Source organism: Pristiophorus japonicus, chromosome 6, assembly GCF_044704955.1.
Source record: "Pristiophorus japonicus isolate sPriJap1 chromosome 6, sPriJap1.hap1, whole genome shotgun sequence".
In the NCBI taxonomy this organism is placed as follows: Eukaryota; Metazoa; Chordata; class Chondrichthyes; family Pristiophoridae; genus Pristiophorus; species Pristiophorus japonicus.
The window spans coordinates 197,458,546-197,746,903 of NC_091982.1; the positions used below are offsets into that span (position 1 = coordinate 197,458,546).

Sequence of the window (288,358 nt, forward strand, 5' to 3'; positions counted from 1 at the left end):
TGTCGTAACCTATAAGGCTACGGACCAAGAGCTGGAAAGTGGGATTAGGCTGGATAGCTCTTTGTTGGCCAGTGCGGACACGATGGGCCAAAATGGCCTCCATTCGTGCTGTAAATTTCGATGATTCTATGAAGGTTCCAGATACAACAGCTTTGTTGTTTTAATTTATAAAAGAGCTTGGTATATTGAAGGCTCTCCCTAGTTCGTAATTTGAGAGTGTCCATGGTTTCAGAGTGCCTCTTGTATATTTTATCATGCAAGTTATTTAAGTCTCTCAGTAAGTGTCCGTTTTTGGGGCATGTCCATTTATACAGGTTTCACTATGTACTTGCTTAAGGTCACAGATAGAAGGCACCAGCCAATTATTTGGTTGCAAAATATTGATCCTCCCATTAGATAATGTATAGCATAGCTCCAGCACACAAGTCATTTCTCTCTCGTGGAATATCATCCTACTAATGAATGGAAAACACTAACGTGAAACAGCAGAGCTAGTAGAGTGCAATGCACAGGCTTTGTTTAATTGCAACATTCCCGTAAATGGTTTAGAACACTGGACAAGTCAAGATACAACATTTTGCACAGTCATTACTGATGGGTCTTTGTATCTTAAACCAGGGTAATGCATTTTGCACTAGTAATTACATACTTAAACAAGACATAAAACATGACATACTAGTTGGAAAGCAGTTAGATTTACTGTACACAGTAACTCTGCAACATTTTTCATCAACTGAATATTAACAACTTATTTTTTTCTGAGAAATCTGACCCATGATATCAGGTCATGCAAAATCTTAGAATTTTGTAAATGATTGGAGATTCTTTCTAATAAAGGAGGTTCTTTCCAGATGCCTTTACCATTTTTCAGGGCTTTCAGTTCTGCTTTAAGCAACCTTGTCTGCAACCTCCAGTACAGTTTGGGATTAGAGTGTAGGCCCTCAATATTAACAACTCGCCCAAGACCTTCTCTCAAAATCTCCTCATTTAGAGAGACTGAGGAGAACCTACCCTAAAAAGGGAAAAAAAATGCAATTAAACATCATTTTGACTAGCGTTTATACATTTTGAAATGGCACGTTATATGCCTGTCCATTGCCAATAATTTCTTCTAGCTTTGCTAATGGTAGATCACCTATTACAAGTGTATCTATAAAATCAAATTTTCAGCTGAATTGGGCAAATAGAAGATGAGAAACAAAAGGTAAAAAACATGAAAGGATTTTCTGACAAGAGGCCCGTAAGTGTTACAATTAGCATGTATCCAGACCGGGGTCAAACAGGGCTGCGTCATTGCCCCAACCCTCTTCTCAATCTTTCTTGCCACCATGCTCCACCTCACAGTCAACAAGCTTCCCGCTGGAGTGGAACTAAACTACAGAACCAGTGGGAACCTGTTCAACCTGCGCCATCTCCAGGCCAGGTCCAAGACCACCCCAACCTCTGTCGTCGAGCTACAGTACGCGGACGACGCCTGCGTCTGCACACATAGAGAGGTTGAACTCCAGGATATAGTTGACGTATTTACTAAGGCATACGAAAGCATGGGCCTTACGCTAAACATCACTAGACAAAGGTCCTCGACCAGCCTGCCCTCACCACACAGCATTGCCCCCCAGTCATCCAAGATCCACGGTACGGCCCTGGACACCGTGCACCACTTCCCATATCTCGGGAGCCTCCTATCAACAAGAGCAGGCATCGACGACGAGATCCAACACAGCCTCCAGTGCACCAGTGCAGCCTTCGGCCGCCTGAGGAAAAGAGTGTTTGAAGACCAAGCCCTCAAAACTGCCACCAAGCTCATGGTCTACAGGGCTGTAGTAATACCTGCTCTCCTGTATGGCTCAGAGACATGGATCATGTACAGCAGACACCTCAAGTTGCTGGAGAAATATCACCAACGATGTCTCTGCAAGATCCTACAAATCCCCTGGGAGGACAGGCACACCAACATCAGCGTCCTCACCCAGGCTAACATCCCCAGCATTGAAGCACTGACCATACTCGATCAGCTCCACTGGGCAGGCCACATAGTTCGCATGCCAGACACGAGACTCCCAAAGCAAATGCTCTACTCGGAGCTCCTTCATGGCAAACGAGCCAAAGGTGGGCAGCAGAAACGTTACAAGGACATCCTAAAAGCCTCCCTGATAAAGTGCGACATCCCCACTGACACCTGGGAGTCCCTGGCCCAAGACCGCCCTAAGTGGAGGAAGTGCAACGGAGAGGGCGCTGAGCACCGAGAGTCTCGACGCTGAGAGCATGCAGAAATCAAGCGCAGGCAGCGGAAAGAGTGCGGCAAACCAGTCCCACCCACCCCATCCCTCAATGACTATCTGTCCCACCTGTGATCGAGTCTGTGGCTCTCGTATCGGACTGTTCAGCCACCTAAGAACTCACTTCAGGAGTGGAAGCAAGTCTTCCTCGATTCCGAGGTACTGCCTATGATGATGATGATGATCTCTATGTAAACATTAAGAAGAACTATTTGGCAGAACCAGTTAGCCTCAATGCATTGTGGGGAAAGCCTATGAGGTTTCAGTGGAACTTTGTGTTCTTGATTTCAACTTTAAAAAAAATAAATGGACAAGGTGATATCCAGTGACGTTTCTCATGAACAAAGTGTTTTAAAACCTAGAACTGGGTAGTTATTAGCTGTTGACAACTTTGGACTCTCTCAAAAATTCAGTCCAAAACTTGTCTGAAGCCTCAAGCTTGATCAGGCAAAGGCTTAGTTAACACTTTATTTAAAACCAAGATTTTTAGATGCCTACAGATAGAAACATAAAAACATCGAAAATAGGTGGAGGAGTAGGCCATTCGGCCCTTCAAGCCTGCACCACCATTCAATATGATCATGGTTGATCATTCACCTCAGAACTTCTTTCCCGCTTTCTCTCCAGACCCCTTGATCCCTTTAGCCGTAAGGGCCACATCTAACTCCCTCTTGAATATATCCAATGAACTGGCATCAACGACTCTCTGCGGCAGGGAATTCCACAGGTTAACAACTCTCTGAGTGAAGAAGTTTCTCCTCATCTCGGTCCTAAACGGCCTGCCCCTTATCCTAAGACTGTGTCTCCTGGTTCTGGACTTCCCCAACATCAGGAACATTCTTCCCGCATCTAACCTGTCCCATCAGAATCTTATACGTTTCTATGAGATCCCCTCTCATCCTTCTAAACTCCAGTGTATAAAGGCCCAGTTGATCCAGTCTCTCCTCATATGTCAGTCCAGCCATCCCTGGAATCAGTCTGGTGAACCTTCGCTGCACTCCCTCAATAGCAAGAATGCCCTTCCTCAGATTAGGAGACCAAAACTGAACACAATATTCCAGGTGAAGCCTCACCAAGGCCCTGTACAACTGCAGTAAGACCTCCCTGCTCCTATATTCAAATCCCCTAGCTATGAAGGCCAACATGCCATTTGCCGCCTTCACCGCCTGCTGTACCTGCATGCCAACTTTCAATGACTGATGAACCATGACATCCAGGTCTCGTTGAACCTCCCCTTTTCCTAATCTGCCGCCATTCAGATAATATTCTGCCTTCGTGTTTTTGCCACCAAAGTGGATAACCTCACATTTATCCACATTATACTGTATCTGCCGTGCATTTGCCCACTCTCCTAACCTGTCCAAATCACCGTGCAGCCTCTTAGCATCCTCCTCACAGCTCACACCGCCACCCAGTTTAGTGTCATCTGCAAACTTTGAGATATTACACTCAATTCCTTCATCCAAATCATTAATGTATATTGTGAAGAGCTGGGGTCCCAGCACTGAGCCCTGCGGTACTCCACTAGTTACTGCCTCCCATTCTGAAAAGGACCCGTTTATCCCGACTCTCTGCTTGCTGCCTGCCAACCAATTCTCCATCCACGCCAGTATATTACCCCCAATACCATGTGCCTTGATCTTGTACACCAATCTCTTATGTGGTACCTTATCAAAGGCCTTTTGAAAGTCCAAATACACCACATCCACTGGTTCTCCCTTGTCCACTCTACTTCAACTTAGCTAATTAGTTAAACCTTCAGTTACAACTTTTAGATAGTTGGAGTTCTTTCAACTTAAATTTTCAGCTTTGATGCAGAACTGCAATGGCTGCTTTCTGTATTTGTTACTGGATTTGATTGGTCCCTGCTAAACAAATGATCAATGACGCAACATTGATAGCCTAGACTAAATCAGAAAGCAAATTGGAATCCAACATTCATTCCTACAATCGGACACCAAAAGACGGATATATAGATGTACAATGATCGACATCAAGGTTAGCAGAACTTTGCTAGCATGCTTATGTGAAATTGGAGATGACAATGTCAATTTACACCAGACAATTAAACCGCCAGCAGATCCAGGGACATGAGACTTTTTCATATTTTCAGCTCACACACCTTAATACTGAAACAAAACTTATTATATATAGTAAGAGCCAGGAGTATCTTCATTAAACAAGCTATGAAGGGACAACTGAAACATACTGGAAAGTTACAGATTATTTGAAATAAACTCTTTAAGGAGTCAAATCATACAATATTCCACTACAAGGTCAACCTTAGAGAGTGTGACTTGGAAACTGTGACAGCCTGAGAGTGCGGGAGAAAAAAAGGAGTAATCCGAGTTGAAGACTGGACAGTGGTTAATAAGGGAGCAATTATCAAGTGTCAAGGATATAGCTCAAGTCTGTAGCCCTGAATATTGAAAACAATATTGAGGGATAATGGAAAGGAAAGTGGATTGAGATTCCAATAGGGAGTCTGACCAGCAGTGATGTAAAAAAAAATAACAGAAGACATCTGATAGACAGAAAGGGACAAAGTATAGAAGATTCAGGGAAACTAATGATGCCAGACTCAATACTTATGAGAATCTAAAATCACCTGCTGTCACAAAAATAATGCAAAACAAAAAATGAACTCTTAGGACTAGAAATTCACTGACTTTGCGACCATCTTTTTGGTGCTATTTCACCATATTTGGCGAAAAACCGATTGCCGGGAATTTCGGTGATGTTTCCACCCAAAATAGTGTTTTTGCCAAAAATATTGCTTCCTGCGCATCCGTATTTTGTGCGAAAAATACCAACATGTCAAAAGCTGCATTGCAGCCCTTGGAGCAGCGGTAAGTATGAAGACCTGCAAAAAAAGGTACGTTAACATTTTTATTTTTTAATTCTTTTTCAGCGATTCGATAGATAGGTGTCTTGTAAATGTTTTGTGCATTTTTTGTTTTTTGTTTTTTCCACTTTATTTTTAGGTGTTTTTCCGCCCTCCTTGCAGCAGTATTGGTCTCGGACTAAAGTTGGCGGGGTATGCAGTTTGCGCCGTGAATCCTCGTGCAACACCGATTCTTACCGCTGCACAAATTAAAGCTTGAATTTCCGGCCTGATAGCGATAGCGAAGCAGTAACGCTAATTTTGGTGAAAAAATACCGTTTTCGCTAAGAACCGAATTTCTAGCCCTTAGAATGATACAGCACAGAAGGAGGCCATTCAGCTCATTGTGTCTGAGGCGGCTCTTTGGTAGCGCTATCCAGATAGTCTTACTCCCCTGCTCTTTCCCCATAGACCTGCATTTTTTCCCCTTCAAGTATTTATCCAATTCCCTTTTGAAAGTTACTATTGAATCTGCTTCCACCACTCTTTCAGGCAGCGCATTCCAGATCACAAAAATTCGCTATTTAAAAAAAATGTTTCCTCATGTCGCCTTTGGTTCTCTTTGCCAACTAGAAACAGTTTCTCCTATTTACGCTATCAAAATCCTTCATAATTCTGAACAGCTCTATCAAATTTCCTCTTAATGTTTTTCTGCTCCAAGGAGAACAACCTGAGCTTCTCGAGTCTTACCATATAACTAAAGTCCCTTATCCCTGATACCATTTTCGTAAATCTCTTCTGCATGCTCTCTCAGGCTTTGACATCCTTCCTAAAATATGGCGCACAGAATTGAACACAATTCACCAGCTTAGGCCGAACCAGTGTTTTATAAATGTTTAGCATAGCTTCCTTGCTTTTATACTCTATTTCTCCAATTCATAAAGTCAAGGATCCCTTATGCATTTTTAACTGCCTTCTCAACTTGTCCTGCCATCTTCAAAGATCTCTGTTCCTGCATCCTATTTAAAATTGTATAATTTAGTTTATATTGTCTCTAAATGATACAATTAGTTCACATTTCTCGGTATTAAATTTCATCTGCCATGTGTCTGTCCATTTCATCAGTCTATCTGTGACCTCGTGAAGTCTGTTACTATCCTCCTCACTATTTACTTAATTTCCGAGTTTCATGTCCTCTACAAACCTTGAAATAAAGGCCTGTATACTCAAGTCCAGGTCATTAATATCTATCAAAAAGAGCAGTGGTCCTAATATCGACCCTTGCGGAACACCGTTGTATACTTTCCTCCAGTCTGAAAAACAATCATTCACCACTACTGTCTGCTTTCTGTCCCTTAGTCAATTTTGTATCCACACTGCGAGTGTCTCTTTAATCCCATGGGCTTTAATTTTGCTAACACGTCTATTATGTGGTACTTTAGCAAACACCGTTTGAAAGTCCATATACATAACATCAACCACACTACCCTCATCAATCCGCTCCGTTACTTCAAAGAACTCAATCAAGTTAGTCAAACACGATTTGCCTTCAACAAACCTGTGCTGACTTTCATTTATAAGCGCATACTTTTCCAAATGCCAAATAACATTGCCCCATAGTCCGGAAATGTGACGGAGAAAGGTAGGTAGGGTGTTACACCAGAGGTGTGGATCACTCCGCCGGCCATGTACCGGTAGGGGATCTCCACCCCAAATGTTTTGATTTTAAGCTACAGCGGCCCATTTCATAGAATCATAGAAGATGGAAGAGATACTAGGGGAGATTAATGATATAAAGAAAAGGCAACGTTTAGACCATCAAAGAATAGGTGTTGGGCACAGTTCTGGACAAGAAGGGTGAAAAGTGAGGCCAAAAGGAAAATTGACTATCTGAATGGTTCAAGAGAAGCAAAGTAACTACAAAAGAAAAATACTGCAGATGCTGGAAATCTGAAATAAAAACAAAAAATGCTGTCACTCAGCAGACCAGGCACCATCTGTGGAAAGAGAAACAGAGTTAACGTTTCAGGTCAATTAACTTTCATTAGAATTGGGAGATATTAGAAATTAACAGTTTTTAAGCACATATAGAGCCAGTGAAAAGGGGTGAGGAAGCAAGAGCTATGGGGAAGGTTTGTGATCAGGTAGAGGGTAGGAATGATTAAATGACAAAAGTGATGATAATTCAAGGCAAAAGGGGGTGGTAATAGGACAAGTAAAAATACAAAAGATAGGTCCAAAGGAAATGTAAATGAATACAGCAGAATAACAGAGGGTGAGGGAAGCATGGAAAAGCTTGCAGTGGAGAAGGCTCCCATGGTCTGAGAAGGCTCTGGAGAAAGTAGACCCCAGGGGTGCAGAAAACCCCGCCGTTTGTGTACCGATAGGGGATTTCTACTCCAAGCATCAGCCCATACGAGGACCTCCTACATTGCAGCATCATCCCTTTTGTCATTCAATCACTCCTGCACTCCACCCTATCATAGACCAGCATTTTCTGTTTTTATTTGAGTTCATCAATATTCAGATGTTTCAGAATACAGAAAGCAGAATGCAGCAGGGATGGACAGCATTTAAATAGGGCAGGCAGCAGGAGGCTTGAAGAACATAGAAATAGCAAATGAGTGCAGTCCGATGATTGCTACAGGCAGGGTGGGTTGAGGACTATGCGCAAGAACACACAGGATATTGGAAGTCATTAGCAAGGCCAAGAATACAACATTGTAAACAGCATCACATTATCTCCAGGATATAGTTGATGTATTCATCGAGGCATATGAAAGCATGGGCCTTACGCTTAACATCCGTAAGACAAAGGTCCTCCACCAGCCTGTCCTCGCTGCAAAGCACTTCCCCCCCAGTCATCAAGATTCACAGCGCGGCCCTCAACAACATGGACCATTTCCCATACCTCGGGAGCCTCTTATCAACAAAAGCAGATATTGATACAGAGATTCAACATCGCCTCCAGTGCGCCAGTGCAGCCTTCGACCACCTGGGGAAAAGAGTATTCGAAGACCAGGCCCTCAAATCTACCACCAAGCTCATGGTTTGTAGGGCTGTAGTAATACCCGGCCTCCTGTATGGAGCAGAGGCATGGACGATGTACAGAAGACACCTCAAGTCGCTGGAGATATATCACCAACGATGTCTCCGCAAGATCCTGCAAATCCCCTGGGAGGACAGGCGCACCATCAATGTCCTCATCCAGGCTAACATCCCCAGCATTGAAGCACTGACCACACTCAAACAGCTTCGCTGGGCAGGCCACACAGTTCGCATGCCAGACACGAGACACCCTAAGCAAATGCTCTATGCGGAGCTCCTTCACGGCAAACAAGCCAAAGGTGGGCAGCGGAAACATTACAAGGACACCCTCAAAGCCTCCCTGATAAAGTGCGACATCTCCACTGACACCTGGGAGTCGCTGGCCCAAGACCGCTCTAGGTGTAGAAAGTGCATCTAGGAGGGCGTTGAACTCTTCGAATCTCAACGCCGAGAGCATGAAGAGGTCAAGCACAGGCAGCGGAAGGAGCGTGCGGCAAACCAGTCCCACCCACCCCTTCCCTCGACGAGTGTCTGTCACACCTGTGACGGGGTCTGTGGCTCTCGTATTGGACTGTTCAGCCACCAAAAGAACTCACTTCAAGAGTGGAAGCAAGCCTATGATGATGATCTAGACAGCAAGATTAGACAACCAGATTGGAAGGTTAAGGAGAAAAGATTAAAATTAGATGTAGGTATACAAATGCCAGAAGCATCCAAAACAATTGGTTGAGCTAGAGGCAGGATGGCACCAGTAAATACCACTGAGGAATCAGACGCATGGCTAACAAGGGATCATGGAAATTAAATGAGTTACAAGGGCACAGAGCATTCAGGAAGGTATGTAAGGGACATGTGTGGGAGGTTAAACTAGTTGAGTCAGTATTGCAGCAAAAGCTGTGGTATGAAATTCCATGACTAGATATATACAAGAAAAGGATTAAGTCAACATTTGGAATCTGCTGCAGACAGACAGCCCAAAATAAAGAAAATTCTGAAATTAGAAAGATGAGCAAAAATAATAGATTGTGGCAGGGGAGGGAAGACAAGAGAAAGAGGAGAATCTTCAGTCAGCCCAACATAAATTGGGAATATACAACTTGGATAGAAACATGGAAACATAGAAAATAGGTGCAGGAGTAGGCCATTTAGCCCTTCGAGCCTGCACCACCATTCAATAAGATCATGGCTGATCATTTATCTCAGTACCCCTTTCCTGCTTTCTCTCCATACCCCTTGATCCCTTTAGCCGTAAGGGCCATATCTAACTCCCCTTTGAATATATCCAATGAACTGGCATCAACAACTTTCTGCGGTAGGGAATTCCACAGGTTTACAACTCTCTGATTGAATAAGTTTCTCCTCATCTCAGTCATAAATGGCTTACCCTTTATCTGGACTTCCCCAACATCGGGAACATTCTTCCTGCATCTAATCTGTCCAATCCCGTCAGAATTTTGTATGTTTCTATGAGATCCCCTCTCATCCTTCTAAACTCCAGTGAATACAGGCCAAGTCGATCCAATCTCTCCTCATATGTCAGTCCTGCCATCCCGGGAATCAGTCTGGTGAACCTTCGCTGCGCTCACTCAATAGCAAGAATGTCCTTTCTTAGATTAGGAGACCAAAATTGAACACAATATTCCAGGTGAGGCCTCACTAAGGCCCTGTACAACTGCAGTAAGACCTCCCTGCTCCTATACTCAAATCCCCTAGCTATGAAGGCAAACATACCATTTGCCTTCTTTACCGCCTGCTGAACCTGCATGCCAACTTTCAATGACTGATGTAACATGACACCCAGGTCTCGCTGCACCTCCCCTTTTGTTGGCATGCAGGTACAGCAGGCGGTTAAGAAAGCAAATGGCATGTTGGCCTTCATAGCGAGGGGATTTGAGTACAGGGGCAGGGAGGTGTTGCTACAGTTGTACAGGACCTTGGTGAGGCCACACCTGGAGTATTGTGTACAGTTTTGGTCTCCTAACTTGAGGAAGGACATTCTTGCTATTGAGGGAGTGCAGCGAAGGTTCACCAGACTGATTCCCGGGATGGTGGGACTGACCTATCAAGAAAGACTGGATCAACTGGGCTTGTATTCACTGGAGTTCAGAAGAATGAGAGGGGACCTCATAGAAACGTTTAAGATTCTGAGGGGTTTAGACAGGTTAGATGCAGGAAGAATGTTCCCAATGTTGGGCAAGTCCAGAACCAGGGGTCACAGTCTAAGGATAAGGGGTAAGCCATTTAGGACCGAGATGAGGAGAAACTTCTTCACCCAGAGAGTGGTGAACATGTGGAATTCTCTACCACAGAAAGTAGTTGAGGCCAATTCACTAAATATATTCAAAAGGGAGTTAGATGAAGTCCTTACTATTAGGGAGATCAAGGGGTATGGTGAGAAAGCAGGAAGGGGGTACTGAAGTTGCATGTTCAGCCATGAACTCATTGAATGGTGGTGCAGGCTAGAAGGGCCGAATGGCCTACTCCTGCACCTATTTTTCTGTTTCTATGTTTCCTAATCTGTCGCCATTCAGATCATATTCTGCCTTTGTCTTTTTGCCCCCAAAGTGGATAACCTCACATTTATTCACATTATACTGCATCTGCCACGCGTTTGCCCATTCACCTAAACTATCCAAGTCACCATGCAGCCTTTTAGCATCCTCCTCACAGCTCACACCGTCACCTAGCTTAGTTTCATCTGCAAACTTCAAGATATTACACTTAATTCCCTCATCCAAATCATTAATGTATATTGTAAATAGCTGGGATCCCAGCACTAAGCCCTGCAGCACCCCACTAGTCACTGCCTGCCATCCCGACTCTCTGCTTCCTTTCTGCCAACCAGTTCTCTATCCACGTCAGTATCTTACCCCCAATACCATGTGCTTTAATTCTGCACACCAATCTCTTGTGTGGGACCTTGTCAAAAGCCTTTTGAAAGTTCAAATACACCGCATCCACTGGTTCTCCCTTGTCCACTCAACCAGTTACATCCTCAAAAAATTCTAGAAGATCTGTCAAGCAGGATTTCCCTTTCATAAATCCATGCTGACTTGGACCGATCCCGTCACTGCTTTCCAAATGTGCTATTTCATCTTTAATTTCCCGCCTAATAAGAATTTCCTTCAGTTCCTCTTCTCACTAGACCCTCGGTTCCCTAGTATTTCCAGAAGGTTAGTTGTGTCTTCCTTCGTGAAGACAGAACCAAAGTATTTGTTTAACTGGTCTGCCATTTCTTTGTTCCCCATTATAAATTCACCTGAATCTGACTGCAAGGGACCTACGTTTGTCTTCACTAATCTTTTTCTCTTCACATATCTATAGAAGCTTTTGTAGTCAGTTTTTATGTTCCCAGCAAGCTTCCTCTCATACTCTATTTTCCCTCTCCTAATTAAACCCTTTGTCCTCCTTTGCTGGATTACAAAATTCTCCCATTACAAAGACTCAACTTGTGAATATAGTACAGGTATACGACTACTTCCTAAATTGGTATGTCAGGAAAACAATTTTGACTTGAGTCCCCTTGTAATCTTGCCTCCTTTCCTTTTGCCAATTACTTTCAATACTCCCTGACCTTCGTGGGTTTCAACGGTGGGTGTTCTTCATGACTTTGATATTACTGAAGGAGAGATTGGTTCAAAAGCTAATAAATCCGTGAGTTTTATGAACCATACTCAAAGATATTTGGAGAGACAAGGCTGAAGATTTGTGAAGCAATAATCATGTTGAAAGAATCAATGAACTTCAGGGTGGTTCCAACACATTGGAAACGGGCAAATATAGTTGTCATATTTACAGTTCCATTACCCTGATCTCAACAGTTGGAAAATTAAAGGTTCAATAAACAGAAGTAGAATGAAAGACCAGCTGTGTGCCTATATGAGGTGCAAATCTTGACTGAGGTGGTGATAGTGTTTTTTTTTTAAAGTGATGATGCCCTAAATTGGTAGACAGGAGCCATATAATATAGCACACCTAAAGTCTTTTGACACAAGAGTCCTTTACAAACAAAGATCAGTGGATACCATGGGTAAGAAATAAATGTGGATTAAAGGGAAGGAAGCAGTGTTTTTTTAAAAAATTGATTCATGGGATGTGGGCGTCACTGGCGAGGCTAGCATTTATTACCCATCCCTAACTGCCTTTGAGAAGCTGAAAGTGAGCCACCTTCTCAAACCACTGCAGTCCGTTGATGAAGTTACTCCCACAGTGCTGTTAGGTAGGGAGTTCCAGGATTTTGACCCAGGGATGATGAAGGAACGGTGATATATTTTAAAGTCAGGATGGTGTGTAACTTGGAGGGGAACTTGGAGGTGGTGGTGTTCCCATGTACCTGCTGCCCTTATCCTTATAGGTGGTAGAGGATGCAGGTTTGGGAGGTGCTGTCGAAGAAGCCTTCCCGAGTTTCTGCAGTGCATCTTGTAGATGGAGCACATTGCAGCCATGGTGCGCCGGTGGTGGAAGGAGTAAATGTTGAAGGTGGTGGGTGGGGTGTCAATCAAGTGTGCTGCTTTGTTCTGGATGGTGTTGAGCTTCTAGAGTGTTGTTGGAGTTGCACTCATCCAAGCAAGCGGAGAGTATTTTATCACACTCCTGACTTGTGCTTTGTAGATGGTGGAATGGCTTTAGGGAGTCGGGAGACGAGTCACTTGCTGCAGAATATCCAGCTTCTGACCTGCCCTTGTAGCCACAGTATTTATGTGGCTGGTCCAGTTAAGTTTCTGGTGACCCACCACCCACCTCCCAGGACGTTGATGATGGGGGATTCGGCAATGGTAATGCCATTAAACGTCAAGGGGAAGTATCAAGTGGGCTATCCTTGCTGACATCATGGCCCTGAATTCACGGTCGGTACGACAGCATAGTCTCAAGAGTATGTCGTCATACCGGCTTTGAAATTGACCGCAAGTTCGGGATATCCGCATGCGGTTGTGCTATATTCCGAACTTGCGATCTGTCGAGTTCTGACTGTGCATCGGCTTTGCTGCACGTGTCACCTCCTCATTCAAATCAACATGCTGGCGAAAAGTTAATTGCCCACCTACTGCGCATTAATTACCCTGAAAATATTTTACATCCAGTGCAAACAGGCGCAGAAGCCTGCTGCACAGCGTTAGAGGTGGGAGAATGAGAAAATTGTATTTGCTTATGCTACAGCCCATGACAATGAGGCACTGGTTCGTGTCTGAGCAGATAGTGACTTTCATTTGTTCGAGTTTGAAAACGGCATTTTTGTGTCACCGTCTTTGCTGCCCAACGCCTTTTACAGTTTCAGTTTAATTATTTCCCAACTTCTATTTAAGGTAGGATTTAATTCATTTTCATGATTTGAACAAGTTATCGGACATTTAAACTCTCAATTTTAGATTATCTAAATTAATCAAAATTTGTTAGTCTAATAGAGGAGAAACAAATTCAATAGGAGGAGGAGCCCAGGGGACTGTAATTATAGGTTTATGTTATCAAGGCCCAAAGGATGAATGTTAAAACAGCCTAATCGAGTTTTATGGTTTTAAGGACACCTTCAGTAAAAAGTATCTCAAGATTTTTCAGTATTTCATTGAATTCGATGAATGTTGAAACCTAGTGTGTTTTAAATACTATTACAATGATCGTAATTTATTAATAAAATAGCATTTTTGGCTGCTAAATTATTTAAATTGAGTTGTGGGCAAATCAGCAATCTCCTCTGTTTCCTGATTGGCTAAGAGTCAGGAAGTGAGAGGAACATAGAAACATAGAAAATAGGTGCAGGAGTAGGCCATTCGGACCCTTCCAGCCTGCACCGCCATTCAATGAGTTCATGGCTGAACATTCAACTTCAGTACCCCATTCCTGCTTTCTCGCCATACCCCTTGTTCCCCCTAGTAGTAAGGACCTCATCTAACTCCTTTTTGAATATATTTAGTGAATTGGCCTCAACTACTTTCTGTGGTAGAGAATTCCACAGGTTCACCACTCTCTGGGTGAAGAAGTTCCTCCGCATCTCGGTCCTAAATGGCTTACCCCTTATCCTTAGACTGTGACCTCTGGTTCTGGACTTCCCCAACATTGGGAACATTCTTCCTGCATCTAACCTGTCTAACCCCATCAGAATTTTAAATGTTTCTATGAGGTCCCCTCTCATTCTTCTGAACTCCAGTGAATACAAGCCCAGTTGATCCAGTCTTTCTTGATAGGTCAGTCCCGCCATCCCGGGAATCAGTCTGGTGAACCTTCGCTGCACTCCCTCAATAGCAAGAATGTCCTTCCTCAGGTTAGGAGACCAAAACTGTACACAATACTCCAGGTGTGGCCTCACCAATGCCCTGTACAACTGTAGCAACACCTCCCTGCCCCTGTACTCAAATCCCCTTGCTATGAAGGCCAACATGCCATTTGCTTTCTTAACCGCCTGCTGCACCTGCATGCCAACCTTCAATGACTGATGTACCATGACACCCAGGTCTCTTTGCACCTCCCCTTTTCCTAATCTGTCACCATTCAGATAATAGTCTGTCTCTCTGTTTTTACCACCAAAGTGGATAACCTCACATTTATCCACATTATACTTCATCTGCCATGCATTTGCCCACTCACCTAACCTATCCAAGTCGCTCTGCAGCCTCACAGCATCCTCCTCGCAGCTCACACTGCCACCCAACTTAGTGTCATCCGCAAATTTGGAGATACTACATTTAATCCCCTCATCTAAATCATTAATGTACAGTGTAAACAGCTGGGGCCCCAGCACAGAACCTTGCGGTACCCCACTAGTCACTGCCTGCCATTCTGAAAAGTACCCATTTACTCCTACTCTTTACTTCCTGTCTGACAACCAGTTCTCAATCCATGTCAGTACACTACCCCCAATCCCATGTGCTCTAACTTTGCACATCAATCTCTTGTGTGGGACCTTGTCGAACGCCTTCTGAAAGTCCAAATATACCACATCAACTGGTTCTCCCTTATCCACTCTACTGGAAACATCCTCAAAAAATTCCAGAAGATTTGTCAAGCATGATTTCCCTTTCACAAATCCATGCTGACTTGGACCTATCATGTCACCTCTTTCCAAATGCACTGCTATGACATCCTTAATAATTGATTCCATCATTTTACCCACTACCGATGTCAGGCTGACCGGTCTATAATTCCCTGTTTTCTCTCTCCCTTCTTTTTTAAAAAGTGGGGTTACATTGGCTACCCTCCACTCCATAGGAACTGATCCAGAGTCAATGGAATGTTGGAAAATGACTGTCAACGCATCCACTATTTCCAAGGCCACCTCCTTAAGTACTCTGGGATGCAGTCCATCAGGCCCTGGGGATTTATCGGCCTTCAATCCCATCAATTTCCCCAACACAATTTCCCGGCTAATAAGGATTTCCCTCAGTTCCTCCTCCTTACTAGACCCCCCGACCCCTTTTATAACCGGAAGGTTGTTCGTGTCCTCCTTCGTGAATACCGAACCAAAGTACTTGTTCAATTGGTCCGCCATTTCTTTGTTCCCCGTTATGACTTCCCCTGATTCTGACTGCAGAGGACCTACGTTTGTCTTTACTAACCTTTTTCTCTTTACATATCTATAGAAACTTTTGCAATCCGCCTTAATGTTCCCTGCAAGCTTCTTCTCATACTCCATTTTCCCTGCCCTAATCAAACCCTTTGTCCTCCTCTGCTGAGTTCTAAATTTCTCCCAGTCCCCAGGTTCGCTGCTATTTCTGGCCAATTTGTATGCCACTTCCTTGGCTTTAATACTATCCCTGATTTCCCTTGATAGCCACGGTTGAGCCACCTTCCCTTTTTTATTTTTATGCCAGACAGGAATGTACAATTGTTGTAGTTCATCCATGCGGTCTCTAAATGTCTGCCATTGCCCATCCACAGTCAACCCCTTAAGTATCATTCGCCAATGCATCCCAGCCAATTCACGCCTCATACCTTCAAAGTTAGCCTTCTTTAAGTTCTGGACCATGGTCTCTGAATTAACTGTTTCATTCTCCATCCCAATGCAGAATTCCACCATATTATGGTCACTCTTCCCCAAGGGGCCTCGCACAACGAGATTGCTAATTAATCCTCTCTCATTACATAACACCCAGTCTAAGATGGCCTCCCCCCTAGTTGGTTCCTCGACATATTGGTCTAAAAAACCATCCCTTATGCACTCCAGAAAATCCTCCTCCACCGTATTGCTTCCAGTTTGGTTAGCCCAATCTATGTGCATATTAAAGTCATCCATTATAACTGCTGCACCTTTATTGCACGCACCCCTAATTTCCTGTTTGATGCCCTCCCCAACATCACTACTACTGTTTGGAGGTCTGTACACAACTCCCACTAACGTTTTTTGCCCTTTGGTGTTCTGCAGCTCTACCCATATAGATTCCACATCATCCAAGCTAATGTCCTTCCTAACTATTGCCTTAATCTCCTCCTTAACCAGCAATGCTACCCCACCTCCTTTTCCTTTTATTCTATCCTTCCTGAATGTTGAATACCCCTGGATGTTGAGTTCCCAGCCCTGATCATCCTGGAGCCACGTCTCCGTAATCCCAATCACATCATATTTGTTAACATCTATTTGCAGAGTTAATTCATCCACCTTATTGCGGATACTCCTTGCATTAAGACACAAAGCCTTTAGGCTTGTTTTTTTAACACCCTCTGTCCTTTTAGAATTTTGCTGTACAATGGCCCTTTTTGTTCTTTGCCTTGGGTTTCTCTGCCCTCCACTTTTCCTCATCTCCTTTCTGTCTTTTGTTTTTGCCTCCTTTTTGTTTCCCTCTATCTCCCTGCATTGGTTCCCATCCCCCTGCCATATTAGTTTAACTCCTCCCCAACAGCACTAGCAAACACTCCCCCGAGGACATTGGTTCCGATTCTGCCCAGGTGCAGACCGTCCGGATTGTACTGGTCCCACCTCCCCCAGAACCGGTTCCAATGCCCCAGGAATTTGAATCCCTCCCTGCTGCACCATTGCTCAAGCCATGTATTCATCTGAGCTATCCTGCGATTCCTACTCTGACTAGCACGTGGCACTGGTAGCAATCCCGAGATTACTACTTTTGAGGTCCTACTTTTTAATTTAGCTCCTAGCTCCTTAAATTCATTTCGTAGGAACTCATCCCTTTTTTTTACCTATGTCATTGGTACCAACGTGCACCACGACAACTGGCTGTTCTCCCTCCCTTTTTAGAATGTCCTGCACCCGCTCCGAGACATCCTTGACCCTTGCACCAGGGAGGCAACATACCATCCTGGAGTCTCGGTTGCGGCCGCAGAAACGCCTATCTATTCCCCTTACAATTGAATCCCCTATCACTATCGCTCGCCCACTCTTTTTCCTGCCCTCCTGTGTAACAGAGCCAGCCACGGTGCCATGAACTTGGCTGCTGCTGCCCGCTCCTGATGAGTCATCCCCCTCAACAGCACTCAAAGCAGTGTATCTGTTTTGCAGTGGGATGACCACAGGGGACCCCTGCACTACCTTCCTTGCACTACTCTTCCTGCTGGTCTTCCATTCCCTCGCTGGCTGTGGACCCTTCTCCTGCGGTAAGACCAACTCGCTACACGTGATACTCACGTCATTCTCAGCATCGTGGATGCTCCAGAGTGAATCCACCTTCAGCTCCAACTCCGCAACGCGGACCGTCAGTAGCCGGAGGTGGACACACTTCCCGCACATGTAGTCGTCAGGGACACTGGTGTTGTCCCCGTGTTCCCACATGGTACAGGAGGAGCATATCACGTGACCGAGCTGTCCTGCCATGACTTAACCCTTAGATACACTTAAATTGCCGACAACAATGTTAAAAGTTACTGACTAATAAAGAAAAAGAAAAACTACTCACCAATCAGCAGCCAATCACTTACCACGTTGGCTGTGACGTCACCTTATGATTTCTTTCTACTTCTTTTTTGACTTCTCTCAGCTGGAGCTGCACAAGTACGTGTCTCTCGACGCTCCCCGGACTGCTGAGCCTTTTATAGGCCGCTGCCTCTCTCGACTCCCGCGTCTCTCGACGCTCCCCGGACTGCTGAGCCTTTTATAGGCCGCTGCCTCTCTCGACTCCCGCCTCTCTCGACGCTCCCCGGACTGCTGAGCCTTTCATAGGCCGCTGCCTCTCTCGACTCCCGCCTCTCTCAACGCTCCCCGGACTGCTGAGCCTTTTATAGGCCACTGCCTCTCTCGACTCCCGCGTCTCTTGACGCTCCCCGGACTGCTGAGCCTTTTATAGGCCGCTGCCTCTCTCGACTCCCGCGTCTCTCGACGCTCCCCGGACTGCTGAGCCTTTTATAGGCCGCTGCCTCTCTCGACTCCCGCCTCTCTCGACGCTCCCCGGACTGCTGAGCCTTTTATAGGCCGCTGCCTCTCTCGACGCTCCCCGGACTGCTGAGCCTTTTATAGGCCGCTGCCTCTCTCGACTCCCGCCTCTCTCGACGCTCCCCGGACTGCTGAGCCTTTTATAGGCCGCTGCCTCTCTCGACTCCCGCGTCTGTCAACACTCCCCGGACTGCTGAGCCTTTTATAGGCCACCCCACTTGATCCCAGGTTCGTATACGCACAATGCTGTGCCCCTGGGATCTCTGGGGCACTACGTTGCGCACAACTCTGCAGCGTTTGAAAACAACTTTTCGAAGAAGGGTTTGCGGATTTTGTTTAGCTGTCGGCGGCATATTCCTTAACTATACCACCAACCGCGGCCCATAGATATATGGCATATTTGGAAGGACTGCTGCAAGACAAGTAAAATTGTTAGCAGATTCCTATCATGCCTGCAAAAGAAGCTTGTTTCAAAGGGTCCAAGTTTCCCCAGGAGTTGCTTTGTTTTTTTTTGAGCAACTAGAACATTTTTGGAGTAACTTAAAGATGGCAATTCTCCCCATTTAATTTGCTCCAGTGTAAGTGAGTTAGTTATGTTTTTTTTAAAGTTTTTTTTTCAAAAGGAGGCGTTACCAGCCACTTAGGCCTGTTTTGGCCATTTAAGCAAGTTTAGCCAGCTAAAAGTTACTCCAAAGTAACTTAGGCCAACATATATGGCCATTTGTGTCCGCTCAGAAAAACCTTGCAGTGAATTAAGAAATCAGCGCAGGTAGCCAGAGATGGGAGGGGGGGAGGGGAGGGAAGAGAGGGGATTTTGCAAAACACTAAACACCTTCACAACAACATTAAAGAAGCATAAAAACCATCATCAATAATAAATGAAAAATAAATCAATTACTAAAAAATAAAAAGTCCTACCTCGCCGACTGCAGCACGCACCGGCAAGCCCTTCGGCCAGGGCTTGGGGCGGGAGGCTCGCAACAAGCAGCAGGAGAGACCTCCGGGCTGGTTACCCTGAGAAAGTGGTGGTGGGCCTTCTTGTACGGCTGTGGTGATGGTGCTCCAGCATTTATGGCTTTCTTTAGTCTCTACTATATGACACTAGCATGAGGCACTGCAAAATCTAACTAAAGCAGTGGGTCAATTCATTCTTGTTGAACTATATAAATAGAAATAAATATGTTGGTCTACTTTGTAGTCGCAATCTTAGAATTCTCCTGCAAATGTGCTGTATGACTCCTGGTGTTGATCTGGTGGCCCGAAATTGAGCCGCACCGCGCCCACTGGGCTCCTCCAGCTCCTGCTCCCCCGGGATCCTCCAGCTCCTGCTCCTGCTCCCCAGGATCCTCCAGCTCCTGCTCCCCCGAGCTCCTCCAGCTCCTACACCTGTTCCACCGGGCTCCGCCAGCTCCTGCTCCTGCTTCCCCGGCACCGCCAGCTCCTGCTCCTGCTCCCCTGGGCTGCGCCAGCTCCTGCTCCTGCTCCCCCGGGCTCCCCGGCAAGCTTCCCCTGGCACACAACGCGCATACACTGAACTGGAGTCTGAGTGAGCGCAGGAAGACAGCAGCCGGCCTGTGCGGCAGGCCACTCGGTCCGGGATAGGGGCGGCGAACATCGGGTTGTCCCTTCGGCCAGGGATATGGGCGGCGAGCATCGGGACGCGGAGAGGGTGAGGAGCTACTGCTCATGCGCACAGCTGCCGGCACTGTTTTCGGCGCAGGGCTCTAGCTCCGCCCCCACTGTGATTGCCATGCTAGGACGGTCCATGAAGTGGGGAGAATCAGCAGCTACATTTTCGGCGCCGTTTTTGGAGTAGTAAGTGCGCTGGAAAAAGGGGTTGGTAAACTTGGGGCCAAAGAAACTGCAGGGAAATTAAATTTATAAGTCTGTTAGAATGAAGCATTTCATTATAGAGGTGCATAATCTGCATTTGGTCTTCCCAAAGTAGAGGAGACCGCATTGTCAGCGACGAATATTCCTTTTGCATTTAAATCACTCCGGACTTCCACCCCATCACAGACTGTCCCTTTTGTTCTTGCTTCCGCTCCTCCTTCCCCACTCCCACCTCCCCTGCACCTGTGCTTAAAACCTGTTACATCTATAACCTTATACAGCTCTGACGAATGGTCATCGACCTGAAACGTTAACACTGTTTCTCTCGCCACAGATGCTACTCAACCTGCTGAGCATTTCCAGCATTTTCAGTTTATATTTCAAATTTCCAGCTTCCGCAATACCTTGCCTATTACAGTATTAAAATTGGTGGACACCTTCAGCAATTTAAATACTTCAATTATTAAAAAATGGGCCAGGTCGACTGCAGATTTGATACTGTTTACACAATGCACCCACAATAAAACCTGTATAACTACAGTTTATGGGAAATCAATTTCCACTTCTGCCACTTACTACAAGCAACCCTGCCTCAACTACATGTCACCTGCTGTGTATAGTTCGCTCTTACTTTGCTCTGACCAAGGCTGGGAACTCAACATCCACGGGTATTTAACATTCAGGAAGGATAGACAGAAAGGAAAAAGAGGTGGGATAGCATTGCTGGTTAAAGAAGAAATTAACGCAATAGTAAGAAAGGACATTAGCTTGGATGATGTGGAATCTGTATGGGTAGAGCTGCGGAATACCAAAGGGCAGAAAACGCTAGTGGGAGTTGTGTACAGACCACCAAACAGTAGTAGTGAGGTTGGTGACAGCATCAAACAAGAAATTAGGGATGCCTGCAATAAAGGTACAGCAGTTATCATGGGCGACTTTAATCTACATATAGATTGGGCTAACCAAACTGATAGCAATACGGTGGAGGAGGATTTCCTGGAGTACATTAGGGATGGTTTTCTGGACCAATATGTCGAGGAACCAACTAGAGAGCTGGCCATCCTAGACTGGGTGATGTGTAATGAGAAAGGACTAATTAGCAATCTTGTTGTGTGAGGCCCCTTGGGGAAGAGTGACCATAATATAGTAGAATTCTTTATTAAGATGGAGAGTGACACAGTTAATTCAGAGACTAGGGTCCTGATCTTAACGAAAGGTAACTTCGATGGTATGAGACGTGAATTGGCTCGGATAGACTGGCGAATTATACTTAAAGGGTTGACGGTGGATAGGCAATGGCAGACATTTAAAGATCACATGGATGAACTTCAACAATTGTACGTCCCTGCCTGGAGTAAAAATAAAACGGGGAAGGTGGCTCAACCATGGCTAACAAGGGAAATTAAGGATAGTGTTAAATCCAAGGAAGAGGCATATACATTGGCGAGAAAAAGCAGCAAACCTGAGGACTGGGAGAAATTTAGAATTCATCAGAGGAAGACAAAGGGTTTAATTAGGAGGGGGAAAATAGAGTATGAGAGGAAGCTTGCTGGGAACATAAAAACTGACTGCAAAAGCTTCTATAGATATGTGAAGAGAAAAAGATTAGTGAAGACAAACGTAGGTCCCTTTCAGTCAGAATCAGGTGAATTTATAATGGGGAACAAAGAAATGGCAGACCAATTGAACAAATACTTTGGTTCTGTTTTCATGAAGGAAGACACAAATAAACTTCCAGAAATACTAGGGAACCGAGGGTCTAGCAAGAAGGAGGAACTGAAGGAAATCCTTATTAGTCAGAAAATTGTAATGGGGAAATTGATGGGATTGAAGGCCAATAAATCCCAAGGGCCTCATAGTCTGCATCCCAGAGTACGTAAAGTGGCCCTAGAAATAGTGAATGCATTGGTGATCATTTTCCAACAGTCTATCGACTCTGGATCAGTTCCTTGGACTGGAGGGTAGCTAATGTAACACCGCTTTTTAAAAAAGGAGGGAGAGAAAACAGGGAATTATAGACCGGTTAGCCTGACATCGGTTGTGGGGAAAATGTTGGAATCAATTATTAAAGATGAAATAGCAGCGCATTTGGAAAACAGCGACAGGATCGGTCCAAGTCAGCATGGATTTATGAAGGGGAAATCATGCTTGACAAATCTTCTGGAATTTTTTTGAGGATGTAACTAGTAAAGTGGACAAGGGAGAACCAGTGGATGTGGTGTATTTGGACTTTCAAAAGGCTTTTGACAAGGTCCCACACAAGAGATTTGTGTGCAAAACTAAAGCACATGGTATTGGGGGTAATGTATTGACGTGGATAGAGAACTGGTTGGCAGACAGGAAGCAGAGAGTCGGGATAAACGGGTCCTTTTCAGAATGGCAGGCAGTGACTAGTGGAGTGCCGCAGGGCTCAGTGCTGAGACCTCAGCTATTTACAATATACATCAATAATTTAGATGAAGGAATTGAGTGTAATATCTTCAATTTTGCAGATGACACTAAGCTGGGTGGCGGTATGAGCTGTAAGGAGGATGCTAAGAGGCTGCAGGGTGACTTGGACAGGTTAGGTGAGTGGGCAAATGCATGGCAGATGCAGTATAATGTGGATAAATGTGAGGTTATCCACTTTGGTGGCAAAAATAGGAAGGCAGAATATTATCTGAATGGCGACAGATTAGGAAAAGGGGAGGTGCAACAAGACCTAGGTGTCATGTTACATCAGTCATTGAAAGTTAGCATGCAGGTACAGCAGGCGGTGAAGAAGTCAAATGGCATGTTGGCCTTCATAGTTAGGGGATTTGAGTATAGGAGCAGGGAGGTCTTATTGCAGTTGTGCAGGGCCTTAGTGAGGCCTCACCTGGAATATTGTGTTCAGTTTTGGTCTCCTAATCTGAGGAAGGACATTCTTGCTATTGAGGGAGTGCAGCGAAGGTTCACCAGACTGATTCCTGGGGTGGCAGGACTGACATATGAGGATAGACTGGATCGACTGGGCCTGTATTCACTGGAGTAAAGAAGAATGAGAAGGGATCTCATAGAAACAAAAAAAATTCTGATGGGACGGGACAGGTTAGATGCAGGAAGAATGTTCTCGATGTTGGGGAAGTCCAGAACCAGGGATCACAGTCTAAGGATAAGGAGTAAGCCATTTAGGACCGAGATGAGGAGAAACTTCTTCACTCAGAGAGTTGTTAACCTGTGGAATTCTCTACCGCAGAGTTGTTGATGCCAGTTCGTTAGATATATTCAAGAGGGAATTAGATATGGCCCTTACGACTAAAGGGATCAAGGGGTATGGAGAGAAAGCAGCATAGGGGTACTGAGGTGAATGATCAGCCATGATCTTATTGAATGGTGGTGCAGGCTCGAAGGGCCTAATGGCCTACTCCTGCACCTATTTTCTATGTTTGAAAGTGAAAATTTTTAAGTTAGTGGATACATTTCTTAAAGTACATTTTTTTCACGTTGCCATTTTCTTTATGCTGGCTAATTTGAATTACTGGACAATATATTTTTTGAGCAACGAAAGCCTTTGAATTAACAATAGTGGACTGCAGTCAGAAAGTAAAATTGTAATTGATGCAAAACAAATTTTAAAAAATCAATTTAAGCCTTTCAAAAAAGTGCATAAGCATTCTTTTAGGCAGCTTTAAGTTTCTAATATTACAAAAGAACCGATTATCTCATTAACTTTTTGCTCACATTAAAAAAAAAATGCCACTATACAGATGCCAGGTAGTATGGTGTCATCTTCTTGCACTATTCTCAAACTTGTGATGTAACTGCAGCGAAAGCTTGCTATTTCAGTCTTTTAAAGCACAATGCAACAATACCATGATTTGATATAGAAATGTGAACTTGTACTTCTGAAATCTGGACTTGCCTTGTTTAATCTTACAATGCAATCAATAAAAGAATTGTCCCTCCTCAGAAGTTGAAACCAAACAGTGTTAGAAAGTTTTATTTGTTCTCTTAACCAGGTTCGACCCTCGTCAGTCATTCGCAAACCAGCCAATCTCACCATCAGATGACCATTTGACTGCCCTGAGGAAAATAGAAGTGTTTCTTTATTAGTCATGGTAATGCAAATTTGAATTTAAGTACATTTCACATACCAATAAAACATCCAACCTGAACAATCAGGGACACCTGTACCTTTAAGAGACTTTGGGGCAATGTAAGCTTCACTTTGTGCATGTTTTAGGAGGACCTCCACAGATCTTTTTGTGACCATCTAAGCCCAAGAATTAAGAAGGAGAGCATATTCTATGTTTGATTGAGGATCTGAGCATTCTAACATAGCACATATTAAAGGGCCCAATCACCTTTTCCTGTATCATTAGGCAAGACTTTTTCTATTCGATAATTTTTGAGTGGGGGATTTACAGGATGACTCAACTTTGAGCTGAAGAGCTAGTCCCAGGCGATCAGCTTGTCTTTTTTTTTAAAGTATCCAGCCCATCAGCTGTAGGTTGATTGGGTCTGAGCTGTTATACTATCTAGATTTTCATTACCATTTCATACCGAGGTGACAGCAAAAGAGCTCTCTAGCACCTCGTCCCCGTACAAGTGCAAATCAGTAAAGGCAGCCAAAGCAAAGAATGCAACAGTCTATTTATCCAGGCAAGGCTTGAGCATATATCAAAAGTGATTACTAGTTCGGCATTGGACACCACGTATCCTAGATCAGGGTAGTGATAGGACGCCCAGTGTTAAAAAATTGCTAATATCTTGCTGAGAAAACTGCAAGCCAGCTTTCAGACGCTGGTGGAAATGAGCTTTAAAGTTCATATTAGGAATGCTGAGAAAAAGTATATTGGTATAAAATATAAAGCTGTGGTTGTTCAACCAGGATCAGCTATGGTCAAAGAAAATGCCACAAAGCATAAATAGCTGAATTAGAATTTCAAACTGTTTTTGCATTTTCCAGGTATTAATTTGCTTTCTGGATCTATCAAACAATGTCCCAGAATTTAAAAAAAGGACATCTTTGAGGAAAGCAAAATGGGATTTGGAGCAAACGTGGGACAATGGAGGTGGGATACTGATCAGGCATGATCTATTAGAATGCAGACTTGAGCAGCTCAATGATCTACTCCTGTTCTTATCTGACAATAAGGCCATAACATACTCCTGTTGAATGTTTGATTGATGCTTCACTCAGCAATTCAGATCAGTCTGATTATCAAAAACAGAAGAAAAAATATACCAAGGTGACCACTTGTGGAGATAACATTATAAGATGTGCAATCACGAAGATTCACCCCAAAACCCCTTTTGAAAAGAGGAAATTTCTCAGATATACTGGCCACTTTACCCACATCATATGAAGCAGAACAGATGAAGTGGAGTTAAGGTAGAAGATCAGCCATGATCTAATTGAATGGTGGAGCAGGCTCGAGGGGCCAAATGGCCTACTCCTGCTCCTATTTCACATGTTCTTATGTTCTAGTCGGAGTACTCTTTTGTTCTTAACTATTTCAATATAAATTGACAATTAAAACTTATGGCCATATACTTTTACCACCAGATATCAAGATAAGTGTGCATAAACCTCACAGTTGAAATTACAGGTATCACATATCTCAAGATAATACGGTTGCTGCAGTGACTACTGGAACACAGATAATAGTGCATTTATAAGAGAAAGAGGATATATCCGAGGCTTAGAAAGGAGAAGAAATTTGCACTCAAGAGTTTTTCTCATTCTCAGGACATCCCAAGATGATTGAATGACTCCTTTGAAGTGCAGTCACTTTTGTTACATAGGCAAACATGGCATTTTGTGAATTTCGTCAAATCAAATGATCTATACATAGTCATTTGATGCATTTTACATTATGTTCATGTCATTTTAAGGTTAGCCATTATCAGTCACATGTCGAAGTCAATATCACAGGCATTTTAATTTTAATCACTGAGCCAAGTTCACATACATATGTTATCTTATGTTACCAAATAGTTACTTACATTTTTTTTGTAGAGATGAAATAAAAGGAAGAGTAATGGGAATATGTTCTACTTCTAATCCATTTTCTGTTATCTGATGTACTCTCCCTCGAAGTTTAATACCTTTTTCAATAAACTTCTCAGGTATCTCTATGACATTAGTAAATTTAGTAACCTGTAAAGATGGAGAAAAATGATCACAAGAACTTTCATTATTGATCCAACTCTATATTATTTCATACTCAAGTGGATACGATGTGTAGAATTTTAAAAAGCATAATTTTCTTTTGTATATCACAGAAATTTACAGAACAGAAGGAAGCTATTTGGCCCTTCGTGTCTGTGCCGGTAAAATCAAATTAATTGCAAAATCATAATAAATCCATGAAGTGTAATTTTGTAAATTTACTAGATCTCCCATGGTCCCTATTTCCCACTTGCTGGAATTTTGCCGTCCATGCATGTTAACCTACGACTCTTTCATGTATTTTCGTGGCAGAAAAAAAAAATTCGGGACTTTCGCCAAACAAATATTTGAATTTGGCACCGCGCTCTCCAAAGTTGTCGGTGGGGAGGGGGCGGGAGAGCGGAAAGAGGGGTCCGAAGTTGTCGTGGGGGGGGGGCGCGGAGCTTCAAGTCTGCGCTAAAAACTCTCTGGGCATGCGCGAAAAAAGAAACTTCCTGGTTTGGATTACCCCTTTGTGATCGGATCGTTTTTTCTTTTCTGATCGGATCATGCTGGCTGGATCGTTCCGAAATTTTGAGCAGTAAAACCTACTGCAAAACATGTCTGAGAGGGAAGTGGAAGAGGAATTCAAAAGACAAGGAGAAGGAGGGCCTTTCGATTTCTCCCATACAAAGTGGTATCTCTGGTAGATATCATTGAGAGGAAATGGGATCTGCTGGCAACTCAGGGGGAAAAGCGAAAAAAAGTAAAACCTGCTACAATGGCTCAACTTTGGGATGATGTTGCTGTAGAGTACAATGCAATAGCCATAACCCGGAGAATTGGCAGGCAGCTGAAAAAGTGGCAGGACCTAGGACAATTAGTTAAAGTATGCACTGCAATTACATGTGTGTGTGTGGCCACCATACAAAAGGACACTCTTTTAAAAAGTTCTATTTTCATCTTTGCAGTTGAAGAATGCAAAGATCAGGAACCACAGGAATCGTACTGGTGGAGGTCCACCAAGTAATTTGCAATTGAGCCAGCTGCAACAGAGGATCTCTGATATGATTAAAGCTCACTGGAGAAGAGCCACTACCAATGTGGCCGTTGGGCCTAGATCAAATAGACGGGGTAAGCCCTGCAATTTGCACTGTGGGTTGGCTAAATACTGCTTGGGCTGGCTCGGCTTCAATGAATGTTTTCGATCAGCTAAGCTTCGGTTTATGCAACGTGCTATCATCGTGGTCTTTGAAAAGATCCTGCCCCTGCGCTATGTGAGCAGTGTACCTATGTCTCCCTGCCCCCTCCCCTGCTGCTAAACATCTCTGCTCTGTTATGTTTTACAGCAACTGCGCGTCAGTAAGAGGCAGAAGGTGATCCAGAAGGACAAGCAGAAGTAGCACCCAAAGAACATCCAGAAGAGAGTCCAGAATTGTTTGCTGATTTTGAACAGGACGATCTGGATGAAGGCCAGCATGAAGATCTCCCCCCCACTAATCAGATGGTCATATTGGAACTGCAGCCGGTGGGGCCCATGGATCAGGATGCATGTCCCAGTGTGGTCCAGCAACGCACACCTGTGAAAGGGATGCCCAATAGGGTCGAGGAGTAAGGCACAGGTGGGAGACGGCGAAGGAGGGTGGAAAGGATAGCTGAACCACAAGTGCAGGTAGATATGGTACAGCTCATCGGGATGTGGGGAGAGTATGCAGCTAACTAGGTCACTCCTGGGCACCATGGGTGAGGTGAGGGTAGAAATTGCGGGACTGTCAGAAGTAGCAACACTGTCTGTTGGAATAGGACCACCACTGGCGAGGCAGATTAGGGAGGGAATGGTGGATGCAGTTGATGCATTGTTGGGACAGCTGATGGGGAAATTGTCTGACATATGTGACGGAAATTTGCAGGTAACTGCTGCAATAAGGGAATACATCCAGGTTGTCATTCAACAACATCAATTGGCGGCATCAACTGCTGCTACTCAAATCATCCCCAGACCAATCTCAGGGACTGTGCCGCAGGGTGATCCACAGCTTGAAAAAGATGAAGATAAACCTGGGCCTTCCAGAATGGCGTCTATTAAGTCTGCCCCTGTACAACTCCACCAAAAACAAAAAAATATAACCTTGAGCTCACCGGGGGGCCCGAGGAAGTCTGCTACACCAACAGACAGGGCTAAGGATAAAGGCACCAGGGCAAGAGGGGCACTACATGCTAGTGGTCGTTGAATAAGGGGGAGGAGAGATATTTGTATCTTGCTGGTGCTTGCTTTGTTAACAGAAAAGTTTGATACAATAAAGTTTTGTGAATTGAAAATGTTAAAGTTTGCGAGAAGTTTAACGTTTAATAAATGTTAATTGAGAATGTTAAAGTTTGATATTTCTTCATTGAAAAGTTAAAAGTTTGATACAAAATGTTTTATTAAAGTACAAATGTTTAATAAACCTATTCTTTTAATTTAACCAGAATCAGTGCATTATTTTGTGAATTTAACCAACGGTATATAATAGACCAACATAAACCAACACATTATTAAAAGTGCAAACAGGAGTTAACAGTCAACATGGTGCGACACTATAATCAAACATGCCGGCACGTAGCCTTCAGACAGAAAAATGTTCACGCATTAGCCACTGACACAAGTCCCTAGCAATGGCTATAGGTGCCCATGGTCACCCCACCCTTCTCCGCCGTCGTCCGAGGTGGCTCCTCCTCCTGCTGCTGGTCCTCCTCATTCTCCTCCTCCCCTTAGGAGGATCTTCAATGTCCAGTACATGTCCCCTTATGATGGCCAAGTTGTGAACGGAGCGACGTGGTGAGGGGATATTGCAGGTAGCCTCCAGAGTGACCCAGGCATTAGAAATGCTGCTTTAAAACGCCAATTGTCCTCTCTATGATGCTCCGTGTCTTTATGTCGGACATATTGTACTGACGCTCTGTCTCAGTGAGTGGTTTACCTGGGGGGGGGGGGGTCATAAGCCAGGTGGCGAGCCCGTAACCTTTGTCCCCGAGCAACCAGCTCTGCCCTTCTCGCAGCTCCTGAAACATTGCAGATATAATGTGTTTCTATTATGCTCTCACATAGGATGAAAGCATCAGGGATGCTATTGGGATATTTGGCATCCACTGTCACGATCCACTGCAAATCGTTGCAAACCAGCTGCACATTTAGGAAGTGGAACCCTTTCCAGTTGCGGTAAACTTCGGAATCTTCCATGGGTGCTCTCAAGGCGATGTGGGTACAGTCAATGGGACCCTGTACCTTGTGGAAGCCAGCAATTCTGGAGAACCCCACAGCCCTGTTTTTCATTGCCTATGTGGCCATAGGGAAAGAGAGGAACTGGTCCCTTTTGGCATACAGTGCAGATGCTGCGAGATCAAGCATACGTCCCCAGTTGAAGCTTGAAATGATCCCGTAGCATAGAAGGCAAGTGCCGGTGTTACCTTTACTTCTACAGGTAGGGCAGTCCTCCTTCCATTTCTTGGCCATATGTCTGCCCTAATTAGTTGACAGATCTCAGTGATGACCTCCTTTCTGAATTGCAGCTTGCGAACGCAGTTTGTCTCAGTCAGTTGCAGGTATGAGCGCCTCTCCTTATAGACTCGCTGAGGGCAAGGCCTCCTCCCCATCAATCTGTCTCCCCGCTAGTGGCATTGAATTATTTGTTGCCTCTGCATGCCATGTATGGCCAACGCCCTTATCACATCAGGCATGCCTCAAATTGCACCCATTATTATTGTTATTATGCAGATAAATACTTAAATCACTGACACCGTTCCTCTCCATTTTGCTCCACAAGGCTGGGTGACGCCCTAGATCGGACCACACCCTGATCTGCGCATGTGTTTGTTTGTACAGTGATTTTCTTGGGTCACCTGTGACAAATGCTCATTTCTAGCTTGCTGCTGTGCCTGTGCACAAAACGTCCCATTTCGGATGCTGACCGAGCCCAAGGCACAGGTCGAAGGAGTGCCGGCCGGATCGCAAGCTCGGACGGACACAAGCACAACAACTCAACGCTCGGCTTCAAAAGCAGCCTGGGCAGTCCTTCGACCCGTGCCTGTAGCCCGGTCAGCAACGATTGCGTTGGGGTGGACAATCGGGATTTGAAAAAGAACCCAGCCGGACAATTATTTCAGTTCCCTCCGAAAAAATTTTACATGTGCTTTTTACATTGTCTCACTCCGAGTTATTTTCAAAGTACCCTGTCAAAAAAAAAATCCATGCATTTGTACTTTATTTTCTTCTTTTGCCTGGTACCAATGTCCTTTTGTGCGCTGCACCAATTTCTTTAAGTTCAGTTTTTTTTTCGGGGCTTTTGGGCAGTGTGCGCCACGCTGAAAAAAATCGTGAATGGCCAAAATCGCTTAACTGCACAAAAACGGCACCCAATCTCATTTCCATTCATGCCTGCGGCAACATTTGTTTAACTGCCGCACATGGTTGACACCGGCGTACAAATGTTGGTGAAAGTTGGAAACGGAGGATTTCACGCCCAAAAATGGCGCACACCAAAAAAACGGCACACAATCGTGGTGAAAATAGAGGCCCATGACTTTGATCATGGCAAATTATATATTGTTTCATAATAACAGGAACATTACACCATATAATGGTGTGCGCTATTCTGCTAAATAAGTTTAAGCGTGTTTGTCAGTTTAAGGCCATAAAAGTCTAATTGCAATTAGTAAACAAATCTTGAGGTCACAATTCAATTATTCTTTGGTGAGGGAACTTTACAGATTGAAATGTGTTCATCAGTTTTAGGCTACAGATTAGAAAAAGTTAAAACTTCAAGATTGTTTTACAACTGGAACAGAGTGATGCATGGATTACGATGCCTTCGTGCTCCACCCGTACTTTAAAAAAATGGATTAGTAGTGGTTCCCCTATGGTTCTGCTCCCAGTAATTCAGATAGTATACTGCTTCACAATGACAAGATTATTATACCATGTAAGGCACGAAGCATTAGGTACAGCTGTGTTTAAGCTGGTCGGTCACTTTATGGCCAGAAATTGCTATAAGTAAACACACCTAAAGTCCGTCAGAATGTAATTATTATTTGGTCTTTGGGGATCATTAGTTTCATGAAACAGCTGGCATGTTGAAAGTATTTTGCATCTACAATAAAGTGTAACATCTGGAGTGTGATATTTGGGCACACAGACCACATTTTTAATGTATTAGCAACAAATTACCCGTGGCACTGCTCATAAGTGGATGTTCTTTTGAAAGGATAGAAACATTACGCAATGCAAAATATATGATTCTGCTGCTAAAGTGCAGGTTCCCATCTCTGAGGTCATAACATGTAATTGCTTTGCATCTTGGAGTTCAGACTATCGATCAGAACCCTGGTTTTGTTTTTGGGAAGGCCAATTAAGAATCTATATTTTGGCTCCAGTACAAATCATGCAACAATCCCATATCTGCTATTCTGAGATTTTCCACATTCTGGCATGATATTGTTCAATGAGTAATAGTTGGTATCCCTCCCTGAAATGCATTTCATTTTGTATAATGAAAAGGTAGGATTCGTAAACATGACTATTTTTCCATTTACCTTTCTCTCCTGAAGACATTTTTTTTAATTCGTTCCGGGATTTATTGCCCATGAGAAGGTGGTGGTGAGCCGCCTTCTTGAACAGCTGCAGTCCATGTAGTGAAGGTACTCTCACAGTGCTGTTAGGGAGTTTCAGGATTTTGACCTAGCGACGATGAAGGAACGGTGATATATTTCCAAGTCGGGATGGTGTGTGACTTGGAGGGGAACTTGCAGTTGATGGTGTTCCCATGTACCTGATGCCCTTGACCTTCTACGTGATATTCCATCGCTCTCCTGGCCAGCCTCCTATCTTCCACCCTCCATAAACTTGAGCTCATTCAAAACTCTGCTGTCCGTATCCTAACTCACACTAAGTTCCAATCACCCATCACCCCTGTACTCACTGGCAACACATCAATTTTAAAATTCTTATCCTAGTTTTCAAATCCCTCTATGGCCTCACCCCCTCCCTATCTCTGTAACCTCCTCCAGCCCCACAACCCTCTGAGATCACTACGCTCCTCCATTTCTACCCTCTTGCACATCTGAATTTAATCACTCTACCATTGGTAGCTATGCTTTCAGTTGCCTAGACCCCAAGCTCTGGAATTCCCTCCCTAAACCTCCCGTCACTCTTTCCTTCTTTAAGAGACTCCTTAAAACCTACCACTTTGTCCTAATACCTCATGTTTAATAACACTCCTGTGAAGCACCTTGGGATATTTTACATTAAAGGTGATATATAAATGCAAGTTGCTGCAATTGAAGCAAGGGCTTGGGGAGTGAGACACTGTATACAGTATAAAGTTTTGTAAGTTATGAATAATGATTTTATCTTTGCTGGAGTTTTTTTTTTTAAAAACAGTTTGGTCAGTTCCCTCAACACACTGTACAAAACAAGTAATTCCTCCTATTAACTTTGTGTTATTCCCTGTCTTCGACTTTTAAATTTATTTTCAATCAAAGGAGGATTGTTAACAATCCCAACATTTTCTGTTTAGTAGCAGATTTCCAGAAATTGTTCCAATTTTTTTTCCCTTTTTCAGCTGTACAATGTCCACATTGCCCAAGACCACGCCGTGGATTTTGATGACCGGGGTCAGCGTTCTCGATCAGGTCAACACCCCCAGCATCGAAGCATTGACCACACTCGACCAGCTCCGTTGGGTGGGCCACATCATCCGCATGCCTGACACAAGACTCACAAAGCAAGCACTCTACTCGGAACTCCTACACGGCAAGCGATCCCCAGGTGGGCAGAGGAAACATTTCAAGGATACCCTCAAAGCCTCCTTGATACAAGTGCAACATCCCCACCGACCTGGGAATCCCTGGCCAAAGAGCGCCCTAAGTGAAGGAAGAGCATGCGGGAGGGCACTGAGCACCTTGAGTCTCGTTGTCGAGAGCATGCAGAAAACAAGCGCAGGCAGCGGAAGGAGTGTGCAGCAAACCAGACTCCCCACCCACCCTTTCCTTCAACGACTGTCTGTCCCACCTGCGACAGAGACTGTAATTCCCTTATTGGACTGTACCTGAGAACTCACTTTTAGAGTGGAAGCAAGTCTTCCTCGATTTCGAGGGACTGCCTATGATGATGATGTCAATACGCACCGTGTAAAGGTGAATTTCACTAACTGGCTGAAAAGAAAGTGACAAATTTGAATGGCTAATTGGGTAATAAGTTATGGTGTGCCTGGTTTTATGGCGCAGGAGCGAAGCTGTGAGAGAGGATCCCTTGCAGAAATCAAGGGACACATGACGCTCGAGGGCCACTTACGAGTCTGACGCTTCTGGCTAACAGCACGACTCCAACCACAGCCAGGCCCGTACTGATGTTCTGCAAAAACAAACGGAAGAACAGCGCGGTGAGATACTGCCTGCCAAGCCTTCCGCGACAACAGCTCTTCAACCGCGTCTTCTGCTAAACTCAAATGATAAAGAACCTCTCCCCTCTATTTTGACTTAACTGTTCGAGTTGGGCCTTTTTTAATGGCGGCTAAAACATTCGAGCATCAAGACTCCTGACATTAAGTGATTCTAAGCTGCCTTATCGCGAGTATCGGAATGACCCCCATACCCGCATCACATGAATATGCTCGTCAGCAAACTCCACAGCTCTGCTGAGATACGAGCCCAGCGCATTCCGGCCCGCATCCGACATACTCCCCTCGCGCTCCGACTGCGCGACGTCACGGGAAGAGAAGGATTCATAAATAACCGAAACCGCGCGCGGCAACCCTGCTCGTGCCTGGATAATACACACGTCAATCAGGCAGGAATCAAAGCAACGGGTCTTGTTTTTGGTCAACAGGTAAATTGCACGGCTCTTATTGCACAATTATGAACCAACCTACACGAGGGATTGCACTGGAAAGAGACAAGGAAGTAAGTAGAAAGACCATATTAATGGGAGATTTGTTTTTTATATCCATTCTTGGGATTATGGGCATTACTGGCAAAAGCCAGCATTTATTATCCACACCGAGTTGTCCTCCAGACCTCCTCGGTCCTTGTGACGGTCTCAATACTATTAGGGAGAGAGTTCCAGGATTTTGACCCAACCATGATGAAGGAACAGCTCTGTATGCCCAAGTCAGGTGTGTCGTGTCACTTGGAAGAGAACTTGCAGGTGAGGGTGTTGCCTTGCACCTCTTGTCCTTCCAGCTGGTGGTGCTTGCAGCAGTGCATCCTGTGGATAGTACACACTGCAGCCACAGTACACTGGTGGTGGAGGGAGTGGATGTTTAAGCTGGTGGATGGGGTGCTGACTGCATTATCCTGGATGGTGTTGAGACTCTTGTGTGTCGTTGCAGCTGTGCCCATCCATCCAAGTGGAGAGTATTCCATCACTACTCATTTGTACCTTGTCGGTGGTGGACAGGGGGAGTACTGGCTCTAGTAGCCATGGCATTTATGTGGCTGATTCCATTAGTTTCTGATCAATGTGACCTTCAGGATGTTGATGGTGGGGGATTTGGCAATAGTAATGCCATTGAATGTCAGGGAGAGGTGGTTAGGCGCTCTCTTGTTGGAGATGGTCACTGTTACTTGTCACTTATCAGCCCAAGCCTGGATATTGTCCAGGCCCAGGTCTTGCTGCAGGTGGGCATAGACTGCGACATTATCTGAGGAATTGCGAATGGAGCTGAATACTGTGCAATCAGCAAACATTGCCCTCTGCTGACCTTATGATGGAGAGGTCATTTATGAAACAGCTGAAGATAATGTAGATGCTGCTCTGAGGAACTCCTGCAGCAATGTCCTGGGGCTGAGATGATTGGCCTCCAACAACTACCTTCCTTTGTGGCAGGTGTGACTGTGTTGATGATGATTGGGACGATTTTATTGAGAGACGACATCAAAGTTTCGTCACTAAGTAATGGCTGGGACAGGATTCGGCCGACAAACGCAGGGCTCATCTCCTGACGGTTTGTGGAGCCAGGACTTATTCCCTGATGAAGGACCTTCTGGCACCAGAGAAGCCGGCGGACAAAACTTTTGAAGAGCTCAGTAAATTGATCGGGGAACACTTCAAACCGACGAGCAGCATACACATGGCGAGACACCGGTTTTACACGCACCGGTGGCGAGAAGGGCAAAGCGTTCCAGACTTCGTGGCAGACCTCCGGCAACTGGCAAGCCTATGTAAGTTCACAGATGCATGCAGAGCGGAGATGCTGCGAGACTTTTTTATTGAGCGCATCAGGTACGCTGGGGTTTTCAGGAAACTGATTGAGACCAGACCCTGGAAACGGCGGCTTTGATGGCCCAGGCATTTATCTCAGTGGAGGAAGAGACCAGAATGATGTTTGACAAAAATCTTGGTTTAAATGCAGCAAATGGACAGGGAGTCAACAGTGTTAACGCGGCACACAGTTCTCCAGGCAGACAGGGGCAATCGGACATGCCTGAGCATGTAGTCAAACCCAAAGGGAAAATTCAACAGAGACAATGGCTAGCTGAACGGCGATTCATGCCATCGCAAGGGACAATGCGGCCAGTAATGGGGCCATCAACACCTGTCAATGGTGCGCTTAAGGTCAGTTACAGAGACAGTCAGAGACGATCGACTGGTAATGGACCTTTTATTTCCAACAACAGCTCATGTTGGAGTTGTGGAAGTAAACACACAGCCAGAGCTTGCAGGTATCAGCTATATACCTACAGAAACTGCAATGTCAGCGGTCACTTGGCGTGTATGTGCAGGAAGCCTGCAGCCAGGTTGTTGTACGAGGAGGATGGGGACAATATAAGCCCTACGAAGCCAAATGGACACTGGGGGAAATCGCTAGAAGCTGAAGTTCAGCGAGTTCATGTGGAGCATATATACAGTTCATACACCAGGACGCCACCGATAATGATGAAAGTGCTCCTCAATGGCATCCCAGTATCAATGGAGCTAGACACAGGGGCCAGCCAGTCCCTGATGAGTATCAAACCGTTCGACAAGTTGTAGGCGTCCAAGGCCAGGAGGCCAAAATTATTGCCAATTGACGCACAGCTACGGACATATACAAAGGAGATCATTCCGGTGCTAGGCAGCGTCACGGTAGTCGTGACCCACAAAGATTCGGAGAACAGGTTGCCACTCTGGATTGTCCCGGGGGACTGTCCCGCACTGCTGGGGAGGAGTTGGCTGGCTGTCATGAACTGGAAATGGGGCGATGTCAATGCAATTTCTTCTGTGGAGCGAATATCATGCTCACAGGTCCTGGACAAATTTGACTCACTATTTCAACCCGGCATTGGCACTTTCATGGGGACCAAGGTAGTGATTCACATAAACCCGGACGCCAGGCAAGTACACCACAAGGCCAGAGCGGTGCCGTACGTGATGCGGGAAAAGATAGAAGACGAAATGGCTCGCCTGCTGAGGGAAGGCATCATCTCGCCAGTCGAATTCAGTGACTGGGCGAGCCCAATTGTGCCAGTGCTCAAGGCGGATAGGTCGGTCAGGATATGTGGTGATTACGAGGCCACCATCAATCGGGTGTCACTCCAAGACCAGTACCCGCTACCGAGCATGGAGGACCTCTTTGCGACGCTATCCGGTGGCAAACTTCTTTTCAAAATTGGACCTGACCTCAGCTTACATGACCCAGGAGCTGACCACCATCATGACACACAAGGGGTTGTTTGAATACAACAGATGCCATTTGGGATTCGCTCGGCCGCCGCAATCTTTCAACAAAATATGGAAAGCCTCAAGTCGATTCCAAGGACAGTGGTTTTTCAAGACGACATCCTCATCACGGGTTGTGATACTGAAGAACACCTCCGCAACCTGGAGGAGGTGCTACGCAGACTGGACTGCGTAGGTCTGCGACTGAAAAAGGTGAAGTGCGTCTTCCTAGCTCTAGAGGTAGAATTCCTGGGGATGAGGATGGCAGCAGACGGGATCAGACCTACTGCGTCCAAAACAGAAGCGATCCAGAGAGCACCCTGACCCCGTAACACAACTGAGCTGCATTCATTCCTGGGGCTCCTGAACAATTTTGGTAACTTTCTTCCCAAATTGAGCACGTTGTTAGAGCCGCTACATGTGCTCCCAAGCAAAGGTCGCGAATGGGTCTGGGGGGACAGCCAGGAAAGGGCTTTTGATAGAGCACGAAATTTGTTATGCTCCAACAATCCATTAACGCTATATGACCCATGTAAGAAACTTGTGTTAACGTGCGACGCATCGTCCTATGGGGTCGCGTGTGTGTTGCAGCATGTTAATGCCAAGGGTCAGTTACAACCGGTAGCTTATGCCTCCAAAAGTCTGTCCCGGGCAGAACGGGGCTACGGGATGGTAGAAAAGGAAGCGCTTGCATGTGTATATGCTGTAAAATAAAATGCATCAGTACCTGTTTGGCAGGAAATTTAAGCTGGAGACAGATCACAAACCCCTAACGTCCCTTTTGGCTGACAAGGCCATAAATACAAATGCATTGGCCCGCATACAGAGGTGGGCACTCGCATTCGCCGCCTATGACTACACAATTTGGCACAGACCGAGCACTGAAAACTGCACCGATGCACTCAGCAGGCTCCCACTAGCCACCACCGAGGGGGGCAACCGAGCCTGCTGCTGAGATGGTCATGGCTGTTGAAGCTTTCGAAAGCAAAGGCTCGCCAGTGACAGCCCGTCAGATTAAAGTCTGGACAAATAGAGACCCACTACTGTCTTTAGTCAAGAAATGTGTCCTGAACGGGGCCTGGGCAGCCATGTACGGGGCATGCCCTGAGAAATTCAACCATTTCACAGGCGCAAGGATGAACTCTCGATTCAGGCCGATTGCCTACGATGGGGAAACCGAGTAGTCATGCCCCAGATGGGCAGAGAGATGTTCATCAGAGAACTCCACAATGTGCACCCGAGCATTGTCATGATAAAGGCAATTGCCAGGTCACATGTTTGGTGGCCAGGGATAGATGCAGACCTGGAACTTTGTGTTTGCAGGTGCAACACGTGTGCCCAGCTGGGCAATACGCCGAGGGAAGTCCCCCTTGATGCCCTGGCCCGCCAAGCCATGGTCACGCATCCATGTGGACTACACAGGTCCTTTCATGGGAAAAATGTTTTTGGTTGTAGTAGACACATTCTCCAAATGGATCGAGTGTGACATTCTCAATTCAAGCACGTCCTCTGCCATGGTAGAAAGTCTACGGGCAATGTTCGCCGCCCATGGTCTACCGGATGTCTTGGTCACCGACAATGGCCCGTACTTTACAAGCATTGAATTCCAGGACTTCATGGCAGGAAATGGTATCAACCATGTCACAGCGGCACCGTTCAAGCCGGCCTCAAACGGCCAGGCGGAACAAGCAGTGCAGATAATCAAACAGAGGATGCTCAGAATCCAAGGGGGCTCCCGACAAAGCCGCTATCACGCCTCCTGTTGGCCAATAGATCCCGACCACACTCGCTCACAGGGATCCCACCCGCAGAGCTGCTAATGAAAAGGACGCTCAAAACCAGGTTATCCCTTATACACCCCACCATGAAAGAAATTGTTGAGAGCAGGCACCGGTCACAATGTGACTACCATGACGGGAATGCGAGGGCGCGATGTATTGATGTCAATGACCCTGTCTGTGTCCTCAACTACGCTGCAGGGCCTAAATGGCTCACAGGCACTGTGATTGCCAAAGAGGGAAATAGGATTCTGGTAGTTGAACTTACCAATGGACAAATCTGCCGCAAACACGTGGATCAAACAAAACGGAGGTTCAGCAACCCCATAGAAGAAGCAGAGGAAGAACACGATGTCGAGTTCACTCCTCCACAGGTGACCAAACACCGGAATCAAGCGGAGGAGAGCCCAGTCACTGGGCAGTCCGGACAGGCCTGAGGCACCGCAAACAGCAAACACTCAGGCCAGCGCCCAACAACCGGAGCCCCAACTCAGGTGCTCTACAAGGGAGTGTAAACCACCAGAGAGACTTAATCTGTGATCCCAATAAGACTTTTTGGGGGGGGGGGGGGGGGGGAAGGAGGTGATGTCATGTATTTAACTGTCATTGTAACCCATGTATAAACTGACCTAAGTTGTACACCGTGAGAACACTGACCACTAGGTGGTGAACTTGTGGGAGACACTCCTAACCTGCACTTTCAGGTATAAAAGGGGAAGCTCCACCCACCTTCATCACTTCAGTGCTGGCTAATAAAGGTTACTGGTCACAGAGTGACCTTCTCTCAAGTATGGGCCTCGTGTGCATTTATACTGTATAGTAAGGACATATTATACACAATGGGGCATGCAAGATGCTTTGCTCCACCAAAATCTGGAACTAAATATTACTGCTTTCTGACTCAGCAGACTGGGAATGGGGAGGCTCAAAAGTGGTCGGGTAACCTGGGAGAATGGGTTCCCCTGGCCCTGCCGAATTAAACAGCAAGGCCCGATTTGCATGGGAAAACAGTTTCCTATCTGCAGCCAGCCAGATTGACAGGTAGGCCTGCGGCGCTAGGTCACAGAGAAGGAAGGGAGGGATCACGACCGGAGGAACAGGGTCAGCAACGATCGGGGCCCGGTAGATATGGCAATGATTGATGGCCAGAAGTGCAGAGCGGGGGCGGAGGGGTTTGGCAATGATTGGAGGAACGTGGCAACGTTCCCTATAAGGTGTGGGGCCATGCACCCCTCTCCCAGTCCCGCCCCGTCCCACCTCCGTTGAAACCGGAAGTGGGCGGGTTGGAAACAGGTTCAAGTTGGGATTCAGACTTTTAACACTCATTTCCCACCCGACCCAAACCCACCTGTTTTGGGGGTTAAAATCCCCCCCTGCTGTATGTTAAGGATATCAGGAGAGGTAGCTCATATCTTGACTTGGTAATGGGAAATGACCCAGGTAGGATATTGGAAAAAGAACTTGTCGCAGCAACCCTAACGTGGTTAAATTCAATATGATGTACATTGTGGGATAAACAATTTCAAAATAACAACTTCACGGGACTAACGGAAGAATCTAAGACTGCGGAAGAGAGTCAAGAAAACCTCAATTGAAGGCAAATAGAACCTTTAAAAGGACATCATAATGAGCATGCAGGATAAATACATACCAAGAGTAAGTGCTCACTAAACAAACATAGCTGTAAATGGATTTATAAGATACCTGTAATACAAAGTGAAGCAAGTAAGAAGGATATCCTTTACAAGTTTGAGAGAAAAAGATGTGGAAAGTCACTGGGAAAAATAAGGAACCTCCACAAAAGCAGTCAGAGCAGCAAAGGGGGCACTAGAATTGAGCATAGCTGTTGAAGTGCAACACTAAGAAATTCTTCCAGTCTAGTAACAAGATGATTTTCAAAGAAGAATTCGTAACCCTTGAAGATACAAACTGCAAAAATATTGAAGACAAATTAAAGAGTTAATATAAAATGATTAGGTTTTTAATTCATTCTTGGAATATATGTGTTGCTGTCAAGGCTGGCAATTATTGTTCATCCCTAGTTGCCCCGAGAAGGTGTGGCATCTTTGTGCAGTTCCAGTGGTGAAGGTGCTCCCACAATCCAGGATTATGATGCAGCAAGGAAGATGGGGAACTTGTTACCATGCATCTGCTGTCCTTGGCCTTCGAGATGATGGAGGTTATAGATATTGGGAGTTGCTGCCGATGAACCCATAGCCAGTTGATGTAGTGCATCCTGTAAATAGTACAAACTGCAGCCAAGATACAAGCGTGGTTGAGTGGGTGGGTGTTTCGACTCATGTATGAGGTGCCGATCAAGCAGACTGCTTTGTCATGGTCATTTTAATGACAGAGGCTTAAAATTAACTGAATAAACTGGAGAACTTAAATTGTAACAAAACATGTTACTGTTTTTTTCCAACAATTTACAATTGCAGCAGAAAAACTCAATTCACCCAGACCAATACAAAGCACATGCATGACCACTCAACTCAAGAACAAAAGGTTACTGATGAACACTACAGCACAATTAAACAGGTACCGGTGAATTTAATAAGTTGATGAAATACTGGCCAGCACCGGTTCAATAAATTAACATAGAAGCAAGCACGAGCAATTAATAGCGCAGATACCAGCAAATTAATACATGAATATAACAGCATGCAGCAGTGACTTAATAAATTAATGGAGAAATGGACACTGGTGAATTAAGAAATTCATAGAGCAGTAATAGTGTGAATTAATAAATTATGTAGTTGGCAGTGAATCAATAGAATAATTGCAGGCACACTACTGAAGTACTAAATTAATATAGCAGCAAGCACTAGTAAATAAGTAAATTCAACAGCTATAACTAGTAAATGAATAAATTTATACAGCAGCATACCTTCGGTGAGTTAATAAATCAATAGAGCAGCAGGCACACCAGCAAATCAATAATTCAATATAGAAGCAGCCTCCAGTAAATTAATGAAATGATGGAGCAGTGAGCAACAGCAAAAGGATAGATTTATACACTGGCAGACACCAGTGAAAAAATTGTTGTAAACAGTATACCAGCAAATTAATAACTGAATACAGCAGCAAATATTACATTCATGGAGAAGCTGAATATACTCTGGTTGCTGCATATGTGCAAAAAAGAATCTCGTATTGTGGCATGTGATCACCAAGAGTGTAAATTCATAAAAGCATACAAAAGTCTGATCCCCTTCAGTGGCCTAGATTTTGCGGTCCGCGGCGAAGTGATGGCAATGACCTCAAAGAAAGCTGCCCACAAAGATAGAGTAATCTCTGTGGCGTGGATTTCATCTTTCCTGACGTTAATTTAATTCTGGCACCAAGTCTAGGGGATCTCCAGCGTCCAGCAACAGTGATGTCATCAAGCTGGCTAAGCAGCCAATCACATTGAAGAATTCTCAGACAACAAGCCAATTAGTAAAATGCACTGATTTTCCTTCACCTTTGGGACATACACATGGGATTAAGGTAGAAGCTGAAATATCAAACAAACTTTAAAAAAAAATAAAAACCATGGAATTATCAAAGGAAAAATGACATTCCACAAATATAAAATTCGTTTTTCACGGTTGTTCAGCAGTAATTATAACTCAGTTCGCCGTAAAATCCAGTTACACCTCATTCAACAAGGCTTAACTTTTTTTTAAAAAAGCAGCGATATTCCAGCATAAAAAGGAATATCAGTTTGTGATTTCAATTGATTGCCGGCTCCAGCAAGTTCAACCTCCCTGTGGAGGAGCAGGGAATGACGGACAGCAATTTCTGGATTTCTGCATTTAACTGCGCATGTGCTTACTCGAGAAGTTGCTGTCAGTTTCACAGTTGTAATGACAGTGAACGCTGACAGCTTCGCCGTCATTACAACCGCAGATTCTGGGCCAATATTCTTCCTGCCTTCCTGCCGCTCATGAATAAAGCATTAATGAATAGTGAAATTTGAAATACATTCTCTTGCCAGTAACTGCATAGAGAGGGTCAGAAATATGGACAACAAAATAAATGTTTCATAAGGTCGAAAAGCTCATGTTCCCACTAACTAAATATTTTGCTTAAAAGCAATTAGAAAAGTGGAGAGGCAGAAACCCTCATCACATTTAAAAGGTGCTTGGATAGGCACTTGAGGTGCTGTAACCTGCAGGGTTACGGACCTTGAGCTGGTAAGTGGGATTAGACTGGATAACCTTTTGTTGGCTGGCGCAGATACGATGGCAAGTACTTCAGGGAATCTAATACAGCCAGAGTGATCGCCTGGATGGCTCGGAGAGGAATTTTTCCAGATTTTTTTCACCAATTGGCCTGAGGTTTTATCTGTGTTTTTGCCTCTCCCAAGAGATCATATGGCTCTGGGTGGGGTGGAGTGTAAAATGTTGCGATACATGGACTATCGCAGTTGTGAGGGGTGGACTAGTTGGGCCGGATGCTCTTTACCTGTCTGCCATTGTTCATTGGTTTATATGCAACCTTCAGGGCTGCTGACCGAGGGCCGTGTGGCTTTTTGTCGGCCGGTGCGGACACGATGGGCCAAAATGGCCTCCTTCTGCGCTGTAAATTTCTATGTTTCTATGAGGTTATGAAACTGCAAAACCTTAAATATTTTTTTTAGGTTGTGGACGTATATCAAGTGAATTTATTACTTATTCTCTAACTCCTAGCAAAATAAAAGCTGAGAAATGAGCTTGGGGAAATGCAGCACAGACATGGATAAAGTAATGTATTTCAAGTTAGGTTGGAGCGAATGGATCTTCTGTGAATTATTTATTTCTGATCAAAAATTAATATACTCTACATAAGGCTGCTACTTTTCAAGAGCTGAAGACAAAGCAAGCCACACAGAAGCAGAGCTAGGAGGGAATCGACAGAGAGCCATGGGTGGAGTTCGAGGGAAAACCTGAATGGCGTCAGCTAGATGGTGGCAGGAAGTGCATTAAAGAGAGCATTTTTCTGCAACCAAGGGCAGTCTTGGTGCTTTAATAACACTGAAGGATGGGCCTAGAGTTTGGCAAAACTAGGGTGGAGTCCTGAATTTTACATTACTGCAGTGGGGTTGTGGTTTTTGACAGCAAGTTTGGAGGGGGGGGGGTTCTTTTCAGCTGGCATCATGAGAGGGGGAACCTGGCATTTGGCACAAAGGAAGGTAAGAGGGTGAGGTTTGCCTAACTGGTGTTTTCCTGGTGTCTGTCAGTAAGGAAGAGGGAAAGTACAGTCCAGAAAACACTGGTTTGGGTGATCCGATGTCTGGTAGCACAGATGTGATTTCCAAGAAATCTCTAAACATTGAATTGTGTGTTTTGTGATTAGTTCCTGAACATGTATCCCTGTTTCTATCTCTGTCGCATATTAATTCGAAATATACTAAATTCCATCAACAAAATATGGGTGATAATTACAGCTTTTCTGATTGCCTTTAAAATTAAATTCAAGTCTTTTTAATACACCACCTAGAACAACGTCAGGTAATAGTTACAGATTAGTGTCATTTAACAATGAAATTTACATTAGACTTTCAGATATTGCTGTTACGGGTTAAGAGTGGCTAGTTCAATTTTAGAACTCCAATAGGAAATGTTTGCTGAGGAGATTAAATAAGAGTATGAAACCTATATTTTGAGAAATATGAACTAAATGTAAATTGGCCATTAACTAGGACATAGCACACTTAAATTGGATGAATAAATGAAATAATTCATTCAAGCGGTTGTAAGCTTTGTCTTTATGATTTAGGAATCAACAGATTTAAATAAATTGAAAAATCAAAGTGTAAATCAACATAAATTATGCAAAAAGTTATTGATACAAGTAGAAATTTGTCAATATAAAATAAAGTTCACAAGCATCTTTGATGACCAAAATACTTGTGTCTTTAGTCTTGCAAACTGTTTCCAAAAAAATAACTTGTATTTATATAGTGCCTCATTACATCAGAATGCCAAAGTAGTTCATGTTCAATGAATTATTTAAAAACTGTTATGTAGCCAAATATAGCAGTGTATTTGCCCACAGAAATATTCCATAAACAGCCAATAAGTGGAACACCTTCTGACTCAGTTGATAAAAACTGGATGATGTCACTGTTGATATAGTTGGCATCTCCCAGTTACCACCTGGCCTTAATTTTAATTCCTTAATTTATGGAACACAGTTTATCTATTCTTGGTTGTTTTGGTTGAGGGAGGAATGTTGGCCGGAACACCAGGAGGACGCCACACTCTTCTTCAAATGGTATCACCTGAACAGGGAGATCTTATCTCGGTTTAACATCTTATCCAAAAGATGGCATCTCCACTGCTGCACTAAAATATCAGCCTAGATTATGTGCTCAAATCCTAGACAGGGGCTTGATCCCAAAACCTTCTGACTCAGTTGATAAAAACTGGATAATGTTACTGTTGATATAGTTGGCATCTCCCAGTTACGACCTGGTCTTAATTTTAATTCCTTAATTTATGGAACACAGCATTATAAGAATTAAAATAACCATAAGGATTATAGGCAGCTCTAATTATTTTAAATTGAACCCTTTTGCTATGCAGATTACAAGCTTTAATTTTGCTCTTTGGTCAATAAAGTGCAGTTCTTCCTATTCTATGCAAGTCTAATTTGATGCAACTTTGTCCCAATGTATTTGTAATAGAATTCAAATTGTTTTCAGAAATTAAATGCAAAATTTGTTTGTTGAAATAGCTGTGGCATTACCGTAACATTCTGAATTGACTTTTTCCAAATGGGAAGAAAGAGAAATTAAGAGCTCAGCTTCAAAGTTATTTTGGCTTTGGATGACTCCCCGGAGGAGTCCCTCCATTTCACTGCTGTAAGGTCAAGTCCAGATTCGAGACTCGAGCTTCATTTACATAGTAACTGCAGTGTTGTGCAAAGGGTAACCACATAACATCGATGCTGCCATTTGTGTAAATGCACCCTTAGAGAAGTGCTTTATGAGTGGAGTTGCAATTCAAAGTTTGACACTTGATGCAACAGAAGCATGTAATTATTGACTGCATTTGATTGACAGTACTGTTGAACAATTGCCCCAGACATTACAAAAATGAAACACTGGGGATAATTTTCACTTTCACGCTTGGGCAGTAAACTGGCGGGATGGATCACTTGCCCATTATAGAACACATCCAATTTCTATCACAGGCGAGCAATCTGCTAATGCCAGTTTAATCACCCAAGTGGTGAAGGTGAAAATTACCCCCATTGTTTCAGTGTTGAACATTATTGCAAGCTCAATGATCATTTCCACTGATGTGCCTGTAGGAGCAATTAATTATTATACTCTGAAAATTTCAGACATTTTGTTTTATACTTGTCCAACATAACATTTTTAGAAAACTCCCAATATAATTAGACTAAAAATGGTCTGTACTTTTGTACTTTGGTGGCATCAGCAGATTAGCATTCTGTACGTTAGTATTGGTGAACCTTATTCACATACTAATGTAATCTTGTGTACAATTAAATATATCAATGCATAATTGCTTTTTAGCTCATCACATTCACCATTTTGGTCTAAGGATATACTGCATTAATAAAGATTGCTGCCCTTTGAAATACATAATGGATTAAGTGAGACACTCATGAAATACTGGTATTCAGCATGACTGCAGTAAAACAATGGTTGAAATCTTCTAAGTAGGTTTGATAAAATACCATCTACTGGTAACTCAAAAACACTGCAAGACATTAAATCAGCCAAGTCTTAAGATGGCTTAAGCCTCTTCTGTAACTTTCAGGGCAGAATTATAATATCAAACAACTCTCAAGAGGTCAATGTTTGCATACATTGTATCACAAAGCACTACAGACAAGGCTCTGTAGCTCTAATGTGCAAAAAACAAGGGCCATTTAAAATACAGTGCCAAACTAGGTTAAATTATAAAAAAGGTGTTTTGTTAAAGAACTACAATTTCTAAGAAACCATATATAACTTATAATTGTTACAATTGATCTGAGAGTTACATAAACCAAATGAAAAACAGGAATGAGTTGACTGCATCTCATAGAAAAATAAGAAAAGAATATAGCGATTTGTTTTATATGGCACCTGAAACAATGCAAGTTGATAACTACCTATCTAGTGAATACTATTGCATAGGTAGTTAGTTTTAACTCTAATCAAAGCAAACAAAAAAGTCTCATCAAAATTAGTACTATACTAATCACCACTTGTGGCATAGAACAACCAGTCATAATAAAGAAAAGAAATGGGCATACTCAAATAAACTTCATAAAACTGAATAAAATCCCTTTTGTGCTATTCCCTTGAAAACTGGTCGAGATCTCAATTTCATTAAACTCCAAAAGTTCCAATCATCAAGACCTCAATTATTCCTCTTGCACTCCCATGTGGATGGGTGCTCATCCTGCAGATTTCTGAATTTGTTTCCATAGCGGAGCCACCATGCGAGTCCAATAAAAATGCAAAATATAGATTCCACGTAGTAGCCATCAGTTGCGATTGAACAGGAACCACCAGATTTTGCACAAAGCTGTGTGGGGGCAAAAAAAAAATTGGAAAAGGAAAGTTTCAATTTTATCCCAACAGAAAATTGATTTGTTGTGAGGTTGAACAAATCTGAAAAACAGTCACTCATACAATACTATAGATCAAACATTTCTAGTTTTATAAAATGGAAACTCACTTCAGAATCAATTGCAGATCTACAACTTTGTTCAGGTACACCTATACACTTCTTGACTGTAAGTGGGTCCACCAACCAAAGAGCTAATGTAGCTGGCCAGTTTCCAGCAAGATTAGAAACAGTATTTAATAGAGTCATGTATGTTCCTCCAATCGAAGGATCACTAATTTTAGCATTAAATGCCATAACAGCAACATACATGCTATATACAGCCACCTAAAGGAAGAGAATATTTTAAAAAAATTCAGTAACACATTAGACAAATAGTTAGTGCAATGTAATTTCAAGTAAATTGCCTTTTTAAAAAATCTATTTTTTTTAAAACTGGAGCATTGTGGAAATGCTTCAACTATACTCCTTTCTACAATTTTATTTGGACTCAAATGTTGGAATCACTACATCAATGACTTAGATTTAGAAGCTCAATACAAACTGATCAAATTTGCAAACAATGCAAAACTTGGAGGGGTGATAGAATCAAGGCGAGGGTAGAAATTATAGATAGAACTGAACAATGGCAGATAAAATGTAATGCAAAGTGTGAAGTATTCCACATAGGAAGGAAAAGTGGGCAACATCTATATTCCATGAATGGTGCTAAAGATATAACGGATAGTGAACAGTATGGTTATGGTTAATCTGGAATACTATTTCAATTAAACTGTGGGAGTAGGACAAGGGGACAAAGGTTCATACCAGTAAAAGGTAAATTTAGGATTGATATCAGGAAGTTCTTCACAGAGAGTGATCAACACAGGGAAAGGATTTCCATGCAGAACGGTGGAGGGTAAAATCCTGGAATAATTTAAGAAAAATTAAATACAGCAATAGGGGAACTACACTGTTGTTTTCGATGAATGAATAAAGATAGGCCAAATCATAATTCCATAAACAATTGATCAAGCTGTTGAGTATAGTCCTGATCTTTCAATTCAGATAAAGGTCTCTAATCTATACAAAAATGTACAACAAAGGCTTGAAACATCTTTAATCTCTTCAACAATCTGTAACATAAGTTTGAAACATCTGTAATCTACGTAACAATAATTAACCTAAAACATTTCTAATGATCTTTTGAATTTACTCTCCAACTATCTTTTCATGCCCATTGGTGAAGTTCTTTTTATCTGACCTCTCATCTCTTTATTCCAAGGTAAGCATGCAGCAACTGACTTCAAGTCGTATTTAATACAATTTTAACTTGCTGACACGAGTTGCACATGTGCAATGCAATGACTGTGCCTTTTCCGCTCTTCCTTGGGGTAAGATCAAGATGATTTACCTTCCCACAGATTTCTCCAGTGAGACTCAGAACCGATCAAGTCAAACAAATCACCAGACTTATATCGATTTACATTAATGTACATTCACTGCGGTGTTAATCAATGTCTAGCTATGAGGCACCTTTACCTGAATTGAAAGATCAGAAGGACTATACTCAACAGCTTGATCAATTGTTTATGGAATTACAATTCATTTTAAACTTGGACATATTTTGAACTAAGGAGCCCATTAAGGCACTAATTAAAGAAGTGTAGGCCCGAGACTCATTGGGCTCAATTTTCCCCAGTAATTGCGCCTTTTTTTTGGAGTAGGCTGCTTTTTCTGGCCTAACTTAAAAATCCCCAATCAATCTGCACCAGTGTAACTCAGTTAGTTACGAATTTTTTGAGTCAGTTTTTTTTTCAGCCAGAGTGGGAATAACCAGTCATCTACGCCACTTCTGGCCATGTAGGGAAGTTTGGCTAGCTGAGAGGTACTCCAGTTCTGATTAGGCCAGCGTATGTGGCCTGTCCTGAAAACCTTCCCTAGAGTTAAGGAAAGCGGCGCAGCAGATGCCCGGTCACACTGAAAGAATTGAACAACACATAATAGCAACTTACCTCCAACCCCGCCCGAAGGCTGTCTGGTCCCATTCTCGGTCCCCACTCACAGGAAGGCTGTCCAGTTCCATTCTCAGTCCCCGGTTCTCACACAGTTCGGTCCCATGAGAGAGAGAGAGAGACCTGAACCGGCGACCGAGCCTTCGGGCTGGGTTGAAGTTAAGGTGGTGCTATGTATTTTTCAATTCTTTTAATGTGTTACGAGGTGCCTTTGCAGCCTCAGCTTGCATTGTATCCCTGGTTACCATGGCAGCCCGATCTTCTTGGCGCAGACCAAGGCTCCACCCGCCTCAGGTTGGGCCATGCCAAAATGAAGAGATCCAACAGGGAAACTTAACACTTTTTTATTGGCGTATTTGGACCCCCCAAAAAATCGGGCGTAACTCTTCAAGTACGGCAAAAAAATACTTTGGGGAAAATTGAGCTCTTTGGGTCCAAGTTTCGGGCTGCGCCGGACCTGGACGCCCGTTTTTCGCGCCAGAAAGTGCGTCTAAAAAAAAAACTTACCTATTCTCCGGCTCCCTGTAGGTCCTCTGGAGCTGTGCGCAGCGCAGCACGAGCTGTTGGGGGCGGAGCCAGGTCCCTGCGCTGAAAACAGTGCCGGGACCTCTGCACATGCACGCTACAGTGGACGCGAATGTGCAGTATCTCCAGGCGCCCAAAGCTATGGGAGGGGCCCGAAGCACACAGCCCCGAGCCCTGGCCGAATGGCCTCACTGGGGCTGCGTGAATAAGGCTCCTCTCACCCGACCCTCCCCCCCCCCTCCCCCCGGACCTCCGTGACTCTCTCTCTCTCCCCCCCGGACCTCCGCAACACCCCCCACCCCCCGACTCTCTCTCCTCCTCTCCCCGACCCTCTCTCCTCCTCTCCCCCCGAGACCCAACGCCACTTACCTGTAAATCCAGCCCGAGGTCTTGGGCCCGGCCGTTCAGCCTTCTTCTCTCCCTTCCCCCCACCCCTTCTCTCCTCCCCTCCCTCCCTCCCCTCTCCTTCCCTCCCCTCTCCTTCTCCTCCTCTCCCCCCCTCCTCCTCCTCCTCCTCCTCCTCTCCCCTCCCCTCCCTCCTCTTCCCCCTCCTCCTCTCCCTCCTCCTCTCTTACCCTTCCCCTTCCCCTCACCCCTTCCCTTCCCCCCCCCCACTTCTCCCCTTCCCCTCCACACCCCCGTGCTGTCAGAAACAGACAGACAGATAGAGACACTGACAGAGACACACTGGGGGGACCGTCCCAGCACGGTGTTGGAGGACTCCCGGTGCTGCAGTCGGTAAGTAGAAAATGTTTTATTTATTGATTTTCTTTTTTAAATTATTTTTTATTAATTTTTTTTGATTGATTTATTGGTTCCTTTATTGATGTATTTATCATTTATCATTTATTATTGATGATGGCTCTTTATTTGTAAAACTGAAGTGTTTAATGTTTGTAAACTTCCCTTTAAACCCCCCCCCCCCCCCATTCTCTATGCCTAATTTGTAACCTACGCCTGATTTTCTAAAGTGTAGACAAGGTTTTTTCGAACGTAAAAAAATCTTCACTTACTCCATTCTAAGTTAGTTTGGAGTAAGTTTTCACTGCCTAAACTTTGAAAACAGGCGCAAGTGGCCGGACACGCCCATTTTGAAAAAAAAATTCTGTTCCAAAGTGAAACTGTTCTAACTGACTAGAACTGGAGCAAACTAAATGCCGAGAATTCAAATTTCTAAGATGCTCCATTCTAAAGCAGTTGCTCCAAAAAAACAGGAGCAACTCAGGCTGAAACTTGGCCCCTTTATGTTGCCAGTATTTGCGCTGACAAAGGAAAACAAACCTTTGTGCGTACAGAGTTCTGGCTACCAATTGCAGTCAAGTCTCAATGTTCGGAGAGCATCAGGACCATACTGGGGCAACGGACTGCAGTCCTGATTTCCTATTCCAACCCAGTTCTTTTTCTTTTTAAAATGTTAACTGGATGTTAGCAACCGCTTTGAAAAAAGGACACAAAGATGTTTCATCAAGGTTCGGAATCCTAGATAGCTGGGTGTTAAATGTTATGTCTGCCTGTCCAGAAATATGAATTAACAAGTTCAAGTTTTCCTTTTTGGAAAGTCACGAAATCATCTCAGAATATTGCACAGGAAGATTCTAGTGCATCACACTGAATCTTTTCTTAGTTATAATACATGCACTCACTCACCTGATGTAAGGCATAACTGAACAGCAGTACTCCGTAATAATAAGCAGGGAACTCTGTGCCCTGTTTCACCGTAGGAGTCCAAAAAACCAACAATGCAAATATCATACCCATAACTAACCTGAAAAGGAGAGGCACAATCACATACTATTTTAATTAACGTAAAAAAATATCCAGTACAATTGTAGCCTTTGCGGTGATCATAAAAACATTTTAAACAAAATTGCATTAACACTAACGGTTCACATAATAGTCACACGCTAACATGCACTTATCTTTAGACTCCATTTCATAATGCAAAAAAGAATTACAGTTCAGGTGAATATTTTAAGCTAAAAGTTACAACATAGTTTCATTGATGCATGCTGTACCATAAAAATATTCATTTTTATATAATGGTGCATTGTTATTAGTTTATTTCTTCCTTATCACAATACATAATGGTTCACTTACAGAAAAATAGACCAGCCTATTTGATACACTAACCCAAGAAAGGCAATGGGGTAGCATTACCACAGGGATTCTCCCTATCTCCTGCTGTAACTTTGGTGGAAGATCAGCAGTTGCGCCGGCAATGGCGCAAACATCCGTTTATACAGTTTCTGCCGATGCTACAGCAGACCAGGTGAATTCCCCGCAGAAATTCCAGATAAATATGCCCACTATTGGTAGAGATATATACCTATTTAAATGCACAAGATTATAACCCTATTTCCTAGCTTGTTTTGTTCATTGTGTTAAAACACGGTTACAGGTACCAATAGGCAACAATAGGATTGCTCCAGCAGCCATTTGGTGGGTGTTGTTCTTAGTTGGGGAAGCACCTCCTAGTTCATCCAAAGTGTTTCAAACAGGTTAATTTGTTCTCCGTAAAAGAGGCACACGAATCAATTGCAATAACAATATATGTTTGATTAGCAGCTCTCTTTTGATTCTGAGAACTTAAATTTTTAATGTTCCATTCTATTTTCAAAGGATTCTGAAAGTATACCTTGGACTGACTTACTTCAAGTCAGTAGCCCTTCTGATAGACAGGAGACTTTGTGGGAATGTAACAGTGATCAGTCATGTGAAGTTGTAAACAAGGATCATGTTTCAGGTCCAGTTTTGCATTAAGTGTTAGCACAAGAGACATGACTTAATTTTTCTACAATCAGAGGAGGACTGGTTAAGTCTGCAATTACTATGTACATGGTGTTCATCCTTCCTACTGTAGACCCCGGTCTTCCTAGTTACCTTGGTATTGAGCAGGTAAAGATACCAGGCTAGAAATTGGCTAGCCTTGCGCCCGTTTTTTCGGCGATATTTTGCCTTTGTTAGCGCTAAAAGGCGCTCACCTAAATTGGCCAAAGTTGTGCGCCGGCGGTTTTGAAATACCACTGAAAAGCGGACCACCGTCATGTAACGCCAAAAAAAGCGATATCGCTTTAAATTGGCCATTCGGCGCACCCGTATTCTGCACGAAGAAAACCGCCCGAGAAAAGGCTGCATTGCAGCCCCAGAAACAGCAATAAGTATGAAGACCTGGAAAAAAGGTAAGTTAAAGTTTTTACATTATAATTTTTTTGCAGCGATTACTTAGTTAAGGGTCTTGTAAATGTTTTGCAATTTTTGATTTTTTGCAATTTTTTGTGTGTGTTACCCTCCCTCCCCAGGGTCTGTCTTTTTAGTGGAAATCGGCCTCGGACTAAAGTTGGCGAGGACTGCGGTTTCCACTGCAAATCCTCGTGCAACACCGATTTTTACTGTCCGGCTCATTTTGATGCCAATTTTATTCCTTTAAAAAATTGCGGTGTTTGCAACAGTATTTTTGTTCCGAAAAAATACCGCTATCGCCAAAAGACCAATTTCTAGCCCACCCTATTCATAGATATTGAACCTGAAGAAAATATTGAAGGTGAAAAGCCTAAAAACACATGTTAAGAATCATATATATAGAACTATGATCAAGACCCCCTCCAATGGGCCAACAATTCCAGCCTCCCCGAGTCCGTACGGAGTTCCTACGGACCCGGGAAGGCATCGAAATGCCGGTTTCCAGCGCACACAATGCGCATGCGCTGGAAACCGGCATTTCCGATCTGTCAAGTTTCTGGCTTGACAGATGGCCACATCTTGGGAGCAAGGACATTTGTAAGTGGAAATTTCCGATATTTACGCTTACAAATGTCCTCAAAAATCTTGCGCCTGAAAAAGCAGGCGCATAGCCTACTTTTACAGGTGCAAGTATTTTAAGAAACACAAAATCATAAAAATAAAGTTATTAAAACATATTTTATTAAAAACCCTCCCCACAACGGTAAGTTTATTTAAAAAAAATTTAAAAAAAAATTATTTCCCGATTTTTTTTTAATATAAAGACATTAATAACTTTAATTTAAATGAATGTAGTGTGATTATTTTCTATTTTTTTATTAGTGTTTTGGGTGTTTGGGGCTGTGTTTCGGGCTCTATCACAATCATAGTAATCGGAGTTTTGGGCCCTATGGAACTCCTATTATTATGATACTTTACCTGATTGACTGCTCAGAGCCATGTGACTCCAGCTGTAGGCCTGCGCACGTGTCGACGTGCATGCGCTGCGACTGGCAGTCAGGAGAGGCCTCAGCATCGGAAAGTCTGTACGTGGGCAACAGTTTAAGGTAGGTGCATATTTTTTCTCTAAAATGCCCGCGGGCCCAAAACGGAATTTCAGGGCCAATGAGTTTTCAAAGAGGCTTGATCAAAATACTTGGTGGTCCCACATCTTTGAGTGGATGGAAAAATGATAAAATGTATGTAGTAGCAGATCTCCCATGGCATTGTTCAAGATGAGTCACACAACAATTGGGGTGTTCCCAACAAAGTGGGATGGGCACAGCAGTTAGAAATACAAATATCGATGTTTTCCATATGTCAACATAACATAGGTGGTAATCAGGGTAATTAGAGACTGTTTACTTTAAAAAAATTAAATTTTGAAAAATGAATTCAAACAATGAGGAAAGACACCGTCTCTCTCAACTTAGTGATTTCTAAAGTTTATGTAACACAAAAAAACAACAGCAGGTGTGCAACCAATAGACTTTCCCCTTTCTCTCACACAGTGCCTGCTTAAAAAGCATAGCTTCTCAAATTTATATAAAAAAATTATAAACTTTTACCTGAACGAAGTTTATGAAACTTGTCCTCTTGCTTTTTTTCAAATAATGTTAAAAAAAAACAATGAGCAGAAACTGATTTGGAGCTAAAGAAAAATATTCTAGATCAGTGTGAATGGTACTGCTGCATCCTGAGAAACTGGATACAGTGTACATGCTCAAGACTGCAATCTGAATTAAGCTCACAGCATCATAGCTTTGGGCAAAAATATCAAGTTCAAGCTTACCCTTTTAGGAGAGGCTGAAGCCTTCAAGTAAAAACTTTAAATAAAAGCATTGAAAAAAAAGCTAATTTCAGTTAGAGAGAGGAAAATTTGATGGTGGAACAATTTGTGGGATAATATAATGCCACACTACAGGGTGGCATTATATTAGCAGCTTTTATAAATAGCATCAAAATGCAGACATAGAAATTTATAATGGAAAAGCTGTCGCAGAGATGTAACACAAAAATAACAGAATCTAAAGTTCTGCAGACAGGAAGTATATGCAGTCCAAGATTTAAAAAAAATTGGGTATCTAATTCTACTCCCCTGCCACTGCCTCCCCCCCACTTCTTTGAAAAGGAAAGTAAAAGATACGTTACCTATATGGCATTGCCCAGTAAAAAACACTCAGTGGTTTTCGACCTGCTGTGTATTTGCTTATCACAAATGGCAGCAATATTTGCAGAGGAACCATAGGTACTGCAAGGAGAGCCAGTTGCTCTTTAGGCACACCCAATTCAACCAACTTCAGTCCAGTTACTCCATCAGCAGCTGAGAATCCAATCTGTAAATATACATGTTCATTGGAAACTTAACATAACTTTTGTAGTCTATAAAAATATTTCTACATATTTAAAAACAGCATCTATTAACTTACAATACATTCTTCTAAATAAAATTGTATTTTCCTAAATGAAGCAGTAAATATTCAATTAATCAAATTTCTATGATTCTAAAAGGCACAATTTAATAAATTGATTATAACAGACCTCCTTCAACCCAGTCATTATTCCAGCTTTCTGCCATTACAAACATACGTTTCAACAGCAATCAGTTTTTCTTATAATCTGCCCAATTTTTTTTATTTTTTTTATTTACGCACAATTATTCAGTGATGTTTGAGTAAATTTCCAATGCCAGATTACTAGTCAATCATGTACTTTTTGGCTAATAGTCAAATTATTTAAAACCAGCCAGATATTGATTTCACAGATTACATGAAAGATTCTTCGTCACTTCACAATTACATTATTGATATAATTTTTGAGTACACATTGAAAAATTATATATGGTTGAAATACTTAAAGAAAAGAGGTGAATGAAAGTCCAGGGAGAGATTTTTTTTGCTCAAAATATTTTTTTTTCTCTTCTCCCCACTTTTTTTTTGGAAGAAAATACTCCTCTTTGAGTATTGACTTTAAAGCTTTTATTTTATTATTTCCATCATCAAATAAGGTCTCCTCTCCAGGTAGGCTGTTCTGGTGATGTCAGTTACAGGGAACGTCACTGCGCATCCCAGACTGATATGAATGCCAAGAGTGAGGTGGCTCTGGAACTGCTTTAGGCCATTTTGAAGCCGTGGCCCCACAATTTGCAATGGAGGTGATACAGAATGCTCCACCTACATTAAAATGTACATAATGTGATAACAAACTTGACTTTAAAAATTCTCTTTGTTTATACTTGCAATTTAAACTCATTTCTAATATCAGGAATGCATAAAATGATTCTCTACAATTAATTATGAGAATTTTAAAAAGTTGTTCTGTACATAGTATTTACAGCAGAGAAACAGGCCATTTGGCCAACAGGTCCATGCCAGTGTTTATGCTCCATACAAGTCTCCTCCCACTCCTCTTATTTAATCCCATCAACATATCCTTCTATTCCTTTCTCCCTTGTGTTTATCTAGCTTCCCCTTACTCCAACTACTCCTTGTGGTAGCAAGTTCGACATTCAAACCACTCTCTGGGCAACACTTAAATAATATATCATTCTAAGTCTAAGTCACTTGGAACTAATTTCACTGCAATGCTTTGGCTTAAAAATAACTACCATCATAAATCACAAAGCCCTCAAAGCCCTTATTTTATAGCCAACTATGCTTGAATACATGTTTACCTCATTTTGCTGGTACCCTTGCTCTGTACTATCTCCTGATTAAAAATAGGAAAAGTAAGTGTCTTGTTCTATGATTTTGTTCCATATTAATATGGCACAGTGTTTTACTGTGAACTCCTAACATACTACAGCTGGGTTAGTTCAGCTAATGACATGAATGCAGCAAATGTGGATCACTCTTATCTTGGAGTGCTGGATGATAAGTCTAACACCACCCTCATTTAGGTTACTGAAATACAAAAGGAACAAACTGAATCTGGGAAATGTTATTTTGTTATACATCATAAACTGACAAATTGAATCTATTTTAATTTGTCTGAGGTACAGCAATTAAAATTCTGAAAAATACAAAGGAAAGAGCATTCAAATAACTTTTACATATTAGTAATTATCTGTAATGGTGGTTGAGCTGTAAACCTTTCAGGCATTTCCCCAATTAAATATATAGGGATTACAACTGCAGAATGTCAAAAATTATGGAGTTTTGAACAAGCCTCGAGTATATCTTGTGAAGTTGATCTGCTTGCATTACATCACTGCAGAGGAAGCTTCAAGAATCAATGTAGAGAATACTTGAGCTAATCAATACCCAATTCTTATCCTGGTCATAGGCTGGTATGCACTATGATTTTGGACATATTTCAGGTTGGGGGGTGGGGGGGGCAGAAAGAGAGAAAGAGGGAAAAAAAATATTTTAGCCAGGCAAATGTATATTAATATAGATGCTGTAGAGCAGCCTGCTGCTTGCATATTTGTGGATTTAAGAGATAAATCATTGCCCAGCTAAGCAAAAAGATACATTTTTTAAAAACTCGTAATTATGTTTACTGGCATATTCATTTTTTTTTTTAAAATACAGGTTGAACCTCCCTTATCCGGGACTCCCTTATCCGGCACCACTCCCAGCTGCTCCGACATGAACAAATTGAAGTCCTTCCTCGCTGCCGACTCCCGCAATCGCTGGCCTGGTCCCGGGATCCACCTTCCCCTCCCCCCCACCCCCCCAACCCAAAACGATCTCTCTGCCGCATTCCTAGCCCCAAAATCCCCTTGCTCAGTACCTGTACCATCCAATTTAACGTCCCCTCGTCTGGCAAAATCCCTTATCCGGCACAGGCCAGGTCCCGAGGGTGCCAGATAAGAGAGGTTCAACCTGTATTTTCATAGTTCTATTCCCTTGTTAATCTAAACAACCCTAGTCAGTCAAGGCAGCTCAGTAGCTCAATCATGTTACAATATGCTGTCCCATGTCGTGGTAAACCACAAGATAACAAGGATTGAGAACAAATCATTTTGAAAAATTTGAGCTGATTAGAGAGCCAACATGGATTTATAAAGCGTAGGTCATGTCTAATGAACCTAACTGAATTTTTTTGAGAAAGTAACTAAAGTAATGGAGAGGAGAATGTCTATGACTGCAGTGTATATGGACTTCCAGAATGCATTCGATAAGATTCCACACAAAAGACTCCACATAACAGACTGTCAGCTAAAATTAAAGCTCATGGAATTGAAGGCAAATTATTGACCTGCTTCGGAGATTGCTTAGGTGGCAAGTAGGGATAATGATTATGTAATGGGCACAATTTCCAAATTTACAGGAGGACACAAAACTTGGAAGTATAGTGAACAATGTGAGGATAGTGATTGTCTTCTTGAAGACAGACAGGCTGGTGAAATGGGCAGACACATGGCAGATGAAATTTAATGCAGAAAAGTACAAAGTGATACATTTTGGTAGGAAGACCAAGGAGAGGCAATATAAACCAAAAGGTACAATTCGAAAGGGGGTGCATGAACAGAAAGACCTGGGGATATATGTGCACAAATTGTTGGCGGTGTCAGGGCTGGTTGAGAAAGTGTTTTTTTAAAAAAAAAAGCATATGGGATCCTCGGCTTCAAAAGTAGAGGCATAAGAGTACAAAAGCAAGGAAGCTATGATGAACCTTTATAAAATGCTGGTTCTGCCTCAACTGGAGTATTGTGTCCAATTCTGGGCAATGCACTTCAGCGAGTGGTTAGGATCTGGAATGCACTGCCTGAAAGTGTGGTGGAGTCAGACTCAAATCATGGCTTTCAAAAGGGAATTGGATAAAGTAGCTGAAGAAAAAAAAAATTGCAGGCTACAGGGAAAGGGCGGAGGAGCGGGGCTATCTGAAGTGCTCTTGCAGAGAGCCGGGACGCCACGAATGGCCTCCTTATGTGCTATAACCATTCTATGATTCGAACATTCTAAATTGGAAGGAAGCGACTAGTGGTGTCCAGCAAGGATCTGTGCTGGGGCCTCAACTATTCACTAACTTGAGGCACCTATAGGCAGGTATGAGGGGCGCACATGTCCATAGGAGCTGCGCTAGTTTCGGCTTTAGCAAGTGCTAAAATCCAGAACATGCGATCCCGGGAAAAGGGCATCCGCTGCCGGAGAGTGGGCTATTTGACCAACTTCTGCCTAGCGAATGCTCGTGAAATTCTTACGCCTGGTTAAAAACAGGTATAATTGGAAGGAGGTGACTAGTACACTAGTGACTATAAGGCCTGCTTTTAACAACGCAAGAGTTTTTAATTTAAAAAAAAAAGAAAAAGAAAATTTTATCAATAATTTATACATTTAAAAACATGTGAAATAAGGTTAGTTTATTTTTAGCCCTTTAAAACATTTAAGTTTATTTTTCAAAAGTAATTTTTTGTTTTAAATATTTAATTAATGCCATTTTAATTAATTTTAAATGTGATTTTAAAAAAAAATTTGAAGTGTAGAGGTATTGGGTATTCCCATTCATACTTACGGGGAATCTGTATATACGTAATCCCCATAAGCGTGAATGGGGATCCCCTTCTGGTCATTCGTTGGGCTGGCCCACGTGATCTCAGGGGTGCTTGCGAACCGCATGTGCCAGAGATTTGTGGGCCTCTTCCTGCACGTACCAGGAGGCACCCAGGACCGCGAATCTCCATATCTCCCGGACCACCAGGTACGTGGGCATTTTATTTGCGCATCAGAGGCATTTCCCCACGGGAACCCTTAGACTGCAAATTCATGGCCAGTATTTATTAATGACTTAGATAATACAATATTTATTAATTACTTAGATAATACAATGCCATATATCCAAGTTTGCCAATGACACAAAGATTGGTGGCATAGTAAGTAGTGTGAAATGGAGCATAAAATTACAAAGAGACATTGATAGATGAAGTGAGTGGGCAAAACTGTGCAATTGAGGTAATCTATTTTGGACCAAAAAAAGGATAGATCAAAGTAGTTTTTAAATGGCGAAATGTTAGAAACAGTAGAGGTCCAAAGAGATTTAGGGATCTATCAGATCACTAAAATGTAGTAGTCAGGTACCAAAAAAAAAATCAAAAAGGCTAATGGGATGTTATTCTTTATACCTAGAGGATTATAATATAAAAGGGAGGAAGTTTTGCTACAGTTATACAAAGGCCTGGTTAGACCACATTTGGAGTACTATGTATAGTTCTGGGCATCGCATCTTGGAAAGGATATATTTGCTTTGGAAGGAGTGCAGCACAGATTCACCAGATTATTACCCACTCCTCCAAGGGTTAGATTACGAGGAGAGATGAGATAAACCAGGTTTATATTCCCAGCAATATTACGGGATTATTTGATTGAGGTTTTTAGTATTTTGAAAGGAATTGATATAGTGGAGAGAGAATTTTTTTTCACTGGTGGGAGAGTGTAGGACAAGGAGATTTAACATTAAAACCAGAGCCAGGTCATTTAGGAGAGATGTTAGAAAACACTTCTTCACACAAAATGTGGTAGATGTGTGGAACTCTCTCCCACACACAGCAGTAGATGCTAGCTCAATTAAATCGTTTTAAATCCGAGATTGAATTTTGCACCAAGTTATTAAGAGATATAGAGCCAAGGCAAGTGAATGGAGTTTGGATAAAGATCAGCCATGATCTCACTGAATGGCGGTACAGGCTCGAGGGGCTGAATGGCATACTTCTATTCCTATGTTGCTATTTGGCCAGGGAATGGCATATGGAAACAATATAAGAACGTAAGAAATAGGAGCAGGAGTAGGCCATTTGACCCCTCGAGCCTGCTCCGCCATTTAATAAGATCATGGCTGATCTGATCATGGACTCAGCTCCACTTCCCTGCCCGCTACCCATAATCCTTTATTCCCTTATTGCTCAAAAATCTATTTCCACTTAAATATATTCAATGATACAGCCTCCACGGCTTCCTGGGGCAGAGAATTCCACAGATTTACAACCCTCGGAGAAGAAATTTCTCCTCATCTCAGTTTTAAATGGGTGGCCCCTTATTCTGAGAAGTTGTACAGTTGTAGCAGGACTTCTCTACTTTCATATTCCATTCTCCTTGCAATAAAGGCCAATATTCCATTTGCCTTCCTGATTATTTGCTGTACCTGCACACTAACTTTTTGTGTTTCATGCACAAGGACCCTCTACTGCAGCACTTTGCAATTTTTCTCCATTTAAATTATAATTTGCTTTTCTATTTTTTCTGCCAAAGTGGATAACCTCACATTTTCCAACATTATATTCCATCTGCCAAATTTTTGCCCATTCACTTAGTCTGTCTATATACCTTTGCAGATTTTTTGTGTCCTCCTCACAATTTGCTTTCCCACCCGTCTTTGGATCATCAGCAAACTTGGCTACATTACACTCGGTCCCTTCATCCAAGTCATTAATATAGATTGTAAATAGTTGAGGACCCAGCACCGATCCCTGCGGCACCCCACTAGTTACTGTTTGCCAACCGGAAAATGACCCATTTATCCCGGCTCTCCATTTTCTCTTAGTTAGCCAATCCTCTATCCATGCCAATATATAACCCCCAATCCAGTGAGCTTTTATCTTGTGCATTAACCTTTTATGTGGCACCTTATCGAATGCCTTCTGGAAATCCAAATATACCACATCCCCCCCTTATCCACATTATACTCCATCTGCCAAATTTTTGCTCACTCACGTAGCCTGTCTATATCCCTTTGCAGATTTTTTTGTGTCCTCCTCACAATTTGCTTTCCCACCCATCCTCCCTCTTCAAAGGACTCTAGCAAATTTGTCAAACATGATTTCCCCTTCATAAAACCTTGCTGGCTCTGCTCGATTGAATTATGCTTTTCCAAATGTCCTGCTACTGCTTCCTTAATAATGGACTCCAGCATTTTCCCAACGACCAATGTTGGGCTAACTGGTCTATAGTTTCTTGCTTTCTGTCTGCCTTTTTAAAAAAAATAGGGGCATTACATTCGCGGTTTTCCAATCCACTGGGACCTCCTCAGAATCCAGAGAATTTTGATAAGATTACAACCAATGCATCCACTATCTCTGCACCCACTTCCTTTAAGACCCTAGGATGCAAGCCATCAGGTCCAGGGGACTTGTCTGCCTTTAGTCCCATTATTTTATCGAGTACCACTTCATTAGTGATAGTGATTGTATTAAGTTCCTCCCTCCCTATAGCCCCTTGATTATCCACCAGTGGGATGTTTTTAGTGTCTTCTACCTTGAAGACAGATACAAAATATTTGTTCAAAGTCTCTGCCATTTCCCTGTTCCCCATTATTAATTCCCCAGTCTCATCCTCCAGGGAACCACTCTTTTCCTTTTTATGTACCATTAGAAACTATCTGTTTTTATATTTCGTGTTATTTTACTTTCATAATCTATCTTCCCTCTCATTTTTTTTTAGTCGTTCTTTGCTGGCTTTTAAAAGTTTCCCAACCCTCTGGCTTCCCACTAGTCTTGGCCACATTGTATGCCCTGGTTTTCAATTTGATTCCATCCCTTATTTCCTTCGTTAGCCACGGATGGTTATCCCTTCTCTTACAGTCTTTCCTTTTCATTGGGATATATTTTTTCGTGATAATAGCAGATCACTATATTAGAAAATTAGCCAATAGCAATCTGGAAGAATCTAAGTTCGGAGTCCTGAATCATTCAGCTTCAATGCTGATAGTCTCTGAAAGAGGCAAAGTAATAATTTACTTCAAATGGAAGTCAGTGTCGTTGACACTGTATGTTCAGTTGTTTGTTCTTTTACACTACAGCCTTAAGCCCAAAATTTACAAATTATGCAATAATTGAGAGGTGTCAATGAACACAATTTTAATTACAGAAGTGAAAACCTTACAAACTATGTGCACAAAATTTTATATATACTTTTGTCTCTAAGTCAATAGTTTACCAAGACATGGCTTCCATGTTAACCATTATGACAGCTTTATGAAAACAAGGCCACAGGGTTATAACTGACACATCAGCTAGTTCATTTACCTGGAATTCAAAATGTCTGGGTAACCCAGGTGAACTAAATGTGAGCACAGAGTGTTTTTGCCAGGAATAAGAGGAACTTGCACAACTGTTAAGCAGATTTGGGTGTTGAACAGGAGTAATTAAGGGATTTACTGGTGAGTTTCACTTCCTTCTTGCTACTTGTGGCTATTTGTAGCTCCACTTTAAAAAAAAGTATGCTAGGAATTTCCTCTGGAGGGTTTTCATGATCAGCCATCATAGTTTTGGCAGAAACCCCAAATACATTGCGTAAATGGGGTATCTGCCGAAGTTACAATGGCTGATCAGGAGAGCCTGCAAAAAAATTTCCAGCAGTAATATTTTAAACTACTCTCTCAGTGGGATCTTTGTTTTATATGCAAACACACAAAAATGTTAATGGTGTGGCCCAGAAGTGCACCCCACTTAAACTAAAGAAAACACTATCTGAAACAAAAAGTATTTACATGGTATAAACCTTGTTACTCACTATACACATTGGCCTAGAGTTTCCACTCCGTTGCGCTGGTTTTTTCATTGCAATTCGCCTAAAATTGGCAAAACTGGCACAAAGATTGCGGAATTTTAAGCGCAAATTACATTCAACACAACTTCAGTTTCTGCAATCATTTGCGTTTAAAATGCTTAAAATAATGTATAATTTAAAATACATCGCACGAGAAGCCGGCCCCCAAATCGCATTAAATCACCATTGCGGGTTTCCGCTAACTGCACTCATTTGCAGGACTTCGAGGAGTCTCTAAAAAAATAAGCTAGTTCTTTTGGGCACAAGGACACTGAGTTTTAAATTTTAAAAAAAATTACTAAAAAACTAACTACTGTACCCCAATGTAACTCGTAAATGGTTCTCTTTTAAAAGTAATTTTCAGTTATATAATCAGTTTACTCACAGGTGGTGTACTAGACACTAATTAAAATGGTTACTTTTTTGTGATAAACCCATTTCCAGCTGTATTAATCAAACTGCACCAAGTTACCACTCTTAAATATTTCTTAAAGCACTTTTTTTAATTACTTGCTTAAACGCTGCCCAATTGTGCTGGTTGAGGGCAGATTTTGTGTTTGGCGATATGCGGAAACTTGAGGGGGAAAAAACTTCTCAAAACAAGTGCAATTTGACACAATTTTCGTCCGGATAGCTGATTATGCCCAAAGCAGAAACTCTACCCCAATGGTTTTTTTTAAACATCTATATTGACAATGGAAGCAGAAACTATTCAAACATCAATACAAAAGCAAAATACTGCAGATGCTGGAATCTGAAATAAAAACAGAAAATGCTGGAAATCTCAAAACACTGTTGCACATAGCAATTTCAAGTTCTTTGAGGGGTTGTAACAAGCTAAAAGAAAACCACAATCCAGATATAAAAAGGTAATATACACTGTTAAATGTGAATTGACCTCAAGGTGCAGTATGGTTTCCAAGATCGTTCTAAAACATAAGTTAAATTAGCTTACTTTTGATGTTAGCAGCATGATGCAGAAATTTAAGACAGCAGGCATCTTTATTATACAGATGAGCGACTTGTAGGTTTCCATGATTCCTTGCTGAGCAACATCATGCAACGCTGTTTGTCCCAAGTTTTCCTTTTTAAGTACCATAACCAAAGTTGTTGTCACCATGAAAATTATTCCCCAGAAAAACAGAAAATCTAAAAGTAGGAATTTAAAAAAATAGTATAAAAGTGAAAAATCTGAAATTTCTCTGTAGTAGATGATGCCATAGAAAACAGTTTGACTACAAGTGCCTTGGGAAGTTTAACTATGTTAAAGGTGCTATATAAATACAAGTTGTTGCTGCTGTTATTGTTTATACTTTAAAACTGGACAGTTCGCTCCTATAACATTTATTTTATGTGTGAGGAATTGAGTTTTCTCCTTCCCTAGTCATATCAAGTCTGTAGTAGGTAAAGAAAACTTACCCTACTACAAAAAATACCACAAAAAATGTACAAAACTTTCAGAAGAGCTTGGCTTCAATTCATGTCCTGTGGAAAAGAAGCCCCTGTATTTAAAAATGGCTTCTGGATAGGGTGTCACTGCTGGATAAGAATCGACATTCAATCTTGCAGACAGCATCATTGAATTGTACAGCACAGGAGGCCATTCAGCCCATCGAGTCTAAGTTAGCTCTTTCGAAGAGTAACCAGTTAGTCCCACGCACCCATTCTTTCACAATATCCCTGCAATCTTTCCTCCTTCAAGTATTTATCCAATTCCCTTTTGAAGGCTACTATTGAATATGTTTCCACCACCCTATCAGGCAGTGTATTCCAAATCCTAATAACGCATTGCGTAAAAAAGTATTCCTCATGTCGCCTCTGGTTCTTTTGCCAATCACCTTAATCCATATCCTTTGGTTATCGACCCTTTAGCTATTGGAAATAGATTCTCTTTATTTACTCTATCTAAACCCTTTATGATTTTTAAACACCTCTATCAAATCTCCTCTTAGCCTTCTCTGCTCTAAGGAGCACAACCCCAACTTCTCCAGTCTATCCATGTAACGTTAGTCCCTTTCTCTGGAACCATTCTAATAAATCTCTTCTGTACCCTCTCCGAAGCCTGCATGTGCTGCCTAAAGTGTGGTACCCAGAATTGGACACAATACTCCAGCTGGGACCTAAATAGTGGTTTATATACGTTATATAGCATAACTTCCTGGCTGTTGTACAATATTCCATTATTTATAAAGCCCAGGATCCCATATGCTTTATTAACTGCTTTGTTAACCTGTTGTGCCATCTTCAAAGATTTGTGCACTAACAGCCCCAGGTCTCTGTGTTCTGGCACCCCCTTTAAAGTTGCATCATTTAGCTTCTATTGTCTCTCCTCATTCTTCCTACCAAAATGTATCACCTCATACTTTTCTGCATTGAATTTCATCTGCAATGTGTCCGTCCATTCCACCAGTTTGTCTATGTTCTTGTGATCTATTACTACCTTCCTCACTTCATGTTTCATGTCATATGCAAATTTCAAAATTGAGTCCCGTACCCCTAAGTCATTCATCTGTATCAAAAACAGCAGTGGCATCGGTACTGAACCTTGGGGAATCCACTGTAAACTTCCCTCCAGTCCGAAAAACAGCCACTCACTACAATTCTGTTTTCTACCCCATAGCCAATTTTGTATCCGTGCTCCTATTGCTCCTTTTATCCCATGGCTTAAAATTTTTCAAACAAGCCTAATAAATGCCTTTTGAAAGTCCATATAAATAATATCAACTGCACTTCCCTCATTCATCCTCTCGGTTACTCAATCAAAAAACTCAATCAAGCCAGTCAAACATGATTTGCCCTTAACAAATCCGTGCTGACTCTCCTTTATTAGTCCACGTTTGTCCAAATGGCTGTTCATTTTCTCCCAGATTTTTGCTTCTAAAAGCTTCTTCACCACCATCGACTTTAAACTGACTGGCCTGTAATTGCCAGGTTTATCCTTCTTCCCTTTTTTGAACAAAGGTGCAACATTTGCAATCTTCTAATCCTCTGGCAGCACCCTTGTATCTAAGGAGGATTGGAAGATTCTTGCCAGCACCACTGGAATTTAAACCCTTACTTCCCTCAGCAACCTAGGGTGCAGCCCATCTGGACTGGGTGACTTGTCCACTTTAAGAATCGACAGCCTTTCTAGTACCTCCTCTTTATCTCATCCAGTATCCTGGCAACATCCTTGTTTATCATAGGTTTGGTAAGTCCTCTTCCTTGGTAAACAACGATGCAAAGTATTCATTTAGGACCTCAGTCATGTCTTCTGTCTCCACCAATAAAGCTCCATTTTGGTCCCTAATTGGCCCCATCATCCCTCTGATAAGCCTTTTACTGTTAATATGCTATAGAAGACATTTGGATTCCCTTTTATGTTAGCCGCCAATCTATTCTCAGACTGTGTCTTTACCCCTCATTTCTTTTTTCACTTCTCTACTTTTTGTATTCAGCCTGATTCTCCCTTGTATTATCAAGCTGACATCTGTCATATGCCCCTCTTCTCTGCTTCATCCGACTCTCTAATTCCTTTGTCATCCAGAGAGCTCTGGCTTTGGTTGCCCTGATTTTCCCCTTTGTGGGAATGTACCCGAGTCTATGCAAATCATCTCGTTAAAGCCCATTGCTCCATTACATTTCTGCCTGCCAGTCTTTGACTTCAATTTACCCGGGCCAGATCCCTCCTCAATTTGCTGAAATTAGCCCTCTTCCGGTTAAGTATTTTTATTCTAGATTGCTTCTTGTCCTTCTCCATAACTAATCTAAACCTTTTCGATACTATGATCATTATTTCAGAGATGCTCCTCGACTGTGACAATTTCCACTTGACCCACTTCATTCCCAGGACTAAATCCAGCAATGCATCCTTGCTTGTTGGGCAGAAAACATCCTGATCAAGAAAATTCTCTTGAATACACCTTAGAAATTCCTCCCCATCTCTGCCCCATTACCACTACTTGTTCTTGTACCTCTTAGTAATTTATTTGCAAATCTGCCCCTATATTGCCTTCCCACTATTTGGTGGCCTATAAAATACACCAAGTAGCCTAATAGCTACTTTATTGTTTAACTCCAAACAAATAGATTGTCTTTAACTCCTCAAGGACATTCTTTCTAACAATAATACAAACTATTATTTTCGCCTTAGACACACACCCATATTATGGCAGCTTAATATTTCTATTTTCCTTTCTGATACTCGTCATTCTTATACACTCACAAATGCAAGACTACAATTACAGGCAGTTTGTGCTGTGGAATCAGATCAGTGAATTGAGACTGCCCACCTTGTGTTACTTAGGATCTATAATTGTCCTTGGAGCAACATTATCCTCTATTTCAGCTAAGCCTTCTGCTTCAAATTCAAGCATATATAGCGAGTAATTATCAAAGAGCACATGAGATCCTGAGATATAAAAATACTGCTGTAGAAAGGACAAGGAATATTAAAAAATGAAAAAAGAAACAGGAAAGAGAATATATGAACAAAATTAGAGCCAGGAATGAGTGGTATGTATGTGAATGCACAGACCATTCAAACGAACAGGATAATTGGAGGGATGTGTTTGAGGAGCTATAATGGAGACTTAGCTTAGGCTTGGACAGGACTAAACACTTAAAATTCTTGGTTATAACATTTTCAGAAGATAGGGAGAGGGGGGGAAAGGGGGATGGGGGTGGCAGTGGTAGTAAAGGAATCTATCACAGCATTAGAATGCAAGGATGTTGTTGAAACATAGAAACATAGAAAATAGGTGCAGGAGTAGGCCATTCGGCCCTTCTAGCCTGCACCGCCATTCAATGAGTTCATGGCTGAACATTCAACTTCAGTACCCCATTCCTGCTTTCTCGCCATACCCCTTGATCCCCTCGCCATACCCCTTGATCCCCAGGTTGCAATAAGAAAGAATCCACATAGTGTTAAGAAATAGGAATGGAAATGGTGCAATTTTCAGTGTGGTTTAGAGGCTGCCAAGCAATGGAGATCTGTAGAGATATGCAAAACAACCGAGCATGCTTTACAATGCACCACAGACTGTTTCCTAGTATATTTCTAGTTTAAGAAATAAAGCATTGTTTCATTTTGTTCTGATAAATAACATGGACAAATAACTGATGTGCGAATAGGAGAACTATGAAATAGCAACCGCAACATTGTTAAGTTCAATGCAACAATAGAAAAGGATAATGAAGAATCAAGGAATTGGGTGCTGTAATGAAAAAGGAAATGTTCAGAGAGATAATGGATCTCACCCAAATTAACTAAACTGCAAAATTAGCAGACAGGTCGATGGATCAGTAGTGGGAAATCTTCAAACTGGAGATGAATAGAATACAAAAGGCAAGAAGTGGGTGCATCAAAGATAAATAGAAGTTAAACTAAACAGACTGAAAAGGAGGCTTATGATAAAGTTAGAGCTAACAATACTAAATAAAATCATGATGAATATAGAAAGTGCAGTTAGGAAATGAAAAATTAAATTAGAAGGCTAAAAGAGAATATGAAAAATAGCTAGCAGATAACATAAAAGCAAATAACAAGGGCAATTATAAGCATACAAAAAGTAGAAGAATAATTAAAGTGTTGAGCTGCTCAGAGATGAAGGAGGGAGTCCAACTGTGGAGGATTAAGGTATTAGAGAAATATTAAATATTTTGCATCAGTTTTTACAAATGATGGTGGAAGGGAGAATATAGGTATATTCGAGAGTGTTTTGAACAATTTTAGAGATAATTGCAGAAAAGAAATTACATTCTACTAATTATTTTTTAGAACCACAGATATGTCACTTGGTCTTGATGGTATGCTGTTTGTAGCTACGTTAACATAATTGTTCATGAAGAGAGCAAAAAACATAGCAAAGGGAAGGGGAGGGAAAAACACAGATGAGATAAGGAAGCATGCATCGAATGATCTGTAAAGAGTCATGATTAAATAGCTGAAGAAGCATAATGAAAGACATTTAAAAAACACAATGGGCCCAAGTTTCCACACGATAAAAAACAGGCGCCCCTCCGAGCTGGGCGCCCGTTTTTCGCGCCACAAAGTGCACCTAAAAAACCCTCCGTATTCTCCACCTCCCTGCAGGTCCTCTGGCCCTCGGCGCGGCGCAGCAGGAGCTGTAGGGGGCGGAGCTAGGACCCTGCGCCGAAAACAGTGCCGGGACCTCTGCACATGCGCGCTACAGTGGGCACGCAAGTGCAGTAGCTCCAGGCGCCCGAAACTGTGTGGGAGGGGCCCGAAACACGCAGCCCCTAGCCCTGGCAGAATGGCCTCACTGGGGCTGCGTGAATAAGACTCCTCCCACGGCCAGCTCCTGCTTCCTGCCGACTCCCACTCCTGCTTTCCCAACCCCCCGCCCCCCGACCGGACCGGACCGGACCCGCCCGTCGCTGCCGCTCCTGCTTCCGCCACCCCCCCCCCCGACCGGGCCCGACTCGACCCGCCTGTCACTGCCGCTCCTGCTTCCCCGCCGCTCCTGCTTCCGCCCCCCCCACCCCCCCGGACCGGACCGGACCCGACTCGACCCGTCTGCGTCTGCCGTTGCTGCTCCCGCTCCCACCCGACTCTACTCTCGCCCCCGGACTGGATCCGACCTGACCTCCCCCTCCCCGACCTGACCTCCCTCTCCCCGACCTGAGCTCCCTCCCTCCCCAACCTGACTTCCCTCCCTCCCCAACCTGACCTCCCTCCCTCCCTCCCTCTCTCGCCGACCCGACCCAACGCCACCTACTTCTGGTGCTGGGGACGGGCCCTGCCCGAAATCTCGGGCCCGGCCCGTTCAGCCTTCGGTCCCGACGGCAAACTGCTTCCTAAAGGCCTGCCTGAAGAACTTTCACACAGGTAGGTACATGGTTTATTTAATCTTTTCTTTGCTTATAAATGTTTATTCAGGTTGGATTTATTTGTATAATATTTGTATAAGTATAACGAAGGATTTATTGTAGAATTTAATGACTTCCCTACGCCTAATTTGTAACCTGCGCCTGATTTTTTAATGTGTAGAACAGGTTTTTTCAGTTCTACAAAAATCTTCACTTGCTCCATTCTAAGTTAGTTTGGAGTACGTTTTCACTGTGGAAACTTTGAAATCAGGCGTCAGTGGCCGGACACGCCCCCTTTTGAAGAAAAAATTCTGTTCCAAAGTAGAACTGTTCTACCTGACTAGAACTGCAGAAAAAAAAATGTGGAGAATTGTGATTTCTAAGATAGTCCGTTCTCCACCAGTTGCTCCTAAAAATCAGGCGCAAATTATTTGGAAACTTGGGCCCAATGTGTGAATAACTCAGGCAGCGAGGAATAAGGCAAGTCTGAAACAGGAGAAGTTGGCAAAGCGAAATCCCACTATCCTAGAAGAAAAAAAGCAGATATCAAGAGTGTAGACTGCTCTACCAACATGGTAATGGAAAGTTACATTTGACAAATTTAATACGGCTTTTAAAATTATGATGGGTCTTGATAGGGGGAATAGAAAAAAGGCTAGTCAGTGATGAGAGATCAATTTAAAATTGACAGACAGCAAGAAGAAATTAAGAGATTTTTTTTTCAGATGGTTGTTGGAGGATGTAGTATTTTGTCACAGTGAGTTGTTGAGGCAGAGACCCTTCTTTTAAAGGAAAATTGGAGAAAGATGTGAAGCAGAGGAGGATACAGGACTATTGGAAAAGCACAGGATAGTGGAATTGGTTTTAAATTACTCTAGGAAAGAGCCAACAAAACATACAATGGGCAAAATGGGCATTGTTCTGTTCTGTAAACTCCTATGCTACCATGATTCAAACCCCAGGTTCTAGAATGGAAAGCAGAGGTATGAAAGGAGTGTATAGTGACAAAAATAACATATTGTCTTTATCTTAGTTTAAAAAATAAATCTCATTTGCGAAATAAATGTTATACATTTAGTTAAAATTATAATCTGTTGACTCAGACAAAATGCAGACCTTTGTGATGGCAACATAGTATATTAATATGCTAATATTTTAATTGCAAAATTATTGGAGCTGATGTCCCATTCTCACAATTCTTGTTAGCTATCTGATTACAGATATTGGATTGGCGGAGTACAATGGGAAAATTCTCATTTGGAGGGTGGGTTCAATAATCTATTGGGCCTGCACACATACCATACACATGCAAGGGTAGAGTGGACCGAGAGCTCTTTCCTGGGGAGATATTTTGTTCATTGTAGCTTGGGTGCAAGGTGCCAGCAGAGTGAACACAGCAGGAGTCAATCACAGTCCATGTCATCAGGTCAGTAACGACACTCCTTGAAGATGTGATATTTGTCAGCTTGGCGATACCCGGCAAAAGCTGGGTAGGGGTGGACCTGGAAAATAGTTGATTGGGTTTTCGAAAGCTGCAGTTGAAATGGGTGAAAAGTGCAAAGTCGGCTGGGGGTACAATACTCACTAAGTGGAGGGGTGAGGGATTCAATAGACACTCGTTCAATGGGCGATCGGCTTGAAGTCGGACCAGAGGTTTGGATTAGAGCTGGACAGCAGAGATCTACAGGGTGGGCCACTCAAGGAGCACAAGTGGAAATTTAGTGAAGTTGACTTTACAGGTGAGCGTAATTGATTTTACATTCAGCCAGAGAATACTGTCTTTAGCAAAGCAGTTATACTCAGGTTTTCCTCCCCTTCCAAAATACATTTTAACCAAACACTAACCTTTCATCCTCATATTGTGATCCTGCAATAACTGCTGCCACCCAATGTTTTTATATTGAAACTGCATGCAAACTTTTAATATTGTAAAGACCAAAAATAGTACCACCTAAAAGCATAAGTGGTACTGCAGGTAAATGCTGACATTTTGTAAAATGGATTTTGTTAAAGACAAAGCCTGACATGAGTTTTAAATGTTTTTTGAGCTGGAATATTGCAACAGTCTTTGATTTTAGCATAAATACTTCCCAAGAAATTCAAGATTGAAAGTTGAACAATTTTAAATCAGATCTTCAGCACCTTACCTGATAGAGTGACAATTCCAGTTGGTTGAGAATGAGAACGCAGATACTTGTTGCAGAACTCTGCTGATTCCAGTGCCAAGAAGAGTACATTACCCAGAAAGTACCCTGCTGTCTGTCCAACTGAATTGCAAGTAGAAGCAAGTCCTACATTTTCTTTGGACAACATAGTTAATGCCCAGCCATCCACTGCTATATCCTGAGTAGCAGCCAGGAACCCAAACATGAAAAACACAACTGTGAGTTTAACAATATTGGGGCTAGTGTGTTCATCACTTTTCAGTAATGCATCCACTTCAAATGATAGACAAAGCATAAAAAGCCCGAGTAAATACTGAGTTGGCACCAGCCAAGATTTTCTCCGCCCGAAGTTTGGGAAATAAGCAGCATCCACTAAGGGTGCCCACAGCAGTTTCAGACTGAAAGGCCAAAATACAAAGCTATAAATAGCTTGGTCTGAATAACTAACATTTTTACTCTGCAGTATAAGTGGGATGCTCCCTGCCACACCAAGTGGAATTCCCTGCAAGACATAGAGGAATAAGAGCAATAAAATGTTATTGAAATCTTTTTTAAGGAGTATTTTATGATCAGGTTCGTATAATCCATTGTCATAGTCTTTTAATAGGCCTTTGTTTTCATCCATCTCCAAATTGGTCTCTTGGTTCCATACTTCATCTTGCATGTGCCAAGCCTCAAGGGGATTTGGATTACGTTGCCTGATGCGTTCTTTGGGTATATCTGATGACGGCATGTCAGATCTGAAGATCAGGAATCAGTTCTTCAATCACATTAGTAACCTAAACACAATAGGAAAGTGAAAAAAAAATGATTTATAAACTTGCAGCCAAAAAAGTTGCCTGTAATGGGCAATCAAATGTTTCTAGAAGCACTGTACACAGATAATGAGCAATTTCCACATGTCCAAGAGCATTTTCCAATTTAGTTAAGAGATCTCCTAGATTATACAATTGAAGCTCTCCTCTACAGCACTCTAATATGTCTCTGTCTCAGGAAAGCACTTTCTGCTATATCTGTGTAGCATTTGAGTTTCCTATACACTATCTGAATGAAAGCTTCAGTACAATTACCTTGTTTCTAAACACAGGAAACCAAGAACAATCAAAACTCATTTTACTTAGGATTCTCAATAACCAGGAAGATGAAACGATCAACATTGCTCAACCCATCTCGATCTGAACTGGTTTGAACCCTTGGACTCGAGAAAAAACAAGTTATACATATTAAATCATCCAGATTTTTCAAAATAAAAGGTGAAGAAAATAGTTGTTATTTTCAAGTTTGTAGCTTTTTGACAAACATCAGTTCTTTACTCGCATGTTTTTGAGGATCAAAACAAAGTTATCTGTAGTTCAATTTTTGTGTCACAGCTCCAATGACCAAAAGCAGTTACATCTGATACATCAAAAATGTAAATTTGCATTTTGCTGGTGAATTTACTTAATGCCAAATTGTAACACGTTGTCTGGACTTAAAGCTGCAATGAGCAGAATATTTTTCCAGTTTTCTCCCATCTTTCCAAAAACTTGTTCTGGGGTATAGTTCCACAGGCCATGAAACCTTACCCCAGAACCTCACAGGTGCCCATTTTTCATGTGCGAGTCGAGACAGAGTGCTGGCAGGCTGCATTACCATGAAGACCATCAAAGCCAAACATTATCCTGTTCTTATATGACACTACTTTCTAGCAGGGCTCACTGGATAGTGATTACGAGCAAAACTATGGCGGATTTTTCCCCATCTAAACCCAAGGATGCAGAGGCTAATTGTAACATCTTTACTTTTGTTCCCAAATGTGTACAGCTAACTTAGCACAATCCAAAAATCAAACCTGGATTCTTCTGGTCAGTATGGCTTCATGCTGTGCACTGCCGTTACCCATTGGGAGACTATGCTTTATCTATGAAAAATCTTGTATATGGTATGCAATTTCTGTATACATTAATCTTGCTTTCTGCATCGTGCTTTTAATGGAAAGCCCATCTATCCAGACATCACAATTAATATAATGCTATATCAACATTTTGTAATAGGAAAACTGTAGGTCAATCTTTCACCGTCAGTTTCTTGATGAACCATGAGTCACTCAAATGCTGTTTGAAATATTTTCATCCACTGTTCTCTCTGACTGAAATTTCTAATGTCCAAAGTAAGATTTTAAATAAAACATTTTAAATTACATATTTCATATTTTAATATGGTCATTAAAATTCTTACTTCAAGGCCTCAGCCTGTCTCTCAACTTCGACTGGATATTTTTACCTCAACAAACACAGAGCTTTCAAGCACATTTTTTGAGCATATGCAGTTTGCAAAATGTCCCAGAAAGTAATCTGTGCGTCAAGAGTTAGGAGTGTGTCCACACATCCCATGAGGATTTGAAAGTTTCTTTATTTTTTCCAAAAAACCTGGAAAGAAACTGGAGACTGCATTCTGAAAGCTTTATTTTAGGCAATTCTGATACTTTTAAAAATGTATTAATAGAACATTACATTGAATATACAGCACAGGAACAGGCCATTCAGCCCAACTAGTCTGTGCTGGTGTTTGGCACTCCACACAGGTCACCTCCCATTCCATCTCATCTCAGCCTTTCTATTCTCTTTTCTTTCCTGTATTGCTAGTTTCCTTTTGAAAGCAGCTAAGCTATTTACCTCAACCACTTCCTGTGGTAGCGTGTTCCACATTCTAACCACACTCAGTAAATAAATTTCTCTTCACTTCCCAATTAAATTTATTAGTAACTACCTTGTATTTATGGCCCTGAATTTTGGATTCTCCCACAAGTGAAAATACTCTCTCTACATCTACCCTCTCCAATCCATTCATAATCTTAAAAACCTTCATCGAGTCTCCTCCAAGTCTTCTCTTTTCCAAAGAAAAAGCCAAACCAGTTCAATTTTTCCTGCTAGCTGTAATCTCTCAGTTCTGGTACCATCTTTGTAAAACTTTTTTGCACTTTCGCCAGTGTTTCTATCTTTTTAAGTGCAGCCTGACCATGGTCCTATACAAGTTTAAGGTAACTTTACTATATGGTTGTCTATTACGACTTGTTCAGATAGACAACACATGTAAACAGTAGCACCTATGACCAACATTTCTTTGTTGAAGGTAAAATAAATTGGCCCAGAATTTGCAGTGGGTAATAACATTTATTACCCCTTTGAAACTGACCACAACTCAAGGATTTAGCGCATGCACATCCTAACGCAGAAATTCTGAAGTTGCGCTCAATCATTCGCTGCTCCGACACTGGCTGCGCTATGGCCTCCCCCCAACCGGCAATCAGTGTAATCTGTCAAATTATGGAAACGGATGAAAACTTTGGCTCTTCTATGGTAATATCTTTGCTAAATATCCCATTAAAAGTTGGATCCTTTTGAATTGTGTGTAACTGGGGTTTTTAAACAGGTTATGGTCCTGAAAAGCTAACTTTACTTTAGTGGAGTGTCAAATTTATCCATTGTAATAAAAATTAAAATTTTTACAAAACGTTAAAAAAAGTCAAATGTTCATCTTTATTTCAGGTTTACCGTTTCCCCACATAAGAGCCCCAAACTTTGTTTTAGAAACATAGAAAATAGGTGCAGGAGTCGGCCATTCGGCCCTTCGGCCCTTCGAGCGTGCACCACCATTTAATATGATCGACATACTGGTCTAGAAAACCATCCCTTATACACTCCAGGAAATCCTCCTCCACCATATTGCTACCAGTTTGGTTAACCCAATCTATATGTAGATTAAAGTTACCCATGATACGCATCCCTAATTTCCTGTTTGATGCCATCCCCAACCTCACTACTACTGTTTGGTAGTCTGTACACAACTCCCACTAGCGTTTTCTGCCCTTTGGTGTTCCGCAGCTCTACCCATACAGATTCCACATCATCCAAGCTAATGTCCTTCCTTACTATTGCGTTAATGTCCTCTTTAACCAGCAACGCTACCCCACCTCCTTTTCCTGTCTGTTTGGGACCAGTACAAACCGGACAGTTTGCACATGGGCAGGACCAGAACCAATGTCCTAGGGGGAGTGTTTGCTAGTGCTGTTGGGGATGAGTTAAACTAATATGGCAGGGGGATGGGAACCTATGCAGGGAGACAGAGGGAATTAAAATAGGGGCAGAAGCAAAAGATAGAAAGAAGAAAAGTAAAAGTGGAGGGCAGAGAAACCCAATGCAAAAATCAAAAAGGGCCACATTGCAGCAAAATTTTAAAAGGGCAAAGTGTGTTAAAAAGACAAGCCTGAATGCTCTGTGCCTCAATGCGAGGAGTATTCATAATAAGGTGGACGAATTAACTGCACAGGCAGCAATGAATGAATATGATATAATTGGCATCACAGAGACATGGCTCCAGGGTAACCAAGGCTGGCAACTCAACATCCAGGAGTATTCAACATTCAGGAAGGATAGACAGAAAGGAAAAGGAGGTGGGGTAGCGTTGCTGGTTAAAGAGGAAATTAACGCAATAGTAAGGAAGGACATTAGCTTGGATGATGTGGAATCTGTATGGGTAGAACTGCAGAATACCAAAGGGCAGAAAACGCTAGTGGGAGTTGTGTACAGACCACCAAACAGTAGTAGTGAGGTTGGGGATGGCATCAAACAAGAAATTAGGGATGTGTGCAATAAAGGTACAGCAGTTATCATGGGTGACTTTAATCTACATATAGATTGGGTTTAACCAAGTTGGTAGCAATGCGATGGAGGAGGATTTCCTGGAGTGTATTCGAGATGGCTTACTATACCAATATGTTGAGGAACCAACTAGAGAGCTGGCCATCTTAGACTGGGTGTTGTGTAATGAGAGAGGACTAATTAGCAATCTTGTTATGCGAGGCCCCCTGGGAAAGAGTGACCATAATATGGTAGAGTTTTTTTATTATGATGGAGAGTGACAGTGTTAATTCAGAGACTAGGGTCCTGAACTTAAGGAAAGGTAACTTCGATGGTATGAGACGTGAATTGGCTAGGATAGACTGGCAAATGATACTTAAATGGTTCACAGTGGATAGGCAATGGCAGACATTTATAGACGTCAACAATTGTACATTCCTGTCTGGAGTAAAAATAAAAAGGGGAAGGTGGCTCAACCGTGGCTAACAAGGGAAATTAGGGATAGTGTTAAATCCAAGGAAGAGCCATATAAATTGACAAGAAAAAGCAGCAAACCTGAGGACTGGGAGAAATTTAGAATTCAGCAGAGGAGGACAAAGGGTCTAATTAGGAGGGGGGAAATAAAATATGAGAGGAAGCTTGCAGGGAACATAAAAACTGACTGCAAAAGCTTCTATAGATATGTGAAGAGAAAAAGATTAGTGAAGATCAACGTAGGTCCTTTGCAGACAGAATCAGGTGAATTTATAATGGGGAACAAAGAAATGGCAAACCAATTGAACAAATACTTTGGACCTGTCCTCACTAAGGAAGACACAAATAACTTTCTGGAAATACTAGGGGTTCGAGGGTCTAGCGAAAAGAAAGAACTGAAGGAAATCCTGATTAGTCAGGAAATTGTGTTCGGGAAATTGATGGGATTGAAGGCCGATAAATCCCCAGGGCCTGATAGGCTGCATCTCAGAGTACTTAAGGAAGTGGCCCTAGAAATAGTGGATGCATTGGTGATCATTTTCCAACATTTTGTTGACTCTGGATCAGTTCCTATGGACTGGAGGGTAGCTAATGTAACACCACTTTTTTTTTTAAAAAAGGAGGGAGAGAGAAAATAGGGAATTTATAGACCGGTTAGCCTGACATCGGTGGTGGGGATAATGTTGGAATCAATTATTAAAGATGTGGTGTATTTGGACTTTCAAAAGGCTTTTGACAAGGTCCCACACAAGAGATTGGTGAGCAAAATCAAAGCACATGGTATTGGGGGTAATATACTGACGTGGATAGAGAACTGGTTGGCAGACAGGAAGCAGAGAGTCGGGATAAACGGGTCCTTTTCAGAATGGCAGGCAGTGACGAGTGGGGTGCCGCAGGGCTCAGTGCTGGGACCCCAGCTACTTACAATATACATTAATGATTTGGATGAAGGAATTGAGTGTAATATCTCGTGTAATATCTCCAAGTTTGCAGATGACACTAAACTGGGTGGCGGTGTGAGCTGTGAGGGGGGCGCTAAGAGGCTGCAGGGTGACATAGACAGGTTAGGTGAGTGGGCAAATGCATGGCAGATGCAGTATAATGTGGATAAATGTGAGGTTATCCATTTTGGGGGCAAAAACACGAAGATAGAATATTATCTGAATGGTGGCAGATTAGGAAAAGGGGAGGTGCAACAAGACCTGTGCGTCATGGTTCATCAGTGATTGAAAGTTGGCATACAGGTACAGCAGGCGGTAAAGAAGGCAAATGGTATGTTGGCCTTCATCGCTAGGGGATTTGAGTATAGGAGCTGGGAGGTCTTACTGCAGTTGTTGTAGGGGAGGACGAAAAACCCCTCATTTTACCCAGAAGGAAAAGGGCTGTGGGATCAGTCTGTGCTGTGAATTGAAACCGATAACAGTTTGACCGTGGCAGAGCAGTGATTGGACGGGGGAGGACACCGGAGGGCCATGGTGGGACAGAGTCAGCCCGAAGCATGGGGCTTTCAAGCCAATGGGAAGAGCACTTGCTCGAAAACTGGGACTGACTCACAGCCATTATCGGACTATTGTCTTCCCCATGTTTACACTATGGAAGGAAATTATGCAGATCTTCAGAAAACTAGGGAACCCAAAACAAACCAAGGACCTACACAATGGCTACAGGAGGCCAATGCAATCAACACCCACTCAAACCTCCTCGTCATCCAACAACCACAACCAGCAAGGCTCTCGACACTGAAGGAAAACCAGTGTCCGAAGACACCGAAGATAGAGGAAACAAACCACCAGACTGCAGAAGGCACATTAGTGAGTATAACCTCTGGTCCCCAGAACTCCCAACTCAGTTAGGCCAGGAAAGGTGGGAGTTGGGCATCGTACTGCTAAACTTGTGTAAAGATTTTCGTTGTGTCCGTTTAGTGGGATTTAGGGGGATTGTTTTGTTGGTGTATTGCTGTTTGTTGAGATACACCTTGTCAAATAAATTGGAAGCCTTAAGTTTCTCTTGGAATCACCTTGTCTCAGTTCTATTGTATTACATCTACTGATCGTGAGTCTTATGTCAGAACAGTGTAAGGGAAGCTAGGAGCGCCTCGAAAACGCTCAACTGTGTGTCACAGGTTAGGGAAGAAGGGGTTAGGAGTGTAGGCATAAGCTGTGGGGACGCACGAGTCTCAAAACCCCCTTCATAAGCTGTAGACACAGTCTCGCCAGGGGTGCTCTTGCAGCACTCAGAGTACCTCACAGGCCAGGCATAAGCTGTGAGGGCAGAAGCCCAGAGAGAGACACCCAAGGCACAACAACACTCCCTGAGAAAACCCCTTTCAGTTGTACAGGGCCTTAGTGAGGCTTCACCTGGAATATTGTGTTCAGTTTTGGTCTCCTAATCTGAGGAAGGACGTTCTTGTTATTGAGGGAGTGCAGCGAAGGTTCACCAGACTGATTCCTGGGATGGCTGGACTGACATATGAGGAGAGACTGGATCAACTGGGCCTTTATACATTGGAGTTTAGAAGGATGAGAGGGAATCTCATAGAAACATACAAGATTCTGACGGGACGGGACAGGTTAGATGCAGATTGATTGTTTCCGATGTTGGGTAAGCCCAGAACCAGGGGACACAATCTTAGGATAAGGGGTGGGCCATTTAGGACTGAGATGAGGAGAAACTTCTTCACTCGGAGAGTTGTTAACCTGTGGAATTCCCTGCCGCAGAGAGTTGTTGATGCCAGGTCATTGGATATATTCAAGAGGGAGTTAGATATGGCCCTTACGGCTAAGGGGATCCAGGGGTATGGAGAGAAAGCAGGAAAGGGGTACCGAGGGAATGATCAGCCATGATGTTATTGAATGGTGGTGCAGGCTCGAAGGGCCGAATGGCCTAATCCTGCACCTATTTTCTATGTTTTTATGACACTAAGACACAAACAAGTTGACGAGGAAAGTGATGGTGGGGTGCCTGAGGGCGCAAAGTGGGCTGACATGTGGCTCACAGGGTTCTGGTCGTTCAAAATGGTGTAGATACCCGGATTATATATTCTTTTAAATTTTCCAAGAATGTTGGGATCCGAATACTCTTTCGCTTCATCTTCTGCCTGCTCCTCTTGACTGGATTTTCGATATTAATCAATTTGTTCCTTTCTGTTTTGCAACCTCTGTTCTGTACTGTCTCTATTTTCCTCTGAATTGTATCCATTGGAATTGTTTGCACTGGCTTAAATTTATAAATGGTGCAACGCAGAAGATGTAGAAATAAAAATCCAAAGCATTTAAATAGTAAAAGGGTGGTCAAAGGAAAGGTGGGGCCAATTAGGGACCAAAAGGGTGATCTTCCTTTGGAGGCAGAAGGCATGGCTGAGATACTAAATGAGTACTTTGCATCTGTCTTCACGAAAAAAGGATACTGCCAATGTTACAGTAAAGGAGGATAGTAAAAAAAATTGGATAGGATAATAGTTAAAGAGGAGGTACCTAAAAGGTTAGCAGTTCTCAAAGGGAACGGTAGCATAAATTATGGGACGAATAATCCAGAGAGCTGGACTAATAATCTGGAGTCACGAGTTCAAATCTCACCACGGCAGCTGGGGAATTTAAATTCATTCAATAAATCTGGAATTAAAAAGCTAGTGTCAGTAATGGCAACCATGAAACTACCAGATTGTTGTAAAAACCCATCTGGTTCACCAATATCCTTTAGGGAAGGAAATCTGCCATCCTTACCTGGTCTGGCCTATATGTGACTCCAGACCCACAGCAACTTTTAACTGCTCTCTGAATTGGCTTAGAAAGCCACTCAGTTGTAACAAACCGCTGCAAGTAGTAAGAATAAAGCCAGATGGACTACCTAACATCGACCTCGGCACCAGCTTCAGACAGGACAACGGCACATCCAGCCCAGTCGACCCTGTCACTTACATCTGGGGACGTGCCAAAATTGGGAGAACTGTCCCACGGACTAGTCATACCCACAGAATCATACCTTTCCACCAATGTTCCAGACTCCTCCATCACCATCCCTGGGTATTCCTGTCCCACCGGCAGGGCAGACCCACCCAAGTTGGCAGCTCAGTGGTATACAGTTGGGAGGGAATGGCCTTGGGTGTCTTCAACATTGACTCTGGACCCCAGTAAGTCTTATGGGAAGCATAGGCAAGAAAATCTCTTGCTGATTACCACCTACCACCCTCCCTCAGCTGATCAATCAGTACTCCTCCATGTTGAACACCACTTGGAAGAGGCACAGGTAGTAGAGTAGCAAGGGCACAGAATGTACTCTGGGTGGGGGACTTCAATGCCCATCACCAAGAGTGGCTCGGTAGCACCACTACTGACCGAGCCCTTAATGACAGCCGCCAGACTGGGCCTGCAGCAGATGGTGATAGAACCAACACAAGGGGAAAAACCTACTTGACTTGACCTTGTTCTCACCAATCTACCTGTCGCAGATGCATCCATGACAGCATTGATAGCAGTGATCACCGCACAGTCCTTGTGCAGACAAAGTCCCGTTTTCACACTTGAAGACACCCTCCATCTTGTTGTGTGGCATTACCACCGTACTAAATGAGATAAATTCAGAACAGATCTAGCAGCTCAAAACTGGGCATCTATGAGGCGCTATCAGCCATTAGCAGCAGCAGAATTGTATTCCATCACCATCTGTAACCTCATGGCCCGACATATCTCTCACTCAATCAAGCCAGGATCCAATGAAGAGAGCAGAAGAGCATGCCAGGAACAGCACCAGGCATATCCATCTGGGGAAGCTACAATACAGGACTACGTGCATGCAAAAGAGCGGAAGCAGTATGCGAAAACAGGGCTAAGTGATCCCACAATCAATGGATCAGATCAAAGCTCTGCAGTCCTGCCACATCTAGTTGTGAATGGTGGTGGACAAGTAAACAACTAATGGGAGGAAGAGGTTCCATGAATATTCCCATCCTCAATGATGGCAGAGCCCAGCACACAAGTGCAAAGGACAAGGCTGAAGCATTTGCAGCCATCTTCCGCCAGAAGTGCCGAGTGGATGATCCATATCAGCCTCCTCCTGAGGTCCCCACTATCACAGAAGCCAGTCTTCAGCCAATTCGATTCACTCCACGTGATATCAAGAAACAGCTGAACGCACTGGATATAGCAAAGGCTATGGGCCCCGACAACATCCCGGCTGTCGTGCTGAAGAACTGCTCGCCAAGCTGTTCCAGTACAGCTACAACACTGGCATCTACCCAGCAATGTGGAAAACTGCCCAGGTACATCCTGTCCACAAAAAGCAAAACAAATCCAATCAGGCCAATTACTGCTCCATCAGTCTACTCTCAATCACCAGAAAAGTGATGGAACATGTCATCGACTGTGCTATCAAGAGGCACTTACTCACCAATAACCTACTCACCGATGCTCAGTTTGGGCTCCGCCAGCCCCAGGACATTGCTGCAGGAGTTTCTCAGCGCAGTGTCTCAAGGTGCAACCATCTTCAGCTGCTTCATCAATGACCTTCTCTCCATCATAAGGTCAGAAGTGGGGATGTTCGCTGATGATTGCAGTGTTCAGTTTTAATCGTAACTCCTCAGAAAATGAAGCAGTTCATGCCTGCATGCAGCAAGAGCTGGATGACATTCAGGTTTGGGCTGATAAAAGCGGCAAGTAGCATTCATGCCACACAAGTGCCAGGCAATGACCATCTCCAACAAGCGAGAGTCTAATCACCTTCCCTTGATATTCAACGGCATTACCATCGCCGAATCCCCCACCATCAACATCCTGAGGGTCTTCATTAGTCAGAAATTGAACTGGACCAGCCATATAAATACTATGGCAATAGAACAGGTCAAAAGCTGGGTATTCTGTGGCGAGTGTCTAATTTCCTGACTCCCCAAAGCCTTTCCACCATCTACAAGGTGCAAGTCAGGAGTGCGATGGAATACTCTCCGCTTGCCTGGATGAGTGCAGCTCCAACAACACTCAAGAAGCTCGACACCATCCAGGACAAAGCAGCCTGCTTGATTGGCACCCCACCTATCACCTTCAACATTCACTCCCTCCACCACTGGCGCACCGTGGCTGCAGTGTATACCATCTACAAGATGCACTGCAGCAAATCGCCACGGCTTCTTCGGCAGCACCTCCTAAACCCACGACCTCTACCACCTATAAGGACAAGGGCAGCAGGCACCTGGGAGCACCATCACATGCAAGTTCCCCTCCAAGTTACACAATAGCCTGACTTGGAGATATATCACCGTTCCTTCATCGTCGCTGGGTCAAAATCCTGGAACTCCCTCTTTAACAGCACTGTGGGGAATACCTTCACCACAAGAACTGCAGTGGTTCAAGGCGGCGGCTCACCACCATTGTCTCAAGGGCAATTAGAGATGGACAATAAATGCTGGCTTTGCCAGCGACACCCACATCCCAGAACGAATATAACTTTTTTTTTAATCGAAAAGTCACCCAGCTGGAGGGAAGTAAGGATGCAGCTCGTAGAGGCTCTGTCCTAATCTTCCAAACCTCCTTAGATATGGAGTAATACCAGAGGACTGGAGGATTTCAAATGTTGCAATTATGTTCAAAAAATGGTTAGAGGGATTATCCCTGCAATTACAGGCCAATCAACCTAATGTCGGTGGTGGGGAAGCTTCTAGAGACATAAATCTGGGGCAAAATTTATTGGCACGTAAAAATTTGGGTTAATAAATGAAAGCCAGCACACATTTGTTAAAGGCAAATCGTGTTTGACTAACTTGATTGAGCTCTTTGATGAAGTAACGGAGAGGGTGGATGAGGGTAGTGCGGTTGATGTGTATATGGACTTTCAAAAGGCGTATGATAAATTAGTGCATAACCGACTTGTTAGCAAAATTGAATCCCATGAGATCAAAGGGCAGTTGCTGTGTGGATACAAAATTGTCTAAAAGGACAGGAAAAAAAGAGTACTGGTGACAGTCGTTTTTCAGACTGGAGGGAAGTGTGCAGTGATTCCCCAGGGATCAGTGTTGGGACCACTGCTCTTTTTGATCTATATTAATGACCTGGACTTGGGTATGCAGGGGATCATTTCAAGGTTTGCAGAGGATATGAAACTCGGAAATGTAGTAAATAGTGAGGAGGATAGTAATAGACTTCACGGGGTCATAGTCAGACTGATGAGATGAAGATACATGGCAGATTAAATTTAATGCAGAGAAATGTGAAGTGGTAGGCAGAATGAGGAGGAGATATAATACATGCTCAATGAGGAGAGGCAATACAATGATACAATTTTAAAGGGGGTGCAGGAACAGAGGGACCTGGGGGTTTACGTAAACATGTTTTTGAAGGTGGCAGGACAAGTTGAGAAGGCTGTTAAAAAGGCTATGGGTCCCTTGGCTTTATAAATAGAGACAGAGTACAAAAGCAAGGAAGTTATGGTAAATCTTTATAAAACAGTGATTAGGCCCCAGCTGGAGAATTGTGACCAATTCTGGGCACCATACTTTGGAAGGATGTCAAGGCCTTGACAGGGTGCAGAGGTAATTTACTAGAATGGTACCAGGGATGAAAGATTTCAGTTCTGTGGAGAGACTAGAGAAACTGCGGTTGTTCTCCTTAGAGCACAGAAGGTCAAGGAGAGATTTGATAGAGATGTTTAAAATCTTAAAGGGTTTTGATATAAAGAGAAACTGTTTCCAGTAGCAGAGGACACAGATTTAAGGTAATTGGTAAAAGGACGAGTGGTGAACACGAGGAAAAAAAATTGTTGTAATCTGGAATATAGTGCCTAAAAAGGGTGGAGGAAGCAAATTCAATAATAACTTTCAAAACGGAATTGGATAAATACTTGAAAAGGAAACATTTCCTGGGCTGCAGGGATAGAGCACGGCAGTGGGACTAATTGGATAGCTCTTTAAAAGAGCTGGCACAGGCACAATGGGCCGAATGACCACCTTTTGTGCTGTATCATTCTATAATTCTATGAATAGGAATCACAAAAATACTAAATGAGGAATGATTCTAAGCCATTGGAGCAAGTTAAGTCAGATAAAACTACCTTAAAAAGCACACGTGAACATGAACCAGTTTGCAATAAGCAGCAACCCACATTTTTACATTGAACAGTAGAACTTTAGGTGTCAGTTATCATGGTGTAAATTAAAGGATTCAGACATTACAAACTGCAAGAACACAAAACTCGAGCAAATCAATCAATACCCAAGATGCAGTTCGTGTTTAGCATCTTTGAGTACAGTCCACCCGTTTCCTCATTACGTAGACATTGTTTCTTACAATTGTTCCAGTTCTTGATGCAATAAACTATGAACTTCACAAGAGGATATTAACATCTTTTGTACTGCCAGTGCTATAGTTTATATACATACACGTGATAATTTACTGCCACTTTTGAAAGCCACATATTACTGTTATTTTACCCAGCTCTACCTCACTACTTCTCTCGAACCCTCCACGGTCTCTAAATTGTCAGACTGCTTGTCCGACATCCAGTTCTCGATGAGTTTCCGCAATTGAATATTGGGAAGACTGAAGCCATTGTTTTCGGTCCCCACCACAAACTCCGTTTCCTAGCCACTGACTCCCCAACTCTTGTCTGAGGCTGAACCAGACTGTTCGCAACCTTAGTGTCATATTTGACCCTGAAATGAGCTTTTGACCACATATCCACAGCATAACTAAGACGGCCTATTTCCACTTATATAACATCACCCGTCTCTGCCCTTGCCTCAGCTCATCCACTGCTGAAGCCTTCAACCATGCCTTTGTTACCTCTAGACTTGACTATTCCAACCCACTCCTGGCTGGCCTCCCACATTCTACCCTACCTAAACTAGTGCTGATCCAAAACTCGACTGCCCGTGTCGTAATTCACACCAAGTCCCAGTCACCCATCACTCCTGTGCTCTACATTGGCTTCCAGTTAAGCAACGCCTCGACTTCAAAATCCTTATTTTTAAATCCCTCCATGACCTCACCCCTCCATATCTCTGTAATCTCCTCCAGCCCCACAACCCCACCCCCCAAATCGGAGATGTCTACTCTAATTCTGCTTTCCTGAGAATCCACGATTATAATTGCCCAACATCAGTGGCCATGCCTTCTGTTGCTTAGGCAAGCTCTGAAACTCCCTGCTTAAACCTCTCCTTCAAGACACTCCTTAAAACATACCTCTTTGACCAAGCTTTTGTTCACCTACGTTAATTTCTACTTATGCGACTCGGTGTCAAATGTGTATCGCATAATACTCCTGTGAAGCGCCTTGGAACGTTTCACTACGTTAAGTTGGCTATATAAATCAAGCTGTTAGAGACCGTGAAGGGTTCGAGAGAAGTGGTAGTGAGGTAGTGCTGGGTATAATAATAGTAAGAAACCTTACTTCATTTAATGTAAGCCTATTATTTGCAGTTTTGGTTAGACAGATGCAAACTGAATTAAAACTGATTTAATCACAGGGTTCAGGCACTATAAACTATGTGATTACGACATTTAGACATCCAAACCCTTGGATTAAATTACAGAACTGTTATTTATGCCACTCTTCTGCAATTCAATATATTGTACAAGAAAACATTTCAAATAATGCACCAAACTGGTTTTGCAGTTTGTCTGTACCCAGCTCCATTCCCCTGGATCAGTCTGTACCCAGCTCCATCCCCCAGAGTCTCCTCTCCCCTTCTTCCCCAATCTCTTCGTTTCTCTTCTCTCTAAAGTGCAGTGACTAAGGAAAATATTATATGCCAGGCCTTTCTCTGGCCACTTGTCTATAACCACTGTGTCCTTATATCGGGTTAAATAAATATTTATTATGCAAAAACATTTTTTTTTAAACCTCAGTATAATTCTGTGTTCTAATTTAATGTCCAGGCAGCTCATTCATTAATCAGCTCATTGCATACACGGAGTAAGCCCGCGGACCCAACAAAGCCACGTGACGCGGCCGCATTCAATAACCCAGTACAGCCGGTGCCGTAGCCGAGCAGCCGCCACCGGCGGGACAGGTAGCGGCGACAGTTCAACTGCCAGTTGTGCTATTCCTGTCAGACGATGTGCGGATTTTAGCGTCAGGCCAAGCCGGATTTCCGGCACCCTGGCCGAGCAGTCACCCCCTTCAGTCGGCGGAAGCCGCTCGCACACTGCCTCGGCTGTGAGGCCGGGCAAAGCAGCTTCCTATCCCAGAAGAATGCCCCGCTGTCCTCTATCGTTTCGCACGCCAAGGCCGCCTCATAGGGTGCCAGAGAGACAATACCGGTAACCACCCGACTGGAAACGCACCCTCCTCACCTGCTGCCGCTCTCCTCCTGCCTCAACCTCCCGGCTCCGACCTCCGCTGCAGCTCGGCGCACGGATACGACTGCCAAGTGACGTGGCTGATTCTTACGGGTCTGAGGACCGCCTCGGTGTGCGGCACACTGAGTCCTGGAGATAGGAGGGGGCCGTTCCCGACTGTTGACACTTAGCCCACCAAAACAGTGCAAAGTGGGAAAGGCCATTGGGCATCTTATCCCTCACAGCATCCAGTTGTGTCTTAAATATTTTCATTGCTGCCGCCTTTAAAATACTATCCAGGAGTCCATTGCACATGTTAATCAATCCTGTGTCAAGAACTCATTAAATTTTAGTTTGAAACTGACAGTGTAATTTGAAGTAGTCTTCAGGATTTACCTTTCCACACTATTTATCTTGGAGGATATCCAATGGCATTGCTGATGGTGAGTTAGCAATTTTATAAGAATACTGTACCAAGGTTATAAAGACAGAAAATGCTGGAAATCTCAGCAGGTCAGGCAGCATCTGTGGAGAGCAACAGAGTTATTCCGGTCTGTGGCCCTTTGTCAGAACTGGAAAAGTTCGAGATGCAACAGATTCTTAAGGAAGTCATCATCATAGGCAGTCCCTTGGGATCAAGGAAGACTTGCTTCCACTCTTAGCATGAGTTCTTAGGTGGCTGTACAGTCCAGTACGAGAACCACAGTTTCTGTCACGGGTGGGACAGATAGTCGTTGAGGGAAAGAGTGATCAGGGAGCCTGGTTTTCCGCACGATCCTTCCGCTGCCTGCGCTTGATTTCTGCATGCTCTCGGCGACGATACTCGGAGCTCAGCGCCCTCCCGAATGCACTTCCTCCACTTAGGGCGGTCTATGGCCAAGGACTCCCAGGTGTCAGTGGGGATGTCGCACTTTATCAGGGAGGCTTTGAGGGTATCCTTGTAACGTTTCCTCTGCCTGCCTTTGGCTCGTTTGCCGTGAATGAGTTCCGAGTAGAGCGCTTGCTTTGGGAGTCTCGTGTCTGGCATGCGAACTATGTGGCCTGCCCAGCGGAGCTGATCAAGTGTGGGCAGTGCTTCAATGCTGGGGATGTTGGCCTGGGCGAGGATGCTAATGTTTGTGCGTCTGTCCTCCCGGGGGATTTGCAGGATCTTGCGGAGGCATCGCTGGTGGTATTTCTCCAGCGACTTGAGGTGTCTACTGTACCTGGTCCACGTCTCTGAGCCATACAGGAGGGCGGGTATTACTACGGCCCTGTAGACCATGAGCTTGGTGACAGTTTTGAGGGACTGATCTTCAAACACTCTTTTCCTCAGGTGGCCGAAGGCTGCACTGGCGCACTGGAGGCGGTGTTGGATCGCATCATCAATGCCTGCTCTTGTTCATAGGAGGCTCCTGAGATAGGGGACGTGCAGGGGCACTGAAAGGGGGAGTGGAGGAAAGAACAAAAGGGAAGGTCTGATCGGATGGAAGGCAGGAATGATATTTAAGAGACAATAGGGGTGATGGGCAAAAATGAGATGGTAATGGCATAAGTTAGGAAACAAAAGATGAGTCTAGATGGAGTGTGAATGGTGGAATCATCCAGCTGCCATGGGAAAGAGAAAAAAAGGGGGAGGGTTTTTTAAAAAAAAGAGGAAAGGGAAAAAATATATAACCAAGGACACTGACTTTTTGGTAATGGGAAGGGGTCCAGGATCTTGCAGTACTGTGTTGCACCTCAAACCATTGTTGGGTTATCGGTTCCTACTCTTGTGTGCCAAAACTGTTCACTACTCTAGGATAATTCTGCATTGCAAAGATAAACCCCGGCTTCTATTCTTTACTGCTAACTGTCTTCTTAAACCTCTCTCCCCTGTCTCCAACAAGTGCGAGGAGCACATGGACTTCTTTGTCTCTAAAATTGAGACCTTCTGATGAGCTGCCTCTGCCACTTCCCTTCCTTCCCCTAGCCCACCGGGCCAAACTTCATCTTAGGTTCCCCCCTGCTCTTGCCCCGAACTTACATATTTCCCCAGTTTCTCTCCAATCGCCCCTCATGACCTCTCCACGCTCATCTTGTCCATGAAACCCACTTCCTGCTCCCTTGACCCCATTCCTACTAAACTGCTGACCACCCAATTTCCTTTATGGGCTCCCACGTTATCTGAAATTGTTAACGGTTCTCTCTCCTCGGGTGCTTCTCCCCCCTCTCCAAATCTGCCATCATCACCCCTTTCCTCAAAAAACAACCCTTGACCCCTCCATCCTTGCAATCTACTGCCCCATCTCCAACCTCTCTTTTCTCTCTCAAGTCATTGAACGTGTTGTTGCTTCCCAAATTTGTGCCCATCTTTCCCTGAACTCCATGTTTGAATCTCTCCGCCCCTGCTATAGTACCGAAACGACTCTCCTCAAACTCACAAATGACATCCTTTTATGACTATGACAAAGGTAAACTATCTCTCCTCGTCCTTCTCATCCTACGCCGCTCCACCATCGCTCAGCAGGGTGGGACTGCACTCACCTGGTTCCATTATCTATCTAATCGTAGCCAGATAATCACTTGCAATGGTTTCTTGTCCCGCTTCTGCATTGTTACCTCTGGTGTCCCCCAAGGATCTATCCTTGGCCCCCTCCTTTTTCTCATCTACATGTTGCCCCTTGGCAACATCATCTGAAAACAGAGCATCAATTTCCACATGTACGCTGACGACACCCAGCTTTACCTCACCACCATTTCTCTCGACCCCACCACGGTCTCTAAATTGTCAGACTGCTTGTCCTACATCCAGTATTGGATAAGCAGAAATTTTCTCCAATTAAATATCGGCAAGACCAAAGCCATTGTTTTCAGTCCTGGCCGCAAACTCCATTCCCTAGCCACTGACTCCATCCCTCACCCTAGCATTTGTCTGAGGCTGAACCAGACTGTTCGCAACCTTCTTGTCATATTTGGCCTTGAAATGAGCATCCGACCACATATCCACAGCATAACTAAGACTGCCTATTTCTACCATATTGCCCGTCTCCACCTCTGCCTCAGCTCATCTGCTGAAGCCCTCATCTGTGCCTTTGTTACCTGTAGACTTGACTATTCCAACGCATTCCTGGCTGGCCTCCCATATTCTACCCTATGTAAACTTGAGGTCATCCAAAACTCGGCTGCCTGTGTCCTAACTCGCACCGAGTCCCGTTCACCCATCACCTCTGTACTCGCTGACCTACATAGGCTCCCAGATAAGCAATGCCTCAATTTTTAAATTCTGATCCATGTTTTCAAATCCCTGCATGGCCTCACCCTTCCCTATCTCTGTAATCTCCTCCAGCCCCATAACCTCCAGAGATATCTATGCTCCCCTTGAGCATGCCTGATTTATAATCGCTCAACCTTCGGTGGCCGTGCCTTCAGCTGCCTAGGCCCTAAGCTCTGGAATTCCAACCTTCAACCTCTTCATCCCTCAACCTCGCCGCCTCTCTTCCCTCCTTAACGATGCTCCTTAAAACTTACCTTTGTGACCAAGCTTTTTGTCATCTGCCCAAATTTCTCCTCATGTGGCTTGGTGTCAAATTTTTGTCTTATAAGACTCCTGTGAAGTGCCTTGGGACGTTTTACTATGTTAAAGACGCTATATAAATACACATTGTTGTTATTGTGGCCACTGCTGTAATGTAGGAAATGCGCAGCCTATTTGAGCACGACACGGTTCCACAAACAGCAATGTGATAATCTGTTTTAGTGATATTGGCCAGGACCCAAGGGAGAACTCCCATGCTCTTTTAAATAGTGTTGTGGATTCTTTTACCTCCACCTGAAGGGGCAGTCGGAGCCTCGGTTTGATGTCTCATCTACAGGACGGCACTTCCAGCAGTCCCTTGGTACTGGACTGAAGTGTCAGCCTAGATTTTGTGCTCAAGTATCCTCGAGTGGAACTCAATTCCACTACCTTGTTGTGGTAAAATAACCATTTTCGAGTCTACTAAGTGTAGCAAGTAAAGAGTTTATTCGAGCAAATGCAAGGGAGTGATCCTCAGTTGCCTGAAATACCACACTCAACAAAAGAGTTTTCATCATACATTTATAGTACACAAGTTACTATAACTTGGGTTTTTTGCGACAGTCCACACACTTCCAAAACTTATATCACATCAATGGAGATATTCAAGTCCAGCAGGTGTCTCCTGTTATCTTAACTCCTTCTAGCCTTGGGCCTCTCATTCCCATGGCAACTCCTATTTGACCTTCATTCTCCTTATCTTCTTGTTCTGAACATAACAACGAGTAATTTTCCCAAGCTTCTAAATAACACTTTATTTTCCCAAGCTTCTAAATGAGTTAGCTATCTGTAAAGATTCCCGTGGTCAAGTATCCCATCATGCCTAGGTGAAGAACCATTACCATCTATAGCGTTTATTTCAAAGATGCACTTTACTAACAATTCAAGCATTGCTATTATAATGTTAGCCTAGCCTCACTTGTCCCACTTGAACCTTATGACTCTTAGAGTTGAGAGTGCTACCACTGTTTTTCTTCAAGATCTTGAAATGATCTAAACTATTTGGCACTACAACTTGGTAAGCTATTCTTAAAAAAAACCTGACTAACCTCAGTACATTAATCTTGCTTACATCTTACCTGAATCTACTACAAATCAGTCAAGTGTCAACATGGCCCATGATAAACACACTCACCTCCTGAATCAGAAGGTTGTAGCTTCAAGTCCCACTCCACATTTTGATTGCATCATCTAGGCAGACACTTCACTGTTATACTGATGGAGTGCCATCTTTTGTGTGAAACCGAGGCCCCATCTGCTTGTTCAAGTGGATGTAAAATATCCCATGGCATTATTGGAAGTAGAGCAGGAAAGTTAGCAGTGTCCTAGCTAAAATGTATCCGTCAATCAACACTTCCACAAACAGATTATCAGGTCATTAATTTAATTTTTTTGTGAACTTTGCTGTATGCAATTTGGCTGATGCATTTGCCTATAAAACACTTTAAAAAATGTAATTAATTAGCTGTGGTATTTGGGACATCCTGAGGATATGACAGATACTGTATAAATGTAAGCTTTTTAAAAATCTCTACTTGTGTGCCCTTTCTGCTATTCCATACTAAACCAAATATCCCTGACTGATCCTCTACATCCTTGAATCTTATTCATTTGAATACCTTCATCATATCCCCCTTAAGTCTTTTCCCTAATGAAGAGTCCCAGTTCTGTGAGACTGTCCTCATATGTTTTATTTCCTGGCCCCAACCATTCTAGTAGCTCTTATCTGCACCTTTTTCAACTCACCAACATCCTTCTGCAGTGAGGGTTCCAAGTACATCCTACAATCCTTTTGCTTTGTAAATATGGAACTGAAGAATTCGTCCAGTTCTTCAGCTATGACCACAATTCAACATCCCTTTCAGAAGCCAATGGTCCTAAACTGTTGCATGTTTTACTTTTCATTCTAAACTTTACAGCAATACCAAGGAGTGGAAGATTGCAGCTTTAAACTTTTTTGTTTCTTTAAGGTGAAGAAGGTTTTTGTTGAACAACCTTTTCACATTTGGCATTCATTGTTTACCAGTTGTGGAACAATGTCCCTTAACACAAAACTTCAAAAGAGCTCTCATTTTCTTTACAATAATAACTCCTCAAACTCCACAGTACATACCAGAAGGAGGGGATGGCTAACATGGAACAGAAGATGGTAGCATAACCTCCCATCTCGCATGCCGTGGCATGAGTGGTACAACTTTCCTCCCTTAGCCTTTACACCAAGTGACTCCTTATCCTCAGTGACTTCAACCCAACCTAAGGTCCCTCCTCTTCTCTGACTTATCTTCCCCTTTATTCACTCAGTCACATTATTTACCTACATTTCATGACCTGTACCCACAGCCAGGCCTTGGCCTCATTATATTTCATGCCCTCTGTATTTGATGTTTTGATCATCGATAAGGCTATGTCTAACTATGTCCTTATTTTTCACCCACTATGCTTGCCAGTTGGCCATTAACAATAAAAATTCCCACCAACTCTCTCATGAATCCTCTCATTTTCGACTCCCTCTTCTTTGGTTTTCCACCAGCCATGATAGCTCTGCTGTTGTCAAACTACTAAATCATTCTGTTACCTTGATCTTTTATGCCATATTCCCAGCAAAGCAATCATTCTCTCGCACACCTTTTGCTCCCCCGACTTCATTCCCTTAAATCAGAAGGGCACAAATTTGAGCGTACCTGGCACCCATCAGTTCTAACTTTGCCATGCTTCACTTTCTAAAACATCCTATTATTTCAAAATCATGCTTGAGCTCAAGGACAATTCTAGGCTTTTGTTCTTCATGACTCATCATCATAGGCAGTCCCTCAAAACAAGGATGATTTGCTTCCATGCCAAAAAGGGATGAGTTCACAGGTGTTTCAATGAAGGACCTAATATTCCAGGTCCCAAACTACATCTTGAAGGGTGGAAGATGCCTGAGTGTGGATTTTTTTAATGTGTGGTGGCTGTTGCACACCAGCCACCATGCAGGCTTGACAGAGCTAGGACTTGGTCCAGTGGCAAGGATTATCCAAGTCTCATGACTAACGCCTCCTTAAATCCCCTTCCACTACTAGAATCATAGAATCATGCAGCACAGAAGAAAGCCATTCAGCCCATCATGCCTTTGAAAGAGCTGTCCAATTGATCCCACTCCCCTGCTCTTTCCCCATAGCCCAACACATTTTTCCTTTTATAAGTATATATCCACTGCTCTTTTGAAAGTTACTAATGAATCTGCTTCCATCACCATTCCAGGCAATTATAGAGTAATAATGTTGAAAGAAATTAAAAACAAAGAATACTTTACAAAAAAAGACGACAACATATATAAAATGATTAGCTGCAGAGCATCATGTCCTTTAACTTTTACTGGTGTGTAAGAGCATTTTTTACTCCTCTACCTTTGCTTTCAATTCCAAAAGTGAGGAGCTCTGGTATTTTATGTCTCTAAGATTACATCCACTCTGATGGTACCCTCGCTTCCTCTCTCCCTCCATCCCTGACCTCCCAGTCTCCCTACCATTTCCGCCCCTACATCTTGGCACTTTACAGTATCTCCATCTCCAGCTTGCCTTCTCTAAGCTAAGCTTTTGCTGCTCCCTAGATTCTCTCCCTACCAACTTCTGATCACCCAACTACCACTCCGAGCCTCTATGCTAGCTGGCATAATTGTTCCCTTATGCATAACATCTCTCTCCCCTTCAAAACCACTATTAACACCCTGTTACTCAAAATACCCACTCAGCCCATTTATCTTATCTATCCAGTTATCTTTATGTACTTTTTCCTCGCTGCAATCTGCTCAATACAGAAAGCCGAGAGGAGTATAGAAAGTTCAGGGGTGAAATTAAAAAGGAAATTAGGAAAGCAAAGAGAAAGTATGAAAAAATATTGGCAAGTAAAATCAAGGAAAACCCAAATATGTTTTATAAATACATAGAGCACGAAGATAACTGAGGAAAGAGTAGGGCCAATTAGAGACCAAAAGGGTAACCTGCGTGTGGAGGCGGAAGATGCGCGTATGATTCATAATGAATAATTTGCATCTGTGCTCACAAGAGAGAGGGACGATGCAGACATTGCAGTTATGGGGGAATAGTGAGAAATATTAGATGGGATAAACAGTGAGGGAGGAAGAATTAGGGTGTTTAGCATCTTTGAAAGTAGATAAATCGCCAAGCCCAGATGAAATATATCTCAGGCTGTTAAGAGAAGTAAGAGAGGAAATAGCAGAGGCTTGAACCATCATTTTCCAATCCTCTCTGGCTACAGGCATGGTGTTGGAGGACTGCTAACGTTGTACTGTTGTTTAAAAAGGAAGAAAGGGATACACTGAGTAATTACAGGCCAGTCAGCTTAACCTCAACGGTAGACAAATTATTGGAAACATTTTGAGAGACAGTATTAATCGTCATTTAAAAAGGCACGGATTAACCAAGGACAGTCAGCATGGATTTGTTACGGGAAGATGTAATCAAGTTAGCCAGACCAGAGGTGAGAGGTAATGCATTTGGGGAGGGCAACAAGGCAAGGGAATACACAATGGGCTGGATTTTCTCCAACTTTGCGATATGACCCTCCACAGCGAAAATCCGGTCTGACTAAGTTGATTACATTTTTTGATGAGGGTAGCGAATTTGATGTATTCTACATGGATTTTAGCAAGGACTTTGACAAGGTCCCACATGGCAGGTTGGTCAGAAAAGTAAAAGCCCATGGGATCTATGGGAAAATAGCAAGTTGGATCCAAAATTGGTTCAGTGGCAGAATGCAAAGGGTAATGGTTGATGGGCGTTTGTGTGACTGGAAGACTGTTTCCAGTAGGGTTCCTTGGGGTTAGTACTAGGTCCCTTGCTTTTTGTGGTATATATCAATGATTTAGACATCAATGTAGGGGGCATGATTAAGAAGTTTGCAGATGATACAAAAATTGGCCGTGTGGTTGATAGTGAGGAAGATAGCAGGAAGACTGCAGGAAGAGATATCAATGGACTGGTCAGGTGGGCAAAAAAGTGGCAAATGGAATTCAATCTGGAGAGGTGAGAGGTAATGCATTTGGGGAGGACTAACAAGGCAAGGGAATACACAATGGGCTGGATTTTCGCCAACTTTGTGACCAGGTTTTCACTGCGATATGACCCTCCGCGGCGAAAATCCGGTCAGCGGGATCCTCGGGCACCTCTTTGCGGCAGCGCTTCCACGTACCGCCGGAGAGAGGTGCGTGGATGTGCAATGATGCAGATTGTGTTTGCGTTGTGCTCACGGCACTCTCCTGACCCTTACGCCACGCCCAGAATACCGACAGAGTCAAACCTGTCTGGGCTGCGCTGCCAGCAGCGGTAAGTATAAAGACCCGCAAAACGGTAAGTTAAATTGGGCTCAAATTTCCCCAGTGATTTGCATTGTTTTTTTGGAGCAGGCTGCTTTTTTTTTGGCCTGTTTTTTAAAAAAAAAACACAGTTTCCCCAATCAATTTGCACCAGTGTAACTCAGTTAAGATTTTTTTTAGGTACGTTTATTTTCAGCCAAAGGGGGCGTAACCTGCCACCCGTGCCAATTCTGGCCATTAAGGGAAGTTTGGCCAGCTGAGAGTTATTCCAGTTCTTCTTAGGCCAGCGTATGTGGCCTCTGCAGAAAAATCTTCCGGAAAGTTAATGAAATTGGCGCAGGTAAGTGCAGCAGGAGAGGTAAGAGAGAGGGTGGGGGAGAGAAATGGGAGGAAGAGAGAGAAATTAGAGGGAGAGAGAGAGAGATTGGGAGGGGGGGGGAAGAGAAAGAGAGAGAGAGAGAGAGAGAGAGAGAGAGAGAGAGAGATGGAGGGTGGAATGAGATGGAGGGGGAAGAGAGAAAGAGGGAGATGGGGGGGGGAGAGAGTGGGGGGGGGGAAGCCTTTCAGGTATAGTTAGGTGCGGGAACTGGGAGGGAGGAGGCCATTTGGCCTGGGATAGGGGCAGGGGAGCAGACCAGGAGGCCACTCGACTAGGGGTGGGGGGAGCGGACTGGGAGGCCCTTCGGCCTGGGATGGGGCGGGGATCGGCACCGGCCTTGGGGGAGTGGTGGAGGGGGAACTTTAATAATTGGACGTATGTTGCTGCAATGTATTTTAATGTGTTTTTAAGTTGCTGCAGTGTATTTTAACGTGTTTTTAAGTTGCTGCAATGTATTTTAATGTGTTGCTAGCTGGCTCTTTGCAGTCTCAGCCCGCATTGTGTCCCTGGTTATCGGGGCAACCTGATTTTTTTTGCCGCAGATCAAGGCTCCCCCCCAAAACTAAAGGACCGGTTAGGCTGTGCCAAAATGAAGAAATCAAATGGGGAAACTTAGAACATTTTTTTTAGTGTACTTGGGGGCCCCCAAAAAATGGGCGTAACTCTTCATGTACAGCAAAAAAAAAGCTTTGGGGAAAATTGAGCCCAAAGTTTTTATTAATTATTTTTCATCAATTTAGTAGCTAAGGGTTTTTTTGAATGTTTTTTTCACCCTCCCAAGGCCTCTCGCAGCGCTACCGGCCCTGGACTAAAGTTGCCGAAACTCGCGGTTTACGCCACGAACCCTCGTGCAATGCCGACTTTACCGATGCGATTATAAAGGTCAAAAGTTAGACCTAAAAATGGTAGCGCAGCAAAAATGGTAATTCTGCGTAAAACTACCGTTTTCGCCGCAAACTGAAAATCTAGCCCAATAAATGGTAGGATACTGAGAAGTGTATAGGAACAGAGGGACATTGGAGTGTGTGTCAAGGACAGGTAGTTAAGATGGTTAAGAAGGCATACGGGATCCTATCCTTTATTAGTTGAGGCATAAAATATAAGAGAAGGGAGGTTATGCTAGAATTGCATAAAACATGAGTTAGGTCACAGCTAGAGTACTGTGTACAGTTCTGGTCACCTTACAGGAAAGATGTGATTGCACGAGAGAGGGCACAGAGGAGATTTATGAGGATGTTGCCAGGACTGGAGAAATTTAGCTGTGAGGAAAGATTGGATAGGTTGGGTTTGTTTAATCTTTGGAATAGAGGAGGCTGAGGGGAGATGTAATTGAGGTGTATAAAATTATGAGGGCCTAGATAGAGTGGATAGGAACGACCTATTTCCCTTAGCAGAGAGGTCAATAACCAAGGAGCATAGATTTAAAGTAATTGGTAGAAGGATTAGAGGGGAGTTGAGGAGAACATTTTTCACCCAGAGGGTGGTGGGGGTCTGGAGCGCAATGCCTGAAAGGGTGGTAGAGGCAGAAACCCTCATCACATTTAAAAAGTACTTGGATATGCACTTGAAGTGCCGTAACCTGCAAGACTATGGACCAAGAGCTGGAAAATGAGATCAGACTGAATAGCTCTTTTTCTGCCGGCATGGACACGCTGGGCCGAATGGCCTCCTTCTGTGCTGTAGATTTCTATTGTTCTATAATTCTATTTTGTCACCTCCCAACTCCATGCCCATTTCTTAAAAAGCCTCCTTTTCAAATCCCTCCAACCTGGCTTTGCGCATATTGCAGCACTAAAAATTTTCTAGCAAAAATCGTGAGTGTCATCCTCTGTGACCCTGACTGTGCTGTGCTATCCCTCCTTGATCTTTCTGCGGCAATTGACATGGTTAGTCATTCTGTCCTCTGTAATTGCTTCTCGTCTGTTATCCAGTTCCATGTGTGATTCCAGTCCTACCTATCCAGATGTGCTGTCAGTATATCTCTGGCATGGCTTGTCTTTCTCTCCCACACTGTCACTACAGGAGTCCCCCAAGGATCTATCCTTGGCCCCCCCTCTTTTTCCTCATCTATATACTATCCCATTTGCAAACATGGGGTCAGCATCCATATGTATGCTGCCAATATCAAATTCTACCTTTTTACCATTTAGAACCACTTCTGCGCTGTCTTGGAGTGAGCTACAAATTTCTCCAGCTGAACATCAGGAAACTAAAGCTATGGGCCCGGATTTTGTGAAGTGACGGCGTTTCCCTCTGACCTCGAAGAAAGCTGTCCACATGGATTAATGATGGCAAACAGTGACCATTTCACCGTCATTACAATCGCAAATTCTGTGGCATTGTTTTCAGTGCCCATCACAAACTCTGCTCAAATCATTCCATTACCTCAATTGTTCCTACCCTTTGATCTTCAGACTGTGGCCTGAAACACCAACATTTTTCCTTTTTTTTTTACAGATGCTAGATGACTTGCTGAGTGTTTCCAGCATTTACTGATTTTGTTCCATTGGCTTGCTGTTCTATTTCTCTTATTACTACACTGTAACATGCCGTGGGATATTTTGCATGTTAATGGCAATATATAAATTCAAATTGTTGTAATTTTCCCCCTTCCATTCTGCAATTTTTTGTTCTATTTTCTACCTTTGCTCCACTTACTTTTATTCACCATGAACTTTTTGCACTCCCAATTAGTCAAGGTATTACAGTCTCATGGTTAAATGCAACTGCATTTCAGCCACCTGACCATCAGGAAGTTAACTATTCAGTAGCTCCTTGGGAAACTGCCCCATTGTGTATAATTGTGTATACACACACATAGAAGTTACAACACAGAAACAAGCTATTTGGCCCAATCAGTCTGTGTCAGTGTTTACCCTCCACGAAAATAAATCGTTCAATTCACATATACTCACCCTCTTCGCATATCCTTTCAACCCATTTTCCTTCATCCACATCTCCAATCTAATCTTGAATATCAACATAGTTTCTGTCTCAACCAGTAACCTTGGAGGTTAATTCCACAGTCTCCCAACTCTGTGTGAAGAAGTTTCTACTGCTCTTTGATCTAAATATCCTACATTTAATCTTGTATCTATGCCCCTCATTCTTGGCCCATCAGCTACTGGAAACAGGCTGCTTCGACTTATCCTGCCTGTCCTGTCCCATCCTTTCATAATTTAATTTTTTTTGTAACACGCCGTAATCTGTGTTCTAACAAAAATAGACCCAATTTTTTCAAGTCTTTCTTCGTATTTGTATTTTCTCATGCCAGGCAGCAGCCTAGTGAATATGTATTGTACTCCTTTACAGCTCCCGCCAGATATGCTTTGCACCAGTGATCCTAGATAGTCAGAACTGCACCATAGAATAATAGAATCATAGACATTTACAGCACGGAAGGAGGCCATTTCGGCCCATCGTATCCGCATCAGCCGACAAAGCTATCCAGCCTAATCCCACTTTCCAGCTCTTGGTCTGTAGCCTTGTAGGTTAAGGCACTTCAAGTGCACATCCAAGTACTTTTTAAATGTGATGAGGGTTTCTGCCTCCAGTACCCTTTCAGGCAGTGAGTTCCAGACCCCCATCACCCTCTGGGTGAAACAATTTCCCCTCAACTCCCCTCTAAACCTCCTACCAATTACTTTAAATCTATGCCTCCTGGTTGTTGACCCCTCTACTAAGGGAAATAGGTCCTTCCTATCCACTCTTAGGCCTCATAGTTTTATACAGCTCAATAAGGTCTCCCCTCAGCCTCCTCTGTTCCAAAGAAAACAAACCCAGCCTATCCAATCTTTCCTCATAGTTAAAATTCTCCAATCCAGGCAACATGCTCGTAAATCTCCTCTGTACAAGAGAGGGTACAATCACATCTTTCCTGTAATGCGTTGACCAGAACTGCACACAGTACTCTAGTTACGGCCTAACTATTGTTTTATACAGTTCAAGCATAACCTCCCTGCTCTTGTATTCTGTGCCTTGACTAACAAAGGCAAGTACGCCGTATGCCTTCCTAACCACCTTATCTACCTGGCCTGCTACCTTCAAGGATCTGTGGCATGCACTCCAAGATCCCTTTGTTCCTCTGCACTTCTCAGTATCCTACCTTTTAATGTGTATTCCCTTGCCTTGTTAACCCTCCCCAAATGCATTACCTCACATTTCTCCGTATTGAATTCCATTTGTCACTGTTCTGTCCGTCTGACCAGTTCATTGATATCTTTCTGCAGTCTACAGCTTGCTTCATCATTATCAATCACACAGCCAATTTTTGTATCATCTGCAAACTTTTTAATCATACCCCGTATATTCGAGTCTAAATCATTGATATATACCACAAAAAGCAAGGTGCCTAGTACTGAGCCCTGCGGAACCCCACTGGAAACAGCCTTCCAGACACACACATACCCATCAACCATTGCACTTGGCTTCCTGCCTCTGAGCCAATTTTTGATTTAATTTGCCACTTTGCATTAGATCCCAAGGGCATTTACTTTCGTGGGAATAATGGAGGCATGTGAAAAAGGAACGGCAGTAATCATGGGGGATTTTAACCTACATATCGATTGGTCAAATCAAATTGCACGGGGTAGCCTGGAAGAGGAATTCATAGAATGCATACGGGATTGTTTCTTAGAACAGTATGTTACAGAACCTACAAGGAGCAAGCTATCTTAGATCTGCTCCTGTGTAATGAGTCAGGAATAATAAACGATCTCCTGGTAAAAGATCCTCTCGGAATGAATGATCACAGTATGGTTGAATTTGTAATACAGATTGAGGGTGAGGAAGTAGTGTCTCAAACGAGCGTACTATGCTTAAACAAAGGGGACTACAGTGGGATGAGGGCAGAGTTGGCTAAAGTAGATTGGGAACACAGACTAAACGGTGCCACAATTGAGAAACAGTGGAGGACTTTTAAGGAGCTCTTTCATAGTGCTCAACAAAAATATATTCCAGTGAAAAAGAAGGGTGGTAAGAGAAGGGATAACCAGCCGTGAATAACCAAGGAAATAAAGGAGAGTATCAAATTAAAAACCAAGATCACTTATTCCGAGAGGATCTTTTACTAGGTGATCGTTTATTATTCCTGACTCATTACACAGGAGCAGATCTAAGATAGCTTGCTCCCTTGTAGGTTCTGTAACATAATAAGGTGGCCAAGGTTAGTGGGAAACTAGAAGATTGGGAACATTTTAAATGACACCAAAGAATGACTAAGAAAGCAATAAAGAAAGGAAAGATAGATAACGAAAGTAAACTTGCGCAAAACATAAAAACAGATAGTAAAAGCTTTTACCGATATATAAAACGGAAGAGAGTGACTAAAGTAAATGTTGGTCCCTTAGAAGATGAGAAGGGGGATTTAATAATGGGAAATGTGGAAATGGCTGAGACCTTAAATAATTATTTTGCTTCGGTCTTCACAGTGGAAGACACAAAAACCATGCCAAAAATTACTGGCCACGGGAATGTGGGAAGGGAGGACCTTGAGACAATCACTATCACTAGCGGGGTAGTGCTGGACAGGCTAATGGGACTCAAGTTGGACAAGTCCCCTGGTCCTGATGAAATGCATCCCAGGGTATTAAAAGAGATGGCGGAAGTTATAGCAGATGCATTCGTTCTAACCTACCAAAATTCTCTGGACTCTGGGGAGGTACCAGCGGATTGGAAAGCAGCTAATGAAACGCCTCTGTTTAAAAAAAAAAAAAAGGGGGCAGACAAAAGGCAGGTAACTATAGGCCGGTTAGTTTAACATCTGTAGTGGGGGAAAATGCTTGAAGCTATCATTAAGGAAGAAATAGCGGGACATCTAGATAGGAATAGTGCAATCAAGCAGACGCAACATGGATTCATGAAGGGGAAATCATGTTTAACTAATTTACTGGAATTCTTTGAGGATATAACGAGCATGGTGGATAGAGGTGTACCGGTGGATGTGGTGTATTTAGATTTCCAAAAGGCATTCGATAAGGTGCCACACAAAAGGTTACTGCAGAAGATAAAGGTACGCGGAGTCAGAGGAAATGTATTAGCATGGATAGAGAATTGGCTAACTAACAGAAAGCAGAGAGTCAGCATAAATGGGTCCTTTTCGGGTTGGAAATCGGTGGTTAGTGGTGTGCCACAGGGATCGGTGCTGGGACTACAACTATTTACAATATACATAGATGACCTGGAAGAGGGGACAGAGTGTAGTGTAACAAAATTTGCAGATGACACAAAGATTAGTGGGAAAGCGGGTTGTGTAGAGGACACCGAGAGGCTGCAAAGAGATTTGGATAGGTTAAGCGAATGGGCGAAGGTTTGGCAGATGGAATACAATGTCGGAAAATGTGAGGTCGTCCACCTTGGAAACAAAAACAGTAAGAGGGAATATTATTTGAATGGGGAGAAATTACAACATGCTGCGGTGCAGTGGGACCTGGGGGTCCTTGTGCATGAATCCCAAAAAGTTAGTTTGCAGGTGCAGCAGGTAATCAGGAAGGCGAATGGAATGTTGGCCTTCATTGCGAGAGGGATGGAGTACAAAAGCAGGGAGGTCCTGCTGCAACTATACAGGGTATTGGTGAGGCCGCACCTGGAGTACTGCGTGCAGTTTTGGTCACCTTACTTAAGGAAGGATATACTAGCCTTGGAGGGGGTACAGAGATGATTCACTAGGCTGATTCTGGAGATGAGGGGGTTACCTTATGATGATAGATTGAGTAGACTGGGTCTTTACTCGTTGGAGTTCAGAAGGATGAGGGGTGATCTTATAGAAACATTTAAAATAATGAAAGGGATAGACAAGATAGAGGCAGAGAGGTTGTTTCCACTGTTCGGGGAGACTAGAACTAGGGGGCACAGCCTCAAAATATGGGGGAGCCAATTTAAAACTGAGTTGAGAAGGAATTTCTTCTCCCAGAGGGTTGTGAATCTGTGGAATTCTCTGCCCAGGGAAGCAGTTGAGGCTAGCTCATTGAATGTATTCAAATCACAGATAGATAGATTTTTAACCAATAAGGGAATTAAAGGTTATGGGGAGCGGGCGGGTAAGTGGAGCTGAGTCCACGGCCAGATCAGCCATGATCTTTTTGAATGGCGGAGCAGGCTCGAGGGGCTAGATGGCCTACTCCTGTTCCTAATTCTTATGTTCTTATGACCAGTTTGCCATGTGGGACATTATCAAAAGCCTTGCTAAAATCCATGTACACTAAATTCACTACCCTCACCGAACCCCCCTTGTTACCTCCTCAAAAAATTCAATGAAGTTAGTCAGACATGACCTTCCCTTAACAAATCCTTGCTGACTGTCCTTGATTAATCTGTGTCTTTCTAAATGAAGGTTAATCCTGACCCTCAGAATTTTTTCCAATAATTTGCCCACTACCGGGGTTAGGCTGACTGGCCTGTAATTACTTGGTCTGTACCCTTCTCACTTTTTAAACAAAGGTACAATGTTAAACAGTCCTCCGGCACCACACCTGCAGCCAGAGAGGATTGGAAAATGATGGTCAGGGCCTCTGCTATTTCCTCTTTTGCTTCTAACAGCCTGGGATACATTTCATCTGGGCCCGGGGATTTATCCATTCTTAAAGCTGCTAACCAATAAGGGAATTAAGGGTTATGGGGAGCGGACGGGTAAGTGGAGCTGAGTCCACGGCCAGATCAGCCATGATCTTGTTGAATGGCGGAGCAGGCTCGAGGGGCTAGATGGCCTACTCCTGTTCCTAATTCTTATGTTCCAAACCTCTTAATACTTCCTCTCTCACTATGTTTATTTCATCTAATATTTCACATTCTTCCCTGATTGCAATATCTGCATTGCCCCTCTTTTTTCTGAAAACAGATGCAAAATATTAATTGAGAACGATACCCACGTCTTCCGCCTCCACACACACATTACCTCTATGGTCTCTAATAAGCCCTATTCTTTCTTTAGTTATCCTCTTGCTCTTAATATATTTATAAAACATCTTTGGGTTTTTCTTGATTTTACGTGCCAAAATTTTTTCCTGCTCTCTCATTGCTTTCCTAATTTCCTTTTTAATTTCACCCCTGCACTTTCTATACTACACCAATGAATAATAAAATGAGCTACTAATGAGAACACAATTATTTCTTAATTTAACAGTAACCTATGATTCTTGCGATTGCACCAAACACACTGAGCCCCACCAGCACCATTCTGCAATGGCTTAAGTGGTTGAGGTGATCACAGTGGCATTAATTCAGAAAACTCAATTTGCTGCAGTGGGGCATCAAATGGCGTGCACAGAGTTCGATTTTTTTCCTCGCCCTTCAGCACAATTATTTTTGCGCTGTGACTTGCTGGAAATGTGAATTGATACGGGCACGGGCAGGTCAACAGGACATCTGGGAATTTCGTGAACAATGGGACCAGTAGTCTTTATCTTTAACCAATTCAATTTAAGGATTGAGAAAGATTGCAAAGTGCAGTACAGAGGGACCTGGGGGTCCTTGTCCATGAAACACAAAGTTAGTATGCAGGTACAGCAAGAAATCAGGAAGGCAAATGGAATGTTGGCCTTTATTGCAAGGGGGATAGAGTATAAAAGCAGAGAAGTCCTGCTACAACTGTACAGGGCACCACACCAAGAGTACTACGTACAGTTTTGATCTCCATATTTAAGGAAGGATATACTTGCATTGGAGGCTGTTCAGAGAAGATTCACTAGGTTGATTCTGGAGTTGAGGGGGTTGACTTATGAAGATAAGTTGAGTAGTTTGGGCGTATACTCATTGGAGTTCAGAAGAATGAGAGGTGATCTTATCGAAACATACAAGATAATGAGGGGACTCGACTAGGTGGATGCAAAGGGGATATTTCCACTCATCGGGGAAATTAAAATTAAGGGGCATAGTCTCAGAATAAGAGGCCGCCCATTTAAAACTGAGATGAGGAGGAATTTCTTCTGAGTTGTAAATCTGTGGAATTCTCTGTCCCAGAGAGGTGTGGAGGCTGGGTCATTGAATATATTTAAGGCGGAGATAGACAGATTTTTGGATGATAAGGTAATAAAGGGTTATAGTGAGCGGGCAGGAAAGTGGAATTAAGTCCACGATCAGATCAGCCATGTAAGGGGTGGTCCTGGGGGTCAGGTTCACCTCTGACCTACCTGAGCGGTTTGAATCGCTCCCACTCCCTTGGGCTCTAGACTCTGGATTTATTTGTGGGATGTGATAAAGTGCAAAAGGCCACTGGTTTGGTGCAAAAGAACTTTGATTTTATTAAGGATAAGAAAATACAATGTCACACTTATAATTACACTAATAAAGAACAGTACATCACACATTCAAAGGGGTTGCAGTGAAAATTACACCTCCCACCTCCCAAATACCTAATACTGGCTAGGTTAGACTCCAGGGCAGACAGGGACTATGCTTACCAATCCTTTCTAGTCAGTTAGCGGTAGCTCGCGATTTCGGGGTTCGTTGGATTCTGTAGATTCTGCCTGCTGTACCCCAAAGGTCGGAGAGGACTTCTTACTGTGCAATCTTCAGTTGGGTTGAGTCCGCTGATGCGGTAGGGCGCGTTTTGGATTTGTGGGGTAAGTACCCATTTTCTTTCGTTAGAAGTAGGTTTCAAAGTCCTTTTAGGTAATGTTTTCACCTGTTAGTAGTCAGGCCTAAATTGTAGAGTGGAAACTTTCGATTCTTCAGTTTCTTCCTTGTGAAGTTTTGTTTCGAGGTTGGTCGATCATGGTGGTTTTAGTGATACCACGTTGGCTGTGGTCAGTTGCTGCCGCAATGGTGATGTTATTCCTTCCTTTTCGATTTCACGACGTCGAGATTGGAGAAGTTAGTTTACAACTGTCGCGTTGGTTTCTCTCCCTTCTTGATGGCATAGCCGTAGTATGACACTAGCACAAGCAGTGTCTTTTGAGGCAGTAGCATAAGCAGCAGCCTACCCTTTGTTAAAACAGGGGCTATATATACCGTAGGAGCTGTCCTAATCTTCGCGCCAAATCAAACCAAAATTCTTTGCTTAATTTTGGTGGGCTCGACATTTCTTTGTAATATTTTGACGGGCTAGTTAAAAGTTAATATGTCTCGGGTGGGTTGATCTTCTAAATCTGTTTCTTGATGGAAATATTAGCTTGGTAATCGCAATTTTCTTTGTGCTTGGTTTTTTGCATGCAGGTTGGAGTGGGCCTTTTGTTTTTATACATAGGCTGAAAATGGCTTTCCAGGTTCAGGTTGATGACTGGCCATCTCTGAGTTAATTGTTGCAATGTTAATGTCTCTTGTGGAGAAGGGTTTCCGAGTATCCATTTTCCAGACAATTTACTTTAGTCTCAATGCCCCAGACAGTTTCAATAATCAAACCTGGCTTCTTTAATTCTCTAGACCTGCCCACAGACTTAATTTGTCTTGTAGAATCCCAAATTCGATTAAAGTTCGTAATTTTTTCCAAGAGCATTTTAGGACTTCAAACTTTCTGGTAGATAGTTCCAAATTAAATTTCCTTTCCAATGAGTCCAAACACTGGGGGGGGGGGGGGGGGGGGGGGGGGGGGTTTCCATGAATTTTGCCCTTCTCTTACAGCCATAACCCTATTAAATGACGGAGCAGGCTCGAGAGGCAAATGGCCTAGTTCTGCTCCTATTTCTTATGTTCTTAAATGACAGAAGGAATAGGGTGAATTAAAGTCAAATTAGATACAGAAAGAGAAATAGAGAGGGAAAGAAAGATTGGATTAAGAGTGAGGGAATAAAAAGGAAAGGAAAAGTAAGAAAAACATTTTAAAATGTAAAATACCTCTAGATTTACTACCTCCAGCAATAAGACTCCGGTTTCAATTGTTCCCTTTCTGGGGTTGGGTAGCATTGCACAAACATAAATCTCGTCATTAAAAGGGTTCTTACATTGTGAAATGCCAGCCTTAACTTTCTGCGTCGTTTAATTCGCAGTTATGCTGCAAATGCAGCAATTTCTTCAAACTCATGGGGAGATTGACGTCGAGATCCTATTTACATGAAGCTAATGGCGGAGCGGCACAAATTGTCCAACAGTTTGAGGTGATTTGCAACTCAAGGCATATTTATTCCTTGCCACAAATTGCTGGGTTCGCTGTGAACTTGCCATTAGTTTCCCAGGAAATCCTGGGCCAATGTCGCCATTGATTCTAATGGAAGTTGGAGCTCTGATAATTAACTATTCAACTTTCCAGCAAAGGTCTCTGGAACAGTGCAAAAATCCCAATAAGTTATGGATGCGTTTATTTGTACTGCCAAAAATGGCCAACAAGCTCTACCCTTTGTTTCTGATTGATCTCCTTGGAGGATAAGCCACACCATGAAATTTCACAGGAATTTGTCACTGGAACCGCCCATCCCAAGGTCTCACTGACTTTGCAAATTGTAACTTGATCCACTTTGACTTCCTGAAGTGACAGAGGACAGAGTTCCCCAGAAGACAGCAAGGGCCAGCCAAAGTCCTGTACCCCAGTCCAAGTGCATGCCTCCCCCAACCAAAGTGCCTTACCCCAATCCAATTGCATGCTTCCCCCAGCCAAAGTCCCACACCCCAGTCCAAGTGCATGCCTCCCCCAGCCAAAGTTCCGTACCCCAGTCCAAGTGCATCCTCACACCGGCTGAGGAATGGAGAGAGTCGAAGCCTCGGGTCCTGTTTCTCGGCACCACGTGCATGGAATGATTTGGCCGGGAGAGGGGTGGAGCTGTCTGACAAAGAGTCATCATCATAGGCAGTCCCTTGGAATCGAGGCAGACTTGCTTCTACTCTAAAAATGAGTCCTTAGGACAAGAACCACAGTGCCTGTCACAGATGGGATAGATAGTCGTTGAGGGAAAGAGTGGATGGGACTGGTTTGCTCTTTCCGCTGCCTTTGATTGATTTCTGCATTTTTTTTTATTCATTGCCAATCTTTCCAATTCTTTGTCAGATCACAAACGCCAGAGGTCCCCTTGCACCTGTCAAGGATCACTCTGCGCCAATGCTCTTAGCCAAAAGGCGTAGAGCCCAAGCACCGTTCCTGGAAGTACTGCAATACCAGGTTCGTGCCATGGAGGTGGATGGGTCAAGCCCCCCACCCACCTCCGTGGAGGTGGATGGGTCAAGCCACCCCACCCACCTCCTATTTCCAAAAAGCATAGGAGAACCACCTTCCTGATCCAGGGAGAACCACTTTCTGGTCATGGTTACTCCCCTGTCAGGTCAGTTATGCATGATCTTAGCCAAAAGGCCGAGAAGGTGATTGATTTCTGCATTTTTTTTAATTTTTCGTTGCCAATCTTTCCAATTCTTTGTCAAATCACAAACGCCAGAGGTCACCTTGCACACATCAAGGATCACTCTGCGCCAATGCTCTTAGCCAAAAGGCCTAGAGCCACTGCACCGTTCCTGGAAGTACTGCAATACCAGGTTCGTGCCATGGAGGTGGATGGGTCAGGCCCCCCACACACCTCCGTGGAGGTGGATGGGTCAGGCCCCCCACACACCTCCGTGGAGGTGGATGGGTCAAAGCCACCCCATCCACCTCCTATTTCCAAAAAGCATAGGAGAACCACCTTCCTGATCTAGGGAGAACCACTTTGGGGTCATGGTTACTCTCCTGTCAGGTCAGTTACGCATGATCTTAGCCAAAAGGCCGAGCTCTCGGCGATGAGACTCGGTGCTCAGCGCTCTCCCGGATGCACTTCCTCCACTTAGGGCGGTCTTTGGCCAGGCACTCCCAGATGTCAGTGGGGATGTTGCACTTTATCAGGGAGGCTTTGAAGGTGTCCTTGTAATGTTTCCTCTGCCCACCTTTGGCTCGTTTGTAGTACAAATAGTTACTTGGATAAATTATGGCTTGGCATATGTAATGTCGTAAGTCACGCCATAATTTCCTGGAGTGTCTATCCTATAATAATGCAGGTTCAGTTATGGCACACATTCCGGCCAGTCTGCCGGTTGGGACTTTAATGACCACGGGACGTCCCAAAGCGCTTTACAGCCAATGAAGTATTTTTTGAAGTGTAGTCACTGTTATAATCAGACGGATCTGTACGTTAATTGACGTTCTGGTGATTTAATTATGGCAAAGCGCTCCTGTACTGTGATGCATGGTGTATATGAACAGATGGATTTAAAAAGAAACAAATTGTGAATTTACGCGGAGCAAATACCACCCACCCCAACCTCTTGAGTTGTCCCTTCACCAGAAGATCATCAACCTGCTCATTGGCCCCTCCTAGCGGCAGGGTGAGAAGCAGTGTTGGCCCGGAAGGGGAGGGGCGGGGCTCGCGCGGTGGTGTGTGGGCCGGTCTCGCATTGTCGGCGCGAAAGCGGCAGCTCGTGGCTGGGTAGGGAGCGAGAGCAGAGGAGTGTGCGGTTGGAGTTGTCACCGGTTCGGGAGCGGCATCGATGGCGCTGTGTAACGGCGATTCCAAGGTCAGTTCTGCCGGCTGCGGGGAGCGGATCGCACGTCGGTGTTGACCTAGCACGCTTTCACACGAAACCCGCAGTATCCACTGCGGGATATGGGGTGGTAGAAGTCTGGTGGGCCACCGAGCGAGCTGCCGTCTGGCCCAAGTGCTGGGAGCTCTCGGAGAACTCGAGGCTCCGGCCTGGAGATCCGGGCGCTCCGTTGTGATTACTTCGCTTTCTTTCTCCTGGATGGTGACCTGGGGCCGGGCTGAACACCGCGGTGTCGAGGCCGCAGGGGGAGGGTGCTAGTACCCGCCTGGTTTGTTTCATTCGGCAGTGACTTGTTATGTTGGAAAGTCGGCCTCCCCGGGCCCGCTGCTCGGAGGGAGGGAATGGGAAGAGCGGCCGAGAACTGCGAAAGTTGCACTCCCACTATTATGTGTTGTTTCACTCTGTAAAGTGGAGTCGCGCTTGGGCCTCTCTACATCTCCCTGCTCTATCAGAAATCGCGCAGGCAACGGATTCTTGCCTTATGTATGATCATTCGTATCAGAGGTTGCAAAATGGCCATTGCCCGTAGTAGCGTCCCTGAAGAACAATTGATCATTATCAAAATGGGTAAAATGAAAACAATAATTTTGTCATGGGGCAAGTTTTTGACAGGATATCGTTCTGTCCAAACAAAACAGTAAATATTTTAATGCATGAGCTCAACACGTGTAAGGTATTTAACAAAAAATAACCTATTTTGCCATTGCTGTTCTCGGGATCTGTAGGTTTTTTTGTCATGTGGACTATAGTTTCCTTTGTCCTGTACTTTGGTGTAGTGCAAATGTCCTACTTAAGGTGAATGTTGTTTCTTGTTATCCTACACTTGATCACTCAAGATTCAAGCAAGAAAAGTGGTGTAGAGAAGAGTCTTAAAGCTGAACCCTGGATCAGAGGATTGAGTTGTGAGGAAAATAGGAAAAGATGGGCTTTTCAGCCTTTGGAGGAGGAAAACTGGTGGAGGCATAAAAGGTGTAGAATGAGTACATGGATCCAAATTGCCAAGCAAATGTAGAATTGATATCAGTTAGTCCTTCACATGGTGATTGATGTGGAATAGCAGGAACAAGCAGCACTAACTATGGATTCATTTTTTAAAAAAGCATTTAAAAGGGAGCCTGTCGGTCATTTCCAAATGGATCAACTAGGTTAAGTCGCCTTTCACGTCTTTAATTAATGTTCAAAAAGCTAATTGTTCCATTTGCCAACACTCAAAACCTATAGCTTCTTGGATAACCCATCACAGAGCTCAACGTATGTATGTTTGGCAGTATGACATAACAACATAAGAAATCGGAGTAGGCCATTTGGCCCCTTGAGCCTGCTCCGCCATTCAATAAGATCATGGCTGATCTGATCATGGACTCAGCTCCATTTCCCTGTCTGCTTACCATAACGCTTTATTCCCTTATTGCTCAAATGTCTATCTCCACCTTAAATATATTCAATGATCCAGCCTCCACAGCTCTCTGGGGCAGCAAATTCCACAGATTGACAACCCTCTGAGAAGAAATTTCTCCTCATATCAGTTTTAAATGAGTGGCCCCTTATTCTGAGACTATACTCCCTAGTTTTAGTTTCCCCTCTGTGTGGAAATATCCTCTGCATCCACCTTGTCGAGCCCCCTCATTATCTTATGCGTTTTAATAAGATCGCCTCATCTGAACTCCAATGAGTATAGGCCCAACCTATCTTCATAAGTCAACCACCTTGCCACTGGAATCAACCCAGTGAACAGTCTCCAATGCAAGTATATCCTTAATTACAGAGACCAAAACTGTACGCAATACTCTAGGTGTGGTCTCACCAATACCCTGTACAGTTGTAGCAGGACATTTCTGCTTTTATACTCCACCCCCCCTTGCAATAAAGTCCAACATTCCATTTGCCTTCCTGATTTCTTGCTGTACCTGCATTCTAACTTGTTGTGTTTCATGCACACGGACCCCCAGGTCCCTCTGTAGTGCAGCACTTTGCAATTTTTCTCCATTTAAATGATCATTTGCTTTTCTATTTTTTTTCTGCCAAGTGGATAACACAGAAACATAGAAAATAGATGCAGGAGTAGGCCAGTCAGCCCTTCGAGTCTGCACCACCATTCAATAAGATCATGGCTGATCATTCATCTCAGTACCCCTTTCCTGCTTTCTCTCCATACCCCTTTAGCCGTAAGGGCCATATCTAACTCCCTCTTGAATACATCCAACGAACTGGCATCAACATCTCTATGCGGTAGAGAATTCCACAGGTTAACAACTTTCTTGAGTGAAGAAGTTTCTCCTCATCTCGGTGCTAAATGGCTTACCCCTTATTCTTAGACTGTGACCCTTGGTTCTGGACTTAGGCAACATTGGGAACATTCTTCCTGCATCTAACCTGTCCAGTCCTGTCAGAATTTTATATGTTTCTATGACATCTCTCATCCTTCTAAACTCCAGTGAATACAGGTCCAGTTGATCCAGTCTCTCATATGTCAGTCCTGCCATCCCGGGAACCTTCTCTGCACTCCCTCAACAGTAAGGACGTCCTTCCTCAGATTAGGAGACCAAAACTGAACACACTATTCCGGGTGAGGCCTCACCAAGGCCCTGTACAACTGCAGTAAGACCTCCCTGCTCCGATATTCAAATCCCCTAGCTATGAAAGCCAACATGCCATTTGCCGCCTTCACCGCCTGCTGTACCTGCATGCCAACTTTCAATGACTGATGTACCATGACACCCAGGTCTCATTGCACCTCCCCTTTTCCTAATCTGCCGCCATTCAGATAATCTGCCTTTGTGTCTTTGCCCCCAAAGTGGCTAACCTTACATTTATCCACACTATACTGCATCTGCCATGCATTTGCCCATTCACCTAACCTGTCCCAAGTCACCCTGCAGCCTCTTAGCATCCTCCTCAGTTAAGTGTCATCTGTAAACTTGGAGATATTGCACTCAATTCCTTCATCTAAATCATTGATGTATATTGTAAATAGCTGGGGTCCCAGTACTCAGCCCTGTGGCACCACACTAGTCACTGCCTGCCATCCTGAAAAGGACCTGTTTATCCCAACTCTCTACTTCATGTCTGCCAACCAATTCTCTATCCACGTCAATACATTACCCTCAATACCATGTGCTTTCATTTTGCACACCGATCTCTTGTGTGGGACCTTGTCAAAAGCCATTTGAAAGTCCAAATACACCACATCCACAGGTTCTCTCTTGTCCGCTCTACTAGTTACATCCTCAAAAAATTCTAGAAGATTTGTCAAGCATGATTTCTCTTTCATAAATCCATGCTGACTTGGACCGAAACTGTCACTGCTTTCAAAATGCGCTGCTATTTCATCTTTAATAATTGATTCCAACATATTCCCCACAACTGATGTCAGGCTAACCAGTCTATAATTCCCCGTTTTCTCTCTCCCTCCTTTTTTTTAAAAAGTGGTGTTACATTAGCTATCCTCCAGTCCATAGGAACTGATCAAGAGTCGATCAATTATTTGTGTCTTCCTTCGTGAAGACAGAACCAAAGTATTTGTTCAGTTTGTCTGCCATTTCTTTGTTCCCCATTATCAATTCATCTGATTCTGACTGCAAAGGACCTATGTTTGTCTTCACTAATCTTTTTCCCTTCACATATCTATAGAAGCTTTTGCAGTCAGTTTTTATGTTCCCAGCAAGCTTCCTCTCATACTCTATTTTCCCCTTCCTAATTAAACCCTTTGTCCTCTGCTGAATTCTAAATTTCTCCCAGTCCTCAGGTTTGCTGCTTTTTCTGGCCAATTTATATGCCTCTTCCTTGGATTTAACACTATCCTTAATTTCCCTTGTTAGCCATGGTTGAGCCACCTTCCCCGTTTTATTTTTACTCCAGACAGGGATGTACAATTGTTGAAGTTCATCCATGTGATCTTTAAATGTTTGCCATTGCCTATCTGCCATCAACCCTCTAAGTATCATTCGCCAGTCTATTCTAGCCAATTCACATCTCATACCATCAAAGTTACCTTTTCTTAAGTTCAGGACCCAAGTCTCTGAATTAACTGTGTCACTCTCCATCTTGATAAAGAATTCTACCATATTATGGTCACTCTTCCACAAGGGGTCTTGCACAACAAGATTGCTAATTAGTCCTTTCTCATTACACATCACCCAGTCTAGGATGGCCAGCCCTCTAGTTGGTTCCACGACATATTGGTCGAGAAAACCATCCCTAATACACTCCAGGAAATCCTCCTCCACCGTATTGCTACCAGTTTGGTTAGCCCAATCTATATGTAGATTAAAGTCGCCCATGATAACTGCTGTACCTTTATTGCATGCATCCCTAATTTCTTGTTTGATGCTGTCCCCAACCTCACATTTTCCCACATACTCCCATCTGCCAAATTTTTGCCCACTCACTTAGCCTGTCTATATCCCTTTGCAGATTTCTTGTGTCCTCCTCACAATTTGCTCTCCCACGCATCTTTGTATCATCACCAAACTTGGCTACATTACACTCGGTCCCTTCATCCAAGTCATTAATATAGATTGTAAATAGTTGAGGCCCCAGCACCGATCCCTGCAGCACCCCACTAGTTACTGTTTGCCAACTGGAATATGACCCATTTATCCCGACTCTGTTTTCTGTTGGTTAGCCAATCCTCTCTCCATGCTAATATATTACCCCCAACCCCGTGAGCTTTTATCTTGTGCAGTAACCTTTTATGTGGCACTTTATCGAATGCCTTCTGGAAATCCAAATACACCACATCCACTGGTTCCCCCTTATCTACCCTGCTCATTACATCCTCAAAGAACTCCAGCAAATTTGTCAAACGTGATTTCCCTTTCATAAAACCATGCTGACTCTGCTTGATAGAATTATGCTTTTCCAAATGTCCCGCTACTGCTTCCTTACTAGTGGACGCCAGCATTTTCCCAATGACAGATGTTACGCGAACTGGTCTATAGTTTCCTGCTTTCTGTCTCCCTCCTTTTTTTAAATAGAGGTGTTACATTTGTGGTTTTTTAATCCCCAGAATCCAGGGAATTTTGATAAGATTGCAACCAATGCATCCACTATCTCTGCAGCCAACTTCTTTTAAGACCCTAGGATGCAAGCCATCAGGTCCAGGGGACTTTCCACTTTTAGTTCCATTATTTTACCGAGTACTATTTCTTTAGTGGTAGTGATTGTATTACGTTCCTCTCTCCCTATAGCCCCTTAATTATCCACTATTGGGATGTTTTTACTGTCTTCGACCATGAAGACTGATACAGAATATTTGTTCCAAGTCTCTGCCATTTCCCTGTTCCCCATTATTAATTCCCCAGTCTCATCCTCTTAAGGCACCAACATTTACTTTAACCACTGTTTTCCTTTTTATGTACCTGTAGAAACTCTTACTATCTGTTTTTATATTTTGTGCTAGTTTGCTTTCATAATCTTTATCTTCCCTCTTTATTTTTTTTAGTAGTTCCTTGCTGGCTTTTAACATAGCACCGCTAGTATGTAGAGTTACATAGAACTAGATTTTGCGTTGAGAGTAATGGTGAGGCTAACAGTGTTCACCCTTGTGGATCAAATCGGACAGCAACTTCCAAAGAGTACGGACATCTACAGTTTAAACGCGGATAGCCGGAAGTTGTGGTCTGAGTTACGCTGCTCCTCCACAGGCTGCTACAACAGACCCAACATTGAAATCCATGTTCGGGTGTGGAGTTGGAGTACTTGCCCACTAGTTACCCACTAAGCATGGCAGAAAAAAGTTAGGACTGGTGCATTCAGGTGTAATTGAATTTTTAATTGTGTGGTGAGTCATAATTACTGCTAAACAATCTCTGACACTGGATTTAACTTTTATTACTTCAGAATTTCATTATTGGAGATGTAACAAAAATGTTTGTAAAAATTACTTTTTCTGTCTGTTGTTGATCTCTATCTTAATCCCATCTTTATTTCCCTGTCTTTATTTCGCTTTCTGTACATGATTTAAATCTAATTTATACTTCCCGGTTTAGAGACTGCATGTCTTTGAGGATTCTTCAATCTGGTTGATGAGCCTCTCTCTTGTTTGCCTTGCTCACATGCAACAGATCTCCTGTAGAGGGCGCCGCGTTGGATCAGGCGCCCGAAGACAGCAAATCTTCACGCAAAAGCTAACCTAAACTGGGCAGCTGTCAACGTAATGAATGGCAAGCGCCGTTGCATTGCCATTGACTGCGAAATCCATACGATCGCGTCTACAACATAGTAATTGGCCATTCGGCCCAACTTACGTTTTTGCTCCATACGAGCCTCCTATCCCTCTTCATTTAACCCTACCAGTGTGTCTTGCTATTCCTTTCTCCCCCATGTGCTCATCGAGCTTCCTCTTAAATGTATCTGTTATTTTCCTCAACTACTCCTTGTGGTAGTGCGTTCCACATTCTTGCTACCCTTTGGGTAAAGAAGTTTCACCTGATTTTGCTATTAAAGTTATTAGTGACTATCTTTTATTTATGACCTCTAGTCATCCCACACGTGGAATCATTTTCTCTACGTCTACCCTATCAAACACTTCCATTATCTTAAAGACCTCTACCAGGTCACCCGTCAGCCTGTTTTCTGGAGAGAAGAGCTCCAGCCAGTTCAATCTTTCCTGTTAGGTATAACCTCTCACTTCTGATATCATCCTTGTGAAGCTTGCAACTTATCCAGTGCCTCTATATCCTTATTTATAATATGGAGACCACAACTGTTCACAGCAATGGTCCCATTAAGCTACACAGCCGTGCAGCAGTCTGCAGGTCCCGCACAGACCAATTGCCTGCTTCGTGATGGAAAATCTGCATGTGATGGAAATTTGAATGGGCTGCTCACCTTAAAAAATAAAATAAATAAATTACAGGTAACATTAAAGCACTGTATTCCAAGCGTGGTCCAACCAGGGTTCTACCTAAGTTTAACATAACCTCTCTGCTTTTAAATTCTATCCCTCTAGAAATGAATCCCAGTACTTGGTTTGCTTTTTTTTTATGGCTTTATTAACTTGGGTCGTTACTGTTGTGTATCTGTAAAGCATGCACTCCCATGTTCCGCCACCAGGGAGCTCATCCCCTGAAGTCCCAAGGGATCCCAGCATCCCTTGGGAGCACTGTATATAAGCCGGCCCCTAAGGCCTGTTCCTCACTCTGGAGTGTCTTATTAAAGACTGAGCTCACTTGCTTTAACCTCCCTGTGTGCAGTCTCATCTATGTTAGGAACACAATAACTGGCGACGAGAATACTGAATCCAACGCAAAAATGCAGCAAACTGGGCATCCTGGAGAAGTTCTCGGAGGGTGAGAACTGGGAAGCCTATGTCGAACGGCTAGACCAGTACTTTGTAGCCAACGAGCTGGACGGAGAAAGAAGCGCTGCAAAAAGGAGAGCGGTCCTTCTCACAGTCTGCGGGGCACCGACCAACAGCCTCATGAAGAATCTTCTGGCTCCGGTGAAACCCACAGATAAGCCATATGAGGAGCTGTGTACACTGGTTCGGGTGCATCTTAACCCTAGGGAGAGCGTGTTGATGGCGAGGTATCGGTTCTACACGTGCCAGCGATCTGAAGGTCAGGAAGTGGCGAGTTACGTCGAGCTAAGGCGACTTGCAGGACAATGTGAGTTTGATGGCTACATGGAGCAAATGCTCAGACTTTTTTGTACTTGGCATTGGCCACGAGACCATCCTACGAAAACTTTTGACTGTAGAGACACCAACCCTCAGTAAGGCCATTGCGATAGCACAGGCGTTTATGTCCACCAGTGATAACACCAAACACATCTCTCAGCACACAAGTGCTAGCAATGTTCATAAATTAACTGGAACTGTGCTTGCGAGCAGAAATGTACAGGGCAGAACCCATGAGTCTGCAACTGCCAGCAGGTCTCAGGTGACCCAGATGACTGAGTCCCCAACAAAGGATGAATGCAAGGCAAGTCACACCTTGTTGGCATTGTGGAGGCTTCCATTCAGCCTATTCATGCCATTTCAAAGGGTATGTTTGCAAGAACTGTGGAACAATGGGGCACCTCCAACGAGCTGCAAGCTCTGCAAAACCTGCTAACCACCATATGGCAGAGGAAGATCGGTCTATGGTGGATCAAAGCAGTTTCGAGCCTCAGAGAGGAGGCAGATGCTGAAGTACATGGGGTGCACACATTTTTGACACTGTCCACCTATAATGCTAAACGTAAAATTGAATGGCTTACCCGTAGCCATGGAATTGGACACTGGCGCTAGCCAATCCATCATGAGTAAAAAGATGTTTGAAAGACTGGTGCAACAAGGCATTCAGACCAGCCCTGAGCCCCATCCACACGAAACTGAGAACGTACACCAAAGAGCTTATCACTGTCCTGGGCGGCACCATGGTTAAGGTCACCTACGAGGGCACGGTGCACGAACTGCCACTCTGGATTGCCCCGGGCGATGGCCCCACATTGCTTGGAAGGAGCTGGCTGGGCAAAATCCGCTGGAACTGCGATGACATCCTGAGCGCTATCACATGTCAATGAGGCCTCATGTGCCCAAGTTCTTAACAAATGTCCTTCCCTTTTTGAGCCAGGCAATGGAAACTTTTCCGGGGCTAAGGTGCGGATCCACTTGGTCCCAGAGGCACGACCCATTCACCACAAGGCGCGAGCGGCACCTCACATGATGAGGGAGAGAGTGGAAATCGAGCTGGACAGGCTGCAATGCGAGGGCATCATCTCCCCAGTGGAATTCACGAGTGGGCCAACCCGATTGTTCCAGTACTCAAAAGTGATGGCACGGTCAGGATTTGCGGCGATTATAAAGTAACTATTAATCGTTTCTCGCTACAGGACCAATGCCCGCTACCTAAGGCAGACGACCTATTTGCGACGCTGGCAGGAGGCAAGACGTTCACCAAGCTCGACCTGACTTCGACCTACATGACGCAGGAGCTGGAGGAGTCATCGAAGGGCCTCATCTGCATCAACACGCACAAAGGACTGTTCATCTACAACAGATGCCCGTTTGGAATTCGGTCGGCTACAGTGATCTTCCAGAGAAACATGGAGAGCCTGCTCAAGTCTGTACCCCACACACTGATCTTTCAGGACGACATATTGGTCACAGGTCGGGACACCGCCGAGCACCTACAAAACCTGGAGGAGGTCCTCCAGCGACTGGATTGTGTAGGGCTTTGGCTGAAGAGGTCGAAATGCGTCTTCATGGCAAAAGAAGTGGGGTTTCTGGGGAGAAAGATCGCGGCAGACGGCATTGTGCCCACAGATGCCAAGAAAGAGGCTATCAGGAACGCGCCCAGACCACAGAGCGTCACGGAGCTGCGGTCGTTCCTGAGACTCAACTATTTTGGTAACTTCCTACCGGGGTTAAGCACCCTACATGTGTTATTGCGCAAAGGTGAGAAGTGTGTATGGCGAAAAAAAACAAGTAATTGCTTTTGAGAAAGCCAGAAATATTTTATGCTCCAACCAGCTGCTTGTATTGTATAACCCGTGTAAAAGACGTGTTAGCATGTAATCCGACTCAGTACGACGACGCGTGTGTATTACAACAAGCTAACGTTGCGGGGAAGTTGCAACCTGTCGCCTATGCTTCCAGGCGCTTGTCTAAGACCAAGGGGGCCCACAGCATGATTGAGAAAGAGGCATTAGCGTGTGTGTTCGGGGTAAAGAAAATACATCAGTACCTGTTTGGCCTCAAATTTGAGTAAGAAACCGATCTCTAGCCCCTCACATCCCTGTTCGCTGAAAACAAGGGGATAAATACTAATGCCTCAGTCCGCATACAAAGGTGGGCACTCGTGCTATCAGCGTATAACTATACCATCCGCCACCGGCCAGGCACCGAGAACTGTGCGGATGCTCTCAGTCGGCTACCATTGCCCACCACGGGGTTGGAAATGGCACAGCCTGCAAACTTGATGATGGTTATGGAAGCGTTTGAAAATGCTAAATCACCTGTCAGGACCCGCCAGATTAGGACTTGGACCAGCCAAGGTCCTCTGCTGTCCCTAGTAAAAAAAACTGTGTACTGCATGGGAGCTGGGCCAGCATCCCCGTTGAAATGCAAGAGCCAATCAAGCCGGCGAAAGGACGAGCTGTCCATTCAGGCAAACTGCCTGTTGTGGGGTAACCGCGTAGTGCTACTAAAAAAGGGCAGGGAGACGTTCATCTTGGATCTCCACAGCACACACCCGGGTATAGTAATGATGAAAGCGATAGCCAGATCCTACGTGTGGTGGCCCGGTATTGACTCTGACTTAGAGTCCTGTATACGGCAATGCAGCGTATGTGCTCAGTTGAGCAATGCGCCTGGAGAGGCACCACTAAGTTTGTGGTCCTGGCCCTCCAGACCATGGTCGAGGATCCATGTCGACTATGCGGGCCTGTTTCTTGGTAAAATGTTCCTGGTGGTGGTGGATGCTTTTTCCAAATGGATTGAATGTGAAATAATGTCGGCAAGCACCGCCACCGCCACCATTGAAAGCCTGAGGGCCATGTTTGCCACCCAGGTCCTGCCTGACATACTGGTCAGTGACAGCGGGCCATGTTTCACCAGTGCCGAATTTAAAGAATTCATGACCCGCAATGGGATCGAACATGTCACCTTGGCCCTATTCAAACCAGCCTCCAATGGGCAGGCAGAGCGGGCAGTACAAACCATCAAACAGAGCCTTAAACGAGTCATAGAAGGCTCACTCCAAACCTGCCTGTCCCGAGTACTGCTCAGCTACCGCACGAGACCTCACTCGCTCACAGGGGTGCCCCCCAGGCTGAGCTACTCATTAAAAAGTACACTTAAAACCAGACTCTCTCTAGTTCACCCCAACCTGCATGATCAGGTAGAGAGCAGGTGGCAGCAACAAAATGTAAATGATGGTCGCGCCAGTGTGTCACGGGAAATTGATGTGAATGACCATGTGTATGTGCTAAACTATGGACATGGTCCCAAGTGGATCGTGGGCACGGTGATAGCTAAAGAAGGGAATAGGGTGTTTGTAGTCAAACTAGACAATGGACAAATTTGCAGAAAGCACCTGGACCAAACGAGGCTGCGGTTCACAGACTGCCCTGAACAACCCACAGCAGACACCACCTTTTTCAAGCCCACAACACACACCCAAAGGATCAACGACACCACGCCGGACCAGGAAATCGAACCCATCACGCCCAACAGACCAGCAAGGCCAGGCTCACCTCTCAGCCCTGCAGGGCCAACAACACGCCAGCCTAGCGAGGGCACAGCCAACACACCAGAACAGACATTTGTACCGAGGCGGTCCACCAGGGTAATTAAGGCTCCTGACCGCCTCACCTTGTAAATAGTTTTCACTTTGACTTTTGGGGGGGGGGGGGGGTGATATGTATCTGTAAAGCATGTACTCCCATGTTCTGCCACCAGGGAGCTCATCCCCCTGAAGTCCCAAGGGATCCCAGCATCCCTTGGGAGTACTGTATATAAGCCGGCCCAAAAGGGCCTGTTCCTCGCTCTGGAGTGTCTTATTAAAGACTGAGCTCACTTACTTTAACCTCCCTGTGTGCAGTCTCATCTACGTTAGGAACACAATAGTTACTTTTAATTTGTGTATCTGTAGCTCTAGATCCCTTTGCTCCTCTACCCCATTCAGAGTTTTATTATACAAGGAGTTATGTGGCCTCCGTATTCTTACCAAAATGCATCACCTTATCTACATTAAAATTAATTTACCAATTACGCGCTCATTCAACAAGTTTATTAATATCTTTCTGTATTTTGTCACGTGCGTCCTTTGTCTTGACATCTCCCAATTGGGGGATCATTGCCCGCAACTCGTATTTTCTGTTTTATAGTCAGCTTGGTATCTATTCTGTTACCTGTGCTTTGTCTCCATGTGCTCTGACTGTAGCATTGCCTTATCAAAGGATTTTTGAAAATCCAAATATATTACATCTGCATTACCCATGTCTACTCTTTCTGTTACTACTTCAAAGAATTCAGCAAGGTTGGTCAAGCATGACCTTTCATTTTGAAATCCGTGCTGATTTAGATTTTTGGTTTCTATGTTTTACTGTTACATCTTTGAGTAAAGATTCCATTATCTTTCCTACCACTGATGTTGAGCTAACTGATCTACAGTTCCCTATCTTGTTCTATTTTCATTTTTAAGTATACACTGTCCGCCAGTCCCCTCATACTATTTCTTTTTCTGATTATTTTTTTATATATATGTGCCTCTGCTATCTTTTCCCTAACTTTTAATTTGCATGGATGCAATAGCTGTTTTAACCTCAAAATTTGATTTGTTTATCAATTATCTCCCCCTTTCCATCTTAAATGATTTGATGATCTTTTTTGATCTCTTCTAATGTCATGTCCAGCTTGTTAGTCTCCCTGGCAAACATGAGGCCAAGTATTTCTTTAATATTTCTACCATTTCACCATCATTACCTGTGAGTTTATCTTTTGCACCCCTTAGAGGCCCTAGAGCTATCCTGATTTTTCATTATTTGTGTCTGTGGAATACTATTTCTTTTTATAACCTCGATAATTTAATTTCATAGTTTTTGCTTTCCTAATTTTTTATTTGACTTCTTTCCTAACCTCTTTGCATTGTTCCCTTTTGTTATCCTCCTTTATTGTTCATGTACTTGGTGTATGCTGTTCTCCTGAACACTCCTGATTACTGTTTTAAACATGCTGTTCTAATTTTTTTTCCAGTTTACTTTCTCTAGTTCCATTCTCATTCCCTCATATCGTTTCTCCAATCTATTACCCGGGACTTTATCTTACTTATGTCTTTTATCAATCATTATTTTAAATCTTATTGTGTTATGATTGCTATTGCCGAGATGTTCCCATATGCTTCTCTCAATCTGCTCTGATTCATTTTCCATTACTAGATCCAGCAGTGATTCCTCTCTTCTTGGGCTTCTTGTGTACTGGGTAAGGAAGGAGTCCTGAACACCATTTTCACCTTTCTTTACCTCTTGCCAGTTTATTTTGGGTAGTTGAAATCTCCCATGATTATTCTAAGTCTTTTATTCATTTCATAGATTTTCCCACATTATTTTACTCCACTTCCTTTCCAATATTAGGTGGTTTGTAGAGTACAGCTATTAATGTGATTGTTCATTTCTTATCCTATATCAATCCCTATCGATTTCTGTTTCTGACTTAATGTGTTATGTCCCTTTTTTCTACTGCCATTATTCTAATTAGTTCAGCTATCCCACCTCTCTTCTCCACCTTCTAAATATATTATATCCTGCAATATTTAACTGCCAGTCCTGTTCTTAAGCCATGTTTGTTATCCCTACATCTGGCTCTGTGCTAGGAGTAATTGCCTCTAGTGCCCCTGTTTTGTTTTAGATGCTGTGTACATTTTTTGTTTTACAATTGTTGTAAATTGGTACTGGTTATGATGTAATCAAGGGTACTTTGTTCATTAAACATCAAATGGAAGACAGAGATGGTTTAACAGATGGAGCTGCACTTTCTCATTATGTATCAGACGTGAACCGTTGTCGGGTGGGGTTGAATCTGGGAAGGAAGTCAGTAATTCCGAGTTAGTATTACAGGTTGAACCCCCCCCCGATCCGCAAACACCCCCCTGATCCGCAAACGCCCCCCCCCCCCGGATCCGCAAATGCCGCGCCCCCCCCCCGATCCGCAAACGCGCCCCCCCCGGATCCGCAAAAACCCCCCCCCCCGATCCGCAAAACCCCCCCCCCCGGATCCGCAAACGCGCCCCCCCCCCCGGATCCGCAAACGCACCCCCCCCCCCCCCCGATCCCGGGTGGTGCATGCGCAGAACTCCGACATGAACAATTATGAAGTCCTTGCTGCCGACTCTCGCAATTTATTGGCGTGACCCGTGATCCACCCCCCCATAATGGGCCCAAGTTTCGGCCTGTGCCTAGAACCGGGCAGTCCCGACCTGGACAACCCTTTTTTTTCGCGCCACAAGTGCGCCTAAAAAAAAACTTCAAACTTCTGTGTTCTCCGGCTCCCTGCTGGTCCTCACTGGGGCTGCGTGGATAAGGCTGCCTCCCACGCTCAGCTCCTGCTACCTCCCGACACCGACTCGACTTCCACTTCCCCCCCGCCCCAGGACTGGACCCGACCCACGTCGTCCCCCCCCCCGCTCCCGGACCCGAAACTCCCTCCCTCCCGACCCCACCACCACCACCCGGACCCGACCTCCCTCTTCCCCCCCCCCCCCCCCCCCCCCCCTCCGACCCGACCCGCAGACCCGGCCCAACGCCACCCACCTGTAAATCTGGTGCAGGGGAGAGGCCCTGCCCGAAGGCTTGGGCCCGGCCCATTCAGCCTCCCTACCCCTTCTTCTCTTCCCCCCTTCCCCCCCCCCCCCCCCGTCTCCTTTCTCTCCCCCCCTTCTCTTCCCCCCTTCTCCTCTCCCTTCTCCTTCTCCTCCTCCCCCCCCCCATCTCCTCCTCCTCCTCCTCTCCCCCCATTCCCCTTCTCCTCCTCCTCCTCCCCCCCCCATTCCCCTTCTCCTCCTCCTCCCCCCCATTCCCCTTCTCCTTCTCCCCCCCCATTCCCCTTCTCCTTCTCCCCCCCCATTCCCCTTCTCCTCCTCCCCCCCATTCTCCTTCTCCTCCTCCTTCCCCCCCCCATTCCCCTTCTCCTTCTCCCCCCCATTCCCCTTCTCCTCCTCCCCCCCATTCTCCTTCTCCTCCTCCTTCCCCCCCCCCATTCCCCTTCTCCTCCCCCCCCCCATTCCCCTTCTCCTCCTCCCCCCCTTCTCTCCCATCCATCCCCCTTCCCTGCCTTCCTCCTCTCCCCCCCCCCCCCCCCCTCGCTGTCAGAAACACAGACACTGACAGATAGAGACACTGACAGAGACACACTGGCGGGGGGGGGGCATCCCAGCACGCTGTTGGAGGGCTCCCAGTGCTGCAGTCGGTAAGTAGAAAATGTTTTATTTATCGATTTAAAAAAAAAAAAAATTATTTCTTACTAATTTTTTTTGATTGATTTATTGGTTGATTTATTGATGTTTTTATAATTTATTATTGATGGCTCTTTATTTGTAAAACTGAAGTGTTTAATGTTTGTAAACTTCCCTTTAAACCCCTCCCCATTTCCTACGCCTGATTTGTAACCTACGCCTGATTTTCTAAAGTGTAGACAAGGTTTTTTCGAGCGTACAAAAATCTTCACATACTCCATTCTAAGTTAGTTTGGAGTAAGTTTTCACTGCCGAAACTTTGAAAACAGGCGTACGTGGCCGGACACGCCCCCTTTTGGAAAAAAAATTCTGTTCCAAAGTGAAACTGTTCTAACTGACTAGAACTGGAGCAAACTAAATGCCGAGAATTTGAATTTCTAAGATACTCCGTTCTACACCAGTTGCTCCAAAAAATCAGGAGCAACTGAGGCCGAAACTTGGGCCCATACTCTCTGCTGCACTCCCAACCCCAAGTCAGCCAGCCCCGATATCCCCTTGCTCACTACCTGTACCATCCAATTTAATGTGATCACCCTTCGTCCAGAAAAATCCCTTATCCAGAACAGGCCAGGTTCCAGATAAGGGAGGTTCAACCTGCACTAAACTGAACATTTTGATTGCTTGGTTGTTGCAAAAAAACTGTAAAAGGAAAGGACATTTGATGTTTCTGAGGCCCTCCTCATTTGTATAAGATCAGAATAGGTGCTTTGTGAGGAATCATCTTGCATAGTATAGCATCAGAGACTAGTAGTGTCACTTTGTATCTTGTCTATCCTGCTTAATTATGTAGTTTTATCTCTAAATGTGCAGAGAGCCTGTAGGGAGTGACCTAGAAGTGTGCTTATTGTTCCATCTTCTGAGGTAAGAAATAACGTGCATTTAAGCAGACTTGCATTACTGCAGTTCTCAGGACATTCCAAAACTTTTCACGTGATAAATTACTTTTTTCTTGTACAGTAAATGTAGGAGCCAGTTTTCACATCTACTTTTAGCGCTGATAGTTGAGGGAGGAATATTGAGCCGTACACTAGAAGAACTCCCTGTTCTTCAAATATTGCTGAACCTGAACTACCGGGACAGGCAGGTGTGGTCTCAGTCTAGCGTGTTAGCTGATTAATGGCATCTCTGAAAAAGTAACGCACCCTTAGTACAGCATTGAAGTGTCACCCTAGATTATGTGCTCAAGTTCAAAAGGATGATTGAACCCACAATCTCGGAGAATTGTGTGATTGCTGCCAATTGAGCCAAGCTGATACTTAAAGGTGATGAGCAGAAATCCCACATGCTCCAAAAGGTGATTTACCACAATTTAAGGTTGCTTGTTAGATTTAGGCTGCACTAATCTGTGCATGATAGTTTCTGGTTTATAAAGAGATATTGCAGTCTAGTTTTAAACATGAGATGGTTTTTGGGAGACCAGTGTTAGTGTTAAACTGTAACACTGGTCTCAAACGGACGCCTTTGATATGGTAATCACTAAAATGTAATTGGAGGTTAACTTTTAAACTTCATATATTTGTGTTAATGACAAATTTTAGAACGTGTTTGGGCAATGATGATTGGCACACAGAACTTTTATCTCTAAATTTGATGGCAGTCTTCAAAACCAATACATTTTACATTGATAATGTGCTGCCAGTGGCTAGATTTAAATGCTGCTGCTGGCCCCTGGCAAAATGAAGGAAGAGAAATATGATCTGGAAGGAGACGGTTATAGAAAATTTGATGTAAATATATACTGTCAACATTTCTTTGAAGTGTGTTTTGAGCAGGCGCTAACTTTATCTCTGAAATAGTTACACAAGAACTTGCATCTGAATCGAAAGTGTTTAGTGCAGGCTTTTTGAATAACGTGTCTTTACAAGCCTAAATAAACTTATTTTTTTATCCAGACTTAGTTGGGTCAAGTTTCGGCCTGAGTTGCTCCTATTTTTTTGGAGTAACTAGTTTAGACTGGAGTATCTTAGAAATGGCAATTCTCAGCATTTAGTTTGCTCCAGTTCGAGTGCATTAGAACAGTTTCATTTTGGAACAGATTTTTTTTTCAAAAGGGGGCGTGTCCGGCCACTTGCGCCTGTTTTGCAAGTTTAGGCAGCGAAAACTTACTCCAAACTAACTTAGAATGGAGTAAGTGTAGATTTTTGTACGCGCAGAAAACCTTGCCTACACTTAGAAAATCAGGTGTAAGGAAGAGAGATTGGGGGAGGGGGGCGGAAGGGAAGTTTACAAACATGAAACACATCACTTTTACAAATAAAGAGCCATCATCAATAATAAATGATAAATAAATCAATCAACCAACCAATAAATCAAAAAAAAATTAAAAGTAAAAAAGAAATCAAGAAATAAAAAATTAAGTTTCTACTCACCGATTGCAGCACTGGGAACCCTCCAACAGCGTGCTGGTACGCCCCCCCCCCCAGTCAGTGTCTCTCTCTGTCTGTCTTGTCGGTGTCTCTCTCTCTCTGTCTTGTCAGTGTCTTTCTCTCTCTGTCTTGTCAGTGTCTCTGTTTCTGACAGCGGGGGGAGAGGAGAGAGGAGGGAAAGGGGGCGGGGGGTGGGGAGGCTGAACCAGCAGGCCCTGCCCCCAGCAAGATGCCAGGCGGGCCCCACTGAAGACATGGAGGTGGGAGGGGTGGGGGGGAGCGGACCGGACCGAGCCTGAAGGGGGGGTTATGGGGAGCGGGAGCTGGCTGGGGGGAGAGGCAGGCAGTGGAGCGGGAGCTGAAGGGGGCGGGGGGGTGCTGCGGGAGACAGCCGGACCAGGAGCGGCAGCTGGGGAGGGGGTTGTGCGGGAGAGAGCTGGATCGGGAGCGGCAGCTGGGGGGTGGGGGGGGAGGAGTGTTCCTATCTACGCCGCCCCAGCTGCCCATTCGGCCAGGGATAGGGGCGGCGTGCTTCGGGCCCCTCCCATACAGCCTCGGGCGCCTGGAGCTACTGCACCTGTGCGCACACTGTAGCGAGCATGTGACGAGGTCCCGGCACTGTTTTCTGCGCCGGGACCTGGCTCCGCCCCCCACAGATTGTGCTGCGCTGCGCCGAGGGCCTGGATTGGCCTGAGGAAGGGGAGAATACCGAGGTAAGTTTTCGGCGTGGCTAGTGGGGACAGCGCAGCCCGAAACTTGACCCCAGTAAGTGGACATCATCGGTCAGCTGCTAATATATTAGCTTTGACATGTTATCATCGGTGCTTTATAAGGAGGAGAAACAATTACGGGTTTCTTTTCCAGTGTTGCAATTAAGCATTGTATTACCTTGCTATTGGTATGGTTCAGATCAGGAACTCATTTGCTGTACAACTGTGGAAAAGAATTTTGATGCTGTGACCAATGTTCCCTCTTAATTTTTTCTTGTGTGCGCGGCCCATTCCAATTTCTGCACTTGCGTGGTTTTCCATTTAAAAGACGATGAGCGGCCTGTGGGGATCTCAAGACTGCTGTTCTACCATGCAGCTTAACAGGAAAATTGGCTATGACCCCTTTTGCTATCTAGTGTTGTATCTTTAACAAAACATTTTTCTAGAACCTTTGTACATTGAAGTTTTTAGCATTAAACTTAATTTGTCCGTGGAAAGTTGCACAGAGCTCAGCTGATGTATATTTTTCAGTTGTATATTGTACAGTTGTAGAGTACCAGTCTCTAAATTAAGCCTTGTGAAGGAACAAATGTTTTAATACGTCGTAAGTTTCAGTTTGTATGTTGGTGCAGTTATTATCCTGCAAATGAGATATGGCATGTGTAGCAACTTTTCAGTAGTTTTTAAGAATTAAGTCAGTCGTCAAAGTATTCTGTGATCAATTTTGTTTCCCCCCCCGCTCCCAAATAGGAGACTGCTGGAGGAGACATCAAGGATATCAGACATCAATATGAAGGGGCTCTAGTGATTCTTGATGCAGGAGCACAGTATGGAAAAGTAATTGACCGGCGTGTGAGGGAACTTTTTGTACAGTCAGAAATCCTGCCACTGGAGACACCTGCTTTTGCAATCAAAGAGAATGGTTTTCGGTAAGAATTGGCTTTTGGTGTAGTATCTTTTATATAAATATATATTTTCAATAAGAATTGTTTAGAATTTGATCAATAATATAAATGTATTCCTTTTATATGGATGAAAAGAAAACTTTCAAAATGCATCACTGTAGTTGTCCACTGGAGTACTCAGCAGGGAAACATAATTATAATGGCATTTCCATTCTTGGTTGCCAGACCTCTTAGAATAGTGGAAATCCTACTGAAATTAACTGGGGTTGGGAACTCACTATGGGATATGTTGTTTATAAGAACATAAGAAATAGGAGCAGGAGTAGGCCATACGGCCCCTCAAGCCTGCTCCGCCATTTAATATAATTATGGCTGATCCGATCATGGACTCATGTCCGCTCCCCAAAGCCCCTTATTCCCTTATCATTTTGGGTTGCCTGATCCAGATGCCTTCAAGTTACGGACTTAGAAGTTCCTGCATGTGTATTACTCATTTTTATTTAATAGTAATAAATAATAGAATGGCAAAATACAAGGTTAGAAAAGGTGAATAGAACATAAGAAATAGGAGCAGGCGTAGGTCATACAGCCTCACTAGCCTGCTTCGCCATTCAGTAAAATCATGGCTGATCTTCTACCTCAACTTCACTTTCCCGCACTATCCCCATATCCGTTGATTCCTTTAGTGTCCAAAAATCTTATCGATCTCATTCTTGAATATGCTCAATGAGCATTATCAGCTCAGGGGTAGACAATTCCAAATATAGCTGAGACTGAGACTGGCTAATAGTTCTAGACTGCAGCCAGGGGAAACAGCCCTCAGCATCTACCCTGTCAAGCTTTCTAAGAATTGTATACATTTCAACGAGATCACCTCTCACTCTTCTGAACTCCAGAGAATTCTACTCAATCTTTCCTCATGACAACCCTATCATCCCAGGAATCAATCTAATGAACCTCCATTGCATCACCTCCAAGGGAAGTATATCCTTTCTTGGGTAAGGAGACCAAAACTGCATACAGTACTTCAGATGTGGTCTCACCAAAGCCCTATATAGTTTCAGCAAGACTTCCTTACTCTTACACACCAACCCCCTTGCAATATAGGCTAACATACCATTCACCTTCCTAATTGCTTGCTGTACTTGTATGTTAACTTTCGTTGATTCATGTACAAGGAAACCCAAATTCCTCTGAATACCACCTAGCTTAGTATCGTCAGCAAACTTGGATATATTGCACTAGGTCTCCTTATCTAAGTCATTGATATAGATTGTAAATAGCTGAGGCACAAGTACTGATCCTTAAGACACCCTACTTAGTTACAACCTGCCAACCAGAAAATTAATCCGTTTATTCCTACTCCCTAATCTTGTGTAACAACCTCTTGTGTGGCACCTTATCAAATGCCTTCTGAAAATCCAAATAAACTACATTCACTGGTTGCTCCTTATCTACACTGCTTGTTACACCCTCAAAAAAATTTGTCAAACACTATTTCCCGTTCATAAAACCGTGTTGACTCTGCCTAATCATATTATGATTTTTTAAGTTTTCTTGTTACCACGTCCCTAATAATAGATAGAGTAACAAGTGCATGGGAACACCATCACCTCCAAGATCCCCTCCAAGTTACACACCATCCTGACTTGGAAATATATTGCTGTTTGTTCATTGTTGCTGGGTCAAAATCCTGAAACTCCCTCCCTAACAGCACTGTCGGAGTACCATCACCACACGGACTGCAGTGATTGAAGAAGGCGGCTCACCACCACCTTCTCACGGTCAATTAGGTACGGGCAATAAATGTTTGCCTTGCCAGCGACGGCCACATCCTGTGAACAAATAATTAAAATAATAATCTGGCATTTTTCCTACTATTGCTGTTTTTCTTTTTCTCTCTCTTTTTAAGTGAAGCTTAAGGATATGCTGGTTTCTAATGGAAAAAATGAACCACAGGAGAGGGGTGAAAACAGGACATGTATACACTTCAACTTGTGCTTTTGTTCTGATTTTGAATAAAATATAGGCATGGATTCTTAAACTTTGGTGGTGTTGGAAGTTACAGTGCTTATGTCATGCCTATTTCCACTTCCTCATGACTATGTCTAGAATCATTGAATAGTACAGCACAGAAGGAGGCCATTCGGTCTTTTGAAGAGCAATCCAGTTAGTCCCATTCCCTTGCTATTTCCCCATATCCCTGCAATCTTTTCTCTTTCAAGTATTTATCCTATTCCCTTTTTAAGGCTACTATTGAATCTGTATCCACCACCCTATCAGGCCGTGCATTCCAAATCCTAACCACTCGTAAATGGTTAAAACAGCTTTTCTTCATGTCACCCTCAGTTCTTTTGCCAATCACATTAAATCTGTGCCCTTGCATTATCGACCCTTCGGCCGTTGGAAACAGTTCTTTATTTAATCTGAACCTTCATGATTTTAAACACCTCTATCAAATCTCATCTTAGCCCTCTCTGCTCCAAGGAGAACAGCCCCAACTTCTCTATTCTATACATGTAACTGTATTCCCTCATCCCTGGAACAATTTTAGTAAATCTCTTCTGTACCCTCTGCAAAGCCTTCACGTCCTTCATGGCTTTTGTACTCTTCCTCTATTTATAAAGCCCAGGATCCCATATGCTTTCTTAACTGCTTTGTTAACCTGTCCTGCCACCTTCAAAGATTTGTGCACAAACACCCCCAGGTCTCTCTGTTCTTGCACCCCTTTTAAAATTGTACCATTTAGTTTACCAAAATGTATCACTTCACCCTTCTCTGCATTGAATTTCATCTGTCATGTGTCTGCCAATTCCACCAGCCTGTCTATGTCTTGAAGTCTATTACTGTCTTCCTCAATGTTTACTACTCTATCTTACTACATGCAAGGCCCATGTCTACCAGCGTAAGAGTTTAATTGGAATTTTTAAAAATATATATATTCAATCATTTAAACATCGGCGCTGAGTATATTTGAGATTTTGGAGCGAGGGAAGAAGACAATTTAAAACGCAAAATCATGATGAGTTTTGCAGAGGGAACTCTGAAAATAAGTCGGAAAGTTAACTTTTCCTACAGAATGTTATGTGAGAAGGCAAATTGCGATTCCACCCCACCACAGAATCTCTGCTCACGGGGCTCCAGATACGGGTTGGAGGAGTGCCGGCAGGCCATCAGCAGGATCGCTCCCTTGGCCAGACAGGAGCTCGGTGCTTGGATTCCACCCACTCTTTCCCACCCCCCCAGGGCTCAGCTTGGAATCGAAGCACCAAGCTCCCGTGTTTCTGTACGGCTCAGGGAATGATCCTGCCGGCATGCAATCCGAACTGTGCATTAAAGACAACACAGCAGCAAACATACGCATTTTGGCAAAAGCTATAATTAAAGTACCATAAATCACTGTGCGTCACATCTCCATAGAGACAGAGCCTAGTATTGCGCATGCGCAGACCAGGGTGTAGTCCGTTCTACTAGGGCGTTACACAGCAATGGTGAGTGTTTCAGTAAGTACTGTCTCAGACTAACAAGAGTAACAAAATTAAGAATAATAATTATGGGTGCAACTATTACTATGCCTCAGTAATAAGGTTAATTTTCATGCGATTTAGAAAGGAGGTCATCACAAAGATCTGCCAGCTAATCGGGGCAGACATACAGCCAAGAAGTAGCAGGAGGACTGCCCGACCTTTGGAAGTGAAGGTCACGACAGCACTTGCCTTCTATGCTTCTGGTTCATTTCAAGCAGCAACTGGGGATAAAAACTGCATCTCTCAGCCACACATTGCTGCATTCGACAGGTGACTGTATGCCAAAAGGGGCCAGTTAATCAATTTCCCTATGACCACGCAGGCAATGTGAGATAGGGCTGTGGGGTTCTCCAGAATTGCTGGCTTCCCAAAGGTACAAAGTGCAATCGACCGTACCCACATCGCCTTGAGCACCTTTGGACGACTCCGAGGTTTATCGCAACAAGAAAGGGTTCCATTCCCTAAATGTCCAGCTCATCTGCGATGATATGTATCAGATCGTGGTGGTGGATGCCAAATACTCAGGTAGCATCCATAATACTTTCATCCTACGTGAGAGCGTTATATCTGCGATGTTTCAGGAGAAAGGGTACAGGCTCGCCACCTGGCTTATGACCCCCCCCCCCCAACACAATCCCCACACTGAGCCAGAGCGTCGGTACAACATGTCGCACATAAAGACATGGTGCATCATAAAGCAGACAATTGGCATACTGAAGCATCCTTTCCAATGCCTGTTCCACTCTGGAGGCTCACATGCAATACGCCCCTCACCACATCGGTCAGTTCACTGTTGTGTGCTGCATGCTGCACAACTTGGCCATCATGAGGGGCCAGGTACTGGACATTAAAGATCCTCCTGAGGAGGAGAGGGAGAGGAAACGGCTGACAACGAGGAGGAGGATGAGGATGAACCCATGCCACCACCTCAACCTGCAGGACGACGGCGGAGGAGGTGGCCTCGTGCACCTATAGCCATAGCTAGAGACTTGTGTCAGTGACTAATCCATGATCGCTTTGCTGCCTGAAGGCTAAACGGTCTGACAGTGTTGACTCTTTGCACCTGTTAGTGTGAAAAAATAATGTACGTAATGTGTTGGTTTATGTTGCTTTAATTCAAAAAATAATGTGCAGGATTCTGCTTAAAATTTAAAAATAATTAAGTTTATTAAACATTTGTACAGTTTTACTTAACTTTAATTAAAAAAATTTGTATCAAACTGTAAACTTTTCAATGAAGAAAACAAATAGCAGCAACAAACTAACAAACTCTAGCTGCAGCCATCTCGCCTCCCCCTTATTCAAAGACCATCACGCTGTGCACCTCTGTTGTTGCCTCTATCCCTACCCGTTATTGCAGATATCTGCTTCCTCACCCTGACCCCAATGATTTTTCTGTTTTCTGCGTGATGGGGCTGTTGGTGTTGGTGGGGCTGGACAGGGACAGACCGAGCAAGACAGCATTGTGGAAGGCAAGGGTTCCTCGGAGTGTCAGCAGTTGATGCTGCAATTGCTGTTGGGCGATGACAGCCTGGGTGTGTCCACTTATTGCAGCAGCTATCTCTGACATCCCCTCCCTAATCTCCAACATCCCCTCCCTTGTTTGTCCTGACAGTGCTCCATTGCTCCAGACAGTGTTGCTACTTCTACTGACAGTCCCGTTAATTTTACTCTCACCACACGCACGATGTCCAGGGGCAATCTCGTTAGCTCAATGCTCTCCCCACTCATTCCCATGAGCCGTCCTATGTCCCCTGCATCCTGCATTTCAGGTTGAGCTCTCCTTCCCACCCTCCTCGGCCATCTCCCAGGTGTGGCTTGCTGCAACCTGCTGGGTCCTGCAGCCTCAGACTACACCATGAAATTTCGTGTCGGTTGTATCGCTCAGCAAAGGGCTTGGTGCCCTTGGGGCTCATTGGCTCCAATTCCAATGTAAACATCTCTGTATTGGGGTCTTCCTGCTGCCCTTCATTCTCCAGCTCATTCTCATCCTGATGTTGATGAAGAATATCTGGACTGACGGCTTCCTGGCCATGTTCTGCTTCTACTTCTGCTTCAGCTAATGTCTCTTCCTGATGCGCAGCATCTGCAAAACGTAACAGAGCAGATGTTTGGTTAGCAGCAGGAGAGGGGGCAGGGTACATGAATACGCGGGTCACAGCGCAAGCTCTTTTTAAAGACCATGACGCCAACCCACACTGCAATTTGCAGAGCTTACCCTCTCGGTAAGCTGGGCCCAGCGTCCACATTGGTGGTTGATCTTCTCTTGCGAGGTTTAATCATATCAGCGATCCTCTGTTCCACGGCTGTTAGTTGCAGCCTACTTGGTGCACCTCCTCCAGTTTGAAATGAGAAAGGTCAAAAAGCTTCAAGATGAAAATAGAACTTTTTAAGAGCGGGTCCTTCTGCTGTGGTGGTCACACACACACATTAGTAACATTTACAAATATAATTGCAGTGCATAAATAAAAATATTACTTACAGTGTAAGGTTGCAAAATTCATGCGGAAACCCCCCCCCCAGTGTTTGGACTCATTGAAAAGGGAATTCGATTTGGAACTATCAGCCAGAAAGTTTGGGATCCTAAAATGCATATGGAAGAAACTACACGTTTTAACCAAGTTTGGGATTTTAAAAGACATATTGGGTCCGTGTGAAAAGAGCTGCAAAACTAAAATGACAACTAGTCTCTAAAGAAGCCAGTCTTTGGGTATTGAAACAGTCTGGGATATTGAAGCTAAACAAATTGTCTGGAGAATTGTGTAAACTCGAAAACCCTTCTCCCCAGGAAACATTAACATAGCAACAATCGACCCAGAGATAGCCAGCCATAGCTGTAAGCAGGAAACCCATCCAGCGCATACATAATGTTTATGGCCCATCCAGCCCGCATGGAAAACCCAGGTCCAGGCAGACAACGCACATTCCAAAACTAATTTTCCAGATCGAGAAATGAATTCGACAGATCGACACATCCGAAACAAGTTACCATTAACAAGCCTGCCAAAATATGACAAAGAAATATCGAGCCCGCCAAAATTAAGACAAAGAACCGGGGCTGATTTGGTGCACAGATTAGAACGACTTCCAAAGTATAACTGAGGCCCTGTTTTACGGGTTAGGGAGAAGCAGCGTTAATGATCCTCCCAGAGCGCTTGGTACACAGTCTTCTACGCAGCTCTTCTGAACATCAACGTCTCCAGCCTCGACGACACTCCTGGGCTACACTGCTCTGCAACTGAAGAAGAGGGAAGAACATTTAGGCAGAGAAAAGCAGTTCCCAGTAACTTCGGACATCGCCATCGCGGCAGCAACTGACCACAGCCAACGTGGTAACATCAAAACCACCGTGATCGACAAATTCTAAGAACAAAATTCCTCAAGAAGAAACCGAAGATGTGAAAGTTTCCACTCTACAATCTGTTCCTAGCTACCAACAGGTGAAACATTACCTAAAAGGACTTTTAAAACCTGCTGACGGAAGAAAGTGGGTACTCACCCCATACATCCAATGCGCACCCTACCGCATCAGCGGACATCACCCAACTAAAGACTACGTAGTAAGAAGTCTTCCACGACGTTTGGGGTTCGGCAAGCAGAACCTACAGAGTCCAGCGAACCCCGAAATCGCAAACCACCGCTAACTGACAATAAGAGGATTGGTGAGCATGATCCCTGTTTGCCCTAGAGTTTAACCTAGTCAGAGTTGGGCATTGGGAGGTGGGAGTTGTATTATTTTCTGTAACCCCTTTTGAACGTGTGATAAAGTGTTCTTTATTCTAGTGATTGCAAGTTTTGACATTGTACTTTCTTGTCCTTAATAAAATCAAAGTTCTTTGCATCATCACCAGTTGTCTCTTGCACTTTGTCACATCCCCAAATAAATCCAAAGTCTAGAACCCAGGGATTGGGAGCGATTCGAACCGCTCAGAAGGTCAGAAGTGAACCTGACCCAGAGACCACCCCCTACAACAGTAACTGCTTGGCCAAAGTCCTGCCACTTTTTTTGATCTGCGTGCTGCTTCTCGGGGTCACGGCCACTGCATTAAACTGTTCTTCAACTTGGTCCCAAAGTTTTGCTAGTAGAAAGGGTTTCAGTTTATTTTGCCCCATTCACCCGTTGTTCTCCAGCACATCCCATCTCCCCTCAATTATGTCTACCGGGCCTCAATTTCTTCTGCTAGAAATCTCATGGCCCTTCTTCCTTCCTTTGGATCCATCTTTTGCAGCTAAAATTTAAATGTCCAGATCCAATGCGTTCTCGCAAGCTCTTGATCCAGATCAGGAAGTTCACTGTGGATGCGCGGGCACACCAATCATGTGGAAAAAGTGATTTTTTTTTTCGGCGCATGCTCACAAACTTTTTAGCGCATACTTGAAGCTTCACCCCCAGACTTAACTTCGGGTACTTAACTTGAAATTTTACTTTGGCGAAAGTTGTACTTTTTTTTTCCGGCACAATTGGGCACAAAAAAATCGACTGTTCATCCTCCTGGATGCCAAAAATCGGCAAAGAGGACCACTACAGACGTGGCATTTTATTTGCAGATAGAAGGCATTTCCCTGCGGGAAGCCTCCGGCCGCACATTCAGGGCTTTTCTTTCATTATGGAAGCTGATTACCAGTTGAACTTTTTAATGCATTTTTTGCATTCCTATAAATATGCAAGTGATTTGTTCTTAAATACTGTTTTTGTTTTGCAGAGCTATCATCATATCTGGGGGTCCAAGTTCTGTCTATGCAGAAGATGCTCCATGGTTTGATCCAGCAATATTTACAATTGGCAAACCTGTTCTTGGAATCTGCTATGGAATGCAGGTACTGCACAAATTCAGATCATTAATGTAGGTATTTGACAAAAACATAGCTTATCTAAAGCATCACACTTCTATCCATATGTTTTTATTTATCGGGGAACTATGGTGGTATCTTTATTTAAAACTGTGCAGTGGTGTCTTTCTACTGATAATAAAGTGTGGTTTTCACCAGATGTCTTGGGTATGTCATCTATTCGACAATGGATTGGAATTTCAAGTTTTATGCAGGGGAAAATTGAAGCATGACATACAAACCAATCTTTATTTAAATTCACAGATGATGAATAAAGTTTTTGGAGGTACAGTGCACAGAAAGAATGTGAGAGAAGATGGTGTGTTTACAGTAAATGTGGACAATAGCTGTTCATTGTTCAGGTACTGATGGCTTATTCTAACAGATATGTTTGCAGTTTTTTTTTGTCCTTTGAGAAGTGAGCAGTTGGTTGATGGTTTGCAATTAATTGTAGATTTTATAATTGTAAAATGTTGCTGGTTAGTTTGTGGTTTCCATACTTCAGTATATTTAGGGAACCATTTGCCACGATGCAAACATTTTTGTGTTCAGATATTCTAATTGCTTTTCTTTCAAAAATAAATCCAGTTTTGTTATCTGGTGTGATGAGCAAGCAATTCAATGTCAAGTATAGTATTGGACAAGTGCAAAGTATAACTCGCTCTACCCCAACAATGTATCTCCACCCTCAGAACCAATTGTCTTTACGTCCTGTCTAAGCAAGTTGGCCATATTGTGCTGAATTATGACAGTTTTATGCTATAAATCTGCAGCTGCAACTGGGTTGCACTGTCCAAATTCATTTCATGTGGGACTTAGTCAGCAAAGAGATTAGTCTTTCTGACCAGAGATGCCAAAATGATTGCTTAGTGCACCATCTAGTCTCCATAGTCTATACATTTTTGTGCCAGGCTAAGTGAATCTATTATGTATTTGGAAAGGCTAGAAACGTGTACAACATGAAAAGCTTCATAGAATTTTTCCTGCATTGAATTTTCCTCTCTTTCCCCCTCCCCCCCCCCCCCACCACCACAACCACCCTGGGGAACAGTTTTGTGCCAGTAGGCACTGCTAGATTTCTTTATAAATATCTGACTGTCCTGTAAGTACCCAGAAAGACTGTTAAATGACAGATAATCATTATCTTTCAACTATTATTTAAGCTAATGTTTTTGTGACTAAATTGCATGCTTTTCCTTCACTTTCCCTCTTCCCTGTCCGAAAGTGAATCATGAACATGATTTCCAATGGAACCAGCAGTTTCATGTCGGCCTTTTTGTTAGATGTCATTATTAAAAATTAATACAGGACGGACCTCCCAAATCCGGACATCGTGCAGATCGGTGGAGAGATCAGCCGAAATCCGTAAAAATGTTCTGAAATACGGATATTTTTTTCACAACCGGAAATAATCCCTGCCACCCCACGCGCACACACACACACACACACACACACACACACACACACACACACAAGACACTTAACTATCGAATCTCTGCAAAAGAATTAAAAAATAAAAACTTTAACTTACCATTTTTGCGGGTCTTCATACCTTCTGCTGTCCCAAGGGCTGCAACGTAGGTTTTTCCCAGGCGCTTTTTTTCTTACTAACTGTGGGTCACCGCTGAGCCAAATAGGTTCTGGATTTGGGGTGTCTGATTTCGTCTCCGAAATCTGGAAATACCCGAACCTCGGCCCAGGCGTTTCCAGATTCAGGATGTCAGAAATATGTTCCGAAATCCGGAAGTGCCTCGGTCCTGGGGTTTCCGCATTTGGGAGGTCGTACCTGTATGCATAAAATCCTCGTGCAATTCCAGTGTTTTTTTAAATTATTTAGTCTTCTGTATTTCTTTACTACATTTCCCATTTCATTAGAGGTCTACAGAAAGACGAACTTGTTTTGCTCACTCATGGTGATAGTGTGGACAAAGTGGCAGAGGGTTTCAAAGTCGTCGCGCAGTCTGGAAACATTGCAGCAGGTATACTTGAGTCAATTTAGCAATGAATAATTTTGATCCAGGTTTGACCATGTTTGTGTGTGTATTAAATGTAGTGTGATGGACACATTATTTTAGAATGGACAGTCAGCAATTTCAGTGTGATGATGATGATGACCAGTACTACTATCAGTGTTTTATTTTGTGTGTGGTGATTTTTATATAGCAGTACCCAATTGTTAATGAATTTTCTCAGCTGAGACACGATCAGCGTCTAGAGCCACAAAGGAATACTGATGTGTACAATGCATTCTGGAGCTCATATAGTTGCCTTGGTGGACCAACTCCTTTCGGACAGGGGATACCTGAAATGGTGGGCCTCCACTTTCGGTAGAAAATATTTGGTAAAACTGGGAATATGTCCTTTGAGGTAGGAGACCTTTAAAGTATTTTTTTCAAAATAACACCATAGAAAGGAAGATGAGATTTTATACTGCCTCCTCCCACAGACCTATTCCACCTTTAAGATTATTTGCTGGTATATTGACCATCTGAAATGAGGTGGAGGGAGGAATCAGGAATCTAGTTGTTTTACAGAAGCTTTTGCTACATGATCAAGGTCCGTAGCCCGTTGTGCTTTCTGTTTGAACATTGGTTTAACCGATGTGCATAAACCATTGTTTCCAGACACTATTTTCTATTATGAAATTGCTTTTAAAGGATAACCGTTTCATAATTTTTGAATTGTGGCGGTAATGAACTGACCTGCCTATATTCCATAATAGAATACCTGAACTTATAGCACAGTCCAACCCTTCCAAATGTATATTTGTGTTTGTGGGCAGAGGGTAAAAGAAGGGGGGCTGGGCAGTGAACTGTAGCTGTCTATAATAAAGCAGTGGAATTCAGAGTAGTAAGAAACTGCTTTCTACGAGGGAAGATGCTGTATAGCAATGCTACTATTTTTCACAAGAAGGGAAAATGAGAGTGAGTTTGGTGCTATTCCACACATCTAATGGTCAGCAACAGACCAGGATTGGCAGAGGCATGTCTGTTGTGTGAACTGTAATTGGACCTTTTTGATTTTTTAAAAATGCATCCCATGGCTGGTATTTATTTTAATTTATTCGTAGCCAATCTTTCCAATTCTTTGTCACCTTGCACACATCAAGGATCACTCTGCGCCAATGCTCTTAGCCAAAAGGCCGAGAGCCACTGCACCGTTCCTGGAAGTACTGCAATACCAGGTTCGTGCCATGGAGGTGGATGGGTCAGGCCCCCCACACACCTCCGTGGAGGTGGATGGGTCAATCCACCCCACCCACCTCCTATTTCAGCCTGCTTTCAGATCTTCAGGTGCTCCACTTTGGAACTGGCAGTCAGGAGGTGTGTGTGTGTGATTAACTAGCCAAGTGATTCCTCACAATGACACAGCTGAGATAGCTTAAGTGTGTGGAATCTGGCTGGTGCAAACTTGTTTCCCATCACTCAACAGCACAACTGTGCTTCTGTGGTTTATGTTTATTGTAAAAGCTTCTCCTTTAAGGAACATACCTTGAAATGCTTAGTTTATGGAAATTAAAATAAGTGAGAATATGGATTACATTTTAGAACAGTTTCGCACTGGATTTGATCTTGTGCAAAAGAATATTTAAAAACATCGATGTTAATTTTCTGTTTGAACTGTATACAGCAATAGCAAATGAGTCCAAGAAGCTCTATGGTGTTCAGTTCCATCCAGAAGTAGACTTGACAGAGCATGGCAAAGACATTTTGAAGAATTTCGTGTTTGATATAGCTGGTTGCAGCGGGACATTCACAGTCGAGAACAGAGAAGCGGAATGTATCCGAGAGATACAAAAGAAAGTTGGACATTCCAAAGTTTTGGTAAACTTTCTTTATTAATAGTGTAAAATATTAAAATAATGAAAACTGTTTTTCATGGCATTGCACAAATTTGCTTTAATAAACAGAACTGGGTTTCCCAGTTTAGAAATTCTAACTTTTGTCACGATCCATAGGTTTTACTGAGTGGAGGAGTAGATTCTACTGTGTGCACAGCTTTGTTGAATAAGGCTTTGAACCAAGATCAAGTAATAGCTGTTCACATAGATAATGGTTTCATGCGGAAAAGAGAGTCTCAGTCTGTGGAGGAAGCCTTGAAGAAACTTGGCATTAAAGTCAAAGGTAAAAATAAAAAGATTATGTAACTGGTTTAAATGATATAGAACTGTTTAGATTTATGAAATATTACAGACCTGTATAAAGCACATGGAGCATATAGCATTTAGAAAGGGCATTAAAGCCATAGTGTACATGATAATGCCAGGGAAAGGAAGTTAGAATTGAGGAGAGACTTGAGATGCTATTTCCACTGGAACAGAGAATGCCAAGAGGAGATTTCATAATTATTTAAAATTATGAAAGGCTTTGGTAAAGTGAATAGGGAAAGCCCAATTCCTCTGATTTGGGAATCAGTAGAAGGGGTCATTAATATAAAATTGCCACTGAGCAGAGAGGTTAAGAGAAATGTCAGTGTGTTTTAAAACTATAGTGGATGTTTTGTATTGCAAGTCAAACACTAGCATCGCTAATAGCTTTATGTTCAGAACTCAACCTATATTGGAATGGTGGAGAGGAGGGAAATAACACTGGTAGCTCTATGCTGTAAAACTGTCCTGTACATTGGTTTGAGTACAGCAAATTGATAAGTGTAGTAAGTTTATTTGCTAGATTTTGTAGAATTCCCCACTATTGCCGTTTGAGTTTAGGACCCGAGTTAAGTCGCGTGTCAAATCCAAGGGAAAGATATTCACATGTTTTTCTATAAATCAGTGTCTGTAATGTGTAGTCTTCTGTAATCATTAGTACAAGAAACACAAGAATGCTACAAACTTTTATAGGACAAATTGTTTTGTCTGTATACTTCAATCTTTAACCATTGTGATATTCAGTTTTAAGTTGCATTTGAAGACTAGAATTTAGCTGTTTATTTCTGCAGATTATTACTGTAACTTTGTTTCAAATTTTCAGTGGTTAATGCAGCACATGCATTCTACAATGGCACAACAACTCTACCAATTTCAGAAGAAGACAGAACTCCAAGGAAAAGAATAAGTAAGACCCTAAATATGACAACAAATCCAGAAGAGAAAAGAAAAATAATAGGGGATACATTTGTAAAGGTATTTTTTGAATGAACTTTGTAGAATTAACTTTGTACGTTTTGATTTTATTATACGATATTCAAATGTTTTAGTTGAGAATAGTGCTGTGAAAGACAAAAAGCACATGTTTCTTTTCTCTTTATTCTAGGTTGCAAACGAAGTAATTGGGGAATTGAATCTAAAGCCTGAAGAAGTGTATCTTGCTCAAGGTACTTTGAGGCCAGATTTAATTGAAAGTGCTTCAATAGAGGCAAGTGGGAAAGCAGATGTCATCAAAACTCACCATAATGATACTGAACTGATAAGAAAATTGAGGGAAGAGGTCAGTAATGACTTTTATCAGCTTTGTTTCTAGTCTGTAAATTTAGCAAGTTTATTTAGTGTGATTAAAAAGAAAGTTGGTGATGCCTTTATCCAAAGTTTAAATCAATTGATCCTCTAATATCTTTTCAAGGTTGTTTTTAACAGTTTGGTTCACAGGTATGAGCTTGTTCTACAGATTCAGTTGGTCATATCTGTATTAATCAGCAATGTTCTGTCTGTTAGTAAATACGACTGCAGCAGTGAGCAATTGTGTATTTGCAAGTGCTTGCAATTTCTTTGTAAAGTTTTAAATATCTGTTTAATTTCATAATTATTTAGATCGAGAGTATATATTTTATAGTTAAGTTAGAATACATATAATTAATTGTGTTCTACAGGGTAAAGTGATAGAGCCACTAAAAGACTTTCACAAGGATGAAGTGAGGGCATTAGGCAGAGAACTGGGTCTTCCCGAAGATCTTGTTTCGAGGCACCCATTCCCAGGTAAACTGAATACACACAATCCTGCCTTCATTAAACTGGAAATCATTCCTTTTTGTAATTTCTCTTCGATCTAAAGTAATTTCCAATTTATGTTGAATTTTCTTTTAAAGGCCCTGGTCTTTCCATTAGAATAATCTGTGCTGATGAGCCTTTCATTTGCAAAGACTTTGCAGAAACTAACAACATTCTGAAAATAGTAGCTGATTTCTCTGCAAGTGTGAAAAAAGTAAGTAACGATGGATATTTCCTGGCCAATGTGTTTGCTTGCTGGAATTACTAGTGAAGGCTTCATTCATGAATTGGGAGAGCATTTGCCATTTCAGTTTTAACAGGATCAAAATAAGTCATGTGCAGTACAATATACTGCTCAATAAATGAGTCATCTATGTAAACCAGCAGTTTTCACACTTTTCAAACGTGTGGTGACCCCATGCAAATAATGACTGCCTGTCTTAAATTGTAAAAGACAATGGCCCAAAATTTGCTGCAATTGTGATATTGTTGACAAACATCATACTTAGACCTTTGTGTTCCTCGATTCTCCGGTAGCAGATTCACACCACAATTTGCTATAAAAATAATTAAAATGTGCCACAGTAAGTACACCAGCCGATCGGGAGCAGCCAATGTTTGACAAACATCCAAGGACCTGACGCAGAATGAAACATGTTGTTTAATGTTTTCATGTAAAAGAACTAAACCGTTTGCGCAGGTTTCCCATTTATTTGGCATCTATTGAAGGGGACGGTGTGAAAGGGCATCAGTCCATAAGGATGCTTATTGTTGTTGCACATCCTGGTGTCTGATTAATTTCACTTCTGGCAGTCTGTCTTGTCAGTAAATGGATTGTTTTATTTTAAACAAAGCTATAACATTAAAGAAAGCCTGGTTCAATAGTGAAAGACTGGAGCTGTTTTTTCCTTGCACACTTTTTAAAATCTATCAGTACAATCCCATGACACAGTAATATGGGCGTTCCAAAATAGCTGCATTTGATTATAACTCTCCCAACGCTTTGGAAACATGGAATTTTATTTAGTGGGAACTTCATGCAAACTGTGTCAAAACCAGCTGAGCGATTGAATACTTTACAGATTGAGTCCTCCAGTGTCATTCTGTAATGGTCTAAGTCGCAGTGACAATCACAGTGGTGTTAATTCAGCAAACTCAAACTCACCATTGATTTTAATGGGCGGGAGAAAGGGGTGTCAGAGCTATGATGATTCACTTCAACTTTTTCAGTGAGGGTTTCTGATAAAGTGCAAAAGTCCCAGAAAATTATGGCATGGTGTGCATAGTGGCATAAGTCACTCCATGCCATAATTTCCTGGAATTTTGGCATCATAATAATGGTATGAGAGGAAGCTTGCTGGGAACATAAAAACCGACTGCAAAAGCTTCTATAGATTAGTGAAGACAAATGTCGGTCTCTTGCAGTCAGATTCAGATGAATTTATAATGGGGAACAAAGAAATGGCGGACCAGTTAAACAGATACATTGGTTCTGTCTTCACGAAGGAAGACACCAGTAACCTTCCGGAAATACTAGGAGACCGAGGGCCTAGTGAGAAGGAGGAACTGAATGAAGGAAATCCTTATTAGGCAGGAAATTGTGTTAGGGAAATTGATGGGATTGAAGACCGATATATCCCCGGGGCCTGATAGTCTGCATCCCAGAGTACTTAAGGAAGTGGCCCTAGAAATAGTGGATGCATTGGTGATCATTTTCCAACAGTCTATCAACTCTGGATCAGTTCCTGTGGATTGGAGGGTAGCTAATGTAACCCCACTTTTTAAAAAAGGAGGGAGAGAAAACAGGTAATTATAGACCAGTTAGCCTGACATCAGTAGTGGGGAAAATGTTGGAATCAATTATTAAAGATGAAATAGCAGTGACAGGATTAGTCCCAAGTCAGCATGGATTTATGAAAGGGAAATCATGCTTGACAAATCTTCTAGAATTTTTTGAGGATGTAACTAGTAGAGTGGACAAGGGAGAACCGGTGGATGTGGTGTATTTGGACTTTCAAAAGGCCTTTGACAAGGTCTCACACACGAGATAGGTGTGCAAAATTAAAACACATGGTGATGGGGATAATGTACTGACGTGGATAGAGAACTGGTTGGCAGACAGGAAGCAGAGAGTCGGGATCAACGGGTCATAAGAACATAAGAATTAGGAACAGGAGTAGGCCATCTAGCCCCTCGAGCCTGCTCCGCCATTCAATAAGATCATGGCTGATCTGGTCGTGGACTCAGCTCCACTTACCCGCCCTCACCCCGTAACCCTTAATTCCCTTATTGGTTAAAAATCTATCTTTGACTTGAAAACATTCAATGAGCTAGCCTCAACTGCTTCCTTGGGCAGAGAATTCCACAGATTCACAACCCTCTGGGAGAAGAAATTCTTTCTCAACTCGGTTTTAAATTGGCTCCTCCGTATTTTGAGGCTGCCCTCTAGTTCTAGTCTCCCTTACCAGTGGAAACAACCTCTCTGGCTCTATCTTGTCCATCCCTTTCATGATTTTAAATGTTTCGATAAGATCACCCCTCATCCTTCTGAACTCCCAACGAGTAAAGACCCAGTATACTCAATCTATCATCATAAGGTAACCCCCTCATTTCTGGAATCAGCCTAGTGAATCGTCTCTGTACCCCTTCCAAAGCTAGTATATCCTTCCTTAAGTAAGGTGACCAAAACTGCACGCAGTACTCCAGGTGCGGCCTTACCAATACCTTATACAGTTGCAGCAAGACCTCCCTGCTTTTGTACTCCATCCCTCTCGCAATGAAGGCCAACATTCCATTCGCCTTCCTGATTACCTGCTGCACCTGGAAACTAACCTTTTGGGATTCATGCACAAGGACCCCCAGGTCCCTCTACACCACAGCATGTTGTAATTTCTCCCCATTCAAATAATATTCCCTTTTACTGTTTTTTTTTTTTTTCCCCAAGGTGGATGACCTCACACTTTCCGACATTGTATTCCATCTGCCAAACCTTAGCCCTTCGCTTAACCTATCCAAATCTTCTCGCAGTCTCTCTGAGTCCTCTACACAACCCGCTTTCCCACTAATCTTTGTCTCATCTGCAAATTTTGTTGTACTACACTCTGTCCCCTCTTCCAGGTCATCTATGTATATTGTAAACAGTTGTGGTCCCAGCACTGATCCCTGTGGCACACCACTAACCACTGATTTCCAACCGGAAAAGGACCCATTTATCCCGACTCTCTGCTTTCTGTTCGCCAGCCAATTCTCTATCCATGCTAATACATTTCCTCTGACTCCGCGTACCTTTATTTTCTGCAGTAACCTTTTGTGTGGCACCTTATCGAATGCCTTTTGGAAATCTAAATGCACCACATCCATCGATACACTTCAATCCACCATGCTCGTTATATCCTCAAAGAATTCCAGTAAGTTAGTTAAACATGATTTCCCTTTCATGAATCCATGCTGCGTCTGCTGGATTGCACTATTCCTATCTAGATGTCCCGCTATTTCTTCCTTAATAGTTTCAAGCATTTTCCCCACTACAGATGTTAAACTAACCGGCCTATAGTCACCTGCCTTTTGCCTGCCCCCTTTTTTAAACAGAGGCGTTACATTAGCTGCTTTCCAATCTGCTGGTACCTCCCCAGAGTCCAGAGAATTTTGGTAGATTATAACGAATGCATCTGCTATAACTTCCGCCATCTCTTTTAATACCCTGGGATGCATTTCATCAGGACCAGGGGACTTGTCTACCTTCAGTCCCATTAGCCTCTCCAGCACTACCCCCCTAGTAATAGTGATTGTCTCCAGGTCCTCCCTTCCCACATTCCTGTGGCCTGCAAATTTTGCTTCCGTCTTCCACTGTGAAGACGGAAGCAAAATAATTGTTTAAGGTCTCAGCCATTTCCACATTTCCCATTATTAAATCCCCCTTTTCATCTTCTAAGGGACCAACATTTACTTTAGTCACTCTTTTCCGTTTTATATATCTGTAAAAGCTTTTACTATCTGTTTTTATGTTTTGCGCAAGTTTACCTTCGTAATCTATCTTCCCTTTCTTTATTGCTTTTTTAGTCATTCTTTGCTGTTGCTTAAAATTTTCCCAATCCTCTAGTTTCCCACTAACCTTGGCCACCTTATACGCATTGGTCTTTGATTTGATACTTTCCTTTATTTCTTTGGTTATCCACGGCTGGTTATCCCTTCTCTTGCCGCCCTTTTTCACTGGAATATATTTTTGTTGCGCACTATGGAAGAGCTCCTTAAAAGTCCTCCACTGTTCCTCAATTGTGCCACCGTTTAGTCCTTGTTTCCAGTCTACTTTAGCCAACTCTGCCCTCATCCCACTGTAGTCCCCTTTGTTTAAGCATAGTACGCTCGTTTCTGACACAACTTCCTCATCCTCAATCTGTATTACAAATTCAACCATATTGTGAGAGGATTCCGAGAGGATCTTTTACTAGGAGATCGTTTATTTTTCCTGTCACATTACACAGGACCAGATCTAAGATGGCTTGCTCCCTTGTAGGTTCTGTTACATAATGTTCTAAGAAACAATCCCGTATGCATTCTATGAATTCCTCCTCCAGGCTACCCCGTGCGATTTGATTTGACCAATTGATATTTAGGTTAAAATCCCCCATGACTACTGCTGTTCCTTTTTCACATGCCTCCATTATTCCCTTGATTATTGCCCGCCCCACCGTGAAGTTATTATTTGGGGGCCTATAAACTACGCCGATCAGTGATTTTTTTCCCCTTACTATCTCTAATCTCCACCCACAACGATTCAACATTTTGTTCATTGGAGCCAATATCATCCCTCACAACTGCCCTGATATCATCTTTTATTAACAGAGCTACTCCACCTCCTTTCCCTTCTTGCCTATCTTTCTGAATCGTCAGATACCCCTGTATGTTCAATTCCCAGTCTTGGCCACCCTGCAACCATGTTTCTGTAATGGCCACCAAATCATACCCATTTGTAATGATTTGTGCCGTCAACTCATTTACTTTATTTCGAATGCTGCGTGCATTTAGGTAGAATGTTTTCATCCTAGTTTTTAAACCATGATTTTTAGTTTTGACCCCTCCTGCAGCCCTTTTATATTCAGTGGCCCTTTTTGTTTCTTGTCTTTGGTTTCTCTGCTCTACACTTTTACTCATCTCTTTTCTGTCTTTTGTTTTTGTCTCCTTTTTGTTTCCCTCTGTCTCCCTGTATTGGTTTCCATCCCCCTGCCATATTAGTTTAACTCCTCCCCAACAGCACTAGCAAACACTCCCCCTAGGACATTGGTTCCAGTCCTGCCCAAGTGCAGACCGTCCAGTTTGTACTGGTCCCACCTCCCCCAGAACCTGTTCCAATGCCCCACGAATTTGAATCCCTCCCTGCTGCACCACTGCTCAAGCCACGTATTCATCTGTGCTATCCTGCGATTCCTACTCTGACTAGCACGTGGCACTGGTAGCAATCCTGAGATTACTAATTTTGAGGTTCTACTTTTTAATTTCGCTCCTAGCTCCTTAAATTCGTCTCGTAGGACCTCATCCCTTTTTTTTTTAAACCTATGTCGTTGGTACCAATGTGCACCACGACAACTGGCTGTTCTCCCTCCCTTTTTAGAATGTCCTGCACTCGCTCGGAGACATCCTTGACCCTTGCACCAGGGAGGCAACATACCATCCTGGAGTCTCGGTTGCGGCCGCAGAAACGCCTATCTATTCCCCTTATGATTGAATCCCCTATCACTATCGCGCTCCCACTCTTTTTCATGTCCTCCTGTACATCAGAGCCAGCCACGGTGCCATGAACTTGGCGGCTGCTGCTGCTGCTCTCCCCTAATGAGTCATCTCCCTCAACAGCACTCAAAGCAGTGTATCTGTTTTGCAGGGGGATGACCAGATGGGACCCCTGCACTACCTTCTTTGTACTACTCTTCCTGCTGGTCTTCCATTCCCTAGCTGGCTGTGGATCCTTCTCATGCGGTAAGACCAACTCACTACACGTGCCATTTGTGTCATTCTCAGCATCGTGGATGCTCCAGAGTGAATCCATCCTCAGCTCCAAATCTGCAACGCGGTCCGTCAGAAGATGGAGGCGGATACACTTCTCACACACGTAGTCGTCGGGGACACCAGAAGTGTCCCTGAGTTCCCACATGGTACAGGAGGAGCATAACACGTGACCAAGCTCTCCTGCCATGCCTTATCCCTTAGATATACTTAAATTGGTAACAACAATGTTACAGTTTACTTACTGATATAAAAAATAAAAAGAAAAGCTACTCACCAATCACCAGCCAATCACTTACCCCCTTGGCTGTGACGTCACCTTTTGATTCCTTTCTACTTTTTTGCCTTCTCTCCCCGCTGTAGCTGTACGCCTTTTATAGGCCGCTCCGACGCTGCTCCCGCCTCTCGCCAACTGCCGCTGCCTGTGGAACACCCGCTGGGCCTTTTATAGGCCGCTCTGACGCTGCTCCCGCCTCTCACCAACTGCCGCCGCCTGTGGAATACCCGCTGGGCCTTTTATAGGCCGCTCCGACACTGCTCCCACCTCTCGCCAACTGCCGCTGCCTGTGGAATACCCGCTGGGCCTTTTATAGGCCGCTCCAACGCTGCTCCCGCCTCTCACCAACTGCCGCAGAATGGCTGGCAGTGACTAGTGGGGTGCCACAGGGCTCAGTGCTGGGACCCCAGCTATTTACAATATACATTAATGATTTGGATGAAGGAATTGAGTGTAATATCTCAAAGTTTGCAGATGACACTCGACTGGGTGGCGGTGTGAGCTGTGAGGAGGACGCTAAGAGGCTGCAGGGTGACTTGGACAGGTTAGGTGAGTGGGCAAATGCATGGCAGATGCAGTATAATGTGGATAAATGTGAGGTTATCCACTTTGGTGGCAAAAACACAAAGGCAGAATATTATCTGAATGGCGGCAGATTAGGAAAAAGGGAGATGCAATGAGACCTGGATGTCATGGTACATCAGTCATTGAAAATTGGCATGCAGGTGAAGAAGGCAAATGGTATGTTGGCCTTCATAGCTTGGGGATTTGAGTATAGGAGCAGGGAGGTCTTACTGCAGTTGTACAGGGCCTTGGTGAGGCCTCACCTGGAATATTGTGTTCAGTTTTGGTCTCCTAATCTGAGGAAGGACATTTTGCTCTTGAGGGAGTGCAGCGTAGGTTCACCAGACTGATTCCCGGGATGACAGAACTGACATATGAGGAGAGACTGGATCGACTGGGCCTGTATTCACTGAAGTTTAGAAGGATGAGAGGGGATCTCATAGAAACATATAAAATTCTGACGGGACTGGACAGGTTAGATGCAGGAAGAATGTTCCCTATGTTCTGGAAGTCCAGAACCAGGGAACACAGACTAAGGACTGAAATAAGGAGAAACTTCTTCACTCAGTTGTTAACCTGTGGAAATCCCTACCACATAGAGTTGTTGATGCCAGTTCATTGGATATATTCAAGAGGGAATTAGATATGGCCCTTACGGCTAAAGGGATCAAGGGGTATGGAGAGAAAGCAGGAAAGGGGTACTGAGGTGAATGATCAGCCATGATCTTATTGAATGGTGGTGCAGGCTCGAAGGGCTGAATGGCCTACTCCTGCACCTATTTTCTATGTTTCTATTACTGTGCCACATGCTTTCAGCAAATTCAGGCCAAGTGTCAGCAACTCAGAAACATTGATGTATACTTTTTAAAAAAAAAAACTTTTGCCATTGTAACACAAAAACGGAATAATTCAACAGATACAGAATTCTCCTACAGAAATCTGTCTTTGTGCACTTCTCGGGTTAAGGGACCCCAGTTTCAAAAGCAATGATGGAGCTGGGTTGGCAATACCTTATAAACTTATAAAAGTCTCATGAGCCCAACAAAATTGTGCCAGAAGTAATGCACATTGGGCGGACTAATATGGAGAGACAGTATATTATAAATGGCAGATTTTTTTGAAAAGTGCAGATGAGCAGAGTGAACTTGGTATCCATGTACACAAATCCTTAAAGGTGGCAGGGCAAGTTGATAAAGTACTTTAAAAAAACATACAGGTTACTTGAGTTTAGAACTAGAGGCATAGAATAGAAAAGCAAAGCGATCATACTAGAACTTTATAAATCACTGGTTAGGCCTCTGCTGGAATATTGTGGATAATTCTGGGTACCACAGTTTAGGAAAGATGTAAATGCCATAGAAAAGGTACAGAGGAGGTTTACCAGAATGTTAGCGGGGTGAGGGTCTTCAGTTATGAGGAGAGGTTGGAAAAACTTAGGACTGTCCTCCTTAGAACAGAGTAGGTTGAGAGATGACATCATGGAGATTTTCAAGACTGAGAGGATTTGATAGAGTAGGTAGAGACTAACTATTCCCTCTGACGAGTGGTCATTAATTCAAAATCATTAGCAAAAGATCTAGATGGGAGCTGAGAAGACATTTTATCACTCAAAGTTGTGAGGATCTGGAACGCTCTACCTGAAAAGGTGATGGAAGCTGATTCCATAAATAATTTTAAAAGGGAGTTGGTCAGGTAACATAGAAACATAGAAAATAGGTGCAGGAGTAGGCCCTTTGAGCCTGCACCACCATTCAATAAGATCATGGCTGCTCATTCCCTCAGTACTACTTTCCTGTTTTCTCTCCATACCCCTTGATCCCTTTAGCCGTAAGGGCCACATCTTGCTCCCTCTTGAATATATCCAATGAACTGGCATCAACAACTCTCTGTGGTAGGGAATTCCACAACTCTCTGAGTGAAGAAGTTTCTTCTTATCTCGGTCCTAAATGGTCTACCCCTTATCCCTTGGACTGTGTCCCCTGGTTCTGGACTTCCCCAATATCGGGAACATTCTTCCTGCATCTAACCTGTCCAGTCCCGACAGAATCTTATATGTTTCTATGAGATCCTCTCTCATCCTTCTAAACTCCAATGTATAAAGGCCCAGTTGATCCAGTCTCTCCTCATATGTTAGTCCAGCCATTCCGAGAGTCAGTCTGGTGAACCTTTGCTGCACTCCCTCAATAGCAAGAACGCCCTTCCTCAGATTAGGAGACCAAAACTGAACACAATATTCCAGGTGAGGCCTCACCAAGGCCCTGTACAACTGCAGTAAGACATCCCTGCTCCTATATGCAAATCCCCTAGCTATGAAGACCAACATACCATTTGCCTTCTTCACCGCCTGCTGTACCTGTCTGCCAACTTTCAAAGACTGATGTACCATGACACCCAGGTCTTGTTGCAGCTCCCCTTTTCCTAATCTGCCGCCATTCAGATAATCTGCCTTTGTGTTTTTGCCCCCAAAGTGAATAACCTCACATTTATCCACATTATACTGCATCTGCCATGCATTTGCCCACTCCCCTAACCTGTCCAATTCACCCTGCAGCCTCTTAGTGTCCTCCTCACAGCTCACACCGCCACCCAGGTTAGTGTCATCTGCAAACTTGGAGATATTACTTGAGGATGAGGAACTTGCAGCGTTATGGACCAAATGTGGGACTAAGTACAACTGATCTTTCAAAGTGCCAGCACAGGCACGAAGGGCCAAATGGCCTCCTGTGCTGTAAGTTTCTATGATTCTATAAAACGAGTACATTTTCTTTTTGTTGCCACATGAACCCTGATGCAGGATTATTTGTATGGCTTAACAATGTATTGATTGTATATAGAAATATTTATCCTGTTTTTTTTTAAGCAAAGAATCTGTTTACAGAAAATACTAATCTAAGAGTCTTGGGTTCTTGTACAGCCACACACTTTACTGCAGAGGGTCAAGTCCTGTACAAGTGATGAAGAGCAAGAAAAATTGATGCAAATTACAAGCCTGCATTCACTCAATGCTTTTCTGATGCCAATTAAAACTGTTGGGGTACAGGTTAGTAATGCATTATAAGAAATGGGTAAGTCAATACAAAAACTGTTAAACTTGATATCATTTGTAATAAATTTCTTTAAAAATAGAGTTTGGATAAAATGGAATTATTTCAACAGATTATGTAGACTGGAATTGAAATGCATTGGTGTAAATTGTTCAGTTTAATGCCCTTTTAGTTAGCAGTTTAAAGGAACAGAGTAACTTTTTACATTACCTGGAGTGTACTGTATATTATATTTTAAATATGTAATAGCACTTGGAAAGCCGTACCTAACCTGTTTCCATGGTGGGTTAGATAATCTGGAAATTTATCACCTGCGAAACGAGAAGTAAGGTACGTTTGCAGATGGGCTACCATATGTTGACTCTTATTCTGCCTGTAAATGTGTGTATTTATCTGTAATATATATTCTACTGAATTGGAGGATTGCCATATTCATTTTATTACCACTACCAATTAGAGCTAAATATCGACTGTTGTTTAGATTTTGGCCATTATTATGTATTCTGGGAGCTACTCTGCAAATGCATCATATTAACAGATTTGTTGTTTTTATATTGTAATTTTAAACTATTTAAGAATAAATATGAAGTGAAAATTAGACATTACAGGTTGAACCTCTCTTATCCGGCACCCTCGGGACCTGGCCTGTGCCGGATAAGGGATTTTGCCAGACAAGGGGAGGTCACGTTAAATTGGATGGTATAGGTACTGAGCAAGGGGATGTCGGGGCTGGTTGGCTTGGGGCTGGGAGTGCAGCAGAAGAGGGGGTGCGGGGGCGGTGGATCGCGGGGTCAGGCCAGCGATTGCGGGAGTCGGTAGGGAGGAAGAACTTCAATTTGTTCATGCCGGAGTTCTGCGAATATGCCACCTGGTGGCTGGGGGTGGCACCGGATAAGCGAGTCCCAGATAAGTGTATTGCTAAATGAGCTGCTGTATTTTTATACTTTAAAGATTTATTGAATTCTAGGGTAGTGTATTTTCCTCAGTGGAGCCTGTATTTTAAGAATAAAGTTTGCTGAACTTTTTTGAAAATTGTATTTTTGTCTTGCAGGGTGACTGCAGATCGTACAGCTATGTTTGCGGTATATCGAGTAAGGATGCGCCGCACTGGGATTTCCTCATGTTCCTAGCCAGACTTATTCCGCGAATGTGTCATAATATTAACAGGTTGTTTTTATATTGTAATTTTAAACTATTTTAAGAGTAAATATGAAGTGAAAATTGAACATTGCTATTTTTTGTGGAGTATAATGCTAACAACTCTTTTACTGTTAAAAACTATTGCAGATTTGTTCTGTATTAATGAAAATGTTTGTGTTTCAGAGTTGTGTACATTTTTGGACCACAGATCCGAGAACCTATAACAGATGTAACGCCAACTTTTCTAACTACAGGAGTGCTTAGCACACTCCGGCAGGCTGACTTTGAGGCTCACAACATTCTTCGAGAGTCTGGTAGGAATACAGTTAAATACTCTTGAGAAATGTTATTAAGTAGGATGAATTCTTAGTGAAGATAAGATTGTATTCTCCTTCCACTGAATTAATCTGATACAATTATCGTTCTGATTTTCAGAAATTTGGTGTTGCAAAAAAGGTTTTTCCCCCTTCCCTTTATGTAATAGTCTGGTGGCCAAGAGACAACTACTGCCAGACCTGTAGCACTTTCTATGCTTGGTTTGTGGGGGGTTGAATGAGATTAGCGTGAGATGGTTCTCTTGTCTACTTTTTCATCAATACCTGCAATGATGCAAACATCTTTTGGCATGCCTTCTGTTGCCTAGGCCCCAAGCTCTGGAACTCCCTGCCTAAACCTCTCCACCTTTACATCTCTTTCCCCCTTCAAGATGGTCCTTAAAACATACCTCTTTGACCAAGCTTTTGGTCACCTGTGCTAATTTTTACTTATGTGGCTCGGTGTCAAATTTTTTATCTCATAATACACTTGTGAAGTGCCTTGGAACGTTTCACTACGTTAAAGGCGCTATATAAATGCAAGTTGTTGCTCAGATACTCCGTTGATAGAGCTTTCTTGGTAGGGAATTGCAGATGCAAGCTTCCATCCTCTGGTGCAACACATTGGTATGTCAAACTGCTGCGTAACAGAGAAACCTTTTTTCTATTCAGATATTTTATTAGCTTTCTCCAGATAAAGAAATTACAATAATTTGGGTTTCAGTCTCCAACAGTAGGTAGAAATTAACTCAATCCGTGATTACTTGACTTAAGTATACAACATACTTCAGTAAATGCTGAACTGCGTGTGTGTGTGTTTACAGGTTTCTCTGGGAAAGTTAGTCAGATGCCAGTTATTTTAACACCATTGCATTTTGACCGTGACCCATTCCAGAAGCAGCCATCCTGTCAGAGATCTGTGGTCATTCGGACCTTCATTACAAGTGATTTCATGACTGGCATCCCAGCAACTCCTGGCAATCACATTCCTGAAGAGGTGAGAGATGAATTTTGTAGTTCGTGGAAAATTGAGGTTTTTTCATCTACAATTTAGAGGGTGTTTTCTAGCATTGATACAGAAATGTATTACTGAATATAAATATACAATTTCTGTGGTTGGTTTGCGACTGAAACTAATGTGGTATGCAAATATACCTGGTTACATATTTTCTTTTCTAGTTTTATCTCCTCTCATGCAGTTTCAGACTCCTTTTGGGGTAAATTATATAGACGCGAACAGCAACCAATTTGTTCCTTGCTGAAATGATCATTCTTCAAGTGTGAGTCTAGACACTGGAAGTCAGTATGCAGGGCGTCGCAGCTGAGCCCAATCTGGTTTGTGCTCTGCGCCCACAATCATGCAGTTTCCAGTGGATAGTGATCAGTAACTGGCACACTGACTCACTAATTCTCTCCTTCTCCCCTATCCTGCTCTAGCTCAGCACAGGGAATACTTAAGAATTTCAACTGCTGTCCTGACAAATCATCAGCTCAGACCTAGGGTCTTTAAGGCTTAGTGCTACACGAGCCCACTAGACCATTGTGCAGCTTTTAATCAGTATTTTTAAAAGCACATCAAAAGAATTAAATATTAATGAGAACAATTTTTTTCTTGTATATGTCAGGTTATTTTAAAAATGGTGAGAGAAATCAAGAAAATACCTGGAATATCCCGTGTAATGTATGACTTGACCTCAAAGCCACCTGGAACCACGGAATGGGAGTGAATAAAAGAATTTATTTCTGTGAAAACATTCCCAATATTAACAGTACAGTGGAAGTGTGACTGGAGCTGCTACTTTGCACCTTTTTTTGTCATCCTCTTTTCTCCTCTTCCTCCACCCCCCCCCCCAATCTCCTCTGGAGCCTGGCGTGTAATTCAGTGTTTGGCAAGGACACATTATAATGGGCTAAGAATATGTACGGGTAAATGGATTCAGCATCAGATTGTTCTGGTAAAATTGTAAAGCTTTTGCCAATGTATTTTGATGTCCTTTATAGTTCAGTTTGTCTGGTGTTTTGTACATTCTAAGACACAGTTCATTTACAGTACATTTACTAAGCCATTGTCAGTGTGTCATTGTAAAACTCAATTATTGATGTGACCAATTTTTTTTTGAACAGATCTGTTACAAATATTTTGCCAAATGGATAGGTTGTATTGAATTGTATTGACCAGTTTAGATGTATTCCAGTCTATTTAAAGTTTCTTGACAGTTTGTAATTGCATTGTTCTAGATGAACAAATTACCAGCAGTTTGGCTTTGTTTATCACTATAATCTTGGAAACTATGAAATGGTTAGAAGGAATGCAGTTGTGATTTTTATGGGCTATAGAACTTTCATCAAAGGGTTTTATTTTTGCCAAAAATCCTGATCGTATACATGTTTTTGGATGGATATTAACAGCTAACTGCATTGTACTGTACATAATTCCAAATTGTGTGTGAACCAAAATTTTATTTGAGGGATCAGAGGACTGGGGTTTTCCAAAGGCAGCATTTTTAATGTATCATTTGACAATTTTATATATCTATTTTATTAACTGACTAATTTCATTGTGAAATATTTTCACTTTGGTACCTATCTAGATATCAGTTTATCAACACAATATGTAAGCTTGTAGTTATTTGTTGCTTTAATTTGATCACTTCCATATCCCACATGTTCAGAAATGTAATTTATAATTGTAAACTGTCAAATTAATAAATTGATAAGACATCGCAAGTTCTGAAATTTCCATGCAAAAGTAACTTTGGTGTTAATAGTACAACATAAAAGGTTTTTTGTTTCGAGTTTACTGCAGAGGTATTGTTGAAAATCTAGTCTGTCTGCTTGACAGGATTCCATTTTTGAAATAAAAGTTCTTTTTTTGACAAAAACCCCACTCATTTGGTCATAACCAGAGTTTTGCAGATTAAAAAACTCAGTCCAGCTACCTTAATGTTCCTATGCCTAATTTATCCAGATTGCATTTACGTGTGTGGAAAAAATTTTCCTTTTCAGAATGCAACTAAAATTTAAAGGGTGTATATAGTAACATTTGTGAATGATATTAGAAACAAAATCTCTCAGCTAAGCTGCAGACTTGTAGGTAGATCAGATGAGCTCTTTGACCAGGTCGCTTCAAGCACTTGAGTGGGTTTGATAAAGCGGAACTAGCACCAAAGACTTTATTTTGATTTGTAAGGTATTTCCTTACTTCCTTCAATTTTTAGCTATTTGAAGGAGCTGCATGTCATAGTAAAATTAATGATTTCATATCAATACCTGATGCCTGATTTTAATGCCTGAGCAATCTGTTTACTACTTTGCCAGGACTGCCATTTTGGAATTGGGACTCCACAAACAGCTAGGTTATTCATCATGCTTCTGATGTTGCATTAAAACACATTTTTATTTGGAAAAATCATGATTTATAACACTGCTGAGAAAGAAGTTTTCCGCCAAAAAGGCCTTGGATCAAATTTGTGGTACTTAGTTCCTTTATTTAAAACATAAATAAAAGCCTAAATCACAATATTTGTAATGTTGGTACTGCAGTCACTTTTTCTGGTAAAATAAAGCCCCTTGTTCAAGATTTATAGTTGGCACAAAGTGGGAGAATTTTATATTCAAGCTACATGTCACCAATGTTGAGGAAAATGTGACTTAAAATACGTGAACCTTGCCATTAAAAACTACTGACCAGTGAGTTCATTGAGATCTCCATCTTAAATTATTAAATTAAACAAAACTGCCTCCTTTTCAAGAACCATGGTAGGCATCAAGCAAGAAAATAGGTGAAATATTAGTCAAAGGTGTATCCGCTTAGTTTCCTTTTCACATCCTGGCTGGTAATGAGATCTATTGGTCAACATGCAAATCACTTAAGTGACTTAAGTCAGTGTATAAATATATATATAGGTGCTGCTGTAAATTAATTTTTTCTTAGTAATTCATTTTATTGCATGCATATTTCCTATCTACAGATTCTGTTTATTGTTGAGCCTCAATAAAGTATGGTATTAAATCACTTATGACTTTTCATTAAAAGCTGCAGCTTACACCATACAAGATGTACTGGAATGTTAGATCAGTTGCTTTCAGCTCTTAAACTGCTAACATCTTCAAGGAATTCTGTTACCCAAGGTCAATCACTAACTTTTCAGTTGATGCAGAAACAAACCCGAATATAGAAATAACATAGATATCAGGAATAGTTTTATTCTAATAAACTTATACTAAAATGCATTAATGTTAGTATTTCCTCATCCCCTGCTCTTCTCTCCCATCCCCTATGGTTTAATAGAAGTTTCTTATCCCGTATTTTCTATTTCCTTCTGTTCTTTACACATGCAAGTCATGACTGTAACGTAGCCAAGTTTGCTGACGATACAAAGATGGGAGGAAAGGTAATGTGTGAGGAGGACATAAAGAGGCTGCAGGAGGACATAGACAGGCGAAGTGAGTGGGCAAGAATTTGGCAGATGGAGTATAATGGAAAGTGTGAGGTCATGCACTTTGGCAGAAAAAAATCAAAGAGCAAGTTATTATTTAAATGGAGAAAGATTGCAAAGTGCTGCAGTTCAGCGGGACCTGAGGGTACTTGTGCATGAAACGCAAAAGGATAGTATGCAGGTACAGCAAGTGATCAGGAAGGCCAATGGAATCTTGGTCTTTATTGCAAAGGGGATGGAGTATAAAAGCAGGGAAGTCTTGTTACAGCTGTACAGGGTATTGGTGAGGCCACCGTGCAGTTCTGGTTTCCATATTTACGAAAGGATATACTTGATGTGGAGGTTGTTCAGAGAAGGTTCACTAGGTTGATCCTGGGGATGAGGGGGTTGACTTATGAGGAAAGGTTGAGCAGATTGGGCCTCTACTCATTGGAATTCAGAAGAATGAGGTGTGATCTTATAGAAAACGTATAAGATTATGAGGGGGGTTGACAAGGTGGATGTTGAGAGGATGTTTCCACTGGTGGGGGAGACATGAACTAGAGACCTAGAATAAGGGTACACCCATTTAGAACAGATGAGGAGAAATTTCTAATGAGGGTTGTGAATCTGGAATTTGCTGCCTCAGAGAGCTATGGAAGCTGGGATATTAAATAAATTTAAGACAGAAATAGTTTCTTAAACGATAAGGGGTTCTGGGGAGCGGGCAGGGAAGTGGAGCAGGGTCCATGATCAGATCAGCCATGATCTTATTGATTGGTGGGGCAGGCTCAAGGGGCCTTACAGCCTACTCCTGCTCCGATTTCTTATGTTATGACCACCTTGCACCTATTTGGCTCAGATTCATTCAAAAAACAGCAACCATTCAACTGAACAGATATGTTGAATAGAAGTTCGCCAAACATCTTTTGGGAAATTACAAGAGTCTATAATAATTACTGGTGCACAGGTTTTTAAAATTACTTTGCGTCAGTATTTGCTGTGGAGGAAGAGGATAGCATGCCGGACATCTCAAGGAAACTAATATTGAATCGGACGAGGACTCACCAAAATTAACATAAGCAAAGTAATAAATGAAGAAAATAATGGCACTAAAAAGTGACATTCCCAGGACCAGATTGATTCCATCCCAGGGTTTTAAAGGAAGTAGATGAAGACATTGCAGGTGCCTATAATCTTTTAAAGTTCTCTAGATTTGGGAAATGTTTCTTTAGGTTGGAAAACAGCGCATGTCAGTCCACTATTTAGAAAATAGATGCAGGAGTAGGCCATTCGACCCTTCTAGCCTGCACCGCCATTCAATGAGTTCATGGCTGAACATGCAACTTCAGTATTTAAGAAAGGTGAGAGAGGGAAACCAGGGAATTTATAGACCTGTTGGCCTAAAATCGTTGTCGGGAAATTACTAGAGTCCATAATTAAGAATAGAGTGAACACCTTGAAAATTTTCAGCTGGTCAAGAGAGCTAGCCTGGATTTGTGAAGGGCAGATCATGCCTGACGAACCTGATTGAATTTTTTGAATCCGCTTCGTCAGGCATGTAGACTAAAGTAGTGAACAACAGAATGTCTATGGATGTTATTTATATGGACTTCCAGAAAGCATTTGATAAAGTTCCTCACAAGAGATTACTGGCTAAAGTTGAAACTCTCAGAATTGAAGATAAATTATTGACCGGGTACTCTAATTGACAGGATATGGCTAGTGGTGTCGCACAAGGATCGGTGCTGGGGCCTCAACTATCCACTATTAACTACTTAGATGATGAGATAGAAAGCCACATATCCAAGTTTGCCAATGACACAAAGATAGATGGCATTGTAGCAGTGTAGACGGAAGCATAAAATTACAAAGATACTAATAGATGAAGCAAATTGGCAAAATGAATTTCAAATGTGAAGCTACCTACTTTGGACCTAAAGAGGATAGATCAGAGTACTTTCTAAATGGTGAAAAATTAGAAACAGTGGGCTCAATTTTCCGCAGGAGTTGCTCCGTTTTTTTTTGGAGTAGACTGCTTTTCCTGGCCTAACTTAAAAATTCCCAGTTTCCCCAATCAATTTGCACCAGCATAACTCATGTTTTTTTTGGGTTCGTTTTTTTCTCAAAAGGGGGCATTTCCAGCCACCTATGCCAGTTCTGGCCATTTAGCTGGCCAAGATTGCCTAATAGTTACTCCATTTCTACTTAGGCCAGCGTATGTGGCCACTTGAGAAAATCCTTGCAGAGAGTTAACGAAATTGGCACAGGTAAGTGTGACGGATGCCTGGACAGCAGCAGCAGAGGAGGGGGTGGAGGAAAGCCTTTGACGGGGAGGCCACTCGGCCAGGGGCGGGAGAACGTTATGGCAGGCAGAAGAACTCAGATCGCACCGGCAGGCAGGCAGAAGTCATGTAGAAGAACTGACAGAACTCGCCGGCAGGCAGGAGCACTAAGATCCCTTGGCCAGGGCTAGGGGCAGGCAGGAGAACTGATGGAACTCACCGTCAAGCAGGCAGGAGCACTAAGAGATCGCACCGGGAGGCCACTTGGCCAGGGCTAGGGGAGGGCAGGAGAACTCAAGAGATCACACCAGCAGGCAGAACTCACTGGCAGGCAGGAGGATTCTCAAAATTTACTGGCTGGTAGGAGAACTCTCAGGTTACCATGGCAGCCTGATCTTTTTGGCGCCGATCAAGGCTCCACACCCCTCAGTCACGCCAAAATGAAGAGATCCTAAGGGGAAATTTATAACACTTTTTTGGGCAGACTTGGGCCACAAAAAATCGGGAGTAACTCTTCAAGTATGCCAAAAAAATGCTTTGGTGAAAATTGAGCCCCGTGAAGGTCCAAAGAGACTTGGGGTTCCATGTACATATATCATTAAAATGTCATGGATTGGTACAGAAAATAATTTAAAAAGCTAATCGAATGCTGGAGCCTTTATAATCTAGAGGTCTAGAATACAAGGGGGTAGAAGTTATGATACAGCTAAACAAAGTTCTGGTTAGACCAGACCTGGAGTACTCAGAGCCGTTCTAGGCACCACACCTTAGGAAGGATATGTTGGCCTTGGCGGGGGTGCAGCGTAAATTTACCAAAATGATACCTGGACTCCAAGGATTAATTTGCGAGGAGAGATTACACGAATTAGGGTTTATTCCCTGGAATTTAGAAGGTTAAGGGGAGATTTGATCAAAGTTTTCAAGATATTGAAGGGAACTAATAGGGTAAATAGATAAACTATTTCTGCTGGTCGGGGAGTCTAGGACTAGGGGGCACAGTCTAAAAATTAGAGCGAGGCTATCTTCTATTATGTTCTTTCAGGAATGAAGTTAGTAAACAATACTACACGCGAAGGGTGGTAGAAGTTTAGAACTCTTCCGCAAATGGCAATTGATCTGTTCATTTTAAATTTGAGATTGATGGCTTTTAGTTAACCAAAGGTATTAATGTATATGTGGCAAAGGCAAGTATATGGAGTTAGGTTACAGATCAGCCATGATCTCATTGAATGCGGAGCAGGCTCGAGGGCCTACCTATATGAAACCGAACAATGATCAAATACCACGAGATATGAAAGCTACCAAGTGAGAATTGGCGCAGCTGCCAATAAAACAGCTGAGGATGAAAGAAATGGAAACCAATGAAATCAGTCAAAGATTTTTGAAAATCTATTTCCTGTGGACATGGTACTAAAGCTTATAGCTAGAGAAACACACAAATTCATAGTTCACTACAAAATATTTTAATTTTTTGTATATCAATCTTCCAACATTTCCCTCTGGAATTACACAGGATATACAGCACAGAATCAGGCCATTCAGCCCAACCAGTCCATGCTAGTGTTTATGCTCCATTCGAGCCTCCCGTCTTTCCTCATCTAACTCAGCATACCCTCTATTCCCTTCTACCTCCTATGCTTATCTAGCCTCCCCTTAAATGCTTCTATACTATTTGTCTCAATTACTCCCTGTGGTAGCAAGTTCCATATTCTTACCACACTCTGGTTAAGTTTCTTCTGAATTCCCTAGTTGATTTTTTAAAAATTTATTCCAGGATGTGGGAGTCGCTGGCAAGGCCAGCATTTATTGCCCATCTCTAATTACCCTTGAAAAGGTGGTGGTGAGCCACCGCCTTGAACTGTTGCAGTGCTTGTGAAGGTACTCCCACAGTGCTGTTAGGGAGTTCCAGGATTTTGACCCAGTGACGATGAAGGAACGGCAATATGTTTCCAAGTCAGGAAGGTGTGCAAGTTGGGAGCTTGTGCTTGCTGCCCTTGTCCGAAGTTTGGGAGGCCAGAGAGTTTGGGAGGTTCTGGAGGCTCCGTGAGTTTGGGAGGCCAGAGAGTTCGGGAGGCTCAGAGTTCGGGAGAGTCCGAAAGTTCAGCAGGCCAGGAATCCGAGGAGCAGGAGGGCCGGAGGTAGGCGAGGAATTCACTTCTGACAAGGATCGGAGAGTCGGAGGAGTGGGCAGTTTAAAAAGAGCGGGAGTCGGAGGAGTGGAGGAGGTCGGGAGGAGCGGAGGAGGTCAGGAGCAGCGAGGCCCATAAAAGAGGGTCCAGCAGTCAGAGGTAGTTGCAGGGGCAGAAGGTAAAAAGAAAGCGAAGTGTGACATCACAGCCAAGAGGGTAAGTGATTAGCTGGTGATTGATGAGTATTTAATCTTTTTCTTTTTCTTTTCTGATCATAAGAAACCTTTGCAGTTGTGATCAATTAGGTTAATTTAAGGGTTAAACCATGGCAGAAGAGCCCAGACACGTGTCATGCTCCTCCTGTGCCAAATGGGAAATCAGGGACGCTTCCAGTGTCCCTGACGACTATGTGTGCAGGAGGTACATCCAGCTGCAGTTCCTGACAGACCACATTGTGGCACTGGAGCTGCGGATGGATTCACTCTGGAGCATCCGCGATGCTGAGGATGTCATGAATAGCACGTTTAGTGAGTTGGTCACACCGCAGGTAAAGGTTACACAGCCAGATAGGGAATCGATGACCATCAGGCAGAACAGTGGAAGGAAGGTAGTGCAGGGGTCCCCTGTGGTCATCTCCCTCCAAAACAGATATACCACCTTGGGTACTGTTGGGGGAGATGGCTCACCAGAGGTGAGCTCTGCTGCATGGGAGGGCAGGAAAAAGAGTGGGAGAGCTATAGTGATGGGGGATTCTATTGCAAGGGGAATAGATAGGCGTTTCTGCGGCCGCAAATGAGACTGCAGGATGGTATGTTGCCTCCCTGGTACAAGGGTTGATGTCTCGGAGCGGCTGCAGTGCATTCTGGAGGGGGAGGGTAAACAGCTAGCTGTTGTGGGGTATAGGTACCAATGATATAGGTAAAAAATGGGATGAGATCCTACAAGCTGAATTTAGGGAGCTAGGAGTTAAATTAAAAAGTAGGACCGCAAAGGTAGTAATCTCAGGATTGCTATCATTGTTACGTGCTAGTCAGAGTAGGAATTTCAGGATAACTCAGATGAATACGTGGCTTGAGGAATGGTGCAAGGGGGAGAGATTCAAATTCCTGGGACATTGGAACCGGTTCTGGGGGAGGTGGGACCAGTACAAACCGGACGGTCTGCACCTGGGCAGGACCGGAACCAATGCTCTAGGCGGAGTGTTTGCGAGTGCTGTTGGGGAGGGTTTAAACTAAAAAGGCAGGGGGATGGGAATCTATGCAGGGAGGCAGAGGGAAGTAAAAAGGGGGCAGAACCAAAAGGTAGGAAGGAGAAAAGCAAGAATGGAGGGCAGAGAAATCAAGGGCAAAAATCAAAAAGGGTCACATTACAACATAATTCTAAAAGGACAAAGAGTGTTAAAAAAAGAAGCCTGAAGGCTCTGAGTCTCAATGCGAGGAGCATTCGTAATAAGGTGGATGAATCAACTGCGCAGATAGCTGTTAACGGATATGATGTAATTGGGATTATGGAGACATGGTTCCAAGGTAACCAAGGCTGGGAACTCAACATCCAGGGGTATTCAATATTCAGGAAGGAAAAGGAGGTGGGGTAGCATTACTGGTTAAAGAGGAGATTAACGCAATAGTAAGGAAGGACATTCGCGTGCATGATGTGGAATCTATATGGGTAGAGCTGTGAAACACCAAAGGGCAGAAAACACTAATGGGAGTTGTGTGCACACCACCAAACAGTAGTAGGGAGGTTGGGTATGGCATCTAACAGGAAATTAGGGACGCGTGCAATAAGGGTACAGCAGTTATCATGGGTGAATTTAATCTACATATTGATTGGGCTAACCAAACTGGTAGCAATACTGTGGAGGAGGATTTCCTGGAGTGTATAAGGAATGGTTTTCTAGACCAATATGTTGAGGAACCAACTAGAGAGCAGGCCATCCTAGACTGGGTCTTGTGTAACGAGAGAGGATTAATTAGCAATCTGGTCATGTGGGGCCCCTTGGGGAAGAATGACCATAATAAAGTGCATTAGTTGGGTAGCAGTGTTGAAAAAGGAGGGAGAGAGAAAACAGGCAAGTATAGACTGGTTAGCCTGACATCGGTGGTGGGGAAAATGCTGGAATCAATTATTAAAGATGTAATAGCAGCGCATTTGGGAAGCAGTGACATGACCGGTCCAAGTCAGCATGGATTTATGAAAGGGAAATCATGCTTGACAAATCTTCTAGAGTTTTTTGAGGATGTAACTAGTAGAATGGATAAGGGAGAACCAGTGGATGTGGTGTATTTGGACTTTCAAAAGGCTTTTGACAAGGTCCTACACAAGAGATTAGTGTGCAAAATTAAATCACATGGTATTGAGGGTAATGTATTGACGTGGATAGAGAACTGGTTGGCAGACAGGAAGCAAAGAGTGGGAATAAACGGGTCCTTTTCAGAATGGCAGGCAGTGACTAGTGGGGTGCCGCAGGGTTCAGTGCTGGGACCCCAGCTATTTACAATATACATTAATGATTTAGCCGAAGGAATTGAATGTAATATATCCAAGTTTGCAGATGACACTAAGCTGGGTGGCAGTGCGAGCTGCGAGGAGGATGCTAGGAGGCTGCAGGTGGACTTGGACAGGTTAGGTGAATGGACAAATGCATGGCAGATGCAGTATAATGTGGATGTGTGAGGTTATCCACTTTGGTGGCAAAAACAGGAAGGCAGATTATTATCTGAATGGTGACAGCTTAGTAAAAGGAGAGGTGTAACGAGGCCCGGGTGTCATGGTATATCGGTCATTGAAGGTAGGCATGCAGATGCAGCAGGAAGTAAGGAAAGCAGATGTCATGCTGGCCTTCATAGCGAGGGGATTTGAGTATAGGAGCAGGGAGGTCTTACTGCAGTTGTATAGGGCCTTGGTGAGACCACACTTTGAGTATTGTGTGCAGTTTTGATTTCCTAATCTGAGGAAGGACATTCTTGCTATTAATGGAGTGCAGCGAAGGTTCACCAGACTGATTGCCAGGATGGTAGGACTGGCATATGAAGAAAGATTGGATCGACTGGGCTTATATTCACTGGAATTTAGAAGAATGAGAGGGGATCTTATAGAAACATATAAAATTCTGACGGGTTTGGACAGGTTCAATGCAGGAAGAATGTTCCCGATGTTGGGGAAGTCCAGAACCACGGGTCACAGTCTAAGGATAGGGGGTAAGCCATTGAGGACCAAGCTGAGGAGAAACTTCTTCACTCAGAGAATTGTGAACCTGTGGAATTCTCGACCACAGAAAGTTGTTGAGGCCAGTTCGTTAAATATATTCAAAAGGGAGTTAGATGTGGCCCTTACGATGAAAGGGATCAAGAAGTATGGAGAGAAAGCAGGAATGGGGTACTGAAGTTGCGTGATGAACCATGATCATATTGAATGGTGGTGCAGGCTCGAAGGGCTGAATGGCCTACTCCTGCACCTACTTTCTATGTTTCTATGTTTATCCTTTTAGTTGGTAGAGGTTGTTAGTTTAAGAGGTGCTGCCAAAGAAACCATAGCTAGTTGCTGCAGTGTATCTCATAGATGGCACACACTGCAGCCATGGTGTGCCGGTGATGGAGGGAGTGAATGTTGAAGGCAGTGGATGGGGTGTCAAGCATGCTGCTTTGTGTGGGATGGCGTCGAGATCTTTGAGCATTGTTGGAACTGCTATAATGCAGGCAAGTGGAGAATAATCCATCACAGTCCTGACTTATGCCTTGTAGATGGTGGAAAGGGGCATCAGGAGGTAGGACACTCGCTGCAGAGTACCGAACCTCTGACCTTCTCTTGTTGCCAGAATATCTATGTGGCTGGTCCAGTTAAGTTTCTGATCGATGATGATCCCCAGGATGTTGATGGTGGAGGATTCGGTGATGGTAATGCCGTTGAATATCAAGGGGAGGTCATTAAACTCTCATTTGTTGGAGATGATCATTGCCTGGCACTTGTGTGGCACGAATGTTACTGAATGTCGTCCAGCTCTTGCTGCATGGGGGCATGGACTGCTTCATTTCCTGCAGAGTTGCGAATGGAACTGAACACTGCAATTATAAGCGAACATCCCCACTTCTGATCTTATGATGGAGGGAAGGTCATTGATGAAGCAACTGAAGATGGTTGGACCTAGGTCACTGCCCTGAGGAACTCCTGCAGTGATGTCCTGGGTGGGGCTGGGATGATTGACCTCCAACAACCACAACCATCTTCCTTTGTGCTAGTTATGACTCCAGCCAGTGGAGAGTTTTCCCCCTAATTCCTGTTGACTTCAATTTTACTCGGGCTCCTTGAGACCACAGTCAGTCAAATGCTGTCTTGATGTCAAGGGCAGTCACTCTCACCTCTCTGGAATTCAGCTCTTTTGTCCATGTTTAGACCAAGGCTATATTGAGGTCTGGAGCTGAGTGGTCCTGACCTCAATATGTATAGTGCTTTGTTTATATGGTGGACAAGTAATTTTAATGTATTTAGTTTTAAAACATGTTTTTGAACCCACACTGAGCATCGATGAGCAAGTTATTGGTGAGTAATTGTCGCTTGATAGCACTATCGATGACACCGTCCATCGCTTTGCTGATGATTGAGAGTAGACTGATGGGGCGGTAATTAGCCAGATTGGAATTGTCCTGGTTTTTGTGGACAGGACATACCTAGGCAGTTTTCCACATTGTCGGGTAGATGTCACTGTGGTAGCTGTACTGGAACAGCTTGGCTGGAGCGACTAGTTCTGGAGCACAAGTCTTATATTGATGGCCTCTAGTTATGTTCTTCCCCACAAGTGGAAATACCCTCTCTATCTGCTCTATCAAAATCTTTCATAATTTTAAAGACCTCTATTAGATTAGAAATAGGAGCAGGAGTAGGCCATTTGGCCACTCGAGCCTGCTCCTCCTTTCAATAAGATCATGGCTGATCAGATCTTGGCCTCAACTCCACTCCACTTCCCTGCCCACTCCCCATAATGCTTGACTCACATCCTTCAAAAATCTCTCTATCTCCACCTTAAATATATTCAATGACCCAGCCTCCACAGCTCTCTGGGGTAGAGAATTCCAAAGATTCACGACCCTCTGAGAGAAGAAATTCCTTCTCATTTCCATTTGAAATGGGCGACCCCTTATTCTGAAACTATGCCCTCTAATTCTGCATCTAACCTGTCAAGCCCCCTCAGAATCTTATACGTTTCAATAAGTTCACCTCTCATTCTTCTAAACTCCAATGAGTATAGGCCCAACCTGTTCAACCTTTCTTCAAAAGACAATCCCTTCATCTCAAGAATCAACCTCGTAAACCTTCTCTAAACTGCCTCCAAAGCAAGTATATCACCCTCCTTAAATAAGGAGACCAAAACTGCATGCAGTACTCCAGGTGTGGTCTCACCAATACCCTGTAGCGTTGTAGCAGGACTTCCCTACTTTTATACTCCATCATCCTTGCAATAAAGACCAACATTCCATTTGCCTTCCAAATACTTGCTGTACCTGCATGCTAACTTTTTGTTTCATATACAAGGACCCTCTGTACCTCAGCATTTTGTAATCTCTCTCCATTTAAATAATAATTTGCTTTTTTATTTTTCTTATCAAAGTGGATAACCTCACTTAGCTTATCTATATCCCTTTGTAGATTCTTTGCATCTGCCTCACAACTTGCTATTTGGGGGGAGATCGCTACTTGGGGGGGGGGGAGGAAGGGAGATCGCTGTGGGGAGGGGAAACAGATCGCTGTGGGGGGGTGAGAGACCGGGGGGTGACAGATAAAAACATTTTCACAGATGAAAATGCATTCCGCCGACTGAAGATCGACTTAAAACCACCTTTTCAGGACGGTCTGCAGGGTTGGCAGTAAGTCATCAATTTGTCAATTTTGGCCGGTATGTTGGCGGTGTGCGGGGGCGGACGGTATGCCGCTGATGAATTTTCTGCCAGGCTGTATGTGAGCGATATGTTGGTATTTTTTTATCAATTTCGCAATTTTGGGCGGTATGTCTGCGGTCCGCGGGCGGTATGTTCACCAATTTCAGGCCCAATGTATTTTCCCAGTCCACTTTAGCCAACTCTGCCTTCATAACTTTGTAATTGCCTTTATTTAAGTTCAGGACACTAGTTTGAGACCTAGCATTCTCAATCCCAAATTGAATTTGAAATTCTACCATGCTATGATCACTCTTCCCAAGAGGATCCTTTACAATGAGATCATTAATCAATCCAGTCTCTTTACACATTACCAGATCTAAAATAGTCTGCTCCTGTTTCACAACATATTGGTCTAAGAAACCATCCCGAATACACTCTATGATCTCTTCCTCAAGGCTGCCTTTGCAAACTTGATTTTGTCCAATCAATATGACAATTAAAATCATCCATGATTATTGTTGTACCTTTCTTACAAGCCTCCATTATTTCTTGATTTATACTCTGTGTTACAGTGTAGCTACTGTTAGGGGGCCTATAGTCTACTCCCATCAGTGACTTCTTTCCCTTATTATTTCTTATCTCTACCTAAACTGATTCTACATCTTGATCTTCTGAGCCAATATCATTTTTCACTACTGCACTGATTTCATCCTTTATTAACAGCTATCCCACCTCCTTTTCCTTTCTGTCTATCCTTCTGAAATGGCAAATACAGGGTACCCTGTGCCCTGAATATTCAGTTCCCAGCCTTGGTCACCTTGCATTCACGTCTCTGGCTATCAGATCATAACCATTTATTTCTATTTTTACCGTCTACTCATCCATCTTGTTGGGAATGCTGGGTGCATTTGGATAAAGAGCATTTAATTTTGTCTTTATACCATTTTTCCCTATTCTGACCCCACTTTCTGATGCATTCTTATCTTTATACACTCTGTCCCTTCCTGTCACACTTTGATTATCATTACCCCTATCGCTACCCTGCACTATTGCCTTCTCCTTTCTTTTTGACCTGATCCCCCCCCCACCCCACTATTTCGTTTAAAGCCCTATCTACAGCCCTAGTTATTCAATTCGCCAGGACACTGGTCCCAGCCTGGTACAAAGTCCGTCCCGACAGAACAGCTCCCTGTTATCCCAGTACTGGTGCCAGTGTCCCATGAATCAAAACCCATTTCTCTCACACCAATCTGTGAGCCACGCTGATCTTATTTACCCTATGCAAATTTGCTCGTGGCTCAGCTAGTAATCCAGAGATTATTACCTTTGTGGTTCTGCTTTTTAATGTAGCCCCTTGCTGCTCATACTCCCAAAGTTTTTCTTTGTCCTGCCTATGTCCTTGGTACCTACGTGGACAACGACAACTGGATCTTTCCCCTCCCCCTCCAAGTTCCTCTCCAGCCCAGAGATGTCCTTAACCCTGGCAGGCAACACAGCCTTCGGGACTCACGCTCTCGACTGCAGAGAATAGTATCTATCCCTATTAGGTCACCAAAAAGAGGTCAAGCAAAAAGAGACCCAGCCTGTTCATCCTTTCCTGATAGGTATACTCTTGCATTCTTATAAATCATTCTTTTAAATCTTCTCTGCACCCTCTCCAGTGCCTCTATATCTTTTTTATAATATGTCAGCAGAATTGTACGCAGTACTCCGAGTGTGGTCTAACCAAGGTTCGATACAAGTTTAGCATAACATCCCTGCTTTTCAATTCTATCCCTCTAGAAATAAAGCCTGGTTTGATTTTTTTTTACGACCTTGTTAACCTGTGTCGCTACTTTTAGTGATTTGTACTCCAAGCTCCTTTTGCTCCTCTACCCCACCCAGACTCGCACCCTCCAACTAATAAAATGTAATACCTCACATTTATCTGTGTTGAATTTTATTTGCCAATTATATTTCCATTCTGTAATTTTATTAATGTCTTCCTGTAATTTGTTGCAGTCCTTCTCAGTATTAACTATCCCCCCCCCTCGTCCCCTCAAATTTGGAAATTATGTTTTTGATTCCAAAGTCTAAATCGTTAATATAAATTGTGAACAACAGTGGTCCCTTTGCGAGGGACCTTTCTGAGCTCATCCTGTCCATGAGACATACTTCCTGCTCCCTTGACCCTATTCTCACCAAACTGCTGACCACCCAACTTCCTTTTCTGGCTCCCATGTTAGCTGACATTGTTAATGGTTCTTGCTCCTTCGGTACTGTTCCCCTCTCCCTCAAATCTACCGTCATCACCCCTCCTCAAAAAAACAACCTTCGAGCACTCCGTCCTTCCAAACTACCGTCCCATCTCCAACCTCCCTTTCCCCGCCTCGCGTCGCTTTTCAATATTCTCATCCTTGTTTTCAAATCTCTCCATGGCCTTGCCCCTCCCTATCCCTGTAATCTCCTCCAGCCCCACAACCCCTTGAGATGTCTGCACTCCTCTAATTCTGCCCTCTTGAGCATCCCTGATTATAATTGCTCAATTATTGGTGGCCGTGCCTTCTGTTGCCTAGGCCCTAAGCTCTGGTATTCCCTGCCTAAACCTCTCCACCTCTTTACCTCTCTTTCCTCCTTCAAGAGGCTCCTTAAAACCTACCTATTTGACCAAGCTTTTGGTCACATGCCCTAATTTCTCCTTATGCGGCTCGGTGTCAAATGTTTTGTCTCATAATACTCCTGTGAAGTCCCTTGGGATGTTTCACTACATTAAAGGCGCCATATAAATACGTTGTTGTTGTCCCACCACTACCTTATGCCACTGTGAATAGCAACCCCTATTCTCTGCTTTCTGTCTTGAAGCCAGCTAGCTATCCATTCTGCTACTTGTCACCTGATTGCTGCTTTTCTCCCCTCCCCCACCAACTGATTCCCTCCCAGTCAGTTTCTCAGACGACCATAGGCAATGCTATAGGAGGCCTAATTTCTGCAGGGATCCTCTGCCGTAAGGCAAAAGATCGACATAAGTGATTTATCTGGGGTTCTGCCGATCTTCCACCGAAGTTACGGCAGACGATTGTGAGAATCCCCAAGGAAATTAGTAATGCTAGTTTAGAAACATAGGGCCCAAGTTTCGAGCCGCGCCTAGAACGGCGCAGTCCCGACCTGGACGCCCGTTTTTCGCGCCACAAAGTGCGCCTAAAAAAACCTTCCAGATTCTCCAGCTCCCTGCAGGTCGTTTGCAGCTCAGCGCAGTGCAGCAGGAGCTGTAGGGGGCGGAGCTAGGTCCCTGCGCTGAAAACAGTGCCGGGACCTCTGCACATGCGCGCTACAGTGGGTGCGCATGTGCAGTAGCTCCAGGCGCCCAAAACTGTGTGGGAGGGGCCGAAGCACGCAGCCCCTAGCCCTGGCCGAATGGCCTCACTGGGGCTGCATGCATAAGGCTCCTCCCACGGCCTGCTCCTGCTTCCTCCCGACCTGATTCGACACCCGCTTCCCGCCCCCCCCCCCCGCCCCCCCGCCTCCGGACCGGACCCGACACCAACCCGACTCCCGCTTCCCCCCGCCCCCCCCGACTGGACCCGACCTGACCTCCCTCTCCCTCCCTCCCCCCGACCCGAACCAAACCGACCTCCCTCCCACCACTCCCCCCGACCCGCGCTCCCCCCGACCCAACCCGACCCGACCCGACGCCATCTACCTGTAAATCTGGTGCTGGGGACGGGCCCTGCCCGAAGTCTCGGGCCCGGCCGGGCCCAGCCCGTTCAGCCTCCCTCCCCCTTCTCCTTCCCCCCCCCATCTCCTTTCTCCCCCCATCTCCTTTCCCCCCCATCTTCCCCATCTCCTTTCCACCCCATCTCCTTTCCCCCCCATCTCCTTTCCCCTCATCTCCTTTCCTCCCATCTCCTTTCCCGCTTCCCCCCTCCCCCTTCTCCTCCTCCCCCCTCCCCCCCTTCTCCTCCCGCTTCTCCCCCCCTCCCCCCTTCTCCCCCTTCACCCCCCTCCACTTCTCCCCCCTCCCCCTTCTCCCCCATCCCTCACCCTTCCCACCCTCTGCTCCCCCCCTCTCTCCCTCTACCCCCTCCTCCCCCTCCCCTCGCTGTCAGAAACACAGACACTGACAGACAGAGAATGAGAGACACACACAAACAGACAGACAGAGAGATAGAGATACTGACAGAGACACACTGGGGGAGGTCATCCCAGCACGCTGTTGGAGGGCTCCCGGTGCTGCAGTCGTTAAGTAGAAAATGTTTTATTTATTGATTTAAAAAAAAATTATTTCTTATTAATTTTATTTGATTGATTTATTGGTTGATTTATTGATGTTTTTATCATTTATTATTGATGATGGCTCTTTATTTGTAAAACTGAAGTGTTTAATGTTTGTAAACTTTCCTTTAAACCCTCCCCCCCACCCCCCTCCCATTCCCTATGCCTGATTTGTAACCTATGCCTGATTTTCTAAAGTGTAGACAAGGTTTTTTCGAGCGTACAAAAATCTTCACTTACTCCATTCTAAGTTAGTTTGGAGTAAGTTTTCACTAACGAAACTTTGAAAACAGGCGTAAGTGGCCGGACACGCCCCCTTTTGAAAAAAAAATTCTGTTCCAAAGTGAAACTGTTCTAACTGACTAGAACTGGAGCAAACTAAATGGCGAGAATTCCGATTTCTAAGATACTCCGTTCTACACCAGTTGCTCCTAAAAATCAGGAGCAAATCATGTCGAAACATGGGGCCATAGAAACAGAGAAAATAGGTGCAGGAGTAGGCCATTCGATCCTTCGAGCCTGCACCGCCATTCAATGAGTTAATGGCTGAATATGCAACTTCAGTATCCCATTCCTGCTTTCTCGCCATACCCCTTGATCCCCCTAGTAGTAATTCCTTTTTGAATATATTTAGTGAATTGGCCTCAACAGCTTTCTGTGGTAGAGAATTCCACAGGTTCACCACTCTCTGGGTGAAGAAGTTTCTCCTCATCTCGGTCCTAAATGGCTTACCCCTTATCCTTAGACTGTGACCCCTGGTTCTGGACTTCCCCAACATTGGGAACATTCTTCCTGCATCTAACCTGTCTAAACCCGTCAGAATTTTAAATGTTTCTATGAGATCCCCTCTCATTCTTCTGAACTCCAGTGAATACAAGCCCAGTTGATCCAGTCTTTCTTGATATGTCAGTACCGCCATCCCTGGAATCAGTCTGGTGAACCTTCGCTGCACTCCCTCAATAGCAAGAATGTCCTTCCTTAGATTAGGAGACCAAAACTGTACACAATACTCCAGGTGTGGCCTCACCAAGGCCCTGTACAACTGTAGTAACACCTCCCTGCCCCTGTACTCAAATCCCCTCGCTATGAAGGCCAACATGCCATTTGCTTTCTTAACCGCCTGCTGTACCTGCATGCCAACCTTCAATGACTGATGTACCATGACACCCAGGTCTCGTTGCACCTCCCCTTTTCCTAATCTGTCACCATTCAGATAATAGTCTGTCTCTCTGTTTTTACCACCAAAGTGGATAACCTCACAGTTATCCACATTATGCTTCATCTGCCATGCATTTGCCCACTCACCTAACCTATCCAAGTCACTCTGCAGCCTCATAGCATCCTCCTCACAGCTCACACTGCCACCCAACTTAGTGTCATCCGCAAATTTGGAGATACTACAGTTAATCCCCTCGTCTAAATCATTAATGTACAATGTAAACAGCTGGGGCCCCAGCACAGAACCTTGCGGTACCCCACTAGTCACTGCCTGCCATTCTGAAAAGTACCCATTTACTCCTACTCTTTGCTTCCTGTCTGCCAACTAGTTCTCAATCCACGTCAGCACACTGCCCCCAATCCCATCAACCCCTTAGTTTCTCAAAGTTACATTAATGCCATAATTCTCTTGTGTGCACATTGTTGTCTATGACACTAAAAAGTGGCAGCTGTGGCGAAGTGAGTAGTGCACTCACCTCTGAATCTGAAGTTTGTGGGTTCAAGTCCCACTCCAGGGATTTGAGCACATAAATCCAGGCTGACACTCCAGTGCAGTGCTGAGGGAGTGCTATACTGATGGAGGTTCCTTCTTTCGGATGAGGCGTTAAACCAAGTCTCGTCTGCTCTCTCAGGAGGATGTAAAAGATCCCATGACACTATCTTGAAGAAGAGCAGTGGAGTTATCCTGGTGTCCTGGCCAATATTTATCCCTCAATCAACATAACAAAACAGTTTATCTGGTCATTATCACATTGTTGTTTGTGGGAGCTTGCTGTGCGCAAATTGGCTGCATTGTTTCCCACATTTCGATAGTGACTTTAAATATCCTTCATTGGCTGTAAAGTGCTTTAAGATGTCCGGTGATCGTGAAAGGCGCTATATAAGTCTTTATGATGGATTTGGAGTAAACTGAGGGGTGGTTTCTGCACTAACACTAATGCATAAAAATAAACTACAAACTGAAACAGTAAATTCTAACCAATAATAGGGAGCAATTTTAAGTCTGTAATCTAATTTGAATGTTGTCATAACCGATCTGGACTATTTGAGCTTCATGCTTAGTGTATGAGAAAATCAAAATCTCTTCACCGAATGACTGAGGCATCTGATCTCTAAATCACATCCTTATTTTACAAGTTATAATTTACATATACAAAGATTTCATTTGACGGGATAAAGGTTAAAAACGTTTTTTTTACTAAAGTAATTTAAAAAGGGGAGAGAAATATGTTTATGGAATTTGAGCATGATTCACATTTAAGTCAGACAATGTAATTAAACTTATGGTATCATTTTTAGACGAGTAATTAAATACTGAATCATACTACTTCTGTTTTTTCTGCAAAGGCCATGGTCCATTTGATTTATAGATTTTAATGTATGTAAGTTGCTTAATTACTATGATTCATGATTAAATACTTTTTATTGTGAATCTTACAGAATGTCAATATGGAGCCTATATTTTCTGAAGAAGGTTTTCCTTGTTACTGTAACCAACCAAGTACATTAGTTTTTAATCTCGTCTTACTTGACTGAATTAAGTTTTTTTGTCTGAGCTTTAAATCAAAGTCACAAGATCAACCTTGGAACGAACTGGTTGTGACTCTTATTAAAGTTCAAATTACAGTTTTGTTTACCCAGACAATACTTAACATTCCTCCACCACCGCTTTTGTAAATCACTTTTCATTTGATTTATTGGAATTTTACATTAATTTATGTATTGGTGTACTGTATATTTTGCTTACAAAAACCTATCAGAAACATACTTTAATATAGGTCTGTTGGCATAATTTGGTCACCTGAGAAAAAGAGTGTATGAAGACCAGGCCCTCAAATCTGTCACCAAGCTCATGGTCTACAAGGCTGTAGTAATACCCTCCTTCCTCATCATCATCATCATAGGCAGTCTCTCGGAATCGAGGAAGATTTGCTTCCACTCCTGAAGTGAGTTCTTTGGCTGAACAGTCCAATACGAGAGCCACAGACTCTGTCACAGGTGGGACAGATAGTCATTGAGGGAAGGGGTGGGTGGGACTGGTTTGCTTTGATGATGATGAATACCTGCCCTCCTGTATGGCTCAGAAACATGGACCATGTACAGTAGACACCTCAAGTTGCTGGAGAAATACCACCAACGATGTCTCCCCAAGATCCTACAAATCCCCTGGGAGAACAGACGCACCAACGTTACATCCTCGACCAGGCCAACATTCCCAGCATTGAGGCACTGACCACATTTGATCAGCTCCACTGGGCAGGCCACATAGTTTGCATGCCAGACACGAGACTCCCAAAGGAAGCGCCCTACTCGGGACTCATTCACAGCAAATGAGCCAAAGGTGGGCAGCGAAAACATTACAAGGACACCCTCAAAGCCTCTCTGATAAAGTGCAACATCCTCACTGACACCTGGGAGTCCCTGGCCAAAGACCGCCCTAAGTGGAGGAAGTGCATCCGAGAGGGCGCTGAGCACCTCAAGTCTCGTCGCCGAGAGCATGCAGAAATCAAGCGCAGGCAGCGGAAAGAGCGTGCAGCAAACCAATCCCACCCACCCCTTCCCTCAACGACTATCTGTCCCACCTGTGACAGAGACTGTGGTTCTCGTATTGGACTGTACAGCCACCTAAGAACTCATGTTAAGAGTGGAAGCAAGTCTTCCTCGATTCCGAGGGACTGCCTATGATGATGATGATGTACCTATTGGTGTAGTAGTATATGCTTCAGGATCTGGGTGTTTTTCTGGTGGTGGCCAAAGGTGAGTAATATGGGTATAGAAGGCTACCCAGGTGCACCTTGTCCTGAAGTGCCATAAGGTTGGGTCACTATTCTTGTAGTGCGTCTTGTTAAGGAAATGAACATACTTCATAGAAGTCCCTTGGCTGGCATCAGAGTGCTGAATGTTTACTGTTTCTTTTTTCTTAGGCGGTCCCTCGTATCTAGGATGGCTTGCATCCACACCAAAAAGGGATGAGTTCACAGGTGTTTCAGTGAAGGACCTGATACTCCAGGTCCCAAACTACATGTTGAAGGGTGGAAGATGCCTGTGCGTGTGGTGACCGTTGCACACCAGCCACCACACTGGCTTGACAGAGCTTAGTCTTGGTCCAGTGGCAAGGATTAACCAAGACGACTGGAGACCAGCTCTGCTGCATGGACCTAGTGCGCACACATATCGCAGTGTGGGCTGGCCCATGCTGCCCCTGGGCCCTCTCCTGAGCCCTGATCACATCACTCTGCAATCACTAACATTAGGGCACTGGAGTCAGTGTTACTGTTTCACACAGCCAGTGACTTACAGTTTGCAAAAAAGCTTGAGACTTTAAAAAAAAATCAGAATATATTTAAAGGTTATTTTGTGTACCTAAACTCAATGTAAAACTGAAAAACCTACCCCTTTGACCAAGCTTTTGGTCATCTGCTGTAATTTCTTTTTATGTGGCTCGGTGTCAAACTTATGTCTTATAACACTCCTGTGAAGCGTCTTAGGACATTTTACTATGTAAAAGGTGCTATATAAATACAAGTTGTTGTTGTAGTAAATTGATCACATTTGCAGATGATATCAAACTAGGATGGCAATCAAATGTGAGGAGGCAATTCAGGAGCTCCAAACTTAGTAAGATCAAATATCTAGTGGCTAAAGCCATGACAAATGAAATGTAATATGGACAAGTGTAAAATATTACATATAGGAAGATAAATTGGGCAACATCAGTAGTCCATAACTGGTGTTGAAATAGCTAACAGTGAATCTGATGGAGATCTAAAATCTTAGTAGACTTTGCATAAAGCAGACCCAACCACTGTGGGGTAGTAATCAACAAAGCAAATATAATTACGGAACTATATAGCTAAAACAGTACAAGTCAGAGGAAGCCATGCTCAAATTGTACAGTGCTTTGGTCAGACCAAACCTTGAGTGCTGTGTCCATTTCCAATCACTGAGTCGCAAGAAGGCATTTAAACTCTGGAGGCAGTTTGGAGAAGAAACATGTGTCTAATCCCTCATCATCATCATAGGCAGTCCCGCATAATTGAGGAAGACTTGCTTCCACTCTAAAAGTGAGTTCCCAGGTGGCAGTACAGTACAATGCGGGAATTACAGAGTCTGTCACAGGTGGGGCAGACAGTGGTTGAAGGAAAGAGGGGTTGGGGAGTCTGTTTTTCTGTACGTTCCTTCCATTGTCTGCGTTTGATTTCTGCATGCTCGATGTTATGTATGTAAACATTACCAATGTGTAAGATTTGTCACCAGGGGGCACACCTGTGGGAGACCCAAGGTGCGTGGAGGCCTACAAAAGGCCGCGAGATAAAGAGTCGGGCAGCATCGGCGAGAGGCGACAGTCCGGGGTGCGTGGAGGCCTACAAAAGGCCGCGATATAAAGAGTCGGGCAGTGTCGGCAAAAGGCGACAGTCCGGGGTGCGTGGAGGCCTACAAAAGGCCGCGAGATAAGGAGTCGGGCAGTGTCGGCAAGAGGCGACAGTCCGGGGTGCGTGGAGGCCTACAAAAGGCCGCGAGATAAGGAGTCGGGCAGTGTCGGCAAGAGGCGACAGTCCGGGGTGCGTGGAGGCCTACAAAAGGCCGCGAGATAAGGAGTCGGGCAGTGTCGGCAAGAGGCGACAGTCCGGGGTGCGTGGAGGCCTACAAAAGGCCAGCCGTTGCAGCTACAGGAAGAAGGCAAAAAAGAAGTAGAAAGAAATAGAAAGGTGATGTCACAGCCAAGGGGGTAAGTGATTGGCTGGTGATTGGTAAGTAGTTTTTCTTTTTTCTCTTCTATATCAGTGAGTAACTTCTAGCATTGTTGTTGCCAATTTAAGTTAATCTAAGGGTTAAGTCATGGCAGGAGAGCTCGGACACGTGTTATGCTCCTCCTGTACTATGTGGGAAATCAGGGACGCCTCTGGTGTCCCTGACGACTACGTGTGCGGGAAGTGTATCCGCCTCCAGCTCCTGACGGACCACGTTGCGGAATTGGAGCTGAAGGTGGATTTACTCTGGAGCATCCACGATGCTGAGAATGACGTGAATAGCACGTTTAGTGAGGTGGTCTTACCGCAGGTAAAGGGTCCACAGCCAGATAGGGAATGGAAGACCAACAGGAAGAGCAGTGCAAGGAAGGTAGTGCAGGGATCCCCTGCGGTCATCCCCCTGCAAAACAGATATACCGCTTTGAGTACTGTTGAGGGGGATGACGCATCAGGGGGGAGCAGCAGCAGCCAAGTTCATGGCACCGTGGCTGGCTCTGCTGCACAGGAGGACAGGAAAAAGAGTGGGAGAGAGTTAGTGATAGGGGATTCAATTGTAAGGGGAATAGATAGGCATCTCTGCGGCCTCAACTGAGACTCCAGGATGGTATGTTCCCTCCCTGGTGCAAGGATCAAGGATGTCTCGGAGCGGGTGCAGGACATTCTGAAAAGGGAGGGCGAACAGCCAGTTGTCGTGGTGCACATTGGTATTAACGACATAGGTAAAAAACGAGATGAGGTCCTACGAGACGAATTTAAGGAGCTAGGAGCTAAATTAAAAAGTGGGACCTCAAAAGTAGTAATCTCGGGATTGCTACCAGTGCTACGTGCTAGTCAGAGTAGGAATCGCAGGATAGCTCAGATGAATATGTGGCTTGAGCAGTGGTGCAGCATGGCGGGATTCAAATTCCTGGGGCATTGGAACCGGTTCTGGGGGAGGTGGGACCAGTACAAACCGGACGGTCTGCACCTAGGCAGGACTGGAACCAATGTCCTTGGGGGAGTGTTCGCTAGTGCTGTTGGGGAGGAGTTAAACTAATATGGCAGGGGGATGGGAACCAATGCAGGGAGACAGAGGGAAACAAAATGGAGACAGAAGCAAAAGACAGAAAGGAGTTGAGTAAAAGTGGAGGGCAGAGAAACCCAAGGCAAAAAACAAAAAGGGCCACTTTGCAGCAAAATTCTAAAAGGTCTAAGTGGGTTAAAAAGGCAAGCCTGAAGGCTCTGTGCTTCAATGCGAGGAGTATTCGGAATAAGGTGGACGAATTAACTGTGCAGATAGCAGTTAATGGATACGATGTGGTTGGCATCATGGAGACATGGCTCCAGGGTGACCAAGGCTGGGAACTCAACATCCAAGGGTATTCAACATTTAGGAAGGATAGATAGAAAGAAAAAGGAGGCGGAGTGGCGTTGCTGTTTAAAGAGGAAATTAATGCAATTGTAAGGAAAGACATTAGCTTGGATGATGTGGAATCTATATGGGTGGAGCTACGGAATACCAAGGGGCAGAAAACACTAGTGGGAGTTGTGTACAGACCTCCAAACAGTAGTAGTGATGTTGGGGAGGGCATAAAACAGGAAATTAGGGGTGCATGCAATAAAGGTGCAGCAGTTATCATGGGTGACTTTAATATGCATATAGATTGGGCTAACCAAACTGTAAACAATACGGTGGAGGAGGATTTCCTGGAGTGCATAAGGGATGGTTTTCTAGACCAATATGTCAAGGAACCAACTAGGGGGAGGCCATCTTAGACTGGGTGTTGTGTAAAGAGAGAGGATTAATTAGCAATCTCGTTGTGCGAGGCCCCTTGGGGAAGAGTGACCAAAATATGGTGGAATTCTACATTAGGATGGAGAATGAAACAGTTAATGGTCCAGAACTTAAAGAAAGGTAACTTTGAAGGTATGAGGCGTGAATTGGCTAGGATAGATTGGCGAATGATACTTAAGGGGTTGACAGTGGATGGGCAATGGCAGACATTTAGAGACTGCATGGATGAACTACAACAATTGTACATCCCTGTCTGGCGTAAAAATAAAAAAGAGAAGGTGGCTCAACCGTGGCTATCAAGGGAAATCAGGGATAGTATTAAAGCCAAGGAAGTGGCATACAAATTGGCCAGAAATAGCAGCGAACCCGGGGCCTGGGAGAAATTTAGAACTCAGCAGAGGAGGACAAAGGGTTTGATTAGGGCAGGAAAATAGAGTACGAGAGGAAGCTTGCAGGGAACATTAAGATGGACTGCAAAAGTTGCTATAGATATGTAAAGAGAAAAAGGTTAGTAAAGACAAACATAGGTCCCCTGCAGTCAGAATCAGGGGAAGTCATAACTGGGAACAAAGAAATGGCAGACCAATTGAACAAGTACTTTGGTTCGGTATTCACTAAGGAGGACACAAACAGCCTTCTGGATATAAAAGGGGTCAGAGGGTCTAGTAAGAAGGAGGAACTGAGGGAAATCCTTATTAGTCGGGAAATTGTGTTGGGGAAATTGATGGGATTGAAGGCCGATAAATCCCCAGGGCCTGATGGTCTGCATCTCAGAGTACTTAAGGAGGTGGCCTTGGAAATAGCGGATGCATTGACAGTCATTTTCCAACATTCCATAGACTCCGGATCAGTTCCTATGGAGTGGAGGGTAGCCAATGTAACCCCACTTTTAAAAAAAGGAGGGAGAGAGAAAACAGGAAATTATAGACCGGTCAGCCTGACATCAGTAGTGGGGAAATTGATGGAATCAATTATTAAGGATGTCATAGGAGCACATTTGGAAAGAGGTGACATGATAGGTCCAAGTCAGCATGGATTTGTGAAAGGGAAATCATGCTTGACAAATCTTCTGGAATTTTTTGAGGATGTTTCCAGTAGAGTGGACAAGAGAGAACCAGTTGATGTGGTGTATTTGGACTTTCAGAAGGCTTTGGACAAAGTCCCACACAAGAGATTAGTGTGCAAAGTTAAAGCACATGGGATTGGGGGTAGTGTGAGCTGTGAGGAGGATGCTATGAGGCTGCAGAGTGACTTGGATAGGTTAGGTGAGTGGGCAAATGCATGGCAGATGAAGTATAATGTGGATAAATGTGAGGTTATCCACTTTGGTGGTAAAAACAGAGAGACAGACTATTATCTGAATGGTGACAGATTAGGACAAGGGGAGGTGCAAAGAGACCTGGGTGTCATGGTACATCAGTCATTGAAGGTTGGCATGCAGGTACAGCAGGCGGTTAAGAAAGCAAATGGCATGTTGGCCTTCATAGCGAGGGGATTTGAGTACAGGGGCAGGGAGGTGTTACTACAGTTGTACAGGGCCTTGGTGAGGCCACACCTGGAGTATTGTGTACAGTTTTGGTCTCTCAACTTGAGGAAGGACGTTCTTGCTATTGAGGGAGTGCAGCGAAGGTTCACCAGACTGATTCCCGGGATGGCGGGACTGACATATCAAGAAAGACTGGATCAACTGGGCTTGTATTCACTGGAGTTCAGAAGAATGAGAGGGGATCTCATAGAAACGTTTAAAATTCTGACGGGTTTAGACAGCTTAGATGCAGGAAGAATGTTCCCAATGTTGGGGAAATCCAGAACCAAGGCTCACAGACTAAGGATAAGGGGTAAGCCATTTAGGACCGAGATGAGGAGAAACTTCTTCACCCAGAGAGTGGTGAACCTGTGGAATTCTCTACCACAGAAAGTTGTTGAGGCCAATTCACTAAATATATTCAAAAAGGAGTTAGATGTAGTCCTTACTATTAGGGGGATCAAGGGGTATGGCGAGAAAGCAGGAATGGGGTATTAAAGTTGCATGTTCAGCCATGAACTCGTTGAATGGCGGTGCAGGCTCGAAGGGCCGAATGGCCTACTCCTGCATCTATTTTCTATGTTTCTATGTTTCTATGATCACCTGCATCCCAAGCAAGCATGTATAAAAAGGCAGTCTACCATGCTGCTTCCTCACTCTGGAATTACATCAAAGAGACCAAGGTCACAACAGTTTGAGCTTACAATATACAGTCTTGTGGAGTTATTCTGAACATAATTGGTGACAAGTAACAGATCATGAACTTTCATGCAATTATGGCTGCCATTGGTATTCTTGAGAGATTTGTTGAGGGTGATGATTGGGAAGCCTTTGTCGAGCATCTTGACCAGTACTTCATGGCCAATGAGCTGGATAAGGAAGAAACCATGGTCAAGCGCAGGGAGATTCTCCTCACTGTTTGCGGGTCCACGATATATGGCCTCATCAAAAATCTGCTAGCACCGACGAAACCAACGGGGAAGACATATGAAGATTTGTGCATGCTGGTTCAGGAACACCTCAAGCCGAAGGAGAGCATCTTAATGGCCAGGTATCGCTTTTATACGCACCATCGCACCGAGGGCCAGGATGTGGTGAGCTATGTTGCCGACTTAAGACGCCTTGCGGGACCGTGCGTATTTGCTGGATTTTTGGGGGAAGTGTTGTGGGACTTTTTCGTGCTTGGAATCGGCCACGAGGTCATTCTTCACAAACTGCTGTCTGCCGAATCCCTAGATCTGAGCAAGGCCATCACGATAGTCCAGGCTTTTATGTCCACGAATATTAACACTAAACAGATATCATTGCAGCATCGAAGCTCACCGGCAAGTACTGTGCATAAAATAATGCCTTCAGCAGGCAGAACTGTACATGGCAGGGCCTACATGCCCGCAGAGGCCAGACCTAGGATGACTCAGAGTCCGCCGTGGGGCGTGAATGTGAATCCATTAACACCATGTTGGCGCTGCGGGGGTAATCATCAAGCCCATCAGTGTCGATTCAAGCACCACGTGTGCAAGGGCTGTGGAACAATGGGGCACCTCCAGCGAATGTGCAAACGTGCTGCGACTCACCACTTGGCAGAGTCGGCAGAAGATGACCGATCTGGCACGGATTACGCTGAACGAGTAAGAGAGGCAACTCAAACCGAGGCTGAAGAGGAAGTGTATGGGGTACACACCTTCACCACCAAAAGCCGCTCTGATAATGTTAAAAGTCAAATTAAACGGCATTCCAGTTTCCATGGAATTGAACACGGGGGCGAGTCATCAATTATGAGCCAGAAGGCTTTTGAGAAACTGTGGGCCAACAAGGCACAAAGGCCAAAACTAAGCCCGATCCACACCAAGCTGCGCACTTATACCAAAGAGCTCATACCAGTCATTGGCAGTGCGGCAGTGAAGGTATCGTACGATGGAGCTGTGCATGATTTACCACTATGGCTTGTACCAGGCGATGGTCCAACGCTGTTCGGCAGAAGCTGGCTAGGAAAGATCCGATGGAACTGGGATGACATCAAAGCACTGTTTTCAGTGGATGATGCCTCGTGCGCCCAAGTGCTAAACAAATTCCCGTCGTTATTCGAGCCAGGCATCGGCAACTTCACAGGCGCCAAAGTGCAGATCCATCTAGTCCCTGATGCATGACCCGTTCATCACAAGGCCCGAGCGGTTCCATACATGATGCGAGAGAAAGTCGAGATCGAGCTGGACAGACTTCAACGAGAGGGGATCATATCGTCAGTCGAGTTCAACGAGTGGGCCAGTCCAATTGTTCCGGTGTTGAAAAGCGATGGGACGGTCAGAATCTGTGGTGACTACAAGGTAACGATCAACCGAGTCTCGTTACAGGACCGGTACCCACTACCCAAAGCGGATGACCTGTTCGCAATGCTATCAGGGGGGAAGTCATTCACCAAGCAGGATCTAACCTCTGCTTACATGACACAGGAGCTGGCTGAACCTTCGAAAAAATTGACGTGCATCAACACATACAAAGGACTGTTCATATACCACAGATGCCCCTATGGGATTCGCTCGCTGCGGCCATCTTCCAGAGGAACATGGAGAGTCTGCTGAAATCGGTTCCGCGCACCATGGTGTTTCAAGACGACATCTTGATCACTGGCCGCAACACCACCGAACACTTGCACAACCTGGAAGAGGTTCTAAAACGACTGAACAGAGTGGGACTCAGGCTGAAATACTCCAAGTGTGTTTTCCTGGTACCAGAGATCAAATTTCTGGGGAGAAAGATTGCGGCGGACGGCATCAGACCCACGAACTACAGGACAGAGGCCATCAAGAATGCACCCAGACCACAGAATGTGATGGAGCTGCGTTCGTTCCTGAGACTCCTCAACTATTTTGGTAACTTTCTACCGGGGTTGAGCACTTTGCTGTAGCCTTAGCATTTATTGCTACGCAAGGGTGACGACTGGGTTTGGGGTAAATCTCAAGAGATAGCCTTTAACAAGGCCAGCAACCTGCTATGTTCTCACCATGTAAATGTCTAGTACTAGCTTGTGATGCATCTTCATACGGGGTTGGTTGTGTGTTACAGCAAGCCAATGTGTCAGGCAAACTGCAACCGGTTGCATATGCATCCAGAAGCTTATCTAAGGCTGAAACAGCTGACAGTATGGTTGAGAAAGAAGCATTAGCATGCATATACGGGGTTAAGAAAATGCACCAATACCTATTTGGACTCCAGTTCGAGCTGGAAACCGACCACAAGCCATTCATTTTGCTGTTCTCAGAAAGCAAAGGTATTAACACCAATGCTTCTTCCCGCATCCAAAGATGGGCATTATCGTTATCTGCGTATGACTATGTAATCTGCCATAGACCAGGCAATGAGAACTGTGTTGATGCCCTCAGTCGGCTACCATTGCCCACCACCGGGGTGGAAATGGCGCAACCCGCAGATTTGCTTCTTGTAATGGATGCTTTTGAGAGCGAGGGGTCACCTGTCATGGCTCGCCAGATCAGGACCTGGACTAGCCAGGACCCTGTGCTATCACTAGTGAAAAGCTGTGTCCTCAATGGGAGCTGGTCGGCGGTTCCAAGGGAAATGCAAGACGAAATTAAGCCGTTCCACCAATGCAAGGATGAAATGTCCATCCATTCGGAAGGTCTCCTATGGGAGAATTGTGTAGTTTTGCCAAAAAAAGGCAGGGAAATGTTTATACGCGACCTACACAGTACCCACCCAGGCATAGTCATGATGAAGGCTATCACCAGGTCGCACGTTTGGTGGCCTGGCATTGATTCGGAATTGGAGTCATGCGTATACCAATGTAACACTTGCTCACAGTTGAGCAATGCATCAAGGGAGGCCCCAATGTGTCTGTGGTCATGGCCCTCCAAACAGTGGTCCAGGTTCACGTAGATTTTGCTGGCCCCTTTCTAGGAAAGATGTTCCTAGTAGCAGTGAACGCTTACTCTAAATGGATTGAATGTATAATAATGTCGTCATGTACGTCCACTGCCACCATTGAAAGCCTCTGGGCCATGTTCGCCACCCATGGTTTGCCCGACGTCCTTGTTAGTGACAATGGACCATGTTTCACCAGCTCTGAATTCAACGAGTTCATGAGCCGCAATGGTATCAAGCATGTCAGGTCTGCGCCGTTTAAGCCCGCATCCAATGGTCAAGCAGAATGGGCAGTCCAAACCATCAAGCAGAGCTTGAAACACGTGACGGACCGTTCCCTGCAGACCTGGTTATCTCGGATCCTGCTCAGCTACCGCACGCAACCCCACTCGCTTACCAGGGTTCTCCCTGCAGAATTGCTAATGAAGAGAGCACTCAAAACCAGTCCACCCGGATCTCAATGATCATGTAGAAACCCGGCGTCACCGGCATAATATGTACCACGATCGCGCGGCTGTATCACGTGACATTGAGGTTAATGACCCTGTGTTGGTTCTTAATTACGGTCATGGTCCCAAATGGGTTGCTGGCACTGTGTTCGCCAAGAAGGGGAATAGAGTGTTTGTTGTCAAACTTTTGAATGGACAAAGGTGTAGAAAGCACTTGGATCAGACGAAACTGCGGTTCACTGACAACCAAAAACTGTTTGAAGAGGACATTACCAACAATGATCCACCCCACACACACCCAACCAGCAATCGACCTCGCGGTCAACCACGAGGATGAACCCACCATGCTCGACAGTCCGATCAGACCAGCCACACCGCAGTGCAGCAATGATCCGACCGACTCACCCATGCCAGGACTTCAACTCAGGCGATCAACCCGGGAACGCAGAGCCCCGGATCGCCTCAACTTGTAAATAACTTGTACATAAGACTTTGGGGGGGGGGGGAGGAAATGATGTTATGTATGCAAACATTACCAATGTGTAATACTTTACACCAGGGGGCGCACCTGTGGGAGACCCAAGGGTCACCTGCACACCCTGGGCAAGCAGGTATAAAAGGCAGTCTACCATGCTGCTTCCTCACTCTGGAGTTACATCAAAGAGACCACGGTCACAACAGTTTGAGCTTACAATATACAGTCTTGTGGAGTTTTTCTGAACATAACCCTCTTGGCGACAAGACTCGAGGTGCTCAACGCCCTCCCGGATGCTCTTCCTCCATTTTGGGTAGTCTTAGGCGCTGGTGGGGATGGTGCACTTCACCAGGGAGGCTTTGAGAATGTCCTTGAAATGTTTCCTCTGCCCACCTGCGGCTCGCTTGCCATATAGGAGTTCTGAGTAGAGCGCTTGCTTAGGGAGTCTCGTGTCAGGCACGCGGACGATGTGGCCCGCCCAATGGAGCTGAGCGAGCGTAGTCAGTGCTTCGATGTTGGGGATGTTGGCCTGAGTGAGAACACTGGGTCTATCCTCCCAGTGGATTTGCAGGATTTTGTGGAGGCAGCATTGGTGGTACTTCTCCAGCGCTTTGGGATGTCTGCTGTATATGGTCGATGTCTCTGAGACATATAGGAGGGTGGGTATCACTACTGCCCTGTTGACCATAAGCTTGGTACATAATCCCTAGCATCAGAAGACTGATGTATGAGGAAAGACTGGAGAAAATTTGGCGCTTCATCTTTGAAAGGAGGTGACTGAAAGGTGATCTTATAGAAGTATGTAAGATAGCAAATGGCATGGAAAAGATAGATCTAGAAAGTTACTTTAAGCTATACTGTGACATTTGGAAAAGCGTACAGTTCAAACTCGTAAATCAGGAGTTTGCCCGTAATCTCAGCTGACACCAGTGCAATTACATAAGAACATAAGAAATAGGAGCAGGAGTAGGCCATTTGGCCCCTCGAGCCTGCTCCGCCATTTAATAAGATGATGGCTGATCTGATATTGGGCACAGCTCCACTTCCCTGCCCGCTCCCCATAACCCTTCCCACCTTTATTGTTCAAAATACTGTCTATCTCCACATTAAATATATTCAATGACCTAGCCTCCGCAGTTCTGGGGCAGAGAATGCCACAGATTTACGACCCTCTGAGAGAAGAAATTCCTCCTCATCTTAGTTCTAAATGGGCGACCACTTATTCTTAAACTATGTTCTAGACTCCCCCCACGAGTGGAAACATCCTCTCTGCATCTACCTTGTCGGGCCCTTGTTTCAATAAGATCCCAATGGGAATTCTGCATTATCAAAGATATATACCTGCTAATGTATGAAATAATGAGGAAATAGGTCTCCGAAAAAGGCCACTATGTAAATAGGATAATAGGACACATTAGAAAATGGAGAATTGCTCAAATGAACAATTATAACATTGTGCTATGTTTTATAAACTTGCAAAAGAAGAATGTGGGCGGTGGTTATTATGTCTCGAATGAGATTATAACATGTTCATTGCTAGCAGAAAAACAAATGTAGAGATTGATCATCTACACGCATAAACAACGTAATTAACTCTTGAAAATAATAACTGCTGAAAAAACAATAAGATAAAGGACCTAAAGGATGGTCAAAAATAAGATAAAAGAGAAAAGTGGTCATTAAACAAGTTGGATAATAAATGTAGGTAGCTAGAACAGACATAGGAAGACTCTCTATATATCAGACCTAGGAAGAAGGGAGCTCTGAAGCTGTTCTCCGGAATTGGGTAAATATGCCCTTTCTGTATTTTGCAGTGCCGCTAATAAAATCATTAAAAATTTATTGTAATGAGCTTGATTATTGGTTGTCCACAACCATAAGACTCCTATATCAGAGTCAACAGGTTAAACTAAGGCCCATCTTCTTGTTCAGGTGCTTCTTCAACTCCCAAACCCGCGACCTCTACCACCTAGAAGGACAAGGGCAGCAGTCGCATGAGAACACCACTACCTGCAAGTTCCCCTCCAAGTCACACACCATCCAGACTTGGAAATATATCACAGTTCCTTCATTGTCGCTTGGTCAAAATCCTGGAACTCCCTCCCTAACAGCACTGTGGGAGTACCTTCACCTCACAGTTGCAGCAGTTCAAGAAGGTGGCTCACCATCACTTTCTCAAGAGAAATTAGGGATTGGCCTTGCCAGCAATGCCCACATCTCATGAATGAATAAAAAAAAGATAGGTGTCAAAGTTTCTGCGGCATTATTCACAAAAAAGTGGGGAATTCTCGCAATGTCCTGGCCACATTAATCTCTCAACCAAAATAGATTAACTGGTCATTTGTCTCAGTGTTATTTGTGGGACCTAGCAGTGTGCAAATTGGCTGCTGTGTTCAATTACATAACAACAGTGATTACACTTCAAAAATAATGAATTGGCTGCGAAGCGCTTTGAAATGCATTAAGGTGCTATATGAATGCAAGTATTTTCTTCAGTAAATGGCAAATTTAGGAGTGATGTCAGAAAGTTCTTCACACAAAGCATGACCTCTGAATAGAGTAATGAAAATTATAGAATCGTTTAAGAAAAAGTTGGATGCTCTGATTGGAGTCTGTTGGGTCTTTCTGGTTGGATGAGCTGAGAAACGGTCTGTCTTGTCTTATGTTCTATAAAAGATGATTTTATCCAGGCTGATTTGTAGCACCTTGTTCACACTGCTCTAGTGGAGATAACTTACTCAGCAGAGAAGAACTACTGAATTTGGAAACTCCCAGGACTATGGGCCCAGGAGATGCTCAGTTTTTTTTGGAGCAACTTGATTTTTCTGGAGTATCTTAAAAATCCCCATTTTGCACATTTAATTGCGCCAGTGTAAGTGAGTTAGTTAGGATTTTTTTTAGTTGAGTTTTTTTTTCAAAAGGAGGCGTTACCAGCCACCTACGCCTGTTTTGGCCATTTAAGCCAGTTTGGGCAGCTAATAGTTCCAAACTAACTTAGGCCAGCGAATGTGGCCACTTATGGCTGCACAGAAAACCCTTGCGGAGAGTTAAGAAATTAACACAGGTAGGTATTTAATTATTTGACTAAAGAATGTGAATAGGATCAAACAGCTATACAGGACATATGACAAACTTCGCAAAGTTAATTTACTATACAACAGAAAAATTCATGGAAGCTTAAACTACAAAAATAAAAGAAGTAAAGAGACAAAACATATTTACATAATTTTTTCAAAATATCCAAATAAAAAAATAGAAGTACCTCCTGCTCGTAATTCTTATGTTCTTACGTAGGAAAGTATTTTCATCAACAGGGTTAAGGAAAGTCTTGAGTAAGCTTATTAAAATTACGGGCTACACAGTTATCACCCCTCTCCCCCATCAAAACTCCCCCCCATCAAAACTCCCTCCCCACCACCATCAAAACACTTCCCCCCATCAAAACCTCCCCCCCCCATCAAAACTCCCCCCCCCCAATCAAAACTCCTTCCCCCCATCAAAACTCTCCTCCCCCAGATCAAAACTCTTCCTCTCCCCTCGCCTCCCACCCCCTCACCCCCCTGCCATCCCCATCTAAAAACTCTTCTCACTAAACAAAGCACAACCATCAATAATAAATAAAAAAATAAAACTTAAGTCTTACCTCGGCCCGGGAAGCCAGCGGGCCGGCTGGCTGATGCGGGAGGCCAATCAGCTGGGGATAGGGTCGGGACATTGGGTCCCACGCTGCGGAGGTGCTACTGCGCATGCGCGAAACCTCCAGTGCGCATGCGTTGGGCTGCCGGCATTCTTTTGAGCGCAGGGCCCTAACTCCGCCCCCTAATTGAATTGCCACACTGCGCCAAGCCATGAGAGAGGTCACAGAGCAGCCAGAATCTGGGGACAACTTTTTGGCGCCGCTTTTATCCTAGGAAGTCGACGCATCTCACGTGAGTGCGCCGAAAAAACGGGTGGACCACTGTTGCACTTCCTGCATTGCACCAGTGACTATGCTTCAAAAGTGTTTAGTTGGCTGTAAAGTGTTTTGGAGCGCTTTGAGGTCATGAAAAATGCTATAGAAATGCAAGTTCTTTTTTTACCACACAATGCAATGTATTCACCCACTGAGCCATTAGGGGAGTCTTATCACTTCATTATTACTTATTAATTTATTACTTAGAGAGCATGTGTTTAAACACATCTGCTGGGGTCTGATAGAAGTAATACTGATTGTGGAACATTTCTGATCAATGTGTTGTAATAAAGCTTTCCAGTTCAATTGTTAATGAATATAATCAAGCTTGTATCTTATACTTTGGTACAGTTTTCCTTTTTTACCACTGGAGTGTGAGGAGAGAGCAAAGAACCATATCTGAGATTATGCTGGTATGCTCATTAATACCATGTTATTCATGTCTGGCCCCGAATTTAACTCTATTTCCCACTCAGGCCCGAGTTAAAATTACAGACAGGCCTCAATGATGTCATCGGGCCGCAACATGCATATATAAAGAAGGACCCTTTTGGCTCTGGGCACGTGTCCTTGCTGCCTGCTCAGGACAGCAGGTAAAAATTGCAGATGTAATCATGGCAGCTTTCATAGAGGTAAGAGCTAGGGTGATTTTAACTACCCACCCGCCATATTTCTGCTGAGTGAATAAGGTTAAAATTGCCCAGGAAGTCAAAACAACCCAGGGCTCTATTAATAAGGGTTCATGTGATACTGGGTGGCTACAGTGGATTAAAACACTACCCTTTCACCTCTGGGAACTGAGTTCAAATCTGATCCAGATCGATGGGATGAAAACCTCTTTCTGCTGAATATAAGGAATGAATATGGCAAGCCTTAACCAAGTTCCTTCTGAATGCAGGAACATGAGAATTTTCTTGAAATGCCAGAAAATAAGAAGCTGAAATTGCTGAGAAACCATTGTAAAGGTGATGTCAAATAAACAATAACCTACTAGTGCTGCAACCATTCGAATGACAGAATTAATGGTTTCCCTCTGGGTCCCCAGTTCCCAGTATCATGATCATTAACTCATTTACTACATGCGGCCATTATAACATCATTTGCTATAGCCCAAAGCACCATCTGGTTTCTTCCTGCAATTTAGACCCATTTCCTTTTTATATTCTGCCTATGCTCAAATGTTTTGTTAATTGCAATGAATATACATTTAGAATTGCACAATTCCATTCTTCCTTTTGATTATTAACTGCTTTTGGAATACTGCCTCCAGCATTGGAGATACTGATACTGAGACCTTATCACTAAATGAAAATAATTTAATAAAAACAAGATCTCAGGCACAATGTTGAATTATTACAGGGAACAATTGGGCAAAGAACCCATGTCAGCAGGGGTACAATTGAATTTAATATTAAGTGACAACCAGGAGACGGTAGAGCAGATCAGATCCTGAAACTATCTTGGCAACAGTAACCATAATATGGTGGTGTATAAGATTAGGTTTATGATGGAAAGGAGAATTTGTGCAATAGAAACATTTAGAAAGACAGATATAGAGGGGATACGGGTGAGCTAAGGAGAATTGACTGGAAAGCACTGTTATAAGGGAATAGCATGAAAGCAAAGTGGATCCCATTGAGAAATATTATACAAGGAGCACAGAACAGAGACACACCACTAGAGAAGGTAACAGAGGGAAAAGACCGATGTGGGCAACAATGGAAGATGGTGTGATAGCAAGTGACCAAGGGTGAGCAAATATACTAACTTAATTATTCCCTCAGCTCACCATGCGCTCTGTAGCTTTATACTTTGGGAATAACCAACTTTGCCTTTATTACCTGTATTACTTCCATTGTTGCCCACATTACTTCCATTTTCCCTCCGTTACCCTTCTCTGTGCTCACAGAGGAGGTTGTGGGCATTGTCCTTGACAATGCCCACAATGTGGAATCTATATGGGTAGAGCTGCAGAACACCAAAGGGCAAAAAACGTTAGTGGGAGTTGTGTACAGACCTCCAAACAGTAGTAGTGATGTTGGGGAGGGCATCAAACAGGAAATTAGGGGTGCGTGCAATAAAGGTGCAGCAGTTATAATGGGTGACTTTAATATGCACATAGATTGGGCTAACCAAACTGGAAGCAATACGGTGGAGGAGGATTTTCTGGAGTGCATAAGGGATGGTTTTTTAGACCAATATGTCGAGGAACCAACTAGGGGGGAGGCCATCTTAGACTGGGTGTTATGTAATGAGAAAGGATTAATTAGCAATCTCGTTGTGCGAGGCCCCTTGGGGAAGAGTGACCATAATATGGTGGAATTCTGCATTAGGATGGAGAATGAAACAGTTAATTCAGAGACCATGGTCCAGAACTTAAAGAAGGCTAACTTTGAAGGTATGAGGCGTGAATTCGCTGAGATGGATTGGCGAATGATACTTAAGGGGTTGACTGTGGATGGGCAATGGCAGACATTTAGAGACCGCATGGATGAACTACAACAATTGTACATTCCTGTCTGGCATAGAAATAAAAAAGGGAAGGTGGCTCAACCGTGGCTATCAAGGGAAATCAGGGATAGTATTAAAGCCAAGGAAGTGGCATACAAATTGGCCAGAAATAGCAGCGAACCTGGGGACTGGGAGAAATTTAGAACTCAGCAGAGGAGGACAAAGGGTTTGATTAGGGCAGGGAAAATGGAGTATGAGAAGAAGCTTGCAGGGAACATTAAGACGGATTGCAAAAGTTTCTATAGATATGTAAAGAGAAAAAGGTTAGTAAAGACAAACGTAGGTCCCCTGCAGTCAGAATCAGGGGAAGTCATAACGGGGAACAAAGAAATGGCGGACCAATTGAACAAGTACTTTGGTTCGGTATTCACGAAGGAGGACACGAACAACCTTCCGGTTATAAAAGGGGTCGGGGGGTCTAGTAAGGAGGAGGAACTGAGGGAAATCCTTATTAGCCGGGAAATTGTGTTGGGGAAATTGATGGGATTGAAGGCCAATAAATCCCCAGGGCCTGATGGACTGCATCCCAGAGTACTTAAGGAGGTGGCCTTGGAAATAGTGGATGCGTTGACAGTCATTTTCCAACATTCCATTGACTCTGGATCAGTTCCTATGGAGTGGAGGGTAGCCAATGTAACCCCACTTTTTAAAAAAGGAGGGAGAGAGAAAACAGGGAATTATAGACCGGTCAGCCTGACATTGGTAGTGGGTAAAATTATGGAATCAATTATTAAGGATGTCATAGCAGTGCATTTGGAAAGAGGTGACATGATAGGTCCAAGTCAGCATGGATTTGTGAAAGGGAAATCATGCTTGACAAATCTTCTGGAATTTTTTGAGGATGTTTCCAGTAGAGTGGATAAGGGAGAACCAGTTGATGTGGTATATTTGGACTTTCAGAAGGCGTTCGACAAGGTCCCACACAAGAGATTGATGTGCAAAGTTAGAGCACATGGGATTGGGGGTAGTGTACTGACATGGATTGAGAACTGGTTGTCAGACAGAAAGCAAAGAGTAGGAGTAAATGGATACTTTTCAGAATGGCAGGCAGTGACTAGTGGGGTACCGCAAGGTTCTGTGCTGGGGCCCCAGCTGTTTACACTGTACATTAATGATTTAGATGAGGGGATTAAATGTAGTATCTCCAAATTTGCGGATGACACTAAGTTGGGTGGCAGTGTGAGCTGCGAGGAGGATGCTGTGAGGCTGCAGAGCGACTTGGATAGGTTAGGTGAGTGGGCAAATGCATGGCAGATGAAGTATAATGTGGATAAATGTGAGGTTATCCACTTTGGTGGTAAAAACAGAGAGACAGACTATTATCTGAATGGTGACAGATTAGGAAAAGGGGAGGTGCAAAGAGACCTGGGTGTCATGGTACATCAGTCATTGAAGGTTGGCATGCAGGTGCAGCAGGCGGTTAAGAAAGCAAATGGCATGTTGGCCTTCATAGCAAGGGGATTTGAGTACAGGGGCAGGGAGGTGTTGCTACAGTTGTACAGGGCATTGGTGAGGCCACACCTGGAGTATTGTGTACAGTTTTGGTCTCCTAACCTGAGGAAGGACATTCTTGCTATTGAGGGAGTGCAGCGAAGGTTCACCAGACTGATTCCCGGGATGGCGGGACTGACCTATCAAGAAAGACTGGATCAACTGGGCTTGTATTCACTGGAGTTCAGAAGAATGAGAGGGGACCTCATAGAAACATATAAAATTCTGACGGGGTTAGACAGGTTAGATGCAGGAAGAATGTTCCCAATGTTGGGGAAGTCCAGAACCAGGGGTCACAGTCTAAGGATAAGGGGTAAGCCATTTAGGACCGAGATGCGGAGGAACTTCTTCACCCAGAGAGTGGTGAACCTGTGGAATTCTCTACCACAGAAAGTTGTTGAGGCCAATTCACTAAATATATTCAAAAAGGAGTTAGATGAGGTCCTTACTGCTAGGGGGATCAAGGGGTATGGCGAGAAAGCAGGAATGGGGTACTGAAGTTGAATGTTCAGCCATGAACTCATTGAATGGCGGTGCAGGCTAGAAGGGCCGAATGGCCTACTCCTGCACCTATTTTCTATGTTTCTATGTTTCTATAGTAATAGAGGGCACAAATTTAAGCTGACCACAAAAAAATAATTATCATAGAATCATAGAAATCTGTGCCGGCCGAAAATGAGCTATCCAGCATAATCCCACTTTCCAAATGTTGGTACATAGCCTTGTAGATTATAGCACTTCAAGTGCATATCCAAGTACATTTTAAATGTGATGAAGGTTTCTACCTCTACCACCCTTTCAGGCCCCCACCACCCTCTGTGTGATAAAAGTTCTCCTCAACATCCCTCGAACCCTTCGACCAATTCCTTTAAATCTATGTCCCTGGTATTGACCTCTCTGCTAAGGGAAATAGGTCTTTCCTATCCACTCCATCTAGGCTCCTCATAATTTTATACATATCAATCAAGTCTCCACTCAGCCTTCTCTGTTCCAAAGAAAACAGCCTGTCCAATCTTTCCTCATAGTTAAAATTCTCCAGTCCTGACAACATTCTTGTAAATCTCCTCTGTACCCTCTCTGAGTGCAATCACATCTTTCCTATACTGTGATTTTTGTGTTCCTAACACAGATGAGTCTGCACACAGGGAGGTTAAAGTAACAGTGACCTCAGTCTTTAATAAGACACTCCAGAGTGAGGAACATGCCTTAGGGGCCGGCTTATATACAGTGCTCCCAAGGGATGCTGGGATCCCTTGGGACTTCAGGGGATGAGCTCCTTGGTGGCAGAACAATAGGAGTGCATGCTTCACAGATACACAACATCACTCCCCCCACCAAACTCAAAGTGAAAACTATTTACAAAGTGAGGCGGTCGGGAGCCTTTCTTTCCCTGGTGGACCGCCTCGGTACAAATGTCTGTTCTGGTATGTTGGCTGTGCCCTCACTGGGCTGGCGTGTTGTTGGCCCTGCAGGGCTGCTGGGTGAGCCTGGGCTGTTGGGCGTGATGGGTTTGATTTCCTGGTCCAGCGTAGTATCGTTGATCCTTTGGGTGTGTATTGTGGGCTCGAAAAAGGTGATGTCTGCTGTGGGTTGTTCAGAGCATTCTGTGAACCGCAGCCTCGTTTGGTCCAGGTGCTTTCTGCAAATTTGTCCATTTTCTAGTTTGATTACAAACACCCTATTCCCTTCTTTAGCTATCACCGTGCCCGCGATCCACTTGGGACCATGTCCATAATTTAGCACATACACAGGGTCATTCAGATCAATTTCCCGTGACACAGTGGCGCGACCATCATTTACATTTTGTTGCTGCCGCTGCTCCCTACCTGATCATGCAGGTTGGGGTGAACCAGCGAGAGTCTGGTTTTAAGTGTCCTTTTCATGAGTAGCTCAGCCGGGGGCACCCCTGTGAGCAAGTGGGGTCTCGTGCGGTAGCTGAGCAGTACTCGGGACAGGCGGGTTTGGAGTGAGCCTTCTGTGACTCGTTTAAGGCTCTGTTTGATGGTTTGTACTGCCCGCTCTGCCTGCCCATTGGAGGCTGGTTTAAACGGGGCCGAGGTGGCATGTTTGATCCCATTGCGGGTCATGAATTCTTTAAATTAGGCACTGGTGTAACATGGCCCGTTGTCACTGACCAGTATGTCAGGCAGGCCGTGGGTGGCAAACATAGCCCTCAGGCTTTCAATGGTGGCAGTGGTGGTGCTTGACGACATTATTTCACATTCAATCCATTTTGAAAAAGCATCCACCACCACCAGGAACATTTTACCGAGAAACGGGCCTGCATATTCGACATGGATCCTCGACCATGGTCTGGGGGGCCAGGACCACAAACTTAGTGATGCCTCTCTGCCCGCGTTGCTCAACTGAGCACATACACATTGCTGTACACAGGACTCTAAGTCGGAGTCGATACCGGGCCACCACACGTGGGATCTGGCTATCACTTTCATCATTACTATACCCGGGTGTGTGCTGTGGAGATCCGAGATGAACGTCTCTCTGCCCTTTTTTGGTAGCACTACGCGGTTACCCCACAACAGGCATTCTGCCTGAATGGACAGTTCGTCCTTTTGCCGCTGGAACGGCTTGATTGGCTCTTGCATTTCAACGGGGATGCTGGCCCAGCTCCCATGCAGTAAACAGTTTTTTACTAGGGACAGCAGAGGATCTTGGCTGGTCCAAGTTCTAATCTGGCGGGCCGTGACAGGTGATTTATCATTTTCAAACGCTTCCATGACCATCAACAAGTCTGCGGGCTGCGCCACCATCAACAAGTTTGCAGGCTGCATCATTTCCACCCCCGTGGTGGGCAATGGTAGCCGACTGAGAGCATCCGCACAGTTCTCAGTGCCTGGCCTGTGGCAGATGGTATAGTTATAAACTGATAGCGCGAGTGCCCACCTTTGTATGCGGGCTGAGGCATTACTATTTATCCCCTTGTTTTCAGTGAACAGGGATGTGAGGGGCTTGTGATCGGTTTCTAGCTCAAATTTGAGGCCAAACAGGTACTGATGCATTTTCTTTACCCCGAACACACATGCTAATGCCTCTTTCTCAATCATGCTGTAGGCTTTCTCGGCCTTAGACAAGCTCTTGGAAGCATAGGCGACAGGTTGCAACTTCCCCGCAATGTTAGCTTGTTGTAATACACACCCAACTTCATACGACGATGCGTCACATGCTAGCACAAGTCTTTTACATGGGTTATACAATCCAAGCAGCTTGTTGGAGCATAAAATGTTTCTGGCTTTCTCAAAAGCAATTACTTGGTTTTTTCCCCCATACCCAGTTCTCACCTTTGCGCAATAACACATGTAGGGACTCTAAAAGGGTGCTTAACCCTGGTAGGAAGTTACCAAAATAGTTGAGGAGTCCCAGGGACGACCGCAGCTCCGTGACGTTCTGTGGCCTGTGCGCGTTCCTGATAGCTTCTTTCTTGGTGTCTGTGCCAAATGCCGTCCGCCGCGATCTTTCTCCCCAAAAACTCCACTTCTGTTGCCATGAAGATGCATTTCTGGGCAGAAGTGACCTCCTCAGGAGGCAGCCTGGTTGCACATTGCACAGGACACAAGCAGGGATGTCATCAGGAAGTCCAGGCTGCAGTGGCACAAACCTTTCAATGATCTCAGTGGATCACAAAATGTTACTATAAATCCACACTGAACCTTATCCTGCTGTGCCACTCATATCCCCATCAATCTGCCTTCCCTACCCTACTCCTACACATCATTCTCACACCAATTTACCTTGCACCACCACCCATCCCTCTCTATCTATATTATCACTTCCCCATCTCACTAGCCACTCCTCACATCCTTGTCCAATCATATCAACTAACACACAAAGGTAAGCACTTGGGTGTTTTAGAAAATGTCCATTTAAAGTTTCTGTTAATCTGCTGTCAAACATTGAAATCTTTATTTTCAACATTTTGCGTTCTTGGACAGATTTGTGGGCACCTTTGGAAGTGGCTTAGTGAGTTGCAGTGAATGGTGAGATATAACGGTACTGCCCCCCATAATAGTGATGAGTGTGAAAGGAATGGCTTGGACATTGTAGGAATGCTTTATGGTGTTGGTGTGGGGTGGTGCCACCCTGGCGCATCATGTGGCAGCCAGGGTGCACAGCATCAAATGAAGTAAATCTGGCCATGGTGAGGCCATCCCTGGCATCCTGGGCAGCAATGTGGTTGGGTGCTGATGCCCTTTGTCCTGTACAGCATCAGTTGATTGCGGAGAAAGTTGGTATTGTTGTTTATGCTGTTGGTGTGCCTGGTGCTGCTGGTGTTGGGGCTGATCGTGGTCGGATTCTGAGGACCAAGGTGAAATAGCTTCAAGGGCACCGATGCTAATGTAATAGATGGCAGATGATCTTGAGATGACAGAAGCAATCTGTCAGTGGCGACAGTGGTTGTTCCAATGAGGTGACCCTGGATAGAGAGATTGTTCCAAACAATTGCAACCTGCATAACGTTTGGCCAGAAAGGGGCTGTCCAGGTTGCCTTCGCCCTTCTTCCTCATCTTCCTACTCCTCTCAACTTCCTCCTCCTCCTCCTCATGCTCCTGCTCCTCAGCTAGTCGCCATATAGATACTGGTAAGGGCTGTTCCCTCATGATGGCGAGGTTCTTCAGCATACAGCAGACCATTACGAATCATGACACCAGCTCTGTCAAGTACTCCAGGGCTCCTTCAGAGTGGTCTCGGCAGCGGAAGCATTGTTCTAGCATGCCAATAGTCTGATCTATAACATTTTGTGCGACAGCATGGCTTTCATTATATGCATGCTGCCCACGTGTACATGCGTTGTGCACTGGAGTTATGAGCCATGTCATCAGCGGATAGCCCTTGTCGCCCAGTAGCCACCCTTTCGTTTCTCATGGTGGCTCAAATGCAGATAGCACAGCGACTGCCGCAGAATTAAGACATCATGACTGCTGCCAGGATACCTTCCATTGACCTGCATGATTTGCTGCCTATATTCACAAACCAGCTGGACGTTGAGGGAGTGGAATCCCTTTCGGTTGCGGTACATGTCAGCATTTACATGCAGCACCCGCAAAGCGACGTGCTTGCAGTCAGTGGCACCCTGCAGCATAGGGGAGCCTGCAATCCTCGCGAAGCCATGTGCTCACTCCACCTGCTGGTCTCCAGCATAAGAAATTGAAATGTAGTCAGCTCTCTTTGAATAGAGAGCCTCAGTGACCTCCTTTATACAAGAGTGGAGGCAAACTGCGAGATGTTGCAAGTATCTCCAGCTCCAGCCTGGAAGGTACCCAATGCATAAAAGTTCATGGCCATGGTCACCTTCGCAGTCCTGCTCTGAAGTTGCAATTGTGGCTGCAGCAGGCGGCAGATATCAGTGAGGATATTCTTACTGAAGCGCAGATGTCTCACATATTGTTCCTTGTGAAGGTTAAGGTAGGAGTACTGCTCCCTTAACATCCTGGCCTCCAGCTGAGAGTGCTTCTCCCCCTCCTTCTCCTCCCCCCTCTTTCAGCAGCTTGTCCTGCTCTTTGTGGCATCTGTTCATTCTCCAAGTACATCCTGTATTCCAGAGGGAATTCCTACTAGTGCAACCATGCCTGTCAGCAACAATGTCTCCGCAAGATCCTGCAAATCCCTTGGCAGGACAGTCGCACCATCGTTAGCGTCCTCGACCAGGCCAACATCCCCAGCATTAAAGCACTGACCCACTTGATCAGCTCTGCTGGGCAGCCCACATTGTTCGTATGTCAGACACGAGACTCCCAAAGCAAGCGCTCTACTCGGAACGCCTTCACGGCAAACGAGCCAAAGGTGGGCAGTGGAAACTTTACAAGGACACCCTCATAGCATCCCTGATAAAGTGCAACATCCCCACTGACACCTGGGAGTCCCTGGCCAAAGACCGCCCGAAGTGGAGGAAGTGCATCCGGGAGGGCGCTGAGCACCTCGAGTCTCATCACCGAGAGCATGCAGAGCGGGCAGCAAACCAGTCCCATCCCACCCTTCCCATCTGTGGTTCTAGTATTGGACTGTTGAGTCACGTAAGGACTCATTTTCAGAATGGCAGGCAGTGACTAGTGGAGTGCTGCAAGGCTCAGTGCTAGGACCCCAGCTATTTACAACATACATTAATGATTTAGATGAAGGAATTGAGTGTAATATCTCGAAGTTTGCAGATGACACTAAGCTGGGTGGTGGTGTGAGCTGTGAGGAGGATGCTAAGAGGCTGCAGGGTGGCTTGGACAGTGGGCAAATGCATGGCAGATGCAGTATAATGTGGATAAATGTGAGGTTATCCACTTTGGGGGCAAAAACATAAAAGCAGAATATTATCTGAATGGTGGCAGATTAAGAAAGGGGGAGGTGCAACGAGACCTGGGTGTCATGGTACATCAGTCATTGAAAGTTGGCATGCAGGTACAACAGGCGGTGAAGAAGGCAAATGGCATATTGGCCTTCATAGCTAGGGGATTTGAGTACAGGAGCAGGGAGGTCTTACTGCAGTTGTACAGGGCCTTGGTGAGGCCTCACCTGGAATATTGTGTTCAGTTTTGGTCTCCTAATCTGAGGAAGGATGTTCTTGCTATTGAGGGAGTGCAGCGAAGGTTCACTAGACTGATTCCCGGGATGGCGGGATTGACATATGAGGAGAGACTGGATCAACTGGGCCTTTATACACTGGAGTTTAGAAGGATGAGAGGGGATCTCATAGAAACTTACAAGATTCTGACAGGACTGGACAGGTTAGATGCGGGAAGAATGTTCCCGATGATGGGGAAGTCCAGAACCAGGGGACACAGTCTTAGGATAAGGGGTAGGCCATTTAGGACTGAGATGAGGAGAAACTTCTTCACTCAGAGAGTTGTTAACCTGTGGAATTCCCTACCGCAGATAGTTGTTGATGCCAGTTCATTGGATATATTCAAGAGGGAGTTAGATATGGCCCTTATGGCTAAAGGGATCAAGGAGTATGGAGAGAAAGCAGGAAAGGGGTACTGAGGGAATGATCAGCCATGATCTTATTGAATGGTGGTGCAGGCTCGAAGGGCCAAATGGCCTACTCCTGCACCTATTTTCTATGTTTCTATTATGCAGGAGGACACAAACAGGGAAGTTGTCAGTTGGACCAGGCTGCAGTGGCACAAACCTTTCAATGATCTCAGTGGATCATGAAATGTTACTGCAAAGCCACACTGAACCTTATCCTGCTGTGCCACTCATCACATCGCCATCACTCTGCCTTCCCTACCCTACTCCTGCACATCCTTACTCACACCAACTTATTTTGTACCTCCAACCATTCCTCTCTATTGACATTATCACTTCCCCATCTCACTAGCCACCCCTCACACTCACCCTCATCCTAGTTCAATCGTATCAACTAACAACACACAAGGTAGGCATTTGGGTGTTTTAGCCAATGTTCATTTGAAGTTTCTGTTAATGTGCTGTCAAAAATTGAAATCTTTATTTTCAACACTTTGCGTTCTTGGACAGATTTGAAGTGGCTTAGCCAGTTGCAATGAATGGCGAGAAATAACGCTAACCTCCACAAAGATGGTGAGTGTAAAAGGAATGGCTTGGGCATTGAAGGGATGCTTTATAGGGCTGGTGTGTGGTGGTGCCAACCTGGCGCATCATGTGGCAGCCAGAGTGTACAGCGTCAAGTGAAGTACATCTGGCCATGGTGAGGCCATCCCTGGAGTCCTGGACAGCAATGTGGTCGGGTGCTGATGCCTCATGTCCTGTGCAGCATCAGTTGATTGCGGAGAAGATTGATGTTGTTGTTGTTGCTGATGTGCCTGGTGCTACAGCTGTTGGGGCTGATTATGGTCAGATTCTGAGGATTAAGGTCAGGTAGTTTCCAGGGCACCGATGCTAATGTAATAGATAGCAGGTGAACTTCAGATGAGAGAAGCGGTCTGTCAATGGTGAGAGTGGTTGTTCCAATGAGGTGACACTGGTAAGATTGTTCCAAACATTTGCAACCTGCATAAAACTCAATGTGCCTTCTAAAAGCAGAAAGCAACAGCTTTTGATCTTGGAAAGTGAACAGCTGTGAGTTGGGAGCTTTTATAGCACAATTGCAGCTGTCAAGTAAAGAAATGAATTCATGATCACACAACTTCCGACATCTTTACCTGACGTAATCTCCGTGAACAACCTGGTAAATTTGTAAGTTCAGCTCAAAATTATTTTTAATAGGCTCTTAACAAGGTCATAATGACGTAAATTGCCTTCCCCATAGCTGCATGTCGCGTCTGTTTAGCTTTGGCAGACCCAACATATGGGAAAATAGCATGCTGGTGGGTTGATAGTGTAGGGGGTGGTGGGTCTGTCAGCTTGCCTTCCTGACCAGAGCGGTTGCGAGTCACTCCCACTCCCTGGTTCTCGAGCTTGGATTTATTAATCAGGGTGTGATAAATTACAGCAGACAACTGATTTGTACAAAAATGGTATGGGTTTTATTCAAGAAAGCAAATAACACAAATACACTCCAATAAAACTGTAAAATCTTACAAAAAGGTTCTAAACAATGGGAAATACTTTATTACAGGTAATACACAGCAGAAATACCTCCCACCTCCCATTTACTCTCTAACTAGGTCAAACTCTAGGGCTCCAAGGATTCATGCTCACCAGATCCTTCCTTTGACAGTTAGGGCTGTTTCGCGGTTTTGGGGTTCTTTGGTTATAGCCGGTTTGCCTTGCCGTACCCCCGGACGTGGTTGAAGACCTCTGCTGCATATTGAAGCCAGTTGGAGTGAGTCCGCTAATGTGATTAGATGCGTTTTGGATTTATCTCTGGTGAGTACCCAATTTCCTTTGTCAGCAATAGGGTTTTAAGTTCTTTCAGTAATTTTTACCCGCTGGATAGTCTAGGCACAAATTGTAGAGTGGAAAAACTTGTGTGGACTCCGGTTTTCTTTGTGGTTGATTTTCCTGGTTGGTTTCATCGGTCGCGGTGGTCCGGTGGATGGCTGTTACCAAGTCAGTTGGTATTGATGTTCCACTGATTGGTTTTTGAAGTTCTTTTCTCTGACGTCACGATGTTTCTTCCTGCGTTTTCTCGCCGTGTGCTCTCGATCTTGATCTTGTTGTTCCGAATTGGTGGTCAGAACTGATCTCCTGTGATGGTCAGAATGTTCTCCTGTGATGATCAGAATGTTTTTCTTTGGTACGATCGGCCTCCAGTTATACTCTGAGAAGCTGTTTAATCTTTGCGCCAAATCTAATGTTTCTTTTGTTTAAGTTTTGCTGCCCATTGATTTTAAGTGGTCTTCTTTGTTTAAGTTTTGGCGGGCTAGCTAACTGAAACTTGATTAAATGTTTTAATCTGGCGTTGATAGACTTTGAGCTCTTGTCCATTGTAATAGCACTGCTTTGGCTTCGGGAAGTCTGGGCTGAGCCAGGTACTTCTATGCATGTCGAAAAGGTGTTGGAATATGTATGTGATATTTGGGTTTTATGGGTGGGGTGGATAATGTTTCTTCCGTGGTCGATTGTTTAAATGCTAATGTTTTCTGGGAGACTGACTATGGTTAAACAGCTCCCCCAGACAAACTGATTAGCTACAATATCCAAATTCTAAAGATAAAGATTGATCCCACCCTTCTGTTTCTGCAGCTTTTCCCCACAGGCCCAAACATGCCTTTTAAAATCCAAAGCTTGGTTAAAACGCGTAGATTTCTTCTATATGCATTTTAAGATCCCAAACTTTCTGTTTAATAGGCCCAAATCGAATTTCCTTTTCAGTGAGTCCAAACACTGGGGCAGTTTCCACAAATTTTGGAATCTTACAATAGCAGGCTCCCGACCTGTTGTCAATCATTTTAAATTTAACAGCTGACCCACCACCCATTCTGTCCTCTGAGTTGCGGCTAAAGTCCGAATAACCAAAGCAGAATTTGAAGATTAAATAAAATAATACTTACCTGGCCTAGAATTTCTCGTTATACAGCTTTGCTGGCATATTTGTGATCATATCACCTTTGAAAAATATGTAATATTCCTTTTAAATTAGTTCAAAATTCTTACAAATCTCTAGGAGAACAACATCATTGTGTATCTATTGGGACTAAGCTGTTAACTGTTTGAAGCAACCGGTTGCAAATTTTGACACCATGGCTGGAGTTCCCTCCATTTGGTTGCCTGTTTTCAGGCATATCTGGGGCCGCCAACGGAGGAAATCCAGGGGTTTATGGACCATTGCTGAAACAAAACTTAACGACAGATTTTCCTCTGGGAGTGGTCAGCTTTGATCACGGCATGTAAAAGACATCAAATGGGAAGGGTTTGCAGCAGGGCTACATTTCACTGTCTCTTTGCCCTGAATCTACCAGTGCTAGAGACCAGTTGAAGGAAATTATATAGTGGATGCATTTCATATTATTTTCAAGGAAGCTCACTGAACAGTTAGTTAGGGAGGTAACTATATATGCTGTAATTATATACCTCGGCTACACAGCACTGTGAAATGCAGAAGTTCATAAGAGTGATGTTTTTTGGCTTATGTACAGCCAAGCTTCCTCAATTTACAAAATGTATTTGTTGCTCTATGGATTTACACACTGGTGCAATTATTCAAATTGCCATCTGGTTTTTAGCCAAAATAATGTTCCATGATTGCGCTACACAGGTGTGAATGATGATTAGGCAGAGAAACAATTGCTGAATTATCCAATTATTGTATGATTACTCGGACACAGAAGAATATGTACAACTTGCCTTCTGTTATATTTCATTGCTAACTATTTTAATTACTTAACAATCTAATTGAATCATAGAAACATAGGGCCCAAGTTTCCACACGATAAAAAACGGGCGCCCCTCCGAGCTGGGCGCCCGTTTTTCGCGCCTAAAACGGCGCCGGAAAAAAAACTCGCAATTCTGGAGAGCCCTGCAGCTCCTTGTCTGTTTGGCACGGCGCCCAGGGGGGCGGAGCCTACACTCGCGCCGATTTTGTAAGTGGGAGGGGGCGGGTACTATTTAAATTATTTTTTTTCCTGCCGGCAACGCTGTGCGCGCGCGTTGGAGCGTTCGCGCACGCGCAGTGTGAAGGAAACATTGGCACTCGGCCATTTTTGTAGTTCTTTGTAACTTTGTAGTTTTTGAACATTTTTTAATAAAACCATATTGCCATCAGCACATCAGCACTGAGGCTTCCTGCTTACTGCCCCTCCCTCCCTCCCGTTCGCGGGAACGACGCTGAGCTGACTGTAAGGCTTCCACCTCAAGTGGAAGGCTGCTTGCTGCCTGGTTACTGCATGCCTGCCCCTCCCTCCCTCCCGTTTGCGGGAACGACGCTGAGCTGACTGTAAGGCTTCCACCTCAAGTGGAAGGCTGCTTGCTGCCTGGTTACTGCCTGCCTGCCCCTCCCTCCCGTTCGCGGGAACGACGTCACATCGCTGAGCTGACTGAAGCACTTTCACACAGGTAGGAAGATGGTTTATTTAATCTTTTCTTTGCTTATAAATGTTTATTCAGGTTGGATTTATTTGTATAATATTTGTAGAAGTATAAATAAGGATTTATTGTAGAATTTAATGACTTCCCTTCCCCCCCCACCTCGTTCTGGACGCCTAATTTGTAACCTGCGCCTGATTTTTTAATGTGTAGAACAGGTTTTTTCAGTTCTACAAAAATCTTCACTTGCTCCATTCTAAGTTAGTTTGGAGTACGTTTTCACTGTGGAAACTTTGAAATCAGGCGTCAGTGGCCGGACACGCCCCCTTTTGAAGAAAAAATTCTGTTCCAAAGTAGAACTGTTCTACCTGACTAGAACTGCAGAAAAAAAAATGTGGAGAATTGCGATTTCTAAGATAGTCCGTTCTCCACCAGTTGCTCCTAAAAATCAGGCGCAAATCATGTGGAAACTTGGGCCCATAGAAACTTAGAAAATAGGTGCAGGAGCAGGCCATTCGGCCCTTCGAGCCTGCACCACCATTCAATAAGATCATGGCTGATCATTCACCTCAGTACCCCTTTCCTGTTTTCTCTCCATACCCCTTGATCCCTTTAGCCGTAAGGGCCATATCTAACTCCCCCTTGAATATATCTAACGAACTGGCATCAGCAACCCTCTGCGGTAGAGAAGACCACAGGTTAACAACTCTCTGAGTGAAGAAGTTTCTCCTCATCTCGGTCCTAAATGGCTCACCTCTTATCCTTAGACTGTGACCCCTGGTTCTGGACTTCCTCAACATTGGGAACATTCTTTCTGCATCTAACCTGTCCAGTCCCGTCAGAATTTTATATGTTTCTATGAGATCTCCTCTCATTCTTCTAAACTCCAGTGAATACAGGCCCAGTCAATCCAATCTCTCCTCATATGTCAGTCCAGCCATCCCGGAAATCAGTCTGGTGAACCTTCGCTGCACTCTCTCAATAGCAAGAACGTCCTTCCTCAGATTAGGAGACCAAAACTGAACACAATATTCCAGGTGAGGCCTCACCAAGGCCCTGTACAACTGCAGTAAGACCTCCCTGCTCCTATACTCAAATCCCCTAGCTATGAAGGCCAACATGCTGTTTGCCTTCGTCACCACCTGCTGTACCTGCATGCCAACCTTCAATGACTGATGTACCATGACACCCAGGTCTCGTTGCACATCCCCTTTTCCTAATCTGCGGCCATTCATATAATATTGTCTTCGTGTTTTTGCCCCCAAATTTATCCACATTATACTGCATCTGCCATGCATTTGCCCACTCATCTAACCTGTCCAAGCCACCCAGCTTAGTGTCATCTGCAAACTTGGAGATATTACACTCAATTCCTTCATCTAAATCATTGTGAATAGCTGTTAAAAAAAAGTTGTAATGAAATTAACATGAACACACCTAACAAAACAGTGTTCCTTTAAATAGCACATTTGTCTGTTTTTGCTAATTGAGATTTAAACCATTCAGGTCCAGTGAGAAATATTTTGTGAAACGCTAAAGGGGCCGAAATTGCCCCGAACTGGGCTTGGAGTGCAAAATTCGAATTGGATGTTATTTTTGCAGCGGCACGGAATTGGCTTCTTTGATGGTAAAAAATGGTAGGTGCTCGCGGGATGCGATGCTCAGCACATCAGTGCCACGCTGATGATGTCAGCGTGATTCTGATGACATTGGCGCTGATGCGTCACAATGTCCCTCCACTTTTAAAGGAGAGGGCTGCTGCGAACACTGCAGTGTCTTTAGTGGTGCCTACTAAATTCAGGGGAATTCAGAAGAAACTTATTTACCCAGAGAGTGGTGAGAATATGGAACTTGCTACCACAGTGAGTAGTTGAGGCGAATAGTATAGATGCAGTTGAGGAGAAGCTCAATAAGCATATGAGGGTGAAGGGAATAGAGGGTAATCCTGATAGAGTTACATGAGGAAAGATGGGAGAAGGCTCGAGTGGAGCATAAATGCCGGCATGAACTGGTTGAGCTGAGTGGCCTGTTTCTGTGCTGTATATCCTATATAATTTTATGCAACACTTTTAAAGGCATTAACCGACACATGATTAACTGTTTAACCAGGGATCTAGTCCACATATCACTGCTCTGTCGGAAAGATAATTCTTTCTAATCTCAAACTTTGATTGAGCCTTGCTAATTTTGCACTATTTCCTTTAGTTCTGCATTCAAATAAAATAATCTGCTTGTCATCCATAATATTTATGTGTTTCTCTCACCATTTAAATAAATAAAAATATCATACTTCCTCTCTTTAATGATAAGAAGGTCAGTTTGGTGATTCATTCTCCATAACTCTGATTTTAGTTTTTTCTGTATTGGACTCTCTCACAAACACTTGTGATCACAATGTATATTCTTCTCTCAGCTGACAGATTGTTCACTTATCATAGAGTGAGACAATGTTAATTTTCTTGCTCATTTTTTAAAGTGCTGTTGAATCAACTGAATCTCAATTTTTACCTTACAACAATCCGAACATAGGAACAAAGACGGACGGGTAAAGACCATTTGGTTTATCAAGTCTGTCCCACACAATTGCGATACCTTGTATATCACAACTTATACACTCCACCCCACCCGAAACCATGTGATCTCCTGGGAGAGGCAAAAAAAACAGATAAGAAACCCAGACCAAATCGGGAAAAAAATCTGGGACCTATCTTGGTGATCGAAATTAGTCCAGGAGATTATAAATAAATTTGAGATGAATTCAAAGTAAATACATTCCCCATATGTTTAAAAACTGAATGTGTTCTTCCTGAAATTCCAAATATATTTTCTCCTGATTTGTACGTAATTTGAGATCCCAGGATCAATCTAGTGATCTCATGGATGTAATAGTGGTAATTCTCAGGGGGAAGCTCATTGCAGATAATTATATCAGCAGAAGTAACCAAATAACAGGTGATTGCTAAAAAGCTATATATATGGAGAAAGCCACTGTGTTAGAAGAATCATTTCTTACCAAAATGAGTCTCTATTTCAAGTTATGTTTTTTGTTGTTTTCCTTTGAGCTTTCAGGATTTGAAGCTGCTCCAACAGGCTGTAAACTTCAGGAATATACAGCCAGTGGGGTGCTTCAGAATGGGGATATCATTATTGGAGGAGTATTTCCTCTCCATGATGTTATTGATGCCTCCAATTTCCACTTCATGGCTGAGCCAGACCACAGAATGTGCAACGATCGGTAGGTGCATAATAAAATGATGTTTTATTGAAGCTGTAATATGATTCAGAGATGACTCAGGTCATCAATACTTAAAGAACGAGTTCTGATAAATATACAACTCATTTGCTAAGAAATGTCATTCTTGAATCAGGATATGTTTGGATATGAACTTTCATTAACTGCAGGGTAAGCAATCAATTTGCAAGTCTTTATACCATAGACTACTGAATATTCACTATTTCAATTTCAAATAAAGTTAACCAAAAAACCTTAGTCGAAACAGATATTTCACATGTATGTAGATTGGAATCCTAAAATTCTTTGCTGTCTCCAAGTGCAATTCATCTTTATATAACTGTATTTATATGTTGGACATTAAAAAAAATAGTAAGTGCTGGAAATACACATAGGTCAGTCAGCATCTGTAAAGACAAACAACAGGTAATAACATTTCCGGCATGTACCTTTTATGGAAACATTAAGGGTGAATTTCTAAGGGGGTTCTCCACCGTAAATGCCATTCTTCAGGAGTTTCCACAGCTTTTTCGCTGGGAGAGCTCCCGTGTAAATCAACCCCCATTACTTCAGATTTCCAGCATTTACTATTTGCCTTTTTACTTTACTATTAAAAAAATTGAGGAATGTTTAATGTTGTGCGTTAAAATGCAATGCTGCAGTTATGTATAACAGAAGCAGATAAGAAATACTTAATTGGATTGGATATTTCTTCAAATGCACATATGATGAATATAAGTAGAGGAGAAGGCAAAGGTTACAAACATCAAGTTTTGACATGATCTGTGAAAGGTCAGTTTTTCTGTCAACCATAAAAACTTTCTAGGCATTGTAAAGTATTAATCAAAATCATAGAATCATAGAATGACACAGCACAAAAGGAAGCCAGTCGGCCCATCTTTCGGCTCTTTCGAAAAAAAGCAATCCAGTCAATCTCACTCCCACACTCTTTCTCCACATCCCTGCAATTTTTTCTCCTTCAAGTATTTATCCAATTACCTTTTGAAGACTACTATTGAATCTGTATCCACCACCCTATCAGACAGTGCATTTGTTGCGTAAAGAGGTGTTTCCTCATGTCGCCTCTGGTTCATTTCCAATCACCTTAAATCTGTGCCCTCTCGTTATTGACCTTACAGCCATTGGAAACAGTTTCTCTTTATTTACTCTATCTAAACCCTTCATGATTTTAAACACCTCGATCAAATCTCCTGTTAGCCTTTTCTGCTCTAAGGAGACCAAGCCCAGCTTAAGAACATAAGAAATAGGAGCAGGAGTAGGCCACCTGGCCCCTCGAGCCTGCTCCACCATTTAATAATATCATGGCTAATCTAATCATGGACTCAGCTCTGCTCCCCATAACCCTTTATTCCCTTATTGCTCAAAAATCTGTCTATGTCCGCCTTAAATATATTCAATGACCCAGCCTCCTCAGCTTTCTGGGGCAGTGAATTCCACAGATTTATAACCCTCTGAGAGAAGAAATTCCTCCTCATCTCAGTTTTAAATGGGTAGCCCCTTATTCTGAGACTATGTTCCCTAGTTTTGGTTTCCCCTATGAGTGGAACTATCCTCTCTGCATCCACCTTGTCGAGCCCCCTCATTATCTTATATGTTTCAATAAGATCACCTCTCATTCTTCTGAATTCCAATGTGTTTAGGCCCAACCTATCTTCATAAGTGAACCCCCTCATCTCCAGAATCAACCTAGTGAATCTTCTTTGAACAGCCTCCAATGCAAGTATATCCTTCCTTAAATACGGAGACCAAAACTGTACGAGGTACTCCAGATGTGGCCTCACCAATACCATATACAGTTGCAGCAGGACTTCTCTACTTTTATACTCTATCCCCCTTGCAATAAAGGCCAACATTCCATTTGCCTTCCTGATTACTTGCTATACCTGCATACTAACCTTTTGTGTTTCATGCACAAGGACACCCAGGTTCCTCTGTACTGCAGCACTTTGCAATTTTTCTCCATTTAAATTAGAATTTGCTTTTCTATTTTTCCTGCCAAAGTAGATAACCTCACATTTTCCCACATTATACTCCCACCTGCCAAATTTTTGCCCACTCACTTAGCCTGTCTATATGCCTTTGCAGATTTTTTGTGTCCTCCTCACAATTTGCTTTCTCACTCATCTTTGTATCATCAGCAAACTTGGCTACATTACACTTGGTCCCTTCATCCAAGTCATTAATATAGATTGTAAATAGTTGAGGACCCAGCACCAATACCTGCGGCACCCCACTAGTCACTGTTTTCCAACTGGAAAATGACCTATTTATCCCGACTCTCTGTTTCTGTCAATTAGCCAATCCTCAATCCTGCTAATATATTATCCCCGACCCCGTGAATTTGTATCGTGTGCAGTATGTAGCACCTTATCGAATGCCTTCTGGAAATCCAAATACACCACATCCACTGGTTCCTCCTTATCTACCCTGCTTGTTACATCCTCAAAGATCTCCAGCAAATTTGTCAAACATAATTTCCCTTTCATAAAACCATGCTGACTCTGCTTGATTGAATTGTGCTTTTCCAAATGTCCCGCTACTGCTTCCTTAATAATGGATTCCAGCATTTTCCCAACGACAGATGTTAGACTAACTGGTCTATGGTTTCCTGCTTTTTGTTTGCCTCCTTTTTTAAACAGGGGCGTTACATTTGCAGTTTTCCAATTCACTGGGACATCTTCAGAATCTAGGGAATTTTGGTAGATTACAAACCAATAATCCACTATCTCTGCAGCCACTTCTTTTAAGACCCTAGGATGTAAGCTACCAGGTCCAGTATTTAGTCCCAGTATTTTATCGAGTACTACTTCATTAGTGATAGTGATTGTATTAAATTCCTCCCTCCCTATTACCCCTTGATTATCCACTATTGGGATATTTTTAATATCTTCTACTCTGAAGACCGATACAAAATATTTGTTCAACGTCTCTGCCATTTCCTTGTTCGCTATTATTAATTCCCCGGTCTCATCCTCTAGGGGACCAACATTTACTTTAGCCACTCTTTTTCTTTTTATGTATCTGTAGAAACTCTTACTATCTGTTTTTATATTTCATGCTAGTTTACTTTCCTAATCTATCTTCCCTTCCTTTATCATTTTTTTAGTCGTTCTTTGCTGGCTTTTAAAAGTTTCCCAATTCTCTGGCCTCCCATTTGTCTTGGCCACATTGTATGCCCATGTTTTCAATTTGATACCATCCCTTGTTTCCTTAGTTAGCCATGGATGGTTATCCCTTCTCATACAGTCTTTCCTTCTCATTGGGATATATTTTTGTTGCAAGTTATGAAATATCTCCTTAAATGTCTGCCACTGCTCATCAACCATCGCATACTTTAATCTATTTTCTCAGTCCACTTTAGCCAACTCTGCCCTCATACCTTGGTAGTCTCCTTTATTTAAGCTTAGGACCCTGGTTTGAGAACCAACTTGCTCACCCTCCAACTGAATTTGAAATTCAACTATGTTATGGTCGCCCATTCCTAGAGGATCCTTTACTACGAGATAATTTATGAATCCTGTCTCATTACACAGTACCAGATCCAAGATAGCCTGCTCCCTGATTGGTTCCGCAACATACTGTTCAAGGAAACTATCCCGGATACACTCTATGAACTCTTCCTCAAGGCAACCCTGGCCAATTTGCTTTGGCCAATCAATCTGAAGGTTAAAATCGCCCTAAATTATTGCCATTCCTTTATTACAAGCCTCCATTATTTCTTAATTTATACTCCGTCCAACAGTGTAGCTACTGTTAGGGGGCCATCCGATGGCCGTCGGGGTAGCAGCTCCCTAGGGAGCTCCCCTGCTAAACAGCTCCTCGGCAACTTTCCACCCTCAACCTCCCCCCTCCCACTCTCTAAACCTCCCCAAGCCCCTGCCCTAGCCCTAATAGACCCAAATAGGGGATCTTAAACACTTAAATCCCCACTCTAACCCCAACCCTGCGAATCCCAAAAGTTCGGGCCTACCTCAGGCTTCCCGCCACACCACACATCGGCGACAGTGACTCGGCGCGACTTGGGCCTCCTGGCTGGACCTCTTGCGGCGATGGACGACTCGGCGTCACCTGGGCCTCCCGGCTGGACCTCCTGTGGTGACTGGGAGACTCGGCGTGACCTGGGCCTCCCGGCTGAACCTCCTGCAGCGACTCGACATGACTTGGACCTCCCAGCTGGACCTTCTGCGGTGACTGGGCGACTTGGCACGACCTGGTCCTCCCAGTTGGACCTCCTGCTGCGACTGGGCAGCTGGACCTGGCTATCGGGCCTCCACCGCCCCCCCCACCCCCTGCCATCTGGATCTCTCCTTCCCCACTGATGGCCTGGCCTCCTCTCCTCCTCCAGCACATGGTAAGTACAAAGGCTGTGACCCCCCTGCCCTCCCACTCTGAACCCCAGTGGACCACTGGTCCCCAACCATGCCTTGGACCACCTACCATCAAGGGCGCTACCCAGCGCCGAGCCTGAGGCCAACATCTCGCCATAGGCAACTAGGCCCATTCAGCAGTGGCTGGCCTCCAGACATCTTGGACCTCCTTGCCACTGGACCAAGACTTTGCTCAGCTTAGCCCATGTGGTAGCCGGTGTGCAACGACCATTCCATGCTAAAAGAAATCACGCACAGGCATTTTCCACCCCTCTAATATGAAGTTCTGGACCTGAAACGTCAGGACCTCATGGACAACCCCAACAGCAACAGACCAGAACACCACACCGCCATAGTTGCCCGGGAACTTAGAGGCTTTGATATCGAACCTAAGCGAGACCCGGTGGGCAGGGGAAGACCAACTCAAGGAACAAGGTGGATGTTACACCTTCTTTTGGAAAGGGAAATGAGAGGCAGAATGCCGCCTCCATGGAGTCGGCTTTGCCATCAAAAGCGAGCTGGTCGACCGCCTCAAAGACTCCCCCTGCGGGTCTAAAGAACACCTCATGATGCTTCGACTCACTCTATCCTGGAACCAGTGCGCCATAGTCATCAATGCGTATGCCCCAAAGAGACCAAAGAGGGTTTTTACTCCAACCTCGAAAAATCCTTGACATACGTCGCCGCGGACGACAAACGGATCCTCCTTGGCAACTTCAACGCCAGGGTCGGCAAGGACACAGACCTTTGGGGAGGCGTGATTGGCAGAGAGGGGGTAGGGAAAGCCAACTCCAGCGGTACCCTACTCCTGACAAAATGTCGAGAGCATGAACTTGTCATCACCAACACCTTGTTCTGACAGAGGGACAAATACAAGGCATCGTGGCAACACCCTCGCTCCAAATACTGGCACCTGCTCGACTATGTCATCATCCGAGCCAGGGATTGCAAGGATGTGCGCATCACCCGTGCCATGACAGGAGCTGACGACTGCTGGATGGATCATCGCCTAATCATAGAAACATAGAAAATAGGTGCAGGAGTAGGCCAGTTGGCCCTTCGAGCCTGCACCACCATTCAATATGATCATGGCTGAGAAGGTCAGAGGTTCGGTACTCTGCAGCGAGTGTCCCACCTCCTGATGCCCCTTTCCACCATCTACAAGGCATAAGTCAGGAGTGTGATGGATTATTCTCCACTTGCCTGCATTATAGCAGTTCCAACAATGCTCAAGAATCTCGACACCATCCCACACAAAGCAGCACGCTTGACACTCCATCCACCGCCTTCAACATTAACTCCCTCCATCACCGGCACACCATGTGTGTGCCATCTATGAGATACACTGCAGCAACTAGCTATGGTTTCTTTGGCAGCACCTCCCAAACTAATGACCTCTACCACCTAAAAGGATAAACATAGAAATATAGAAAGTAGGTGCAGGAGTGGGCCATTCAGCCCTTCGAGCCTGCACCACCATTCAATATGATCATGGTTCATCATGCAACTTCAGTACCCCATTCCTGCTTTCTCTCCATACCCTTTGATCCCTTTAGCCGTAAGGGCCACATCTAACTCTCTTTTGAATATATCTAACGAACTGGCCTCAAAAACTTCCTGTGGTAGAGAATTCCACAGGTTCACAATTCTCTGAGTGAAGAAGTTTCTCCTCACCTTGGTCCTAAATGGCTTACCCCTTATCCTTAGACTGTGACCCCTGGTTCTGGACTGCTCCAACATCGGGAACATTCTTCCTGCATCCCGTCCAATCCCGTCGGAATTTTATATGTTTCTATAAGATCTCCTCTCATTCTTCTAAATTCCAGCCGAGTCGATCCAGTCTTTCTTCATATGTCAGGCCCGCCATTCTGTGAATCAGTCTGGTGAACATTCGCTGCACTCCCTCAATAGCAAGAATGTCCTTCCTCAGATTAGGAGACCAAAACTGTACATGATATTCAAGATCCGATCCATCATTGACATCAACATAGCCCCAAAGCGAAGGGGGCAGTAGAAACAGTGTCGCAAAAAAGTCAATGCTGGGGCACTTAACGACCCAGCTAAGAGAGCCCTTTACAGTCAGCGCCTCACAGCTAACCTGGCGAACCTTGATGACCCCGAGATGCAGAGTGCCCACAATGCTTGGTCTGCCCTCCAGGCCTCCATAACCAGTGCCTGCAAAGAGACACTCAGTCACTCAACCAGGAAACACCAGGACTGGTTTGATGAGAATGATCACGAGATTCAAGAGCTAATAGATTGTAAGCGCATGGCATTTCTGAATCTTAAACAACAACCCAATCGGGAGCAGCAAAGCAGCATTACAAATGGCTGAAGGCTAAGGTCCAACAAAAAACCCGGGACCTAAAGAACAGGTGATGGTTGGAGAAAGCACAAGAGATACAGCAGCTGGCCGACAGCCATGATGTGCGAGGCTTCTTCATCGTAGTCAAAACGGTCTAAACACCCAAGGCCCAACCCGCTGCTGGCCAAGAATGGGAAAACACTCATCAAGGACACTGAGGCAGTCAGGGCCCGCTGGAAGGAGCACTTCGAAGATCTCCTCAATCAAAACTCTGCCTTTGACTCGAGTGTTCTCGACTCCATTCTGCAGCATGCTACCTGCTGCCATCTCAGTGAGACCCCAACACTGCACGAGATAGAAAAAGCCATAACACAGCTAAAAAACAACAAGGCTACGGGAGTGTATGGAATCCCTGCTGAGGCACTGACATATGGCGGAGAGGCACTGCTGGCGCGAATACATGACCTCATCTCTCTCATCTGGAGAGAGGAGAGCATGCCAGGAGAGCTTAGAGATGCAGTGATCGTGACCATCTTTAAAAAAGGGGACAAGTCCGACTGCGGCAACTACAGAAGAATCTCCCTGCTATCAGCCACTGGGAAAGTCGTCGCTAGAGTCCTCCTCAACTGTCTTCTCCCCGTGGCCGAGGAGTTCCTCCCGGAGTCGCAGTGTGGATTTCGTCCCCTCCGGTGCACAACGGACATGATTTTTGCAGCGCGACAGCTGCAGGAAAAATGCAAGGAACAGCGCCAGCCCTTATACATGACCTTCTTCGAACTTACAAAGGCCTTTGACACTGTCAACCGCGAGGGTCTATAGAGCGTCTTCCTCCGTTTCAGATGCCCCCAAAAGTATGTCACCATCCTCCACCTGCTCGATGACGACATGCAGGCCGTGATCCTTACCAACGGATCCATCACAGACCCAATCCACATCAGGACCAGGGTCAAGCAAAGCTGTGTCATCGCCCCAACCCTCTTCTCAATCTTCCTCGCTGCCATGCTCTACCTCACAGTTGACAAGCTTCCCGCTGGAGTGGAACTAAACTACAGAACCAGTGGGAAGCTGTTGAACCTTCGCCGTCGCCAGACCAGGTCCAAGACCACCCCAACCTCTGTCGTCGAGCTACAGTATGCAGACGATGCCTGTGTCTGTGCACACACAGAGGTTGAACTCCAGGACATAGTCGAAGTATTTACTGAGGTGTACGAAAGCATGGGCCTTACGCTAAACATCAGTAAGACAAAGGTCCTCCACCAGCCTGTCCTCGCCACACAGCACTGTCCCCCAGACATCAAGATCCATGGCACAGCCCTGGACAACGTGGACCACTTCCCTTTTCTCGGGAGTCTCAAATCAACAAGAGCAGGCATTGACGACGAGATCCAACACTGCCTCCAGTGCGCCAGTGCTGCCTTCGGGCACCTAAGGAAAACAGTGTTTGAAGACCAGGCCCTCAAAACTGTCACCAAGCTCATGATCTACAGGGCCATAGTAATACCCATCCTCCTGTATGGCTCAGAGACGTGGAACATGTACAGTAGACACCTCAAGCAGCTGGAGAAACGATGTCTCCGCAAGATCCTACAAATTCCCTGGGAGGACAAACGCACCAACATTAGCGTCCTCGTCCAGGCCAACATGCCCAGCATTGAAGCACTGACCACACTTGATCAGCTCCGCTGGGCAGGCCACATAGTTCGCATACCAGACACGAGACTTCCAAAGCAAGCGCTCTACTTGGAACTCGTCCACGACAAACGAGCCAAAGGCGGGCAACGGAAACATTACAAGGATATCCTCAAAGCCTCCCTAATAAAGTGCGACATCCCCACTGACACCTGGGAGTCCCTGGCCAAAGACCACCCTAAGTGGAGGAAGTGCATCCGGGAGGGCGCTGAGCTCCTCGAGTCTCGTCGCCAAAAGCATGCAGAAATCAAGCACAGGCAGCGGAAAGAGCGTGCGGCAAACCAGGCTCCCCATCCACCCTTTCCTTCAACCACTGTCTGTCCCACCTGTGACAGAGCCTGTGGTTCTCGTATTGGACTGCACAGCCACCTAAGAACTCATGCTAAGAGTGGAAGCAAGTCTTCCTCGATTCCGAGGGACTGCCTATGATGATGATAGACTATGCCCACCAGTGACTTTTTTCCCTTATTATCCCTTATCTCCACCCAAACTGATTCAATATCGATCTTCTCAGCCAATATCGTTTCTCACGAACGCACTGATCGCATCCTTTATTAACAGTGCTTGCCCACCTCCTTTTCCTTTCTGTCTGTCCTTCCGAATTGTCAAATACCTCTGAATTTTTAGTTTCCAGTCCTGGTTACCTTGCAACCACGTCTCTGTAATGGCTATCAGATCATACCCATTTGTATCTATTTGTGCCATCAACTCATCTATTTTGTTACGAATGCTACGTGCATTCCGATAAAGAGCTTTTAAATTTGATTTTTTACCATTTTTCCCTGCTTTGCCCCACTTTCTAATTCACCTTTATGTTTATACATTCTGTCCCTTCCTGGCACACTCTGGTTTTCATTTCCCCCAGTGCTACCCTGCTCTATTGCCTTCTCCTTATTCTTTGACTTTTTAAATTTTTGCTCAGCTGAATCCTCCCCCCAACTAATTCGTTTAAAGCCCTCTCTACAGCTCTAGTTATTTGATTTGCCAGGACCCTAGTCCCAGCACGGTCCAAGTGGAGCCCGACCAAACGGAACAGCTCCCTCCTACCCCAGTACTGGTGCCAGTGTCCCACGAACCAAAATCCATTTATCCCACACCAGTCTTTGAACCACGTGTTTAACTCTCTGATCTTATTTACCCTTTGCAAATTTGCTCGTGGCTCAGTCTTCTCCCGTCTATAGGCAGAACTTGAAACTTGAATCTCTCATCCCTGGAACCATTCTAGGAAATCTCTTCTGTACCTTCTCCAAAGCCTTCACGTCCTTCCTAAAGTGTAGTGCCCAGAATTGGACACAATACTCCAGCTGGGGCCGAATTAATGTTTTTTTATAGGTTTAGCATAATATGATGGCTTTTGTACTCTAAGCCTCTATTTATAAAGCCCAGGATCACATATGCTTTATTAACTGCTTTGTTAACCTATTGTGCCACCATCAAAGATTTGTGCACCAACAGCCCCAGGTCTCTTTCTTCCTGCACCCCCTTTAAAGTTGAATTTCCTACCAAAATGTATCACCTCGCACTTTTCTGTATGAGGGCATGAAAAAATATTGGCAAGTAAAATCAAGGAAACCTAAGGATATTTTATAAATACATTAAGAGCAAGAGGGTAACTAAAGAAAGAGTAGGGCCTATTAGTGACAATGGGCTCAAGTTTCGGCCTGAGTTGTTCCTATTTTTTTGGAGCAACTAGTTTAGAATGGAGCAACTTAGAAATTGCAATTCTCGGCATTTAATTTGCTCCTGTTCTAGTGAGTTAGAACAGTTTCATTGTTGAACAGATTTTTTTTTCAAAAGGGGGCATGTCCAGCCACTTACACCTGTTTTGCAAGTTTAGGCAGCAAAAACTTACTCCAAACTAACTTAGAATGGAGTAAGTGTAGATTTTTGTATGCTCAGAAAAACCTTGCTTACACTTATAAATCAGGCGTAAGGAACGAGAGATGGGGGATGGGGGGGCGGGGGGGGGGTGGCGGGGGGAAGGGAAGTAATTAAATTTTACAAGGATTTAACAGTCTCACTTCTACAAATAAAGAGCAATCCTGAATAATAAATGATAAATAAAGCAAATAATAAAAACATTGAATTTTCCTACCTGTCTGAAGCAGCAGCAGCAGCACAGCAGCCTCCCGAGCTGCGCAGTTATTTGGGCCGTTCGGCCAGGAGACAGGGGCGGGACACGGTTCTGGCCACACCGGCAGCAATGCAGCCTCTAGAGCTGCGAAGTTATTTTTATAGGCTGCAGGCCGTTCGGCCAGGATACAGGGATCGCGTACAAAGCACCGGGAGGGAGAGCCAGCCAGCCAGCCAGCAAGTTTAAAAGTTCCATTTGTAATTCAAGTATGGGTGCTGCTTTATCAACACCACGGATTATGCAATGGTTCGCCATCAATTCAGTGCATAGGAAAGAATTAATTAAAGCTCACCACTCCAGGAACGTCATAGCCCGTAGGCTGATGGACAGGAGACCTTACCCACGTCGGCAATATCGAGCTAGTCAAAAGGCTGCGTTTCCGCAGAGAAGTTGTCGTTGAGATCTGTCGGTCACTTCACTGTTGTGTGCTGCATGCTGCATAACTTAGCCATCATGAGGCAGCAGGAGCTGGTAGTGGAACCAGAAGACCCATATGAGAGGCCAGTGCCTGATGATAGTAATTTGGAAGAGCAGGATGAGGATGATGATGACGATCAGGAAAGCATGCAAGTGCCTGATGTCGGAGCATGAGGTCAGAGGAGGGAGGTCCATTGTGCTCCTGTAACGATTGCTCGAGCCCTGTGCCAGCAGCTCATCCATGAACGCTTCAATTACTGATGCCTGAGGGCTCCGCGACAACAGTTGCGCATGGACATGTGTATTTTTTGGAGTTGTTCCTATGTTGTGTTGTGTTAATGGAACATGATTCAGTTTTAATGAAAAAATATTTTATTGAAAAGTTAACTTTAGTGTAATAAAATATTTGTTGTATCAAACTTTACTTTTTAATATGACTTTTTAAAATCACTTAAAAACCGTAAGATCACATAAGCTATAAAGTTACAAAAGTTACAAAACAATTTCAATGTGAAAAATCTTACACTCTTAAGATCACTTAAATGTCAAGATCACTTTTTAGGTGCAAAATTAAATAAGTTACATGAGAGCATTTACACTATAAGATCACTAAAAAACCCTAAGATCACTTATAAGTTGTAAAGTTACAAAACTTACAAAACAATTTAAATTTGAAAAACATTATTGCAGTTACATCAAGAACGAGAACAAAAGCAGCAAAGAAAGGCTGCAACCCATCTCTCATCCACATCTCAGTGAATGTTCACATCTTCATGGGGGTGTCATCTGATTAGCCGGGCTGTGTGCCCTTATTGCAGCAGCTACCTCCATGAGGGCCTGTGCAGTCACTTGCATGCCCTCCCTGATGACTTGTGCCGTCGATTGCACTCCCTCGGACATTCCCGCCCTCATTTCCCGTGTCATTACTGCTATTTCTCCCGTCAGTACCGTCACCTCTTCACCCACTGCACTGACGCTGCCCACGAGTGATCGGTTAAGCTCATTGGTCTCCACACCCAATGCCACAACCTGGGCCGCATCTGTTGCACGCTGCATCTCAGGAGAGTGTGTCTCCAATCTCCTTCTCCTCTGCCTGGATCTGCCTCGCGGCACCACTACACTGGGAGCCCGGGCTAGGACGGTGGGATGCTCGGTGTTCCAAATGGCAGCACTAGCATGGGAGCCGTGTGCTGGGACGGTGGGACGCTCGGTGTTCCAAACAGCAGTACTAGAGGGGTGGTGCGGCCCTGGGTCTTGCATTCAGCACCACTCGAGTGCGAGCCGTGGGCTGGGATGGTGGGTGAATGGGTGTAAACTGCTCCATTATATCAGCAGCACCACTGGAACCCACAACGTTGGAATCAAAACCATGGAAGGTGGAACCAGAATCTATGCCAGTGGGAGGCGCAGGCTGGGATGGTGGGGCACTGGCTGTAAACTGCTGGATTACACCAGCAGCACCACTGGGACCTGCAACATCGGAATTAAAACCATGGAAGGTGGAACAGAACCTATGCAAGGGGTTGAAACTCTGATGCCCACTAATATGAGCACATAAATATTCATTTGGAAGGTCTTCCCTGAAGACATTTCAGTCATCGCCACCTGTAGCCAGTCTGGATCGTCCGCATCTGCTTCTTGTTCTGGATCTTCAGGATTTTCAGGGTTGGCACCATCATCTTCATCTTCTGCGAAATCTATCAGAACAGTCAAATATTTAGCAGCAGAGGAGGGGGCAGGATGGGTAGTATGAGTACTCTCACACATAGCAGGCCAGGCAGCAAGTTGATTTGAAGGGCCACTATGCATTTTCAGGACTTACCCTCTTCCTTGTGTGCTGTACTGATTGCTTTTCTTCATGTACGACTCATCATAGCAGCTACCCTCTGTTCCAAGGGTGTCAGTGGATGCAGATTTGGCGTGCCTCCTCCTGTTCGAGTTCTTTCCCTTTTGTTGTGGGCCAATTTCTTCTGCAAAGATTAAAATATAACTTTTTACTGAGTGCGTCTTTCTGCAGGGTGGGACATATACAGATAGTCACATTTACAATTACAATTTCATTAAAAAATGAAAATATTACTTACATTAACTACTTGACCAAGGTCATGCCATTTCGTTTTACACTGGCTTCGAGATCTCCTGGTATGCACCACTGCGCAGTAATCTTCTGCAACTTGGTTCCAGCGTTTCTTCATTTCTTTGGGTGGCACTTTTATGCGACCTCTGTTGCTGGTATCCAGTTCCTGCCATCTCTGCTCAATTATGTTAACTAATGTCTCCACTTCCTCATGCAAGAAATTCTTTGTTCTTGGGGGATGTTGTTTCATTGCTGTATTGAATTGACACTCTGATTTTTCAAAACACACAGTCCTTATTTTGCATGCACCCATGCAGCACTTGGTCGGGAAGTTTAGCAGCAAAAAGCAGCACTCACTGGTTTCAACAGGTGATTTCTTCAACTGTGCTGCTAAAAGCACTCCTTCAGGCACAAAAAATTACCAAAATTCACTTATAAGCCTTTCCACAGCTCCACAAAACAAATCGGCACTTTTCCTCATTTACCTTTATAAATGGCCGAGTGCCAATGTTTGTCTCACACTGCGCATGTGCGCATGCTCCAGCGCGCATGCGCAGGGCTGCCGGCACGTCGTCTTCTCTGACCAAGCACCGTCCCCCTGCAGTCTCAGAATCGGCGGAACGCTTTGGCCCCTCCCCCCGCAGATCTCTTCACGCCACGCTGAGCTGGAAAGGAGCAGCTGCGAATTGGAGAATTGCTCCGTAAGTTTTTGACGTGCTTTTGAGCGTGGAAAACAGGCTCTCAGAGCTGCGCCGTTCTAGGCGCAGCCAGAAACTTGAGCCCATAAAAGGTAACCTGTGTGTGGAGGTGGAAGACGTGGGTATGGTTCTTAATGAATACTTTGCGTCTGTTTTCACAAAAGAGAGGGGCAATGCAGACATTGCAATCAGGAAGGAGGCGTGTGAAATATTAGATGATATAACCATAGTGAGAGAGAAAGTATTGAGGGGTTTAGTAGCTTTGAGAGTGGATAAATCTCCAAGCCCGGATGAAATGTATCCCAGGCTGTTAAGAGAAGCAAAAGAGGCAACAGCAGAGGCTCTGACCATCATTTTCCAATCCTCTCTGACTACAAGTGTGGTGCCGGAGGATTGGAGGACTGCTAACCTTGTACCGTTGTTTAAGAAGGGAGAAAGGGAGAAAGCCTAATCTCGGTGGGGGGAAAATTATTGGAAAAAATTCTGAGGGACAGGATAAATCTTCATTTAGAAAGACACAGATTAATCAAGGACAGTCAGCATGGATTTGTTAAGAGAAGGTCGTGTATGACTAACTTGATTGAATTTTTTGAGGAGGTAACAAGGAGGGCAGTGCATATGATGTAGTCTACATGGATTTTAGCAAGGCTTTTGATAAGGTCTCAGATGGCAGACTGGTCACGAAAGTAAAAGCCCATGGGATCCAAGGCAAAGTGGCAAGTTGGATCCAAAATTGGCTCAGAGGCAGGACAAAGGGTAATGGTCGATAGGTGTTTTTGTGAATGGAAAGCTGTTTCCAGTGGAGTCCTGCAGGGCTCCGTACTAGGTTCCTTGCTTTTTGTGGTATATAATCAATGATTTCGACTTGAATGTAGGGGTTATGATTAAGAAGTTTGCAGATGATACAAAAATTAACTCTGTGGTTGATAGTGAAGAAGAAAGCTGTACACTGCAGGAAGATATCAAGGGACTGGTCAGATGGGCAGAACAGTGGCAAATGGAATTCAATCTGGAGAAATGTGAGGTAATGCATTTAGGGAGGGCTAACAAGGCAATGGAATACACAATAAATGGTAGGACTCTGAGAAGCGTAGAGGAACAGAGTGCACTTGGAGTGCTTGTCTACACATCCCTGAAGGTAGCATGAGGTGGTTAAGAAGGCATACGGAATATTTGCCTTTATTAGCCAAGACATAGAATATAAGAGCAGGGAGGTTATGCTTGAACTGTATAAAACAATAGTTAGGCCACAGCTGGAGTACTGCGTGAAATTCTGGTCACCACATTACAGGAAGGATGTGATTGCACTAGAGAAGGTACAGAGGAGATTTACGAGGATATTGCCTGGACTAGAGAATTTTAGCTATGAGGAAATATTGGATAGGCTGGGGTTGTTTTCTTTGGAATAGAGGAGACTGGGGCAGACCTACTTGAGGTGTATAAAATTATGAGGGGCCGAGATAGAAGATAGGAAGGACCTATTCCCCTTAGCAGAGGAGTCAATAATAAGGGGGTATAGATTTAAAGTAAGTGGTAGGAGGTTTAGAGGGAATTTGAGGAGAATTTCTTTCACCCAGAGGGCGGTAGGGGTCTGGAACTCACTGCCTGAAAGGGTGATAGAGGCAGAAACTCTCATAACATTTAAAAAGTACTTGGATATGCACTTGAAGTGCCGTAACCTACAAGGCTACAGACCAAGAGATGGAAAGTGGGATTAGGCTGGATAGCTCTTTGTCAGCCGGCACGGACACGATGGGCCGAATGGCCTCCTTCTGTGCTGTAAATTTCCATCAATCTATGATTCTATGAAATTTCATCTGTCATGTGTCTACCTGTTCCACCAGCCTGCCTATGCAGTCTATTACTATCTTCCTCATTATTTATTATTCTTAGCTGTGGCTCAGTGGGTAGCACAGTTGCCTCTCAGTCAGATAGTTACGAGTTCAAGTCCCACTTGAGGTGCTGTCTTTTGGATGAGATGTTAAACCGAGGCCCTATCTGTCCGGGTAGATGTAAAAGAACTCATGGCACTATTTCAAAGAAGTGCAGGGGAGATGTCTCCTGGCCAATATTTATCCCTCAATCAATATAACAAAAACAGATTATCTGGTCATTATCACATTGCTGTTTGTGGGAGTTTGCTGTTTGCAAGTTGGCTGCCCTGTATTCCATATTACAACAGTGACTACCCTCCAAAAGTACTTCATTGGCTGTAAAGCATTTTGAGACATCCGGTGGTCAAGAAAGGCGCTATATAAATGAAGTCTTTCTTTCTTTTGTCCAAGTTTCATGTCATCTGCAAATTTTGGAATTGTGCCCTGTACCCCCAAGTCCAAGTTAATAATCTGTATTAAAAACAGCAGAGGTCCTAATACTGAAGCTTGGGGAACTCCAATGTATACCTCCCTCCAATCTGAAAAGCAGCCACTCAGGACGACTTTGTGTTTTCTATCCTTTAGCCATGCTACTACCATCCCTTTTATCCCATGGGCTTCAATTTTGCTAACAAGCCTACTGTGTGGTACTTTATCAAACACCTTTTGAAACATCAACTGCATTGCCCTGATCCACGCTCTCTGTTACTTCATCAAAAAACTCAATCAAGCTAGTCAAACATGATTTGCCCTGAACAAATATGTGCTGGCTCTCCTTTATTAGTCCATGCTTATCCAAGTGGCTGTTAATTTTCTCCAGGATTATTGGGCCTGATCTCGGTCAAAGCCAAGACCTGCCCAAGTGCCGCCCAAAGGACCACCAATGGCCGCCGAGAGACCAGGCAGTACTTTGCCTGGAAGATTTCTCTAAAAGAGGTGGCAGTACGGCCTAGTGGCCAAACAATGGCTTACGCCGTCAATCTGGGCGGCAGCAAGCGGGAGGTCTCAATGTCGGTGGCAAATGCGCTTGTCGCCCAAGTGCCGCCTGGGATAGAGTCGGGCCTAGGGAGGGTGGATAACCTGCAAATAAAAATCATAGCAAAAAAAAAAGACCACTGAAACATTTTCAAAAAATATGTTCACTAACCTTTTTTTTCCATTCTTCGTACTTACTGTCGGGGTTAGAACAGCCTCCACGCAGTGGTCCTTCCGTCTGCTGGCACCGACTCCCACCGACTCCCGCCCGCACCAATCTGGCAGCTCGGTGGGCGGGAGGCCACTTATGGAACTTGGCCAGCAGAGGACGTCAGCGGGCGGTTCCTCCCGCTCACTCCAGCCCAAGTGGAAAATGGCAAAGAGGGGAGACCAGCAGCAAAACTCGGCAGCAGCAGTGGGCAAGAAGGCCACCAATATTGGGGCCATTGTTTTTAAAAGCCTCCCCACCACCGATGTTAAACTGACTGGCTTGTAATTGCTAGGTTTATCCTTCTCCCCTTTTTTGAACAAGCATGTAACATTGGAAATCCTCCAGTCCTTTGACACCACTCTTGTATCCAAGGAGGATTGAAAGATTGTGGCCAGCACCTCCGCAATGTCTATCCTTACTTCCCTCAGCAACCTAGGATGCATTCCATCTGGACTTATCCACTTTAAGTACAGGTGCAGTGTCGAAATTCTGGAGTTCCGGAATCCATTAAATGTTCCGGAATCCGGACTCCAGGACGATCGGTGGCAGGGTCGAATGGATACTGTAAAATGTTCCGGAATCCGGATCTTCTGCCGCTGCTGACCTTGGGGCCCCACTGCTGCCCGACCTCGGGCCTTGCCACTGCTCGCCTCGGCCCGTTAATCTCGCCCCGCTCGCCTTGCCGCCGCTGCCCTTACCTCAGGGCCTGCTCGCCGGCCTCGCCTATACACCTCCTTGGTGGGGCCCGCCCGCCTGAACACCTCCTCGGAGGGGCCCACCTGAACACCTCCTCGGAGGGGCCTGCCCGTACACCTGCTTGGCGGAGCTTGCTGGCCCGAACACCTCCTCAGCGGGGCCAGCTCGAACACCTCCTCTGTGGGGCTGGCCCGCCCGAACACCTCCTTGGCGGGGCCCACCTGCCCAAATACCTCCTTGGCTGCTTCCCGCTCATACACCTCCTCGGCGAGACTAGCCCGTCCGCCTGAACACCCCCTCGGCGGGCCCACCCGCTCGAACACCTCCTTGGTCGGGCCTGCCCGAACATCTCCTCGGTGGCTCGGGTATTTCCGGATTCGTGACGTCAGCAAAACCTTCCGAAGTCCGGAAATACCCGGAATCCGGAACGATCTCGGTCCCGAGGGTTCCGGATTCTCAATGCTGTACCTGTGCCTCCTCTTTATCTATTTTTATCTCATCCAGTTTCTCAGCATCCTCTTTGTTATCATAGCTTTGGCAAAGTCCTCTTCCTTGGTAAATACGGATCCAAAGTACTCAGTTAGTACCTTCTGCCTTCTGCCTCCACCAATAGATCTCTAAAAGGATTCCCTTTTATGTTAGCTGTCAATCTATTCTCATATAGTCTCTTTGACCCGCTTATTTCCTTTTTCACTTAACTTCTGTACTTTTTATGTTCAGTCTGATTCTCCCTTGTATTATCAAGCTCACAATAGTCACACACTCCCCTTTTCTACTTCAGCCTATTCTCTTTGTCATCCAGGAAGCTCTGGCTTTGGTTGTCCTCCCTTTCCCCTTTGTGGGAATGTACCTAGACTGTACCCAAACTATCTTCTCTTTTAAGGCCACCCATTTCTGCTTGCCAGTCTTTGACTCCAATTTACCTGGGTCAGATCCCTCTTTAATTCGCCGGAACTAACCCTCCTCCAGTTAAGTTTTTTTATTATAGAGTTTCAATTTTAATAATCATTGTTAATTATGATTATGTGAATTTCTGCTTTCAAGCTTCAATATTAGGACATACCGATGGATGCAAGGAATGATCTTCGCAATTAATGAAATAAATAAAGATCCAACGCTATTGCCAAACATAACTTTGGGTTATGCCATCCACGACACCTGCTATAATATTCCTATGGCTATACAGGATGCATTCGCTATAGTATCTGGACAGCAGAAGTTCACACCAAATTACCGATGCCAGTTAAATTCTCCCTTGGCTGCTGTAATAGGTGCCTCAACTTCAACCATGTCAATGGCAATGGCGACAATACTTGGGATCTATCGTTACCCTCAGGTGAGAGACTACTTTCACAGGTGGATCATGTTTAAGGAAAGGGATCATGTTTAAGGAAAGGGACTATGTTTCAATAAGACAATATCCCAAAATAGCTAAAAAAGCGAAATACCGTGGACGCTGGAAATCTGAAATAAAAACAGAAAATGCTGGAAATACTCAGCAGGTCAAACAGCATCTGTGGAGAGAAAAACAGAGTTAACGTATCAGGACGGTGACCTTTCATCAGAACTGTAAAAAGTTAGAGATGGCATCGACCTGAAATTTTAACTCTCAAAATAGATTGATCAAATGTGCAGCTAATTTTATATTGTTATGGAAATTGAAAGCAAACTGCAGTGAGCATCCCACTGAGCAGGATGCGTTAAAATTCTTCCCAACTTGTTTATATGTTCACGGGAAATACTAAACAAAGGACATTTTGCATGAACACATTTACAATAGCACCATGCATAGAGACCAGATGAATTGTTGTTCCAGGCATTACTAAATTATAATCAAAGTTTATTCCAGTTCTTAGCATCCAAAGGTTCTATTAATGTTTTATGCTTATTCCAGCTGTGAACATTCAATAATCTGATATAAAAATTACAAAAATGAGGTGTACAGTTTTGGAGATGCGAGACTAACAAGTCCTGCCATAAACAAAGTGCAAAATTTGCAATATCTTAAAAACATCTGGATCCAGGCTGAAAGCAAAGATTCCAGAGTCAAAAATGTAATCTTCACTAATTTTAGCAAGATAATAGACACAGGGATCGAAATTGCCCCGATTAGTGACGCCCGTTAGCGCCTCCTGGGGGCACTAACGGGACGCAAAACTGTTTTCGCCTGGGGTGGGGGTCTGTGTTACTGGCTCCCGCGTAATTGCGCAGGTGTTAGTGGAGGCGCTCCCCTGGTAGCGCTGCGCCCCACCGGTAGCGCCTCGGTTCGCTGCGTAACCGCCGATGATGTCAACTCCTTAGCGCCGCATGCCGACCCCTTTCCGCCATGTGGCGAACATTGGCCAGTGCCCCGCGAGGCTGCTGAGAGCAGTATCAGCACCAGCATTGCAGGTCACGAACCGGGCCGACATCCGCTCGCGGGGCAGAAGTTAAAAGGGAGGCCAGGAACGCCCTGTGCTGCTATCTTATTGGTTTGGCTGACTCACTGTCGCCCCACTTTTTCCTCTGTTGAATGGTCCGGGCCGCCATCGTGCAGCCTGGCACTCTGTTTTGGATGCCGGGCTGTGGCCTCAGCACCACGCCACCCTGGTGGCCCAGTGAAGGCCATCAGAGGCCCAGCAGAGTGCGCAGCGTCCCTCCCCTTTAACTGAAGGGGAGGGGCATTGAAACACGTAAGTGACGGGCGCAGGAAGTCCCACTCTGAGTTAGGTACTGTCCCCAATCAGGGCGCTGGGGATTTTCACCCCCACTATTTTCACAGTGATCATTTCTAATATTTAAAAAACTTTAGGTAGTTTTGCGCACGTGAAATGAATGTATAGAGGGCATCCATGGTCCCTAATGTCTGTGTTTGTAGCAAAAGAAACAAAAGAAAGTTCCTTTAAAATTATCACAGCTATTTGCTTTTTTAATAAAACTGTAATTAAAACCAATCTGACAGTGCATTAGAAGAAAGATGATTAATAGCTGGATATATATTTAATATGCTTTTGATTTTTACAATGAATTTATTTTAATGCCTATGGTTTAGCTGGGCCATTCACTTCCTAGTGGTCTATTTATGTGTGTACCTGCATAGTCTCTGAACATTCAGATGATCTGAGGAAGGGGTGGCAGGTATGTGTCTAATTTCTGCTAGTAAAGTGGGAGTGTGAAGCCCCATTGTCTCACCGGGAACAGTAGATACTAATATAAAAGAAGCAATGTAGTTGTATTTACTGAGTGGTGTAAGTATAGTGATGATGGGGAGAAGGGCATGCCTTTAATAATTTAAGGATGATACTATACTGATTTGTATTATCCAGTGTGTTCTTTAACTTTGCAAATATCCACATTTTATCCTACAAAACTGAAGTCAGCAAAAATCCTAAATGGCCATCCCTACTAATAACTTGTTGGTTAGAATTGTACATCCAAATGAGTTATGTTGCTGAGCGATTAAGTTTATGAGTAATTCATCAACTTTTTTGCAAAAACGTTAACTGTTCATTTGTTAGAGGAAGTCCTTCCACTCCAAACACAAGGTAAAATACTGAATGCATTAACTCCTGGTAGGACTACCACTGGGGATCTCTTACTGTATTATGGGCTACCGAACATAAAATAAGACCAATGGCCAAATCTATTTGCAGCAACTATGGCAATATATGTTTCCATGACAAAAATGCTTTTGTGGACCTGTGTGAGTTTTAATTTGAAATATGCATTGAATGGAATCACTTAATAAATGAAGTCATTTTACACCACACCAGAATTCCTGAAGTTGTAAGTTGAATTGTGTTAAAAATAAAACCCGTATTATTTTAAGAATACTATTATTAATTGTCTATTTTTTGGTTTTCTACAGATTAGTTACTTTTCATCTATCCCACGTCTCAGTGATAAAGAAGAATTCCCATCCTTTTTTCGTACTATGCCAAGTGATATGTTTCAGTCCAAAGTCCTTGTCCTTCTTGTGAAACACTTTGGTTGGAAGTGGGTGGGAATATTAGCAGACGATGTTGACTATGGCATACAAGCAGCTCAGATGTTTAGAGAAGAAGTAGAAAGTCTCGGAGTGTGTATTGCCTTTTCTGAGACAATTCCAATGGACAATTCTAGAGAAAAGGTCCTTCAGCTTGTTGACATCATAAGAATGTCATCTGCAAAGATTATAGTTGCGTTTTCTTGTGACACTAATATAGTTCCTTTACTTGAAGAGATTGTTAGACAAAATATAACAGACAGAACATGGCTAGCAAGCGAAGGTTGGAGTACATCAGGTCCACTATTTATTATAAAAAAAGAACACACTAAATACTGGACTGGAACAATGGGACTTACACTCCCCTTATGTGACATTGAAGGTCTCCAGGAATTTCTGTTTCAGACGAGTCCATTTATAGCTGTTCATGATATTTATATAGCTGAACTTTGGGAAGAAGTATTTAGTTGCTCGTGGTCAACTGTAATACAAGAAGAAAATAAACTTAAATCAAACATGAGTCAGTCTGCTCCGAAGAAAATCTGCACTGGGCTGGAAGATATGAGGGCAGCTAATCACTCCTACACAGATGACAGTAACTTCCGAGTCTCATGCAATGTGAACAATGCTGTATATGCAGTCGTTTATGCCCTGCATGATTTGCAGTCCTGCGAAAATGGAAAAGGGCCTTTTGAAAATGGAACCTGTGCTCATACATATGATTTTGAACCTTGGCAGGTCAGTTCTAATTTGGCTCTGTAGTGGTTTCCCTTATCACTTTCACTTGTAATTTCAGTTACAGCTATCATCATCATCATAGGCAGTCCCGCGAAATCGAGGAAGACTCTAAAAGTGAGTTCTCAGGTGACTGTACGGTCTAATATGGAAATTACAGTCTGTCACAGTCAGTCGTTGAAGGAAAGGGTGGGTGGGGAGTCTGGTTTGTCACACGCTCCTTCTGCTCACTGCGCTTGATTTCTCATGCTCGAGGGGCTCAGCGTCCTCCTGGATGCTCTTCCTTCACTTAGGGCGATCTTGGGCCAGGAATTCCCAGGTGCCGGTGGGGATGTTGCACTTTATCAAGGTGTATGAAAGCATGGGCCTTACACTAAACATCCATAAGGCAAAGGTGCTCCACCAACCTGACCCCGCCACACAGCACTGCTCCCCGATCATCAAAATCCACGGCGCAGCCTTGGACAATGTGGACCATTTTCCATACCTCGGGAGCCTACTATCAGCAAGGGCAGACATCGACAACAAGGTCCAACAATACCTCCATTGTGCCCATCGCAGCCTTCGGTCGCTTGAGGAAGACAGTGTTTGAAGACTTAGGACTAGATTTTCCACTTTTTTTGCCCATTTTACAGCTGAATGACGTATAACTCCCATATATCGCCCATTTAGCCACAAAATGGAAACTGAGGCCCATTTTTCCAACACTTATCGCCAAGCGTTACTTTCCCCATGTGCGTAACGCCGGGAAAAAAATAATACCGCTTGCCCACTTTTTGTGGGCAGAAACATCAGAACGGGCGAAATCAACACCCATAATTTCGCCCAGCGTTAGTTTCTGCACATAATTAATGCGAAATTCAATAATACCGCCCGCCCACTTTTTTTGTCGTAAAGATCACATTTGCCGAAACTAACGACCAGGAGATCGATCGCCCAGCGTCACTTTCACCACCTCGCACACATCTCGTCTACAATATCGCTCGCCCAAAACATCGCTCAGAAAAAGTGGAAATGTTCTGAACTAATCACAGCGTTGTGAGTGCAATTTTTAAAATCGCAGGTCGCTTCATTCAAAAGGCTGCTTCAACTTCGGGGGAATTTGGATTGACTCTGGATTTCTTCTCAGGTGAAGTAACCATCTCATCAGAAATATTTTCAGACTCTGGACTATTGGAGGTTTACTATAGGAGTATTTTAGTGAGGAAATTATTGCTTCTGATCAATTGCTATTATAATTTAATTGCAGTGGGGCCAGCCATTTCTCAGCCTGCATCGATTAATATACAGGTGCTGCAGAGTGCAAATGGCTCAATGTATAATGCACATCATTATGTGCCCAATTTAAGACGTGCAAGAATGAGGAGGAGATCCAGACCATACACACCCTGCACTTACAGGGAAAGGACCTCGACGTGTCCAAGCACACCTGCCTTCAGAGACTGTGCTTCCACAAGGTGGTGATCATTGAAATATGTGAACTCATCAGGCCACATATGCAGCCTGCCATCAGGACATCAGTGTCGGTCGAGGTCATGGTCACCACGGCACTGTCTTTCTATGCGTCTGGTTACTTTCAGGCTTCCGCAGTTGACATTTCCCCTCTATCTCACCATGCCACCCATCACTGCATTAAACAGGTCACGGAGGCCCTGTACGCGTGAAGAATGGACTTTATCAGCTTCCCCATGACAACGGAGGCACTGACTGATAGGGCTGGAGCATTCGACCGCATTGGTAAGTTTCCCAGGGTGCAGGAAGCAACACAGTACACTCACATTGCCATGCGGGCACTTTCTCAGGATCCAGAGCTTTTTCGCAACAGAAAAGGATTTCACTCCCTGAAGGTCCAACTAGTTGTTGACCACAACCAGATCATAATGGCAGTGAATGCCAAGTGTCCGGGCAGCTTCGATGAGGCTCACATCCTGCGTGGGAGTGCTGTCTCTGACATGTTTAAGAGTCAGCCACAAGGACAATGCTGGATGCTTGGTGACAACTGATATGGCCTAGCCACCTGGCTGATGATCCCCCGTGCATGACACCCACACCGAGGCCGAGAAGCCATAGAATGAGAGCCGCAGAGATCTTGGTCCTGTCTCTCATCTGTCGTTCGCAGTGGTGGTGCGGAACCTAAGGGTGGAGTGCCGTGCTCCAGGACCACTGGGAGGCCTGTGCCAGCAGTGTTCCTGGCTATCGCCTCCAGGGCCTCCGCCATCTGCAGAACGTACTCAGTCATGGTGGCCAGCTGTCGGGATATGACCCCCCAATGCATCGAGAAGCTGGGCACCAATGTCTACAGTCCTCCTGGACAAGTCTACCATCTCTCCGCTCTCATGTTGCGCTCGTGGACCAGACCTGCCGCGTGCACGAAACCTCCGCGGGGTCAGCGCCGTCCTGGGGACAAATGAGGTGCCATGTGGCGAGGTGCTTGTGGCCGGTACCTCCAGAGTGGAGGCGGGAATGACCGAAAGAGCACTAGATGGCCTTGGGGTAGCATGGCTTCTGGAGTGTGGCGATGCAGGTTCCTCGAAGTCAGTGCTCTCATCCGTAGAGAACAGACCCAGCGGATTGACGGGCGAGAATTGGAATTCCTCAGCAGATCGCGCCCCCACCTTCTGGCCTCTGTGGTCTTGCCTGGGCCCGCTGTAGCTGAGCTGCAAAACACAAATGAGGTTATTAGAGGAGAAAGTGGTGCTAGGGTCACAAGGTGAGTCCAGCGCTACCCACAGCATATGCACGACAAAAGCACGACCGCTATCAAGATCACAGACATCACATTTCATGACCTCAACACATTCTGCATTGCAATGAATTTCATTAGGCCAGCATTATTTCTGGGACAATTTTAGAAATCATCTATCATATATGATTGTTCAGACATGAGTGGGAGTGACTTTACATCACATAATGGTGTAAGCTTTACTCACATGGCATCACTTCAGGGTCTGCAGCTCCTTGTGTGGCCATCCGTGGGTGCTTCCCCACAAATGTGAGCACCCGTTCCTCCGTTTCAGTAATTCGCTGGGGACTGGTGGCCCCCCACCCGTTCGCCTCTGCACAGACCTCATCATCGATAGCTTCTTCTGTAAAAGGTGACAGGACAACATGGCATGAGATCATTGCATGATATCATTGCTAGGTACTGTCACATAGACTGATACAACACATAACCGACAGATGTAATCATGATTATTATGATAATTATCATTTTTTAACTAAAGATGTGCACCGTGACCACAGACTTTGACTACAACATTCCTGATAGTCACGCATGACTGTTACAAATCAAATTATATAAATAAATAAGTACATGTACATAAATGTAATACTTACTCTTGCGGATCCCACAAGGTCGTTCCATCGTTTGCGACATTGGTTGCCCTCACGCAACTCATTGGTTGCCGACGAGACCACCATTGCTATATCGGCCCATATCTGCTGGTAGGCCTTTGGGGTGGGCTTCCCATGCCCTCCCTGGGTCAAATCACCCCAGTGTGACTCGACCTCCTGCATGAGGGAGGCATTTGCCTCATCCGAGAACCTCCTTGCTCTTTTGTGCCCTCCAATGTGCTCCTCTCCCAGCTCACTGCTCTCGCCAACGTCAGTCTCCACTGCGTGCTGTGACACTTTCTCCTCTCCCTCTATTATAGGCCAAATTCGGGCAAATATCTGGCTGGTAACAGCTAATTTTTGTTTCCCTATTTGCTCTAACACTCTAAACTCTCCCTCCATCCCCCCAAAGCAGCCATACCACACCCACACACGCCTTCAGTCCCTCTCCGCTCCCTCTCTCTCCGTCTCCTCTTCTGCGCATGTCATGATGATCCTCGACCTCCTGAATCGCAGGAATCAAGCGTTGCCATGCCGTTGCTAAGGACGCTGACACTTTACGGCAGAAGGTCAGAAAGATTTAATGCTACCGCCCATTTCATATCGCTCGTGGTAATGCCCAATTTCGAAAGTGGAGACTAAGGGCTTTGAGAATGGGCGTGAAGCTGACGATCTGAAAACCCATTTTTACCACCCACGCCAGAAATAACGCCCATTTTTGGGCGAGCTGCACAGAAATGTAAAATCTAGCCCCAGGACCTCAAATCTGGCACCAAGCTTATGGTCTACAGGGCAGTAGTGATACCCGCCCTCCTATATGGCTCAGAAATATGGACCATTTGCAGTAGACACCTCAAAGCATTGGAGAAATACCACCAGCATTGCCTCCGCAAGATCCTGCAAATCCACTGGGAGGATAGATGCACCAACGTCAGTGTTCTCGCTCAGGCCAAAATCCCCGAACTCTGTTGGGCGGGCCATATCGTCCGCATGCCTGACACGAGACTTCCAACGCAAGCGCTCTACTCGGAACTCTAACACGGCAAGCGAGCCCCAGGTGGGCAGAGGAAACATTTTAAGGACACCCTCAAAGCCTCCTATTACAGCTATAAAGCCTTGCTGTCAGATTTTCAATATAGGGGAGAAATTGGGCTGCATCACACCTGTTCTGTGGATGGAAAATGAGGGTTCGAGGAATGAATTTCAGCCGGCTGCCTCCCGCACCCGATCCCTTCTGGAAGTATGCTGGCTGACAAATTGGAAGCTGGCAATTTCCGAGTGCCTCGGGCCCCCGCTTGAAACAGGTGCTATACACCTTAAAGGGACCACTGGAGGCTGCCAACAAAAAGGCACTTTTTTTTACTTACATATATGTGGAGTTAGGAGAAACAGAAGTGTACCACAAAAGTACTGCAGGCCACTGCTGACCCAGGTTCACTCCCTTCCCATATCCCTCCCGCCTCAGGACCTACTGAGCTGGCCGATTTTGCGATGGGCGTCCAGAGCTCGCTGGTTTTATGGAATGTGAATTACAGCCTGTGAAAGCAATGTTCCTCCACCAGATGCAGGTATGTATGACTTGGTCTATAAACATGGGTCCAAGGGTGTGACCAGATTGCCTCTGGTGTTGCCTGACCAACCACTCCGTTGGTCTTTTTTTTCCTTTAAGAAAACATAACCACAAGGGAAACCCATTGTGATGGTATTAATGAGGTTCAGACAAAAATATCACTAATTACCATAAAGCAACTTAACACCTAAAAGAAAAAGAAAAAAAATATTTTTGGATGAAATCAATCGGAAAATTTACACTTGTGACTTCTCACATAAATTTATTGACAAGAAGAATGCTAACATATTGCATCTTCAATTTTTTAAAACACTGGCATGTTCCACAGAGAAGTTTAATAAGAAAATGACCACAACCTAGCTTTTTAAAAGATCTATATCAGCTACCACAGCAACTCAACCCTGTCTCCACAGTGCTGAGATCAATACTGTGCCCTTTTAATGCATACCAGTGGTCACCTTTTGTGAAAACAATTATCAGCTGGCAGAGTAGAGCCAATTGATACTTTAAACGTCAAATATTGTCATACTGATGAAACTTCTGCTTTAAGTATTGTGATTGGGTTTAAAAATGTCATTCATGTATCTTTTCCTTGTAGCTTCTACATTACATGAAAAAAGTCCGGTTCCTCGATCAATCAGGGAATGAACGGCATTTTGATAAAAATGGTGATGTTTCAGCCGTATATAATGTAATAAACTGGCAAGTGACTTCTGATGGCATCATTGAATATGTGAAAGTAGGACGTTATGATGCCAGAGCACCTCCAGGACTTGAACTTACTATTAGAGAGCAGGACCTCATCTGGAATGCTGGTGAATTAGAGGTATGTTTATCAACAAGGTTTACCCTCAACTTTGCTTTCCATAAAGAGAAAGCATTAATTTAATCCAAATGTTTTCAATGAATCATTGAGCTTGTATACGTTTCTTATAAATTTGAATTGCTTGAAAGATCAGAGACTCTTGACTATGAAAAATGCAAAATGGTAAAATCTTCCATATATCAGCACTTACTTCCTACCTTGATGGACATAAAAATTGGTAAAAATTGCTCATATTTTATTGTCTCAATAGCCTCATTACAGATGGCTGTGCTTCCAAATCAGCACAAGCACATGGAGGCCAGGCACTGGGAGCTTTATTGCAACTGATTTGACATAATTTAACAAATAACTGGTTGAAAATTAATGTTGCGACTTTAAACATGTTGGCCTGCATTATTTGCCTCAACTTTGTTGATTTTTTTTGGCCCAACCAAGGCTGGCAGGGTTGCAAGTTGGCTGAGGACCCATTCTGTTGGGTCCCCATCCATTTATATAGGGCATGCGATTTCCTTCTGGAAGTGAGGGAAATGTGCAGTATCGCATATGTGCATGGAATATTGCAATATTATGCAGATGATGGAAATATAACTTCAGTAATTTCTGCCATAGCAACACTGGATGAAAGGGAAGCCTTGTCCCTGGTATTCAAAGTTGCAGGTGCCAGAAGGACCATTTAACATTTAAAGAGCAAAAAAGTTAATGCAATCAATTGCAGAACAATCAATTATATGTGAGCCGGCGCCTTCTTAAAAAAAATTAAAAATGTTCAGTTCTTCAAGCGACAGCACAGGTCTCCTGCCACACAACCTTACGGCTCGAGTCAAAGCTTGCCACCAATGCTAATCTCCACGCCCCTCAATTGTACTCTCCAGCAGAGGTTAGGAAGCCTGCTAAAAGTATTCAAATGACTCTGGCCACGGAAAATCAACCGGGGTCAGGAGTGCATTCTTGTAGTACTTTTGACAGCATTACAGCTGAGTGGAGTAGTGAAGTCAGGCTGCTACCCATTTATGGATTCATAAGAATTGCATTAAGGTACTACAAATACATTTTTCAAACTGTAACATTTTTTGTCAAAGTGAAATAAAAACTGGTATCATACACGATTGGTTAGGATCTGGAATGCACTGCCTGAAAGGGTGGTGGAGGTAGACTCAATTACTGCCCACAAAAGGGAGTTGGATAACTGCCTGAAAGAAAGAAATTTGCAGGTCTACGGGTAAAGGGCGGGAGAGTGGGACTAGCTGAGGTGTTCATGCAGTGAGCCAGCACGGGCTTGATAGGTCGAATGGCCTTCTTCCTTGCTGTAACCATTCTATGATTCTAGTTGTGGGTTTATTGCCAGTTTCAAAAAGAAATTTCAAGTGATGGTTTTCAGCTGGCTGGATGAAATCATTGGCTGGAATTTTGCCGGCACTATGCAGACAGGTGGGTGGCAGGTACGCTATTAAATTTAAAATGATGGACAGCGGGTCAGGACCCCACTGTGAACCCACCGCTACCATACTTTCCCAGATGTCGTGTCTGTCAACGCTGAACAGACCCAACATGCTGTGGCGGAGGAGCCAATTTAAGTCGTTATGCCCTTGTTAAGAGCCTATTAAAAAGAATTTTGAGCTGAACTTACCATTTTACCGGGTTTGCGCTGCTCAGGGATGATGTCAGGTAAGGATGTCTGTAGTTGTGTGACCATGAATTTATTTCTTTACTTGATAGCTGCAATTGTGCTAGAAAATGATTAAGAAAGGGAAGATAGACTATGAAAGTAAACCAGCACGAAATATAAAAACAGATAGCAAGAGTTTCTATAGGTATATAAAAAGGAAAAGAGTGGCTAGAGTAAATGTTGGTCCCTTAGAGGACGAGACTGGGGAATTAGTAATGGGGAACATGGAGATAGCAGAAACTCTGAACAAATATTTTGTATCAGTCCTTACGGCAGAGGACATTAACAATATTCCAACAGTGGATAGTCAAAGGGCTATGGGGGGGAGGAACTTAACACTATCACAATCACTAAGGAGGTGGTACTCAGTAAGATAATGGGACTAAAGGCGGACAAATCCCCTGGACCTGATGGCTTGCATCCTAGGGTCTTAAGAGAAGTAGGGTCTAGGGATAGTGAATGCATTGGTTGTAATTTACCAAAATTCCCTGGATTCTGGGGAGGTCACATTGGAAAACTGCAAATGTAACGCCCCTATTTAAAAAAGGAAGCAGACAAAAAGCAGGAAACTATAGACCAGTTAGCCTAACATCTGTGGTTGGGAAGATGTTGGAGTCCATTATTAAAGAAGCAGTAGCAGGACATTTGGAGAAGCAAAATTTGGTCAGACAGAGTCAACATGGATTTATGAAGGGGAAGTCATGTTTGAAAAATTTGCTGGAATTCTTTGAGGATGTAAGGAACAGGGTGGATAAAGGGGAACCAGTGGAAGTGGTGTATTTGGAATTCCAGAAGGCATTTGACAAGGTGCGACATAAAAGGTTACTGCACAAGATAAAAGTTCACGGGGTTGAGGGTAACATATTAGCATGGATAGAGGATTGGCTAACGAACAGAAATCAGAGAGTTGGGATAAATGGTTCATTCTCGGGTTGGCAATCAGTAACCAGTGAGGTGCCACAGGGCAGGGATCAGTGCTGGGACCCCAACTATTTACCATCTATATTAACGACTTGGAGGAAGGGACCGAGTGTAATGTAGCCAAGTTTGCTGATGATACAAAGATGGGAGAAAAAGCAATGCTTGAGGAGGACACAAAAAATCTGCAAAAGGACATAGACAGGCTAAGTGAGTGGGCGAAAATTTGGCAGATGGAGTATAATTTTGGAAAGTGTGAGGTCATGCACTTTGGCAGAAAAAAATCAAAGAGCAAGTTATTATTTAAATGGAGAAAGATTGCAGAGTGCTGCAATACAGCGAGACCTGGGGATACTTGTGCATGAAACACAAAAGGTTAGTATACTCCATCCCCTTTGCAATAAAGGCCAATGGTATCTTGGCCTTTATAGCAAAGAGGATGGAGTATAAAAGCAGGCAAGTCTTGCTACAGTTGTACAAGGTGTTGGTGAGGCCACACCTGGAATACTGCATGCAGTTTTGGTTTCCGTATTTACGAAAGGATATACTTGCTTTGAAGGCAGTTCAGCGAAGGTTCACTAGGTTGATTCTAGAGATGAGGGGGTTGACTTATGAGGAAAGGTTGAGTAGGTTGGGGCTCTACTCATTGTAGTTCAGAAGAATGAGAGATGATCTTATCGAAACGTATAAGATTATGAGGGGGCTTGACAAGGTGGATGCAGAGAGGATGTTTCCACTGATAGGAGAGACTAGAACTAAAAGGCATAATCTTACAATAAGGGGCCGCCCATTTAGAACTGAGATGAGAAGAAATTTATTCTTTCAGAAGGTTGTGGATCTGTGGAATTTGTTGCCTCAGAGAGCTGTGGAAGCAGGGACATTGAATAAATTTAAGACAGAAATAGACAGTTTCTTAAACGATAAGGGAATAAGGGGTTATGGAGAGCAGGCAGGGAAGGGACCTGAGTCCATGATCGGATCAGCCATGATCTTATTAAATGGCGGAGCAGGCTCGAGGGGACGTATGGCCCACTTCTGCTCCTATTTCTTATGTTCTTATGTTCTTATGTAAAAGCTCCCAACTCACAACTGTTCACTTTCCAAGATCAAAAGCTGTTGCTTACTGCAGTTGGAAGGCACATTGAGCTTTATGCAGGTTGTAAGTTTTTGGAACAATCTCTCTATCCAGTATCACCTCATTGGAACAACATCTCTCACCATTGACAGATCGCTTCTATCATCTCAAGTTCACATGCCATCTATTATATTAGCATCGGTGCCCTTGAAACTACCTCACCTTGGTCCTCAGAATCCGACCACGATCAGCCCCAACACCAGCATCACCAGACACACCAGCAGCATCAACAACAACACCAACCTTCTCCGCAATCAACTGATGCTGCACAGGACACAGGGCATCAGCACCTGACCACATTGCTGCCTGGGACGCCACGGATGGGCTCACCATGATCAGATTTACTTCACTTGATGCTGCTCACACTGGCTGTCACATGATGCACCAGGTTGGCACCTCCCCACACCAACACCATAAAGCATCCCTACAATGCCCAAGCCATTTCTTTTACATGATTGTATGATCATATGATTGGACGAGGATGAGGGTGAGTGTGAAGGGTGGCTAGTGAGATGGCGAAGTGATAATGTAGATAGAGAGGGATTGGTGAAGGTGCAAATTAAGTGCAAAATAAGTTGGTGTGAGTAAGGATGTGCAGCGGTAGGGTGGGGAAGGCAGAGTGATGGGGATGTGATGAGTGGCACAGCAGGATGAGGTTGAGTGTGGCTTTGCAGTAACGATCTCATGTGTAGTACTATTTTCATACCATTTCCATGCACAAACTGCCAAAGCCCTCATCCCAAATTACATCAATATATTTTGCCTGTGCATGTCAATGATTAACACATCAGGAAATGTATGATTTGATCGCAGATATTGTAGTAAATGAATAAAACTATTTTTTTTAATCATACCAGTAGTAATAATATTTTGACACTGTAACCAATTAAATAAAAGTCTGTGTTAGTGCTAAGATTAAGATTATCTCTTTATATTTTAATTTTTATGAAGTAAATATTGAAATGTGACCTATGTAAAACTGTACACATTAACAGTGTAGGAAACAAGACTCATTTCGGCCAACACATTATTTCAGCATTATTTCATGATGTTTTATTGTCTTTGTACTTGACAAGGTTCCACATTCTGTATGCAGTGAAAACTGCCTCCCGGGAACTCGGAAAAGAGTTCAACAAGGACAACCAATCTGCTGCTTTGATTGCATTCCTTGTGCCAATGGAGAGATATCAAATGGCACAGGTATACTTATATATAATAAAAATAAATTTCATTTCACAGCACTGATGTCCGCTATATGCCGAGGATGTGGGGAGCAGGACAGGCCTTGCATAGACGATGGTGGAATGGAAGTGATGTGGGGACAAGAACAATTTCCACAGGCCTCCGAGCCTCAAGTACTGATCTGACAAGAGGAGACAAATGGGTGGTTGGGTGTCCTCAGTCACAAGAGAGGAAATAATTAAAGTATTTATTTATGGGAACTGGTATGGGAGGTGAGGGACTCGAATCTTAAGATAGCTCTTGCTGTTGGAGCCTAATATTATAACCCATTCATATACAGCAACGTTAATTCATTGTGCCATTTTTGCCCGCCATTATCTCATTTTGACAAACATTATTTTCCAGCCACAAGAAGACCGGCTAAAAGGTGATTAATAAGAATTGAGGTGCAATCAGGAGTCACTCACATGGACATATACATTTGTAGGAATTTCAATAGTTTGTCAGATACTTTGCCTTAACTGTGGTAAAGTTTTTACATCTTTAAGGTTATGTGGAACAACATAACCTGGGATACCCTCCCACACGTACAATGTGCCATTCTGGCATGTACTAGGGAAATATAAATGATATATGATCCAAAATTGCATTAATTTTAGTGCGCCATTGACATGAGTCATAACTTGACATTATTTTGTTTCAGTGATTGCTGCTGATGATCAGTTCCCACAACTTGCAAATGCCAGCACTGCCATTTAGGAGCTCCATGCTCCAGCTAATGCCCTCTCTTAAGCTCACACAGCTGAACATGCATTTAGTAGCAGGAAGGACCTGCTCCCTCTCCCACCACCAGCACTATTTGAAGGGATCATCACCTACTTATAGTTTAGGAGCTGATCAATTTCTACTAGCTGTTGCTATGAGTCTACAAGTCTTTGGTGCTTTCATGCTGGTCAATGGAAGGTATCCTGGTAGCAGTCATGATTCTGTAGTTGCTAATGTCTACAGGGAGTGGTGTGGCAGGTACTGAAGGACGTTTACGTGACTTCAGGGCTTCTCCACAAACCACTTGCTGACAGACATGGTTGCACTAGTAGGAATTTCCCTTGGAATACAGGTTGATCTGGAGAATGAACAGAAGCCACAAAGAGCAAGATAAGCTGCTGAAAGGGGGAGGGGGGGAGGAGAAGGAGGGGGAGAATCGCTCTTAGCTGGAGGCCAGGATGTTAAGGGAGTAGTACTCCTACCTTAACCTTCACAAGGAACAATGTGTGAGACATCTGCACTTCAGTAAGAATGTCCTCACTGATATCTGCAGCCACAATTGCAACTTCAGAGCAAGGCTGCGAAGATGACCATGGCCATGAACTTTTATGCATTGGGTACCTTCCAGGCTGGAGCTGGAGATACTTGCAACATCTCGCAGTTTGCCGTCCACTCTTGTATAAAGGAGGTCACTGAGATTCTCTATTCAAAGAGAGCTGACTACATTTCAAACTTTCTTGCTGGAGACCAGCAGGTGGAGTGAGCACATGGCTTCATGAGGATTGTAGGCTCCCCTATGCTGCAGGGTGCCACTGAATGCAAGCACTTCGTTTTGCAGGCGCTGCATGTAAACTCTAACATGTACCACAACCGAAAGGGATTCCACTCCCTCAACGTCCAGCTGGTTTGTGAATATAGGCAGCAAATCATGCAGGTCAATGGAAGGTATCCTGGCAGCAGTTATGATGTCTTCATTCTGCGACAGTCGCTGTGCTATCTGCATTTGAGCCACCATGAGAAACGAAAGGGTGGCTACTGGGCAACAAGGGCTATCTGCTGATGACATGACTCATGACTCCAGTGCACAACCCATGTACACGTGGGCAGCATCATCATCATCATAGGCAGTCCCTCGAAATGAAGATGACTTGCTTCCACACCGAAAAGGGATGAGTTCACAGGTGTTTCAATGAAGGACCTAATATTTTGGATCCTGAACTACATCTTGAAGGGTGGAAGATGCTTGTGCGTGGATTTTTTTAACATGTGGTGGCAGTTGCAGTAGCAGGGATTAACCAGGACGGTTGGAGACCAGCTCTGCTGCAAGGACCTAGCGCGCACACATATCGCAGTGTGGGCTGGCCCGTGGGTAGCACGTGGGCAGCATACAAAAAATGAAAGCCTTGCTGCTGCACAAAATGTTATAGATCAGACCATTGGCGTGCTGAAACAACGCTTCCGCTGCCTGGATCACTCTGGAGGAGCCCTGGAGTACTTGACAGAGCTGGTGTCATGATTCGTGATGGTCTGCTGCATGATGCACAACCTTGCCGTCATGAGGGAACAGCCCTTACCACCATCTATATGGTGACTAGCTGAGGGGCAGGAGCAGGAGGAAGAGGAGGTGGAGGAGTAGGAGAATGAGGAAGAATGGCAAAGGCAACCCGGACAGCCCCTTTCTGGCCGGGCTGTCCATGAAGAGCTAACCGGAGTACGATACCAGCAAATGCAATTACAATTCCCCATTCACCAACAGTCTAATGCCTTACATTGTCACTGACCATCACAGCATCCACTTGGCCACAATATACAAATAAAAACCAACACATCATAAACCTGGCAAACTAAATTTATAAATGAAATCATGCCATATTGCAAATAAATGTAAACTAATCACCTTTGTACATTCCTTTAGTGCCTGTTTTCCATGTGCTTTTGCCTGTCCTAATGCTTCTACAAGGCGCTACCCCAATGGCTTCCGCATGTCTGGTGGAAGGCTGCTGTCTTTCAATGAAAGGGACTGAAGATGGCCTTGAAGGATGAACTCGAGGAGCTAGAATGCCTGGCTGTGGACTGCACCACCTCGGCATGGGCTGGAGGGCTGACAGGCAGAAGTAGGGGCACTGGCGGGGTTGGGGGGTGTGTGGTGGGTAGGGGGAGGATGAATGCTGTCATCTGAGCCACTGCCACTCCCCCAGGTCAGCAGCTCAGCAGTCCTAGTAATCTGTTGGAGGACAGATTGCTGGACTGCTGTGACACCCTGCAAGCACCTTTGAACACTGGAAACCAGAGCCATGATGGCAGGAGTCTGAGCATGCATGGCAGAAGGCTGACCTTGCATGACAACAGTCTGAGCTTCTACTGCATCACTCAGACGTTGGGTGGTCCTGCTTGTGCTGCAATGGAAGCTGAGACATCGGCCATCAGATGCTGCATCTCGGTTTGATCTGCAAGTGTGCTAATGGAGTTGGCTACCACACCACATGCCGGAAAGGATAGGCTCTGAGCACTGTGCACAGCCCTGTGCCAAAGTTGTGCAGGACTCCTCTATGCTCCTTGACATTTCACACAGGCTTTTTGGCTGGCTTCTCAATGCACCAAGCATTTCATTGTGCATACCCATCAGCCTTTTTCTGAAGCTTGCCCCATCAAGTTGCTTGTCTGAGTCTTCTGCAACAGAACTTGTGTGTGTCCTCTGGCGAGCTTGCACCAGCGCTATCCTTCCCCCACCCCCTCCCTGGCTGCAGGCAACTTGTGCCCTGTGTCTCACCACATGCCGATCCCACGACTATGTTATCCTCTAAATGACATGCATTGTCAGTATCTGAGCTGGTGACTGCGTGTGTGAAATTGAATAATGGTGTCATCACTGTTTTCTTGCTCTTCCACCTGTTGCTCTTCGACCAATGCCTGGCCAGATTGCAGTTCTTGGGTATCTGAAAGGAGAAATGCACAAGAGTAAGGTTGTGGTGAGGGATGGTGGGGATAGCAAGAGGTGCATGCTTACACCATCTTCAGCTTGTAAATCAGAAGCGATTGTGGAATGAGGGGGAAGTGGTATGTGAGAAGGAGGATTAGATAAAAGGATATTAATCTTCTATGGTTTCAGCCCCGCCACTGGCCACAGCCTCAGCAATGGCTGCTCCAATGATGGTGAGCACTGTCTCCTCCATGGGGGTAAGGACATGCAGACACATCTGTCCCCCACCGGTTAGGTCCTGCTGCCTCTGGTTTTGCACCACCTTTCCTGCAAGAGAGAGGGAAGCATGTGATTGAGTGTTGTGTAATCTGTTTGGGTGATGTGGTTGTCATAGTTGAATAGCTGGAAGTGTGTGAAAGCTGTGAGATGAGGGTGTGAAGCTTGCAGCAATGCTAAATGTGTGAGGGTGAAGTGAAGCTATGAATGTTAGGTATGAGCCCTGATTGATAGAGATTCTTGGTAGGTGAGTGATGTGTGTGGGGTGCATTGTGCAATTGCTAAGGTTAGTGGTGAAGTTGGTGGGATATGGCACTTGAAAATGCATTCACTGACCTTGACCACTCATGTGAGGTCATTGAATTTTTTGTGGCACTGGATTCAGGTCCTCAGGGCTTGACTCCTGGCATTGACCTCCATGGCTATCTGTTCCCACTGCCTTTTGAGATTTGTCTGGAGTGCCTCCTGGCCCTTTGTGAATCTCTCCTCCTCCTTTCCACCTTCTTGATCAAGGCCTCCAGTGCAGCATCCAAAAACCTTGTAGCCCACTCTCTCCCATGTTGGGCCATTATTGAGTGTTTCCCAGGTCAGAATCTGTTGTACAATGACTTGCATCCACTGTGACTCTGCAGTTACCAATATTGACATGAAACAAGCAATGTTAAATACTGATAAATTAAAGTGGCCTTTCTGACTAATACTCATTCTGTAGTCTTTGAAGTTATTACATAAGAAGAGCTGAAAGCACAGCAAAACTCTGAGGATATTATGTTCAAATTGTTAAAGCAGTGCTGAAACACAAATTTCCTCAATTTTTTTGGCACTATAACACCATAACAACAGAGTAAATCCTGCAGACAACAAGGAACTTCAAGGCCAATGTATTTTTTCCATTCAGTGTAGAATTTATCCACTTTCTGATTCTTCAGGATGATGTTTTTTATATCATATGATGCCAATTTAAAATCTACTGCTAAAATAAATCCTAATTTTAAAATTAATTGAAATATTCCATTTTCTCTTCATATTTCACAGAATGTTTTCAATGTCCAGAGGATTACTGGTCGAATGAAAAGAAGGATAAGTGTGTACCAAAGGAGGTGGAATTCCTATCTTTTGAGGAACCTTTGGGGATAGTTTTAACATTTTTTTCAATATTAGGGACCATTATCTCTGTAGCTATTGTTATGATATTTATAAAGTTCATGAATACACCCATTGTACGAGCTAATAACTATGAACTTAGTTTCCTCCTGCTATTTTCTCTAACATTGTGTTTCCTTACTTCTCTTACATTTATTGGTAAGCCTTCAGTCGAATTTTGTGTCCTCCGACAAATAGGATTTGGCATTGGCTTTTCCTTGAGTTTCTCATGCATTCTTGTTAAAACTATAGTGGTAGTACTGGCTTTTACAATGACAATGCCCAACCAAAATGTGTTAAAACGCTTTCGGCCCATGCATCACCATATGATTGTTGCAGCCACAACACTCATTCAGATAGCTATCTGTATTGGGTTTCTGTTGTCATCACCACTTTCTGTGGAGAAAAACGCAACGACTGTAGTTGGAAAAATTATTCTAGAATGCAGCAAAAGATCTGAACAAGCTTTATTTGGTATTTTAGGATATGTTGGGTTCTTAGCTGTTCTCTGTTTTATTTTGGCATTTCTGTCCCGAAAATTGCCTAACAATTTCAATGAAGCAAAATTTATTACTTTTAGCCTACTTATCTTTTTTGCTGTATGGATATCCTTCATACCAGCTTATGTCAGTAGTAAAGGGAAATATTTAATTGCAATAGAAATATTTGCTATCCTGTCTTCAAGCTTTGGCCTTCTTGCTTGCATTTTCTTCCCAAAATGTTATGTTGTTTTACTGAGGCCTGAATTGAACACAAAACATGGTCTGATGGGTCGTGCACCCCCAGCAGCAAAATCCACCTATAAAGCTTAGAGTTCCTTAAAGCCTGCCTCTTTGACCAAGCTTTTTGTCATGCCTCATAATATCTTCTTCTTTGGCTCGGTGTCAATTTTTATTTTGATTTTGCTTCTGTGAAGAGCCTTGGGACATTTACTATGTTAAAGGTGCTATAAAAATGCAAGTAGTAGTTGTTGTTGTTGTTGTTTAAGTAAAACCTCAGGTACTGATATCAATTGAAAATAGGAGTGCAATAACTGTGCTACATCATTGTAATGAAATTCTTCAATCAAGAAATAAAACATTGATAAATTAAACAGTGGTTCTTCTTTAGTAATTTGATAGCTCTTTGTAGAACTATGATAGTGTTCATGAACCAGTTTTACCATAATGGTATAAGTTCTGTCTCCTCCCCTCTCCCTTTCCCATTTGCCCATTTGAGACGTTTGAAAAAAAAATGGATAAATAGAATTGGAAATTGCTTAATTTCATAGGTCCACTACTAATTCTAAAATTGTAATTTACCCGATATTATTTTACACACAGTGTCAGCTGTGGCTCAGTGGGTAGCACTTTCGCCTTTGAGTCAGAAAGTTGTGGGTTCAAGTGCCATTCCAAGGACTTGAGCACAAAAAAATCTATGCTGACACTCCAGTGCAATGCTAAGAGAGAACTGCGCCGTTTTTCAGATGAGACATTAAACCAAGGCCCCATCTGCTCTCTCAAATAGATGTAAATGATCCCATGGCGCTATTTCAAAGAAGAGCAGAGAAGTTATCCCTGGTGCCAATATTTATCCCTCAAGCAACAAAGCAAAAAAAACAGATTATCTGGTCATTATCACATTGCTGTTTATGGGAGCTTGCTTGTGCGCTGATTGGCTGCTGCGTTTCCTATATTAAAACAGTGACTACATTCCAAAAGTACTTCATTGGCTGTAAAGCGCTTTGAGAAGTCCGGTGGTTGTGAAGGGCGCTATATAAATCCAAGTCTTTCTTTCTTTTAGGGGTAGATCTTAACTTTGTGCAATAGTGCAAAATGGGTGATTGCAAGTCAGCAATCCATTTGACATCTCTCCTGATTTTTATTTCCATTGACATCAATAAATAGCTCAGTGGTTTTAGCATGGGAGGTTGAAGGCTGTTGTGGCTTAATCTTGAAATGCTTATGGTCAGCAACCTCTAGGAGCTCAGGTCTGAGAGGACTTGGCTACAACCTACAGCAACTGGGTGGCTGCTGAGGCAGTCTGGCCCAGCTAGCTTTCTGGCACGATGACGCTCTTTGGTTCATGGGGTACCAAGGATCCAGGTATGCAGTCATCCTGACAGATCCCAACATTCTTCCTGCAATCAGGCTGAAGATCAGCATTCCCACTGATGTGCAGGATCTGTAAGATATCCATGGTCCAACTGAAGCCCTATCCTCGCCTGTCCAAGGAGCGAAGATCCTGTACTACCCAAGTATGAGTATCACTGAGTGATGCTATTATTGGTACCAAAGACACATACAAATAGGGCCCAACTGCAGTGTCCACTGGGGTGAACATACACTCCATGGTTTCTTGCAGAGTGTTGGTGCCTGTAAAGTCCTGTCCCCTCAGTACAGATTCACACGAGGCATATAGTGAAGTCAAGGTCACTCTGGACCTGCACCTTTATTTCACAGCTCTGGAATGCTGCACTTGCCTGAGATCTGTCGTTATATACCTGTCTCTTGCAAGTGCACCCCTGGTGGTAAGGTATGCTGGTGGTTACAGGTCATATCTTATTACAGTCATGTATAGCATGTTAGGATACAGTTATATATAATAATGTAAGATACATGACATCACCCTCCCCCAAGGTCTTATTGTCTTTATAGGTTCAGTCTCTCAGGTGGTCTACGCTCTCGCGTGGAGCGTCTGAGTTGTGGTTCAGTTGTTTGCCTTGGTGTCTGTTTTTCTTTGGGTATGGTTGCTGGTATCTCACCTGGGCTGTCTGTTTTGATTGGTGTGATTGTTGTTGACTCGCCTGGGCTGTCTGTTGGGATTGCCCTTTCCTCAGGTTGTTCCCTCTGTCTGTCCACCAAATGTGGTGCGAGTTCCACATTGTAGTCTGTCTCTGGTTCCGCAGTGTTGTTTGTAAATCTGCTTTTGACTTGGTCTACATGCCTCCAGCAGGTTTTGCCATTGTCCATTTGTACTACAAGTAGCCTGTTTCCTTCCTTGCCCGTTACTGTCCCTGCAAGCCATTTGGGACCCCTGCCATAGTTTAGTACAAAGTCTTGGAATTCTGCGCTGGTGAAGTACGGACCATTGTCACTGACTAATATGTCAGGGATTCCGTGCGTTGCAAACATGGTTGCAAGGCTCTCCACAGTGTTGGAGGTTGTGCTTGAGTTTAAAATGGTGCATTCGATCCACTTTGAAAATGCATCTGCAACTATGAGGAACATTTTGCCCATGAATGGGCCCGCATAGTCTACGTGCACCCGCGACCACTGTTTGGTAGGCCAGGGGCTCAGTGGAGCCTCCCTGGGCTCATTGCTGAGTTGGGCACAAATGGTGCACCTTCGGACGCAGAGCTCCAAGTCCGCGTCAATACCAGGCCACCAGATGTTGGATCTGGCTATGGCCTACATGAGAACGATCCCCGGGTGCTCGCGGTGGAGCTCCCGGACAAATGCCTCTCTGCCTCGTAGAGGCATGACTACTCGGCTGCCCCACATCAGGCAGTCATGCATGCGCCTGTGAAAGGGTTTTAATTCCTCGGGGCAGGCATCGCGAGCCTCTGCCCAGTCACCAGTTAGGACACATCTTTTTACTAAGGATAACATGGAGTCGCTGGCCGTCCAGGCTCTGATTTGGCGAGCCATCATGGGCGAACCTGTGGACTCAAAGGCATTGATTGCCATGACTATCTCACAGTCCTGTTCGTCAGACCCTTCCGTGGTCGCCAGGGGTAGCCTGCTGAGCGCGTCGGCACAGTTGTCTGTGCCTGGTCTGTGCCTTATGGTATAGTAGTAGGACGCCAGCATGAGTGCCCACCATTGAATTCGTACCAAGGCGTTGGCGTTTATTGCCTTGCTCTCAGATAGGAAGGACGTGAGGGGCTTGTGGTTGGTTTCTAATGAGAACTTGGCCCCAAAAAGATATTGGTGCATCTTTTTGACACCGTACACGCATGCGAGCGCCTCCTTCTCTACCATTCCGTACCCACGCTCCGCCCGCGAAAGTGACCTGGAGGCATAAGCTATGGGGTGTAATTTGCCCGCACTATTGACATGTTGCAAAACGTACCCGACCCCATACGCTGACGCATCGCATGTGAGAACTAGCTTTTTACCTGGGTCAAAGAAAGTCAAAACACTGTTGGAACACAGAAGGTTGCGTGCCTTATTGAAGGCGCATTCCCGGGCGTCCCCCCAAAACCAATCACACCCCTTCCTGAGTAGCACGTGGAGAGGCTCCAGCAGCGTGCTTAAGTTCTGCATAAAGTTCCCAAAGTAATTGAGTAGCCCGAGAAAGGCGCACAGTTCTGAGACATTCCGGGGCCTGGGTGCCAGGCAAATTGCTTCTGTTTTGGACTCTGTTGGGCGGATTCCATCAGCGGCAATCCTTCTGCCCAAAAATTCAACCTCGGGTGCGAGAAACAGGCACTTGGATTTCTTGACTCGTAGGCCTACCCTATCCAACCGCTTTAATACTTCCTCCAAATTACGGAGATGGGAGTCAGTGTCCCTGCCCGTGATAAGTATGTCGTCTTGAAATACAACCGTCCCCGGGATGGACTTGAGCAGACCCTCCATGTTGCGTTGGAATATGGCAGCTGCCGACCTGATGCCGAATGGGCATCGATTGTACATGAAAAGGCCTCAATGTGTGTTGATGGTGGTAAGTAGCTTGGATTCCTCAGTCAATTCTTGTGTCATATACGCAGATGTGAGGTCTAATTTTGAGAAAAGTTTACTTCCAGCCAATGTGGCAAATAAGTCCTCCGCTTTGAGCAGCAGGTACTGGTCCGGTAGGGAGACTCTGTTTATGGTAGATTTGTAGTCCCCACAGATTCGTACGGATCCATTAGGCTTCATGACTGGGACGATGGGATTTGCCCAGTCGCTAAATTCCACAGATGATATAATGCCTTCCCGCAGAAGCCTGTCTAGTTCGTGTTCAATCTTTTCCCTCATCACATAGGGTACAGCTCTGGCCTTGTGATGGACCGGTCTAGCATCCTGTGTGATGTAGATTTTGACTTTGGCCCCTTTGAAAGTGCACAAACCTGGCTGAAAGAGATGTTCAAATCGCTTTATAACTGTTGAGCAGGACGTCAGTTCCTCTAATGACATGGCATGGACATCATCCCATTTCCAGTTTAATTTTGCCAGCCAGCTTCTCCCCAGCAGTGCTGTGGGGTCTCCGGGGACAATCCACAGGGGAAGTCGGTTCACTGTCCCTTTGTGTGTGAGAGAGCATGGCGCTGCCGAGGACTGGTACGATTTCTTTGGTATAGGTCCTTAGTTTGGTGTCGACCCTTGTGAGTTTTGGTTTGTCTCTTTTATGCGGCCATAGTTGTTCAAATTGTTGAGCGCCCATGAGAGATTGACTCGCTCCCGTATCCAGCTCCATGTTGACAGATATCCCGTTGAGTAGGACCCTCATCATTATAGGAGGCGTCCTGTTGTAGGAGCAGCGGCCATTGATCGTGTTGACCCGCTGTACATTGGTGTCCCGGGTACTGTCTCCACCATCTTCTGGTTCGCATTCCGACCCATCCGATTCGTATACCAGCCGAACTGCCGTTTTTTTGCACATGCAGGCCAAATGCCCTGTATATTCACAATTTCTGCAAACAGCATGCTGAAATCGACATCCCCTTGACGAGTGCCCACCCCCACACCTCCAGCACAGACCTGTTCCATTTTTCAAAGTGTTTCCAAAGAATGAGCTGCGTCTGGCTAATCTCTCTTGAGCTTCTCTCAGTTTGTAGTTGATTGCTCGCATTGTGGGTTGATGAGGTGTGAACGGCCGTTCCTGTGGCCCTTGATGGCTTCTGCCTGCTGTCAAGAGCCTGTTCTCCTGGTTTTGTCTGTGTGTGGGGGGTAGCAGCTTGTTTAGTGCTGTGAACTTCTTGTTCCGATATTTCGTTAGTTGTCGTACCTGCATTGTAAATCAACCTCGTTTCTTCTTCCCCTACCAAGAATGTCTGAGCAACTAGTGCTGCTGCCTCTAAAGTCAGGTTCTTGGTCTCTATGAGCTTTCGGAATATGCCTGCATGGCCTATTTCTTCAATGAAAATGTCTCTCAGCATTTCTCTCCTCAGTTCATCGGAGAACTCACATAAACTAGCAACCCTCCTAAATTCCGCCACAAAGTCGGGTATGCTCTGGCCCACACAGCGTCTGTAGTTGTAGAACCTGTGTCTGGCCATGTGTAGGCTGTTCACTGGCTTCAGGTGGTCTCTTACCACTGTGCTCAATTCTTCAAACGACTTGCTTGTTCGTTTCTTCATTAAAGCGTATGTTTTCGAGCCACAGCTGGTCAAGAAATGGGCTCTTCTCTTGTCTGCCTTATTGTCGCCTAACCAGTCTTTGGTTGCAAAGCTTTGCTGAGCCTTTCTATAAAGTCCTCCCAATTGTCTCCCGCATTGTACTTTTCATCTGATCCGTTGTTCGCCATTCTGTGGATTCTGTAATCCCGTAACTCGTCGCCATGGTAAAGTCCTGTCCCCTCAGTACAGATTCACATGAGGCATATAGTGAAGTCAAGGTCACTCTGGACCTGCACCTTTATTTCACAGCTCTAGAATGCTGCACTTGCCTGAGACCTGTCCTTATATACCTATCTCTTGCAAGTGCACCCCTGGTGGTAAGGTATGCTGGTGGTTACAGGTCATATCTTATTACAGTCATGTATAGCATGTTAGGATACAGTTATATATAATAATATAAGATACATGACAATGCCATTAACTAGAACCCTACACAAGTAGGTACTACATTCTTCTAGATTTGCTGACATATTTTGGAAGCTTCCTGGCAGAAAGCCGAAAGCATTGAGCAATTGCTGGTGTGGAGAAAGCATTTTTCTTCTGAAGGCTCAGCCTGTAGAATCTACGGGCTAGATTTTCCATTATTTTTGCATGCATAACGCCCACTTAGTGTCCATTTTACCGCGGAAATGAGGTGTAACGCCCAGATATCACTCAATTAGCCACAAGATGGAAACTGACGCCCATTTTTCAGACACTTATCGGCAAGCGTTACTTTCACCATGTGCGTAATGCCGGCCAAAAATAATACCGGCCACCCGCTTTTTTTTGGGCGGAATCATCAGAATGTGTGAAACCAACACCCGTAATATCGACTAGCGTTACTTTGGGCACGTAATTAACGCCGAGATTCAATAATACCGACCGTCCACTTTTTGTTGTCGTAAAGATCAAATTTGCCGAAACTGAAGCCCAGTATATCGTCCAGCGTCACTTTCACCACCTTGCACATATCTTGCCCACAATATCGCTCACCCAAAACACCACTGTGAAAAAGTGGAACTGTTCTGAACTAATCACAACGGTGTGGGTGCCATTTTTCAAATCGCAGGTCGCTTCATTGAAAAGGCTGCTGCAACTTTGGGGGAGTTTGGATTGACTCAGGTGTTCTTCTCAGGTGAAGTGACCATCTCAACAGACATCTTTTCAGACTGTGGACTATAAGGGGTTTTACTGTAGGTGTCTTTTAGCGTGGAAATTATTGCTTCTGATCAATCGGTATTATACTTTCATTGCAATGGGGCAAGCCGTTTCTCAGCCTGCATTGATTAATACGCAGATGCTGCAGAGTGCAAATGGCACAACATCTAATGCACATCATTATGTGCCCAATCTAAGACATACCAGACTGAGGAGGAGGTCCAGATCATACAGACCCCACACTTACAGGGAGAAGAGGTCTTACCTCGACATGTCCGAGAACACCTGCCTTTGGAGACTGCGCTTCCACAAAGTGGTGATCACTGAAATATGCAAGCTCATCAGGGCAGATATGCAGCCTGCCATCAGGACATCACTGTCCATCGAGGTCAAGGTCACCACGGCACTGTCGTTCTACGCGTCCGGTTCCTTTCGGTTCTCCGCAGTCGACATTTCCCCTCTGTGTCACCATGCCACACATCGCTGCACTAGACAGCTCATGGAGGCTCTGTACATACAGCATGGAGTTTTTCAGCTTCCCCATGACCACGGAGGCTCAGACTGACAGGGCTGGAGCATTCTACCGCATTGCTAAGTTCCCCAAGGTGCAGGGAGCAATACAGTGTACTCATATCGCCATGCGAGCACCTTCTCAGGACCCAGAGCTTTTTCGCAACAGAAAAGGATTTCACTCCCTGAAGGTCCAACTAGTTGTTGACCACAACCAGATAATTATGGCAGTGAATGCCAAATGTCTGGGCAGCTTCGATGAGGCTCACATCCTGCATGAGAGCGTTGTCTCTGACATGTTTAAGAGTAGGCCACAAGGACAATGTTGGATGCTTGGTGACAACCGATATGGCCTAGCCACCTGGCTGATGGCCCCTCTGCGTGACACCCACATCGAGGCAGAGAAGCGATACAACGAGAGCCACAGAAACACACGCAATGTGGTCAAGAAAACAATTACTATGCTTAAGCAGCGCTTTAGGTGCCTGGAGCACTCAGGAGGGGTACTACAATACAACTCTGAGCAAGTAGCTAAATTCGTGGTCGTATGCTCCATGCTGCACAACCTGGCTATCAGGAGGGGACAAGAACTGCCAGAAAAGACTGATGCTCCACCTGAGGAGAGAGAGGAAGAGGAGAACGAGGGGCTGGATGCTGACCTAAGGTCAGACAATCAGGCTGACTATGCAACCATGCCCACGCCCCCCTTTAAACCGCAGGAAAGGGCCCGTGGTGGCTATATAGCTGCAAGACTCTTACTTCAGGAGCTCATAAATAAGCGATTTGCCTGAAAGAACGTTGCTGTAAATGACAAAGTTGACACACTGCTGTGTGTGTGCAGCTCAGATATCAATGGTGGGCATCACCTTGGTGCCAGTTAAAGTTTAAGTTGATTCAAGTTAAGTTTTATTTAACTCTTTCATGTTAAGGAATCACCAGTGTGTAACAGTCCAGCTATCTGAGACAATGCGCAACAAGGTTATGTTGAATAAAAAACATTTAATAGGACCATTGGTCTGAAATCATAGTATCATGGGCAAAAACACTCCACCACCCCCACCACCCCCCCACACTTTTTCGACCATTGACATCAATCAAATGGTCAATATGTCCAGCAACACAGAATACAAATGCAAAGCAGGAGGGTGGCCCCTCCCCACATACATTACAACAAATTGCATACACTGAGATGAAGATGTAACACAGCACTTCACTTTCCTTCCCCCCTTCCCTTCTTCTCCCCACCTCTACCCCTTCCCCTCCTCGCTCCATGCCGCCTGGTCGAAGAGCTCCTCAGGTGGTGCGTCATTGGGGGAGATGAAGGCAGAGGCGGTGGTTGCACGGGTACGGGAGCGGGGGGGGGATGCCGAGGTGGGAACTAATATGTCCTTACTACACAGTATAAATGCACACGAGGCCTATACTTGAGAAAAGATCACTCAGTGACCAGTTACCTTTATAACCAAGAGCTCAAGAGGCAGACGGTGGGTGGAGCTTCCCTTTTTATACTGGAAAGTCCAGGTTAGGAGTGTTTCTGTGGTCAGTGTTCTTAAGGTATACAACTTAGGTCAGTTTATATATGGGTTACAATGACAGTTGAATACATGACATCACCTCCCCCGCAAAGTCTTATTGGGATCACAGGTTAAGTCTCTCTGGTGGTTTACGCTCCCTTGTAGTGCGCCTGAGTTGGGGCTCCGGTTGTTGGGCGCTGGCCTGAGTGTCCGCTGTTTGCGGTGCCTCAGGCCTGTCTGGACTGCCCACAGTGACTGGGCTTTCCTCCACTTGGTTTTGGTGTTTGGTCACCTGTGGTGGAGTAAACCCTATGTTGTTTTCTTCCTCTGCTTCTTTTATGGGGTTGCTGGACCTCCTTTTAGTTTGATCCATTGGTAGATTTGTCCATTGGTAAGTTTAATTACCAAAAACCTATTCCCCTCTTTGGCAATCACAATGCCTGCAAGCCATTTGGGTCCTGCAGCGTAATTAAGGACAAAAACAGGGTCATTGACATCAATACATCGCGCCCTCGCATTCCTGTCATGATAGTCACATTGTGACTCATGCCTGCTCGCAACAATTTCTTTCATGGTGGGGTGTATAAGGGATAACCTGGTTTTGAGCGTCCTTTTCATTAGCAGCCCTGCGGGTGGAACCCCTGTGAGCGAGTGTGGTCGGGATCTATTGGCCAACAGGAAGCGTGATAAGCGGCTTTGTAGGGAACCCCCATGGATTCTGAGCATCCCCTGTTTGATTATCTGCACTGTTCGTTCCACCTGGCCGTTTGAGGCTGGCTTGAACGGTGCCGTTGTGACATGGTTGATTCCATTGCCTGCCATGAAGTCCTGGAATTCAGTGCTTGTGAAGCACGGGCCATTGTCGCTGACCAAGACATCCGGTAGACCCTGGGCGGTGAACATTGCCCGTAGACTTTCTACCGTGGCAGAGGATGTGCTTGAATTTAAAATGGCACACTCAATCCATTTGGAGTAGGTGTCTTCAACAACCAAAAACATTTTTCCCATGAAAGGACCTGCGTAGTCCACATGGATGCGTGACCGTGGCTTGGCCGGCCAGGACCAGGGACGAAGGGGATCTTCCCTGGGTGCGTTGCCCAGCTGAGCACACGTGTTGCACCTGTGAACACAAAGTTCCAGGTCTGCATCTATCCCTGGCCACCAAACGTGTGACCTGGCAATTGCCTTCATCATGACAATGCCCGGGCGCTCATTGTGAAGTTCTCTGATAAACACCTCTCTGTCTTTCTGGGGCATGACTACTCGGTTTCCCCACAGTAGGCAATCGGCCTGAATCGAGAGTTCATCCTTGCGTCTATGAAACGGTTTAAACACCTCAGGGCCTGCCCCGTACGTGGCTGCCCAGTCCCCATTCAGAAAACATTTGTCCAGACTTTAATCTGACGGGCTGTCACAGGTGAGCCTTCGCTTTCGAAAACTTCAACAGCCATGACCATCTCAGCATCATGCTCAGTTGCCCCTTCAGTGGTGGCTAGTGGTAACCTGCTGAGTGCAACAGCACAGTTTTCAGTGCCCGGTCTGTGCCGAATTGTGTAGTCATAGGCGGCTAACGTAAATGCCCGCCTCTGTATGTGGGCCGATGCATTCGCATTTATGGCCTTATTGTCGGCCAAAAGGGACGTTAGGGGTTTGTGATCTGTCTCCAGCTCAAATTTCCTGCCAAACAGGTACTGGTGCATTTTTTTTACTGCATATACACATGCTAGTGCTTCCTTTTCTACCATCCCGTAGCCCCTTTCTGCCCGGTACAGACTTCTGGAGGCATAAGCTACCGGCTGTAACTGACCATTGGCATTCACATGCTGCAACACACATCCGACCCCATAGGACGACGCATCACACGTTAAAACTAGTTTCTTACACAGGTCATATAATGTTAACAGTTTGTTGGAACATAACAAATTGCGTGCTCTATCAAAAGCCCTTTCCTGGCTGTCCTCCCAGACCCAATCGCGACCTTTGCGTAGGAGCATGTGTAGCGGCTCTAACAGCGTGCTCAATTTGGGAAGAAAGTTGCCAAAATATTTCAGGAGCTCCAGGAACGAACGCAGCTCCGTCGTGTTACGGGGTCTGGGTGCTCTCTGGATCACTTCCGTTTTGGACGCAGTAGGTCTGATCCCGTCTGCTGCTACTCTCCTCCCCAGGAATTCTACCTCTGGAGCTAAGAAGACGCACTTCGCCTTTTTCAGTCGCAGCTACCCGGTCCAGTCTGCATAGCACCTCCTCCAGGTTGTGGAGGTGTTCTTCAGTATCGTGACCTGTGATGAGGATGTCGTCTTGAAAAACCACCGACCTTGGAATCGACTTGAGGAGGCTTTCCATATTTCGCTGAAAGATTGCGGCAGCCGAACAAATCCTGAATGGACATTTGTCATACTCAAACAACCCCTTGTGTGTCGTGATGGTGGTCAGCTTCTTCGACTCACTCGCCAGCTCCTGGGTCATGTAAGCTGAGGTCAGGTCCAATTTTGAAAAATGTTTGCCACCGGATAGCGTCGCAAAGAGGTCCTCCGCTCTCGGTACGGGTACTGGTCTTGGAATGACACCCGATTGATGGTAGCCTTGTGATCGCCACATATCCTGACCGACCCATCCACCTTGAGCACCGGCACGATCGGACTCGTCTCGTCACTGAATTCGACTGGTGAGATGATGCCTTCCTTCAGCAGGCGGTTCAATTCACATTATATCTTTTCCCGCATCACATATGGCACCGCTCTGGCCTTGTGGTGTACTGGCCTGGCGTCCGGGTTTATGTGAATCACTACCTTGGTCCCCATGAAAGTGCCGATGCCGGGTTGAAATAATGAGTCAAATTTGTCCAGGACCTGTGAGCATGATACTCGCTCCACAGAAGAAATTACATTTCCAGTTCATGACGGCAAGCCAACTCCTCCCCAGTAGTGCGGGACCATCCCCCGGGACAATCCAGAGTGACAACCTGTTCTCCGAATCTTTGTGGGTCACGACTACCATGGCGCTGCCTAGCACCGGAATGATCTCCTTTGTATATGTCCGCAGCAGTGCGTCAATCGGCAATAATTTTGGCCTCCTGGCCTTGGACACCCACAACCTTTCGAACTGTTTGATACTCATCAGGGACTGGCTGGCCCCCGTGTCTAGCTCCATTAATACTGGGATGCCATTGAGGAGCACTTTCATCATTATCGGTGGCGTCCTGGTATATGAACTGTATATGTGCTTCACATGAACTCGCTGAACTTCAGCTTCCAGCGATTTCCCCCAGTATTCATTTGGCCTCGTAGGGTTTACATCGGACCCGTCCTCCTTGTACATCAACCTGGCTGCAGGCTTCCTGCACATATGCGCCAAGTGACCGCTGATGTTGCAGTTTCTGTAGGTATATTGCTGATACCTGCAAGCTGTAGCTGGGCGTTTGCCTCCACACCTCCAGCATGAGCTGGAGGCCCCATTGTTAGAAACAAAAGGTCCATTACCAGTTGATCGTCTCTGACTGTCTCTGTAACTGTCCTTAAGCGCACCATTAACAGGTGTTGATGGCCCCATTACTGGCCGCATTGTCCATTGTGATGGCATGAATTGCCGTTCAGCTAGCCATTATCTCTGTTGAATTCCCCCTTTGGGTTCGACTACATGCTCGGGCATGTCCGATTGCTCCTGTCTGCCTGGAGAACTGTGTGCCGCGTTAACAATGTTGACTCCCTGCATTTGAGCCAAGATTTTTGCCATAAATCATTCTGGTCTCTTCCTCCCCTGAGATAAATGTCTGGGCTATCAGAGCCGCCGCTTCCAAGGTCAAGTCTTTGGTCTCAATCAGATTCCTGAAAACCCCAGCGTGCCCGATGCCCTCAATAAAAAAGTCTCGCAGCATCTCCGCTCTGCATGTATCTGGGAACTTACATAGGCTCGCCAGTCGCCGGAGATCTGCCACAAAGTCTGGAACGCTTTGCCCTTCTCGCCGCCGGTGCGTGTCAAACCGATGTCTTGCCATGTGCATGCTGCTCACCGGTTTAAGGTGTTCCCTGATCAACTTACTGAGCTCTTTGAACGTCTTGTCCGCCGGCTTCTTTGGCACTAGAAGGTTGTTCATCAAGGAGTACATTTTGAATCCACAAACCGTCAGGAGATGAGCCCTGCGTTTGTTGGCCGAATCCTGTCCCAACCATTCCTTAGTGACAAAACGTTGCTGTAGTCTCTCAATAAAGTCGTCCCAATCATCACCAACACAGTACCTCTCTTCTGCACTGCTAGTGGTCATGCTCACGTGGTTTAAATCCCAGTTTCTCGTCGCCAATAATATGTCCTTACTATACAGTATAAATGCACATGAGGCCCATACTTGAGAAAAGATTACTCTGTGACCAGTTACCTTTATTACCAAGACCTCAAGAGGCAGACGGTGGGTGGAGCTTCCCCTTTTATACCGGAAAGTCCAGATTAGGAGTGTCTCCCACAAGTTCGTCACCTGTGGTCAGTATTCTCAAGGTATACAACTTAGATCAGCTTATATATGGATTACAATGACAGTTGAATACATGACAGGAACATTCTTGGATCCAGAAGCAAGATCTTGGTCCTGCCTCTCATGTGTCATTGGCACTGGTGGTGCGGAACCTAGGGGTGGAGTGCCGCACTCTGGGACCACTGGGAGGCCTGTGCCAGCAGTGTTCCTGGCTATCGCCTCCAGGGCCTCCGCCATCCGCAGAACGATCTCAGTCATGGTGCTGGAGATGGTGGCCAGCTGTCGGGATATGCCCCACAATGAATTGAGGAACTGGTCACCAATGTCTACAGTTCTCCTGGACAACTTAACCATATCACCGCTCTCATCTGGCGCTCGTGAACCAGACCTGCCGTGTCCACGAAACCTCTGCGGGGTCAACGCCATCCTTGGGACAAATGGAGTGCCCTGTGGCGACGTGCTTGGGCCCGGTACCTCCAGACTGCAGGCGGGAATAGCCAGAGGAGCACCAGATGGCATTGGGGTGGACTGCCTTCTGGAGCCTGGCAATGCAGGTTCCTCGAAGTTGGCGCTCTCATCCGTAGAGAACAGACCCAGCGGAATGACGGGCGAGAATCGGAGCTCCTCAGCACCAGATGTAGGATCGTCTGCCGAGTCCGGCCCCGCGCCCCCACCTTCTGGCCTCTGTGGTCTTGCCTGGGGCCGCGCTGCTGGCTGAGCTGCAAAACACAAATGAGGTTATTAGAGGAGAAGGTGGTGCTAGGGTCCCAAGTTCATTCCAGCACTACACATAGTATATCCTCGGCAAAGCACCACCGCTATCAAAATCATCACATGCATCACATTTCATGACCATCAACATATTGTGTATTGCAATGATTTTCATTAGGCCAGCATTATTTATAGGACAATTTTAGAACCCATCTATCATATGATATTGTTCGGATGTGAGTGGGTGTGGCATCTATTGACTTTACATCATGCAATGGTGTATACTTTACTCAGGTGGCATCACTTCAGGGTCTGCAGCTGCTTGCGTGGCTGTCCGGGTGTGCTTCTCCATGAGTGTGAGCACCCATTCCTCCATCTCATGACTGGTGGCCCCCCCACCCGTTCGTCCCTGCGCGGACCTAATTGTCGATAGCTTCTTCTGTAAAAGGTGACAGGACGACATGGCATGAGATCATTGCATGATATAATTGCTAGCTACTGTCACAGAGACCAATACAACACATAACCGACATCATGTAATCATGATTATTATGATAATTATCATTCTTTATCTAAAGACGTACACCATGAACGCAGGTTTTGAGTGCAACATTCCAGGTAAAAGTGAGAGACCTCACATCTGATTATAGTCACTCATGATTCTTACAAATCAAATTATATAAATATATAAGTACATTTAAATAAATGTAATACTTACTCTTGCAGATCCAACAAGGTCGTTCCATCGCTTGCGGCATTGGTTGCCCTCACACACCTCATTGTTCGCCGACGAGACCACCTCTGCTATCTTGGCCCATATCTTCTGGTAGGCCTTTGGGGTAGGCTTCTCATGCCCTCCTTGTGTCAAATCACCCCAGCGTAACTCGACTTCCTGCAGGCGGGAGGCATTTGCCTTGTCCGAGAACCTCCTGGCTCTTTTGCGATCTTCAATGTGCCCCTCTCCCACCTCACTGCTCTTGCAAGCATCAGTCTCCACTGCGTGCTGTGTCGCCTCCTCCTCTCCCTCCATTATAGGCACCAAATTCAGGCAAATATCTGGCTGGTAACAGCTAATTTTTGTTTCCCTATTTGTTCTAAAGCTCTAAACTCTCCCTCCATCCTCCCAAAGCAGCCACACCACACCCACACACGCCTTCACATCCTCTCAGCTCCCCCTCTCTGTGTCTCCTCTTCTGCGCATGTAATCATGATCCCTGACCTCCTGAATCGCGGGAATAGAGCAGTGCCATGCCGTTGCTAAGGACGGCGAAGGTCAGAGAGATTTAACGCGAATGTCCATTTCATATCGCTCATGGTAACGCACAATTTCAAAAATGGAGACTAGAGGCTTTGAGAATGGGCGACAAACCGGCGTTCTGAAAACCCATTTTTACCGCCCACGCCGGAAATAACACCCTCCATCTCTGTTGTCTTCAGCAGAACAAGGACCTGAGCTCGGATGCTGGGGTTGGGAGTCTTCCTGATCAGTTCCTGATAACCTTGAACACCAATTCCCTAATAAATAGGGGTAGTCCTAGCTGGACAAGCAGTAGGAAGATAACCTGTGCTCTGTGCTTGTCAGCTGCATGGTTTTAGCTGGTAAAACTCAACCAGTAATGATCATCACACCTGAGAAGCTTGGTCATGCTAAAAAAGCATAGATTTCAGAACTGGCATTTCACTCTTAACCTACATATAACTCTCAAACATGGCATCCACTTTATTTTTTGTTATATTTCCTACCAGATTAAAGTCTCCCTCTGTTTCTCTGCAATACCGAATTAGGAAAAGGGGAGGTGCAAAGAGACCTGGGTGTCATGGTACATCAGTCATTGAAGGTTGGCATGCAGGTGCAGCAGGCGGTTAAGAAAGCAAATGGCATGTTGGCCTTCATAGCAAGGGGATTTGAGTACAGGGGCAGGGAGGTGTTGCTACAGTTGTACAGGGCATTGGTGAGGCCACACCTGGAGTATTGTGTACAGTTTTGGTCTCCTAACCTGAGGAAGGACATTCTTGCTATTGAGGGAGTGCAGCGAAGGTTCACCAGACTGATTCCCGGGATGGCGGGACTGACCTATCAAGAAAGACTGGATCAACTGGGCTTGTATTCACTGGAGTTCAGAAGAATGAGAGGGGACCTCATAGAAACATATAAAATTCTGACGGGGTTAGACAGGTTAGATGCAGGAAGAATGTTCCCAATGTTGGGGAAGTCCAGAACCAGGGGTCACAGTCTAAGGATAAGGGGTAAGCCATTTAGGACCGAGATGCGGAGGAACTTCTTCACCCAGAGAGTGGTGAACCTGTGGAATTCTCTACCACAGAAAGTTGTTGAGGCCAATTCACTAAATATATTCAAAAAGGAGTTAGATGAGGTCCTTACTGCTAGGGGGATCAAGGGATATGGCGAGAAAGCAGGAATGGGGTACTGAAGTTGAATGTTCAGCCATGAACTCATTGAATGGCGGTGCAGGCTAGAAGGGCCGAATGGCCTACTCCTGCACCTATTTTCTATGTTTCTATGTTTCTATGTTAAATGTGGTGATAATATTTTTAGTGCAGCATGAACAATTCTTTTTTCCATGCTTGACTTTCCCCCCTCTGCCCTTGGAAGTATCTGAAGTGTTATTTATGAGAACAGTAAAGAGAAACTAAAAATCTTTAGCTTGCCTGAAGTATCCTTATGTTTTTTTTTGTATCTTAAAATAACTGCAAGCATGTGATTAACAATTAAAACATCATCCGTTATGTGTCACAAGAGCTAGTTCATTAAGAGTCATAGGATCCACTCAAACTAATGAAATAACTGATGAACAGCGTTGACTGTTTCTTAATAATCTGTTCAACTGTAACATGTATTTTGGAATGATCTTAGAAATAAATCAAGAAGGTCATGTGTAAAGTAACATGATTCAGAGACACACAAAATGTTTATCTCTTATACAGTAGCATTATCATTATCTCCAATTATTTGCATTCCTGATTAGTTGGAAGAAGTTTCAAAGAACAACGCTTTGCATGAGCAATTGTCTCACTGCACAATTCACTAACTCCAATTTTCCCAAGCCTGACATAACCTCACATCCAGAGTTATGCCCAACATTTTCCCAGTTCTTCCATTCTTGACTAAATTACACCGGTCCAAAGACCAACATTGTTAGTCACGTCACCAGACATTGTAGGGCCACCAGTTACTACAGGAGCACTATGCTCACAAAGATTTCATTTTACTGGGGTGCACAAATACCGACACAAAATTATCACCCAGGTGTTAGGCGATAGTGCCTGCCTAAAGTGCTCTCTTATGTACTCTAGTGCTCCTCGATGTTCTCCCTCTGTGTTTGCAGCATGGAAGGTGGAAGGCTGCTGTGGTACAGAAGATAGCTCATGAGATGTTTGTAGTCAGTAAACTTTAGGAGTTTGGGCCTCGCTGCAGACTAGAGCAGTGCCAGGCAGTTTGGCCCAGCTGGGTTTCTGTCAGCAGGGCGGGCATTGGTTGAGTGGGTGATGAGGATCCAAATATGCTGCCCTCTAGAGATCAGGCAACATGTTCCCATCCCAGTGCAGTAATGCCCCTGCTATTGGGCAGCAGCTTGGCACTCCCACTAATCGATGGGACTGAAGGCTGCGCTGGTGCACTGAAGATGGTGTTGGATCTCGTCATCAATGTCTACTCTTGTTGACAGTAGGCTCCTGAGGTTTCAAGGCCCGAGGAAGAGAGTGTTTGAATACCAGGACATCAAATCCGACACCAAGCTTATGGTCTACAGGGCAGTAGTGATACCCACCCTCCTATATGGCTCAGAGACATGGACTATTTACAGCAGACACCTCAAAACGCTGGAGAAGGACCACCAGCACTGCCGCCGCAAGATCCTGCAAATCCATTGGCAGGATAGATGCACCAATGTCAGTGTTCTCGCTCAGACCAACATCCCTAGCATCGAAGCACTGACCACGTTCAATCAGCTCCATTGGGCGGACCACACCATCCGCATGCTTGACACGAGACTCCAAAAGCAAGCGCTCTACATGGAGCTTTGATATGGCAAGCGAGCCCGAGGTGGACAGAGGAAACACTTCAAGGACACCCTCAAAGCCTCCTTGATAAAGTGCAACATCCCCACCAACTCCTGGGAATCCCTGGCCCATGACCGCCTAAAATGGAGGAAGAGTATCCGGGAGGGCGCTGAAGACCAGAAGAGCACCTCAAGTCCCATCGCTGAGAAAAAGCAAAAACCAAGCGTACACAGCGGATGGAGCGTGCGTTAACCCAGGCTTCCCCCTCACCCTTTCCTTTAACCACTGTCTGCCCCACCTGTGACAGAGTCTGCAGGTCCGCATTTGACTCCTCAGTCACCTGAGAACTCACTTTAAGAGTGGAAGCAAGTCATCCTCGACTCCAAGGGACTGCCGATGATGATGATAATCGGTGGGAGAGCAGACTGCAGGACATCAGAGATCTGATTGAAGTCCCCATCCATTGTCTCGCAACCTGTCCGAGGTGGAGGAAATGGTGGAGCCTTGAGCCTACATGGTCGCAATATGAGCATATTTTTGTGATGCTGCTACTGTTGCCAGAGACTCCTGCAAGCCCAACCCAGCTACAGCATCCATTGAAGTGACCAGATCTGCCGTTGATGCCTGCAGAGTGTTAATGCCATGCGCCAGTACCTCTCAAAAATTGATAGCAGATACCCATTCCTTCTCTGTTAGTATTGTGTTAGCTCCCTGGCAGGTAGTCCAATACAGTCTTCAATTGCTGGTGTACAGAGAGCATTTTTCTTTTGAAGGCGGCACCCCTAAAATCTTCATGTTTGTCCTCTTCTGCAGAGCTTTTCCTCTGGTGAGCCATTTCCTGGACTTTCCTTTCCAGTTGTACCTGCGCACTTGTGCTCTGTGACTTAGCCAATGCAGACCCCTCTAACTCACTATCTACACCACCTGGGTGCCAATTTTTGTGCAGGTGCTTGGAAAAGAATAAGCAAATGATGGTGCATCTTCTCAAGGCTTGTCCCCATCTGTCTGTGTGGTTTCAGGGCCTGGGTCATCTGAAGGATCCAGAAGAATGGCAGAGGGACAACAGTTAACTCGTAAAAGAGTACCAGATGAGCGACAGCATAATGCACTAACAGATTGTCATGCTGTGTGTGAGAGTGTGTGAGCTAGAAAGTTCAGTGGAAAGAGAAAAGGAAGGGAAATTGCCCAAACACTCCACTTTATGTATCCTCCCTCTGTCAAAATGTCGATGGTGTTCTCCTCCATTGGAGTCAAAATTTGCAACTTACCTGGACTTCCACCTGTTTTTGTGAACTTCTTCCAATTGTGTGTTAGCTTCTCCTGCAAGAAGAATGAGAATGGTTAGTGTTTCCCCTTTTGAAGGATTTTGAAGATATACGAAGCAGCAAGGTGTAGATTCTGAGAGGAAGAAGCAGCGAGGACAGTAGCAAGTGTTGATTGTGTGTACAAGGAGGAGGAGGTGGAGTGAAGTGTCCTGTTGTGATTGGAGGAGGTGCATTGTGATGCGGAGAAGGGAAGGATTGCTAATGTTGGGGCTGAAGTCTGGTGTTGCAGGACTCTGTCGTGAGTGAGAGCTATGAAGAGGAGTCTAACCTTGGCAATCTTGGTAAGGTTGTTAAATTTCTTCCTGAACTGTAGCCAGGATTATAGGGCCCAAGTTTCCACATGATTCACGCCTGATTTTTAGGAGCAACTGGTGGAGAACGGACTATTTTAGAAATCGCAATTCTCCACAATTTTTTTTCTGCAGTTCTAGTCAGGTAGAACAGTTCTAGTTTAGAACAGAATTTTTTCTTCAAAAGGGGGCGTGTCCGGCCACTGACGCCTGATTTGAAAGTTTCCACAGTGAAAATGTACTCCAAACTAAAGTAGAATGGAGCCAGTGAAGATTTTTGTAGAACTGAAAAAACCTGTTCTACACATTAAAAAATCAGGCGCAGGTTACAAATTAGGCGTCCAGAACGAGGTGGGGGGGAAGGGAATTCATTAAATTCGACAATAAATCCTTATTTATACTTCTACAAATATTATACAAATAAATCCAACCTGAATAAACATTTATAAGCCAAGAAAAGATTAAATAAACCATCTTCCTACCTGTGTGAAAGTGCTTCAGCCAGGGAGAATTCTGCAGCCGTTCGTGCCGCTGAGCGGGAGGGGGAGAGAGAGAGAGAGAGAGGGAGGGGGGGAGGGAGAGAGAGAGAGAGGGGGGGGGAGAGAGAGGGGGGGGAAGGAGGGGGGGAGGGAGGGAGAGAGAGAGAGAGGGGGGGGAGAGAGAGGGGAGGGAGGGAGAGAGAGGGGAGGGAGAGAGAGAGAGAGGGGAGGGAGAGAGAGGGGAGGGAGAGAGAGAGAGGGGAGGGAGAGAGAGAGAGGGGAGGGAGGGAGAGAGAGAGGGGAGGGAGGGAGAGAGAGAGGGGAGGGAGTGAGAGAGAGAGAGGGGAGGGAGAGAGAGAGGGGAGGGAGAGAGAGAGGGGAGGGAGGGAGAGAGAGAGGGAGAGAGAGAGAGGGGAGGGAGAGAGAGAGAGGGGAGGGAGGGAGAGAGAGAGAGGGGAGGGAGGGAGAGAGGGGAGGGGGGGAGAGAGAGAGGGAGGGGGGGAGAGAGAGAGGGAGGGGGGGAGGGAGAGGGAGGGGGGGAGGGAGGGAGAGGGAGGGGGGAGGGAGGGAGAGGGAGGGGGGAGGGAGAGAGGGAGGGAGAGAGGGAGGGGGGAGAGAGAGAGGGAGGGGGGGAGAGAGAGAGGGAGGGAGAGAGAGAGAGAGGGGAGGGAGAGAGAGGGGAGGGAGGGAGAGAGAGGGGAGGGAGAGAGAGAGAGAGGGGAGGGAGAGAGAGGGGAGGGAGAGAGAGAGAGGGGAGGGAGAGAGAGAGGGGAGGGAGAGAGAGGGGAGGGAGAGAGAGAGAGAGGGGAGGAAGGGAGAGAGAGAGAGGGGAGGGAGGGAGCGAGAGAGGGGAGGGAGGGAGAGAGAGAGGGGAGGGAGGGAGGGAGAGAGAGAGGGGAGGGAGAGAGAGGGGAGGGAGAGAGAGAGAGGGGAGGGAGAGAGAGAGAGGGGAGGGAGAGAGAGAGAGGGGAGGGAGGGAGAGAGAGAGAGAGGAGGGAGGGAGAGAGAGAGGGGAGGGAGGGAGAGAGAGAGGGGAGGGAGAGAGAGGGGAGGGAGAGAGAGAGAGGGGAGGGAGGGAGAGAGAGAGGGGAGGGAGGGAGAGAGAGAGGGGAGGGAGGGAGATAGAGAGAGGGGAGGGAGGGAGAGAGAGAGAGAGAGGGGGGGGTCGGGTCGGGGAACAGGAGCGCGGGTCGGGTCGGGTCAGGTCGGGTCGGATCAGTCGGGGGGGGGTAAGAGCGGGTCTCGGGTCGGGTCGGGTCGGGGCGGGGGGTGTCGGGTCTCGGGTCGGGTCGGGGCGGGGGGGGAGGAGAGCGGGTGTTGGGTCGGGGCGGTGGGGGGGTGAGCGGGTGTCGGGTCGGGGGGGGGAGCGGGTGTCGGGTCGGGGGGGGGGAGCGGGTGTCGGGTCGGGGGGGGGGAGCGGGTGTCGGGTCTCGGTTCGGGGGGAGCGGGTGTCTGGTCGGGGGTGAGTGCGGGTGTCGGGTCTCGGGTCGGGGGGGGAGCGAGTCTCGGGTCGGGGCGGGGGGGGGAGTGGGTGACGGGTCGGGGGGGGAGAGCGGGTGTCGGGTCTCGGATCGGGGGGGGGGAGCGGGTCTCGGGTCGGGCCGGTGGGGCGGGGGAGCGAGTGTCGGGTCTGGTTGGGCGGGGAGCAGGAGCTGGCCATGGGAGGAGCCTCATTCACGCAGCCACAGTGAGGCCATTGGGCCAGGGCTAGGGGCTGCGTGCTTCGGGCCCCTCCCACACAGTTCGGCGCCTGGAGCTGGCTCCGCCCCCCCACAGCTCGTGCTGGCTGCGCCGAGTGCCACAGGACCTGTAAGTAGGTGGAGAATACCGAGGATTTTTTTAGGCGCCGTTTTAGGCGCGAAAAACGGGCGCCCAGCTCGGAGGGGCGCCCGTTTTTTTTCTTGTGGAAACTTGGGCCCATAGTAACTATACTGTTGCTACTGTTTGCCCAGCCACCTCTTTTCACAAAGAGAGAGAGCGACGTGCCGATCGGAAGGTTTGGAGCCCGGGGAGGGGGAGGAAGAGAGAGAAGTCACGAGACTCAAGGGGGGAGGGGGGTTGGAGAGGGGAGAAGTAGACCACTTTTCTGTTCTTACCTGCTCCACAAGGACCTCCAACACGGTATTGGAGAATCAGGATGCTCTGGCTGATGTCAAGCAGCCTGCTGCCTCCGTAACATGATGTTAACTTTGATAAATGCACCTCCCCTTCAAGAGCTGCAGACTATCATTGTATGACAGCAGGCACGCTGGATTTTCCACCCTCCCAAATGGTAAGCTGCTTAGAAAGAGTTTGATAAAGAGTTGGCAGTTAGAATCATAGAATCATAGGGCTCAATTTTCCCCGGTCATTTGCGTAGTTTTTTTGGCGCACGCCATTTTTTCTGGTGTATTTATTTTTTTCCAAGTTTCCCCCTGCGATCTGCGCTGGCGTAACTGACTTCGTTACAATTTTTCTAGGCATGCCTGCGCCGGTTTTTCAATTGTCCCGCGGTTTGGCCAAAATGTTTTTCTCTTAGGTCGGTCGGCGTATCTGGCCATTCCCGAAAAACCTTCTGGTGAGTTAAGAAAACCAGCGCACATTCACAAATCTGCGCTGAAAGACGCCATTGTTTTTAAATCGAAGATTTTGGAGTGAGTCAAGAACACTCAAAATCAATTATAAAAATTAAATTTTTTTTTACCTGTCAATGTAGAAGTGTAGAAGTGTAAATTTGTTGGATTTCAGAAGTTTTCTCATTTTTTTACTCACTCACATGTCACCAGCAAACATCTTGAAGCAGGGCTGGAGGGTCGTAGGTTTGGCCAGCAGAATTGGCCTCGGTCCCGGACACAGCGGCTCGGGGTTCGGCAACAAAACAAGCCGTGGGGGGAGGAGAAAGAGAGAGAGCGACGTGCCGATCGGAAGGTTTGGAGCCCGGGGAGGGGGAGGAAGAGAGAGAAGTCACGAGACTCAAGGGGGGAGGGGGGGGGGAGGGGGGAGAAGTCACAAGACCTTTGGATGTGGTCCATCAGACCTGCAACCTAGAAGCATCAGGAGGACTGCTTTGTCAGTTGAAGTGAAGGTTACAGCTGCACTTTCATTCTATGCCTCCGGATTGTTTCAAGCTACAACTGGGGATGTGTGCGCCATCTCTCAACATGCAACACATGTCTCCATTCACCAGGTCATGGCTGCACTGTATGTGCGTAGGAATAACTTCATAAAGTTCCTCATGACCGCCCAAGCAATCCATGACAGGGCTATGGGCTTCTCCAGGATTGCTGGCTTCCCAAAAGTACAGGGCTGCATTGATTGTACACACATCACCTTGCGAGCATCTTTGAAGGATTCTGAGATGTACAGGAACAGAAAAGGCTTCCACTCCATTAATGTGCAGCTTATGTGTGACGACATGCATCATATCATGTCAGTTGATGCAAGATACCCTGGCAGCACCCATGATGTGTTCATCCTATGCGACAGCGTTATAGCTGCCATGTTTCAGAAGCATCCAGAAGGTCAGAGCTGGCTACTGGGAGACAAAGGGTACGTCCTCGCCATCTGGCTCATGACGCCCCTACGCATAACCCAGACGGAAGCTGACCGTCAATACAACATGTGGACATTGCGATGCGCAGCATCATTGAGAGGATCATTGGCTTACTGAATCAGCATTTCCGATGTCTGGACCATTCCGGGGGCTACTTGCTGTACTCCCCTGAGATTGTCAGTCAGTTCACTGTTGTGTGCTGCATGCTGCATAACTTAGCCATCATGAAGCAGCAGCACCTGGTAGTGGAAGACCCATCTGCGGTGAGAGTGGATGATGATAATGGTGTGGAAGATGCAGGTAACGAGCAGGAAGAGGAGGAGGAGGAGGAGGAGGGTGACGAGGATGAGGAAGCCATGCAAATGCCTGAGGCCAGAGCACGATGGCAGGCCATTGTGCTCCTTTAATGATTGCTCGAGCCTTGCGCCAGCAGCTCATCCATGAACGCTTTACTGATGCTTGAGGACTCAGTGACAACTATTCCACATGGACATGTTTACTGTTTGGAGCTGTTCCGTAATGTTGTGTTGTGTTAATGGAACATGATTCAGTTTTACTGTAAAATATATTTTATTCAAAAGTTTACAATGTACTTAACTTAAACTTTAATAAAATTATTCTTGTATCAAACTTTACTTTAATATCTCTTTTTAAGATCACTTAAAAACTTTACGATCACTTATAAACTTGTAAATTTACATAACTTACATTAAAAATTTTAATTTGAAAACAGGTACAACAGTAACAATAATAACAACAACAGCAGCAAAGAAAGGCTGCACCCATCTCTCATCCCCCTTATTCTAAGACCACCCACTGCGCTTGGTCTTGGACACTCTACCATTCCTGCCCACAGTTGGTGGTGCAGTGTTACTTCTCCCCACAGTCCTGCTACCTCATCACTCACCCCACTGATGGCATCCAGGAGTGATCGGGTAAGGTCAATGCTCTCCGCACTCAATGACATTCTTTCTAACATCTCGGGTACTGCGCACCTCTTGAGGGTGGGGGGCGTCGGCGTCAGGCGGCAAGTTGGAGGGCCTGGCTTTGGACTCTTCAGAGACTGGTGTGGGGATTGGAGTGGGAATAACAGTTGATTCTATCAATGGACGCGGGGTCTGGACATGGACATGTTCCCTTATTGTAGCAGCTAACTCCAACATGTCGTCCCTCATGCGCCCTGACAGTGTCTCAACGACCTGCAACATTCCCTCCCTCATGTTGAGCAAAACTGTCTGAACTACCTGCAACTTTCCCTCCCTCATGGTCAGTGATGTAGTTTGCACTACCTCTGACATTCCCTCCCACATGGCCACTATTCCCTCACTGATGTCCCAGATATCATTCCCATTTCTCATGTCATTGCTGTTACTTCTCCCAACAGTCCCGCTACCCACTAATGGCGTCCAGGAGTGATTGGGTAAAGTCAATGCTCTCCACACTCAATGATATCATCTGAACCACATCTGTTAGATCCTGCACCTCAGGAGAGCGCAGTCGAGCTCTCCTTCCCCTCCTCCCCATGGGTGTGGCTCACATCCCAACACTGGGACCTGCAGCCTGGGACGGTGGGGCCCTGGGTGTGCTTCGCTGCACCACACTACTGGGACCCGCAAACTCGGAAGATGGGAACCTGGGTGTGCCTCGCTGCACCCCACCACTGGGACTCACAACCTTGGAATGTCCATGGAACGTCCCACCAACACTCAAACCACTAGTCACGGAAGGGGCTGCCACCTCCATGAGTGGCACTTCCTCCAAAGTCAGTACAACAGTGGAAGCTTCATCTAGCTCCATCCCTTCCCCCTCCCCTTCATCCCCATGTTCTTGGTCTGGAGGCTTGGATTGGATGATGTTCTCCTCTTCAGGCTCATCCTCGTCTGAATCTTCTGCATTGTCAGGGTTGGCCTCAAGTTCTGCAAAAGATAACACAACAGTCAAATGGTTAGCACCAGAGGAGGGGCAGGGTGGGTGGCATGAGTAGGCTCACACATTGCAGGCCAGACAGCAGGCTGATTTGAAGGACCACGATGAATTTGCAGGACTTACCCTCTCCCTCGAGTATAGGCCCAGCTTGTGCAGTACTGATTGCTTTTTTCCAGGCAAGACCCATCAAAGCAGCGACCCTCTCTTCCAAGGGTGTCAATGGCTGCAGATTTGTTGGCCCTCCCCCTGTTCGCGTTCTTTCCCTTTTGTTGTGTGCCACCGTCCTCTGCAAAGATGAAAATGCAACTTTTTAGAAGGTGTGTCTTTCTGCTGGGTGGGACATATACATCTGGTCACATTTACAATTGCAATTGCAATTCCATTGAATAAATTAAAATATTACTTACACTAACGACTTGACCAAGGTCCTGACATTTCTTTTTACACTGGCCTCCAGATCTCGCGGTGTCCACCACTGCGCAATAATCTTCTGCAACTTGGTTCCAGCGTTTATTCATTTCTTTTGGTGGAACTTTTATGTGACCACTGCTGGTGTCCAGCTCCTGCCATCTGTTCTCAATCACAGTAACTGGTGCCTCCACTTCTTCCTGTAAGAAATTCATGGTCCTTGCGCTGCGTTGCATCTTGTATAGCTGCTGCTGCGATTTTTCCAATGCTCTCACAGCAATCTTTCACACACACACAACTGACTCTTTAAAAATGGCCGATTGCCAAATCCGAGCTGTACTGAGCATGCGCGTCCATTGGAACGTCAAAAAAATTTAACTTTTTTTCCTGTGCATGTGCAGAAGGTGCGGCTTATTTTTCGGTGCAGACAGCAGGTTCCAGCTCCTGAGATGACTGGATGTGCCGCGCCAAATTCGAATTATACATCGGGGAAACTTTGGCAAAATATTTCTGCTGCATTTCTGGCCTAGAAAAACGGGTGTAACTCTGGCAATATACCAAAAAATGGGCTTGGGGAAAATTGAGCCAGTAGAATGGTTACAGCATGGAAGAAGGCCATTCAGCCCGTCGAGCCCATGCCAACTCTCAGCTAGTTCCACTCCCCTGCTCTTTTCCCATAGCCCTGCAACTTTTTTTTCCTTCAGATAGTTATCCAGTTCCATTTTGAAAGAAAAGATTGAGTCTGCCTCTACCACCTTTTCTGGCATTGCATTTCAGATCCCAACCACTCGCTGCGTAAAAAAGTTTTTTTTTACGTCGCCTTTGGTTTTTTTTAAATCTGTGTCCTCTGGTTCTCGACCTTTCTGCCAATGGGAACAATTTCTCCCTATCTAATCTGCACAGACCCCTCATTATTTTAAACACTTCTATCAAATCTCCTCGCAATCTTATCTGATCCAAGGAGAACAACTCCAGCTTCACCAGTCTATTAACGTAACTGAAGTCCCTCATCCCTGGAATCATTCTCGTATACCTTTTCTGCACCTTCTCTAAGGCCTTCACATCCTTTCAGTGAGATGCAAAGAATTTAAGAGAAGGGTGAACCATCTGTGCCTAACTAAGGAAGTAAAGAATGGTATCAAATTGAAAACAATGGCACACAAAATGGCCAAGATTAGTGGGAGGCCAGAAGATTGGGAAACTTTTAAAAACCAGCAAAGGATGACTAAAAACATAATAAATAGAGGACAGATAGATTATGAGAGTAAACTAGCAAGAAATATAAAAACAGATAGAGCTTCTGCAGGTATATAAAAAGGAAGAGAGTAGCTAAAGTAACTGTTGGTCCCTGAGAGGATGAGACTGGGGAATTAATAATGGGGAACAGGGAAATGGCAGAGACTTTGAACAAATATTTTGAATCGGTCTTCATGGTAGAAGACACTAAAAACATCCCAATAATGGATAATCAAGGAGCTATAGGGAGGGAGGAACTTAAAACAATCACTGTCACTAAAAAAAAAGTATTCGGTAAAATAATGGGACTAAAGGTGGACAAGTCCCCTGTCCTGTTGGCTTGCATCCTAGGGTGTTAAAAGAAGTGGCTGCAGAGATAGTGGATGCATTGGTTGTAATCTACCAAAATGCCCTAGATTCTGGAGAGGTCCCAGCGGATAGGAAAACCCCAAATGTAACAACCCTATTTAAAAAAGGAGGCAGACAGAAAGCAAGAAGCTATAGACCAGTTAGACTAATATTTGCCATTGGGGAAATGCTGCCGTCCATTATTAAGGAAGTAGTAGCAGGACTTTTCAAAAAGCATAATATAGTCAAGCAGAGTCAGCATGGTTTTATGAAAGGGAAATCATGTTTAACAAATTTGCTGGAATTCATTGAGGATGTAATGAGCAGGGTCGATAAGGGGGGACCAATGGATATGGTGTATTTGGACTTCCAGAATGTATTCGACAAGGTGCCACATAAAAGGTTACTGCACAAGATAAAAGCTCGCAGGGTAATATATTAGCATGGATAGCGGATTGGCTAGCTAACAGAAAACAGACAGTTGGGATAAATGGGTCATTTTCCAGTTGGCAAACTGTAACTTGTTGGGTGCCACAGGGAACGATGTTGGGGCCTCATCTATTAACAATTTATATTAATGACTTGGATGAAGGGACCGAGTGTTATGTAGCCAAGTTTGCTGATGATACAAAGATGGGTGGGAAAGCAAATTGTGAGGAGGACACAAAAAATCTGCAACGGGATATAGATAGACAAAGTGAGTGGGCAAATATTTGGCAGGTGGAGTATAATGTGGGAAAGTGTGAGGTTATCCAGTTTGGCAGGAAACATAAAAAAGCAAATTTTTATTTAAATGGAGAAAAATTACAAAATGCTGCAGTACAGAGAGACCTGGGGGTCCTTGTGATTGAAACACAAAAAGTTAGTATGCAGGTACAGCAAGAAATCAGGAGGGCAAATGCAATGTTGGCCTTTCTTGCAAAGGGGATGGAATATAAAAGCAGAGAAGTCCTGCTAAAACTGTACAGGGTATTGGTGAGGCCACACTGAGAGTACTGTGTACAGTTTTGGTCTCCTCATTTAAGGAGGGATATATTTGCATTGGAGGTAGTTCATAAGAACATAAGATATAGGAGCAGGAATAGGCCATTTGGCCCCTTGAGCCTGCTGCGCCACTTAATAAGATCATGGCGTATCTGATCATGGACTCAGCTCCACTTCCCTGCCCGCACCCCATAACCCTTTATTCCTTTATCGCTCAAGAATTTGTCTATCTCCGCCTTAAATATATTCAATGACCCAGCCTCCACAGCTCTCTGGGGTACAGAATTCCAAGATTTACAACCCTCTGAGAGAAGAAATTCCTCCTCATCTCAATTTTGATTGGGCGACCCCTTATTGTGCAACTATGCCTTTACGTCCTTGTTTGCAGGGTATGGCCTATGAACTGTTCCCTCACCTGCTGTCCACTAATAAACCCAGCTGCTGATTGTGCTGGCTGCTAAGGATAAGACTGCTTCTCTTCTCCATCTGTTCCTCCATCCTAATGAAACTCGCAATAATAGCACCTATGATAAGCCAATAGTGCTTACTGAGGGTAAATTAGCCAAAAAATCTCAGAAAGAAGTCATCTGTAAGCTGCAAACTTTGCTTGCAATTCAAACAGCACAATAGCTCACAGGTACATTGATCTAATTATGCCCAGGTGAGTGTCCCTCTAAATACTGTTTCAGTGGCTCTGAGAGACCAATCGCGTTAGGTTTTACTGGCAGGTTGGACACCAGACAGGATTTCTGTTATCACAGGTTAAAATGGTGTTGAGATCATATTTGCATCATTGGACCCCGATTTGCATATATTAATGAGGCCTTGACCCTGCCTCTAGCGGGTGCCTCGTCCAACTGCGACCGGTAGGAATACAACAACAACAACTTGTATTTATATTGCGCATTTAACATAGTGAAACGTCCCAAGGCACTTCACAGGAGTATTATGAGATAAAAGTTTGACACCGAGCCGCATAAGTAGAAATTAGCGCAGGTGACGAAAAGCTTGATCAAAGAGGTATGTTTTTAGGAGCATCTTGAAGGAGGAAAGATAAGTAGAGAGCTGGAGAGGTTTAGGCAGGGAGGTCTAGAGCTTGGGGCCTAGGCAACAGAACGCATGACCACCAATGGTTGAACGATTATAATCAGGGAATGCAAAATTAGAGGAGTGCAGACATCTCGGGGGTTGTGGGGCTGGAGGAGGTTACAGAGATATGGAGGGGCGAGGCCATAGAGAGATTTGAAAATAAGGATGAGAATTTTGAAATCGAGACGTTGCTTAACCGGAAGCCAATGTAGGTCAGCATGCACAGGGGTGATGGGTGAGCAAGACTTGGTGCGAGTTAGGACACGGGCAGGGCCAGCGCACGGGTAATTGGCGCCTTGGGCAAACTGTTCACCTGGCATCCACCAATCCCCTCCACCTCAACCAATTCCAATATCAAGGAACAAAGCCTTGCAAGATGTCTTACATGTACTGGTTTATTATCATATCCAAAGTAAAATTATTAATGATAATCACTACTTATTTCCGAATTTATGACCAAACTCTGTCCAGCAGATGTTCCACAAACTGGGAGAAGAGTTTCATTTTTTCCATATGCTTCTTGTGAAGTCCTCGCCATGGTGAAGATTGTGTGAGACAGGCAACACCCGAGCCTGCTGCACAATGTTTGGTCATAAATTGGGAAAATTGAAATAAGCAGTGATTATTTTGTGTGCTCACAGCATGCTGGGATATATTGTAAGTATACGACTTACAGTCTGCTGATTAACATTCCTTGAAAGCTCCAAACACTGTAGAAAGGACGATAGCTGATTGCTGCTAACACAATAAAACCCTGCGATCAAAAGCTGCAATAGGCACTATTGTGATAAAATATATTCAACTTGTTACATAATCACGTTGTCCAATAATACTTACAGTGCACATATAATATGGACATACCACCCACTACCGCCCGCAGAACGCCTGCATACCATCGAGAATTGGAAGTTTTGTGGAAAAACAGCTGCACACCACCAACATACCGCCCGGCGCGACTTTGGTACGTGACATACCGCCGGCGGTATACATACCGACCGCCCACATAGAGCACCCTACAGACCACCCAAAAGTCCAATATTGGTAGCATAGCGCTGACAAACCACCCGAGCTGCACACGGTCTGAAAAAAGGTGGCTTTATGCCGATGATATGTCGGCGGTATGTAAACTACAATGTTCCTCCACCCCCTTCCAGCAGTCTATTCCACCCCCCAGAGATCTAATCCCCCCAAGAGATCCAATACCCCCAGAGATCTAATTCCCCCCAGAGATCCAATACCCCCAGAGATCTAATCCCCATCCCCAGAGATCTAATCCCCACAGAGAGATCTAATCCACCCCAGAGATCGAATCCACCCCAGAGATCTAATCCCCCCAGAGAGATCTAATCCCCCCAGAGATCTAATCCCCCCAGAGAGATCTAAGCCACCCAACCAATCTGGTCCTCCCCCAGAGATCTAATCCCCCCATAGATCTAATACCCCCCAGAGAGATTTAATCCCCCCCCAGAGATCTATTCCCCCCCCTCCAAAAAAAGCGCAAAAATAAATAAATAAATAAATAACAATAATAAATGTTATTCACACAACAGCCTAAATGTTATAAATAAATCCAAAACACTGCACAAAACAATTAAAAATGTAAACTTACCTGGAGACACTTACCTGCGATCCGACGTCGGCAGTCTCTGGCCTCTGGACTGCTCTTCTCGGGGAGGGTGGAGGATGGAAGTCGATGGAAGAGCGCGTGTGCACAGATTTCGGGACCCAAAGAGTGCCGAGTCCCAGACACCTTACCCTGCACGGCCGGAGCAGACCGTCCGTCGAATTCCACTGATGCACCGCTTAGGACCGCCCGGACCAATGTTGCCAGCACTTCACCCCAGTGGTACCAGGCGGTGAAGATTGACCGACCACCGCGAGACCACCGAGAATTGGGCGGTCCACCAAAGTCGGGCCCTGTAAGTTTTATAAGTATACCTCTGTGTATGTTAACTGTGCACCTATAGTACCATAATACTATACACCAGTATATACAACACAATCTGTATTGGCGAGTATCTTGTGACTATCCATGTATCATGACCCAGATATGTTTCCCTCTACAGAGGACAATACTGTTGTATTTTAAAGTAGATTGTATAAAATGGCACTTCATTCATTTTTTTGGACCAGGCGACGCTAAAAAAAATTCAGCAGCACAGTTGCCAGAGAGTTGATGATTTACTGGGGAAAGAGAAGTGTGATAAAGATGGAAGCGAGTAGGACATTTTCAAGATTAGTATCTGTAATAGGGAATCATTCGGAAGACAAAGGATCTTAAAAGGACAAATCAGAAACAGCGGCCAAACTCTGTGCGACAGAGCTGTCTCCATTTAAAGGATGTTTTCACCCACTATTCATACAGTGCTTGTCCTTTTAATGCCTGGGGCTGGATGGTTGTCTCATCTGATCTGAGCTGAGCTGCGCTGATCTGCATGGGATGGTGGGAGTGTGTCTGCCGCTTCCCGCTGTCAGTTTCACCGTGTCCATTTCACTCCCTGTCTCTGGGAGGCCGGCTGGGCTACACCAGGGAGGGGGTGGGGAAAACAGACAGTTCGGTTGCTCACATAAAAAACAAAAACCCCACTCTGCACAAGCGAAGAAAGTCAAATGAAAATGTTAAAAAAAGGAAAGCTGGGAACCCACTGCTAACTTTGACGTTCTCCCGTTGCTCAGCAACCAGCAGCGTCTAGCTACATCATTTTTCCGGTTCCAAATCTTCCCACTTTGTCCTAATTTTGAAACATGTCAAGGTGTTTAAATGAAAGAACAGAGCAGGGCAGCGTCAGATTAACGAACCAGAAAAAAAGAGGGCGATATCACTTGGGTACCTTTATTTCCTCCCCCGCTGCCCCTCCCTCCAAACTGCTCCTTTTTAGTTCTGCGGGATCTTGGTGTTCTACATAACACTAAATGCACCGACGTGTGCGCCCTAGTTACAAAATCACTGACCACACTCGACCAGCTCCATTGGGCGGGCCACATTGTCCACATGCCCGACATAAGACTCCCAAAGCAAGCGCTCTACTCGGAACTCCTAAACGGCAAGCGAGCCCCAGGTGGGCAGAGGAAACGTTTCAAGGCCACCCTCAAAGCCTCCTTGATAAAATGCAACATCCCCACTGACACCTGGGAGTCCCTGGCCAAAAGCCGCCCTAATTGGAGGAGGAGTATCCGGGAGGGTGCTGAGCACTTCGAGTCTTGTCGCCGAGAGCATGCAGAAAACAAACGCAGGCAGCGAAAGGAGCATGCAGCAAACCAGACTCCCCACCCACCCTTTCCTTCAACAACTGTCTGTCCCACCTGTGACAGAGACTGTAATTCCCGTATTGGATTGTACAGTCACCTGAGAACTCACTTTTAGAGTGGAAGCAAGTCTTCCTCGATTTCTGGGGACTGCCTATGATGATGAGTTACAAAATACTCAAAATACTCAAGGCAGGTTCATTATTAAGGGCTCTAGTTAGGAGAATTCCCGCTGGATTCAAACTGATTTCCCAGCTCGTCCCTCGGAGAGATTAGTTTAATTAAATTTTTTGTTGCGCCCCAAATTTTGCCGTCCTAAGCGACCGCCTTGTTCGCCTAATGGTTGCATCGGCCCTGGACACGGGCAGCCAAGTTTTGGATCAGCTCTAGTTTACATAGGGTAGAATGTGGGAGGCCAGTCAGGAGTGCGTTTCAATAGTCAAGTCTGGAGGTAACAAAGGCATGGATGAGGGCTTTAGCAACGGATGAGCTGAGGCAAGAGTGGAGACGGGTGATGTTACGGAGGTGGAAATAGACTGTCTTAGTTATGCTGTGGATACATGGTCGAAAGCTCATTTCAGGGTCAAATATGACACCAAATATGAATACAGTGGGAACAGAGTGGCAAATCCTCCCGCCAAGTGGGCAGGGTTGAAATCAACCGATTTGTTTCCTGTCGTCAAATATTGTTCTATCCGTGCTGCTAAATTGTCTTTTATAACCTACAGATATGAATATTGCCGTGAAACGGCCCACATCGAATCTGCTCGTCTGTTCGTCAGGGCCTTTATTTCAATGCCCCTGGTGACTGCCTGAAATGAGCACAGGCCTCGTTGCTATATTGAAATGATGGTCTTGGGTCCATTTCAGGACCCGTTCATGCAACTTGTTAAGACTAGTTGGAGCACACTTAAAGGGACTGCTGGAGGCTGTGGGGGAAAACAAGCAATATGGAGCTCGGGGGATACAGGAGTGCTGCAGAATTTAAGCATTTTACCTTGAAAAATTAGCCACAGGCAAGGATGAACACGACCTGGTGTTGGGCTGCAGTTGGGGCAGAAGTAAGCGACACAGCTCTGTGATGATCTCCACTGCTCCTTGCTGCACTGCAGGTATGAAGTTCCTGAATTGTATCCTCCAGTGGGATAAGGGCTCCTGGTAGCTTGCCTCTTCTCTTGTTAGTCAACCATTACTTGCTTTTATGTACTTTGAGGAGCATTAAAGCTACGTTTGTGTTTGCTTATACAACACTCCCTGACTTTATACAGGAAACCAAGAGTTGACGATACTTATTGCTGGGCCTGACCCCAATTTTCCTCCACTCAGTTCTCACAATCATGTCATTAACATTCACTGTCTGAACCTGAAACATCCCCCTTTCCCCAAGAAAAATAGAAATAGTCATAAAAAGAAAAGTATATTACAAATCATGATCCTTTGTAGCTTTGTTATGTTCTTTGTGGAGGTGGTGGCTAGGACTGAACAAGGCGGATTCCTCTGTCTAAATGATTCAATCAACTTTAAATAATCTGTTTTAGTTATTGTACTGTGATTTAATAGCATACTGTGATGAATAACATTTCAATTAAAATCAGATCAGCTTGGGTGTAAGAACAGATGAAGAGTAGTCAACCAAAATATTTTATAGTTCTTTTTTGTGTAGCCTCAGTTTCTACCTTAATCTTACAACATGGTTACTTTCCTCTATTCTTGAAGTAATCCGATTAACAATATTCATCATAGATGAGTAAAAGATGTAACGATGAAAAATAATGCATCTTAAATTCTTTGAGCTGGATTTTCAGTTTTCTGCCACCCCTGTTAGCATCCTGGAGGGGCAGCAATGGAGGCAGTAAGCAGTTCCGGGCGGGCAGCCAGCTTCCAGTGCCCTGCCGGGACATTCGGTGCCGGTTTTGACAGGATGCGGAGCATTACGCCCCAGAAGAGGTGAGACGGTGTGCAAGGCCTGTGGTTGCGACCCCGGCTTGATTTTTGTCTACCGCCCGATTCGTAGCGCTCCGTAGAGCGCTCTGCTGGGACCGCCTGTGAAAGCTGTAGCGGCCGCAGTGAGGTAAGTAACCTCAGCTAAGTGTAATTGGTTTTTTTTGCGATTTATGTTGTGATGGCATGAGTTATTTATTGGCAATGTTTCTTGTGGTTTTTTTCCAGTTTTCTTTTTCCCCCTCAGGTCTCAGAATGCTCCGAGGCCGGCTGTTTAGCTTGGGATTTTCACTTGCACACCCAGACTACTACCCTTAAACAGGTGTGTAACGTCTCTCTTAGTGCTCCGCCCTTCACTCAGGGCCCAGCTGATAAATTTTGCTGACTGAGGCGCAAACTATTCCCAGGCGCAAACTTTACCGCCCCTCAGCATTTACCGCACCAAAATGAGCAGAACCGAAAATCCAGCCCCAAATGTTCATTTGTTAAGTCTAAGTCCAAATACTGCTGTTATAAACCTTACTTGTATGAGCCCATTTGATTGATACACTAGTGTCACCTTGTGCTTATGTTGTGTAGTTACAGGCTTCACAAAATCAAAATGTATCATATACACATAACTGCATAGCAGACAAACAGAAGCTGAAATAAATCTATTTATGTGAACTTGTCTGGGAAATTTACACCAAGCACCAAGCTCTTCTTGGGCTGGAGTAAAGCCACATCTAAAGAATTCCTCTGGTTGCTAGGTGCGAGTAATATTGTAATAAAACACATATTCACGGCCGCCCCATCGACCTTGCCATCTCTCATGGCCTTGCTACTCCCATCGTGTCAATCGCAGATAAGGCCATCTCTGACAACTTTCTTGTATCGCTCTCCATATCCATCCCCCTTCCAACCCTCCCAACCCTACCTCCTTCTGTGTCAGCCCCTGGAAAAAACTGTATCCCGACTCTCTTACAACTGCACTTATGAACTCCCAACTGTCCAGTCTTTGGCCCTCCAGTCACCATGACATTTCTGTTGCTACTGATCTGCTCAACCACATCCTCACCACCACCTTTGATGCCTTAGTCCCTGTTAAAACAACTACTCTATCTCACCCTGGCCATTCCCCCTGGTACAGCCCTGATTTTCGCTCCCTAAGTCCATAGGATGCAGACATGAATGGATATGGCGGACAACTGATTTAGCCATTCACCGCCAGATCTGGCTGGACCACATAAAGCATTATCGGGTCCTGCTCTCATCTGCCAAAATTGCTCATTATTCCAGAATCCTGGCTTCTATTCTCCATGTCTTTTTAAAGCCCTCTCCCCAGTCTCCACCCTCACCTCCGACAATAAGTGTGACGAGCTCATGGACTTCTTTGTCTCTAAGATTGAGAACATCTATTTGGCCGCCTCTGCCTTTTCCATTCCTTCCCCTAGCCCACCGCACGAAACTTCCTCTAAGGACCCACTTTGCCCTAGCCCTGACCTCACATCTTTCTCCAATTTCTCACCAATCTCCCCTCATGACCTTTCCGAGCTCATCCCGTCCATGAGACCCACTTCCTGCTCACTTGACCCTATTCCCACCGAACTGCTGATCACCCAACTTCCTTTTCGGGCTCCCATGTTAGATGACTTTGTTAATGGTTCTCTCTCTTCGGGTACTGTCCCCCTCTCCCTCAAATCTGCCGTCATCACTCCTTTCCTCAAAAAACTAAGCCTCGAACCCTCCGTCCTTGCAGACTACCGCCCACCTCCAACCTCCCTTTCCTCTCCAAAGTCTTTGAAAATGTTGTCACCTCCCAAATCCGTGCCCATCTTTCCCGCAATTCCATGTTTGAATCCCTCTAATCCGGTTTCTGCGCCTGCAACAGTACAGTTGGCTCTCATCAAAGTCACAAATTACATCCTTTGTGATTGTGACAAAGGGAAACTATCCTTCTTTGTCCTTCTTGACTATCCTGCAGCCTTTGACACGGTTGACCACTCCATCCTTCTCCAACGCCTCTCCACCAGCATCCAGCTGAGTGGGACTGCACTCGCCTGGTTCCATTCTTATCTATCTGTAATCGTAGCCACAGAATAACCTGCAATGGATTCTCTTCCTGCCCCCACATTGTTAACTCTGGTGTCCCCCAAGGATCTATCTTTGGCTCCCTCCTATTTCTCATCTATATATTGTCCCTTGGCGACATCATCCGAAAACACAGCGTCAGTTTCCACTTGTATGCTGATGACACCCAGCCTCTACCTCATCACCACTTCTCTCGACTCCTCCACGGTCTCTAAATTGTCAGACTGCTTGTCCAACATCCAGTTCTGGATGAGCAGAAATGTTCTCCAATTGAATATTGGGAAGATCGAAGCCATTATTTTTGGTCCCCACCAAAAACTCCGTTTCCTAGCCACTGACTCCATCCCTCTTCCCAACTTTTGTCTGAGGCTGAACCAGATTGTTCTCAACCTTGGTGTCATATTTGACCCTGAAATGCGCTTTCGACCACATATCCACAGCATAACTAAGACCGCTGTTTCACCTTCGTAACATAACCCGTCTGTGCCCTTGCCTCAGCTCATCCGCTGCTGAAGCCCTCATCCATGCCTTTGTTATCTCTAGACTTGACTATTCCAATGCACTCCTGGCTGGCCTTCCACAGTCTACCCTACATAAACTAGAGGTGATGCAAAACTCGACTACCTGTGCCCTAACTCGCACCAAGTCCCGCTCATCCATCACCCCTGTGCTCACTGACCTACATTGGCTCCCAGTTAACCAACACCTCAATTTCAAAATTCTCATCCTTATTTTCAAATCCCTCCATGACCTCACCCCTCTCTATCTCTGTAATCTCCTCCAGCCCCACAACCCCCTGAGATGTCTGTGCTCCTCCAACTGTGCCCTCTTGAGCATCCCTGATTATAATCGCTCAACCATTGGTGGCCGTGCCTTCTGTTGCCAAGGCCCTAAGGTCTGGAATTCCCTGCCTAAACCTCTCCACCTCTCTACCTTTCTTTATTCCTTCAAGATGCTCCTTAAAACCTACCTTTTTGACCAAGCTTTTGGTCACTTGCCCTAATTTCTCCTTATGCGGCTCTGTGTCAATTTTTCAAATCTCATAACACTCCTGTGAAGCGCCTTGGGACATTTCACTGTGTTAAAGGCTCAATATAAATACAAGTTGTTGTTGCTCTTGTAAAATAGGAAGGTTTCCTATCTGTGATTTTATGATTTGGTGGAAATCTGGCGCAAAAGTTAAGTGACAGGATTTGTACCTTGATCATCGCTGGCACTGGTGAACAGCCTAATTAGAATAATTTTGGTGCGTTCCCGGCAGGGTTGTCACTTGTTCCCTGGAGCCTAACTCAGAGGGATGGTGAGAGAATGACTGTTGCAGGCCTCTGGTGCTTGTAGCATTGCAACAGGGCCAAAGCTCTGTAGGGCAACTGAACTGGAGGGACAATTTTTGTAAAAAAAAACTTTTAACTGAATGCTCTGTTTTAATATAACCTTTAAAATGTAAACCTTCTCCTGCATGCCACTGTTATACAAGATGCTAGGAATATCCTAGTATTCCTTGTGTTCAGCGTGCAATGGTGGTAATGATGGAAAGTATGACGCCTGCTGTCATGTTAACATTACCATGCACATACCCATATCGTTTCTGACAGAAAATCTGAGAGTGACAGCCATTGGCAGGGAGCTGACATGATAGCTTCCCGAGCTGATGTCCCACCCCCACCAACTCCAGATCCATCTGAAATCTGGTGGAAACCCCACAGAAAATCAGGGCTCATATATTCACTCTTTCTAGCAACATAAGAACATCAGAACATAAGAAATAGGAGCAGGAGTAGGCCATTTGGCCCCTTGAGCAAGCTCCGCCATGGCTGATCTAGTCCTGGTCTCAGCTCCACTTCCCTGCCCGCTCCCCATAAACCTTCATTCCCTTATTGCTCAAAAATCTGTCTATCTCCACCTTAAATATATTCAATGACCCAGCCTCCACAGCTCTCTGGGGCAGAGAATTCCACAGACTTATGACCCTTTGAGGCAAGAAATTCCTCCTCACCTCAGTTCTAAATGGGTGACCCCTTATTCTGAAACTATGTCCCCTAGTTCTAGATTCCCCCACGAGGGGAAACATCCTCTCTGCATCAACTTTGTCGAGCACCCTCAGTATCTTATATGTTTCAATAAGATCACCTCTCATTCTTCTAAACTCTAATGAGTATAGG

The 288,358-nt window shown here is 44.6% G+C and overlaps 4 protein-coding genes, 1 long non-coding RNA gene and 1 pseudogene across 7 annotated transcripts; 3 read left to right on the forward strand and 3 right to left on the reverse strand.

Annotated features, from left to right (window-relative positions):
* Positions 1 to 496: 496 nt before the first annotated feature.
* On the reverse strand, positions 497 to 34,178 carry c18h3orf33 (c18h3orf33 homolog (H. sapiens)). Its single transcript, XM_070883538.1, has 5 exons — positions 34,036 to 34,178; positions 33,736 to 33,795; positions 26,264 to 26,417; positions 24,177 to 24,337; positions 497 to 1,012 (listed from the first exon to the last, which is right to left on the reverse strand). Exons 1-5 carry the CDS (start codon positions 34,117 to 34,119, stop codon positions 749 to 751), a joined length of 723 nt encoding a protein of 240 aa, XP_070739639.1. The 5' UTR covers positions 34,120 to 34,178; the 3' UTR covers positions 497 to 748.
* On the forward strand, positions 33,845 to 74,791 carry LOC139265932 (uncharacterized). Its single transcript, XR_011593658.1, has 2 exons — positions 33,845 to 34,343; positions 73,698 to 74,791. It is a non-coding gene; the product is annotated as an uncharacterized lncRNA (long non-coding RNA).
* Positions 40,609 to 88,275, reverse strand: slc33a1 (solute carrier family 33 member 1). Of its 2 annotated transcripts, XM_070883534.1 has the most exons (7): positions 87,981 to 88,274; positions 72,593 to 73,389; positions 64,591 to 64,784; positions 55,303 to 55,487; positions 51,580 to 51,697; positions 47,525 to 47,740; positions 40,609 to 47,371 (listed from the first exon to the last, which is right to left on the reverse strand). In XM_070883534.1, the coding sequence occupies exons 2-7, from the start codon at positions 73,341 to 73,343 to the stop codon at positions 47,204 to 47,206; spliced, it is 1,632 nt and encodes a 543-aa protein (XP_070739635.1). In that variant the 5' UTR covers positions 73,344 to 73,389; positions 87,981 to 88,274; the 3' UTR covers positions 40,609 to 47,203. The 2 variants fall into 2 exon arrangements, with proteins under 2 accessions (XP_070739635.1, XP_070739636.1); XM_070883535.1 differs by lacking the exon at positions 47,525 to 47,740 and having other exon boundaries at positions 87,981 to 88,275.
* gmps (guanine monophosphate synthase) lies at positions 87,665 to 159,172 on the forward strand. Of its 2 annotated transcripts, none has more exons than XM_070883533.1 (16): positions 87,665 to 88,408; positions 129,387 to 129,565; positions 137,772 to 137,886; positions 138,163 to 138,260; positions 139,774 to 139,877; positions 141,529 to 141,722; positions 141,857 to 142,022; positions 142,869 to 143,020; positions 143,151 to 143,324; positions 143,704 to 143,809; positions 143,920 to 144,035; positions 153,574 to 153,699; positions 154,755 to 154,870; positions 155,027 to 155,157; positions 155,982 to 156,154; positions 156,783 to 159,172. In XM_070883533.1, exons 1-16 carry the CDS (start codon positions 88,394 to 88,396, stop codon positions 156,882 to 156,884), a joined length of 2,067 nt encoding a protein of 688 aa, XP_070739634.1. In that variant the 5' UTR covers positions 87,665 to 88,393; the 3' UTR covers positions 156,885 to 159,172. The 2 variants fall into 2 exon arrangements, with proteins under 2 accessions (XP_070739634.1, XP_070739633.1); XM_070883532.1 differs by lacking the exon at positions 87,665 to 88,408 and adding an exon at positions 110,463 to 110,597.
* LOC139266444 (U2 spliceosomal RNA) lies at positions 109,182 to 109,419 on the reverse strand (annotated as a pseudogene).
* A 70,122-nt stretch (positions 159,173 to 229,294) lies between the features above and the next one.
* Positions 229,295 to 249,470, forward strand: LOC139266242 (vomeronasal type-2 receptor 1-like). The gene is made up of 5 exons (XM_070884070.1): positions 229,295 to 229,561; positions 232,073 to 232,927; positions 238,426 to 238,653; positions 243,449 to 243,572; positions 248,551 to 249,470. Exons 1-5 carry the CDS (start codon positions 229,295 to 229,297, stop codon positions 249,468 to 249,470), a joined length of 2,394 nt encoding a protein of 797 aa, XP_070740171.1.
* The last annotated feature ends 38,888 nt before the right edge of the window (positions 249,471 to 288,358 follow it).

Bases quoted from the DNA above. Each gene is read 5' to 3' on its own strand.
- LOC139266242 (XM_070884070.1), top strand. From the start codon at position 229,295: ATGCAAGGAATGATCTTCGCAATTAATGAAATAAATAAAGATCCAACG. The intron at 238,654-243,448 runs GTATGTTTATCA...GTACTTGACAAG, and splicing joins GGAATGCTGGTGAATTAGAG to GTTCCACATTCTGTATGCAG. The intron at 243,573-248,550 runs GTATACTTATAT...CATATTTCACAG, and splicing joins AGAGATATCAAATGGCACAG to AATGTTTTCAATGTCCAGAG.
- slc33a1 (XM_070883534.1), bottom strand. From the start codon at position 73,343: ATGCCGTCATCAGATATACCCAAAGAACGCATCAGGCAACGTAATCCA. The intron at 55,488-64,590 runs GTAAGCTAATTT...GTATATTTACAG, and splicing joins TCATGCTGCTAACATCAAAA to ATTGGATTCTCAGCTGCTGA. The intron at 47,741-51,579 runs GTGAGTGAGTGC...CTCTTCCTTTAG, and splicing joins TCAGTTATGCCTTACATCAG to GTGGCTGTATATAGCATGTA.
- c18h3orf33 (XM_070883538.1), bottom strand. From the start codon at position 34,119: ATGTCGGATGCGGGCCGGAATGCGCTGGGCTCGTATCTCAGCAGAGCT. The intron at 26,418-33,735 runs GTAAGTGGCCCT...CCATCTTTACAG, and splicing joins TAGCCAGAAGCGTCAGACTC to GTTACTAAATTTACTAATGT. The intron at 1,013-24,176 runs GCAAGTCCAGAT...TTCCCTTTTTAG, and splicing joins GCATTGTAAGATTAAACAAG to GGTAGGTTCTCCTCAGTCTC.
- gmps (XM_070883532.1), top strand. From the start codon at position 110,571: ATGGCGCTGTGTAACGGCGATTCCAAG. The intron at 139,878-141,528 runs GTATACTTGAGT...AACTGTATACAG, and splicing joins GTCTGGAAACATTGCAGCAG to CAATAGCAAATGAGTCCAAG. The intron at 156,155-156,782 runs GTGAGAGATGAA...TGTATATGTCAG, and splicing joins GCAATCACATTCCTGAAGAG to GTTATTTTAAAAATGGTGAG.